The sequence below is a fragment of the Lipophrys pholis genome, assembly GCF_963383615.2.
Source record: "Lipophrys pholis genome assembly, chromosome: 5".
Taxonomy (NCBI): Eukaryota; Metazoa; Chordata; class Actinopteri; order Blenniiformes; family Blenniidae; genus Lipophrys; species Lipophrys pholis.
In genome coordinates, this window is record NC_137628.1 from 14197102 (window position 1) to 14485459 (window position 288358).

Genomic DNA, 288358 nt, shown 5'->3' on the forward strand with positions numbered 1-288358 from the left:
TACATCGTCACAGCTTCATGTTGGCGCCATTTCATTGGAAGATTAGTCCAACACTTTCTACAACAATAAAAAGGTTCAACTTAAAGTAGTATGATTTATTGGTAGCATGATTTAGATCTTAGATCATTTAATTAGTCTACAAATGATGGGCACCAATTAAATATGTTTTGAAGGAATCTAAGTCAGAACAATATGCGAGTAGATTTTGATTTTATGTCCTATTTAAATTGTTTATCAAATTTTTCAATGACTCCTGTGAAAGAGATTTAACTAAACAGATTCTACTACAGTCTGTGTATTGATCAATGTGACTTAACAAGAGTAATATTCGTAAAAGCCTTGAGACCAAAAACTACCACAACACAAAAGATTTCAAACATCAAATTTTACATTACAATTTTTCATGAAATCTGGCTTATGTGCAATTCTTGACAAACAAATTCTAGTACTACAAAGGAGTTGGGAAGGAAACGCTCGACTCAGTTCTTTGTATTTTCTGAGTCGGTTCCTGGCATGTATTCTAGGATTCTGCTCATTAAACTCATTTGTTTGGATCTATATAACACTAACATTTGTAGCTAATACAGATTTAATTCTTCATTTCTTTTAATTATTCCTTGGAAGGACTGACTTGGCAATCTGGCAAGTATACTGTATATTAAGTGTTTTCGTATCTGCCTGTCAGAAATATTTCACAAGGTGTTATTTACATCCTGACAGCTACTTCACAAGAACAAATAGATATGTTAAATGAAATGCACAACACAGGAAGACACATCTTCGCACTCCGTCTGCGGACAAATATCACAATCGGTCAAATATGTGAATCTAATGAGGTTTGACATTGCATCCATCCAAAAATTTACAAAATGACTGTTTTGTCTGCTGTTATGTCAACATCACCAAACAAACCTGCTGACACTTCAGTGAAATAAAAAAAAGAAAAAGAAATATTTGATCAATTAAACTTGATTTTTCTTCAGATGTATTGCATTGCAAGTGTTTCTCAAAAACGTTGGATGAATCCTGTTTTAACCCCCCCGCCCTTTTGAAGAGTCTGGCATTCAGGTTTTTATCTTAAACCGTTTCTGGTCAGTTTAATGAGTCTGGGTTCAGGGGGTAGTTTAGAGATTCCAGGTCTGGGTTAAAGAGTTTCTTTGGTGTACAGTGTGATGAAACTATAGATGTGAAATTCCTTATGAAGTTTGATATCAAGTGAAACTTCCTCTCAGACTAAACACGCAGCGGATGATCTCACAGTTTACTTTCACTGACGACTTGGCAGCTCTGCTTCACTTGGATTTAAAACAACAAATATTTGATGTGTTTTATCCGACCTGCTGGTAAAGCTTTAACCAGTCAGATTTTAAGTGTGAGTGGTAATTCCCCTGTCTTCATGAGACTCCATCAGCTGACATTTGTGTGTGCTTGGCACCTTCGATCAAAAGACCCTTTATATCCTAGTGTATTTCATTCCCTCTGTCTCTTCTCTCGTCAGGCTGGCTGTTAAAATGTAAATAATCCAAAATCAAAGCTCCTTGGCTCGTAACCCAGTGGGATTACTAACATTTGCTGAAAGATTCGGTGAGATCTAATAAACACTCGTGTACACAGAAATGCTGCGGAGACGCTGCCCAACAAGCTGCAGACGCCCTTCGGAGGGTCTGTGACCCAGGTTTGAACCCCGGTTAGAGGACTGTTTGCCTCATCCTGCAGCCGTGGCTGTGGTGACAGAGGAAGTAAGCAAGATGAGAGGAGGGAAGAAATTCACTCCATTAATTAGATCAGGATGTAGGGCAGGAAGTTAATTAACACACTCGCACACACTCCCATGCACTGCAAGGTTGAGCAAGGGTAAAGAGAGAAGTAACAGTGAAGAAACATGATTCAAACAACTACAAAGTTGAACGTTTGGGTTTAACAAAATGGAGAAACACGACTTTCATTTGGCATTAAAGGGGACATATCATGCTAAATCCACTTTTTTAGCCCTTAAATGCATTTTGTTGTATATTTAGAGTGTTTAGAAGTACAGAAAAGTTCAAAGTAGTCTCTTCAGGTGCTCCGTTGATATCTTTATATTCTGTTTTGGTCATATTTTGCGATCGGTTTCGATTTTTCTATTCTCTATTACGTTTTTTGAACAATGACGTCACAGTATTCTCAGCGGAACTGCCAAATTAGGACATCGACATTTCGAGCAATCCGCCATTTTTGTTTCTCGCTGCGATTTTGTAGTCCAACCGAAGTTACGAGAGGATAAGTCGAAATGTTCGGTTGTTGGATGTAGTCACCCACAAGTTTCGTTACACCGTCTCCCAGCATCAGAACCTTTTCGAAGTGCCTGGTTGAGTTTTATTTTTCACAGAAATGTACCCACATCTGTGGGTAAGGTCATTTTTGTGTGCGCGAATCACTTTAAGGACGACTGCTTCAGCAACCTCCGCCAGTATAAAGAAGGATTTGCCGAAAGACTTGGTCTGATTGAGCGGTCAGTTCCTTCTATCTATGGAGACGACGAACAGAGCACTTCGGTAAGCTGTATATAACGCTAAAAAGTGTGATGATAAGACGTCCCTGTCATTGTTTTGTTAGCATTAGCAGTTGCACCGTCTTCATATGTTAGCGCTGTGTGCTCGTTTTAGATTATAATGTAACTTCTGTGTTAAATAGTCGTTGTAATACAGGCAGTATTGTAGTAGTGGGCATGGATGGAGAAGTTAGTGTAAATATAGTAACACACCATTGCGTTACATCCATATGAAGACGTTGTTCTTCAGGTGCATCATCGTCATTTTCATCTCGCTCCGCCGGGTCCGACTCTGGCTCCAACATGTATGGCTGGATGGACAAATCTTCCGTTGTTGACATTTTGTAAATAATGTGTGAATATAAAGTTTCTGCGCCGCTAGATAATTGTATCTGTTCTATCAAACTACAAAGATGGCCGAACAGGGTGACGTTGAACCGAGTGTCACCTCTGCAACCTGGAGAGGAGGAGGGGTATGAAGTGTCTCATTTGCATTTGAAGAGACCGCCCCAAAACGAGTTGCTCTCACAAGCGCATCAGAAAAGGGGTTGAAAAGGGGCCTGTGGAGCTATAATAATGAGGAATTCAGACCCAAGCATTGCAGTTTCGCGTTGTATAGACCACAACTGTATGATTTATATGTAAAAAGGAAGGATTTAAAAGCATGATATGTCTCCTTTAAAGGAGCTTTTTAAGGTCCAGGTTAGACCACAGCTTTTCAAGTGAAACCCATTGTTTTTGTGTTTTTTGTTTCAAAAAAGTTTGCATTCAGACGGAAATGATAGAATCACTGAAAACGACTTACTTTTCACGTTGGGCCACTAGTGGGTGCTGTTGTTTGTTTTTGTAATGAAACCACACACACATGCTTGCAGAGAACAAGACGCTATAAACATTAACAATGGCGAGTACCCAGACATTCGTATGGACAGACAGACGCTTGACTGTAAAACTACCAAGTCCCAGGAGAATATTGTCTGGGTGTCGTTCCACTCTGGAGGCTGCCATTGTTGTTATCGTCCATCTACTCACACATGTGCAGAAGAACTCTTTCCAAACCCCGTGGTGCACATGCAGTCGCACCATTTTCATAAAGTTTTATTGTCAGTGGCTACAACACCATCGTCATGTAAACATATATCCAGAATGCAATAAGATATTTCCATTTTCACTTGAAAATGTTGAATGTGATTGTGTGAAATATTACATTTTCTGTCAATCATTGTTCTGTAATTTCTCACAAAACGTGCTATGGCTGAATAGAGCCTTTCTGCGTGTAGTGTGCATGTTCTACAAGTGTGCATATGTTTTCTTCAGGTATTTCCTGCCATAATCAAGCGACTCAAAATAGTCAAATGTTAAGCACTGTTGACCTAACTAGGTTGTACCTTACACCTTGCCCTGTGTTGGGTGGTAAAACTCTCCATCCCCTCAGACCCTGCTCTGCGGTGAACCATGTGCAGATTATAGCAGAATAGATTGTAATAATGAGATTTTTAATAATGTGCAAGACAGCATCTAAGTAAAAGAGGATTAACTGTTGAATGACGGTATTTAAATTCATTAGAATTAATTAAGTTGAATTTAGAAACTGGTTGAGTATGAATGTGTCCCACGCAGGGCTGGAGTAGGACTCTTTTTCAGCCCTGGAGTTTCAGACCTCAGACCGGCCCACTTTAGATCACGACTTATTAAAATTATGTAATTATAATCTTACATGATCAGTTCAGGTCAGTTTCATTAATATAGTGCTGAATCATTTAGCATCTTAGGGCATTTCTCATGTGGTGCAGGTCTACATCCTACTCTTCATCATATTGAATATAATGATCTGTGCTGTGATCAGTCCTACCTGCCCATTCTGGACTTGTGGGCTCATGGCTGCTGCTTGGTGCGGCCGGATCTTATTTCTGAGGGCCCAAAAGACAAAGTTTCCCAGTAATGTGGTGTTGCATCATGCAACTGCTATTATTCCTCTGTTACAACAACCGCTGCCCCCCGCCCCCCAAAAACAATTCTACCTTGGAAAAAGACTACATATCAATAGTATCCATATACTAGATATAGATATCCACCGTTGATCCAGATCTGTAGTCATCTCAAAAAAGCAATTATCAATCTTTTAACATCAAGCCTCTGCTTTCCTTTGTTTCCCTCACAAACCTGCTTCTCCCAGAGTCACAGACGGCTGCGTGGATACGTTCTGCATTATTTCACCTGCTCAAATATGATACATCTCCTTCCTTCCTTCCTTCCTTCCTTCCTTCCTTCCATCCTTCCTTCCTTCCTTCGCTCAGACATACCAGGAATTCCACGTGGTGCACGGAGGACAGACAGCAAAGCACCACTATAAACCAGATATGTTTTCACACACTCGCAGTGCCGCTTCATCCTGCCAGTGACGTCCCTGCGGAGTCCCTTCAGTCTGCCACTCACACTCTGAACTCTGAACTGTGAGCAAGTGAAAGGTCAGCTTTTCAACTGGTGGATGTTGGTCTGTCTTGTCATGTCTTGAATCTCCATGTCTGTGATTAAAAGATTTTATGGTTGAGACATTGTTGAAAGAGAAAGTTTAAAAGGTTTTTTTGCGGAATCAGGTATTTGCAAGTACGGATTGATGTTTAAGGTTAATAGAAATACATGTTACTCCCTGTAATGTCACCTGAAGGTACGAAGACATGACACGTGTGTGTTTGTAGTCCAGGAATAGCTCACGGGGATGCATGTTTCCTCTGTCTTCCCCCTGCAGGGAGGAAGAGCCATCGGTGGCAACCCGTCTAGCCGTGACCTCGGAGTGAAACAGGAAACTTCCTGGAAAACACTTGCTGTCTTTCTCTTGAGAGCAGATTTGTCTGGTGATGCTGTAAGGTAAAAACAAGACATTAAAGACACAGAACTGTGGCTTGTCAATACGTTAAATAGAGACAAACGTTGATAGGAGGTGTTTTTGTTTTTCACATGGATGATGTTCAACTTGCAGTAGAGAGGGGTGGATTGTTGAAATAATACTGGTCATAGTGTGCAAAACATTCTGGATTAAATCAATTCAGTAAAACTTCTTGTTAAAAACACAGCAACTTAAAACACTATAAATGTACAAAGACTTGCAGCAAAATTATAAAAAAAAAAACCCTGTCACACTGACCCTGTTACACTAAAGCCACGTTTACACTACAACGTTTTCAGGGTGTCTGTTTAGTGCTTGGAGCGACAGAAAACACAACTTTTTGCAAACAGCTCCTAAGGTGGAACTTTTTGAAAACACGGACTCCGACTGTAGACGGTGGAAATGCTGCTACTGCACATGTGCACCATGGCTGTATTAAATAATTCTTCTGTACATGCATGAGTAGACCAACAATAACAATGTTTGCCTCCGGGGTGTCACGACTCCCAGTCTTTATTCTGCTGGAATAGCAATCGAGTTCGTCATCTGTCCATACGAATGTCCGTGTACTCCCCGTTGTTAATGTTTACGGCGCTAGTTTGAATTAGCTTGAATAGATCACAAAGTTCAGGGCACTTATTTGCATTAATGTAATTTAACAACCTTTTTTTTGTTTTGTTTTGTTATTGAAACAGTGTCATGTAAATGGGGCCTAAGTCAACCTTAGGGGGTGGAATAGAAATTTTAAATAAGCTGTATTGCAAAGCGAGGGTATGACTGAAAAGATAGCTTCTTCTGCACATTAGCAAATATTTCTTGTTTATGGATTTCAATGGCTACTATAGTAAGTGTTGTGTTAAAAATTAAAAAATTCTTCCTTACATCGAGAATATCCCTGGTTCATCATTTCTACGCTGGTTTTGCATGTTTTCATTGTGTGTGTTTATTTTTAAGTTTTCTGATTCTTCCCACAATCCAAAAACAAATGCTTGAGTTTAGTTAGGAACTGTGAAATTGCTCGTACGTGTGAATGTGAGAGTAAGAGTATCATGTGTGGTGTGAACCTTCATTGAGAGAACAGAAGTCAGTCTCACTTCCACATATAGATCCTCAGTGATTTAACTGACTTGTCCACAGTACCCATGAATACAATAATTTGCCGACATGGAGGTCTGATCTACTGAAGATCTGTGCATATAGAAGTAATGGTTCTGATTTACTTGGGGGACACACTATGGATTACATCCGATGCATAATTGCATAACTCCTCCAGATTGTGCAAAAAACCTTTAGTTGATGTAAAGAGATTAAATTCAAAGCAGTGTTTGATTATTGTAAACGGATTGTAAAAAGGTGTAAATCACCTGTCTTTAGCAGAAGTGATGCTCTTCTTGAGACAGCAGGTGCTTTTATTTACAATTATTTTAAGTTATTGACTTTAACTTTCTGAAAGATCATTTCGAATATTAAATTTTCCGCAGATTTTTTGCTGTTGTGTTCTGAAATGTTTGATATCTTCCTTCATCAACATGTAAAACTTCAAGGTCACATTTCAATTTGTGCTTGTGAAGTTTCAGTCTTCCATCCTCTCACTCCATGAAACAAACATAACTTTTCCAGCATATTCTTCTTGTTTAAACAGAGTTTTATGCACATAAAAGCTTCTTATGAGCTGCTGACTGAGAAAATCAGCCATTAGGGCCTAAACAATGGAAAGTGACATCTATCAGATTTCAATGAAATTTTGCATTTTGTCAAAATATATTTTGGTTGCCAGGGAAACAAGCAACAATGATGTATGACATATTCTGTCAGGGAGCAGTCTGAATTGTTGCCCATCTTCTCAGGAGAAGGTTTTTTTTAATAACAACAAACTATACATATCATTCGTTATAACCCGGCTCTGCGAGAAGAAGGGTGTAGGTGTAGGAAGTAACAATCACTGGGTGAGTTTGGGTGAAGTGAGGGTTTTATTAGTAGTTCTCAGGTTTACAAAAATCAAACAGAAACCCAAAGACACATACAACAATAGATGACCAAACAGGTACTGCCCAACAAAAAAGGAAAACAGGGAGGCATTACCTGATGGCTAACTATACAATAGTGGATTAAATATAACAAAAAGGCAGCTTCTCCACTAGAAGGCCGTTAACTAAAGTTTCAAACAACACACATTTACTACAGTGGCAAAGTGGAAACAAGCAAAAACACCTAATTAACTCCAAACAACACAGCTGATACCTCCACCAAACTGTTGGACAATTGGTCCTGTTGACTAAAGTTTAACTAAGATTCACACGCTTAAAGATCAGAGTGGAGCCGAGTTCAAAAGATCACAAACTAGTTTAAACACACACCAAGGTTCTCGAGGCAGACTGAGTGGACACCTCCCACATCAGCCGCCATGAGGAGTCTGCTGGAGCTGTTTAAATAACCTCAGCTGGTGGGCGGAGCTGAGCCAATCAGCAGTCATCCTCCAATCAGAGTGCTCCACATCAGGGCAGGAGGAGGAGGAAGTCTGTGAGGATACCTCCTGTCAAACAGCACACTGTAACAAACACACACATACACAGAGGCGGAGGCGAGGCCATACAGCCTGTGGGCTGTAACACATGGGAAAGTACAACTCTTGTGCTTTCCAATGATTAGGTTATTTTATATCAGGATAATTCTTTACCCTGAAAAAGTTCATTTTGTTTCGTGAAGTTTTGCTCTATTGTGTAAAAATGAAACAAGGCCATTGAGCTGCTCGTACTATAGCATCCACTACTGGGCTATACCCATACATTGTGCTTTGAAAAGGACACCTGTACTACATATACAGTTAATAAAATTTGACTTCATCCCAAGAAGCAACGTCAACGTCAATACATTTTTATTATTTTCAATATTGCAAAAAAATGTAAACTGATCTTGTCGAGAATGTATCCTGCTTGGGAGCAGGTTAGACATCCAGAGCAAGTTACTGGGGTGATTTATCCTGGTGAGAAGTGAACGAGTGTCGTAGTACGGAGAACCCAGGGTTGATCCTTCAAGCTACTGTACCTCAATAAGAGAAAATCCAGCGTCCCAGTCCTCAGAGCGACTGACAAAAACAACTTTCTGAAAACAGCTCTGACTCCATCTCTGTGGAAACCAACAGCACTCTGAACCCCCCCCCCCCCCCCCCCCCCCCCCCCACACACACACACACACACACACACTTGAAGAAGCAGAGCAATCATTTATGGTAAAGTCTGACTAAAAATACAACCACGGGATTGGTCAAACTTTGTAAGTCTCTTTTTTGTTTGGATCTTTTTTCCCAAACCCTGTCTTTCATCCAAAAAAATATTCCAAGCAGATTACAAAAAGCTTTGAGTCTTTGTTGTTTTTAATGGCCATTTGACTGATCTCTAACTCATAAATTTGTGGAACAAGATTAATCAAATTATGATGTAAGGTTTTGTTTTTGTTAGTTTTTTTTAATTTAACTCTCAAGAGAGAAATAGAACCAGTTTGTTTTCAGAACTAAAATGTATCACAGTGGATGATTTACACAGTGAAGTTGACAATGTGGAGGGAAATCTTTCACAGAGGTTTGTTGAATTTGTGCAAGCAGATACTGGAAAGCTAATGTAGCTGCCTCAATACGACAAAAATGCACTCTAATTGCACTTTAATTAGATTCCTAATTTACAGCAATGAAAAGTGAAACTGGTGACGAATGTGAAAGTAAAATTTAAAGCAGAACTGTTGTTCTGGATGCATCACATGAGATTGTGTAAAGTCCCAAATGAGTGTCTCGTTGTCATGGAAACATATAGTTTTGTAAATTAATAATAACATATTGGAATTACACACGACTGTATAATATTTCAAATACAATTGTGGATTCAGGAAGAAATGTCCAACACAAACTAAAACAATATCTTCATTAGCATTTGTATATTTATTTAAGTTCACTGCATACATTAAACTGTGCCATGGTTATTTAAAAAATATTTCTTACGAGTGTGATACCTTTAAAATGCACATGCATGTGAATAATCCAGATTACAAAGCCAATATTTGCCTTTAAGCACACCGATGGGCGTTTAGGTTCCCTTAAAGGGAACAAGGAGGTGGTAAAACCTTCCTTCCTTCAGGAAAAGTCTCCTGGAGCAAATTCAGGGACCAGTGTCAAGTATATACAGTGGAAATAGACACTTTTGGCAGAACCCTCCAAGTAAAGTCATTTTGTACTATCACCACAGCATTGACTTAATGTATTACACTGTTATAAACGTATTACAACTTTTTAGTTGATCATTAACATTTTATTTACAAAATTATTGCATATTTAGGTATATGTGGAGTTAATATCTTGTAAATAGTGCTTGGGTATTTCTCTTCTCTTCTCTTCTCTTCTCTTCTCTTTTTTATAAACAACATGAAACACAGTTTTATTCTTGTGTGTATTCGTCAAGAGCCGTTTTAGAATCAGTGCTCGTATAAAAACGACAATTCAATGCCCGTGTTTTCCTTATTTTGAAGTTGAAGTTCCGGTTTGACTCGATCTTTCACACTCTCACTTGATGCGTAAAACTTGAGGAGGGAGGCCCTGCTCCTGTTAGGAAAAGCTGCATACTGCTCCAGACGCAGCCAGAGAGGAGAGACGAGAGTGGCGAGAACAAGCTGAACCAAACGGATGAGCTCTGAGAGAAAGGACAAGGACGCACATACAAGTGTGAGATAAATAGGAAGTCGGTTATAGATATAGAAAAAAGATGCGTAGATTACACACGCAGGCGATTCGCTGTTTGCTGAGATGAGAACATTCTGCGGAGTATCCAGAGAATTACGCACGGAACTCCTTCATTCCAAGGTGAAGCAACTTTTGCGCACGGACCTTTTGGAGATGCAAGGTGCTTGTGGTCACCAGAAAGATGCATTTTTATTTTTATTTTTCATGTAATAGGAGTCGGGAGTTTACAATCTGATCATTCCTGAGAGGGATCTTCTGTGGAAACATTTAAGCATTTTGGCACATGTTGACGCACGCTTTTGATCGAGGGGCTCGTTAGGAGTCTTCTGATCTGAGAGAAACTGCGCGGCTGTGCGCGCCGTCGTGCGTTGGGACGCGCTGTGCTTTTACGCACTTGCCGCGCGACCCTTCACGTCTCAAAACAAGCCGTGTGGACGGAGTTCAGACGTCTCGCTTGCGTGTGAGTCACCCGTGAGCAAACATTTGGACAAGCGGCGCTCGTAGGCAGTGACACACACTTGAACGGTGCGCGCAGTGCACGGCGGGCTGAGGACGAGGCTCGGTGCTGCCTGCGGGGGATTGGACGCCGAGGTGCTAAATGCCCAGCCGGTCGCTTGCGACTCCTCAGGCTGGGCGGCAACATGAGGTCCTGGGTCCTACTGCTGCTGCTGCTGGCTGCGCTTTTGGCGGCCCGTCTGCGGATCGGCAGCGCTGAGGTAAGACCCGGAGTACGCACCGGAGAGCGTGCGTGACCTACAGCCGGCCAGGGGACACCAACCAGCAGTGACTCAGAGTGCACAGTCCGATTTAATGCTTATAAATGAATTAATAACATGGGAATTAATATTTAGTGATCCAGAGGCTGAAGTCACTGTAATTTGTAAGGACCAGTTTTCACTATTACATCACTCTGGGCTGGATAAGACCTTTATGTGTAAATTATTGACACACGTGCTTATCATCATACAGTTTAAAATGGTAATTTCCTCATTTGCCTTCCCCCCTCTATGATTTCCAATTAATGCTGCAATTGTATTTTATTTAAAATCATCAATTTCATCTAACTTTTGCTAAATTTGATTTCATGAGCTAAATATATTTCACCTTGTTTCAAAGCCAAAAACCCTGTTTATATTTATACTACGTCTCTAGTTTACCTGATAGAAAGATGTATGAATAAAGAAAAGGACAAATACACATAAGGGTTGGTCTTAAATGTTCGATGGTTTGGATGCCCCCTTTCTCTTCGCATGGATTCTGATCTTCTCTAACACAAACACATCTGGATGAAGCTCTGTGAAGATAATTTATGTTGACAGACCATGGAAAAACTGCTGTAACTCTGTGTTTATTGTGAGATATGTCACATTTACAATGACAGCTACAAGCTGGTGTGATATCCAGCCTGGTGAGAGTTTCCGCTGCTCATTAGGAGCTTCTGACACATCTTCCCCTGAGGTGATTCCACAGTGTGGTGGATGTGTCTGTTACAGTTTAACACATCTGACACTGTGTGTGTGTGTGTGTGTGTGTGTGTGTGTGTGTGTGTGTGTGTGTGTGTGTGTGTGTGTGTGTGTGTGTGTGTGTGTGTGTGTGTGTGAGAGAGAGAGAGAGAGAGAGAGAGAGAGAGGAGACATTATTTGAGTGTTTAGATTTCCCTCAGTGACTCCCAAGCTTTCTCTGTAAGTGCAATTTGTTTATCTCTGCGGTTGATTTTTGTGTTTCACACCAGTGATTTTTACCTGAGGTGTTTTATGGAGCAGTCCTGGTGTAACAGGAGGGTTTAGACAGGGCGTATTGGCTAGTTGCCCAACATCCAGACTTAAATGACTGGAGCAGAAATCCATCAATCACTCCTTGGGGCTGTTTTGACTGTCACACCAGAACAGGTCTTGTTGTCGCCTCAGTGCTGAAATCGTTTTTCAAGGATTTATGAGGTGCAGTTTGCAGACTCTCGCCGCAGCTTTTTACGTAAACAGCAATGTAGAAAAGAGAACAAGCTGCACGTTCACACCAGATGAAGGTCAAGGAGAGTTGGTAAAACATTCAAAGGTATTTGGCTGCATTGTACCAGTGATTCAGGTCATTTGAAAATGTCATCAGGACACAAAGTTTTGTGGTTTTTCCTTTGCAAGACTTTCACACACTCTAGTTTTTACCACAGTATATTATTAAACACTTGTTGGTCAGGTGGTTGAGCGTTACTCCAAATAAACCCTTTATTCTTCCATTTAAGTAACACTAAATGTTGCTGTTCCCTTCCAGAAACCCATCTGAGGTTTTTGTAATGCGTCACCTCTTTGAAGAACACATTTACATAATATAACATTTGCGTTAAGGTAACAAAAACTCATTGGTGATGGCTGCTGTCTATGAAGTAACTAGCCATGATTAAAATCACAAACCCTTGTTTTCAGTGACATATTTGGGATCTTTCTATGTGCAAAGACTGCATTCAAAACCACTTTCTGTAAGTAATCTCCAGACATACAATGCAGTATGTACACATTAATACTGCAGTGAAAGCTTCTGATTTTCTACATAAAGTTTAGCCATTTTCCAGTTTTGCAAGGCAAAAATAAAACAAAGAAAACACAGATTTCTGCAAATTATTTTAATCAAAGTGACGTACAACTGGTCGACTACCATCCAAAAGCTTCTCTGACTTTATAAACATCAGAAAAGCATTTGATTTGTTTAAGAAGACTCTGGCTCAGTCTTTCTGTGTGGAGTTTGCATGTTCTCCTTAAGCATTTGTGCCTATTTTCCAAGTCCTCCAGCTTCCTTCACAGTCTAAAGACAAGCTTGTTGGGTGAATTAGTGGCTTGAGCTCAGGGAGAAACCTCTCGTTGAAGAGAATGGCATAAGCTCTCTTGATCCTGATTTTCAGTATGAATACAGCCCGTGAAAGCGGGGCCTCACGATATTTCTGACTTTTCAGGTTTTAAGCAGTGAGCTGGGTTTAGACGTTAATTAGTAACGCGTTACTCTCATAAGAACAGTCTTTTCAGTAACGAGTAATCTAAAGTGCTACTATTTCCAAACCAGTAATCAGATTAAAGTTACTTATCCGAGTCACTGTGCGTTACTATTGTAGCGTCTCTCAGGACAGTTTTCCGTTTTCACTCAAAAACGTTGTGGTATAAACGACGCCTGGACCAGCTGGCTGAGGCTACCACGTGAATGTGTCGTTAGACAACATCCAATGAACCTCCAAAGAAACACAACAAAAAACTTTTGACTTTCTGATGCACGTTTGTATTGATTCTTAATAATAGATGTCACACAAATAAGTACCTGATGCTTTTTCTGACTTATTGATATTTTAACTCTTTTCTATTTATTTTGGGGCAGTTTGGTCATTGGGTTGACATGAGCTGTCACAGCCATCAAACCGGTGACCCCTCAGTTTGTATCTCCAACGGGAAAGCCATTAGCACACTCCTGTTCGTGCACACAGTGAATTCAGCTGCAGCTTAAGGCGCCGCTTTGGACGTCTTGGTATGTTTTAGATGAACACTGACCTGCCATCTGACCTGAGTTTCGTCAGGTCGACGTGCGAGTCCTCCGTGACTCTCTAATCTTCAACTTGTCACGATGTTTCTTGCGCTGGTGGCAAACCCCCCCCCCCAAAAAAACAAAGACGTCATTCAACTTGTAGCTCAGCCGCATCTGTCTCACAGAGATTACTCAGCACATTTGTGAATCTGAAGGGTCACCAAGGTCAGCGCAATAAGTACAACCAGAAAATATTGTGATGCTTTATGAGGCAGAACTCATTTTACACCAGCAGTTGTGTGTAATCCAGTTGGTGCTTACACAATACGTCGTAAAATACGCACGCAACACATTCGCAGCTGGTGACAGTTCATTTTTAAATCCACTTAAATGGATCTGTAGTGGGATACACAAAAGCACTCACACATGGGGTCAGCTCATCCGTCATCTGCTCTTCTAACCAGCAGCGCTGCTGATGGAGGCTTTTGAACGGGTCTCTGACTATTGTCTGTGCGAGCGGTGCCGGGATGATTTGCTGCTGCCTGGTGGCTTGATCCATTTTACATAAGAACAACAACTAATCTGCCGGGGATTTAAGGGACTTTGTGCCCGTGTAGCTGTGTGTGTGTGTGTGTGTGTCTGTGTACGTGCACATTTGGATGCACGGCTCGAGTGTTGCTGCGTACGTGTTAGTGGACATATGTGCTGCAGAGGTTTAGGCCTCTGTGCAGTTAGAGCTGCGCAGTGGCGCACAGTGCTGATTCAGTTCCATCCTGCAGGAAACGTGCTAAATTGTACGTTAATGCAAGTAGATTGTTCTTTGAGTTTGCATGCATTTTGCAGTTGCACAAACAGGAGTATTTAAATGAAGTGTTGGGCTTTTTTAATTGAAAACAAACCTGTTGGAAATTGTATCATATCCATGTTGGTGGAGGAAGTTATCAAATGTACCAGAGCAATATGGCAAATAAATCCAAAATTGGTGTAAAAACTCAATTAAGGAAAATCACAACATTATAATTTGAGGAAAAAAAAGCTGACCTTTTATGATAAAGTCTGCAAACATAATCCAGCTGAGTAAATGCCTCTTATCACAATAAGAGGAGCGTATCTGCAGGGAGCTGAGCCAGTTTCTTTCATTTGCAATCTTAAACATAGCATGCAATTTCAGAAGTAGTTGCACATATTAACTCCTCACAATAGTTTGCATGAGTTTGGAGACAAGGTAAGGCTTTTGTATACAGCTTATGAGAGCAGTGAACTGCTTACTTATAGACTCCTCATAGTCAGAAGGTGTTTTTGCTTGGAACTGCTGCAGGTATGTAACTAATGGTATCAGCTAGCTTGGAATTCTATCTAGTCACTAAATATAGCAGGTGATAGTTTATCCGCCTGAGACTGTTTTCCTTATTAATCATTGTGTATTTTGGCAGACGACAATGACTTTTTATCATTGTGGAAATGAATCATGAACCGGCCTTCATTGTATATTATAAATTGGGTTTTCCATTTATATTTTATTTGAGAGTGGGATTCAATGAAATATTCTTGTGTATAGCGCTCATTTTTACATTATTAGTGAATCAGATTGACATTTTGCTCATTAAACCTTCGGGCCCGGTTTGCACAACAACATTTTCTAATGAAAATGGAAAACTTTCATTGCATTTTTGGTGTCCGTTTACACGACAAGTGTAACTTTTTGAAAATGCTGCTACTGCATGAACACCACGGTCGCAGTAAATAATTCCTCTGCAAATGTGAGACTAGATGAACAATAACAACAGTGTTTGCCTCCAGAGTGTCATGACTCCCAGTCCATATCCTCCTGGGACTTGGTGGTTTAATAGAAATCTCAACTACCTTTTGTTCGTTCACAAGTTTAAGCTAAAAAAGATCCCGTAGTCTAAAGTGATGAGGATTAACATGCATGCAGTTGTCTGCAGTGCATTGATATGTTTTCCCAAACTGCAGCTTCTTTTCATTGTGGAATGCCACATTTTGCAATGACTGGAACACAAAAACAATAAATCTGTCTTTATTATTACCGTTATGGTTCCCAATAGCACATCGCCTAATAGAAGAGCACCCCTCTTTTTCAAAGATGTGGAGTGCACGAAGAAAGAACAAACCTCACTACTTGGTAAAATATGGTGGGTGCAAAAATGCATAAACAACAGTCAATTAAATTTTTTTTGAAGTGTTTTTTAATTCTTAACATCGCACTGCACTGTGTCCATTGGGAACTATATAGTAGTTTATAATAAATCTTCCTCAAAGTTTTTAATTTGTTATAATAGTCCATCCACATAAGTATAATTCTCCCTCATTGACACATGATGTTCTATCATTTTAAACCAGTTTGGAGTTGCAGAAAAGCGTGTGAATATAAAGTGTGCAAACTACAATATATCAAAGTGTTGCGCAAAACTGAATTTAATGCAGTAGAATTACATGACGTGACGTGAATGTGGGGAATGGGTTTGCCATGGATGTAGCAATTGTGCAAGATCCATCTGGATATAAAACACTCACAGTGTGAATCACAAACTTATAAATTGGAACGTCTGGATTAACGTTGGCTTATTTTGTTTTGGTCTGGCTTGTGGCTGATTGGCAAAAATTTCTATAATGGGGACATATTATCATGGAAAATTGTGTGAAAATCACTGACTTAAACCGTCCTGTCTGTGTTCTGAATGGATGGTTAGCTAATTCCTAGCTTTCATGTACCTGTATGCAGTTACACACATGATTTAGTGCTTTACTTTAAGACACTTTAATTACAACTAGTGTCCCCACTCTTCTCCTTTCAGCGTCTTTCCTTCGTAGCCCCATCCCTGCAGCTAGTTGACGCTGAAGGTCTCCCACCTCTGCTATTGGTTTTGTGTTTAAACCCACTGAGGTGTGTGTGTGTGTGCGTGTGTGTGTGTGTAATGCAGCAGCTGTACGCTGGCAGCGCGCCACGTAATACAGAAGAAGGTATGTGTTGTGACAGTGCGGTGTGATTATGAGTCACCCAGATACTTAGATTTACAGTTTATGTGATTTTTACATTGTACAGTGTGTGTGTGTGTGTGTGTGTGTGTGTGTGTGTGTGTGTGTGTGTGTGTGTGTGTGTGTGTGTGTGTGTGTGTGTGTGTGAGCTGTCAGCTGGCCCCATAAATTACATTCCATTACATTTCACCTTTATCCTCAAACATTCCAAACAATCTCGTTGCCTTCCAGGCTTCCTCCAAGGCCCCATGCTGTGTCTGTGTGTGTTTTCATGAATGTGTGTGTGTGTGTGTGTGTGTTAACATGCATGTAGATCATGACATCCTACCAGACTGTCTTCATGACACATACACTCATTTACACACCTCATGCATCGTCTGATATGAAACATGTCAAACCTTCTGAGAGAGCTCCACATGAGGAGTTTTCTCCTCAAACCACTGTTATTAGCATGTTGTCCATTTCTTTTTCTTAACCAGCAATTTGTTGTTTGTTCATGTGGTCAGCTGTTTCCTGTCTGTGTGTTCCACTCTCTAATTTGTATGTAGGTGTGGGTTTGCATGCATCCATGTGTGTGTTTACGATCAGCACTGTCAACGTAATGATAGCTTGTTGCAGAGTGAAAACTGTGTGTGTGTGTGTGTGTGTGTGTGTGTGTGTGTGTGTGTGTGTGTGTGTGTGTGTGTGTGTGTGTGTGTGTGTGTGTGTGTGTGTGTGTGTGTGAGGAGAATTGGACAAACAGTTAAGTGTTTAAGCATCCGAATGTGAAGGATAAATTGGAAAAGAGGGGGCGTGTGTGTGCTTGTGAATGTGTGTGTGTTTGAGTGTGTGTGTGTGTTTGCTTAAGTAGGTCAGCCAGTGGCTCGTGAAAGTCATCCAGGTGTCCTGAGCCATCGCCGCCCAGAAAGCAGACAGACAGACGAGAGAAGAGAAAACTAGACGAGAAAATGTAGCGAATGAAGATCCTCAGAAAGATAAAAAGATAGACCAATTTGGTTATCTTGATTATCTTATTCACACTTATTATACAGACTTATAGTATCATTTCTACCAAATCTTCATTATTGACCTCTGCTGTTGAAATAACTTAAATGTATATTGGTTTTCAGTTTGAGGACAAACTCCCCTTTTAACTTATGAGAAGAAATCATAGTGAAATTAAATAACAAGATGATAATGCTATCCATCGTATTAATGAAAAAGACATTTACAAAAAAAATGTATTGTATGTCTAATGGAGATCATTTAAATTTATCTAATAACTTGTAGTTACAGTAACTACACCTGCAAGCTGTATATAAAGATCAGGCACATATTTGAAAGTACAAGCACGTCACTAGCACAAGAAGAGTTTTTATAATATGAAAAGCATAAGAAGGGTGTGAGACAAAGTATAAGCACTGTTGAGGGTAAGATTTCTGCTGTACTCTTGAGACGTTGGTAATTATGACGTGACCCAATATAGGAAACCATAAAGCAAAGTTTAGCAAAGGTCTCAAAGCTCCAAAGTTTTGTATTGTAGGAATACTTAAAGTAGATTAATGCCTCACCTATTGTATGTGTGAATTGCTGTCAGTAAATGATTATTGTTCCAACCATTTGTCATCCATATAGAAAATGTCCTTGTTTTTGCTGAAGCTTATTATGAAAAAGTTCCTGCACAGCTCATAAGGATCCATAACGTCCAAGTTGGTAGAGTGCATCATATTCATATCCCAAAGTTGGGGTTCCGATCACGCACTTTGCAATGCCCATTTGTTCTCTCAACGGTGTGTGGGTAATTTGCATGACGTGTGTGAATGTGTGTACAAATGGGTGAATGTGATGTGAAGAAGGTTGAGATTGCGAAAAATGAGTCAATTCAATGAATGCGCTGGATTGAGGAAGTGCTCATACTAACTTTGCTTTATGGCGAATACAAAAAAAAGATGTGGTTCGGCGATTGCTATAAGTAAAGTGTTTTTAAACAAAAGTTATTTATCTTTTTTTTTTTTTACCACTTTAACACGGGTGCACGGGGAAAACATGGAAACTCTAACACAGCTAACCATTGCAGTCCTGTAAAGCCATAGCTAGGTGTTTTTTTTTTGTTTTTTTTAAATTTCCTCACATTCTCTGCATTAAATGCACCCAGGTGGCCAAAGTAACTCATCTTACATGCAACATCATTTGAGTTGTCGTCATATTGCACCAGATAGACGTTACAAGTATCACGGTCTGGAGAAACGCTCATCTGCTGACACAAATAACAGCAAAATATAGAACAATGGTTCACTTGATGAGCTGCACAGAAGTGAGGAATATTTTTGCCCTTGGTGCAACACTGTGGTGTAACACAAGTACAAATAATCCACCCGGGCAGACAGTTCTCCTCTTGTAGATGGCCAGAAAATGAGAGCAACAGATTGCCATCACTATGTTGTTTGACGTTTTTACCGAAAGTGAGTTTTTGCAGTCACATTTGAGAGCTTTGCTTAAGTTAAGCTACTAGGTGATGTTTTTTGGCTTTTCACATAAAAGTAAAAAAAAAAAGAAAATTCTATCTTTATATTGTTATCTCCACTTTGCTTTTTGCCTCAGCAGGTGATTACATGGCTAACCGATTTTCAAGGACCCTCAGAAATTGGTGTCAAATCATCTTTTGATACAAGGCTAATGCAGTTTTAGCAGTTTCCTTTCTAAAGAGGTCAATTTCATTGGATGGCGTTCTCATTTCCAACCAAACTACACCGGTAGACAAGTATAATCGCACTGCAGGTTCACTTTTCCAAATAGATAAATTGTCTCATTATATGAACTGTGGTTCGGTCAGAGTTACTGTTTTTGTACAGCTGAATATATACTTATTGGTGTGAAATTCAAAATAAACGTTTTATGTCCAGGCAAACAAACCACACACAGACACCGAGAGACATTTACGAGGTGGCATGCAAGTCAATTTCAGTACATTTTCCATGGAAATATTTAGAAACTTGGAACATTTGGAGACATAAAACCACAGGAGGAAAAACAGATGAGCTCTGATTTAAACAAATTACAAATAAATAGAAGATTTAATTTGCATTTGCATCTATAACCAGAGACTTAGCTTGAGACTTCAATGTTGGATATAGTGTTCACTCTCTCCGCTGCTTCATGTGGATTTAAAAATTCAGTAATTTGATGTGTTTTGTCCAGAGGGGGCATGTATCCCTCACCCTGCTTATATCTCCCCTGAGTACCCACGTTTCTAAGCTGAAGACTTGTTTTATCTGCTCTACCTACCATCACTGCTGCGGGCAAAATGTTTACTTAAGATACTGTAAAGATGTTACATCCGTGCTCATAAATTCTGTATAATTATCTAAGTGAGAAGATCAGTAATCTCTCTCTCTCTCTCTCTCTCTCTCTCTCTCTCTCTCTCTCTCTCTCTCTCTCTCTCTCTCTCTGTTATTTCTTCTCTCGCGCTCTCTCGCTCTCTCGCTCTCTCTCTCATATCCTTAACCCTCCTTAATTTGTTTTGGCATCTTTCTGGCATGTGACTGTATCAAGTGTTGTTCCAACTGCTCTCAGATTGTATCAACTTACAGCCAACCAAAGCAAAAAGTGCCACAGCTTTCTGAGTCATCAGCCTTTGATCTGGAAAAAGGAGTTTCCCTGAAAAAAACGACCACCCTCAATCCATAATGTATCCCTGCCTCTGAATTCATTAAAGCTTCATTAGATTTTCACATTTCTTCTGTCTTGAGTGATAATCAAACAGATTACATAACTTTTGTTAGACGATATCATGACATTTTGGAAGTTTTGTGTTCTTATACTTTATTTCGCAACTTTCTTTTTGCTTATTCCAATTAGGTTTTTGTTGAAAGAGTAACATTTTCCTTGATGGCTTCAATCTTAAGCACAATTCAGACTGATGAACTGCAGCTGAACTAGAGGAACACATAGATAGAAAGTGAGAATGAGAGAGGGAAATGGAGAGGCTAATTGCCCTGCCTCACATCAGATGGTGTTTGTGGGTAAACAGACAAGAAGAGGGTGAAAACAGCGGCAGAAAACACCAATCACAACCAGCATTTCCTTTGAAGGAGGAAGTGAAACTGGAGCAAGTTTTGACTGGAGATCAAGGACTCAGATAAAGATAATACACACACGAACTTGGCTGTATTTTTGTCTTTCTGCTTCTGCTTTTCAAATCTTTGTATATTCTCAGCTGGCTTTCAATACTCCAGAATAATCTTAATTGGAACAAGACATCCTGCAAAGATTAAACATTTAGTTTTCCAAGTTTTAATGGCTTCATCCCTATGAACCCCTTGAGTACACTCATGTCATGGTCTTTAGGCAACTTCAATGAAAAACCAACTAAACTACTTACATTTCCACTTTGTTCATGTTAGTGATGACCCTTCAGCTCAGACCAAAGTTAAACATGGAGTTCCACAGGGTTCTATGTTAGTACCCATACTTTTCACATTATACTGTGAAGTATTTTGTACTTTATAAAGGAAATTGAATTGAATTGGTTTACTTAAGCATTTTTCCCCCTCACGAACATGTTATTTTCCCAAGAAACGTGTGAATAAAGGTCTGATCCAAACTCGTATAGACCAAAGTTGAACTTACACTTGTGTAGAGCTCTTAAGCTTCCATCACAGTCTAACTAGACTAACTTAGACTAACACTAACTTCAAGAATCTGTGGTGTTTTAATGTGTTTGGGCCCATTTGGCTGTTGTTGTTTCTCCAGAATGACACGCATGTAGGAATATTGAAGAGGTCTTGAGATAGTCCTCCATGATCATTCTCGTCATGGTAATAATAGAAAGACCAGTAGTTTCTAAATTGGAGACCCTTTTCAGATCATATGTTCCCATAACAACAAAAACCACAATAAGACACTTCCTTGAAGAAAAAACTTTTGGAAACTGCAGATTGCTTTTATTTTCAATGCTCCTGCTTTTGTATGTTGGTGAAAGCGGGTTTGCTTGGTTTCATTTGAATGTTTTGGCAAATTGGGTTTCATAAAAGGGGGTTGGTAGGATAAGGAGGAAATGCAGTTGCCTCCATGGAAAAAGGATTGCGGTCATATATGATATCATGTCAAGTATCCTAAGTTTCTTTACACACTGTACATACCCTTTTCAAACTTTGTGCTTGCTTTTGATTTAACATTGGTCTCAAACAATGGTTACAGGAAGAAAAATCTTGACTATAGTTCTGTCGTCTATCTTGATTTTGTCCTGTTTTATATTTTCTCGTGACTGGGATCTGTCTGACTTGTTTTGCTTTCACTGTAAATGCTTGATTTACTAGAGGTGACCATCATTTTTACTTTCTAGCCCTAGTGGAAGAACCTGACCCCTTTGAAACCACATCTATTAACTGCCATGATCAATCATTACCTAATAACTTCAGGCAGTTTATCAAGAGCTAGGCTCTTTCGGTGTACACAATTGCTGAAGTATTTAACAACACCAAGGGCTGTTGTTTGAGTGCCAAAAACAACGATAGCACGGTTGTATTTGCTGTGCAGAGTGTGGCAGATCCACCTGCTGGACTGGGACTTTGCTACAGATTCACTTCACTTCAAACACGCCTAAATATTTATTGACTTAGCTCACTGTAACAGCTGTATCCAAATGAGATAACAGCACATTACAACTGTCCGTGTCTGCCTCTTACAGGGCGATCCGCTCCCTTCATCACTGGTGGACCTGGTGAGGAACTCCCCCATCTCCTCTGTAGAAGACCTGAAGCTGCTGCTGCAGCAGGAAACCAGCACAATAGGTACTAATGAACACACACACACACGCACACACACACTCTCACACACACACACACACACACACACACACTAATAAGACAGATGTGTAGGAGGTAGGCATGTGGGTGTGACTACTGAGCCCTGAGGAAGGAATGTAGTGTAAGAGCAGATCAGCGCACATGCCAAGCACCATGCTGAAGCAATATTTACCAGAGGCAGCAGCAAGAGTGATGAAGCAGCCTAATGAGAGAAAGCAACACTGACCTTGAGTGTTGGTAAAACTAAACTGGAGGGAAAGAAAGTCCCAACGCAAGGTCACCGCATTGTTCTCCTGCTCCGGATCCCTGAGCCGGGGTTTGAATAATGGAAGCCTCCATTCCTGTGACAGAAAAAGCCCCGTGTCCTTCTCTGCACCGCCGCCCCAGAACAGAACCCAAACAAACCCACGCACGCTGTATCGGCATGTCGGTAAAAAATTTAGAACCGTATCTTTCAGAGGAGCCAAGTCACACATACATATATTAATAGACAACCCTTTGATCAAATCATAATGCATACTAACAGAGTGACGTAACAGCGGCCACAGAGAGGAACCAGCAGGGGGAACGAGGCTCAGAAGCAGGTCACAAGGAAGTGACTCAAACTGTGTTTTTATCCAGAATAGAAGTTTTCATTTGGGCCGTAGGCTGGCTGTTTTGGAGATCAAGGAATTTCATTGAGAACTGAAGCACATGAGTGAATAAGGTATCAATTCAACTATATAAATGGCATTGTTCTTTAAGCCTGAAAACCTATTGGCTAACGTAAATAGATAAAAGACAGCTATGTAAATGTATTAGGAAGTCTTCGTCTGCCTTTTTTTTTTTTTGAAAAACCTGTTGGTTTTTGTCTGTATGGGAACATCTCCTCAACCAGTTTAGCCACTGCAGCATTATGTGTTTGTAATTTGGAACCTGCATCACCAACATGTTCATTGTTATTATATGTGGAATGACAATGGTTTTAAGAAATCCACCAGTTCACGTAAACGTATGCACTCCCAGTTCTAAATATATATATAGCCGTTACCAACAGTTCATCATGAGACAGCACTGTATCATCAACTACAAGCCTAGAGGTACTAAAGAAACACACAATATGTCCCATCAAACAACCTGACACAATTCAGTTTAATTAAAATATATTGACATAGCACCAGCAAACTCCAAATAACAAAGAAAAATAGACATTTGAGAGGACAAACCCTTTTAAATGACAGACAATTTCAACACAACCACATTCATTGAAACTGGCCAACTACTTTAACTGGTGGAGATTGTTTGATCGCAAATAGAGACAAAAACAGTATCAAGCAATCAATGAATCATCATTGTACAGTATCCTAATGGAATTTTTACACCAGTTTTCTACATTCTAGCTTTTACTATAATGCTAGTATAATATATCTAAATGTAAAAACATATCACTATGATGATGATGTTTTCATACAGTGTGATGCAGTTGAATGACGCAATGTTGCATGCAAACAACAGTAGCTTTGAATTTGCCTGAATGTGGATTAATTGAGGGGTTTTCCCCTCCATTTTACTAGTCTTTCTTAAGTGTTGTTTCACAGCAACCGCAATGTTTTGATGTCATTTAGCACGAGATGCCTGCTTCCCAACAACAGTATCTAACATACACTCAGTGTTCTTGTGTTTGATTTGGGGAATTCATTGACAATTCGGATGGTCGGCCTTCTAAGTTTTTGTTCTTTCAATGAATTGGCCACATTTTAACACATAAAGGGGGAGTGAAGGAATCAGTCCCAACAAACAGTTAAACATCGATAAATGCACAGATAAAATAAGAAAGTAGCTATTGAGAAGAATAAGGTTCTGCAGCAGGCCGTTAATTAGAGCTATCAAGCAGCAAATAACACCTTGTGTGCACGCACGCACGCACGCACGCACGCACGCACGCACGCACGCACGCACGCACACACGCACACACGCACACACACACACACACACACACACACACACACACACACACACACACACACACACACACACACACACACACACACACACACACACAATCTACACGGTGGGTATAATTAGGGCCGCGGGGCTACAGTATGAAATGATGACATGCGAGAGTGCAAACACACATGCTCACAGATCCATGAACAGTCTATATTTAACAGCTCATGTCTCTCCCCAACAGTATTCTTGACAGCGGCGAGACAAATTGTGGCAGAAAATAGCCTAATTGTTTTAGTGGGAGGGAGAAAAAATGGCTTCCTTTGTGCACTGAACAATGAGCTCGGCTAAAAACTGCAGTAAGAGTCTCACGTGTTTTACAGATGTGGGTTACTTGTAAAAGACTTTCTTCATTTTTTCTTAGTTTTCATGTGAACTGTTTGTTGACTCTCATAATTCTCATCTTCAGAAGAAGAAGAAGAAGACAAGCACGATGTCGTCACAAACCACACCCATGGTCGTTACATTCGAAGTCTTGGTAGGTTTCCATATCTATTTGTGTCACTTCCCGTTTGATTTACGTGTTTTGATCTGGGTATTTACGGCCACCATGGTACCCTTCTTCTCTCGTAACAGTGGAGGCGCAGCCAGCTCAGCAGGCGGCCTGCAAAGTCCGAACAGAGGTAATGGAAGTCACGAGGTCCATGCTGGACCGCCGCAATGCCAACTTCCTGCTGTGGCCTCCGTGCGTGGAGGTGCAGCGGTGTTCGGGCTGCTGCAACACCAGGCTGCTGCAGTGTGTCCCCACTGTCACCTCCAGCAGATACCTGCAGGTATTTGGTCATCACATCGTTTTTGTTTCAGAATAGTTTCGCTTTCACAAGGCAACATTTTGAAAGCGACGTGCGTTCACTAATGTTTTGATGTCTCTGCATCTGTTCTTCAAGGTGATAAAGATTCAGTATGTGAACAAGAAAGCGCATTACGACAAAGCCATCATCTCCGTGGAGGATCACGTCAGCTGCAGGTGCCAAACCTCCTCCTCCTCGTCTTCCTCCTCGCCTGTCGTGATTCCTCGCTCCTCCATTTCCCCTCCACTTCCGCCTCCACCACAGCTGCCTCCCCCGTCTCCCCACCTGCCTCGGCCCCTCCACCCAGCCTCCACCAAGACGCAGACCTCCAAGGCCGACCTCCATCGCCACGACGACCTGAAGCACAACCAGCAGCATTACCACTCCGAGGAGCGTGAACCAGTGGCGAAGCAGTGGCAGCAGGGCAGCTACACCCAGCTTGTGCACTGGACGCAACCCAGAGTGCATCAGGGGCTGCCGCATGTGCAGGCGGGGGTGCGGCAACCCATCACCGGACTGCTGGGGTCGTCAAACAGCTGGCCGTCTGAAGCAAGGGCGGAGCACAGCATCATGGGGAGCACGCAGCAAGTGGGACACGGCAGTGGGTATGACGGGAGCCGGGAGGAGATCCATGCATCAAACGGCGACGGTGAAGCGCGTCATTCAGATCACGCACAGAGGCAGCAGCAGCTGCTGCAGCACCAGCAGAGGCAACAGTACCAGCAGCAGTATCAGTACCATCATCAGCCACATTATCCCCAGCAGTACAGCCGAGCAGGAGGAGCAGCCGAGGACCAACAGATTAGGACGCAGTACCGACTCAACGCTCCTCAGTCGGACAGCGCCTCCCCACCATTCACCCCAACACAGCCTCCAACAGTGAGAGAAACCCCCACGCAGCCCCCGACCACCATTCAAAAAGACTCAGTGACCAGCCCAAAATATACAGAGGTCACACCCCACAAACAGACTGAGACTGAGACAGTCAGTCAGAAAGAAGGGAACGAGCGGGAGGAGAGCGGCTCCGCTAACAGCGGTGACGTGGCCGGGGGGGATCCGGCCAGTCCGGGGTTAGAAAAAGACTCTAAAGTACCGAGTGAGGATGGTCGTTTAACTGAGGAGGAGAGGAGGCAGAAACTTCTGGAGATGGTACAGAGGGAGCCGGATGTACAGACTCATCTTCATCCTCATCATCCTCAGCAGAGACCAAAGCCCACCACGTTTAAAACAGGTACTGCTCAAATATATTAACAGCATGTGTGTGTGAGAGAGGGATAAAAGTTTTTGAGTTCTGTGGATATTGAACTTGCCGGTGAGGTGTTGGGAGTTTGTACCACTACTTTTGCCATGAGCTGTGATCCAAGTACTACAGGCATACAACTTTTGGATACCAAGTGATTATATCTTGTAATTTATCAAAATACCCCTGAGAGGTCAATGGCCATCACAGATTGTGGTGGCATATGTTAAGGTCAGTGTTTCTTGTGGAAAATATGTGAAACACTTTTTTTGTGTGTGTCACCATTTACAGTTAGAAATTCATCAGATTGATATAGGTTTGAATTTCAGGTATCTCATTTCAAGTATCTAAAACAATAATCCGACAAAGATCTGGTGACTGTCTAGATTTACATGAAACTCATTGAAAACTGCTACAAAATGCCCATCCACCCCTCCATCTTTACTTTGAACATACCGCTCACCAGCTCAAGGAGAACGTACAAACCCCCTCGCTGAAAGGTCTCGTTGGCTAGTATAAGTAGGAAGCAGCAGTTTTTGGAAGTAAGCCCAGTGGTTTGATGTAAAAGGTTTCAACCTAAGGATCATCTGAGTCAAAAATATGACGTGATATTTCTTGAAAGTGGAAATATGCCCTAAATTGGCTCAGAGTCTTTGCAAAAACGTGAAGTTTGCTGCAAATAAAGTCCTACTCAGTTCTTTCATTGGAAGCAAAGGGACTGATTGCTGGTGTCAGTAGTGTGAATAATAGATTAACATGTTTTATCTACTTATGCAAACGTCTATGGGACCTTGATGCAGGCAAGGACATTACCCCACTCACATGAAACTGAGCTTTCATTCATTCTCCACTGAGCTCAGGTGCTCCAGATCAGTCAAATGACAGTTAGCCACAGACAAAACAGAACGCAAATCCAAATATAATCCTAAAGAAATACAACCAGAAGTCATCATAAATGCAGCCTGCTTTCTGGCATATTCACAAGCATGAAATACAATAACATCCATGTGTTTAGAGAGAAAGCAAACTGAAGTACACAGAGAAAACCCACTCAAGCACAGGAAGAACACGCAAGGACCATAAGAGCCTGAATAAGGATGTTGATGGACACGAGATGCAAATCAGAAACTGTTATTGTTTGCTGTAGCGGTCCAGTGGTCTAATGGTTTAGCTTCCGGAGGTGGATATTTTAAGATCCATCTGTTTCAGTACTTTAACGAATCAAAATCAAAACAACCTACAACTAGCGAAAAGGGGAGCTTATTGGCTGTTTTATCAATATATAGATTGGCCAGTTAGTGCAGATGATTGATATGTGTCTAGGAAAAAAAAGGCAAGGATAAAATGAGCAACTTCCTTGATATCACAAGAAGCTGGGCTTTATTTATTGAGTAGCATTTCCTCCAAATCTTTCAGATAACTGTTAGCTGCCTAGGAAAAAATGTGCTCACAGAAAATCCATAATCACAACTAAACTAAATCCAGCCAGGGGTCGTAAAAACTGTAGTTTTTCTAGAATATTCAAAGACATTTAAAGAATACCAGAAGACTACCCACACCTGCACAGACAGAACATGCAGTCTTAGGCCCCATTTATACTATGTTTTTTTGGTTTCTGTTTAAACGACAGTGGTGTTCGGAGCCACTGAAAAAGCAACTTTTTGAAAATGGCTTCCAAGGTGGCACTTGCTCCGACTCCGTGTCGGTGGTAACAGGGGAAAATACAACTGTTTGAAAATGCTGCTACTGTGCTCACTACGTGGTTTTTAGCGTTTCAGCAGTTTCCGTGTAAATGGACATCGTTTTCAAAATAATGCAATGTAAAAAGCCAAACCTTTCTGAAATGAAAAAGCAAACACGATGCATTTTCTCTTGAAACTTTGTCGTGTAAATAGGGCCTTGATGAACAAGTCCACACCTTGGGTGAAAACACTTTATATAGTAGTGACGGATTCTGATAATTGACAAAAAATATTGCTATAGTCTTTACTTGTTGCTTTCACAACCTGGAAATGGAAGAAATTTGGGCTAAAACAACGAAATGAAGTCATCTTTAAATCAAATGAACAAGAGGGCCAAATTCGAGGAAACAGTTTCAATATACAGTATTGTGTAAAGAAAAATGGAATGACTGTACATACAGTACAGACCAACCAAACACACAATGCCTCCAGCTGCCACCTGCGCAGAAGAATGAAAATACAGTAATCAAGAAAACAATCAACAAAGAACGGCGGCTTTAAGTGAGACGCGCCCGACTGCTGACGTCACACTGTGAAAGCTGTTTTCACACCAGCAGTGAAACTGACCTGGAATTTTAATTATAAGTATTGCAATCAATTAGCATTAGAAATCCTTCACATCACTAAGTCATATCGCTAATTGAAATGATGTTACTTTTCCATGTGTGCCCTGTAGCCCCCAGGCAGGACTGAATTACTCAGCAGGACTTAATTAACACGCTGTGGATGAGAATTGTCTCACTACAGATTTAGTGAGAGGCAAACTCCTCCTGCTGCTGCTGCTCACTGGATTTCTCCTCGTTGCAATTTTAACGCGTCAGAGGACGAGTGTGAGCTTCTGACGCAGGAAGACGTTCGCTGGACACACGCGACTAAACAACATGGGCACATACGTCTGCCGTTCTTCGTCGCCCTTCAGATTCACTGGACTTCCCACTAATTTGTTAGTTCGACGTAAATCTGAATGCAGGTTTCAAGGTCATCTGGAGGCCCTCAGGGTACAATTAGAGCCACGGAGAAGCTCCGCACCTCGTGTTCATACTTCACTTTATAATCAGCCCTATTTTTTATTTGTATACGACACTATACATAAAATGTGAAGTTTCTTACTGTGTGTATGTGTCGCAAATGAGTATCTTTATTATGTGGTTTCCTCATCGCAAAGCAAATGGATTATGTATTTGATTTTTGCTTTAAAAAATATTAACAATCACAGTCGTGATATCATTCTATGATGGCAATGTGTTGGGCTGCAGGTATCATTAATGAAGTTAGCAAACTAACTAGCGACGTAAACACTGGCAAACCGACAGTTTTGGGTACTGAGCAATATTTGCACCACTTAATACTCTTCTGTGCATTAAATGTTACATACTGTACCTTCAATGCCTGAAAGAAGGTCCATGGTCTTTAATTATTATATGACAACATTTAGATGAAAGTGAAAATGTGAGAAACTTTATTTTTCAGTCTCCTTAAACTTCGTGGTCTAAAGGGGAAAGAGTTTATTAAAATAGTTCAACTTTATGTCAAGTTACATTTAGGATGCTTGGTCAGCTTAGTTCACAGCCCACTGAGACGATTCTAATTCTGTACCAAAACCGTCTTTAAAAACTACTAAACTGCTGTTCTGCATTTAAAAATGATATAGTTGAACAAAGTGTTGAAGCATTTTGTCACGGTCTTAATTTCCAGCAGTAAATCTTGTATTTGTTCAGGGCACAATGCTATGATATGTTAACTTCTGGGCCGGTTCAAAAAGACTTTTCTGCAGAAATCTATTTAGTGGTAAAATACAACATATTGTGTTTGTTCTCCAGAATAGGGACTAGCCAAAATCTATGTATACAGTACCAGGCTTTCAGGCAGCAATTGATAAATAACACAAATAAATTAGTGTCACTTATTTTTCAAAAGTGACACATCAAATTTAAATCATGATTTGTCTGTTTTTTCCAGTCGTCCAGCTGATGTTTTGATTGGAGCAGTTTTCAAGGCTGTAAGAAAGAAACAGGTACAACTGCAACTTGGAAATTATTGAATTCTGTCTCCTCTTCTCTTTTAGCATTTTCAACCGTGGCTCCTGCCTCGCCTCTGGCTCGTCAAGCAGCGTTCAGACCGGCTTCCCCTCGCCGCAGAAGAAAACACCGCAAACGCATCAGCAAAGCAGCCATGAGAGCCATGATCATGTAGAGCTGAAGGTGAGAGCGAAGCAGATACCTCAAGGTCGCCTCACAAAAGTTAAAAATACAGGAGAAGTTCATATCCATCAATGAAATACAGCTAATTGCTATGAATGTTTGGTCATTTCATGATTTTATTAGCAATCAGCAGTTATCCCTTTTCGTGATTTCATGGTCTGCATCATCTAGAATTGCTTTCAGTAAATTATCTGCCTATAAATCACACAATTAAGTAATAATTCTACTGTAACTCATGAGGAAGACTATCTTTACAGTCCTCCAAGTACAGTCAAAACAATAATGGAAGACTTCTATGCACTGAGAGCCAAAGTCAGTGAACTGGGTTTTCAGAAAAATCTGATTAAAACTGTAATTTTTTTTTTTTTGAGGAGATCACATTTTATCAGCTTAAAAATTAAATATATGTGAAGGCCAGTTTTTTTTTGTGTCGACAGACAATGCAACTAAATTCGGCTAACACAAAAACAGATCATAAGACAAAACAGACTAGTGCATGTAAATAATATGAAATTTAAACAACTTCTGGAGACAACTTCTATCTTTCCAACTCCTTGATTCCACAACAATTTTATTTGGAGTGTTTTGAGCAGAATTATCTTTATTTCACACCATCAGGCTCTTTCAAATATTGTTCACATTATTTCTTGAAGAATTGTAGCTTAATAGGTTAGACTTCACCATAAGGCCTTTGATAATAAGGCCCCATTCACACAACGTTATCAAGTGAAATCGCAAAACTTTCTTGCGTTTTGGGTGTTCGTTTGCACAACAGTGTTGCTTGGAGCCACCAAAAATGGCCATTTTTGAAATCGCTCTGACTCCGTCTCTGTGTAAACGAGGGGAAAACACAGCTTTTCTCCAACACTGCTACTGTGCATGCGCCACAATAACAACAATGGCGGCCTCGACAGTCACCAATAATAGCAATCCAACTTTTTCGTCGGTCCATTGTTGATGTTTATAGCATATTGTTCTCTGCACGTATGTGTGTGCGATATTTTCAAAAATATACAACAGCTCCACTAGTTGCCCAACATTAAAACTTCATCATTTTCAGTGTTTTTGTCATTTTCATGTAAACAGATATCATTTTCAAAATGTTACTGTGTAAATGTGAAACTTTTCAAAAATGAAAACGTAGGAGTCAGAACAGTTTTTGGTCTTGCAACAGGGAGAGACCTGGAGTCTCCTCCTGTTGCCTTCTCCGTCAGAAGATGGCATGGCTGCCGTACACGACCGGGGGGGGAACGCTCAAAGAGAGAGAGAGAAGAGAAAAGAGAGAAAAAGGTTGAGGGAGGAGGGAGGAGGGGGGAGGGGGTAGGGGGATAACATACAATATCCTTGTTGTGCTACATATATTATTTGCAGTAATCACACTGTTCTGACTCCGAAGGCTCTCAATCACATCATATTGTTGGCCCAAGCTGCCGAACAGGACAAGGGCAAGAAAAAAAAAAAAAAAAAAAAAAAAAAAAAAAAAAAAATGAAAACGTAAAAATTAAGTGTTTTGACTTGAAATATTGTGTAAAAAGGACATGGAAAGCCTTGAATACCAATGATATATTTTAATGCTAAAAATATTTGAAAATGAAATTGCTAAACCAATGTTTCTGTTGTTTCTCCTACAGGAAGGGATTAAGTTAATCAAAACATTTTGGCCTGAAACGTTTCTCCAAACGAACACGGAGGCACAAACCAAAAGAGGATTCTCCAGTGTGGAACAGTTCAGACTCTGTGGACGGAGCCGAGGTGGCGGTGCTGCGGACACCGTTAAGAAAATGTCACCCGCTCCAGGGGTGTCAGAGAAGATCCAAGCAATATGGATTAAATGAAAGTGCAATCTGATGAATTCCTCGTGGGCTGGAGGACATTGGTCACACTAAACACTGGATTCGATTGACTTGAGCCACAAAGTCCTGCTAAAGGTGGACTGTTGGAAGCGCACTAAAGAACGCTGGACTGGGGGGGGTCTCCTCATGCAGCCATTGATTGGCTGCTTTGGAAAATCTGACTGTGACTCTAAATGTGGAGCTCAAGGACTGAATTTCTACACTGGGATGATAACTGGAAACTGTAAAGTTCAGCTCTGGCCTCAATGCCAAACCTTACTGTTATCCTAAGACGTCTAACATTATCTAACACTGGAGTAGCCACACACTGATCATACTACACTGACCTTAGAGAAGTGCTCGACCGTGTACTGTAGCTAAATGTACTGGAAAAATATCAATAACCCACTCATTTTGTACTACTGCCAGATCAAAATGGAATGGAATAACAACTAAATGCCTGCTTAGATAACATGCTATGAATATCCACGTTGAAGCAAGTCTTAAAGGCCTGGCTTTTAGAGATCGCTGCGAGCCAGTTATAGCCAACACTGTATTGTATAAATGCTTTTAGAAAATGATTTCCAGGGGAAAAGAACAAAACTTTATTTCTTAACTTATTTAAAACAAAACAAACAAAAAAGGAGGATTTGAAGTCCTCTGGTTCTCAAGTGTAATTATTGTTGCAGAATATAATTATTGGTTGTTCAACTGTTACTGTAATGAATGTTATTTTTAATATAAAATAAAAATGTTCAAGTACATCCACTGTGTTTGTGAATGCGTGCTTGCGTAACGCAGGAAGTCTCGGTGTGTTTCGGTGGGGCACATGCAGCGCTGCAGTGGACTCACCTGGTCTTTGCCCGGCCGGCTGCACGTCCTGCAGCGCTGTCACGCAAAGACAGGCGGCGGTCAGCAGAAACGTACGGTCGCCATAGCGACCCGTCGTCAGACATGTCAACACAGGCGTATCATATGGTGAAAGAGAGACGGAGGGGGGACGGGGGGAGGGAGGGTGTCAGCCCAGGAATGGGCAGAAGATGAACGAGGGGGAGTTGGTGGGGGAGGCCCAGGCAGGGGTGAAGGAGATGAAGCATCACAAGCAGCACACAGAAAAAGATCCTAAATATTTAGAATTCATACAGTAAAGGGTAAACTGACAAGACTCTTGTCTTGAAGATATTCAAAGAAGGAGGCTGTTTGAATGTCATTTTGTTCCCGAACAGGGTTTCCCCTCCAAAACTCACAGTCAGCAGATTTCTGTTCTGTCAGAACGATGACTCAGCACACTCCTTATCAAGACTTGAGGTACATAAACACACACGAAAAGAAAGAGGAGTTTCACATGGAGATTTGTTGTAGATTGAAGTCACTTTTGTGACCCAATAAAATCTAAAGCCCTGTTACGTGAAACTTTCATTGTGTTCTGGGTGTCCGTTTCCATGACAACAGTGCTAGGACCTACTGAAAACACAACTTTTGGAAAATAGCTTCTAAGGTAGAACTTTTCAAAAACGTTCAGACTCTCTCCACGTAAACAGAAGAAAATGCTACTTTTCTTGAAACACTGCCAATTCGCATGCAAACAACAGCTGCCGTAAATCGTTAGATAGAAAATAACAACAATGGCTCCAGAGTGTCATGACTCCCAGTTCATATTGTCCAACTTTGTCATCTGTCCATATGAATGTCCGCATAATCGCCATTGTTTATGTTTCTAGTGTATTGTTGTCTAAGCGCATGTGTGTGTGGTTCCATTACAAAAACAAACAACAGCACCCACTAGGGGCCCAACATGTTCAATACATTGTTTTCAGTGTTTCTGTTGTTGCCGTGCAGACGGACCTCATTTTTAAACATTGCCGTTTCAACGCAAAAACACTGAATTGAAAGTGGTAGCCACGATACCACCTCTATTACTACCTAATGAGGTAGATTGGTTGGTAAAACTCTACCAGGTAGTGTTTAAAACAAAAAGATTGTGATGCATGAATGTTAGCATGTAGTTATTAGAGCGTAAACCTTGTCAAAATGTAAATATCTCGCATTTTAACCACAATCTTTATTGCTAATTGAGAGATCACAAAGGCTTCTTGTAGCTGTGAGGGTGTCAACATTCAAGTTATCAGTTTGAGTAATCCTGAGGTTGGGGGTGTGATCCCCCCCCCCCCCCCCCCCCACGTAATGTGCTGAAGTGTCATTGGCAGGACACTCAACCCCGTGCCAGCTGCTCCTTCTGTAGTGTGTGTATGTGAAATTGATTATATAAGTAATGCCAGTTCATTACTACTCCTGCTATTTTAGGAGACAGTTGAATTGGCGTGTTTTTCCCCCGAGGTAGAATGTTGATGTGCTAGAACAAAAAGAAGAAAATATGTTTTTCCAATGATATGTACAGAATATATGGATACCAACCCCCCCCCCCCCCCCCCCCCCCAACTAGTGAGCAACTCGTGTTCATTTGCACACTACAATATAATATTGTGAAGAATCAAACAGATATTTCCAGTTTACTTCAACTTGGCGCCTGCTTTCAGGAACTTTACAACTTTTATTATTTTCTAGTCGCGTTGCGCTCTACAGAGTTTATTCCAAGAACAGCGGACTCCATTCAATGGCTCAGACCAGTAGGACAATAGGAAAAGGTCACATACAAGCCAATCATACTCCCAAAACTCATCTGGGCGAGTACAATGATATTTTTAGTGACAGGAATGAAAATACGCCTCGTGTTATAATAAGCAGGACAGCCTGTTCCTTCTCTTGTCCCGAGTTGCTCTTTGGTGGAGAGAAAATTCCAAAAGTACTTTTGGTGAGAAACATTTCTCAGGCTTGTTTGGAGTGAAAATGAAAAAGACCAACTCTTAGGGATCTAGATTTTTTGTACCATTTCCACATGGAAGTACAAAAACTATCCCATCTCTTTCCACTGTCTCTCCCCAATTCTTTCCAACTTCTCTCATCTTTTTCCATCCGTTCCCAACACGTCCCATCTATTCTCTTTCCATCCCATATATTTTCATCCTGAGGCTTTTCATCACTTCTTCCGATCGCCTCTTATCTCGAGTCATCTCTTCCATCCCTTCATCTTTTCTCTTACTCTCCTTTTCCATCTACTTGATTCTTTTCTTCTGTTCATTGCTGTCTTTTTAAAATTTAAACTGACACATATTTGATGAAACATGGGGAAAGATAATGATCATCATATATGGTACATAGAATAGAATAGAATAGAATAGAATAGAATAGAACTGTGAGCATCAGCTTCGTATCCCACCTACTTGAAGTCATGACCTCGCAGATTAGTTCTGCAGCCAATAGGCATCCAGGTGTGAGGTCTTGTGGTGCAGTGAACCAATGAGGGTGAGCCAAAGTTCAGCTGGGTCGGCAGGGCCAGCTACAGTCTGAGCCAGCCATGTGTGTGTGTGTGTGTGTGTGTGTGTGTGTGTGTGTGTGTGTGTGTGTGTGTGTGTGTGTGTGTGTGTGTGTGTGTGTGTCTGCGGTGTTCCTCTGACGAGTGTGTGTGACTGTGTTCGAGTGTTGTGAAACAAATGGAGAGTGTGTCTGCTGGCGCGCTGTCCCCATACAAGGTGGTTAATGAGCTGGTACCTGGCAGCCAATCACGGGCACCGGCAGCCTCCGAGGTCACACCGAGGCGGCATGTGTAAATACTGTGGTTGGCCCTCCTACATTTGACACGCCTCTGCCAAGACGCACGCACGCACACACACACACACACACACACACACACACACACACACACACACACACACACACACACACACACACACACACACACACACACACACACACACACTAAGGAGAGGTCATGGTGGTTAGGGCACAGTTTTTCACTTGTTCTGATAGTTACATGCATTTATCACACACACACACACACACACACACACACACACACACACACACACACACACACACACACACACACACACACACACACACACACACACACACACACACACACACACACACACACACACACACACACACACACACACACACACACACCCCTTCCTGACTCATGCCTGTGTGTGTGCTTGTGTTTACCTGTGTGAGGTGTCATCAGTCCACCTGAGGGGAGACGAGACTTGACTTCCCTGAATGTGATTCACTGATTCACTATGAGCCCACTCCAGTCGATCATTATTTACAGCACACACACACGCACGCACGCACGCACGCACGCACGCACGCACGCACGCACGCACGCACCTTTTTCTGTCTCTTACACTCACACCATCCTCTGAAATGAGCAGAAATATACATCTTCTATATGTTTTGTAGAAATGAGCAGTCTTTTTGTTGGAAAAGGAGTTTTTAAGTGAAAATGACACAACTGCGGTGTTGGACTAATGTTTCTGCTCTCTGCGTACACAAGAAAAACACAACCTTTCTGAAACATGCATTATTGCACACACTCTGTACATTCTAAAAAATGTATTTCAGCAGTAGTTGACATAAAGTTCTGTGTGAGTTTCATTGAGATTTCTGGAACTTGGAATTGTATTCCTCAATACACATGATACCTGCTATTCTCATTTGAGTGAACCTGCATCGATTAGGTTTTTTTTCAATTTTGGGTCGTGATGTGAATATTCCACCTGCAGCTGAGTCGCTATTTTCTCAGCTCCAACAACTTGACAATACTACTGAAATACTATCACCATCATCTTTGAAGGTAAATCAAAAGCAAAAGAAAGAATTTGATATGGTGGCTATAAACCAACTATCTGTGCAGCCAATAGTGTGAGTAGGTCAACAATAGCAATGGAAGATTCCAGCTTTTGAATTTGATAATGAATCTCAAATAAAGTGTACATCACCGTCTGGAGACACATTTTATGAATACACCAGATACTGAGAGGACAGCTTAATAAAGGAGTTTGAATGTTTCCATCCTGCTGTTCTGTCTGCACACATGGGTGGTGGTATTACAAAAACACTGCACCTTGTAGTTGCCTGACTTTTTCAACTAAACCCAGCACAAAACCATGCTCTTGATTGTTTTTTGTGAAATTCTTAATTTGTATTAAATGTCTGTGCCAACTACAATGACTTGTGAAAATCAACATTTATAGCAACATAATGTAAATCTGGTAATAAAATCCAATGTCGGCAGTGTACAAAAGACATGCAGTGACGCAGTCTTGAGTCCAAAGTGTATGTTCCCATAAACTGTAATTGTGTTGCATAAAACAAGTGAAAGGTACGTCACTCTGTTGCAAAAGTCATAATATGAGTAATAAATTTCTCTCAGCGCCAAACATTTCATCACTGCTCTGTAGGAAAACAAATGCCAGACTGAACACGCCACATTATGTGGTTTCTGTCTTTGGCGGATCTAAAATATCCACAGCATCCAAAAACCCATCAAATATTCCCTTCTGCTCAGTGTGGATGCTTCAAACCCCGAAAGGATTGAAATCACATTTTTTTGGGAGTCGGCATCTGTTGGTCCCAAAGAACTATACAAATAATATATGAATCAAGAGGGGCAGCAGTTTTCTTTTGTATCTTGTCTTTTTTTAACACCCATGAAGCAGTTGTACACGGTGTCTCTGATTGCAATCAAAACAAACTGAAATTCAATTAATATACTTGGATATCATAATAGATTTTTCTAAGTTTGCTTTGAGCATACTACGCCTTGGGACTGAGCGTCAGAGACCAGACTTAGTTTAAGTGGATTACAGACTGCCGGTAAAACACTGCGACCTGACATTTCTTGGCGTTGTCCGTCTCGTATTGTGTCAGACTGAGTCAATATTATCTGTCTGTCCCAATAGGGAAGTGAATCTCCCTCAAATCGTTTGTTTCACTCTATGGAGGAAACCCAAGTGACCACCCCACCCTATAGACACACACACACACACACACACACACACACACACACACACACACACACACACACACACACACACACACGGTCTCCCGCTGCCCCACAATGGTGTTGTCTTATGGTGAGAGTGAGATTGTATGGATGAGACTGCTGGTTTGGTCTCCATGTTGTGTGCTGTTGGGGGTGTTGTGGGTCCATCTGCAGCTTTGTCGAACACTCTCCCCACCCAACCACACACACATACTTTCACTAAACCCACCCTCCGTCACACACACACACACACACACACACACACACACACACACACACACACACACACACACACACACACACACACACACACACACACACACACACACACACACACACACACACACACACACACACACACACACACACACACACACACACACACACACACACACACACACACACAGTTTCAGATGACATCTTAGAAAAACCAAGCTCTGCCTTTAGTTTGGCTACAATAGAGATATTGATATAGTATAGTATAGGCCTTTTTGGTGTCAGTTTACACAACAATGATGCTCGGAAACCACTGAAAACGCAACCTTTTGAAAACCGCTCCCAACCAATAAAATGCTCTGGACAAATGTTCTTCTTTCTGATGTAGCCAATGTTTTAGCTCAATTTGTTTGATTTTCATGTATTGATTCATGTTATAAGCTCTTATCTATGTTACCCCAGTGTCTCCTCATGGGGACCCTTTGCATTGGGAGTTGAGTCTGGTCTGCCTGTGGCGAGCGTCATCCTGGGGACCGTTTTGGCCACGGCAGTGGGCGCTCTGCACTGGTTCACTGACCGTGGTGTGGGCTCCTGCCCGGCTGGGTCGGAGCGGTCCACTGTGGCGGGGCCCCCCCATTGCTGTAGGCTGTGGCTCCTCACGATGTGGTCGGCCCCTGAGGATGGTGTTTTCTCTCCTGGATCATCAGTGCCTGGACATTCTTACATCAGTTTTTTATATTTTGGTGTTGTGTGTGTGCGTATGTATGTGCGTTTTTATTTTTTATTTTATTTGAAGCACTTTGTGCTACAACCTTTTGTATGAAAAGTGCTGCATAAATAAAGTTTGATTTGATTTGATTTGATAAGGCTCTGCTTTCCATTTTCAAATATTGAAAAAAAAAAAAAAAAAAGCATTTGTTATAATTTGGGTGTCCGTTTACATGACATCAGTGCTCGGAACCACTGAAAACACCACTTGACTTCCAAGCTGGAACCTTTCTGAAACACTGCACATACATACCACAGCCGTAGTAAATAGTTCTTCTCTACATGTAGATGGACAAAAACCACAGTGGCGGCCTCCAGAGTGAGATGACTCCCAGTCCATATTCTCCTGGGACTTGGTAGTTTTACAGTCACCTGTAAAAGCAATCCAACTTTGTCATCTGTCCATACGAATGTCTTCGTACTCGCCATTGTTAATGTTTATAATTGTTCTCTGCGAGCATGTGTCACACACCAAAAAAGGTTTCAACACTAAAAAAAAAAAACAACTGCGCCAACTAGTGGCACAAAATGAAAACATCATTTTCAGCATTTCTGCCATTTCCATGTAAATTGGCATCGTTTTCAAAATGTTGCCATGTAAACGCACAACTTTTCTGAAATGAAAATGCAAAACGATGTGTTTTCACTTGAAACGTTGTCTTGTAAACCGGGCATCAGTCCCAATATTTGACAACAATTTTCACCAGCAGACATTAATGCAAGTCTTCATTTTTCATTGCGGTTATTCTGCACACAGATGAAATAATCAATGCAGTGTCCTTTATGAGGTGTTCACTGTCCCAAAGCAAATCTACATAATTGACAGAATTAAATGTAATTTCAATTTAGGACTATTTTCATCAGCATTTTTGCTTCAGTTCCTCACTAAACCAATCCAGAATCCACAAATATCAATTCCAATTTCAACATTAAAAAAGACATTTCAATACCAAATATTCCTTTTAGAGGTCATGGCAATAACATCACTTTCGAATACTGTGTAAATTGAAATGATCAGGCCCTGTCAGAGATGGTTTCATTAAGTATAGAAGTGCACACATTGAGTTCTCCAGCTGCCTCTTTCGCTCTCTATTTGTCATCATTCTGCTTCTTTGCGCAAAAGTTGAGTATTCAGACCGCCCGCACGTCCTCCTGCACAGTTTCCTGTTATCATTCAGCACGCTCAAGTCATAATTATGGGACTGTATGTGTGTGAAAGATAAAATCGATAAAAAGAGAGATAATTTCCTGCAGCATCCATCTGTCTCTCTCAGAAATCAATGTTCACTCCCTCAACATTTCTGCACATCCTTGGATGTCATCATGATGAGTGATGTTAAAATCACCCAGGACTCACATTTCTACCTGCCTTTCCAACACCATCGCACAAGGTGCCATGATTAAGCTTTTTTTTTTGGGTCCTTTGGGAAATTAACTTCCATCCACATGAATTTGAGTTCACAGGGTCTCAGCAGGGTGCTGACCAGACCCTCAAGCTTGATCTGAAAAGGCTTGAAGAGAGTTTATTTGCTCTGGGACCTTAAGTCGGTTGTTCATTAACCCCGATTTTTTAGACCCCAGTAGAAAAGAAGCTGGAGTCGTGCCTGCAGATCCCCAGGATGGAAAAAAGAAAAGTATTTTAGGAAGTGGTTTATTTGTCCCTGGGGTCTTGGTTACAGTAACCAGGCATTAACTCATTTCCAGATATCCAGCAAGGTTTACAGAAGTGAAACGAGAAGAGCCCATTACTCCATTCCTTCTCCTCCATCTGTTCTTAACCGACAGAGTGCTGAACCTCTTTTCCCCTCCGACATTGCCTCCTTTTTTTCTTATCACACTCCTCTGATCACGCTGCTCTGCACTCGTCCTTCTCTTGTCAGCAGAAGGGAAGTAACACAGAAAGAGGAACCGTCCTCTCTTTCTAACCAGAACTATCTTCGTCTCGGCTTTCCTGGGTGATGTGGTGTAACATGTAACGTTGCAACATTATGCATGTACTCTCCACATATTCTGTTATGCATTAGTGCCATCATTGAAAGTTTTAAGTGACTAAATGCCCGAAAGTAGCCTCAATAATGGCAGCATGAACTTTTTGCCCTCTATTCTCTCTGAAGAAGTTGGCTCATTATGTGACCATGAAAACAAAACAAATCTGACTCACTGTGGGAAACTAAATGAGGATGTGGGTGAGTTTCCATTTTGCAGCTCCTTTTTTCAAACTAACTAAAGTTTCGTATTTCAGTGCATGACATTAGATATCATAAATCCGCTTGATACAACTTTAGGGTGCTGGATCCGATCCCAGTGGACTCTTGAGTCAAAGGCAGAGTATACCCTGGACGAGGCCGACACGCAAAGACACTCGATCACTTACTGAGATATTCACAGAGTAAACACATAGATCACTGCTGAGACTTCCAGCACCGTCTGCAATATGGTACGTACAAATGTTGTCAACCTAAAACAACAAATGTGGCAGTTTTCACCACTCTGATATAAAGAGTCGTGATGCACAATTGCGTCTATTACATTTACAATGTAAGATTATTTTCTCATATTCCCCGTCAAGGTTTTACTAGTTAAGACAGAAGCAATGTGAGAAGGCAAAATACAGATAAGAAAAGCTTATGTCAGAACGTAGGAGATGACAAAGGCCAGAATTCTGACCTCTTTTTTGAGTCACAGTTGAAATCAGAAATTAATGTAATATTTCTTAATGCTTTTTCCAATGTCGTGCTTTACTGATACACTGGTATTGGCAATCTTGATAAATAGTCGAAATGTATTTTTGCTTTAAAAATATGGATCATATATGATAGATATATATATATCACATATTTAACTAATCTAATTCCACTTGAACACAGCGTGTTCAGAGATTAGTTGTTTTTTTTGCATTTTCATTTCCAGTGTGGAAACAGGAGTGTTGGTGAAAAACCTCCTCAAAGTGGAGGGGACTTGTTCTGGATTCGATTGACATCTTCAGTACTATTATAGTTTCTGAAGTTGGTATTTAGGAAAAGTCTCCTTATGAACGCAGTGATGGAGGAGGAGCTTAGAAAGTCAAACATTTCTAATCAATAAAGAATAAAGGCTGGATGAGTCATAAGACAATTGACAAGAAATACTGACAATCAGGAATGATTAATTAATTAAAACATATTACAATTGAATTTAGGTGTCTGTAAAAAATATCTAAAAAGGTTTAAATCCAAACTATATATGAACACGCAGAAAATCCTCTTTTACCATGTGAAAAACATTAGGGGTCCAGCAGTCAACCAAACGTCTATGTGAGGAGAGAAAGCATGTAACTGCATGGGAATCCAGTGAATAAACTTGCATTGAAATACAGAACTTGCTATAAAACACAAATCTCAAGCACATCCACCTCTGAGATAAACCCCTCCTGTGTGTCTGATATCACGATGCTGGTGTTTCCTATTGGTCCTGTTGCTGGCACCACTTCTGTTGTTGGAATAAGTCACAGTCTAGACCACAAGTATTACCGCCGTACATAATCTACATTCTCAAAATGTGTATTTCATCATGTGAGTTGGCTGACTGAAATGCTCTTATGGCTGAATGGGAGAAAATCACTGCAGCCAAGTCCTAAAATCTTGTGAGAAAACAACTAAAATGTAAGAGAGACAGTGCTATACGAGTTGCACAGTTTTATTTCCCCATGTCACATATATGACTGTGTGCTCATATAGCTGTACATTTGTGAAGCCATAAATTAGAGGTAACCAACATAGTGTTGCATTTCCTTCCCTTTGTTTTTTATGTCCTCAACTCATCGTCATGCACTGTTTGCTCTGTCCAACTCTCCATACCCTCGCTCTGTAATGACCCTGATCTCTCTCCTGCACTCCCTGTCACTCTCTAATCTGCTGTTGTCCTCACTGGCCGGCTGGTTATTACGCCGTGGCTCACAGTTGCCCTGCCGTAGCTGTTCCTAACACAACGTGTGTGTGTGTGTGTGTGTGTGTGTGTGTGTGTGTGTGTGTGTGTGTGTGTGTGTGTGTGTGTGTGTGTGTGTGTGTGTGTGTGTGTGTGTGTGTGCGTGTGTGTTTGCTGTGTCCTATTTTCAGTGCGTTTTCTCGTTGATTAAAGAGTGCTCAGTGCTGATTCAGCACATCTGCTTGGTAAAACATCAACTATGAAGTCACATCAACGTGCCCAGCATCTCTCCACCCAATGTGCGAAGCAATGTTACGTAAATTATAAATTACAGTTAAAAGACCCAAATCATGGTGACTTCTGTATTTAATATGCTTCTGTGTGTGTCTGTTTATTGCTCACCGAATGGACTCTAACACTAATGCAGTGTGACGCACACTGAGCGATGGAAGGATGTCAAACATTTTGTCATATTTCGCAAGTGACTGACAGCCAAGAAACACACTTCCTGTCTATTCTTGTCGACGTGAGACCTGAAGTGGTTTTACAGCTCAACCAAATGCAGTGTGAAAGAGTGCCACCTCCACTCAGCCAAAAGATTTGATCGATGTATGTAGTTGAATTCACACCATTAGGTCAGACTGTAATATTCAATAGCTGGGTTAATTACAACAGATACAATTGAGAAAACGGTCTCCGCAGTCTCTTCGTCAACTATGATAGAATTCAGCCTCTATCACTCTGATTTGAATACTACAACTTACAGAAATTTTACAAATTGACACAGAGTTCAGCAAAAACTTGAATAAAAATAATGGCTTCAACAGGAGTTTTGTTGGGAGAAATTAGATTGATAAATCCACACATATTTACCTGGATTCAGGTGGTTATATACCGGAGAAATACAATAAATACAATAAAAAAAAAAAGACATAGAAATGGGTCGATATCTCAAAGTCTGCACAGCTTCACAAAGCTGGCCGAGTAAAATCCCCAAAGATTTTACCATCCTTGAAAATATTTACGGTCTTTAGACATACTTGTCTTGAAACCTTCACCAGAACACTTTACCAAAAAAGGCAGTTTTTTTGATCAGTGACACGATTCTTTTTTACTGTGTGTTTGTAAGACTATCAAGTAATTTTCAGCCCCATTTGTTTTGATAGAATATCATATATAGTATATCTGCCATTATTCAGTAATATTGGGCATTTTTTATGGAATTTGAATGGCTCGTGTTACAAATAGGGTTGATTTTAATGATTATTAAAACCATGAAACTCTGTTTACAATTTCCCTGGTAGTTTTTGAATTTAATAAATGAGAGAAATAAGAGAAATATCGAGGACATGTGTCTCCTATCCTGCTCCTGTGGGACCCCTGTCCTGCATGTTTCATGTGCCTCCTTGCCGTGACACAGTGCAATGGCGAGCTTTCCCACACCTTACATTCTTGATGATAAAATAAACAAAAGACGAATGTGCATCTAAAACATGCAGTACAAGAGTTGGATACCACTTGTGTAGACGTAATTGCTGTGAGGGTCGAGTCAGACATGACTGAAAGGCATCAGTGTGAATTAATGACACTCACAGTTGCACCAGTGATAAATGGATTCCAATTCTTTTTTTTTCTCCAAGTAATGATCTTTATATACAGCACGGTTTAGGTTATGTGATGGACTGTCTTTCCATTTCACTGACAGACAATTATCAGTTGATTTTCAGTGAAGGACAAAGACTCTCATAGAGACAACAAGGTGACTTTACACATTCACACCACTACAAACAGATTCAGTGATTTAATTTTACTGTAGCGGAGCTCTGGCTTATATCAAATCCTCCCTCTCAATGTGCTGGGACAAATTGAAAACACAAGTCACAAAGAAGAGCCCAATATATCTCCAATTGTTGTTTCTTTTGCATGAATTTCAGAACCTCTCAAATATACTGCTTCAATTTTATGACAACCTGTTTTCTTTTTTTTCAGAGAAAAAAACCTGATAGTGATCAGGGATCAGTTCAGCTTCTGTGTGTTAGAAAGAGTAAGACTTGAACTTCTCGCATGTGTTTAATTCTACTTTTCATGATGGAAATGATCATAACTAGAGGTTTTCTCTGGATTGTAAAGAAACCCTCTCGTTATGGCCAACACATTTTGCTGCATTACTGTTCCTACAAAATTTGTAATTGTATCTACTGAATGCAAATTTCAATCATGATATTAAGTGTCTTATGACAGGCATGTGAACTCTGACCTCATTTAGCTTGGGGTTTTGTGCAAGATCCAGAAAATACCGATTTATTGACATTTTATGTGAAATTGATCACTTGCAAATCTCATAGTGAGATATGGGCTTAAGTATCAAATCAAATTTATCGTGTGTTCTGTGACATTTCCTCTATCCTTGCTCTGCAACTCTCACTCTTCTTGATGGATCTAATCCTCCACTTCAGACGACCATCAGCTATTCAACACTTCACCTTATCAGCCGCTCTCCCTCTCTCGCCCCTGCTGTCTGTAGCTTTCACTGAGAGCCGAAAAACACAAGGAGATGCTTTTCACAAAGTCACAAGTCAACACTTAACATCCTCTCTTTCTCTGAACCCTCCTGCCCTCTCCACTAGTTCCTCCACCCACCCTCCCCCACCCCCCACCCACCCCCCACACACCCCATCTGTTTCTCTGGATGTTGACAATGGCATTTTCTGTGAGCAAGTGACTAAGACTCAAAGAATGTGAATCTGTGTGCCACTTTGTGTGCGTCCCCTCTCCGTACTGTCACAGGCTGTCAGGGCCACGGAGCGTTAGAAAGATGAGTCCGGCAGAATGACAGTGGGACTGTATTCCAGCCTCCCATTGTGGCCAAGCCGGGGGGGTCATGAACCTGGTGTGACTGTCAGAAGGAGCACAGGGAGGGACACTCAAACACAAAGAGGGGCTATTTTAAAGGCTGGAGTGCCAGAAAGGGCAATTCAAAATCGTGTCGAGCACCAATAATGCTAGATCATGCAATTTGCTTTTAGATGCTTCGTCTTGAGGTTGAACAAAACCTCCTTTTTGAATTTATAATTTTCATTGTATTTTATAAAATGCAGAAGCACAAGACACAGTGGAAATATAAATTCACTGTTGTCACATTAAGACAACTAAAATTCTTTTTTACAGTAGGGCTTACGCTGGGAGAAGATCGAAGTTACATCTTTGGTTTTCAGTTGGTTTCAGTCATAACAACGTTATACAAGTTACATTAAGCGCTACTGATGCTCTGCTCAATGAAAACTGAATCATTTTGCTGTGTTTCGGTTAATTGTTTACGTAACAAAAGTGCTTGGAACCACTGAAAGTGTAACGTTTTGAGAAAGGCTTCCAAACTGAAACTTCTCGAAAATGCTCCAACTCTGTCTCCATGGAAACGACTGAAAATGCAAATTTTTGAAAATGCTCCTACTCCGTCTCTATGTACACAGGAACAAATTTAGACTTTTATTAAACACTGTTACTACAAATGCGCACTACGGCTGTCGTAAATAGTTCTTCAAATGCATGAGTAGATTGACAATAACTACAATGTTTGACTCCAGAGTGTCATGACTCCCAGTCCATATTCTCCTGGGACTTGGTAGTTTGATAGTTTAGCGTCACTGGGAATAGCAATCCAACTTTGTTGTCTGTCCAAACGCAGTTCAAAGTATTCACCATTGTTACTGTTTTTAGCATATTATTCTCTGTGTGCATGTGTATGGTTTTACAAAACAACCAACAGCACCTAATATGGCCCTGAGAACTACCGTAATATCCGGACTATAAGCTGCTGCTTTTTTGTCACGATTTGAACCCTGCGGCTTAAACGCAGCTAATTTATGGATTTTTATGGGTTAACGAGCTTCATGTCGCCAATGCATGGGCGATGCCTTCAGGTGCATCACATAACTTTGACTTTTCTTTTTTTGTCTTTTTTTTCCTTTTTAAATTTGGTGGGCGCGGCTTATATTCAGGTGCGCTCAATAGTCAAGAAATGACAGTACATTGTTTTCAGCGGTTCTGCCGTTTCTTTTGTCATTTCCGTGTAAACAGAATTGTTTTCAAAATGTTGTCGTGTAAATGTGAAACTTTTCTGAAACAGAAAAACAAAAATGATGCATTTTCACCTGAAATGTTGTAGAGATGGGGCCTTAATTACAGTAAGTAATTAAAAAAAAAAAAAGAAGTAGGGCTACTTTACGTTAGTAACTGATTCACTCAAGTTCAGCAGCTGGGAGGATGATGCTCTACGATGTAGCGTTCCTGGATAAAACATCCATATTTCCAAACAATGAAAAGAAGCTTCGAAACATCTACAATAAACTAGAGATGATTATAGATGGACATTGAAACTACTCTTTTACTCAAACATTAATTAGGGCTGCTAACGCATTACAGGTGGAGTCATGTTAATGTCATAGGATCCAGCAGGGAAAAAAAAAAAAAGATTCTGGCAAATAAAATAGTTAAGGTGGTGAAACAGGTTGGTAGCTCATGCTTAGAGCTCACCCTGTCCATTCAGCAAAATGTCCTTGTCCAAGACTTCAAGCAAACATTATTAGAGCACCTTACAAGAATGAATGAGAGTGATCGTGTAAAAAAAGACAGACTCGTGAGGCGGTAGAATTATCCAACAATCATAATTACAATAAGACATTTCAATGCAGATAATTGAAATAATAAGTGCCGTCTAATAAGTCTATATAGTCTATGTTAGTTTTGAGAAATCTGTTAATATTTGCAAAACACTCTGACAACTCTCTCAGTTGCACGCGTTTGGACACACGTATGTATTTGGCATCGGACCAAGTTTTCTCAGCTCCTGAGACAGGAAGTGCTACCTTAGCAACACGAGGAAAATACAGGAAGTACAAAAGTGCGTGCCTTGAATTCCAACGTTTTCTTACACGAGTGATGGAACGAGAGCCAAAACCAGCTGGAGAGAGAGAGAGAACAATGAGCGGCTCAGAAAACCACACAAACGTTCAAACTGTAGAGCTGGACTTGCACAGATGGCTAGACACAGACAAAAGGTCAATTATGAAGCCATGGAAAGAAAAAGACAATTATGGAAGATATGGTCAAATACTCGCATATCTCCAGAAGCGGTCGCAGCAGGAATGTCAGACCAGTCTCACGGTCATGACAACAATAACAAATATACATCCAACAGCCAAAATGATGTCCAGTCAAATATCTTAAAGTATAGTTTACAAATGGGTTTATTAGTGGACCCACCTAAAGAAATGCTGATGAGAATTGTTATCAATCAGGCCCTATTTAAAGGACAACATTTTCAAATGAAAATGGAAAGCTTTTGTTGTGTTTTAAGTGTCTAATTACACAACAATGGTGCTTGGAACCACCTAAAATACCATTTGGCTACCAAGCTGAAAACCGTCGGCAACTTTTCTGAAACGCTGCTACTGCGCATGCGCACCACGGCTGCGGTAAATAGTTCTGCTGCACATGTAGTTGGACAAAAACAACAATGTTTGCCTCCAGATTATCATGACTCACAGTCATAGTCTCCTGGGACTTGATGGTTTTATAGTTGAAAGTCAGCTGGAATAACAATCCAATGGTGTTAGCTATTACTAATGCACATCTGTGTGTGGTTTCACTGCATAAACAAACAAACATCAGCACCCACTAGTGGGCCTACATGAAGGCTACATTGCTTTTCAGCATTTCAGCTGTTTCCGTGTAAACGTTGGTGTGAAAATGGGGCCTACGAATGTGCAAAGTGGACGTGGAAGAAGTTTTTATTGTCAGTTAAGGAAATTGATGATGGGTCAGGATTGTCTAAATCCAACCAAAAAAACTGTTTCTTGGTGAGGATTTAAATGTGAACACATAGGCCCAATTGTAAAGTGAACTCTTCGTCCAGTTTTGTGTATGTCTGCTTGGCAATAAGCATCAATGTAAGCTCATACGTAGATATATGTCATTAGGTGCCCAGTTGCATTAATAGTCTCTGCTGCATCAACTTTGAAATGCTTCACCATTACACTTAACTTATTCTTGCAACAACACGCTCATGGCTGTTCGAATGGTGCAAGATAATCTTTTATTTGAACTGTGTAGGTGCTGGACACGACAATGACCGCTGTGTTGGTATCAAACTTGCAAAGTCATCCACACATTGCATGATATCAGGTGTCAGACTGTCGCCTTTAGGCTCGCTCCACCAAAACTTTTTGTGACAAAAACTCAATAAGTTGCGAAAACTTTTAAAAGAATGCATGTGCAAAAAAAACCCCCAACCTCATATTGAATGTATGAGCACAACAAATTGCAGTTACCTCGGGCATCAGCTCGCTTTTCCAACTCAATCTCCCGTGACCGCTGGTGATTGGATTTTGCCTCCCAATCAACGCAGTCAGCGCATCCGCCGCAGAATAGTCTCAAAACATTAGGTCGACTTTATCTACCCTCCCAGAAAACAATCACCTTTTATAGTGCCAGTGATAAAAGTACACTTTCCTCGGCACTGATTCAAAGTGTATATATTGAATGGTTGTACAACAGTGTAAACTTCTCATGAGACCTTTTTCTTCTTTAGCGAAGGCCTTAATCTTGTATATCAGAAAACAAGTGTATGAATGTGTGGTAACATTGATTAAGATCACAACAAGACTCAAATGTACAACCTCGTTAACCATCTGAAGCCAGGTCACTATGGTCTTTTCTCACCGGAGGTACATAATCACAATATTTCAAGGTTTGTTAGATCTGATTGTGCTGTTTTATTAAACTACTGTTTTATTTCCACAGAAAATCTTATTTTTCCTCTTGTTTCCTCGACGAGCTCCCACCTCCTACTCTTTTAATCAAACAGTTTTCCTCTTCCTCTTCCTCCCCAGTGTGGCCTTGTTATCACCTCATTCAACCGCACTGGCCTCCCGCCCCTCACTCCGCCGCTCATTCTGCCCTCCTCTCTTTGCACTCACAGCCCTGCCGTGTTTCAGCCCGGCTCATCTGTGACGTTACCGCGCCGGGCCGAACACCAGCTGAATCTATTCCTGTGCACCTCCCTTCTTTTCATTCTCTTCCTTCCTCGCAACCTTTTTTCCTCCACGTGCGACTAAACCTCTCTCTTCCTGATATCGCAAGCTGGTCTGGTTTCCAGTCTACACTTCTCAACTTAACCTTCAGTGTCTGCTGAGCACCTCGCCTTCATTATCTGACTTCCTACTTCAGTCCCTGTGACCTTGTCCACATTAGTTCCTCTCCTCACCTCCCACTTTCCCAAATCCCCCAATCTCCTCGTTTCCCTTTTCTACCTCCACTTTCTTCCTCTCACATCCTGGTCAACCTGTTGGTTGCATCACATCCATGATTCCACTGCAAAAAAGACAAGATGTACCACCATCAATCTTAGTCTACAAATTCCAAAAAGCCTGAAATCATCTGAATTATCCGAGCAGACAAACATCGTCATATTTGATTCAAAGACTACGAAGGTCTGTTATGATCAATCTTTTCATGTTAGGATAACAGTTTTACATTGATTGTAGCATTACAATCAATGTATCTTATCCTTCCACTTTTCTATAAAGTATATAATTAAGAGTTAATCTTAAGTGTTTAAAGAAACCCAGTTCACATTTTGACTTGTGATCTGCTTTCATGGAAATCAGTTGAGTGAAAACTAATGAACAGTGTCTTCTGATGTGTCTATTATAAAAGTGGACTGCAGACATAATTATTTGCAAAAGTCAAGTGCAATTTGGATTAACTCAGTTTCAAGAAGGAACTTTTAATTGGAGCAAAATCCAGAAATTAGAGAATCAGGGGTTGGCTTTCATGAGTTGGTCACATGTCATTCAGAGGGTTTACGTATCAACAATTGTTGACCATCTGCAGCTAGTTAATTCAATACTTAGAATAATCCTTCATTATAAAAGCATCATTGGCAGGCAGGAGATGAACCACAATGAGGATTATGGTTGTGGTGATGGAAGTCCAAAGAAAGAAAAGTACGTTTTTTTTAAATATATGTGAAATGTTAAAAAAAAAACAAAAAAAAAAACACCACCACACTGGTCCATCTTTTTTCCCCAATATAAAGTATGGAAGTCCTTCTCATTGGTACATCCCAAAGATAAAATTTCACCAGTAGATCAAGGGTCAGCTTCATTGCAGTTGGATGTGCCCTGTACTCTATAGGGAGGTAACTTACCATAATCATAGAGTGTTCACAGCTGACTCCCCTCGATGTAAAGAACTAGAAGTTCTACATTAAGCCTTTTTCAGATGATCAACATCCTCACTCTATGATGAAGAGTGAAGCTACGCATCCAGTATAGAAAACTAGTTTGCTATTCTTACATGTGACAGTAGGTATGTTGAACTTTGCTTTACAACTCAGTTCTACCTTCACAACAGTTATGTTTGCTTGTCCAAGTCTTCTCATCCCTCCTCCCATTATTAACAACCAAGGAACTTGGAACTATTCATGTTGGGGTAGGTTCACCATCTGAAAAGGACCTGCCCTCTTTTTGTCAAGACCATGGACTTAGTTGTGGAGACACTCATGCAATGGTGCCAAAACAACATATGAAAGAGAGGAATTACCAGCTTCTACAGATAGACAATGCCCGCCTAACCTTGGTTGTGCCATGACACTCTGTCCCTGAAAATAACAAACAGGTGAAGACACAAGGCAAAGCTTTGGTGGAGTCCATCTTTGAACAAGTCCCAATGCATGTCAAATTTCTGGAAACAGCTCTTACAGTGGTACTACAGAGATAGCCTGCAGCAGAGGCCCAGGAACCTCACACCTCAAAACAACTGCCATAAGGGACTGGATCATGAGACTTTTTCAAGTCATGTGAATATCATATTTTGCACTGACAAAAGTAGGTCATCTAAGTAGCTCTTGAGTAGTTTTATTATGTTTTTCACATCTACTTAGACACAGAATCATTGATTGGTCATTGATGTTGGGCAGCAGGGTTTACATGTCATTTTATAGATGTGAAGGCCAGTGATGTTGAACAAAACGTAGCTTTCATGTTCTACTGTAATTGCTTATTCTTCTCCATCATCCTTATATGTTAATCTATTGTCCAACTTAGTTTCTCTGGTGGCAGGATCCCAGAACACATTGGTACTTTAAAACTCCTTGGAAAAGTTTTTCAACTTGTCCTGCTCTGAGTACCTGCATCCTCCCCCTCTCCTGCCTGCCACCCTCCCTCTCCTCCTCATCCCCCTCTCTCTGTTCTGACAGTGTGATCCATGGGGGCATTATCTTTCCATTATCTGTCCATCCCATAATCATTTCCCTCACCTCGGCCGGCGTCTCTAGAGAATATTAATCAGCTCACAGACAAGTCTAATCGCTGCTCTGTGGCTATAACGGGAGCTGCAGTCCATCAGGCAAAACACACACACACACACACACACACACACACACACACACACACACACACACACACACACACACACACACACACACACACACACACACACACACACACACACACACACACGCACACGCACACGCGCACGCGCACGCGCACACGCACACGCACACACACGCACACACACGCACTTTCCGATTAGTCTATTAGTACCTCGCTCCCTCAGTTCACTACATCCACATGAATCACAAACTAAACAGTTCAGCACTCGGACATGCATTCTATTAAAAAAATGTATATACACATAAGTGGAAACCATTTGTCAGGTGAACCTCCCACGTCCACATACATCCCAGCCAGCCATACATCACTCCAACACGGTGGTTAAGAGTTTTGAAGCAGCACTAAGTGTCTAGGTTGAATGTCTAAACTGTTAATTTTCTAAAACTGACTTGCTGCAATTGAACCCAACACTATCATTTTAAGCTACTTCCATCTTATATTATTCAGACTTTTTGTTCAATATAGTGTAATACATTTAAAAGAAGGTCATTTCAATAGTATTGTGATTCCATCCATGTTTCAGTGCTTACAGGAAGTAGTAGAAGCTTTGAGATCAGGGGTGTAAAACACATTGTAGTTCATAATATTTCAGGGGCCACAGCCTAATTTCATCTGAAGTGGGCTGGACTGGTAAAATAGTGCCATAATAACCTTTAAATTTAAACTAAAAGTTTTTCTTTATTGTGGCGCAGCATTTATGTAATGAAAGTATCTATATTTTCACAAAAATCAAACAATTCCAATAAAAAAGAACTCCAATCTACAAGCCTATTTTAATGAAAACTTCTAGCGTAAAATACAGTGAAACCCCCCCCAAAAAAAAAATTACTCTTGCATGCTGTTGCATTATGCATGTTTTTATAAACTCACCATGACAGCATGGCTTTGAGGTTAATGCTAGTTTGGCAGCTTTGTGTTGTATCTGCTGCTCTTAAAAAATTTGTTGAAAAAAAAAAAATCAATGTTTTCTTTAACATTTTTATAGTCTGCTTGATAGTTTGGCAGAGCGGATTGGAGTCTCTTGCAGGCCACTTTTGGCCCACGTGCCTCATGTTGGACACCGCTGTATTAAGAGTGTGATCTACTAAAAGTTCATACATAAAGAAATCAATGCTATTTTTGCTGCTCTGGACCACACATGTGGAAGCTGATCTATTGCTCGAACCTTTTATGCCATTTACTATTTAATATTTGCTTTGCATATGATTGCATCTTCTCTTTAGTGTGTTTTAAATGGAGATGCAGAGTGGATCAGCGTTCAGCAGAGAAGATGCTGTTGTGGTGAGAAACCGTTCCTCATGTCTCTTCCTAGGACTTTTATTGTAGACTTTATTATAGGATATTTTCTCTGTTGTTCCCTTTCTTCGGTATTGCAATCTTATTTCTAAATTGTTATGGTTGCTTATGTTTAGTGACAGCTTTGACTTTGTGACAGATATTACATTTTCTGTCTTTCTTTTGTTTTGACAAATACATATTTATTTGCTCGGATGTGTTTGATAACATCGTCTACCAACACATCTGTGGTATCAAATTTCATTTTGTGCCTGTGGGGCCTCCATCCAACAGCCTAGAGTTATTCCATGTCGATTAAAAGCAATAATACATGTAAAACCCTCATTTTAATTCAATCAATTAAAAATAGATACTATTCTTTGTTGAACACCTTCAAAATGCACTCAAACCTAAAGTGAAATGTATGTGCATGAACATGCAATTTAGTGGGAACTTAGAAGGACAGGTCCTCAATAACACATTTGCTGTGTAGTTTTACACTATAGTTTGCTTTGCACTTTTAATATGTCGGACGTTTTAGAATTAAATTCAGCTTGTCCCCCCAAAATTTTTAAGGAATCATATTGTAGTTATATCCTCCGTTCATTCTTTTTTTAGTCATTATTAAGCTTGTCTTCTTCCCACTCCTTTTCGAGCTAGAGTGTTGATATTATTTTTTCTTTTATTGTATTTTTTTCTGGCTTTTATGCCTGTGTTGTGTAGCTCGAAATAAATTTGGAAATGAAATTATTTCCTCCCAAAAATGGGTTCAAATAAAGCCCCGGTCCCATATTTGCTCCATCTATCCACCCCAACCTGGATGATCATAGAGCACAGACATTTTAGCGGATGGACCGTTTGAATCTTGAAAGAGCTGCTTGAGTACAAGAGCCATCCAGTTTGCTGTCATTGCTGCAAGCAACTGAACAGTTTGCGGAAATATCTGAACTTTAAGCTCAGTCTAAATTGATTCTGTTTCACACTGATACAACATCCTGTGAAAGGGTTTTCTGTGAGGGTGTGTCACATGTTGACCAGACCCTGAAGCCCTTTGAAAACTAATGAAAACTAACCCCACTGCATAGCAGAGCAACTAAAACTAAGACTCAGTCTGCAAAAATATCCAGGAACATCAGAGCACTTTTTATTGCTGTTTTATTGCATATTTTTATAGGAGAGGAAGTGAATCTCATTGAGTATGTTGAGAGGATTTATTGTGTGGCAGAGATCCAGGGGGACGGTACTCAGTGTTAGAAGTACATGGATCAATTCTTAGCAGTAACAGTGCGATCTTAGCTTTTAAGTAACAAAAAGTTGAGAATGAATGTGAAAAAGAGAATAAAGATGAATGTAAAATGAGGTTGGTTTGTTAGCCGGCTTTGGAGTTGTCATACTGTCAGGAGTAATTCAAAAATTAAGCATGACACATTGTGAATTCACCCAAAAGAAGATAAAGTTAGATGTGCTTAACAATATCACACTTTTTTTTTTTTTTTTTTGTTATTGGAACATTTAGACTCCCAAGAATATTGGAATTGGTAAAAATTCTGATAGGAAAAAGATAATCTCAAAAACATGAAGAAATATTTGATGCAACTTAAGTCACGTTATTAGGTTGAGCTTGATATTGTCTACCTCCGATCGACTGGAAAGAGGCATCATTTGTGTGTTGATGATGTTTTTTTAACGAGTAATTGATGTTGGAACTTTACCAAACTAGCTCTAGGCATGTATATCTCAACTGCTTATTGGGGTCTAAATCCATTAATTAACTCCAACTTCTTCACATACCCACTCTGTAAGTCTGAGAATTATTTATAGCTGAAAGAGCAACTCTGATAGTTTCAGTTAACGGATCAAAGAGCTGCACACCGACAGGTAATGAGCCGCACGCAGCTCGGGAGCCGCGGGTTGGCCACCCCTGAGTTAGAAGATATCAAGTATCACTCAGATATTGCATGAATGAATGAAGCTGATGTTGGTCTTTGTAATGAAAACACACACATGCATGCAGAGAACAATACACTATAAACAATAACATTGGCAGGTACACGGACATTCGACGGAGATGGATTGCTATTACTGTGAGTCCACTAAAAAACTATCAACTCCCCCGAGAACATGGGCTGGGAGTCATGACACTCTGGAGGCAAACGCTGGTATTGTCCATCTCCTTGCAGATATGTAGAAGAACGGTTTACTCCAGCCATGGTGTGCATGCGCAGTAGCAGCATTAAAGAAAAGTTGTATTTTCATCCTTTTACTACAGAGATAGAGTCGGAACGTTTCCAAAAAGTTGAATTGTACCCCGTTTCCATGAAGACGAGGTCAGAGCATTTTTGAAAAGTTCCACCTTTCACCCCAACATCTGGACCCCTAAAATGCAACAAAAGTTTTCTAAGTTTTACTTGAAATCGTTGTCAGGGCTGTACTTTGTTCTTTAAGTACTTGTTCCAACATATTGACAGATTCAGCTTTTGTAATATAGTATAGTGCAGAATCAAAGTCAACATAAAAAATACACATATCCTGAAGATACAGCGCTCCCAACCAAGCCAACTCAATCAAAATGATAGTTTCCTGTAAAAATCATCTTCTTTTCATTCATTCAATACTTTCTTTATACATTGCTATCTGATACTCGAGTGCACACGCCATCAGCATCATCCCAAATCCATCGGGACGTCGAGCCAAGTTCATCCTGTAAAATCTCCCGTAGCAAATTATCGAAGCCTTTTTCATCCAAATGGCAGTTGGAGAAAAGGGCAAAAGATGAAAGCATATACTACCCCCCCACCCCCGCCCCCCACAAACAGACCTCTTTTTTCCCTCCCCAGACTGAATATGAATGGCTGCCCCAAGGAGAATCAGGAAAGGAGGAGGTTAACAGAGGAGAGGAGGAGGAGGCGAAGGAGGAGGGAGGGATGAAAGGAGGCGCGGGGAGGAAGATCAGAGGCTGAGGAATGTTTGCCATGGGGGTGCACGAGTGCTAAACACATGAAACTTTGACTGTCCACATGCAAGTGCTTGCTCACATACACCCATAAAGAAGGATAAAAGGAGAGATGCAGTTGCATACATGCAAGTGCAGAGACTGGCGCACGCACGCACACACACACACACACACACACACACACACACACACACACACACACACACACACACACACACACACACACACACACACACACACACACACACACACACACACACACACACACACACACACACACACACACACACACACACACACACACACACACACAACATGGAGGGTGGGGTATGGCACGAGGTGAGATATTGTAGAGGGATAAAGTGTAACGTGAGGAAGCATTTTGTGTGTGTGTGTGTGTGTGTGTGTGTGTGTGTGTGTGTGTGTGTGTGTGTGTGTGTGTGTGTGTGTGTGTTATAAATCCAAAGGCGGACTGCAGTGGACACAGCTGTTTCACGCCCATCCAGATGTCAGCAAGGAGCGAGAGAGAGAGAGAGAGAGAGAGAGAGAGAGAGAGAGAGAGAGAGAGAGAGAGAGAGAGAGAGAGAGAGAGAGACGAGGCGAGAGGGTGCGAGACATGCATAGACCTATACTGTACACATCAAAGGCGGAAAAGCAACACGCGTGCGTGCACAAACACACGTACATACACTACAGATGGTGTTGGGATTCATTGAGAGCATCAGAAACAGCTTTGAACTCAGTGAACGTGCTCCTCTTTCTCACCGGTGTTTAAGTGTCGGAGGCTGCAGCCATTAACATTGACAAATCCAGCTGGACACCATCGAAGATTTTGTTTCAGTTCGATTCACTTTGTTCCGGTAATCAATAATAATAATAAATACATTTTATTTGTTAGTGCCTTTCATACACCCAAGGTCACTTCACGTCCCATGTTAAAATTGCAGTATTAAAAACATTGCAGTTAAAATGTATCATATTTAGGTTTAATCAGTTTTATACTTATAATTTTGCTTTTCAGTAGAAATCCTTGATTGTAGGTAGTGTCACCACCAGTGCTGTAAATTATGATTCTAATGCCCCGTTTACACAATGATGTTTTCTGGTGATGATTGAGAACTTCCGTTGAATCTTGGGCATTTACACGACAACAATGCTTTGAGAGACTGATTGCTAAGAAATACACGGTGTGTGCATATTCTATGATGGTACTTGTACTGTACACAGTGTGATCAGTTTGACTGTTTCAACTCTATAAAAGAAGGTTTTGTATTTCTCTTTGCATTTTGACATGGAGAAAATACATTGTCTGCATGTATAAGATACAAGTAAATGTGGTATACTTCCATTTTGAGAGTATATTGGACCTATTTTGATTTGTGTAATTGCAAAGAGGTTTTGTGCAGATGATGGTGTGATTTAGTTTTTTTCTGGGTGTACGTTAAATGTTTTATTACTCTTTATTACTATCTCCTTTTGCTGAAGGGTAGTAACTCCAAACCATCCATAACATTTACAATTTGTTCTGGACTAACAGGTGTGAAATCCCCCTTCTGTCTTCTCCTCCACAGGTCTGTGACAGCAGATGATCACAGGGCCGCTCGTACTCCTGCCTTCTCCCGAGGAGCTCGTTCATGGTGCAGCAGAGCGTGACTTCTTTCAAGTTTCAGCAGGCAACTTGCACAAATAACCTAAAGGAGAACGTTTCCATTGCACAGTAACAACCAGCAGAAAAGTGTCCACAGCATGTCATTACTCTATGCTATAACACACAGGGCACAAGTACTTTAAAAGGCTGCATGTTGTCATGCACTTTGCCCTCATAATAATACATTCTAAGTCAAATAGATGACTCGAACATAGTTATGTCTGAATGATGGACAACACCGTCTCTTCAACTTTGCATAAGCTTCTGTGAAAGAAAGTGTCCGAGACAGTTGTGAAAAGGTGTTTCCACTAATGATTTCACCATCTATTAGACATGCAAGAGTAGATGTCTTTGCACTTTTAGAGAAGAACTGGCTGGATGTCATTCAATGGCAGCAGTACTTCTCAGAGGATTACCTCCCTGCACATTTGTCAACACGGTTTCATAAATTGATTGCATTACTCTCAAGGTGCAGTGAGGAATTTATTGAGCGATACTGTGGACCATGATAAGAAGCTTTTAACAAGGGAAAAAGTTACTGCCACTGTTAACTAACTGGACATGGTCCGAGGGAAGTACCAGAGGATTACAGGTGCTGAAAGATGAGCAGTGAGAGCAGATTTTTATATAACCGAGGACTTGAAGATCTCGCTGCTATAAATATCTCAATATTTGGCCTGTGACATGAGGCTTGGCAGTTCATGCACCCTTTTGTGTAACGTGGGAACCTAAACTGTGACAACCACGAAAGAAAGAGATAAATTGTTCCTGGACTGACACCACAGCTGATCCTCCCACATGCAGCTCGTTGTTGTCAGTGTCAGAATCAGCATGTCTCACCATGTCCACTCTGGATCTGAAACAGTCTGAGGCTCAGAAGCTGGACGGGTCCAATTCAGCGGTCAGATTTGGTCTACATCAGCAACTTCTCTCTTCCATTTTTTTTTTGTTTTGCACATACAGTACAACTTTGGGCAGCTAGATCAACCGAATGAGTCATGTGGGGTCTGAAACATTCACATGATCCCAATGTGAATAACATGTAGATGCTATATGGTGTTGTTGTGTTTGCAGAAGAAAATGAAGCCCATGTATCACCCAGACATTATTTTGGTCTCATTAGGACTGCAATAAATAGCTCAGTGGAATCCAAGGAAAAGGTCAACCAGTTCACTGCTCTCTACGTTCTTAAATCCTTCCTTCCATGCAACCGAAATACAAATGCCATAACTGCTTGACCTTCAGTTCTGGACACAGATGACATTTTGCTGCACTGATAGGCACAAAGATGGTGAACAGTTGTAGTGATGAAGGTGGGAACTCGTGTTTTTTTTCACTTTCCACTCTGAAATCTGTTGTTGATCCACAGATTTGAAGAGTGAGAAAAGTGTGCAGACTTTGTGGGAAGTGGTCACATGATCTTGATGCTGGTTGTCACGGTGATGTCAGAGGTGAGCAGTTAGAACTTTTTGTTGTTGTTGTTGTTTTCAGACATGTGGTATTTTAACATGTGTGCAATCATATATACTCCATCTACCCACAAACACACGTATATATCAGCGCTGTCAAAAATATTGCATTATCGGATGCTCTAACTAGCCCGACCTGCCAAATAGTAGTGACGGCAGTGGAGTGTGTTAACGTGGACGTTACTTCCTGGGACTTTAGTTCTACATTGAGCGTGGTTATACCTAGGTCTGTACGGTTGTATATATATATATATATATATATATATATATATATATATATATATATATATATATATATATATATGGTTCTGTATTTAAATGATTCTGTATTATAATATGAATGGTTCTGTATTTCTGTTAATTTATCATCCTCTGTCATTATCCCTTTACTGTTCTCCCATTGTTATTATCTTGTTCAGGCAGGTTTTGTGTTAAACTGAGTGACGAGAGTGAGAGGGATAGTGCGGTCAGTACACTGAGTGACTAGTTTGGTTACGAAAATTCGAATTCTGAGTTTCACCTAAGAACTATTTATAGCTTGAAGAGCCACATGCCCATGATTCCAGTTAATGGATCCATGAGCCACACACTGTCAGACAAAGACCCGTGTGCGGCTCACGAGACGTGGGTTGGTCACCCTTGCTCTATACTACTACTAAGTAAGATCAAATAGCAATAGTTTGATCATTGTGTGTATGGGTGTGTCCGAGTAAAAGGATAATATGTTTGTGCAATAACAGTAATAGTGAAAAAGAAGAATTAAAGTGGCAGTCATAGTCGTTTTGAAAATCATTGACAATGAGAAAGCCATCTCTGGCTCTACGAAGTGCCGTACAAGAAAAGTAACTCACATTTCACTTATGTAATATAAATTAAAAAACACTGTATATTAACATATTAACCTTTTACCCATGTCATTGACACCTGGGCTTTGGGCTGCACCGCAGTTGAGATGCTAATCAGAGATATTCTAATACCGGCTGATAATGAAGCTGCAATGGTGAGCACTACATTTCATACTCATAAAAAATTATCATTTCATCATCTTTGACTCAGATTTGGTGAAGCTGATTCATTTTGCAGTGTACGCTCATTGGTTTCCAGCACTTATGAACAACATATTGAAATCAGAACTTGAATGGGTTTGCATTAACATATAATGCAAAACAGTTTTTTTGCCCACAGTTAGGAATCCTCTGTACAGTTCTTAGAAAGATCCCAAACATTGTGATGAACTTTGGATGTTGTACTGCAAAATATTTCACCATCACAATTTCACCTGACCAGAGCAGAACTTGGTCTCTGAAGTTACCAATCATAGTCTCAGTGTTGAACCAGAGTAGATTGTTGTTTCTTTTCTTCAAACCATCATCTACATGCGGACTAAATGAAATCTTTTCTCTCTTTAGTCACCCCATAAGACCAAGTGCCCGTCCGGCTCCATCAAAAATCTGACGCAGCTTTTGGAGGTGAGTGGGGTCTCCTGGAAACACCTGTGTTTATGACTTAAACATTCAGGTTTAAGTCTTTTCTGACTTTATTTTGTTTTCTTCTGTACCTCCAAGGTTCCTGAAGGAACCCCACTTGAAGACGTCCCGGCCGAAAAACGTGACTGAGTGAGCTTTGTTGGGTTGACGGCCGAGATGCTAACGTGAATCATTACGAAAGAATCACACCCTCAGGCACCCTCAACCATCCGTTCTTGACGCTCAGCCACCTGGACAGCGGCTACGACAGCTGGTAGATGAGGGCGACTCCAGATATTTCAGCTGGTATGTTTTTGAACTTTCTACCAGGCATGATTCTTTACTGCATGATATTTGGAGAAACTAAACGTTTGTTGTCTTGTTTATAAAAAGCTGTTCACAACAAGCTGATGAAGACAAACGTTGCAACGTGTCCGACAGCAGCTCTCCACCTAAAGAGATGACGATCCATCCTGGTAAAGACGTGAGGAAGAGCATGTCCATTAAGTCCACAGACGTCAAGCATGATTTGATCAGTTACATAACAATTTTTTTGCATTAGTGCTTTAAATCTACCGTGTGAGGTCAGATGTCTCACCAGCATTGTTCCAACACAAACCTAATGTTTTCCAGAAGACAGCAGCACTCCACACAAGTCAAAGACTCTTCCAATGACTCAGAACCACTCGAGGAAGAGGACGAGTGAAGAATCAGACTCAGATACTGACCCCTCCCTGTCAAGAAATGGCATCTGGCCCCTGTTGTACCTGTTTAATTCTAAAAAAAAGTTATAAAAACATGTGAGATTGAAATAATCTCCATTCTCTTATGTGAAGGTTTAAACATCCACAGACTGTTAAAAGCTGTGATAAGGATCTTTATTACATTTAAAGTCTGGCTCAGTTTCATGGTCGAACTATTTAGTTTTGTCTGTAAAAGATATATATGTAGAACTTCACTCACACTGATTGAGAATATTTAGAAAAGACATTTAGTTGCAGGGAAATATCACTTCTATTTACAGATGGATGTTTACCAGATTGAATTAGTACTTCTTTTGTTTTTTTAACATGCCAAAAATAATCCAATGAAACATTATTCCTGTGAAGAGAATGACTATAAGAAAGGACAAAAGCACTATAGAATAAAAAAAATAAATCACAATTATTATCCAGTAAAAGTTGAACTCTTTTAAGAATCAGCATTCACGACATGATCCACAAGGTCAAAGGCTTTGTTGCTTCATTCAGCGTTTTATTATGGTAAACCTTTACATCTTCCTTGTTATTGAGTTTCCACTTTGTCACAATATGAAGTCACGAAACCAAAAGAGATGAATGAACAAACAGCAGGTGAACGGAGAAGCAGACCTTTAGCAGTGAATATCTCTCTGAGTAAAAGTAATTAAAAGTTAGTAGATCTAAACTTGAACATGATGATTTATGCAGGCTGTTCAAATGTGACAGCCACTTAAGCCAGCTGCAGAAACACCCCTTGTGTATTTCGACCTCTGCCAGCGACTGTAATTAGGTTGTTTAATGTAGCATGCCATCAAACAAAAGAAAAGCCAAAATGTCTATGATGACGAATGATTGGGTGATGGGGTGACTCAGCAATGTTGTAACTAAAATTAAAGAAAAAAAAAAAACCCTGGTTCAAACATGCTGGTCAATGGTACATTACTATGTACAGTCTGCATGTTCTCCCTGTGCCTTGAGTTATCTCTGGATACTCACACCTTCCTGACAATACATTTTGAAAAACAAAAAAAGGACATGTGTGCGTGGGTCTCTTGCCTTGTGGGTCCAAGATGTATGATTAACACACCAGTGATGCTTGGAGCCACCGAAAATGCTGCTTTTTGAAAAGGTTTTGACTATTTGCTTCCATGGTGTAAATTAGATCGACAATCCCAACTATGGCGGCCTCCAGAGTGTCATGACCACCAGTCCATATTCTCCTGGGACTAGGTAGTTTTATAGTTGAGAGACATCATAGTAACAATCCAACTTCATCGTCTGTCCACATGAATGTCCGTGTGCTTGCCATTGTTATTGTTTATAGTGTATTGTTCTCACGAGCATGTGTGGCTTCATTGCATCAGCACCCACTGGTGGCCCAACATAAAAACTACATCATTTTAGCATCTCTGCTGTTTCCGTGTAAACATACATCGTTGAAAAAATGTTGCTGTTTAAACGCGCAATTTTTCTGAAATCAAAAGACAAAAACAAAAACATTTTCACTTAAAACATCCTGAATCTATCATTTTGTTGCACTAAATGCTTTTAAGACACATGACACTATAAATTATAGCATGGCCTTTTGTACAACTGTAAATGTTAATGATCCAACACCCAAAACATTTGACTATTTCATTCCTTTTTGGGGCTTTATTCTGTTCAGAATGGCCAGAATGATTATGTTATTGTTGCACATGGTCATTTAAGCATGCAACATATATTTTTTTTCTTGAAATCATGACACAAAGGTCCTGTTACTGTTATAGATATTTATTTTGAAATATTTTGCCTTTGCACAATGAGGTGTGATGACACGTTGTCCCTACATGGGGTAATACAGTAATACAGACAAGATGTTTCAAACACATTTGAGAATACTAATGGAAGACAAAGATGTGTTTGATTATGCTCGGATGAAAGAAGTTGCACTTTGACATATGTTGAGTTTCTTCTTTTGAAGTAAATCATGACCAGACAGCCGAAGGTCATGCTGAGGGTAAACAGTGAAAGCGGTATTGTATATGCAGGGCCTGTATGTCAGTGTGTCCTGTTTAATGTGTGAAAAGCTCTTCTGGACGCGAGTGAAAGAGGATCCGTCTCCCATCAAGTCAAGTTGTTGATAGGGGATGAGTGCACTTTGGCTCACTCCTGCCCTTCACACACTCCAGGGCTGTCACTTAAGAAAGACTGTATCTATTTCCCTCTTCAGGATGTTTTGAAAGTGAAAGTGGAGCCCCCCTCTGTCGGTTCTTCCCTTGTGTGTATGTGGGTGTATACGCTCTCTCAGACGTACACAAACACAGCGGCATCCTAACCTGCATCTTTCGCAGCTTGAAGTGGAAACGAGAAATTGGTGCAAGCGCAGCTGCATGCTGAGAACTGACGGCAGAGACACAACACAAAACACACATGAAAGAGAAAACGAGACACCGAGAAGTTTCCTCGTCCAACCGTAACTGTCGTCTTCCAGGAGCCCGTGACGCTTCATACTTTTCACACAAACGACAGTAAATTCCTTTTTACAGCCTGAGCAACATGGAAGAAACTATTACAGGTAAACTGAGTCCTATATAATTTTTTACTGTCTTCACAAAGCAGCTGGTGTCTATTCAAACAGAGGAATGTAACATAATCAGGTCATCCAGAACTGCAGCTATCATACATATTCATGCCTAAAAATAGGATTTTTTTGTTTTGTTATATCTGATCGTCATTTACAACCTGGTGCTTGGAAAACTGTTGCCTCTTAACCAGCCAACAGAACAACAGGCTCTTAACTTTAAATCAAGCTTCAATCAGAAGAAATTGTTGGTAAAGAAAAAAATGTGTTGGTGCCTATCACACATCGAAATGAAAAAGACAAGAATCAGGTGCTAAAACAATAAAAACACAGAATCCAAGGAGAATTCTTGCTGCGTTCATTAAATCATTATGAAACAGGATTCTGCCTAAACAGAGACATACACATACAGATTGATGTATGTTTTTGTTATCCTGGCGTGACTGGCATCCATTGGAGTATTCAGCAGACCTTTGGATTGTTTCAGTGATAATGGTCATTCTCAATTTATACACATAAAATCTTTCAGCTATCTTCCCTTTCTTTTGGCGTTCCCCAGGGCTCTGTCCTTCGTCCCATCCTGCTTCATTGTCTATCTCCTCACCTTTGGCCATATTTTGTGTTACTATAATAAATACAGTTCCATTGCGAGGCAGACAACACAGCTCTACTTTTCAACCTACTGGCTCTATTGACTCCCTTTGAGTCATACTGAAAGTGATTAAGCAAAGGAGCATGTAAATATTTCTACTTAAAAAAGATTTTTCAAAATGATTGACTAATTATAGAAATAAAAAGTTGGAAAAAATGCAACATATTTTTCTTCTGAAACTTCAAATGAATCTGCCTTGAAATTCATAATCAATTGTGAAATTTGAGCTTTGTAATCAATCTAAGTTTTACTTTATGCCGATGATATCATTAACTATATGGACAAAACCCACACCCTTCACTTTCTGGTGGGAAATATACTTTACATGTAGTTTAATGGCTACATAGAAGGTTTGAAGTTTCGTAATTTAAACATTTTGAGCATGACTCAAATCCTTATTATTCAACAAAGTAATGAAAAAAGTGTCCTCGTGCCTCTTTGTATTAAACTGAGGCTAAATCTAACGTGCAGAATACGATTTACCAAAACACCTCTCAGGTGACCAACAGATTGAACACATTCAACCAAAGTAGCTCAAACTCGTTTCAAACTGAAAATTAGAAACCAAAGATTCTGTCCTGAATCAATAGTTTTTAATACACATGCACAAAGGTTTAATCTTTTCTTCTTCTCATTGACAAATCTGACCCAGCATTCAAGTTCAAAATCCATCATGAATGGTGGGTTTAATTAAAAGCCGAAAGCTTTGCTCTACTGTATGCAGATGATGACATTATTTGCAATACTGGAATTCAGACCTGTAAACTTTATTTAAAAGTGCTTTTTTGATCCAGACCAACACTTTTCAAAACTAAAATATGACATCACATCACACCTCTATCTACTGTTTGTTTTCTCCTTTGGGGGTAATTTTGTCCTAAAATATATTTCCTTGTATGATAACCAGAATTAAAAACATTACACAATTACATTGTCATATAGCAGTTTACACACTGTAGACCTCCTCCGATGAAAGACCCTGTTGATCCAGCTGTGTCACTGCGATTCAAACCACACAAACCAACTCAAACAAAGGTTGGTCATTAGGTGCTGATACTCCACCGCCTCCAAACAACACTGAAGGTGTGAGTCTTCCAGTAGTTTATCCACAAAAGGCCCATCAAGGGCATCAGCTCTTTGTATGGGCAAACCCTAATTACAGCTTGGACCGTCATGAAAAAGCTTCCGCTTCAACATCAAATGCAAAGTCAGAGAAGTACAAAGGCTTTCATTTCCCCCCCCTTTGTTTCAGATGCCAGCGCAGCAGAACGAGCGCAGCACCAAGCAGGAAACGGCGGACAGATAACGGGATTTAGAGCGAGCTGGCAGAGGAATGGAATAGGATGGAGACAATAGTGGAAGGCGAAAATGGCTCAGCGAGACAAGAGGACAGACAAGAATGAACAAAAAATGGAAACATGATAAGGATGACAAATGCTGGGTGGGGGTCTCCAACGTATGCATCACGCCATTAGGCTGAGGGACGAGCCAAACACAGTCAAAGCTGTAAAACAACCAACTTCTTCCCATTTACTCCATAATCTGACTACATCACAGAGTACGTGTGCAGGAGGGAGTTTTCCTAATTGTTCTCACTCGAAGTTAACAATAGTCTATTTTCTGTCACTCTGGACAGGAGACCAGCTCGCCCACACCCACGTCTCCACAGACCCAATGTGTGTTTGTGCTGAATATTTCTGTGGCGGATATTCAGATGACAGGGATGGCATGCTATAACGATAACAGTTTATTCCTATGCCTCTATGTGTGCTACCAAGAAATCTAGAGTGTGCATGTGAGTGTGTTCCTGTTTGTCAGTGGATGGGACAGACAGTTCCTGTGGAGGTGAGGATGCATGCGTGGTTCACTTTGTATGTGTGAGTTTATTTAGAAAAGAAGTCTCCGGGTTTACGGTGTGTTTCTCCCACAAGATATCCGCTCCTATCTTTGTACTTCGACTCCAGTTTTGTCTCTGTTTTGTCTCCAAACACGGGACATTTGGAGGACTGGAGCAGGATGGCGAATTTCTGTCTCATTGTTGAGACATATTCCTTCAAGTCTTGTTCATGTATTAAAAAAAAGTTGCGATACGAAAAAGAGGTCATAAATACACTGTGATCATACCTCATATATTTGAGGAATAAATGACTCATCTTATATTGTGGAAAATCTTCATCTTTCTCAAGAATCTGTATTATTGGATATTTTTCCATGTAAAGTATGAAAAAAAAATATTTAAAGAGAATTATCTATCCTTAACTTTGCAATGTGAGAGAGAGAGAGAGAGAGAGAGAGAGAGAGAGAGAGAGAGAGAGAGAGAGAGAGAGAGAGAGAGAGAGAGAGAGAGAGAGAGAGAGAGAATAAACTAGAGGGACAGAACTTTAGTGACATGTATTAGTAAAATACAACTGCATGGAGAGTGAGAAAAGCGGAGAAGCTCTCCCAGCCGTCTAAACCTACAGCAGCTTCATTAAAAAATGATCCAAGGTGATCCGAGCCAGCCTCAACATAAGCTTTACCAAATAGAAAAGTTTGAATCTGATTTTAAATGCAGAAACTGTATCGGAACTGGTTCCACATAAGAGGAGCCTGTTCGCTGAGAGCTCTGCCTCCTTTTCTCGTTTTAGAAACTCGACGAACCTCAAAGATTTCATCCTCAAAGCATCATGAGAACAAAGACTTCTGCAGGTATAATATAGGACTTACAGCTCTTTAAGATATGATGGAACCTGGTTGTTAAGAGCTTTATATGTAAGGCCGAAGAGGAGAACATAATATAGGAGGAATGGGATCTCTCTCGCTGCAGCATTGTGAATCCACATTTTAAAGTTATTTGGACAGACTGACGATCAGGACGTTATTTCAAAACTTTCCATCACATTTGATATGACTAAGTCAAGCAACTAAGCGGTAATAACATCACTTGAGACACCAACATCATCCTCAAGAAGTTACACAATCAGGTTTATATATATATTTAAGTATTGACACAGTTTTCAGCATTTTGGCTCTGTACACCACCACAATGGATTTGAACTGAAACAAGCAAGATGTGCTATAAGTGTAAACTTTCAGCCTCATTTTTTTTTTTCACATTCAATTCAAGGCAATTAATTTGAACAAACGATTAATTTTGAATGCTTTGTTGCAAATCCTGTGTCGTCAAAGTGCCTGGAGACTTGAGTCTACCAGACGTCAGGTTTCATTTATAGTGATGCTTTGTGGTGACCTGACTGCCGTCACAGCTATTTTATTTGATACGTTTCTTCATCTCACAGTGAGAAGACCTGGGTCTGACTCCAGGTCAGGGCCTTTCAGTGGTTTGACAGTTTGGGTTCAATGCAGGTTAATTGAAATATCCAAAGATATGTTTGTTGGGTTTCATGGTGACTCTGAGGCTCAGTTTACACAACAACGTTTGAGTAGAAATAGAAAGCTCTTGTTGCATTTTGGGTGTGCATTTACACGACTTTTTAAAAACGGCCGCCCAAGGTAGAACTTTGGGAAAAAGCTCCGACTACATCTCCATGTCGAGGGCAGGAATACAACTTTTGGAAAACGCTGCTACTGCGCATGCGCACCACGACTATAGCAAACAGTTTTTTTGTACATGTGCAAGTAGATAAATAATAACAACAGTGGTGGCCTCCGGGGTGTCATGACTCCCAGTTTATATTCTCCTGGAACTTGATAGTTTTAGAGTTGAGGCTTGAGAATTACCCATAATAACAATCCAACTTCGTGGTCCGTCCATACAAATGGACGATTACCCGACATTGTTAATGTTTATAACGTCTTGTTCTCTGCACGCAATTGAGTGTTGTTTCAATACAAAAACAACCAACAGCACCCACTGATGGAATGGAGCATCAACATGAACACTACATTGTTTCCAGCATTTTCATATTTCCATGTAATGTTCCATATAAATGTAAAACTTTTCTGAAAAGAAAATGCAAAAAAAGATGCGTTTTACCCTGAAACTTTGCTGTGTAAACATGGTCTAAATATCTGTCGGAGTGAATTTATGTGTAGATGTTGTATTTTTCTGTAAAAGCTTTGAAATGGAGCATCAACAATCCCCTGACCTCCCAAAAGTCAGAGTAGAAGGAGGAAGGATGAATTTTTCTATAGGTACACCTGGCCCCTTAATGAATGACTTTTCATTGGATTTGTGTTTTCTCAACTAAATTTCTTATATAATATTCAACTGTTCTGAAAATCAGGTAAGTTGTGGAAAGTCAAGTGAAAAATGTAATAAATACAGTGAACGACAGCGCTCTACCTGTGACCTTCATTTTTGGAACAGAGGAGATGCTTTTTGTTATTGAGGGATTTGTGTGTGTGTGTGTGTGTGTGTGTGTGTGTGTGTGTGTGTGTGTGTGTGTGTGTGTGTGTGTGTGTGTGTGTGTGTGTGTGTGTGTGTGTGTGTGTGTGTGTGTGTGTGTGTGTACTTTTTAATCACCCCCACCTCTTTTTCATTGTTTCTCGTCATTTTTTTTTCTGAGAAATCCCCATCACCCAGTCTCATCCTCCCACATACACACACAAAAAAATAAACAATTTTCAGAGCTTACTGTAATCCATGCAAACAGATTTGTGACTGTAAATCTCTTGATGTGGCCTTTTTTAAGTCTCCCTGCTGCGTCTCTCTCCCAGGTCTCTCTCTCTCTTTACCTCTCGCCCTCCAACAAGCTGTCTCGCCCTCTCACCAACTTTTCTTTCATATCTCAACAAGATTTAAGATCCACTCCAAAAAAAAAAAAAAAAAGACACACTCACACACCCTTTGACATGGACACACAAACAGACACACAGTATCCTCACACCCACATCTCAAGCCAAGTTTTTGACAACAGACTCCAAGCAGTCTCTGCCTCCTCCACAGCTTCATAATTGACCTTCTGTGTGTCTCTGGCCATCTGCGGGACTCCTCCAGTCGCCCTGTTTCAACATTTCTTTGCTGTGAGTGCTGCTCACTGGGCCGTCGCCGCTCATTTTCTCTGCCCTCTCTTTCTCCTTTGCTGTCTGACAATCTCTTCAAACTCTGCAGCCCTAAAACCGAGATGGCAGTATTGATCAATTTCACCATGAAAAAAAAAAAAAAGAATCCTCCTCCTCCCGCTGCTTCTCCTCTCCCTCCTCTTCTGTCTGATGGAAAATTTACTGCAGTGAGATACGGACGTATCCAGTCATGCTCATATTCTGACTGCAATGACTTCTGCATTGTGCAGCTTTATGATAAGGTTATTTAGGAGAATATTTACGTAAATCTTTTACAAACATAACTTTACATGCAGTCGTGCAGGAATAACACGCTGATGTATTTTCTACAAAAACTTCCAGGAAGCATAAAGACAGCAGCGTTAAAGGGTTTATTACGTTTTACTTGCTGGGAGTCTAATCTGCAGGAGTGCTGCTCATGGTGATATCGCTGCAGATGCTGATGACCAAACAAAGCTGAGCAACAGCACCACCATGTGGCCAAAAGGACAGCTGCGCGCTAAGAATGCGACACATTTAAAACTTTTTAGACTGGAGCAACAAATCTGGCATGATTTGGGTTCTAATTTTATCACGGTTGAAGATTTTTCTTCATTTCAGATTCTTCAGGTCTGATGTATATATAGGGTTTACTTTTATACAATTTTGAGTTATTCTTTAAATGTCCAATTCTTATGCATTCCTCTGTTGAGTGAATTCAATATTTGCTCCCGTTTGTGTAATTACTGCAGCCCTTCTAACCCCAAAGAGCACACCACTGTGAAGCAGCGAAAAGCTTCTTGTGGTGAAAACTCATTTTGCAGGTTCGAGAATGTTGGAAAACTTGCTGACATCTTTGAGATGATACCATCATGTAATTTGTGTGTGTGTGTGTGTGTGTGTGTGTGTGTGTGTGTGTGTGTGTGTGTGTGTGTGTGTGTGTGTGTGTGTGTGTGTGTGTGTGTGTGTGTGTGTGTGTGTGTGTGTGTGTGTGTGTGTGTGTGTGTGTGTGTGTGTGTGTGTGTGTGTGTGTGTGTGTGTGTGTCAATCTCTCAGGATGAGACCGACCAGATCCCAAAAGGTAAGGTGAGTGAGAGGTTTACGTACAATGGGGACCAACCGTGTACCTCATCTCAGCAGCAGAGATCCGTTTGGAGGGAAGACTGGTTGCTACTGTACTTTCCCATTAGTGTTCAGTGACATCCTCCACACTTAACCTGGCCTTTTTCTTTTACTCTTACAATGTTTCTTGTGAAGGGTAGTCCTACATCCTTTTTCATTTGCTTGTGAAATCTGTACCACCATTCAAAACTGAAGTAGTTTTACTAATGACAGTTGAACACCATTTGGTCCCTTGTGCCCATCCTGTATAACTTCACTGTGTTGCAGCTCTCCTGATTTTGATGAAACCTGATTATGGAGCTAGAGAACCACAAATGAAACCATAAAACAGCCTGTACTCATCTGATACCAGTTTCATACCATAACTTGTGTGCATTCAGCAGAAATGAAGAAACAAGATTGTCTCACATCTGAAGTGAAGAAAAAATGTTATAATTAAACGTTGTAATAATGTCCCCCCAGTTTCTGCAAGATTAAAGTCTCTTATGGGGGGATTTCCTCCTCCATAATTTGCTCTCCACTCAACCTCTAAACACCCCAAACTAAAAGCTGTGTATCTGCAAATGAAACTTTCTCAAGTACAATTGTGGAGGTTTTCCTGCCAAATTCTGTGATGCCAGGCCATACACCAGAAGCCAATAAGTCATGTTGGATCAATAACTTCTAAAGTTCTTGTTTTTGTTGTCAATATCCCATGCTCCAGTAACTAATATTTATCATACACCTTCAAAGATATGATTATTTAATGTTGTCCACATTTGCACTAAATCAGGATCAACATCATAAACTCAAAACTTTATCAAACAACTGGTCATATTTGTTAACTCTCACCTAGATTAACCCTGATCACTTAAATGATGATCACAGAGATGAAAAATAGGTTTGATAACATGTTAAAGCTATTGTTGTTTAGATTTGTAATATTTGTGTAATTAATGACACAACGTAACACGTTTCCATTAAAATGTTTATATTTGCAAAAACACTGATGACTTTTTGCTGAGTTGTTGTTTATTCCTAGTTTGACCCTGATTGATGCATTCATATTTTGAATGTGATAAAGAGCAAAGAACAGCATGACCATCGACCTCGAGTGTAAATAACTCATCATACTGATGAACCTTTTAATTAAGAAAAATTTAAAAAGAAAAATTTTTTTTTTTAAGATATGAAACTTGTGATACATGCAATTTTGCTCGGTTTTGATGTTTATTGCTTACTTTTATAAGGTAAACCCAGTCAGTGTATCAAGTAACCAACCAGCACATTTTCTATATAGATAGACAGCGCCCCCATGCGGTATAATGTAAAAACAAACAAACAAACTCAGTAGTGATGTGTAAATAAGGCCATGAAATTACAAACAAAAAATAGAATATTGTTTAAAGGTTCTTTGTTTTATCAGTTATTTCTACATTCATAACAGTTTCCTCATTGCTGGTGTTTGTTATTATGTATTGTTTATTTGGTGAAGTTTGCCCCCTTCCTGTTGCCCCTCTGGACTCTTTGGCTCCTCAGTGGAAGAAGAAAATGATGGAGAGAATGTTTTCCTGATTGTCTTCTTGGATTTGAAGAAACTGACTGGTTATAATATTTAACAGAGTTGCCTTGAGAGGTTTGGGACTTGACTTGTCATTTTTCAAGGTTAAAGGCCTTGTTGCCCTCTCAGACCTCCACCTCGCCCTCCTCCCAGTGTGTCTCCTCTCTCCACTCTCTCTGTGGATACAGCTGAAAGTGGATGAAGGAGAGTGGACATCTCCATCATAGGTTTGTTCCAGCTCTGATAAATTAAACAGGTTGGACACAGCATTTGCATATTTATATCTAATTTAGCTCCAGTTAATGTCCAAAGCCTCTCGGTGTAATCCTGTTAAATTCTCTTGTCCTGTTGCAATGATATTATGGCGACGCTCCTGCTGTAGTTCCTCCGTGAGGTCGAACAGGGACGACGACTCAATAAAAGATGTGGGTTTTGAAAGCAGCTGCTGTATGACTCTGGTTTTTTCAGAATTAGAACAATATGGGGCCTGTGAAAGGTTGAAGTAGTTAGAATCTTATTGGCCGTATTGCAGGTAGTTTGAATGTTTTAATGGAGGGTTAAGGTAATGGCTGACTCCCTCATTAAAATCTATTCCAATGGGTGAAAGGGGCATTTCTGAAAGGGGTTTAAAGAAGAGTTCGGCCAAAAAAACTAAGCAAAAGAAATGTCGTTGAACCCTTAAGACAAACGAATGATTAAAAAAAAGGAAGATAAAATAATAACAAAAGGTTAAAGAAGCCAAAAACAATCATGTTTCTGGAAGTTAGTTGGTGAAATAATGAAACGATAGATTGTGGAGCTTGACCCGGAGGAGGATTCTAGAGAACTCCCCACAGAGACAGGCCGACAGGCCGACAGGCCGACAACCAGAACGCACAGAAAACACCCAATATAAACCGAAGCCACCAGGTGAAGACGATCACACACTCAGCACAGGTGAAACCCATCCGGGCAGCAATCAGAGACAGAGTTGGTCTCAAAATAACAACCCTTAACGTGAAGCATGACATAGATAAAGGATTAAAGAGGTTCAGCGATCGAGTTATGCTAGAGAGTTATAAAGATAAAGAGAAGTATTTATTCTCTCACTTTTTTAAGCTTCTTCAGAGGAAATACCAATAAAAATTCAGCAGGAAATTCAAGTAAAATCACTTCTAAAAGTGAAGAAAACGCAACTCTGTGTGTGTGTGTGTATTTGTTTTACTCTTTCTGTAGGCTCCTGTACTAAACAATACACTGCATTTTGAGGACGATATGAATATTGAGAGGACCGTTGTTTTATACAGTATGTTTGGAATTGTTGAATGAGTATTGGGTCACTGCTGCTTAAAAAAAACTAAGTACCTGCATAAGTTCATGAACACAGATAACAGTTTATATTCTTAAACATCATTATGAGATGATATAGCTCATCTCTCCCTCCACTAAATCCACCATAATGACAGCAAACAAAAGAATTAAACCCACAATTATTTATTTCTCTATAAGTCTCTAAAAGGTGGACAGAACCTGCATAACTCTATGTGTGGTAGATTATAAATGTCTTTATTGTAATAATGATTCTTGGAAAAACATCTTATATGTCATCATGTCTAATTTGAATGGATTTGTCATAAACATGCATTTGTGGGATGAGCAGTGGTCCGCTGGGTATGCTCTAAAAAAAAATCGTATTGAAAATTGTGTAAATGAATTTGTGATGTGTATTTTATTTTTATTCTAGTAGCACTAGTGAGTGACTACAAACTTGTCTTTGTTTGATGTGATATTTTCCAGAGGTAGTTCTATCAGGACTGCTGTGAGCAAAAAAGATCCAGAAGATTCCACAAAGTAAAAGGGAATCGATGCATATACAAATACACTTTCATTAGGAGTCAATAATCACACATTTCAAACAAAATTCCACAAACAAAATCAAAAAGGCACATTTATTTTGCAGCCTTACTTCACAGAGGGAAAATCCCTGGTTCGATTCCAGGCTGGGCGTCTGTCAAAGTGGAGTTTGCATGTTTTCTTCCCACAGTCTAAAAACATGCGTTTGAGCGGGATGACAATGAAATTGCAAATAATGATGGATCAAGTAGTAGCTTCTCGAGCCCACCAGGTGGCAGCATTTCACAACACTTTGAAACGCGCTGTTTCAATTAAAAGACCTTCAGGAAATGTCGCTTCAGAAATGTGGAAATGTTCTAAATATATGTTTTAGACACACAATCAGAGCTTTTCATTATATCTCTATAAATCTTTGAGGGTGATGCCCTCTTTGGTAGCGAGGACGACATTTTTACATCCCGCATAGTGATCTGAATTACCCTTCCCTTTGCTCCGGGGGTCAGAAAGTCGTGAAACATATCATACAATGGAAGTGGTTGTGGTAGAAGTGGTGGAACTGTCACATTAGGATTAGTTACTTATTAGGATTTGATTCATGTATTTTGTTTGGTCCAAAGTGGACTGTTGGCGGGAAGTGAAAGAAGAAACAGACGCTGAAAGAGACAATAAGTGAAAATTAACTGATATCACACAGGAACGTGAACAAAAACTCATTTTGAGATTTTGAGAATCAGTAACTGGCAGAAACGTTGAAAGTAATGTAGTGAGCATTCCAATATCACCTACTTTGCATTAATGTTCTGGGTAAAGTCATTTTGTGCCCTTGGAAACATTAGCATGTAGCATTGGTAAATCTTTAGAAACTAGTTTCACGAAAGTAAATTCAAGTGATGCTATATTTTCTTGAGGTGTTTGTACAAAACAAGTCGTTCATAAGGATTTTATTTAAAAACTTTGACATATTTTGGTGTACTATGCTACCTGTGCAGCTCCTTTCATGGCTGATGAATAATTAGACAGCTAACCATGAATTAACACAAAATAAGAGAGATTTAAAAAGAAAATTAAGTATAACTTATGTTTGCTACCAGAAGACAAATTAGTAAACAAACTTAAAAATAATGTTGAATGAGTTAAAGAAAAAGAAAAAGTAAACAAGGCAACTTTTACTGTAGATTCTGAACGGTAGATGTAAAAACGTATGGTGGGAGTCACAGTAAAAATGCTGTTTTGTAACGTTTTCAGATTCTTGCGTTTCCTGCGTTAACTTCCCTTTCTGATCTTCTTTAAGACGTGAAAACATTGTGAATTCTGTCACATAAAGATGAGAACGGCTTGAAGCTTTGTCACATTTTCAAATCGCCCTCGCGGTTTTCTTTTACCTACAAATATCTGCATCAAGATGCATTCGAAATGCTGCAACGATTAGATCCAAATACCATGAGACTCACCACAAGGTCGACCTTAAACAAAACCCTTCGGCTGAAGAGAAAAGTTGAGAATGAACGCGGTCGTTACTCGTTCCAGCCTTTTTGAGGTCGTTGCGTCTCATTCCCTGCCTCCCTGCCTCCGTCCCTGTGGATTTACCCGCCCCTTGACCCCTGAACAGATTGTGATTGTACAATATGGCGGAGTGGGGTATCAGCTGGGCCTGTGTGTCCATAAAACATGTGACTCAATTAACCCTCTGTGACTCTTCATTTAAAACTTTTAGCAGTTTGAGCTGCTCGCAAACTCTGATCTACGAGTCTCTTCCTTCAGCTGCTGGAGCAAGAGAGACACTTCCCCAGTTTTAAGTTACTCTACCAGAAAAACACTTTAAGATATACTTTCCATAGAAGGCATCACTTCTGCCCAGAGAATAAATCAATACATGAAAACAAGACCACTATCACTCTTTTCCACAAACTTCCAACCCGAAGTTCGCCCAAGTCGATCACACCGAAGTCGATCTGTTTACAAACAAACCGGAATTTGTAGCCGTCAAGCTGTGTTTATGTTCTGCTAAGCTGACGTCATGTTCGGAAACCTGTCGCATTGGTTTCTGGGATATCAAGGATGGTGTCGTGGAAACGCCAGTGAAAATATCAACATTTAATCGAGTCAGCCCGAAATAAAAAAGCCAGACTTTTAAAAAAAAAGAAAAGAAAAAGAGTATTCAAGCCACAACATTAGTCTTAAAGGTTGTGAAACTCATCTTGAATAATTTTTCCAGTTGCCAATTGTGTAGATTTTATTATTAGAAGTATTAAGGAAGAAAGATATTTACATCAAATGAACAAAAAAGAGAAACCTTGCAATGCTATTACAGGAAGCAGTGCTTTTGCGTCCCGTATCTATTTTGTGTGAAAATTATAGCTGTGATCAAATGACTTTACCATGAGTATGGAAATATATTAAAATAAATATTTCACCATATTTTACAATATTGAGGCGACACTTTACATTTTTAAGCTACTTTTAAGATTTTAAGAAAATCACAAGACAAATGTATTGATATTTTTGTGCAGTCGCTGCCATCTAATTTCACATTTCAGTCTCGAAAAATTCAACAAATGAAACCAGCAGCCTTTAAAAGAACAATTTAAAAAGACAAAGTCAGTTGAAGCTGTGAATGAATCGCTGGTTAGAAACATTTTTCAATTCTGGGGACGACTAAGACTTTCCCTCTGGTCTCAATTAGGTATTCATTAAAATAGTTTTTTGTTATATTCTAATCTGATCTATTCTTAATCAATTGATACGCTGTTGACAAAGATAATAATTTGATGTCTGAAACATAACAAATATTTTCCCAGGAAGACTTTAATAGTGCATAAAGCCAAACCAGATCCGACAAAACACATTAAGAACATTTTTAAACAATTCTCCTTTAAACAGAGCATGAAGTTAAAACGACAAAAAGTGACTTTTCCTTGCTTTTTTCCACAATAAAAGTAAATTATATTACCTTGTACACCAGACGTGGGCACCATGTGGCCCGTTAGCTCTGTATAAGCGGCTGCCGGGGTTTCACTGGGAAATCCTCAAACTGAAAATGACTGTTATTCTGAGCCTTAGTACATTTAAAATGGTCACATTTTTCACTTAATACGTCTTTAATACATTATTTGTCGTGTCTAGCAATTGTTACCCCAGAAAAAAAAAAAAATTGCTTTCACAGTGGAAAACAAGATAGTTAATGAAAAAATATAGTTTGGAATTATTTAGATTTTGAGAAATGTAATCATGGTTTGCAAACAAAGACTGGGACTCTGTTGCAGAGGAACAGTGGCTCATAACAATTTGATGAAAGATCATTCTTAACTAACAAAATTCAAAGTCAACTTATGTCTCATCCCTCAATAGCAGTGCTAATTTTTCATATGGCCCTTTGGGAAAATGAGTTGCCCAGCCGTACATAGAGGGTTCCCACGTCACTGAGACACGTTACAGAGAAGATCAGCATTGAAACGTAACACTCACCACAAGTTTGTGAAAATTTGCACATGGAAAGCTTCAGAAAGTGTTACACTAACGAAGAGACACACTGAGGTACGAAGGATTTCAGATTGCTCAGAAATATCAAGCAAATTTTCTTTGAAATACGTAAACATGTATTTTATTTTTATGTTTAGCTCTTTTATGATGATGAGGGCTATGAGGCTGTTTTTCTGTTCTGACCCCTTTAAAATAAAATGCGTTTGACCCTTCTGATTTACAGCCTGAAAACTATAGTCCGTCAAGCGCTTGATCGTGCATCTTGACCTGTTTGAAAGCCTGACCGGAGCACAGTGGCGTGTTGGAGGTGCGTGTCTGCGGGTGGTGGTGTAGCTCTGGGGGCTCTGGGTTCTTCTCCCTGCACATGAAGCAGCGGCAGCTGGTCGGGACAGCGAGGAGCGGCGGCTGAGAGAGACAGAGCGAAGTCCGAGTGGTTCTGCTCGTGACAGATTCCAGCCAGAGAGCCGGCTCAGAGGGAGACCCGACAACTCTGAGGGAGCACAAACTGCACGTCTGTGTTTCTCTCAGCTAATGAAGCCCAAACTGAACGTTAAAAAGACCTAATCTGCTGGAGTACCATCTTTTAGGTTTGTGCTGGTTCACAAAGCTTCGGGTTGCCCTGGATGAAAGCTCTCATCAAAACTAAGTGGGAAAACTTGGTCGAGCTCAAGACAGCACAAGCAGCAGCGGGGAGCTTTTCTTAATTCTTTATTTATTTATTTTTTTCCCACTCACAACAAAGCACAGCTGAAAGAAAGCCCAGAGCCGATAAATAAGAGTGATTGTGTTCATGAGGCACGGCTGCCTTGTGAGAGGCATCACCAAGGTCAAACCCACACAGAGCTCCTCCGTCGCTGTAGAGGACTGGAAGAAACAGAACCACACGTATAGAAACTTAGCGAACACACAAAACAGGCTTTTCAAGGACATTCCTCTTCACCCGCTTCAGTGCTTTAGATAAATCGAGTGATTTTTCTGTGCTTGAATTTCATCTCCATCCTTTTTGTGTGTAAAGCTTTCAGGCCCCTAAACAAGCTTCTTTCGGCACCCGGGACTCAGCGAACTCACATTAGAGAGGGCCGCACGGGAGCAGATCATCACAAAAACACCCATTAACACCTAAAAAGCTCCATTTATACTTCTATGCGTGGAGAAATCTCAGGTGGCAGCTCAGAGAGAGGAAAAAGAGGCAGCAGCCTGTGATTTAGTGGCTCCAGCGCAATCGTCGGTCTGGACGCTGGTCGAGAATAACTTCACTCCGAAATGAGAGAAATCATAAGAAGATGTAAATGTGCTGTCGTCACAGAATCAACATGCATATATTTGACTCCATCTGCTGTTTCCTGCCAATAATGCCGAGTTCTGGCAAAAGGAAACAAACAAGCAGCTCGTGAATGCTCCACAGAGGAGTTTGTCTTCTAAGTGTCAGTCTTGTGTGATAATCAACTTTTAAAGATGCATCACTTCCACAGTGCCTGCAGAGGCGCTTAAAAGGGAATACGAGGGGAATAACTTTGCATTAAAGATGAGGACGGGGAGAGGGGAAAAAAAAAGGCAATATGTGAATTTCCTGAGGCGAGTGTGAATGAAATGCAGACACATGAAGAAAATATGAATGAGCCACAGAAGATATGTGGATGAAACACATGATCAATGATTTAATTCACCATCAAGGAGGAGTTTCATAACACTGAGACATGCTACAGCACCAACTCTTTAGCATCCAAAAATGTTTGAAGTGTTTAAAAAGTAATGCAAACTGCTGCAGAATAGAATTCAGGGTCTGTTTCATAAACAACAAGAGGATTTTTAACAGCACTGGTTGGTATTGCATGTATGAAAATAAAACAGTGTAACATGGAAACATCCAGGGCTCACAGATATCACAGATATCACAGATCGGTTGGATAACAAGAAATATGAAGAACAAAGTTCGAGAACTGAACTTATTGTACATGTAATAGAATTAAAATGAAATAATTAAACAAGCATGAGTGCAAAAGCGAGGAGTTTGCATCATTAAGCCAACGGAATCCATACAGTGAGCCTCTTTTACAGGATTAACAGTCAACCCTCGATGCACTGAACTCCTCGGCTTGAGACAGCCCGGACCCCAGCCGGGGTCCCCACTATTGGATGAGCCTAAGCGTCTGATCAACGCTTCGACCCCTCCTCTGGTTACTGATTCTCAGTATTTGGCTTTAGGATTTTTAAGCTGTATTATCAATTTGGATTATTTGAAAATATCCTTCTTGCAAGCTGTTTGCTATTGCTAAATTCTAAATAAAAGTGTATTTCGATACACTAAAAAGGCCTAAATTTCGGGACATTCCCATTTCTCTCCCTGATTTGACATATGAATGATTAAGAGCGCTATTCAGTGATATCAACACATCATATCAAGTCTTTCACAGGTTGTTTCAGCTTAATTGCTGCTTAATGCCCTTGTGTCCTATGCCTGGACTCTAAAGCCTCAGTCCGACGGGACCAAGTGCACGTCGACAAAGAGGGGCGCGGTCGTTAACAGAGGTGGTCGCCATTATATAGTTCAGGCCTGAAGGCTGCTGTGCTGACCTGGCAATGTCGACTGCAACATGGGCGTGACCTCTGGATGCTAGACCGTGAGAGTCGGAGCGAAGCACCCTCGCCACCCAGCCTCGACAGTTACTCAGTTGTGTTTCTCCTGTCTACTGAACCGCAGCAGGGGCCGGGTAACCTTACCCTTAAGACGGAGGGCTGAAGACCTGGAGTAAGTCAGGTTAACTCGTAGGTTGACAGCTTCTATCAAATGAAAGAACTATTACACATGAACTTACTATGAATGCACTTCAGTTTTTCTCTTTGCAATTTTCAGTGGCGAGGACCTTCAATATTATCAGAAATTATAAATGGATAGTAATGGTGGTAACTGCATCTTAGATCAACACAATTGGTCTGGCATTAGTTCAGGGTTGGATTTGAAACGTGAAATGTGGCATCGAACAGTTTTACACTCACAAGGTCATTTGGGATGACACAAGAAATGATTATTTTTGTTCATAAAAGCTTTTTCATTCAACAAAAGTGTGCTTAGGAGAAATTTCACAAAAAAAATATTGGAGACAAGTTTGTACTTAAAGGGCCACTAACTAACACTAACACTAACACTAACACTAACCTGTACGCATTTATGATGCTCACCAAGGTTTACCCTGCACATAATGAGCTATCTATAGTACATTCCAAGAAAAATAAAGAATCTCGGAAGGTAAAATGCAGACGTTTGTTGAATGCTGAGTAAAATGAATGGCGTGTTCAATGAAACAGGCCAGAAATAAAAGTGAAATGCTATATTGAGGAAACATTTGAAAATATACTTGCTCGGCTTTCGAAAGACCTGTAACTTTTCCCCCTTCATTCTCAGGCTTCAACATTGTAAACAGAAAAGTCAGAGGTCAGGGTAACATGCAGTTCCCATGGAAACTGATTGACGGGTCTCTTGACCTTGCTGCACTGACCCTGGCTTTCAGTGATCATCAGCTGGATGTCGTCGTCGTCAAGGATACGGATGAGGTCTCCCTCCGGGTCGCGGTAGTTCAGGGCGATGTCGTCTATTTTGAAGACGTCCCTGAAGGGGGATTAATACCAGGAGACGGTTACTCAACAAACGCTCATTTGATCACAGTCACACTGACGTGACACCAACAGAAAGCAACTGAGGAAAATCCACGACAATTATTTTAGCAAAGGCGTAATATAGATTAAAGTAACCCAGTATACCCTGAAAAACAACATTTCACACGTTTCTAAGTAGCTTGCTGAAAAGAGAAAAATGTCATTGCATTTTGGGTGTCTGTTTACAAGACAATGATGCTCAGAGCCACTGACAGGTGGAACGTTTAGAAAATGTCGGCCAGACTGTTTCGGCTCATTACACCATCTTGTGGCATAAACTGGTATTACAACACATGGGTCTATTTGTGCTTTTTCATTTCGGAAAGGTTTTGCAGAAATGCTGAACGACGTAGTTAGCGAGTTGGGCCACGACTGGCACGGTTGGTTGATTTTGGAATGAAACCACTCACGAATACGCACAGAGAACAATATGATATGAACATTAACAATGGAGAGTACAAGGACATTCAAAGGGACAGACGACCAAGTTGTATTGTTATTACAGGTGACTGTCAACTATAAAGCTACCAAGTCCCAGTATATGGAGTGGGAGTCATGACACTCTGGAGGCTGCCATTGTTATTTTAAATTTTTTTCTATTTTTTCTAGTATGTGAAGCACATTGTGCTACGACCTTTTGAATGAACAGTGCTGTTTAAATAAAGTTTGTTTTGATTTGATTATTGTCTATCAACTCACACAGACCTACTTACTATGGATGTGGTGCGCATGCGAATGGCAGCATTTCAGAAAAGTTGCATTTTCCTTCATTTCGGAGCATTTTCAAAAAGCTCCACTTTGGGAGCTGTTTTCAAATAGTTGCATTTTCAGTGGCTCCGACCACCGCTGTTGCGTAAACGGACGCAAAGGTTTTCTGTTTCCACTTCAAAAACTGTGGAAATGGGGCCTTTATCTTGAAAACCTTTCACACCTCTCAAGGTTGATTTATATGAAACAAAACATTAAAATTCCAAAAAGATATTAGCAACGTGGAAGAGGTCATATGTGGTAACAGCTGGGCGTTAATAGGTGATCTGAAGACCGATTTTCATTAAAAGTTTTATTTCACTGCAGGAAGGTTTAAAGAATGGCGGTGAGAGGGGAGCTGGGAGCTTCAGACGGAGTGTGTGAGTGCATATTGCAAGGCTGGTGATTTATTAGGGACCAATAATAAGAAAACATTTTTCAAAGCGGTTCACTTTTAAATTGTGACGGCAAGACCGAGAACCTAAAACCTTTAATGCTTTGATTGCAGAACCAAGCCTGTGTGTTCCTGCTGTGAGGTGAAACTGCAAAACCACTGCTGCACAGCTGCATCAAACCATTCCATAAACAGCCTTTGTTGATATGTTACTCTTTCCTCTGCACATATTCACCCTGGTTTCCATTGCCGAGCCATATTAAAACTCATGACCGGGGTCTCATTTATCCAACTGCAGGGCACAATAGTCCCGAACACGCGCACACACACACACACACACACACACACACACACACACACACACACACACACACACACACACACACACACACACACACACACACACACACACACACACACACACACACACACACACACACACACACACACACAAAAACAATAATGAGTAGATAAGCGGCGGAAATGAGGTGATTATGAATGGGGTGGGCTAATCATCACTGCGCTCACCTATCTAAATTACCAGATAATGAGAGACAGAGGGACGGAGGCAATGAAAGAGAAAAAGATAGTGTAATGAGCACATGCATCCGGTGGTGGTGGCGCTTTGGGAATGAAGGATTGAAGGAGGGCCGTTTGTTGGGGGAGATTTGGAAGTCTTAACAGAAACTAATCTGGCGGGTTGGCAACTGGCAATCTGCAGGTTTTCAGCGCACAATTATTTAAGTCCACAGCCCCTCATGGATGGTAAGGAGGAGGAACATACTGAACATTGCCTCTATATACTTCATTATGACAGGTGACCTTTACATTTTTGGGTTTTTAAGTGTTCACAGTTCTACTCTGTTGTGCTCTAATCTACCTGATAATCTAATGACTATAAGCTCTGCTGAACTATTTCAATCAGTACTAAATGCTTTCTGACCTAACAGCTTGGCCACAAAGAATTTCCCCACGAAGACACGAAGTGTAATGTATTACTATGACGTATTACTATACCATACTATACCGGGTATAATTTTGAACATTTAGTGGCTGCAGAGTCGACCATTGCAGACCCCAATCACCGCATAATAAATATCTCTAGAGGCAGTGAGGATGCTAAAGATTCACTGAAGTTCATGTCGGAGTTTCTGATGAAGGCCAACAGGACATGAAGTTCTTCTTGCATCACCTGAACTACAGAGATCCCACTGGATCCGAAACGTTTCGGACCGGTCATGGAAAATCCCCCAGCACATTCCTGGTGTGTTTTTCCAAATTCCAATACAAAGAGGCAGTCCTGCACTGGACTCGAACCCACGAGCTGAACTTTTAAAAACTATTCAGATGTGCCAGGATGTCAGCACGGCACTTGCTAGGAAACGGACTGCGTTCAACGCAGTAAAACAAGTTCTGTGCCAGAGGAACATAGAGTTTCGATTCGGCATCTGTCAAGTTCGGAAAAGAGTGGAAACGCGTGACTTTTTTTGTTTCTTCCCCTCTGAACTGGACTGCACGGTGCAGAGACCCCAAATTTCCTGAACACCTGGAAAATGGTTAAGCTGCTTGAAACTTTTCTGATTAGTTAGGGAGTATTGGTGCTTTTTATTTCCACAAAATAACTCTTTCTTTTTTTCCCCTGTCCATCACTTAACATACATCAACTATGAACTGTACAAAAACAATGAATGTGCTTTCTAAATTCTCATATTTGTTTGAAATCTTTCCTTAAATCTATTGGCAGGGTTTTCATCTCATTCATGTGGAGTGGTAAGAGACCTAGATTGCAGTGAGATCCTCTACAGAGTCCCTAACTGCAGGGTGGCTTAGCTCTTTTAAACCTCCTCTACTACTACTGGGCCACAAAAGATCCTTCATTGGCTCCACGCCACTAATACAGACAGGTGTCGCTTTGAAGCCACATCTTGTATCTCAAAATCCCTTAATGTCCTCGTCACGTCAAGTCTTCCCCTGTCTACTCTTATCAATAATATCAATCATTTTCTTCATATCAGTCCTATATGCAATAACCATTCTTTTCCACCAGCGACACAGTATTTTGTCTTTGGCAAAGACAAAGCATTTAAATATTTAAAGATATGTATACCAGTGGTCTATTTGCTAGTTTGGATGAACTAACACATACATCTTCCATGATCCAGCTTATTTCGGTATTTCCAAGCTTGCCACTTCCTTCAGCACAGTGAGCCTAACTTTACGGGTTTACCTTCACTTCCAGGTTTAGATGATATGTTAAATAGTTCTTTTGAACACAAAAAGACTAATTTCGAAGATTACCGACAGTATAACTTCTTTTAATAAAAGCCTAGTAAAAAATCTGAGAGAACTGGGGGGATGAGCTTGGGGAGGACACAGAGGAAGATAGGTAGAATAGTGCCCTACAGAGTCAACAAAATTGCCTCCTGTGCAAAACGTAGTGTAATACAGTTCAATGTTATGCATCAAGCTCACATTTCCAAGGCAAGGCTGTCCAAAATATATCCTAACATAACTGCAAGTGGCAACAGTTGTAAAGCCCCAGCCAACTTAACACACATGTTTCCATCCTGCCCTGTTTTGGATCCCTTTAAATGCACTCAATATTGATTTACAACCAACCACCAAGTGCAGCAGCAGCCATATTTGGTGTTTTGGAGAGTAGATATTACACATTATCAAGAGGTGATGAAAATATAATAACTTTTACAACGTTTGCTTGCACGAAGAAGAATTACGACGACACTGGAAGTCCAGAAACCAACCTAAAGTGTCCCTGTGGTTGAGTGACATCATGCAGTTTATACAGTCAGAAAAGATGAAATACTCACTTAGAGGTTCTAGAGATAAGTTCTTCTCCATATGGGACCCGATGTTAACATATTTGGATGGACTCAAAGTTCTGCCTAATATAACCTAGCAACAAGTCCTGCATATTTAGTTTCTTCTCATTTTAAGTTTTTTTTTTATTTGTATTTGTTTATTTTCTTTCTCTTCATACAAGCACAGTATGTCTGCTCAATAATAACTCTGGGTATATTATTTACTTCTTTTTTTAAATTCTGTATTTATTTCCTCACCTACATGGACTATGTGTTTGTTTGATCTGCAGTGTCAAGTTTTCCTTATCTTTGCTAGTCTAGGTGAGTGTATATATATATATATATATGACTGTACAGACCCCTTGTACTAGACCTGTCAACATTTAAAAATAAAAAGAATAGTAAAAAAAAAAGAAATAAGTTTAAAACTTGTTTTTTTAATCCTGCAAAGACATGGCGGGGGAGGTCCACGGCAAGGACACAGATCTTGTCATGTGTCTGTATCTCCTACATTCATCTGCACCTCAAGCTCCTCCATCATCGCCTACCATTAACACATTTTCTGGAAGGTGCATTAATCTTCCAAAAAGTGTGATGTGATTTCATCTCCACCGCTCGACAACACAAATATTAATATTGCTAAACATGCGAAACAAACATGACAGGAAGCACACTCTTTATAACTACCAATAAAACCCTTGAAAAAGTGTAAAACTGGGACTTTTTTGGTTAATCATTACCTCATGTGAGCCAGAAGGTCCTTGTGGGTTGGCTGGATGCTGAGGTCCTCTTGTACACACACATCTCTGTTGGAAGAAGAAACACACAAAGCTAAATATTAGGTTGGATGACAAATAGTTAATGTTTTCCCTGAACAATGTGATTTTTTGGGGCATTGCCATAGACAGCACTCTGGTTTGATGTTATTGTAATGAATATAACATCCATAATATAAAATGTATTAGATCAGGGGTGTCAAACACATTTTAGCTGAAGGGCCACATTCAACACAATTTCATCTCGGGTAAAATAAAATAGTGACAAAATAAGGTTTACATTTTTCAGACCAAGTAACACATTTTAGGTCAATGCTGGATGTTTTGTATTTGCAAATTGAAGGCTATGGTGTGCTGTGTGTATGTCAGAGATAAGAAACAGTTGCACTTGTTCCACCAATGGTTTTGTGATTTATATTTTTGATTTGTTCACAGTGGTTTTATTACATCATCCTTACTGAACAATTCAGCTTTCAATCGGTTATCAAAACCAGTTTCACCAAGTATTTACGATTCTTAAATCTCAATGCCTCCTCAACAGTTAAAAGCAACCCTAAAAACTTCAAACAAGACTATTGCTGACTCAGTTCATTCAATCATCAGTGTTTACTTTCATCAGGACTCATTTTAGTCTCCCACCAGAAGCAAAACGAAAAGTCTGATTCCATAAAATGCACCATGGTTCTCCCATAGTCTATAATTATTATCACATTGATTTACTTTGCCCCTTTGGAAGAAGTCCGAGCCCACCTGGGCGGGAAAACTGGCTGACATTGAATAGAGGTCGGCTGATGCAGAAAGCCGAAAAACACTCTGCTTTGTTCTGTCTCACTTCAGCTTCAGTTCTTATTTCATTGTAATTTAAACCCTTTGGCATCTTATTGTCGACATCCCATTGAGTTTTGTTGGTTTTTAGTGTCTTATTCAGTGCTGCTGTTGCTGGAATTGACTGAACGGGACTGTTGCCTCTTGTATTTCCGATATGATTTACTACACAGATCCAAATCACAAGCTTTTTTTAGATTTTGGATTAGAAAGAGATTTTTTATTTATTTTTTGCCAATGTTGATTGAATTTTGGATGTTTTAACCATTGCTTCCTTGCATCTAAGGAAGAAGACAAAAGCTTTCCAAGGCCATTGTTATGATGGATTTGTTTGTTGTCACATCTCAGCAATGTTGGTCTTTATTGCTATTTGCAATATGGAAACTCAGAACACTGAAAACAATGATCTTGGAGAGCTTTTGTCTTGTACTTCGACTTAGATGGGGTCCTAATATCATTAGAGGAGCCAGCAGACATCCTGATATACTGCCTAACACTAAGTCTGTTCTAAGTCTCATATTGAAAGATGAGGTCTCCATGAAGAAATATGCATCTATGAGGCTTATAAATAAACCTGTGGAAAGATCTTAAAACTTCCTTCCTTGGACCACCTTTGATAGATACTGATAATTAACTGGCATTACACTTTGACCCTAAAATCCTTTGTTCCCTCCTTAAAACAAAATATTGACTTAACCACCAATTCCGCCCTACATTTTCATGTGAAAACGGAAAACACCTATTGATGTATTTCAGGTGTCCGTTTACATGGCAACGGTGCTTGAAGCAAGCTTTTGAAAAGGAATATTAAGGTGGAACTTTGCTCTACTCTGACTGAAATGGGGAAAAGTGCAACTTTTTGAAAACAGTCATTCAGTCTTAATGGAAACGGGGAAAAACGCTACTTTCTGAAACACTGCTACTGCTCATGAGCACCGTGGTCGTAGTAAATAGGTCTTCCGCACATGCACGAGTAGATGGACAATAACAACAATGGCGGCCTCCAGACTGTCATGTCTCCCAGTCCAGATTCTCCTGGGACTTGGTAGTTTGATAGTTTGGAGTCACCAGTAATTGCAAATCAACTTGGTCGTCTGTCCTTATGAATGCTGGTGTCCTCGCCATTATTAATGTTTATAGCATCTTGTTGTCGTATGTGTGGTTTTATTACATGAACAAACAACAGCACCTCGTTGAGGCCTGGCATGCTAACTACATCATGTTCAGCATTTCTGTCATTTCCGTGTTCATCGTTTTCAAAGCGTTTTCAAAACATTGACGTGTCAACGAGAAACCTTTCAAAACAATGCTTTTTTTTGTTGAAACATTGTCGTGTAAACAGGTCTTCAAACTTCCCATTCTTGTTTCTTTCATTCCACTGAAAAGACCTGAGAACATTTCATTGTACTTGTTGTATCCTGACAGTAAAATCAATCATTCATATATTAAATATGTTGAGACAATGAGGACAGGGGCAAGATCGACCTCACATTTTTTTTTTGTCTTTTTTGTCAAGAGGAATAAGTTGGCACACAGATTTAAAGCTTCAATTGAATATCGGTCGTAAATTTGCATTTTCTGACATGAAATATTCATCAGCCAATATAGAGCATTTTCCAGTCATTCATTTCTTTTGCCTCCGGTGTATAAAGGTTGTTAGACCTGTTATTTCCAATAGACTCCATTAGGGGCCAGAGGAACTTAGTTGATGCCAAACCAAAGCACAGCACTGTGCTTCATTGTGATTTGCATGTCAGTTATTAAAGGAATAAAGATTGCAAATCAATTGGAAGCTTTTTAAACACCTCAAAGCAAACTGTTAACAATCTGGCTAAAACCGGGCTTCCTGCTGCTGTGTTAAGTCTTGTTAAGGCAGTGATGCCTGACAGACCTGGTGTCGACTCCAGAAGGGGTGAGCAGGAAGCAGCGCAGGCAGCTGTACGGGTGGCCTCCCCCTTCGCTCTCAGAGTCACTCTCCGGGAGGGGCTTTATAATCTTCACAAAAGATTCTGGGAAGATTCCTGTCTGATTGTTGGCCATCCCCTAAAAAAGAAGATGCAGAAGAAGAAGAAGACATGAGTTTCATGGGGACCGACAATAAGACGGGTGATTTACTGGAAAGTAACATGCAGAGAAACACATCTCCAGAGAAGTTTTCCTGGCTAATGAGCTTGTTCATAATATGCTGCTGATGGTAATAGCAATACAGCCTTTTTACAACACCCCTGGTGTCTGAGTGTGTTCGGCTACAGGAGCAGAGACGAGGATTCAAAAAGCATCCAGCAGTTTCTCACATTTACACAAACAACACATCGTTTCAGTGCAAAGAGGCTTTCATTTCATCAAAAAGCACCACACTGATCATAACATACAGAGATGTTGTACATGAAAACTCTAAAGCTGAGTGGAATATTTGTTATGTAATACGCTTTTTTTCATCCATTTTTTTATACTGCTTTAGCAAATTTAAGGCCGTGGGTTGAAATCTAAATTTATAGCTTCTCATACTGTAGCTCCCAGGCTGGAAAAGAAAGAAGCTATGATACTGCAAGTAAACATTAAAAGGGGATAAAATAACATTAAATATATGAGCAATATTGTTTAACTTAAAGCAAATGGCAGTGATTTAAAGGTGAATGAATGCATGCAGGCTCCCTCCAAAGATGAATTTGACTATTTTGGATTTACAGTAGATAATACAATTGATATTTAAAATGATTTGTCGTCTCTTACAGAAAACAACATGTCAATTAACCATATCAGCTATATCTCCACTCATCAGCCACTCTATCAGGTACATTTAGTAAACCACACATAGAGTTAGTCAGTCAATTGTAAAGTCACAACTCAATATATTTAGACCTGGTGAACAGGAGCTGCTGAAGATCAAACTGAGCTTTAGAATGGGGAAGATGGTTTAATTGACTTTGAATGAGGCATGTCTGTGCCAGACGAGATCGTCGACTTAAACACAACCATCTCTACAGTTAACAGAAATTACTGTAGAAAATATTAGCTACCCAACGAGCAGCAGTTCCCTGAACCAAAAGGTCTTGTTGACACCAGAGGTCGGACGGAAATGGATAAACTGATTTGAAACGATAGGATAACAACAGTAACTCAGTTACGATCGAGGTATATGCAGCATCTCTGAGCTCGGTTAACATGAGAAACCTTGATGCTGACTATCTATACCAGCAGAAGACTCCATCGGGTTTCAATCCTGTCAGGTAAGTCGGGAAACTGAGGCTACAGTTTACAAAGACGCATCATAAGTGGACTTTAGAAGACTGGAGAAACGTTCGCTGATCTGATGAGTCTCGACTTCTGCTGCCACATTCAGATGTTCATTTACAAATCTGCAGTATGATGCTCTCACGTCGATATGCACCAAATTGTCTCAGCACTTGGTTAAATTTACGACACCAAGAATTAGGCGAGGCGTGCCCAACAAAGTGGCTGGTGAGATTGTCTTGGTTCAAATGTGCTTTCTCAAAAGTTGAATTGTCTGATCTTTTCTGTAAGGCTTGAAGTTTTTTAAACATACTTTTGATTTGAGTGTTTCTGATATGTAGTGATTCAAGTACTCAGGTGAATTTTCAGTAGATGTCTTAAAGTAATTTAATCAGACACGACAAAGCTCCTCCAGATCCACAGAAAACATTATTCACCATTTTTAGAGCCTGAGTGCTTCCCATCCAGCTCGGAAACGGAGTTTGTGTTTCTTTTAAATGCACAGTGGAAGAACAACCGGAGCATAAGCAGTTATTTCTCTGACACTTCACAGTCGCTCAGCTCAGTCGTTGCGTTTACTGCCGGCCACTGAGCAGCATCACTGCAGCAACCGGCGGGGAAGTCGGTTTCTAACTGGCAGCCTCGCAGCGGCTGTATTTCCCAGTCTCTGCAGGACTCAAACTGTTACTTTGTTTCTCGCTTGAAACGTTTACCTTGATGCACCAGCAAGCCAGTTGGATTTGTCACGTTTTCCACCCACAGCCGCTCTGTCCACCGACTAAATCAAAGGCACTCATTCAACTTTTCACAAGTTTTTAAGTGTTACATTAACCCCCCCCCCCCCAAAAAAAAAAAACACTCACTGGCATGGGCACAATTTTGCCAAAAGAGACAAAAGAAAACATAGCGAACTCTATTGTTGCATAAGGTTTAATAGATTTTGCTCTACAAATCCCTGGATCTCTGTTGAAAGCCAAGCACAGGTGAAGAGCATCCTCCTCCTTCATGTTGATTCTCACTCTGTCCCTCTCCCACCACATCAGCTTCCACCTCCTTTCTCTCTTTCTCTCCCACTCACCCGCTCCCAGCTTCGCTCTCACACTCACATCTCAATGCTTCACACGATTTGGCCAAAACAATTTCGAAGACAAGCACTGCCTGCATTTTTAGTAGAATTTTACCAGTGAGCAGCTAATTAAGAGGTCCATTTTTGGACCCCACACGTGACACGTGACAGGGTGTAATCAGGCCATTTGGTTCATTAAGTACTTGTTCCTTTAAAAGAAACTAGAGCAGGACACTTCCAATTACACCAGCGAAGGTATTCTGTGGTCACCGTAGTAGGCTCCTGCTAACTGGGGATGACACCTTTTTTAGTCGTGCTTTTTTAGGTTTATTGTATTCTATAATTAAGTTCACTGCTCTGATAGGTGACACTATGTATGAGGTGTTAAATTTGTCTTGTGGAGCTGGAAACGTAGGGCCCCACACTGGTTCACAGGTATATGAGGGGTCGATGTGGCATGATCTTAAAATTAGGTTAAGTTTGTTGGTCGACGTTAGGACAAGACAACTGGTTATAATGGTTAAAGTAGAAAAAAAACATTGCATTAAATCAAGAATTCTCCAATTGGGAGCTGAGCATCTCTTGGGGGGGGGGGACACCAGAGAGCTTCTCATACGGTGCAGCAGGACAAATCAATTTCTTTGAAACACACAATTGTAATCAGCTGCTGGATTTCTTATAAGTCTAATTGACAGATCTGAATATCAAAGCACGATTTGGTGCAAAATCGATCCGCGGGGACATTTCCGGACTTTTCTGTATATAAAGACTGACCAGAATTTAAAGCATCTAACTTGCATGAGAAGAGTTCTGATTTTTATCCCCAAAGTGTTAAACGATGTCTTCGTATATTTTAAAGTGATGAAAATTAAGATACCAGGCACTGAAATATAATCCCCAGCTTTACACAACGTTTCAAGTGAAAACACCTAAATTTTGTGTTTTCATGTCAGAAATGTTTTCCGTTTAAGCAGTAAAATTTTAAAAACGATATTTGTTTACACAGAAACAGTAGAAATACTGATTTGGTCATTGGAGTGCACACTTTTTAAAAATTGAAACAAGCCAGGGAGAGAGATAACAGATTTTCTTCACTTCTGAGGCGTCATTCCAGGTATGAGGACACATATTACTGTTGGAAAACTATTAGATAGTGAATTTTGCACAATATAACCCCTTTAGGATTTGGATTTGGGCTGAAGGTTTGACACATCATGGAAACTAGCTTTTGAATAGAAACAGAAAGATACGTTAAAAAACATGTTTTAATGATCTGCAACAGTTAGAATAAGGGCTTGATAAGTAGTAGTTATGACTGAGTTTAAGTCTGAAGGAAAAGAATGTAGGTCATTGTAATGCCCCCAGTAGGCATGAAAACACAGAGTTTCAATTGAAATTTGTGAAGTCAATGGATTAAATCTACTTATTGGCAAAGGATATGTGTCCAACAAAACTCAGTATGTAGATACTCAACAATATTGAAGTAAAATAAAATTAATCCAAGTGTTAAGGGCCTTTCAGCTCGTTTTAATACAAGATGACTGAAATTTCAAAGGACAACTGAAGCTCACTGTTGCTACGCTAGGATCACTTTCCCACTTAAAGAGCACAACATTAGGTACACCTTGTTAGTAATGTGTTGAATCCTCTTTGGCTTTCAGAGCTGCCTTCTTCTTCAGAAATGTTGCTCCATTTTGACACAATAGTGTGGAACAGTTGATGCACATCTGTCGGTTGAACCAAAATGATATGGATCTGCTGTTCTTTGTTGAACTGAGATCTGGTAAATATGATGACACTTTGAGTTCCTTCAGCTTTTGTTGAATTAAAAAAAGAAACAGTTTAAGATTATTGAATTATTATCAAATGGTGGATTTAATTGCTTTAAGAAGCCGTGAGTGGGTGGTACCTACATATAGACATAATGGGCCGGAACCCTTGGGTGAACTGAATGTTTAAATTGAGATCATGCTGTCGTCTAACATCGTTGACTCGCCCATTAGGTTTGACTTGCTGACCAGAAGTTTCAATAGGTCCAAGTGGAGGTCGGCGAAAGTGGCCCAGGAGAGGATGAGGGAGGTTGAAGCTGGGTATGATGAACACATTTGGCCACTCCCTGTGAGAGTGTCTCTCCACCTCAAAGAGGCCGGTGCACGGGGGACCTGCTGAATTAACACCAAGGCACTATCCCGCATTAAAACGGTGTTAGAGAGGGTTGAACTTCAATCTTGCGGTTGGTGGTTTGATCCCTGTCTATCAGTCCATGAGCGAGACAATGAACCCCATGATGATCCCAATAAGGAGCAAACTCCATGCAAGGCACAGTGTAGAAGTGAGGAAGCATTAAAAGAACTTTAAAGATAATATCGCAAGCTAAATTAGAGGCTTACATGACAAGAATTGAGTGAGTATTACGTGACATCATGCATCTGCAACTTCGGCAACAGGTAGACAATAAATATATATTTTAATGAAGAAGTGCTGTTAAATTCAATAGCGAAGATCACAAAATTATAGGTAAATTTCTTGCTTATGTGCAGAACTATTTACCATGTGCCTCATGTGTAGTACCAATGTTTTAGAAAAGTTGTGTTTGCCATGTTTACATGGAGAGCAGAACATCTTGAGAATTTTCAAGTTTTCAGTGACTGAACAAAGTTCTAAATGAGTAGAAATGAGCAAAACGCAATGAAAGTTTGACATTTTGACTTGATTTGTGTAATCAAAGTTAATATTACTCAACCAGCAGACTTGTACTATTGATATCATTCAGTTTGTACTAAAGTCTGATTGACCATTCTGAATAGTTTTGCCAACCTTTGACTATCCTAGATTTGGTGAATTGTGTATATTTTAGAACCCAGTTTCATGTTCTTTGCCGAGAGGACTGATTTCCACCACTGCTACATCATCTGCTTAAAGTCTCCCTTAATAATGTATTCAGAGATTGTTTTCAGTATAATGGTTCTAACAGTTCCATGTATTATTAGTCTGACCAGTCCCGTCATGTATGACATCAACAAGTCATCTTCACAGCATTTGTTTTTAATTGGACAATAAAAATGCAAGTGGATCATCTGTTTCTAGAATACACAGATGAACCCTCCTGGTACCAAAGTCTACTAATTTACTCATATTGGCCACTTCTGGATGCCTACGTGAAGTGAACACGTTGCTCTCATGTTACAGCGTGTAATATTCTATCTAAAATACATGAACAACATACAGTAAATGTGGCACAATGTTTCCCGACTAATCCCCAGAATGGAGAAGAATCCATCTGCTACTGCATTCCTGCAAGAATTCAGTCACAACAACATCATCAAGGTTGTGAAGTGACGCGGACAAAATGCAAATCGACTCACAGTTGCTGTCCGTGGATGGGCAGAGATCAGGAGTGTGTCTGTCACACTAAGCTGGGAGAAGACCGCGAACGTTTCCACCAACCCAGGAGACCACATGGGAAGTTTACATCGGGATGCAGATATAGCGTAGTAGCAGATGGATGTACGTGCGCATGGTGACGTGTGGGCGCCTGCATACGCTACTGTGTTCATAAATTAGTTGGCACATATGCTTCCTCCACACAGGCTGTAGTTATACAAAGTGGACAGAAGATATCTGGGCCCGTGTCCCCTTTTGGAGGAGGTGAATGTCTATTTTCATCCTGCATTTTCATTTTCCCAATATTTCTCCTGGACTTTATTCCTATTAATTTACTCTTTTCATTTCCCTTCTTCTTCAAGAGGATATTTCTTTCCCTTGTTCTCCACCCTCCCTCCCTCCCTCCTTCCACCATACCTCCTTTTAGTTGCTTCTTTCTTGAGCTTGCTTCTCTTACACTCCTCTCACTTTATCTCTATCCATCTTCTGGCTCCCACTCCTACTCGCCTCCTCTACCTCACTTTTTTTTTTCCCTTTCCATCCACACACACACACTCTCTCTCGTTCTCTTCCACCTCCTCCCATCTCTCTCCCTCTCTCTCTTTCTCTCTTTCTGTTCTTACCTCCAGCCAGTCTGCGTTGACTCGTCGCAGCAGGAAGATCACCTCTCCCCTCTTCAGGTTCAACTCTGCTTTGCTGTTGCCGCGAAAGTCAAACATCGCCTGAGACCCACACACATACACACACACACACACACACACACACACAAAAGAAAGCACACACGAGTTAGTGAGTGAAGAGAGGAACGAGAGAAGAGAGGCACGGACGGACTCAACTCCAAAAAGGAACGATGACGGGTAGGACTTTCCACACTTTTTCATTAATAACATTCGAGTCTGCGTGTGAAAGAAAAACAGATTTTTCACGCAAAGAAGATTATTTATACAAAAAGACTGAAGTTTGTTGTGGGAGAAGACGTTCATGTGCATGCATGTGTATTAGGATGCTGGGTAAGGTTGTAAAGCTGTACTAGTTCATATTGGTAGATCCATGTAAGTGCATTTAAGAGTTGGCAGGTTACAACTGTGGTGGGCGTAGTGGCTTCCAGTCCAGGTTCTGAGAACCCTTGAGCTGGCGCCAGAGATCACAGGGTGGGCCCATCACTTTGCATGATCTTTACCTACCTTTCCTTCATTTTGAAATTTCCTGTTTCCGTAATGTGGGGAGTGTGGGTGTATCTGCCTGTGTTTGTCTTCACTGTATTGTTTTGACAAATCAAGGATTAGAGAAGGGGGGGGTCTTTTTCTAGGGGTCATCTGGGGGATCTTCAAGGAAAATTAAAAAAACACTGCACTTTTGTTTTTAGCAATGCTGACAACCAAGGAAAATAACGCAACAAATTCCTTCCATCGATTCAAGTGACAAATCAAGTTTATCATCACATTTGAGATCCAGTGTGAGCTTGACCATATTTGTGTGGCTGATTCTCTGCACAACACGTGTGCATGTGAATGCAATATATGCATGCTGTGTGGGTTATTAGTGCATCGAGGCGAGTGTGAGTAGGCACGGAGATGTTGGAAAAGTCGAAAAGTCCCACAGCCTGAGGAGGCGCAGTGCAAAGGTGTGTGTGTGTGTGTGTGTGTGTGTGTGGGTGTGTGTGTGTGTGTGTGTGTGTGTGTGTGTGTGTGTGTGTGTGTGTGTGTGTGTGTGTGTGTGTGTGTGTGTGTGTCTGTGTGTGTGCATGTGTGTGTGTGTTTGCAGAGGCTGGATCACCTACATTAATGATTAGCAGTGCATCGAAAATGAAATCATCAGAGGAGTCATTACTGCTTTAACCAATCTCTATCCTTGTGCAAAGACACTCGAAACAGTGTTTCACACACTCATGTGGAAAACAACCTGCAAACTCGAGCAACAAGAATCTTTCGCACACATAGAGCCGGACACAGTGCCTGTTCACAGTTCTGCTGGAACTAAACACAGGCAGCTCAGGAGGCGGCTAAACTCGGAGAGAGTTTGGAGAACCAGAGAGGTGCAGCAAGACCAAAAAAAGAACCAGGAGCGGTTAAAGCAGTGGGAGGGAGGTGAAGAAGAGGAGGTAGAAGAGGAGGAAGAAGTAGAATAGGAGGAGTAGGAGGAGATAAGAAAAGTCAAAGTTAAGCACTGGTACAGGGCTGCAGAAAGCTGATACATCACTGCTGTCTTTGTCCTGGCTGTTTCGCAGTTAGTGAATGTGCAAAAGTCCTTGAGTGCAGAAGCAGCTGCTGCTTTCTTACATCACCTCTGTGACAACAGCCGAGACAAACCTGGACTTTCAGCTCTTAAAGTGGCAGGAATCAAGATTTTTGACGAAACTGGAGACTCGGCTCAGTGGCTGACAACATTTTTAACCAACATATAACATCTGCAATTTCAATGACAATTGCTGAAGGTATTTTAGGGGTGGTTAGAAAATGAATACTTCTCAATTGATCACTTCAGGATGAAGGCATAATTACTCGTCAAAACCATACATGAGTTCAGGCATCAGTTAAATTCTTTTGATGTAATTCAAATCTGTAAAACTCACAAAGTAAGAAAAACAAAAGAAGAGACCAACGGAGGCGTTTTAACAGTATAAGGCTTTCGGAGTAATTCCCTAAATGCTACTGCAATCTTACACATCTGAGTCCACTTTGCTATTTTGACACACAGAAAATGATCAGCATTTTATACAATTGTGTTTTGTGAAGGTAACATCAAGTAAAGAATCAGATTATTGTCCAATTCACGATGTAAGATTAGTTGTACTTCCACCTGGGTGAATCCTGAACAGTGCAAAACGACTGCGAAACAAATAAACTGTTCTTGTGTGACAGTCCATCAGTCTCAGGTGGACAATTGGTTATCAAATAAAATTTGTTCTTGGATATAGTTTATAAAGCACTCACAATGACCCTTTTTTTTATGTAAGACCAAGAGATGTGAAAAAACTAAAGCTGCTCTGTAACTCTGGGTCATTTTCTGCAATGTACCTTCCACAACAATGTATGGAAACATCGTATGTTTGGTCCCTTTACAGCTCGTTGTCTTTGTGTGCACTCAATGTGACTGCAGATAGTGATCGTACGGCCACATGGCTACAGATCGACTGAACTAATTCGGCAATCATCCCAGAGTTTCTTTTTACCAAATATGACCAAATATGTCAAATACTTCTTAAGACAGGAACTAAGTTACAAACGTACTGTGTGTGACTAGCGAGGTGTACACAACATAGTATGTACCTTTACTTTTAATATCGAAAAGGTCTAGAAACCACTGCTTTTGTTTTTAGACCTGGCTCGATTTAGTCACTTATGTATTGGAGCACACTGATGTTTATGTTAAACAGCATTGGAGCTGGATGAAAAATTATAGCAAAACTCCAATACCAGATAAACTTACAGTTGTATTGTTGCAAAACTCTTGCATTACATGGCGAAAGTAAGATGCTCTCAAGACTGCAGACTGCCATCTGAAATAACTCACGGTTTCCATGGCTACACAAAGGTCCAAAAGGGGAATGGCAGACATTTTTTTGGACGGGGTTTTCCATTGAAGTTAAAATAAAGAGAAAAATGACATCTTACATTTCATCCATCTTCTGTACCGCGTCATCCCATTTAGATTCGTGGCATCCTGCAGCTAAATAGGCAGGTTACACCCAGGACAGGTTATCTGTTCAATTATGATATAATTTAGAGTCACCAATTGACTTTGTACATGCGTTTTCGGATTCTGGGAGAAAATTGGTGGAGCAGTGGGAAAACGATGCATGTACAGGTGGAGCATGGAAATTCCACGAGATATATAAGAACAACCCTTCTGGGAAACATTCAGCTTGAATTACAAGGTAGGTATAGGAACCAAATCAAGATCTGGAATCAAGTTAGTAATTTCAAATTTTGGGCATCTGTCATCTAAATATTTTCATCCTGCAATAAGCAAATTGGTAATTGGCTAAATAGATTATAGCAGCAGTCACATTAGTCTCACTAATCCATATTAACAGTTTCATGCTGTTTATTTACTTTGACAAACTAAGTTCTGTCAAAATGTGCAGGTCGATTTGAGATTGCGCAAAGGTTTATAAAAGGTTTTAAAAAATGTGTTGCAGCTTGTTTTTAGTCTATTATTAGCTTTTTGGTGTATAATGGTGGACTAAGCAAATGTGTGCCATGCACTTCGGTTATTCATTTGCAACAATTAAAATAAAAGTTACATGTCTTTATGTTTTTAGTCATGGAAACTGGGGTGTTGTTGGCTTCTGGTTCAACCCAAAGAGAATGCCTTTATTTGCCTGGTGTAACCCAAAGACATCATATTTTATGTTTCTAATGTATGACTCAACTGATGGCAAATTAACTTTGGAGACCAACCAGGAGTTCATCTGAATTCTGACTCCCCACTCACACTGCCCCAAGTGGCTAAAAATAAGTATTGTTGGCTTATGAGTGTTGTTTGTGTAAATGTTTGTGTTATTCATGGTCATAATAATCTTAATCATAACAATCCCCAAATATTCACAGAATGAAAAAGAAGAATATGAGGGACATTACAGTCGATCTACTTGTGTGTATCAGTCAATTAAACCAGTAAAACATTGATTGAAAAAATATTGGTGCAATACACTTAACAAGACATTTGAGTCACTGTGGGCAGCAGTTTAAAGTTGTACATGTGGAAGGTTATTAAATAGGAATAAAGTGAACTGTGCTAAATAGAGAGAGAGAGACAGAGAGAGAGAGGGAGACTGATGGTAGAATAATGAATCTAGGGAAAGAGGGAGCTGGCTGGATTAACAATCCACTGAGATTAGCTCAACCCCGAGGACACACTCTCTCTCTCTTTGAGTGTGTACGAGTCTTCAGATCTGCTATTTCGGAAGCATTATTCCAGGCACAATTCTATTAAAGCATCGACCCGCCGCTGGCGGTAATTTATAAAGTGAAAATGTGTTGGAGGTGATAAGCTACTATCTCCAACACAAACACCAAATATGATGTGACAAAGCAACGCCTTCTCTTTTCATCAGTCTATCTCCCGACCCTCACCATCTCTGTTCATCTCTTCATGCTTTATTATTTCTTTCTGCTTTTGTCCCTAAGTCCTTTTTGCTCTCAGGCCTCTTTTACGTCCCCACAAATGTTTTAACCAGCTAAAATTTGCCCTGACTGCTGGAGTCCAAGAAGTTGGTGGTAGGAGCTGACTGATCATGCAGTTAAAGTAAAAAGCCCCTCCCCCCAAAAAAACAACCCTTTTTGGCACATTTAGGTAAAATCAACTGAAACAACTGCACTTATAAACATAACAAGACAGTTTCTAATTAGTAATTGGACACAATAGATGGGCAATCCTGGTCCTCGAGGGCCGCAGCCCTGCATATTTTCAATGTGTCCTCACATCTGCAGAGCCCCATCATGATAACTCAGGTGTGTTTGAGCAGGGAAACATTGAAAACATGCAGGGCTGCTGCACTCGAGGACCAGGATTGCCCACCCCTGCTCTAAATTATAAAACTACCAAGTCCCAGAATTTTCCCTCCATTGAAGGAAAACAACATGAAGTGAGGAGAGAGCAAGAGGGAGAGAGAGAGAGAGAGAGAGAGAGAGAGAGAGAGAGAGAGAGAGAGAGAGAGAGAGAGAGAGAGAGAGAAAGAGGGAGAGAGAGGGGCAGCAGCTCCTGTCCATCCCAGGACGTTCTCTCTCCCTCTCTGACCTGCCCTAAATCAATATTCCGAGCCTTTATGTCCTTATCCACTCACATGTATTGATGGGCGGGTATCTCGTGCAGTAAGACTCCATCTGATTGGCCAAATATGTTAACATGCATTCGACTGAACGCAGTTCAGTCTTTTTAAATATGTATGCTGCACTTGTTGCTCTGAAATATATCGCACATCTCTAATGACAATCTATTAAACCTTTAAAAAAAATCCTCTCCGAGAGTCTCAGCCATGTTTTGGTGTCATCCAGCATATGCAGCATGATTTTGCAGTGAGTGCTCCATCCAAGGGGCGTTCAAGGACAGCTCTGAGCATTACTCACTGGCTGTTTAGAAAAGCTCATAGCCCTGAACACAATGACTGCAGTTATGCACATAAAGCAGAGAAAAGTAGGCCTGACAGCAAAAAACATGCTTTAGTTTTCAGACTGAGTCACGAAAAAAGTCTAATGTAAATGTAATTGATGTAATTGTCATTGAATTGACATGACTAGCTGATTAATTGGAGACAAGACAGACTGATAATAGATTGTAGTGTTGGCTTTGGGGGGGCATATGTGTAGAGTTTGTATGTTTTCAAATTTCTTTCCACTTTGAAAAAACATGCTTTCAAGGATAATTGGTGACTCTACATTGCAGGTAATTGTGAATCTGAGTGTGTCAGACTGAACCCACTCTAAATTATCTGCCATTTTAAAGCCATAAAGCCCATTCCTACCACACATAACCACAAACATCCCACAATCAAAACACACCAGTATGCTTTTAGGGAGAAGTAGCCACACAGCTGCATTCCTGCTTTCAGGTGTGCTCATGTGCCTCTTTCAAAGCTGCTAAATAAAATACGATGATGGTGAACCGGGGAGTGTAACTTTCAGACTTTATGTAAATTCGTGCTGATAATAAGTGTGTTCTAGATTTTTAGCAGCGGCTGGGAACAAACATCATATTGGTCCTGGGGGCAGTCCTGAGGGGTTTCACTGTAAGAGGAGGTCAGTGGAGTTCATCTGGAGCCTCCAGCACCTCTCAGCAGAGCCGAGCTGGCAATTTTCTGAAACACGATGGTAAAAAAAAACTATGAACTGACTGTTACTGTTACATTTACAGTACAGTAAGAATAAAAAACATAATTTTTCTATTACTTATGTGCAGAGTTAAAGATGAAAAGAGATGAAGATCTTTACATTTTTATCTCCACAAAGTCACCATTTTTAACAGGATGACAGTTCATCACAGGTCAACACAGAAACATACACAATCACAATACATTGATTGATTGTTGGAGGAAGCCACAGTGCAGAAAAAACAAATAAACACAAACAGAACAAACTATAAAAAAGGTTCCTGATTCCAACTGGTCTGTTAATCTCTAGACCTCTGTACGATAGAATTATCATCGAGTCATTTCATCTCTTTGTGCATTATATAGCACAATATTGTTAAAAACACTTCAATCAAACTTTTGGCAGATCACAGTTGGACTCTTTGAAGTTTTGTTTTTGTTTTTTTTTAATTGCATGAAGTAGAAGACTAGAGCACAGTTTACAAAACAGTTTCAAATAAAAAGAAATTTGTTAAATTGTCATCCGATTACATGACAACAGTGCTCGGAGCCACAGAAAATGCAACTTCTCGTAAACTGCTCTGAGGTCCTTTACTTTATGAAAATATTCTAAATCATGATCCGTGGAAAATGGTTGGGAACGCAACTTTTCTGAAATTCTGCTACTGCGCATGTGCATCACTGCTGTAGTAAAGAGAACTCTGTCCATGTTTGGCACCTTTATTTTTCCTGAATGGATGGCACATTCTTATGGCGTTTTTCTCTTGCGTAATCACATTGAGTCAGCGCAGATTGAGCTCGTAAAGTCTGCAAAAATGATTACTTAAAATTGTCTTGTAGAGTCTGTGAACGGTGTGAAGGCTGTGATGACACCGGCGGCAGAAAATCGTTTGTGGGAGACTTATTGTGATAAAAGTGATGGATGCTATTGCCACAAGACTTAATAGATCCAACTGCAAAGTGTACAAACACATGGATATTGAAGCACTAGTTGTAAATATGACATTACAATTTCAATCAACAGTTTTTAGACCATTTTGCAAACTACTCTACACTTTTTTCACTCTACATGCATGGGTTTTCTCTGGATAATTCAGCTTCCTTTTATAGTTTAATAACATGCGTATGAAGTCAATCTGTGTGTGTGTGTGTGTGTGTGTGTGTGTGTGTGTGTGTGTGTGTGTGTGTGTGTGTGTGTGTGTGTGTGTGTGTGTGTGTGTGTGTGTGTGTGTGTGTGTGTGTGTGTGTGTGTGTGTGTGTGTGTGTGTGTGTGTGTGTGTGTGGTTATTTAGAAGATGGATAGACAGAAAAATATGGAATAAATGCTAGAGGTCCAGATGGAGGCAGCAATTTTAAATCAACAGAGATAATTGCCTGGCAAATAAATATGCTCATATTACAATCTCACTGCTGAGTTTTATAGCTTCTAAACTCTTGAGTCGAACCCGTACCGCCACTCCTGCTTTCCATTTTAAGACAACATTCATGCAAAGTGGAACGTATCATAAAAGTTGTAATTACACCAGTTTTACTCCCAATAGCTTCCTAAATGAGTCTGGATTTAACACGGATCATAAAGTTCCTCATAATGTCAAACAGATCCGTGTGTGTGTGTATCGTCTTGCTGTGTGTGTGTACACACTGTTTATGGAGGACAGGTGTTTGGTGGTGTCGCACCCCGGGCGCTCTCTAAAAGTAGCCACACAACCCTTGGGTTCAGACAGCCACAGGAGCAATCATCCGCTGCAATTAGTCTCGCTCTGACCCCGCCTTAATGAGCTAGTTAAACCCTCGGCTCCTCACACTGACAATAGGGAGGAGGCGGAGATGAGAATAGAGGGTTTTTTTTCCCCCCTCTCCCTTCTTGTCTCCTCCAGACGTTTGATAAACATGTATTTTTTTAAGGAGATGGCCAATTTCCTGAATGCATCTTTTTGTGTGTAGGTCACAACACACTCCTGCTTGTCACTATTGTCACTCCATTTAGCTCTGATCGAGTCCATTGTACAGCATTAATCAAAAAGATGGGACGTCTTCGTCTTCATATTCAACCTTCTGTCAAACTGTGTACCTCTCTCGTGCTCATTAGCTGGATGAAAACATTAACACGTACTCTCTGCTCATTGGAATTACACCTCATTAGGACAATTATCTGTACGTTTAGCAGTGGCAGAAGCAATTACATCACCAGTAACATGGCCTCATTTTTCTGCTCATTAGACTAAATTAGAGCTCCCTTAACTGTAGGACCAATGCTCCGTTACGATTGCACTCAAGCAAGAAAAACCTCTACCTCTGCAGCACATAATACACTTATTTAGATTAGGAATTGTTTCTGTGTATCTTCTGTTGAGCGTACAGTACTTGACATCTTCCAATGCTCCACAAACTATTTTAATCTCCTTGTATTTGAAGACAGTTTGTTTTTGGAAACTCCTTGCTGCTACTGGGAACGTAAATCAGAGTGATGAGATCACGTTATGAGCATTTCATGCCTAAAAACAAAAGTGAAGAGATATGAACGACGCAATTATGAATACACTGGTGCATGTTGTGTTGGTTACTTTCTACATTTTTGCTGTAGTCTAACTCTAACAGGGGTATTTTTTAAGGTTTGTTCATCAATCTGTTGTGGTACATTCAAGTTCCTGAGTCAATACACAAGAATAAACTGGAGGATAAACCTATAAGATGCTCCTGACAAATCACTGATAATCATTTCCTCCTCTATGTTGGAAGTGGCATCTATAAAGCATTTGTGAGGATGTCTTATGTCTAGTGTTCCTGCAGATGAGTCAAAGTTCAAGTTCTGTTACTATAAATCAAGAATTTATAAGCTAATTTCAGGGAGTACAGATCGATTATCCAAGATGGCTTTCAATATGTCTTAACATTGCACCATTTGCCCCTTTGAAACATTTCTCTTCCATACCAAAAACAGCATGAATATTGAACATTTTGAGGCTCCGCAATTGCATAATTGTGCAAGATATACTCTTTCCCAAGCCCGAGCTCATTCACATTGGGTGCAGAGATCTGTCAAACACTGTGAGGATCTTCACCTACTTCCATTATTTCCACACTGATCCCCACCCTCCAACCCTTCTGTCATCCTGACCCAGTCGGCTGATTGCACCATGCCCTCCCCAACTGTAGCTATCTATGTCACAACTTCCACCTCCATTTACACAGAAATGACAGAAATTATGAAAGTTATGCCGTTAAAATGTCAGGCCATAGGTGACTGCTGTTTGTTGTTTTTGTAAAGAAACCACACATAGTCAGAACACAGACATTCATATAGATAGACGAAGTTGCATTGTTATTTCAGAGTCATGACACACTGGAGGCTACAGATGCGGTTAATTTAGATGCACATGTGCAGAGGAATTATCTACTACAGTTGAGGTGCGCATACACGCGCAGTAGCAGCGTTTCAGAAAAATTGCGTTTCCTTCCCATTTCCATGGAGACCGATTCTGAGTGTTTTCAAAAAGTTGCATTTTCAGTGGCTCTGAGCACCGTTGTCGTGGACCCAGAAAATGTGACAAAAGTTTTCTGTTTTCACTTATAAACCCTGTCATGTAAACGGGGCAGTAACCTTCAAATCTACAGAGTTAAACTTAAACAGCTCAAGTCTATTTCATTGAGCACTATTTCATTGAGCACAATTTTATCTCACGATATAGTGAAAATTGCATTTCTGAGAGACGTACACATACGTCTTACAGTTAAGGATCAGCTCCACAAGTGCCTCAATTTTAGTTAGTTTTTTTTTCTCGCTGAGACGAGCCTTTATCTAAAACAGCATCTAATTTCGACTTTAATGGCTCTCGCTGTGAAGCCTCGGTCGATTAGGACCTGCTTTGTTTTTCAATTTTCTACCTCTGTAGATTTCTTCTTTGCCACTCCAACATCCTGTCCCGTTTTTGTCCTCGTCTACTTTTATCTCTTCCTGCTTCCATAATTCCTCCTGTCAGACACGCCGTCCCCTCCAGGTTATGCACCAGTAAAGTCATGCTAACTAGGAGCAGCCTGTCCCATTGACCTTGTTTGAAGCTCATGGCACCCGAGCCAACAACCATTAGTCATCGTGCTGTGTGGGGCTAAGCCTGAGCTAATACTAAGTGAAGTGGAATGAAGTGCTGCAGGGTAAACGCTCGTACCATCTCCACCGCGACAAACGCCTGAGCGCTCCTCTCATCCACCAGGCAGCCATTGATCAGTGTGTTCAACGAGTTTATCAGCCACCTTAATGTCCCGAGGAGCACATGTACGCACGCACACATCTTTCTATTTCTCCTTGCCCGCAGAGAAAAAGAGAGAGAGAGAGCTAAAATAAATGTTGAGTAGGCTGACAGTAGAGTATAGCAGTGTTTTACTCCCAAGTGGGAGATGGGGAGGAAAAGCGAGAGCGAGTAAAATGAAGTTGTTGCTCTCAGTTTGGCAGTAAAAGACCACTGAGGTGTGTGTGTGTGTGTGTGTGTGTGTGTGTGTGTGTGTGTGTGTGTGTGTGTGTGTGTGTGTGTGTGTGTGTGTGTGTGTGTGTGTGTGTGTGTGTGTGTGTGTGTGTGTGTGTGTGTGTGTGGAGCAAGTCTAGAGCAAAGTGAAATGCTTTTCCAAGTGCACACACTTCTACAACCACATGGATAAACAGAAACACTTCACCTGCAGACCTCTAACATACCCGAGAACCGCAAACCCCCCAAACAAACTGTTCCTCAGAACCATCACGTAAATCTGAGTTCAACTACATTAAAGAACATATGTATTCGGTTTACGAGCTACGTAATAACAAGAACAATGTTAATTCTTGACTACTTTGGTTACAACAGAAAAAGTTGTATAATAACGTTTTACCCGCCACCTGACTCACCAATAGCTGCTGTTTTCCTGGACATTTCACCTTCTCTCTAGTCTATGGAAATATCACTGTTTAAAAGATGGTAAAACAAAATCAAGGACGAATACAGCTTGATTTACAAAGGCATTTCAAATTTGTCGAATTTCATATCAAAGAAGAATAATTTGACTTTGGACTTCTTATGAAACAATATAGTGTTTGCATCACTGTATATTCAGAAAGAAGAAGCAAGAGGGTAGAATTCAAAGGGTAACTTTGATGCCAAATATTGATAAAACTTGTAATTTATTTACAATCTTCAGCATTTACCTATCCTGAAGGAACAAAAATACTCACTGCGAGTTTATACACTCTGGTTTCATTGAGAGAAGTGGTTCCCAACCTTTAGTTTTTTTCATGGGGAGCCCCCCAAAAGATCTTTAGTGAAACCAAAGGTTTCAAAAAAGGTTTCCGACTTTCAGTAATATACAAAAGCCTTTCAAATAAAAGTCTGCTCTGGAAAATGTGTCACTCTAGTTTTCTATAACATGTAGAAAACTATAACCTTGACCTCCTGAGCCGTCTTCAGGGGGGTCATGAACCACTGGTGAGCAACACACACAGGACAGCAGCAGCGATTAACACGCTACAACTCAAAAATCCAAACTGAGGCACTTACAGCTGACTTTAAGTCATACCCAAACAACTCCTACTATCAAAAGGAAAATTGCAGCTTTGAAAGTTTTTATTTGACATTCATTAAATTTAAGAAAAATAAAGTATTACATTGCTGAGGTCTTATTTACCTGTCACATAATGATGCATAAAAATCCTTCATAAAACACAGATTTCTGAAAAATTTGAATGAAATCTCCTTCCACATGTTTTAAAACAATATATTGTATTTTCCAGACTAAAAGTCACTGCTCAATATTATTAAAAAAAAATGCAAAAAGAAGAGGAAAAAAACACAAGTCTCTATTATTTTTCCATGCACAGTCCAGCAGCTTCAGTTCCATGAACTTTCTGTGAATGAGTTCCTCAGCTCTGGCCCAGGATTAGCCTTCTTTTCTTCATCACGGTAACAGTTTCTCTGCTTTACTCCAGTCCATCACACGCTTCTCAACCAGTACAAACTCTTCCTGCTGCTCTGTTTCTGTTTTTTTAATGCATATATTATAAGTTGTTAGCTTAAATTCTGCCGTGAATAGTTTCCTTTCAGCAACATTTTACTTATTTCATCAGTCAAACAGGAGTGAATAAAGTTTTTCGTTGGTACTGTAGCAGTTTTCCGCTGTCATATAGTGACATCTAATGGTGCCAAATGGTACGTACCGGAATGTTTGATAGATAAATCACTTTTTAATATAAGTCACATGACAGCAAAATAAAGTTGGACGTAGAGTTTGGAAAATGCAGTAATTGATGAATCCACACAAACAATACACACACAGATAAAAATGTGTTTAACAATGTGAAAAAAGAGAACAGCTGTAGTGGACAGGCTGCTATCCATCAGTCCAGCTGTGACTCAACACAGACCTAACTAGACAAACTTGAATGAGTTTGAAAATAACATTTGCTGCAACTGCTGAGCTTGTGCACGTTTGGGTTCTCATGTCGTCTTGGTGAGAATAACTTTTTGGTTCGAGAGGACGATCATTCCTGCGACATGAGGACAGTGAGAGACAGTTCAAGCAATTTTCTAAGAGGAAGTAGTTTCTCCACAAGATTTCATCAGAGTGGTTGTCAGCTCTATTTTTGCACCAGAAATACAAACATTGAAGTAAATGTCTTTGGTTTTCTAGATAACTGCGCTCTTTCTCTTGCCTCTAATTTATACCACCTGTGATTTTGTTGCTTTTCATAATTTAACTGACTTTTGGGATTGTGACTCCAACCATGTGGCCACAAGGTATAGCAATAAAGATATATTTATGATAAATAGAAAGGTTGAATTTCAGTATCAGCCAAAAATCTGGGAATGACACTCACCGGTCGTGTCTGGAATTTCTCAGTACAGGCTTCCATTATGTATTCATGACAAACATCAGGGCAGAACTGTGCTGACCGTGCAAATAAAAAGGCTATTTCTCGTCTCGATAGAAGGTTTTAATTGGAAGGTCACATCATTGTCGGACCACATCTTCACCTGCATTCAAACTCCACCTGCGACTCCAACCTTTAAACCACTCCAGAATGTAAAGAGAATCTCTTTTGCTCCCATTTTTCAACGCACAGGCTGTGAATAGAATAACAATAAGTGGATGTGGCGAAGAAGAGATGAGCAGAAAGAAGGAATGAAAGATAGTTACAACCTTGGAAAGAGTTGAGTAAGGTGGATTAAGAAGAGACGATAAGGATAAAACATGAGTGATATTCAAGAAGGGGAGAGGAGGATACGGGCAAAGAGGGAGGAGAAATAAATACCAAAATCAGGAAAAGAAGTGAAAGCAAGGCAGGAACTATTAAAATAGTCACCGAAAAAAAAGAAAAATGCAGTGCAATGTGACTCCAAATGATCATCGGCATTGATTATCACATTAATCAAAGTGTCTGTTTGCTGGATCTTTGAGTGTCCGTGTCAGAGAAAAGTTGTGCGTGTCATGCGATGCAGTCATGTGGTGTTTCTCGGGGTGATGCAGTGCATTGTGCGTGGTTGTTTGAATAAGCGGTTGTTGCTCTGTGGGTGGCCATGGCGATTGTAACCAAAGCAACAACAACAAAAAGAAGTGCACGCACCTCGGCCCTGGGAGAGGAAAAGAGGTCCGTCTTTGGGGATTTCACTGTTTTCCTACAGAGAGAAAAGAAACAGTGGACATTAGTGGGACCAGTAGCACAATCGAAATACATCAGATGTTGATTTTGAAGTCTGAATTATTGTTTTGTAACTGCACGTTATACATGACATTAGTTGATATAAAAAGAGATCATGAAAACGAAGGGGGGTTGATATCTTCTTATCCCTCCCTGCACATTGCACCCTGTTTCTAAATGAATACATGAACCTCTGCCATTCACACTGAAAAGGGAGAAACACTGAAGTCTTCCTGTCAGACCACTAGTGGGTGCTGTTGAAGCCACACACACATTTGCGCAGATAATACGCCATAAACAGTAACAATTGTGAGTACACAAATAGATGACGACTAAGTTGTATTGCAGGTGACTATCAATTCGTAATCTACACAGTTCCAGGAGAATATGTCCTGGGAGTCATGACACTCTGGAGGTAAATACTGCTGGTATTGTCCATCGACAAACGCATGTGCAGAATTAGTAGTACTATTTAGTGCAGCTGTGGTGGACATGCACAGCAGCAGCCTTTTCAAAAGGTTGTGTTTTCCCCGATTCAGTGGCTCCGAGTTTCTGTATAAACGGACCAGCAAACTGCAACAGAAATGTATCTACAGTATTTCATTTGAAAATATTGTGTGAGCGGGGCCTCAGTGAACGTTTTTCAGCCCGATCATATTCAACAAACAGTAATGTCAGTCTGTCCTTTATCCAAACACTTCGGGAAAGACAACTGCGACGGTTGAAACTCTTTTGTGACTTTTCAGTAGAACTCACATATTCAACTCGAGAGGAAAAATCCCTCCTATGAAGGGATACATTTCCATTTTATTACACTTTTTCATCCACATCAGCTGTGAAACATGTGCATGGGAGATCTTTTATTCATCAAACCTTGTACTTTTCTTCAGAGGTGAACGTATCAATCAATCTGATACCATTTTAAGCACAGAAGATGTGAACTTTCTTCATGAATTTGTAACGATGGATCACACACTCAGTGCCCATGGGCAGATTACCAAATGAACGTAACAGGCCGAGACCCGGGGGGGGAGTAAGACCTCAGGAGACCCCTGAGCCAAAGCCCGGTCAACGCGATAACGTTTGAATTTGTTGATGCCCATGAGTCAAAATGATCCATTCAAGTCAACACCAGAGGATCAAAACCAAAACCTAGAAGATTTTCATCCATGTGTGTTGAGGTAGACTCAAACTCTGAGTGCAGGCTGAGAGTGATGTGGCTGCTGCTCTTCCAGGGCTTTTTTCATGGATGTGCTTGAAAGATTCACTCCCTCAGATTATAAAGTTTACTGTGACGCTTATAGTCAAATTGCAGTCAAATTGAAGAATGCATGAAAAAAGCATTGCTTTTATCCAATGAATTATTGCCATCAAGCAGCCTGGAGAAAACAATTTGTCCAGCTCTTGTTATACAAACAAAACAAATGATGAATTGAGGTATATATGTTAAAAGCATGCGAATAGGTCAATTTCTCAAGTTGGAAGTTTGACCCCCATGTATGTATCTTGTGAGCTTTTATGTAATTATAAAAAAGGAAATTTTCCCATGATAAATCATTTTTAAATTTTGATTTGCTTATAAATCTTTTTTTCTTTTCTGACGACTTACCTTAAAAAACAAACTTCAGACTGGCATAAGTGGCAATCACAAAGACGATGTACTGAGCAGAGTCTTTATTTATTTACTCACTCGGAAAGAGTGGATATTACAGTATTCAGATAATTATAGAATTTGCAGAAATTATTCAATGTTGCTCTGACTATAATATCTTCTTTGAACATGTGCAGAAAATAAACAGTTTGCTTGAGCCAAATCCTGTAAAAACAAGTAATTATATACATGTTACTGATTTCAGCAACCCTGTCAAAAAATAGATCTTTGAATTTTCTTCCTACAACATTGTATTGCAGGTGTAAAATGACGCTTTCTCTGATGCCTTGAGAACTTATTCAAGGGCAAACTTAACAATTTTGTTAACAATGACAATCCAAACAATCTTGCAATAATGTAAATAGTTCACAATTGTGTTTTTCTTTGATCTCAAGATTGTGTGCACCTTGAAATACAGTTATTCAGGTTTTCTTTTAGAAAATGGCAACGTTCGTTTTTCTTGATTGAATGGTTTATTGCATTTAAATTTTGTTACACTGCATGAAGACATAATTGCGTCACATTGCTCTATAGCCATTCTGAATCTATAGAGGTGTAGGAGAAGCGTGAAGCGAGACCACACTGAGTAAAAATGTGACCGAAGCAAAAATCGACCAGAAACTGCTTGAGATCTGGAGGGTTAGACTTCAATAAAAACTGCTCTGAATTAATTTGTCTGACTATGAGACGACCATGTGACGGCTGGTATCTAAAACAAAGCAAAAATGAAAATCAATGACAAATGTCACCTTTTCCAACCCACAACTAATCCACACATGTCAGAAACGAGAGGAGGGGAAGTATTGAGAGTTTAACTTTGCATAATTTCCTGTTGGGAGACTACCTCTTTACCACATCCCCTGCCAGTGCAACCTGGCCTTGAGGAAATGGGCCAATCAGAATAGCCATTATGAATGAGGAACTAGACCATAAAAAAGGGTAATAAGCCTCTACGGATTTTTCTCACATTTATGCATTCTCCCTCCACTGCAGCATCGCCGCTGCTCAGGTTCATCCATTCATTACTGTGAGGGAGAAATATTTTCCCCTTATCTTCATCAGAACAAGATGAAAGGCACTCAGGCGGAACTTATCAACGGGAAGTCATGACTCATGGCAGCCGTAATACCCGATCATTGGCTGGAAGGCGACTGCTGACCCAGATGCTGCTTGTCCTGATTCTCTGTCACACAATTACACCCACGAGAAAAGCAACAAGCTGCTTAAGTTTTTAAAACTAATTATTCGGAACGTTGACACACCTAGTTTTTTTTAGGATTGCATGTGTCTAATTAGGTACAAAGTTCTAAGAATATAAGACCCTGTTTAGACGACAATGTTTTCAAGTGAATACACAAAACTTTCATTGCTGTTTGGATGTCCGTTTACACGACAATGGTGCTCAGAGCCGCTGAAAACACAACCTTCTGAAAACAGCTCCTAAGGTGGGACTTTTAAAAAACGGGACTTTCTGTGGAAACGGGAGAAAGACCTTTTCAAAACGCTCGAAAACACTTCTCCTTCTCATGGAAATAGTTATTCTGCATGGGCGAGTGTGGACTTCCCTATAGATGGAGTGAATAACTCCATGGCACCTGTTTGTGGCTAGGATATATTAGGCTGAAAGGGAACATTCTGTTCTCAAAGTTGATGTTTTAGAAGTAAAAAACACAAAGATTTGTGATATGGTGACAACTGGGCAAGTGCATCTTCAAAACTTCCACCTCTTGTGAGGTTTGTCGAGGTCAGAATCTATTGAAAGTGGCCAAAGGAAAGACGGTGAACCATGACACAGTCATGGTTGGCTAAGGCTCATTGATACAGGTGAAGAATGAAGGATGATCCGATTCAATACTGATATATCTTTATATCAAGTATCAGTATCAGTATTTTACCTGAAGAACACCTGGCACTAGGATGCACTATGGTGGTGCTTCTCAATCTTGTTTCAGGGCCCTTTTTCACAACATTTTGAAGTGAATATAGAACATTGTTTCATTTTGTGGGCCTGCGTACACGACAACAGTGCTCAGAGATACTGAAAACACACCCTGTTTGAAAACAACTCCCAAGGTGGAACCTTTTGAAGACGGTCCCTATCCATGCTGCTAATGCGCTAATACCATAGCTGTAGTAAATAGTTCTAATAGAACGACGGCAGACTCGCCCAGAATAGCAATCCAACTTGGTCCTCTGTTCAAACAAACGTCGCCATTGTTATTGTTTATAGCGTATTGTGATCTACTTTGTTGTGATTTAGCAGATTGACATTCAAAACATGTAGACCATTGAGTCCGGGCATCTTTGGGTCCTGCCATCTTTGATAATGCTATAAGTATACGGTTTGAAAGACATACCAAAATCAATATTCCTTTAATTGTACGCATTAACAGAAAATTACAAATTGAAGATATTACACTGGAGCTGTGTAAAATAAGTTGCGTTGAAATAAGCGGTATCAGCTGCATCATTCAGGCATAACAGTGACTCATGTGAAAGATATTTAGTTACCGGCTGAATAACAACTGTCTACATACATTTCTGTGATTTTACATGGCAGCCGCTCTTACCGTCACTTCCAGCTCATTGCCCAGATAACGTCTTCAGGCTAATCTAGTCTAGGTTTTGGCCACCAGCCACTCACCAATTTAAACTTTTTGGAATTAGGAGACTTACTTATAATAGTTTTGTCAATGTTTAAGACATGGAAAAGCGTTTCCTGCTACGGCTTGAGTCATTTTCAGTTGATAGTCTGTACATTTACTGACATCTAAAAAGTACATTTCTAACGTGCATTGAAAGAGGAGCCGTGTAAACAACTTCCAGAGAGAATACAAGGACGGCAATGCTTTACCCTGACTTCTAACCTTTATTAAGAAGCTGAGCACAATGCATTTCACTTCTGCAAGTAAAATCAAAAGTAGCACCACACAATGGCTGAGCTTCAGAAATTGTTACCATATTCCTGTGATATTTGTTGTGTTTGAACCCACAACAGAAAGTAGGGAAATGGCTGGATTGCATTTCACTGTGGACCTTGAAGTTGTGGCCGGTGTAAAATCAGTCATTTTGTTTCATCAAGCTTGATAGTGCTTTTCTTCTTCAGAGAGCAATTTTTTAGCTTTTATGCTCAGTTATGATGACGATCAGTTCAGAGGATTGTCTTGCTTCTGAGCTGGAAACAAAGACTCAAGCAGGATGTTTTTCAAGTTGAGGGTCAACGATCTTGTTTCCAGGGAAGTCAAACGAGTTGATAGACTTCATCAGTCTCTGCAGTATGTGTTGGGTGGATCATTTATGACATCAGAGAAGCAGGAATGCAGAAAACTGAATAAAAAGAGAGATATGGGTAATGTCATGTGGCATATTATGGCTCTGAATGGGAACAAACTCAAGAATATTGCTTATAGGAGCACTGAGTTCTAGTTTGTTGTGAAACCACAACATTCAGATTTGTCATTGCGAAGATTTAGCCAGCTGATTGGAGAGTGAAGATGGATCCTAGCACTCTATATTTATTAGAAAAAGATCAAGGAAAAGATCATGGAAGTAAATATGATCTAAAGCAATTGTTCTGTGGAGATCAGTAATCAAAGATAAAAGAACGATGAAGATGGCCCAGTATTTTAAGACACATTTCTAAGACAACGCAGGCAATCCAGACATTAAGGTGATTTAAATTCAATGTCGAAACCCTTGACGACCTTGAAGGTTGACCTCTTCACTAGTTCATACTTCACTGAAGGCTTGAGTCCTCATTGTGTGGAGCTCTGGAGGGTGTAAATGCTTGCATAAGCAAAAAAATCACATGCGGAGTGTTGGTGTGGTCAGCTGAACTCCTACACACACACACACACACACACACACACACACACACACACACACACACACACACACACACACACACACACACACACACACACACACACACACACACACACACACACACACACACGCTACACTTCTTGGAGTGAACACTGAACAATTTGTGGGTCTGAGCCAAGTTTGAAGCAGAGACAAAGATAGCCATCCCTCCTCCTTCACACTACTTCTACTCCAACATTATTCTCCACTCGTGTTTTGCAATCATGCAAAACCAAAAACACTGCAGCAACACCTAAATCAGAATACCAGAAATCTACATACTGGTATCCATTCAATTTCCTTTCCCTGCAAATTAATTCAGAGCATACGCGACTTTCAGTGATCGGTTTCCAGAGATAACAGCAACACATACATCCTCCAGAAGCTTTTACATAAGATATTTTATTAAAAGACAGGAGAGGGGTTCCTATCTGATACTCATGCAGGAGTATGATTAAATATTATTAAGATTAAGATACCTATATGATACAATAATTTAGGGTCTGTATACTCGTTAGATTGCTCCTAAGTTTCTAATACCTTCAAAAGATATTTCTATTCTATTCTAATCGATTGAAATACAAATATTACTGGGGGGAAATAATTGCTGATTAAGTTGCCAAACAGACTAGTGGGATTAAGACACAAAGGCCCTAACAACATTTCAAGTGAAAATGCATTGTTTTTGCCTTTTCATTTCAGGAAGGTTTTGCGTTTACACTGGAATGTTTTGAAAACAATGCCATTTGCATGTTGGGCCACGAGCTGTTGCTGTTGGTTGTGTTTCTAAAGAAATCCCACACACATGCACGTGGAGAACGACACGCTATAAACAGCAACCATGGAAGTACACGGACAGACATTCGTATGGACAGACAAAATAGTTGGATTGTCATTAAGGGGGACTCAACTAAAACTATCAAGTCTGAGGAGATGGAATGGGAGTCATGACACTCTGGAGGCCACAGTAGCAGCGTTAAATGCATTTCCACAGGAACAGGGTTGGACCGTTTTCAAAAAGTTGCGTTTTCAGTGACTCAGCAATGTTGTCGCGTAAACAGGAACCCAAAATACTACAAAAGTTTTCCATTTTCTCTTGAAAGCATTTTCCTGTAAACAGGGGCCTAATTCCCCACCATGAGATGATCTCACTGTAGACAAGTTAGTGTTTAATATGTTTTTCTGATATCTGTTGTTTTGCAGTCACGGTGTGTTTCTAAAAGAAATTTTTCACTCACTTAACACTATCACTTATAATGCAAACAAAAAAAGCACTTAATGGGGAAAAAAAAAACAAAGTCGTGTTGATCTTTTAAAACATTCTCTCTCCAAAGTGAGTCTCAAAATTCTCATGAACTCGACAAGCCAATTTTCTAAAAGAGCGACTGGTCAGTCGCCCAGGAAGGAAGCTGGTCTGCTGTTTCATCGTACAGATCTCTAAACAGAAAAGGCTGCTACAAAAATGCTAATAGATTGATAATTCTATTCATTGTATAATATTTTTTAACAGATGAATGAAGCGGTTTTACTTGTACCTGGTAATCAAAGTGGTTTTTGGGGTTGTTGTTTTTCCTCTAGGGAAATATCTGCCCATTAACTTGTGGCATGCAATCAAATCCCCATGGCTGAAGTAAAGTGATCACCTTTGCAGCTACAAACAGTCTGAATAATCAAAGATGTCTCTCCTTTTCCGGAGTTTTCCCCCTCACGTCATGTGGAAATTACTTTTCCATGTTGACGTCTGTGGTTGCTGTGTTTGGCTGTTGAGGGGAGCGATGCAGCGGGGCTTACACTTTGCGGGTGCGAGGGCGGAGACGCCTGAGGGCTCGTGGATGGTGCTGGCTGTCCTGGTCGCTCTGGTAGAAAAACATCCTGAGATTGTCGTCGAGCAGCAGCCATGTGGGCAGACCCAGCAATCTCTGGGAAGAAAGGAGTGGAAATTAAGGGCATTTGAAGGACGGGCAGAGCAGGAGGAGAGGTAAAGGAGAGGGAAGTCAGGGTGGATGACTGGAAGACATCACTGAGGTAAAGGAGAGCGGATCAAATGGGAGGAGACGAAGCGAGAAGCATTACAAGTGCAAGGCGGGCGAAGGCGAGAGAGTGTGGCAAAGTGAGAGCCACGTAGGTTGCATGAAAGAGAAGTGAGTGAGTGGGAGAGAGAGAGAGAGAGAGAGAGTGAGAGAGAGAGAGAGAGAGAGAGAGAGAGAGAGAGAGAGAGAGAGAGAGAGAGAGAGAGAGAGAGAGAGAGAGAGAGAGAGAACCCGATCGTGTTTTCAGCGATGCAGCAACAGTGAAACATGTCAAAAGTCCCACAACTACAGTCAGTCAGACGTGATGTGGGCACGGGGCAGAGCAAAGAGAAGAGAGCAGCACCGCCTACACGTGGAGCTCCATCTGCAAACTGCTGCTGAAATATCCGAGTCAGTACTTCTCCACCTACAGCAGCGCTCAGCCCACCCAGCTGTGGGCTCCCGCGCAAGGCTACGAGCTTGCCAAGAATCCCATCCTGAACACGTAAAGAGAGAAAGGAAAGAATACCGAGAATAAAAATAAAATGAAATGCGTTTACCTTCATGTAAGTGTTGAGTTCCGGGATTCTGCTCTCGGCGATCTCCTGTTTGTTCCCCATGAAGATTTTTCCTGCAGAGATGGACATATCTTGTTAATGAAATGATGTCAAGAAGAAATTTAAGAATGGAGCAAAAATACTATATGTGTAATAATGAATATGCAAAGGCACAAAATAATTCAAGTTTAAAGGTCAGAGAGTTTGGCTCCCCCAATTGGGGGATACTCGCCATATCTGGCAATGCTGGGCAGCCTGTGTAGATCCATTTTCAAGTGGCTGTTAAATACGGCCGACAAAATGTAGACAACATGACGAAGAAAATAAGAAGGAGAATAAGGAAACAAGACGGCACAGCTTTAAACGGCTTTGAACAATTTGCTGGAGCCGCTTCGTCCAGCGCTTATCCGTGACATCATTCACATGTCAATGACGAAACAGTCGCATGCAGAAAAATATCCAAATTGGTACGACATACGAATGAGGCCTGGGTCTGGTGTGAAAAAATCAGAATGGCGCGGATATGGGTCACTTGTGAGTAAAAAATCTGAATTGGGTCGCATTTCCCTGCAGTGTGAACGAGGCCTTCGCCTCTCATCCATCAACAAACACCTAACTGTCTCTTTATGAGCACCTGGGAAGTGGGAAAGGTCCAATTTCCGACTCAGAAAAGTATATTTGTTTAACCACAACAGCAAATTTAAGTGGGAAAGTGGGAGGGAGAAGATCAGAAGCAGCAGCTGAAGTTTAGATGAAAGTTAAGAAATGATTGGACCGATCAGCAATAATGTGGCTGCAGGAGAGTCCCATGTTTTTTACTGAACCTTGAACTCGGACCTTCCTAACTGGAGACTATCACAGTTCTCAGCAGCATGAAAGCAGATTCACTGACTTGTTGAAGTTTGTCTCACTATCCATTGGCACATTTTTGGTGCCCCAAACGCTCCCTCCATAACAATGTGGACGAATTACCGCTCACTCCAGTCAGAACTGATGAAGCACAGCGCGGAGAGCTAACGCTCTAAATCAGGCCCCGACAATCCATCCAAAGCCATCCAGCACGGGTGTTAAATCAAATTTAGCACAGTCTTAATGGCACTCAAACTATCCAGGCCTCTCGGTCCCATTCACTCTGCTGAATGATAACTCACTCAATCGGACACAAACTCACCCGTTTGCTCGTGTTTCCACTCACCTCTCTTCACCTGCTGCAGCCTTGTTCAGCTGAAGACTATAGATATATCACGGTATGCATCATCAATGTGTCAAAAATGATAAAGTCAGACAATAGCAGGGATGGAAAATGTGGGCGCAGGTGAATATCAAACATATAATGTCACATTGAGGCATTTACGTTACTTCTTTACACTGAAAAAGCTGCCGTTTTTAGATCTATGTCTTTTCCAAGATTTCTTTTCTGTCCGCACACCCATCACACATCCTCCCCCACCTCCCTCCACTCACCCTCTGTCTTTCTTATTCCCTTCTCATCTTGAGATCTGGCACTGCAATTAAACCCATCAGATCTAATATTATCCAGCAGACTCCTCGGTGGCAGATGCTAAATCAGAGTTTGTGGAAAAGTAGAACTTTCCTGATATAGCATCGTGACAATGAGCGCTTAAAGCCTTGAGGTCCAGAGAGGATCTAGAAAATCCGGCACTCTACTTTTGAAGTGCTTCAATCACCATGAAGCATTTCATATAGGATTTTAAATTTTCCAGAATAAAAACTGCATTTTAAGACTAAACCATTTAACTGCTACAGCAGATAAAGCAAAACATATCAGGATGATGAATATTTCCAGCGTTTCCTGTTTCAGTCGACTGTGTGACCTATTTGACCTATTTTAGCTCAATGTTACATTGTTAGAGACATTAAAGTTCATTAAGTCTCTTCATGTATGAAAGTCTTCGTTTGAGGAATCTGATGATGAATGTGAAGAGAGCCTGGTGGGTTCTACCTACAGAGGGTCTCACTACACATCCAGCTTTCATACCACACACAGACACACACACGCACGCACGCACACATTCAAATGCAACAATTTAAATGGAACAGATGCTTCTGGACTGTTGAGGGAAAACAAGATCACCCAAAGAAAATTTAGATATGCACGGGGAAAACATGCAAACTTTATATGGAAAGGCCCTTATAACAACCAGTAATGTAATAATTGCCAGAAACGTAATATATGTGGCTGTTTTAAATGTAATAAAGACAATAATGTCATATAATAACAGTCCATCAATGCGTCAGTGCGTGCGGTAAGGGGTGGTTTCACTCCGTTTTTACTTTGTATTTAAAAACGAAACACTTCAGACTGCATTTTATTGTATAAAATTGCTAAACAATTGATTGATTGATCGATTGACAGACTAATTGAATGATTAATTGAATGTACGGGTATAATGATAAGAAAACTGCGCAAAACTGAAAAACAAACTTTTGTTTCCATGAACTGCAGTATTATTTATGTATAATCAAATTATTGGCGAAGCTTATTACATTTAAAAATTATTTTTTTAAGGCTATTCCTTAATGTAATAACTTATTCCATTAATAGCAAAATCTTACTAAGACAATTAGTCTATTACAATCTTAGCAAGTTACTACATTATTAGCTTTATATTCAAAATAGACCAGATTAGAACATCATCGGCTTTAATACATTTAAATGTCCAAAATTAAAACATAATTGGGTTCATTACATTTAAAATGGCCAACATAGTATGGCCATCATTGTCAGGTATTATAGTGTAGGCCATTATTACATTGTTGGACGTTCCAAACTTAACCAGAGATTTTGTGAGTCCCCTTTCGATCACATTTACTCTTATTTATTTCATGCACAGTACAACTATGTTTGGGGTTTGGCGATGTCTCAAAAATCTCATGAATTTCTAAGATGTGTATTATGAGTATTTTCAAGTCATTAACTGACCGGGATATGTTTTTGTACCCCAGCTGTAATACCTTTGATGATCTTTTGGTAACATGTCCCTGAGTGCAGGTTTTCACTAACTTAGCCTGTGACCACTGTTGGAAGAAAAAAAAAAAGCTCATGTTGAGGAAAATAACAAGTGTTGATGTACAGTGGTTATGCTGTGTGTAACAGTGGAGGTGAGGTGTTGACGTTCATGTGACAATAACAAATCGGATGATGAGTATTTAACTTATAAAGCACAGATAACGAGACAATAGCCAAACTCAAGCCTGTAGCTCCACAGAAATAAATCACTACTTTAATTATGCGTGATTTCATTGAAATGTAAGTTTCTGTCCATTTCTAATCTACACACATACACATTTCAGTTTGTCCTCATCTCTCCACAATCAATGTTCACTGCCCCCAGTTTAAAGCCCTCAGGCTTTTATTGGCGCAGTTGTTCCTTTGCAGCCTGAGATAATCAATAGTGACAGTGACGGCGGCCCTGAGACGGATGGACTTATGGGAAAACAATGAGCTGGATCAAACTGGAGCGGGTTGAGGAGACGAGGACGAGAGGACAAACTTCATCAGGCGCAGCCGAGGAGAGATGTAGGCCGCCAAGTGAATATGTTTCTCAAGAGTCTGTTTCTGCTCAGGATTGTTTATGAAATTAACTATAAATTCACATCTTTTCATCAAAGTTGCAAATGAAGTGAGTTTGACACTTTTTTTTGTAAGGCTTGGTTTTGCAGTGCTTTTAATCTGTAGCCAGAGGAATCAGTCTTTCCGCACGTTACATAAAGCAGGAGGGTCAAAGAGTGCAATGACAAGAGCCTGGATTCTTCAGTATACAGGTAGTGACAAAAGAAATAGGTTACAAATCAGCTAGTGGTATCTTGTCACAGCCTCGGTGAGGATAAGCCAAAAAGAAACAAACGATCAAAATCCTTTCTTTTTCAAACCTAAAAATGCATTTTATGTACTTGAGAAAAAATGTTAGGAAAAAAATACAATGCAACAAACTTCCAACTTTCCAACCCCCTCTTGAAATATCAGTAGTGATGTGATGGTGAGAGGAAAGTGCCCCTGTCTCTCACCTCAACATTAACACTGATCCAATGGAACAGCATCATGTGACTAGACGAGTGGCTCTGTGGTACGAACGTTTACATTTTATAGTTATTATGGCACTATTCTACCCACTCAAGATGAAATTCGACTGAATTGACCTCTGAACTAAAATGAGTTTGACACTTAAGTTACAGCTTCCTGTTTGACGGTGTCATCACATGGCTTAATGTTTCTTAACAACGGCTCATTAAGTTGGACTCCTGTCACTTCCCTAAACCTCCAAGTTCATGTTTCCTGTCTTTCTTAACTTGACTTTGGCAAGAAGAGTCATAATGTCTTGCAGTATAAAGAGTTAATGTAATATCAGGTATGTCAATTGGGTGGCAGTAGTGAGTATGACTCAGTTTTACGTAAGCAGTAATTCTCAGGGACCGTGTACACGTTTTATTGTGAAAAGTTAGTTTGGCATCTACACGAAAATGGCAGTAACGCTGAAAACATTGTAATTTTCATGTAGAGCCACTAGTGGGTGTTGTTGTTTGTTTTTGTAATGAAACCACACACACAGGCATGCACAAAACAATACGCTATAAACATTAACAATGGCGAGTACACGGACATTCATATGGCGACCAAGTTGAATTGCTATTCCAGGTGACTCAACTATAAAACCACCAACTCCCAGGCGAATATGGACTTGGACTTCAGAAAAGTTGCGTTTTCACCATTTCCACAGCAACGGAGCACAGTTATCGTATAAATGACCCCGAAAACACAACAAAAGTTTTCTGTTTTCACTTGGGGCTTAATCTTCTCTACTGTTACATATACAAATTTTCAAAACCCCATTAAAAACTACATTCCATAAAAATCCATTTTTAATACGACTGCTATTATAATACTATTACTTTGCAAGCCAACACAGTGTAAAAGTACAAATAAAAACCACATTCAGTGACCACCTTTAAAATAAAAGTGTATTGCATGCGTGATGTCAACCAATGTTTTGTTCATTCATAATTTTGAATCGTGAACGAAGTACGACGCCCAGGAGACATCGCGGAGTGACCAACTGCATCATCTAGTGGTGGAAGGTTGTGTTACACAGAAAATGATTAATGTCTACTTTGCACAAGACAAATGTAACTTAGCTGACGTTATGCGACTTTCTTTGAGAAAAAAAAAACATGCAAAACACTTATTCTCGTATAAATCACTCCCCTTACCGGAGATATCTCCTGTGGGTACCAAATTCTGGAATACTGGACTTGTATTAATCGCAATTCTGCAGGAGAAGCGCTAGTTGCACCGCTATCTTTCTACTTCGAGCACAATACAGTATCTGTCATATTGTTTTAGCTTTGTGATGTTTTCTAATTGTTTTTTTAAATGAACTGATTCACTTGATCATCAAACATTAACCTTTTATGTGTCATTTTGAATTAAATACAAATATGTTTTATGAGTTAATCTTGGATTTTATTGCATTTTTTTTGCAATGTAACAAAAGTTTTCATTTTAAAACTCAATTTGTATATTTCTGTTCCGTCATGGTTTGTGGCTTCATATTTTCTCACAATGAAATTGGATGCTATATCAATTATTAGAAATCCGAACTTCAGTGAAAACTAGACAAATATAAAGGTTTGTGGAGTGAGTCACAGCCAAATTATTTCACGAAAATTATACTTAACTAAACAAAATCCGTTTCAAGGGGTCTGAGGGTTAATGGATGTAAAAGGACCAGGGAGACAGTAGGACAGTGCGTCCTGCAGGGGACAGCAGGTGTAACAATAAAGTCACGATGAAGTTATTCCCACGCCGCGCCGCAATATGTTGGACGCCTGCTCTGGTGTTGGAAACACTGTGAATTGTCTGCATCATCATTCACACTCTGTGTAAATGTGTCACTTCCATAGTTTCCCCTGTGGGCTGGAGTAGCGATAAAATGCACGCAGCTTCCAATTACAACCCGACAGGTGAACGTGTCCAGCAACCAGAAAAACTGCATTCTTGAAAATTGTATCCTGTTGAGAAATGTAATGAAAGTAAAGAACCAACAGGGTGTCACGGTGCTCTTGGCCTTGAACCGTTAAAAGTAGATGTTCCCTCGAGGCTTCCTTCAGATATTTTAAGACACCTTGACCTTGGTTCTTAAAGTTAATCAGGTCGGATGAACCTGAGTGCTAAATCTGAAGAACCTCCCTCAAGGCGCTCTAAAAAAACACTAATGAGGATGAATTGGACAGAAGGGTGGACAACTCATCAATCCATCAATGTCAGTGAGTTAACTATATAAATATACGTTCTTCCAATCACATGTTTATTGTGATCTTGTTTACATCTATTTCAGGCCTGACTGATTAGCAACATGTTATGTGTGTATTGACACTTGTCTTGTTCTCTTCTGTGATCAGGTGATAATGAATGAATGACATGAAGACTGTGTTTCCAATTAACTTCAATACAAAGAGTAAGAAAGGGATGACTGACAGCATATCACAACATCAAACATTACAGTCACCAAACTAACTTTCAGCTTGGGTTTGATGTGTTATAGACGCCACATTCTTTGAGTAGTACGCTGGTATGTTATCTAACATGAGAAAACATCAATACGTACCACAGTGACAGCAATATTCCAGTTGGGATGATAAGAACTCTATAAATATTATGTGAAGTAATGACAAGACATTGCATACAGCTGCAGCAAGCACATGATTTTTTTTTCTCTTCCCCAAAAAGTCGAAGAGACAGTTCAAGTATGAAAATAAAACTCTCACTTTTCAAAATTATACTACGGCGTGTGAATTAGTCTCTTGACCAGCTTTACATGTAGCTAAATCCTGATAAAAACCTCCTTGGATTAAATAAATAAATAAACAAACAAAGCATTAAATGTAACTGGAGAGGACACAACGTTTTGTAAAAATACAAAAATGTCCGATGTAGTATCAAGTCAAATTAAAAAAGGTATCTAGTGACTCTTTAATGAAACCCTGGGTATGAAAATGATCAAACAGCTCATCCGGTTTTTAATGATTTAGTTAGATATTCATAAATTTTCTAAATCGTTTTTGTCCAGATGTCTTCTTTCAACATTAAGTGACCACAACAGAGGATTTAGTTCTCCAGTTTGGCTGCAGCATGCTTCAATCTCTCTGAGATTGAACCTGACCTGACAGATAAATAACATCTCCAACAGTAAACCTTCAACATCAGCATGGCTCTTTTCATTACATTTGGTTCCTGTATTTCCCCCGGTGGCGTTTCATCTGCCCTTCTCATCCATCTGCTCTTTTCTGACTGTTTTAAATCACTGAGCCTTCGAGTGAAAGCTTCTGAACTGGCCCTGTGAGTTAGACTGACTAATAAAAGGAACAATAGATGGTGCAGATTTGCATTCCGAGATATTTGATATTCAGACCGAATGAGGCTAAACTACATGGAAGACATGAGACTACAAGCGATGATTATTGATTCTGAACACTAAAACATCACACCAATTGGCAAAGTATCATGTTTCATGTGCAGACATTGTTTTCAAAACAATGTTTTCTTTTCTGAAACGAGGGGAATAGGGTTCCCTTGAAACGTCGTTGTGTAAACGGGGCCTCATACAGCATTGCTTAATGGACCACAGGAGTCTTTAGCTTATGACGAAGCTTCAGTAAAGAGTGACTGGAGCTTTTGAACCAGGAATTTCAAACAGCCCGCACCTCTCCAACTTCTGACCCCGACTTAATAACATTTTAGTCGTCAAATTGCATTAGTTTACACTGTTGACGTTACGTTTTTTTCCTCCACAATTACCCAAAAACATTTGTTATGCAACTTAAATGATGAAAAACTCTTTGAAGAAAGTACATTTTTTTAAAAATGCGCAAAAAAAGATGTAAACTGTTTGCTCGTGAATCATCAAGAAAAACAGAAAACAGTAGCAAATTGTTTATGTCAGTTCATTAAAAGTTTTCAATTAGGTATTTTACAAGGAGAAAACTGATCTCCACTTACTGATTGCAGTTTGGTAATATTACGCAATGTTTGAAAGAAAACAACACATTTTTTTGTACTACTTTAAATTACTCTCCCAGAATCCACACGGGAAAAATTAAAAATGTAGAAGCTGATCTGGATTCGCGCGGGAAAGTTTCAACATTTAAGACTAATCTCATGTCTTGAACACTCTTTCCTTGAGAAAGTCTGGCTTTTTTTCAGGCTGAATCGGTCAAATGTTGATATTTTCGCTTGAGCCATCTTTGGTTTCCCAGAAGCCCATGCCACAGGTTTTCCAAGATGACGTCAGTCAGTGAAACACAGTTTGATGCCTACAAATTCCGGTTTGTACGTAAAGACATCGACTTTGTTGTGATTGATTTATGAAACTGCAGGTTGGAAATTTTTGTAAATGAGTCTTGGTCTTGTTCTAATGAGGCTGACCAGAGATTCAGTTGATGGCGAGACTCCCAGTCAAACGTTCAGCCTCCAGTTCAACGGATTCTGTGTTAGGATTGTGTCATTCCCACTGACCGACACCAACGAGAGCCTTTGTTGGATCTTTTCCTTGCTCTTTACTACTCCCCATGACTTACTGACTTGACCTTTGACTGAATTGACAACGAACGATTTCAGAAGAACATTTTCAAGTTATTGGGCCCATAGGGGTTTGTACTGACATTTTGTTGTGTATCGTTCCACTGTGCGGCCACTGGTTAATGCTATTACTCTTAGTTCCTACAAACTGAGGGAGCTTCTTTGAGCGGAAGTGACTTGACTTTTATGGGAAGTACATTTCAAGGGACACTCACTTTAAGTTTATCTCCTTTGTGCTCCTTTTCAATTATGTAAACGTTCAATGGAATGAAATCTGAGATAAAGAAAATAACGTGATTGAAATTAATGAAAGAATGAAAGAAAGAAAGAAAGAAAGAAAGAAAGAAAGAAAGAAAGAAAGAAAGATTTTTTCTGGTCGAGTAACTTTAACATGCAACTTGTAAACTCCACACAGAAAGGCCTGGTCGGTATTTGAACCCATGACCATCTTGCTGTGCAGCCTAAAACACAATCTACAGACTCTAAATGCAACAGAACTGAGGTCAATTAACATCAAATTCAACTAAACTCCAATGAAGTCTATGAAGAGCCACAATAGTAAATATTCTATTTTAAAAAAAAAAAACCTACAACAACTATTTTGAATTCGTGGAGCACTCAAGGGACCGACTGAAGTCCCGGTCCGACATGCAGAGTCGATGTCGCGGCTGTTCAGATGAGTTTCACTTCTTCCAGCCACGGGGAGGAAACGCAGCCAGCTGTCACCACAATCTCAGTCTGTTCCTCTCCATATGCATGAAGCCGAGCAGAATGAGCATGTGCTCGGAGGTGAAGGTTACAGTATGAGAACGCAGAGAGTTAACGGCACAGTTTCCACCGCACGCAGTCTGCGGCGGACCACCGACACACCGAAAACACAGGAGGACTGCTGGCAATGCCACGTCCGAGCTATACTGACTCACAGAGTGAAGTTTAAGTTTAATCTATCCAGCAAAACTGAAAGCTCTCCACTGGAATACTTCCCGTAGGTCATTACTTGGACGTCTGACCGGCCTCACAGTTCACTCCACACCCGTATTAGAAAATCGATGGAGAGAAATTCCAATTCCAGCTTGTATCATCTTTCCAAAATCATGCCATAAAGAGAACTGAGAGAAGTCTGATGTCAAAGAAGACGTGACACAGATCAATTACTGACTGACAAGTAGTAAAACAGACAAATGAAAGCTAAAAATAGGAAACAGGAAGAAAAATCAGGTGATTTCAGCTTCATTGAGCACAACAACTGACGTTTTAAAGACACGACTCTGCTTTGATAATCTGTGACAGGATCAAGTAGAACAGCGACAATGAATTATGTTTATTTGCTGAAACCACTTCAGTTATTTTGGATGACTCAGAGCAATGAAGGAAAAAATAGGACTGTAACACAAATCAAGTGAACATTTGATAATGTTTTTTGCATTAACAACAGTTTTCTTTCTATTTGCCCTAATTCACACCAGCTCTACTTTGTTGTGCCGACCTATGAAAGTGTTTCAATTAACTTTCTTGTTTTGGGTGTTTTTGGTCTTTTTTTTTCTTGAATTGTGTGCTTTTGATTTCTGCTCAGATTGGTAATACGGTATATAAGGCTGGCTTGTAATAAGACGTATTAAAATTGTGAAATTCACAACATTTGTCAATTGATCGCAACTGATTGACCTTCCACATTGAATGAATTAGAGGAGCATGAATGCACGACGCATGGAAACAACCAGCCTCTCTTAACTATTCTTAACTTACAAACTTCTAAAGTAGCAGATTGTTAGAGATTTCACTTTACAAGGTAATCGAGCAGAAATGTACACTTTCGGGACAATAAACTGTTAAGAAATTATAGCAAAAGTTTTTCTTGACTTTTGCAAAGCTAAAATAATTGCTACAAAAAAGATTAGAATCTCAACATCAAGCCAATATCAATGCAACCATCTGATACAAAATACAGTGAAATGTCCTGAAAACTTCTCCCACGGCTGTTTCATTCTGCACGTTTTTACAAACACACCCTGACAACATGGCTTTGAGGCGAATGCGAGCAACAGGGCAACTCGCTATCACGGCAGCTTCATCAATATATCGGCTCACCACGAGAGTTTGTAAATGTTTGTGATCAATTTAGAAATTAAAAAATAAAAATAAAAAATCAATATATCGGCTCAGGTCTCAGTGTTGTGTTGTGTCAGCTACTCTTTGTTTAATTTGCTCCACACAGTTACTATCGTAGCAGATTTTTTTCAATAAAGTCTCACCAGTTATGTCAAAAACCTCTGGCGAGAACATGAGCTGTGCTTTCTTTGCTCATAGATTTCCAAAGCCATTACTACAAGTATTTCAAAATGGGAGAACAATAACATTGGAAAGTCTTAACTTCAGACAAAGCCTGGCATTTGTGGCGTAAACCACCGCTCTTTGATCAGATAGCATCACAAACCAAAACATGTTGGCAGGAAGCCACCGAGCAAAATGAGGAGTCAGAGAGCGGGAGTGGTTGCATAGTTTGTCTCACAGATTTCTTCTCGCATGTCAGATTGCAAAGAATCCAGTGACGTAACAATGCGTCTGTTGAGCTTTCAACAGAGTGAAATCCGACACAGACAGGTCGTACTGTACACACCTGGAATGGAGGGCAGGTTGCAGGTGTTGGGACCTGGCCTGTCGGGGTCTTCGGGGGAGTATTTGCCCTCCAGGATCTGGTGGAGGTTGAAAAACTCTTGGTATCTCCTGTAGATCAGATATTTGCTCCCTCCTTTTGTCTTGACTTCAATTATAAACCTCTGGAAAACAAAAATAGGTGAAGATTAGTTGAATAACAGATGAATGTGTGCTGACTTTTTCGGCTCGGTTTGAGCCGGCTTCCTTCATACTTACAAAGTAGTCAATGAAGCCCTTCACCTCCTCGATGTCCGCGATGGTGGCTGTGATCGGGATGTTATGTGGGAGCTGATCAAAGTCACTGAGCAGCAAAGACAGAGTGGAGATGAAAGTTACTGAACAAACATTCAGCCATTACATATTTGGCTCAGAGAAAAAGGAAAGGACAAAAGTTTCTTTGGTCTGTAAGAATGATTCGATTCATCTGAAATTCCCCTCAGAAAACGCTTCATACACAAGCTACAACAAAACAGCTGCAACTGCACCTTTTAACCAAATAATTCTGTTTTAAATTGCAAACGTTTATGAGAAGTAAATCTTTAAAAAAAAAAATGCAACATCATTGAAAATGTGTTTATTTCTACACTCACAATCAAACATAAAGTCTCAATTGTCTTATTATCTTAAAATTTTGTGATATGATGAGTGACTGTACTTGGATTCAAACTACTTCAGTTATTATTGTGAAGATTAACTTTAAAAAAGGTTTGGAATATTTCAATATACGTATGCGTAATTTCTGCATACTAACGCAGACGTGTGTGACAATTCCCGTGTTTTAATACTTCAGGACGTCTCTATGAAGCTGGATTTATTTTATTGATTCCTTTGAGATATAATATTTAGGATTTTTTTTTTTTATGGCAAAACGTTTCTTCTTCTGAAAAAAAGGCAAAGTGATAACACCGTAGTAAACACTGTGCGTGCGTTAAAAACAACAACAAGTGCATCTACACCTTTATACTCAAATATAACTGTTGCGTAAACTCTGCAGGATGACGCACAAACAGCACCTGAATCTACCTGAACACTCACCTCTCCTCACGTAACTGCTGCGGAAGCGACATGGTGTTTTTACGCATACTTCAGGCTGCGGGAGAGCAGAGAAATGCGCACCTTTGTACGCACAGACAGCAGCTTCTTGTCGCGCACTCACAAAGGACTGGACCGACTGACCAACTGACTGCAAGTTTGGAAAGAACCGTGCGGAAGCAGGCAACAGGAAGCAGAAGTTCCCCAACAACGCACGAGCGGCTGCCGTGCGTGTATTTGAGCAGCATCTGCATATCAAACTATCATCTGCAGCCTCAACTTTGAGATAAAAGCAGGTAGAAAGTGAAAGAAAGAGCAAGGAGTTGCGGGAGGGGGCGCCAGCGAGCTTCAGGGGAGAGTGCCGCATCAGGGGACGCATATACCCAGATTATGTCCCAGTAATTTCTGAGGATAGAATATGACAAAATGGGAACAAAAACGTTGTAATCTTTTCTAACATAGGATTTGCCTCAAAACTGATTGGAATAAATTGTCAACTAAAAGAGGTGCAAGTAGTAAAGTAGGAGGCCCTGGTGTAGAGTTAATCTATAAAATATTGTATGTGTTTTGGTCTGGTTTGCTTTCCAATTACCTTTAATCACTATGGATTAATAAAAAAAAACAACAACAGATAAATGATAAATGATAATTATTGCTTTTAGGTTAAAAGCAGGCTGATTGGAGGTATTAAACATAAAGTAAAACTTTGTGATCGTGACAATAGTTTAACTTATTCGCTGGTTATAAATAGACTTTACAGTTGACTGTAAATTTAAAACAAGTGATAACCGTAGTCCTAAATTGTAATATAGCTGCTGTTGGTCAGGGGTTAGTAGAAGTTCAATGATATCTTATCAAATATAAAAGCTTGAAAGCAAACATCGCTGTGGGTGTTGATATGATTTGCAGATTTTATTCACTGATTGCTTTTCACATGTGTCATACTTCTAGTATCGGCTTCATGATTATTGACTGAAGAAAAGCGGCTTTTTCGTCCCTTTAACTGAATTTAAAATATTTAAATTCAAGCAAATTTAGTTCTGTTAACCTGTAGGTCGCTGTTGCCTAGCAACTATCCTTTTGTTTCACTCTTAATTTATCATCACAAATGTTCATAAAATGTTTAGTGTCTGGTGTTGTAATCCAGGTGAAAGCTGAATGGAGACGATGTGACACTGTGCAGAACATTTTCTAACTAAATGTACACAAAATTAAATACCTTTTTCTGGATAAATTGAAAAAATTTTCTGCGGTTGATTTTGCCTTCATAATTAAGCTCTGAACTCATTTCATTTCATTTCATGTATTTTTATTTTGAACATCCAAATCAAAAATCCAAATCACAAATTCATAACAACCAAATATATTTCCCTAAACAAACGGAATAAGTTCACCAGTGTCCAGTATCTGTATCTGTCTGCCCCTGTCTCTGTCTGACCCTGTCTCTGTCTGCCCCTGTCTCTGTCTGTCTGTCTGCCCCTGTCTCTGTCTGCCCCTCTCTCTGTGTGTCCCTGTGTCTCACATCATGTTCCCAGTCTCTGTGTCTGTCTACCCCTGTCTCTGTGTCTGTCTGCCCCTGTCTCTGTGTCTGTCTGCCCCTGTCTCTGCCTGCCCCTGTCTCTGCCTGCCCCAGTCTCTGTGTCTGTCTACCCCTGTCTCTGTCTGCCCCTGTCTCTGTCTGTCTGTCTGCCCCTGTCTCTGTCTGCCCCTCTCTCTGTGTGTCCCTGTGTGTCTCACATCATGTTCCCAGTCTCTGGGTCTGTCTACCCCTGTCTCTGTGTCTGTCTGCCCCTGTCTCTGCCTGCCCCTGTCTCTGTGTCTGTCTGCCCCTGTCTCTGTGTCTGTCTACCCCTGTGTGTCTCACGTCATGTTCCCAGTCTCTGTGTCTGTCTGCCCCTGTCTCTGTTTGTCTGCCCCTGTCTCTGTCTGCCCCTGTCTCTGTCTGTCTGTCTGCCCCTGTCTCTGTCTGCCCCTCTCTCTGTGTGTCCCTGTGTGTCTCACATCATGTTCCCAGTCTCTGTGTCTGTCTACCCCTGTCTCTGTGTCTGTCTGCCCCTGTCTCTGTCTGCCCCTCTCTCTGTGTGTCCCTGTGTGTCTCACATCATGTTCCCAGTCTCTGTGTCTGTCTACCCCTGTCTCTGTGTCTGTCTGCCCCTGTCTCTGTCTGCCCCTCTCTCTGTGTGTCCCTGTGTGTCTCACATCATGTTCCCAGTCTCTGTGTCTGTCTACCCCTGTCTCTGTGTCTGTCTGCCCGTCTCTGCCTGCCCCTGTCTCTGTCTGCCCCTGTCTCTGTGTCTGTCTACCCCTGTGTGTCTCACGTCATGTTCCCAGTCTCTGTGTCTGTCTGCCCCTGTCTCTGTCTGTCTGCCCCTGTCTCTGTGTCTGTCTACCCCTGTCTCTGTCTGTCTGTCTGCCCTTGTCTCTGTGTCTGTCTACCCCTGTCTCTGTCTGTCTGCCCCTGTGTGTCTCACGTCATGGTTCCAATTGACCAATGGTCTTCTCCCTCTGTGTGGACCTGTCATTATGAGTTCCACCTGTGTCCTCCCTACCCCTGTCTATTTAAACCGTCTCCCTCTGTCGTCTGTGTCGGCTCGTCTTGTCGTCCTGTGTCCCCTGCGTTTCCTTGTGTTCCCTGGACTTTTCTACAATAAACCTAATTTTATGGAACTCTGTGAGTCTGTGCTTGGGTCCGTCCATTTAGTTATTTAACCAGAATTGTGGGGAAACCAGAGCACCTGGAGAAAACCCACATGAATAACTTCTAATGGATTACTGGCTTCTGAAGAGTCGGTTCTGGATGTCGTTGCCACGGTAGGTAGTAGAAAGGACCGGTCCCACAGCAACCTCCTCTTCGTTTGGTGACTTCATACTTACCTGGAACCATCCGTGCCAGAAACCCTCATATTTCTTTTTCACTTCCTTCTCGCTCACTTTCCTTGCCAGCCTCATCTGTTCCTCGTTCTGCTCTTTCGACTGTTTTGTTGTCTTGAGTTCTTTGACCTCAAACCTTCTTGGCCTCTTCCATCGTCTCTCTGGCCTTCTTCTCTCTGTTGTCATTGTTCAATGCCTTTTGAAGAGCCGCCTCCAGAAGCCTCGTTTCTTCATGTTCTTGGCCTGGAGTTCCTCCTCTAAGGCCTTGTTCGCCTCCTCTAGCCTGGTCTGCTCAGCCAGCAGGGTGTTACACTGACTGTGGAGGGACTCCTTTTCCTTCAGCAGGATCTCCTTTTCCTCCAACGTTTTCTCACTTTCCTCCAGCACAGTATTGTACTGACTGTGGAGGGACTTCTTTTCCTTCAGCAGGATCTCCTTTTCCTCCAGCACAGTATAGTACTGACTGTGGAGGATGTCCTTTTCCTCCAATAGGGTCTTGTATTGACTGTGGAGGGACTCCTTTTCCTCCAGCACATTATTGTACTGACTATTGAGGGACTCCTTTTCCTCCAGCACAGTATTGTACTGACTATGGAGGGACTCCTTTTCCTCCAGCACAGTATTGTACTGACTATGGAGGGACATCTTTTCCTCCAGCACAGAATTGTACTGACTATGGAGGGACTCCTTTTCCTCTAGCACAGTATTGTACTGACTATGGAGGGACTCCTTTTCCTCTAGCACAGTATTGTACTGTCTATGGAGGGACTCCTTTTCCTCTAGCACAGTATTGTACTGTCTATGGAGGGACTCATTTTCCTCCAACAGGGTCTTGTATTGACTGTGGAGGGACTCCTTTTCCTCCAGCACAGTATTGTACTGACTGTGGAGGGACTCATTTTCTTCCAACAGGGTCTTGTATTGACTGTAGAGGGACTCCTTTTCCTCCAGCACAGTATTGTACCTACTGTGGAGGGACTCATTTTCCTCCAGCACAGTATTGTACTGACTATGGAAGGACTCCTTTTCCTCTAGCACAGTATTGTACTGACGGTGGAGGGACTCATTTTCCTCCAACAGGGTCTTGTATTGACTATGGAGGGACTCCTTTTCCTCCAGCACAGTATTGTACTGACTATGGAGGGACTCCTTTTCCTCCAGCACAGTATTGTACTGACTGCGGAGGGTCTTCTCCGACCCCTTGTCCTCTCCTTCCTGGAGGTACTTCTTTGACTTTTTATCCAGCTCATCTAAGGTGGCTTGCAGCATTGCACAGAGACTCTTATTTTCCTTCTGGAGTTCAGCAATGCCTTTTTCACTTCCAGTGAGATGCACATTCAGATGGATCACATTTCCTTTGAAGTCACTGATTGTTTGCATTGACTGGCTGTCTGAGGAGGCCTGGAACATCTGGTTGTCTTCCTCCAACAGTCCACCAGTCGTCTGGCGATGCTCCAGTTTGGATTTCTCCAACAGTCCACCGGTCATCAGGAGATGCTCCAGTCTGGATTTTTTCCTGTCCAGCTCTTCTTCAATTTTCCGTAATTCCTGTCTGTTCAAAGGATTTTTCTGCTTGCATAATTCTTGACGTGTGTTCTCGAGTTCACCGATTTCGCCGCGCAGCACCATCATCTCACGAGCAGCTTTCGGTGTAGGAGCCATGGCAGCGTCCTGTTCAAAATCTTTACGGTTTCCGCCTCTCTGTGCCATTTCTCAAACCTTTTCAAAGTAAAACTAATAATGTGGTGGCTACTGTGCCAGCGAGTGCTATTTATCAAACCTTTTTTCAAATAAAACGATTAATGTCGTCGCTACTGTACCAGCTATTGCTATGTCCTACCAAGTCCGCAGTTCAAATGTTTGTGCTGATCCAACGTGGCGTGGCCTCTTATTTATAGACGTCACTTTTTGACATCACCCTTTCATCTTGAAGACATTACAATTTGACCTTGATGGCTTTGATTCCAAGATCAGTGTGGGTGTGACTTTGAGCTGATGATCAAAGGTGTGACTTTGATATAATGATCAAAGTCACACCCAGTGACTTTGTTACTCAGTGTTTGTGTTGAGTGTATGTTTCAGAAACGGTCTATATTATCAATATCATTTTCTTTGTTGAAGATACAGTGACTCAGGTCCTGTGTAGAGGTGGTGGACTGTGTACAGCTCTGGCATTCATAACATCTGTGCCTTGTTTGTTATAAAGAAAGCATGTATGCATGTTCTCTGATGCCCAGTTTGCGTTTAATAAATGAAAAATACTACTCAAGTATGTGTCATTTGTGTATTTGAATATGTGATGAAGCTGGCAAAGGTGCAGACACATTTTATTCACGTGCCTAGTTATTAATTCTTTGCTGAATTTCAGCATCACATCAGTAAGATAAGGACGGACAGCAGAGCCAGACATAATGCTAAATTAAAGCTACAAGCAGCCAAAGAATTAGTATATCATGAAAATGTTCAATATTTTTTGTCACTCATTTCAGAAAGTCAGACCCATATACAATATAGGCTCATGACACACAGAGTGGAATATTTCAAGCCTTTATTTCTTGAAATGTTGATGATTATGGCTTACAGAGAGTGAAAACCCAAAATTCAGCCTCTCAGAAAATGAGAATATTCCATAAGATCAAGAAAAAAAGGAATATTTTAAACAAAAATGTAAGGCTTGTGAAAAGTATGTTCATTTCTCTGCACTCAATACTTGGTTGGCTCCTTTTGCATGAGTGACTGCGTCTTAGCGGCGTGGCATGGAGTGGCGCCTGTAGCACTGCTCAGGTGTAATGGAAGCCCAGGTAGCTTTGATAGCAGCCTTCAGGTCATCTGCATTGTTGGTCTGGTGTCTCTCACCGTCCTCTTGACAATAGCCAGAGATTGTCTCTGGGGTTCAGCTCAGGCCAGTCTGCTGGCCAATCCAGCACAGTAACACCAAGGTCATTGAAGAAGCTTCTGGTACCTTTGGAAGTGTGGGCAGGTGCCAAGTCCCGCTGGAAAATGAAATCAGCATCTCCATAAAGCTCGTCAGCAGAAGGAAGCATAAAGTGCTCTAAAGTTTCCTGCTGGATGCTGCGTTGATTGTGGACTTCAGAAAACCCAGTGGAGCGACAGCAGCAGAGGACATGGCAGCACAAATCATCACAGACTGAGGAAACTTCACACTGGACCTCAAGCAAGGTGGATTCTGAGCCTCTCCATCTTCCTCCACACTCTGGGACCTTGATCTCCAAATGAGATGCAAAATGTTCTTTCATGTGAAAAAAGGGCTTTGGAGCAACAGTCCAGTTCTTTTCCTCCACAGCCTTGGTAAGACTCTTCTGACCTGGTCTCTTGTTCAGGAGTGTCTTGACACCAGGAAGCCACGTTAGGATCCCATGTCTAGGATTGGTCTGTGCCTAGTGGCTCTTGATGCGCTGACTCCAGCCTCAGTCCGTCCTTGTGAAGCTCCCCCAAATTCTTCAACGCATTTTTCTTGACAATCCTCTTCAGGCTGCGCTCCTCCCTTTTGCTGGTGCACCTTTTCCTCCAACACTTTTTCCTTCCACTCAACTTTCTCTGAACATGCTTGGATCCAGCGCTCTGTGAACAAGCAGCTTCTTTAGCAAGGACCTTTTGTGGCTGACCCTCCTTGTGGAGGGTGTCGATTAGGACTGCCACTAACGATTATTTTGATAGTCAACTAATGACCGATAATTTTTTTCGATTAGTCGACTAATCGGATCATACATAAATTGAATGTAAAACATACAGCTTATCACACCAGCATGAAGCTGCTCTTCTATAACCATCATTAGTTTTCAGCTTGAAGTGTTTAAGGTTTATGCTAACTAAAAATAAAGACAATTAGGATGATAGTTCATTAAACCTTTAATGGAATATGCTTGTAGCAACAAACACTTGTGCAAACAGCTGAGTAAAATAAGGAAAGGGCACTTGTCTAAACAACACAAAAATAAATACTTCAGGTTTATTTTTTAGGTTTTTTCTTTCCTTAATTTGCCTTTGGCATCCAACAGCAGCAATGAGGGAGGCACCTGGAACTAAGGAGTTATTAAAGTTTTGGTCTCGCTGACTCAAAGAGAACACGAGTGCATTTAGTACTCACAACTGTTAACGTTTACAGCTATATGAGTAAGTAGTTAGCTGCTAATATTAGCGTAAACAGAGAGCTAACTAACTAGTCAGTTAGCTCACCGAGACGATGGTCCCTCTTCATCGTTGTCACGAGCCACAACGTACTTCCTTTTTCTCTTCAGGTGCTCATTTTCAGGTGCTCATTTACTCCTGAATCCTGCTTTTGAGCGTCTTTTGAAAGAAGGGGAGTTTTATATGTTTAAGGCCCTGTTCACATGACAATAGTTCAAGTGAAAACGCATCATTTTTTGTTGTGTTTGAAGTTTTGCATTTACACGAATGGAGGAATGTTCCAGTTCTTTAGCTGCTAAATTGTACTCAGTGTTACATCACTAAATGGTGATCTGGTGTTTCGCATCGATAGTTCATAGCTATATTACCTGTCAAGCCAATTGAATGGACACAATGTTTTCACCACACCCTTCAGACGACTGGAGATATAAAACCGGACACGGTCACGGAAAACTGTATGAATATCAAAAAACTTGTAAACTGATATTTAGTTCACAAGGATTTCAGCATCCTTAAAGCAAATTCACTGTCAGATCTACCTTTAGAATTGTTTGGTTATTGTGTTTTAACATGGACATGAATAAAGCAGCTGTGAACACAGATACAGTGCCAATAAGATATAATTGTCAAGTTATTGACAATTATACATATAGATGTCCTTGTATCTATATTTATATATTTCCACATATCTATAAGCAGAAGTTGAATAGATACATAAATAGTGCTGGTAAAAAAGTTAGTATTTTATAATTATCTTAATTCTTTATTGTTTTCTATCCATTTCTACCAACTTAGGTTCCATTTACACATTTTCAGATCAACATAAAACTGTGCCCAAGAATATTTCCCTATTATATACAATTGAAAGGCAACCAACACACGCATGATTAGTACTAAACTGTGGGTTGTGTCAGCTCAGTGGTTGGTTCAATATATTGTTCCAGTTGGGTATTATTGGTACCACAAGTACATCACAGAGTATACATTTACACGTTAGCATTGCTACGGTTATGATCTCCATGACAACAGTGCTAATTATTACACCAAATTTCTTCATCTTGAGATGTATAATTTTGAATTCCATTCTTTCAATCTTCATTGATGATTAGTTCTTGCGATTGTGTCTCTATATATTTAATACTTGAGCTGTAGATTTTTACAGCTCATCACGTATTAATGCTGCCCTATCCTGTAAGGCCAATTATCAATCTTTCAAGAAGTAAACACATTGTCAGGGTATAGTCATTATTTTTTAAGTGGTCCGGGTCTGTCCTCTGCACCTATTTAGTCAATGTCAAGCCTTTGCCTACAGCATGTGCTGACATTACGTCCTTTTCCTCCCTCTTCTTTTTTTAATCTAATCTGAACGCACACTCTGAATCATCAGCTTCACCACACACACACACACACACACACACACACACGCACACACACACACACACACACACACACACACACACACACACACACACACACACACACACACACTGACTCAGATTTGACCTCGCTAATGTTGACATTTGTATGTAAATACAAGCAGGTAATTGCAGACTTTCACTTGAGGTGAAATTGTTTTATTATAGAGAGAGAGAGAGAGAGAGAGAGAGAGAGAGAGAGAGAGAGAGAGAGAGAGAGAGAGAGAGAGAGAGAGAGAGAGAGAGAGAGAGAGAGAGAGAGAATAAATCATGTCTGTCCTCTTTCTTTGCTCGTTCTTACCTTTACTGACATCTAGTGTTATAAACTCAACTGTCATATATATATATATATATATATATATATATATATATATATATATATATATAGTTTATGACACTAGATGTCAGTACAGGCAAGAACGAGCAGAGAAAGAGAGGACAGACATGATTTATCATCCCATAACCAATGTTTTTTTTTGAGCGCTTCAGATGACAAGTGGGTTATAGATTGCAGCAAGAGCAACTAATCAGTCTCTATCTGATCTGTTGTGGCATCACTTCTACTGGAGACCCTCAGCAGTCTCTACACGGACTGAATTTATACCCTCATGATGAAAACTCAGCATCTCAGCACTGCAAACAGCTGCGGGTTTCACATAAAGAGACACAATCTGCAGTATGTGGAGCTCTCACACTGCACCACAGCTCGGACAAACAGATACAAACATTATACTGGTCTGGATTGTCGTTTTCACAAATACACTTCATAGATATTGTAGATACAAGTGTTTTAGTGCAGTGATATGGTGTGTGTGTGTGTGTGTGTGTGTGTGTGTGTGTGTGTGTGTGTGTGTGTGTGTGTGTGTGTGTGTGTGTGTGTGTGTGTGTGTGTGTGTGTGTGTGTGTGTGTGTGTGTGTGTGTGTGTGTGTGTGTGTGTGTGTGTGTGTGTGTGTGTGTGTGTCAAATATCTTCTGCATGTCTATTTCCAAACAAGCTGAGCTGGATCCTCAGACACGCTGCTTGTGTAACCGGCCATGGATTGCAGAAACATCTTTCAAGGGTGTATTTATCTTCAAGGTCACGCCAGCTGCTTTAGCCCATACGAGAGTGTGTGCGTGTAGGGGAATGTGTGTGTGTGCGTGCGTGCGTGCGTGCCTGCGTGCCTGCGTGTGTTCTGTAGCCTTTTAATATACCTCTGAAACACAAGAGCACTGTAAAAAAGTAGGGCTGATGAAATATAATAGGCCATGAAGTTGACAGGTAGCAACAGAAGAAGTGACACTGACAGAAAGTCTCAACAAACGCAGTGTTTGTGTTTACCATGTTGACAGCAGGTTGCTATTGCGACCACACCAGGGAAATAGAAAGAGGCTTCACATTGCATAACGACTGAAACAAAGTCAACAGCAGCTTTTTTGAAAAGGAAAGTGATATTGTTACAGACAGCATTGTAAATATTGGATATTTTAGAAAAAAACCTTTTAAACTAAGGTCATCTTTACACGACAGCATTTCAACGCATCGTTTATGCATTTCAGAAAAGTTCCGTGCAGGTGGAGTTGCCTGTATTTGTAATGAAACCCCACACACGTACACGCAGACCGCAATATGTTATAAACATTAACATTGAGTGTACATGGACATTCGTTTGGACAGACAATGAAGTTGGATTGTTATTTTGGTGACTCTCAACTATAAAACTACCATGTCTCATGAGAATATTGACTGGGGGTTAATACTCTGGAGGCCAACATTGTTGTTATTGTCCATCTACTTGTGCATGTGCAGAAGAACTATTTAGTACAGCCATGTTGTGTAGTAGCAGCGTTTCTGCTGTCCACACAGAGACTTAGAGATGGCATTTTCAAAAAGTTCCACCTTGCAGCCGCTTACAAACGGTTGCTTTTTCATTGGCTTCGAGCACTGTTTTCGTTAAACCCCAAAATACCCAAAACACAATGAAAGTTTTGCGTTTTCACTTGAAAACAGGGCCTAAGTAGTATGTTTGCTTTAGAACTCAATATTAAAGAGCCAGGTTACTGTTCAAGTTCAGCTTTTGATGAAATGTTTATTTATTTAGACAGTTTAAATATCAGGTTCAATATATTGAAAGAGGAATTCACTCGAGGGTGATTGGAGATATCCCTCTCTGGCCTTTTATCCCTTGAGAGCAATTAAAGCCACAGCAACCAGGACAAAAAATAGAACTAACAAACCAAAAAAAACTAATTATTATATATTTTTTTCTAAGTCTAAAGTTGGGCTGAAAACTGTCACAAGTAGTTTTGAAAGTTACCCAATTAATTCTGAACTCCCACACCACACAAAGTTTTCCTCAAATTGAGCAGAAAGTTGTTTTTGGTGTGAAAATATGTTTTAACTTAATGTCTTGCAACTGTTTGTACAAGAGTTTTTATCATGTCATCTGTCTTAGTGACTTTTAGATCACATTTGGTTATGAAATTGGAGTTTTAATGTGAAGTTCTTTAAATATCTATAATCCTTTTTCCTTTTAGGCCTGAATTTAGCCCTCAGGAACCTTAATATATTAAATGTACTTGAGCAACTGGACCCTTAACTTTGCAATTGGACGTCGACCTGCTTTACCAACAGAGACAGAGCCGGCCAGCAAAAGCTCATATGGACGGCCGATCATGTTTTTTTGTTCATGTTTTCACTTCTAACAAGCCAAACTAAAGTTCACAAGAACACAGGGAAAACATGAAGAGATGCTGGAAAGTTGAAACACGGGAACCCAGAAACACAAACAGAGTTGCTACTGGAGGGGTAAACACACCACAACACGGAGGGACCGACAACCAGAACACACAGAAGATGCCCAATATATACCGCAGTCACCAGGTGCAGCCAATGACACACTCAGTCACAGGTGAAACACATCAGGGCAGGGAACAGCAATCAGACAGGGAATGGGGAGTCAAGGAGCCTGAAATGAGAGCTACAGTAAGAATCTCAGAAAGAACACCAGAGACGAAACGTGAACTATGAAAATATACATTTTTCATCATGTATACTCTTCGCCACAACAACAACAACTTTAAAGTTTGAGTTTAAAGGTTGTTATGTCACTATTTTATTGGTCTGACCCACTCAACATGAAACTAGGCTGTATGTGGCCCCGGAACTAAAAACATGTTTGACACAACCGGTTTATATGATTAGAAAGAAAATACAGCTCACATGTCTTGAAGCTAGAGTTACAAAGAACAGAATATGCTTTATTGAAAAAGAAAGAAACCTCAAATATTTGCACTTGAAATAAAAATAGAAAGACAATATGATTTCATGACTAGTTACAGTATTGCACAGAAGCTTCAGGTGGAGGACATGATGGAGAACATGATGGAGAACATGCGGTTTACATTTTAATGGGCACAACCCACATTCTGAGCTTCGCTGCTCATCCCACAAATGCATGTTCCTGACAATTGACTGTGTTGTATTTGGCACTATATAAATAAAGTTGAATTGAATTGAAATTGACAATTATGAGACCACTTCAAAAAAAGTTAATAAAAAAAAAGACATTTGAATTACATAAGTTCAGTATTTTCTGCCAAACTCAAACCTCTAGATGTCTTATGTATGGTATATCATCTTGTAAAATTGGAAAACAGAGGTTTTATTTCATATCATTACGGATCACTGATCACATATTTTTGCAATTTGCTGAATCTAATCTTTTCAAAGTTTAACAGTAACAACCAATTACAGTAAATACTAAATGTTTGTGTAGTGAAATCATCTGAAGACTCTGAACTGTACCGAAGCCACATTTACCTAATAATCCTAAAGAAGAATATTACAGTATATGAAATGCATACATGCATCTTTCTTGTAGTGTGAGTCTATATGGGCTGTTAATGCAAAATGATATGTCCATTATCTCATGTGATTTTTATTCCAAACTATCACATAATGCGAACAATTTTGCGTAACAGGCCAAACTCCCACACACTCCCACACACACCAACCATGATATCAGGACTAAATATACCTCTGGAACCAGTGCCTGTGGTGCACATTTTGGAAAACTGTGGGGCTTCCTACTCCCACTCCGCCGTGCATTTTGGCCCCGAGTTGATCTCGAGAGGCTGCAGGCTCTGGTGCAGGAGAGGAATTCAACCAAAGATGTGTGAACATGTATAAAACTGCAGTGTTAAAAATATTAGTCCGTTTTCAAGTCAAATTTTAATGCACATAAAAACAAAGCGTAAAAAAAAAAATCCCTTTGAGATGGAGTTTATTCCACTGATGTCAAAATAGGCTTCTTTTAACCTTCATTAGCAGTAGAAAAATATTTAATATTATTATAGCTACAAAGAATTTAGCCATGTTTACATGACTAAATTTTCAATTGGACGCAACCTTTCTGAAATGCTGCTATTGCACATGTGCACGAGGTCCATAATAAATATGTCTTCTGCGCATGTGTTAATAGCGGGACCATCGTTGGACATCATTTTCAAAATGTTGACGTGAAAACGTGAAACTTTTCTGAAACAAAAATGCAAAAACAATCCATTTTAATGATGTCACTGTAGCGAATGGCGTTAAACTAGCATGTTTAGATTGTTTTAGTTTGGAATCAAAGAGTCCTGGTTAACACATCATCACGATGAACGGACAATCAATTACTTTATGTTTACAACTAAATGCTATATAGGTAAATGTCTGTGTCATTTGCAGAAAGCAAATATTTTGATTCCTAAAAAGTGAAATAGTTGAACTGGACTTTCACTGTCTATCAGAACATGTTGGTTTTGTAATTGGAGAAGTATGAATTGTTGGGTTTTTTTAGACAGAGAGAACAACTGTTATAGTTTGAGCTTTAAAACTGATAAGCTTGAAAGACGTTGTGTTTTTGGCTTTAGATTAATTTGTTTACCTTCTCTTAGAAAACAATTTCTTTTTATTTTCTCTATTGCAGAACCGGTGCACAACTGTGTTTAATCTATCTAATCACCTTCCTGTGTTTGAACTCTTTATTGTAAACTTTAACTTTCAGTCATGGAATCTAAAGGTTCCAATATACATATGGCTTTGGTCTGGTTCTTGCGCCGTCGATCTATACTCCAGTATACATTATATCCAGGGTGCAAAGTACCTGGTGCAGTTTAATTCACAGGAAAATAGATATGAAGCCATCACCTCTAAAAGCATAGACGTTTCCCATCCCATCATTTCTTAACACTCTGATGTCACACAGTTTCTGCCTCACACCAGCCTGGTTGTGAATCACTGAATTCTTCTTTTCAAATGGTGAGTCTCGGCAGTCTGACTCTGACTTTAGTCTTGCAATTTATTCTCTCTACATTCCGTCACTACATTTGTTCATGTTTGAACAAAGCATACATTTTTAAATGAGTCATATTATACAGCTTTTCAACACTTCACATGAGTTCAAAGTCCAAATCCAGCTTTTCCTTGATTTTCATCCATTTGAGTACCGGATCACATGAGCTGCATTCAGAATCTGCTGTGTCTGTGTGAGCTGGACTGGCTCCGCCCACAAATACCCATCTTGGGAAGAGGAGGAAGTACGAGGGAGGGCCTACCTTGATTGGCAAAACCCATGAGGACACTTTGTACGGTTTGATTTCTCATTCTGTTTTTGGAGCAAACTTTTTAAAAATTGAAACAAGGCAGATGATAGATTTATTTTTTTCACTTCTGTGGCGTCAGTCCAAGGTATTACTGTTGGAAAACCATCAGGAAGTGAATGTATAATATGACCCCTTTAGAGTTTTGAGCTTTGTTTAAAAAAATCGCAATTGATCAGATTATCTTTTGTTTATGTGGTACCGCAGTGAGTCACTACTTGACTACCTGTATTCAGTTTAAAACAAAAGAAACAGCAGAATTTGTGTAAGAACAGCAAAATGGCTCAATTGCTAAAACTCACTACCTACTACCACCCAGTGGACAAATGAAGTATCACTGAGAACTGTGATACTGGACCTTTTAAACAACAACAGGTCTTTTTCACTACACTTCAAAATATAATTCTGACTTTGTTATTGGATATTGTGTATCTAAGACCCCGTTTTGAAGTTTCAAGTGAAAACGTATAATGTTTGCATGTTCGTTTTGGAAAAGTACCGTGTTTCCACGGTAACATTTTGAGAACATTTACACAGAAATGGTAGAAACTCTGGAAACATTGAAATTTCCATGTTGGGGCACAAGTGGGTGCTGGTGGTTGTTTTTGTAATCAGATCACTAACACGTGCACCGAGAACAATATGTTATAACATTAACAATGGCGAGTACACGGACATTCATATGGACATACAAGAAAGTTGGATTATTATAAAGGTGACTCTCAACTATAGAACTACCGAGTCCTACTGCCAATGGACTGGGAGTCATGACACCCTGGAAGTTGCCATTGTTGTTATTGTCCAACCACTCCTGCATGTGCAGTATAGACTACAGCTCACATGCACAGTAGCAAAATGGATGTTTTCCCGTTTCTACACAGTTTGGGTTTGAGCATTTTCAGAAAGTTCCATTTTGAGAGTTGTTTTCTTGTAATTGTTGTGGCCTAACTTGACATCACTTTGTAAATTAGTTTACGGTGACTTTTACCTTATTTTCAAAAACAACATGAGATCATCGCCACGCTAACATGTAAGTTAGCCCACACAAAAAACTAAAATCTGTGACGTAAGACATTTTAAGACCATTGAAAGCAAACCAGAACAATACGTTGAACCAACTACTGCGCTGACACAACCCACAGTACAAATCGTGTGTGTTAGTTGCTTTTTGAATGCGTACAATACAGACATATTCTTGATCACAGCTTCATGTTGATCTGTTTTGGACCAGTCATGAGATTGAACAGATTTGTCTAAATAATATTCTTTAAGTGCTTGTGATTGAAGATCTCATATCCCTTTAAGATGGAGTCAATCCTCCTAAAACAAATCGCATTGATCGGTGGACTGTCACTGTACAAGCATCTCCTCTCTGTTGGTGCCACAAAGCTCCTGCCACTACATGCACTGGGTCCCCCTGTGGTTATTTTTAGAGCCAATATCAGCTGATCTCTGGGCGACTACACAAGGGATACCCCGATGTGATCAACACACACAAACACACACAGCTCTGACTGAGTTGTGACGTAATGCTCCACCTGTTGCTGAAAAGCGAGTTGCTGATTGAAAGCACCGAAGTTCATCTCGTGGGGTGTTCTCACTCTGATCTGCAGAGCACACTGTACAAGTTTCATCTATTTATGTAATTATCACTCAATCTGTGTCTGTCCCTTCTCCCCTGAGCACATCACTGTTTTGTGTTGCTGAGTCATTTGATGGATCTGGGGTCTCTGAACTCTTGTTATTCAAACACTGCAGGATTTCATTTGCACATCAGCACATCCATACGACTCTCTGTCACCCCCCCCCCCCCCGGATTCTTTTCTTCCACGTTACTCACTCTTCTCGGCATGTCGTTCTCGCGTCCTCACCCCTCAACTCCCCTCCCCCATTTTCAACATGGGCTGAAATTCAATATCGAGGGGACAATTTAAGACAGTCCCAGAGTGCGGACAGCGGGTCAGAGCAGGACATGATGGGACGGTGACAAGCAGTTTCCCATTTATTGCTTTTTTTTTTTTTTTTTTTAATGTTCTCCAGTAATATCCAGAAATACTGGAGGATTTCTTCTTCTGTTATTGTGTTGTTACTCCTGTGGTCAATACTATTTAACCACAAAGGGGCAAAGGAAAAGAAAAAAAAACAAATTGGAGTTTCTGTCTCAGTGTGACAGTTGAAAGTGCAGAGAGACTTCCAGCTCCCCACTAAATACAAAATTTTGAAATAAATATTTAATGTTTAATATCCAACCCCTGCAGAGTGCATTCACAGCCAGATTATGAAAAGTCTCCCCGAAGCCCCTAAACAGCCTCTCTGACCTATTCTTTCCTCTAGTATGCGCTCGCCATATGACTTCATTCCCTTATTGGCCTCGACTCTCCCGCATCACTCATCTCTCAATAACAGATGAGTGGATGAATAAAAGAGAGGAAGCTTTGTGAGTGGATGAGGGGAAAGAGAAAAAGGTTTAAGGGGGAAAGAGGAATAATGAAAGGAATGCTCGAGTTAAAGAAAGAAAGAACTCCTTCCGCCAGGCTTTGAATTGTAAGAAGTCACGACATTGTAAAATGAATACATAAACAACTTGAAATTCATGAAAAATAGCAACGAACAGATTAATTTATTATTTGGCTTCAAAAGGGATTTGTTAAGTAGATGTCAGATGTTCTTAATAAACCACAGTAAAGTTTCAAATCGTGAATCATGTAAACTCATGTAAACTCATGTAAAAGCATTTGTTTTAATCTGTAAAATATGAATTATTGTGATTAGAAACAGGTTGAATTCACCATTCAAGTAGACAGTCTATAACTGATAAAGATGCTGGTGCTGAATTATGAATACACTATTCAAAGAGAAACATTTAAGTCCCATTAAGACGACAACAACAGGTGAAAATGCTAAACTTTCGTTGCGTTTGGCCTCGTTTAGACAATGTTTCAAGTGAAAATGCATCGTTTTTGGTTTTCATGTTTATATGGCAACATTTTAAAAATGAGAATTGTTTCCACGGAAAAGGCAAAAATGCTGAAAACTATGTAATTAACATGTTGGGCCATGTGCTGTTGTTTCTTTTTGTGATGAAATCACAAACACATGCGCAAGAGAACGATATAAACATTAACAATGGCGACTACACGAAATTCAAATAGACAGACAACCATGTTGGATTGTTATTATTAACAAGTCCCAGAGATTATGGACTGGGAGTAGAATATTTACTGCAGCTGTGGTGGGCGTGTGCAGTAGCACCATTCCACAAAAGCTGTGTTTTCCCCGTTTCCACAGAGACGAAGTTGGAGCATTTTCAAAAAGTTGTGTTTCCGCCCGTTTCCAGGGGGACAGGGTCAGAGCATTTTCTCTCATTTACACAGAAACCAAGCGTTTTCAAAAAGTTCCACTTTGACAGTTATTTTCAAACAGTTGTGTTTTCAGTGGCTCCAACGACCGTTGTCATGGAAACGGACACTGGCCATATGAGATCAGTTCCAGGGATCGATGACAAGATAAGGAGACTGAATTGCTGTGACTGTATAAATACAATTACTGAACCTACCTCAAGGCGTAGCTTAGTAATTATTTCTGCTAGAAACATTGCACGTCTTACAATCCGCTCACTAATATATGTAATTCATTGGTGAAAGAAAACTGCTGGGTGTTTATGTTTTGATCAAACAGATTCAGCTTCAGCAGTTTAAGATTTATAACCCAATGAACTGTCTGTTAAATCTGAAAGCTGCAGGCAGTCAATGTTATTTAAGTGATATTTTGTTTTGTAAAAAAGTGAAACAGCAAGCAGCAGAGTTCTGACAAATTATCAAAAAAAAAAAAAAACAGTTTAAAAGAAGGATTTTAATGGAACACAGTAACAATGTGTGTAAAGATAATAAGAAAGGCTTTTTCTGATATTCTTTCTGGTCTTATAATTGTTCCTTTTCTCTGATTAACTCCCCTCGCCTCACTCTGAGACACATTAATGAGAAAACTGTGACTTGCTTTTAATAATAAAGTCAGTTGACATTATTGAGAAGGTGTCCGTGTCCGTGTGCGTGTGCGTGTGCGTGTGCGTGTGCGTGTGCGTGTGCGTGTGCGTGTGCGTGTGCGTGTGCGTGTGTGTGTGCGTGCGCGTGCGCGTGCGTGTGCGTGTGTGAGAGAGAGAGAGATTTTTTGTGTGTGTGTTACAAGATGGTGTCTTCTAACACAAACTTTAATTACTTTTCAATTATAAAGTTGATGTTGAGGATGAGAAATGACTGTCCTCTTTTCCATTTCTCTTTTTCATATTTCCAAATTTTAATTAATGCAGGCTATTTTTTACACTGTATTTTACAAGGAGTCTTTTAATGTCTACATAAATGTAAGCGTGTATGCACCGACCGGCCAAAACATAATGACCAACCACACAATATTGTATAGGATTGCTTTCCAGTGAATGCAGCAGGACACTAAGACCCTGAGATCATTGCCAGCAAACTCCCTTTAGTCTCAAAGCCATGCTGTCAAGGTAAGTTTCTAAAAACATCCATAATGCAACAGTTGTTTTTGACATTTCACTGTATTTTGCACTAAAAGATATCTTTGTGTTCAGAGTGCTTTCAGAACCAGCATTAACCGCTATAGTGTTTTTTTGTTTTTCACAACTCTTGTCTAATTATGTTTGGTCTCATTGGTACGAGCCAATTTAGATGATTGTAACACCATGTAATGTATGTAAAATACCATTATTTGTCTTGTTGGTAGTTTTTTCTTCTTGGAGCATTTCCATGTTTTCCAATATTGGATTTTATTAAATGGATGCTGTCCTTTAATTGACCTTGATATTTCCTTTGTTTCTGTATTTATATATTGTTAGTTATAGATTGTTATTTGGAATTGACTCCAGTGAGATGTATTTTGGACCATGACAATCTGTGAACCATCCAGGAATCGGTTTTACAGTGTGACGGAGGGCCACCGATATAGAGCCCCGATCAAAGATAACGCCACGATTCTCACATGATTGTTATCTTTTGTCTGTGCAGCGAGCATAAGATCATGAACAGGATAAAGCTCTATCGAAGATGAATGGATGGATGGATGGATGGATGGATGGATGGATGGATGGATGGATGGATGGATGGGAATGTTGCAAATATATTTGCCATTTGGAATAAATAGAGCAATCTTAACCGAACTGTTGTTGTTTTCCAACATTTAGCAACCATGCTCTCTCACTAAAAGACAAAATCAGTCAAACCAGGTGAGACGTAAAAGGAGAGCAGTGTTCCTGTGTTTCCTGAAGAGAAGCAAAGCAGAGCCAGGTGGGGGTGAGGTCTTGTCACAGTCAGATAAAGTGGTATTATTAATAGATCTGTGGATGATTTGTTGGTGGTTCATAGAAAGCGATCACTCTGTTTGCGTCATAGCTCGACGACCCCCCCACCACCACAATTACCACCCCCACCCCCACCCGCCCCCTTTTTTTTTCTTTTAAAATCCTGAGTGGTGGGGATGAGGTTGGTGAGTGGGTATATGGGGTAAGTGAGTATGTGTTTTGGGGGCAGCTATAAAAGTCCTATTGTGTCCTCCCCTCTCAACTCTCTCATCTTACCTCCATCAATCTCCAAACCCTTCTGACTTTGCCTCCACTCCAATCTCCCTGCATCACCTTTGTTCTTTGGCTTCTCCTGCTTCTCCTCGCTGCTGCACTCATCCACCTTCATCCAGGTAAGACGGAAAAGAAATAGTAGGCATTGTGGTGGGGAAGTGAAAACAGAAACACCAATCAGAGGTTGTTCACGTTGATTTCTGGGGTTTTCTGTGACAAGCAGATGGTGCAAGTGGACGAAACAACTCGGCTTGGTGGATAAATAATAAAACTAGAGCTTTTCTGTAAACCTTTGGAAAATCCATCACGAGCATCAGTTAGTTCAGATTTTTAAAGTTTATCAAGACAATTATCATTCAAAGAAGCAAAAACGTGACTATTACAAAATGATGAGTGTGACTTAAAATGCTTATTGTGTATTTGAAATGTTTAACCACCAAATAAATATTAATATTGGATTGGCTGTTCAGATCAGAATTTAAAGCAACCAAATATAAACTGTAACAGCGTCCATGATTACAACTGTAAGGGCTGATTATGTAACCCAAACCTTTTTGGAATATGAACTTGTTTTTAATGGAAGTTCACATGTTTGATATGACTCACAGCAAGCGAAACTGTTCACAACACAAACATATTATTGTTCCACATAGATGCTAATAACCTTCCACAGTGCTTTCACTCCACTCAGGGCTCACAAAGTTGTGCCGCAGCACATTACAGATGTTTATTGGACATTATTGTGTGTTTGTTGACACTTCATTGTATCACTATTACTTATTATTAGTATATATTTTATTTGACCTTGTGTTACAGCAATTCAAATTTGCTATAGGCACCATTTATCATCTTTTACAAATGCTATTAGTTCCAATACAACTGGGAACATTTACAGATATGCTCATAATGCACTTTATTATATTGAAGACATTCATAAACAGTGTCACCACCTCCTCTGCCGCAGTCACGAAGCAAGTGTTGGTCTGAAAAGGATGTTTTGTTGGCTCGTGAGCCTGCAGTCACAGGTGCACACAGTCGTGGCACCATTACAGCAACTTTTACAGAGGGGCTGATGCATAGCAAGTATTCCTTGAAAAAAAGGGCTAGGACTCCTTTTAATAAAACATTATTTACGAATAATGCACATGGATCACAGATTGTTAATCTGACTCTTTGATTTCTACACCTGTGTAAACCTTTTATTTGCACTTGACAAGGAAAGAAATTATTGAATTTCAACCACTAAGAGGCAGAGAAATGGTCCTTTCCTGTCAGACTTCTGAACTAAAAACAGTTACACACAGTGTAACTTTTAATGATTTTAATAATGCTTGTGTGCAATCTTCTGCCCATATTTATTCAATTGTATTGTTGTTGTTTTTTTTTAATAGTATTACCTCCCACACTATATGGTACATCTTGCCTTACAACTTGCCTCTTATTGCATATTTTTTTTAAAAGAGTCTTGCTTTACATGTACATTGGAAATTATTTGTTTTTAATCTACCAATGCAAAGTTATTCAATTAAATTCATCCACTGACAAATAGATGCGCTGCCAGCTTTAAAATATGACCTTACTTCTCTCCATAGTGACTCACGCTCTTCACTGATGGATAAATAACATGAAAAAAGCTACAGTAAGGGAAATGGCTGCGTAGAGAAGGAAAGTAAGGAGGCGATCAATTCAAATCATGTTATAACAATGACAACCGGAAAGTTTTCCCAAACAAAAAATCCCATCAATATTACATTCAGCTGCAGGAATGTTGTTGACCCAGGGATGTCTGAGATGCCTGTTCGACCGCGAGAGATATTTTACTTTGAATGACATTGACGGGATGCCTGGAACCAGAACATCTTGCTGTTCCTCGGCTGGACCTGTCAGTCACTGAGCAGCGATAATGAACAGAACAGCAGCTACCCGGGTGTTTCTGTCTGAAATCCACCAGGAGAAACCCGAGTCGTGATGGGCCTCAAGGCCTTCTATATAAAAGACATGATTTCAAAGAAAGGTGGGCGGGGTGGGGCGGGGTGGGGCGGGGTGGGGTGAGGGGGGGTGCGGGGTGGAGGGGGGGGTGAACTGTTAGTCCTAAAACTACAAATAGATGCTCACTAATTGACTTTTGCTGCCAAAAGTCAGACATTTGGCAGGTGTGGAGGAAGTTGAGACGTAGGTAAGATGTCTGCAGACACTGGGTTTAATGTGTCGCTCTGTCCCTCGGCCAGCATTTTGATGAGGTCGAGATGGAGTAAATATTCCTTTTTGGACAAATGCAGGCATGTCTGCAACTTGTGGGACAAAGCACTTTTGTTCTGAAATAGCGAAAACACTTGTTTCAACAGATTTAAACTCAAAACTAAGAGATCTGAAGTAAAATCATTCAGCTCCATTCTGACACCTGCTGATAGTTACAGATTACTGGAGTCAATTGTAATTAAGCATGTTCCCTACATGCTGAACAAGCATCAATATATTTCGGATTTGATTTGATTATTTTGGCCATTATCACTTTTTTCTGTTCTACGTCTTTTGTTCCGGTCTATTGACGTGGTCTAGTTTAAGACTTGATGTGTTTTGATCAATTTACTATGAAAATATTTTTGTTTCAATTCTTTATGCAAATCAAAAGAAGAAAAACATACGGGAGGCTGAGTGTTTTCAATGAAAATAAATCAAATGACTCCTATATTAAGAAAACCACAGATTTGAATCAATCAAACACAGGGTTGCTTTTTTAATATGTGGCCCCTGAACTAAAATGCGTTTTGTGCTGCTTTGACCTGGAGCGCAGGGAATTTAAGCTCCTCGAAAGGTAAAATGTGAAATGTTGAGCACCACCAAAGAGATAATATCAACAAACTTGATGAAATCATCTCAAAATTGGGTGAATATTTTCAGTCTTTGATATTAGCTCTCTATATTCCAACCTTTCAGGAGATTAATAAAACAACAAAACAGTCACATCATTTTAGGCATATCAGATGTTTAAATATTCCAAACCTAAACCACATAACCAACCAAAACATTAAAACTAGATCATCAAAATGTATCAAAACAAACACTTTCAGATTTAAATCCTGGGAATTTTTCTTGGTGTGCATGAATGCTAATGAATTCAGTAAAATGCGGTTAGATGTACCGACTTAAAAGGTGTGTGTGTATATAAATAGTGAACTGTGGCTTTGGTGGAGTGTGAATGGCAAGTGGAGGAGGATCAGAGGCTGTGGAGGAGCAGGTGGATGCTGCATTGGGAGGAAAGCATGCTGGAGAGTGGATTCACATCTGTATCTTTGCGGGGAAACTGAAGCCACTGAGCCTTTTTCAGGTGCACCGGCCCACTTCTCCTCCTCTGGCGCTCCCGGGATCAACTCAAGAAGATTCACCAGTCAGATCAAACACCATCCAGCTGTTTCTTGGCGACACTGGCTAACTCTGACATCTCATGGGAAATCTGAATTACAATATGTTTTTCTTCTTCCGGCTCCTCATCTCTCTCTTGTCGGTGACATCTCAGTTCCTTGCAGTAAAGGACGAGACAGCTCCTTTTCTGAGCCGCACACATTCTAGAAGAACTGGGGAAGATTTTTATGAGATGTGATTTTTGGATATAGAGTGCATGCTGATAACATAACAAGAGAACGTGTCCCCATTCCAAGCTATGGACTTTAATCTACCGCCTGATTGTGCCAAGTCCCTGGGAATGCATCTTTCGGATGTCCTCAAAACTCTCCTTGTGTCTGTGCTGTGCTGCGTCACTGCTGACCAACAAACAGATACACAGTGTTTATGATGTTCTTCTTTTGTGCCAAACGTTCTACATCTACACTCTCTTCTCACCATTCTCTGTCCTCTCTGTTCTTTTCTCCAGCCGGCAAAATGGTAATGACGGATCTCTTAAAACCTGAAGAGATCAAGAAAGCTCTTGATGCTTTTGCAGGTTTGTAACTTTTAAATTTTATGCCTAATTTGTACGCTAAACTGCCATCTTCTTGATTTAACTTGTACTTTTGCGTTTTGCCTTTTGCAGCAGAAACGTTCGACCCTAAAAAGTTCTTTGAAATGGTGGGGATGAAGGCCATGACGGCTGAAAACGTCAAGAAGGTCTTCCAGGTTCTGGACGTGGATGGTAGCGGCTTTATAGAAGAGGAGGAGCTCAAGTGAGGGACTCACCCACATGCCACTGGCTTTGTCGAGAAGAAAAAGACCAATCGGGTCAATAACCTGCTTTCACGTTAAACTTACTCTACTCTTCCTCAGGTTTGTACTGAAGGGCTTTTCCAAAGATGGCAGAGATCTGACTGATGCAGAAACGAAAGAATTCCTCACAGCCGCAGACAAAGACGGAGATGGAAAGATCGGCATCGATGGTGAGAGACATGAGAAATCCTTCAGAGGAGAGAACCAGAGACAGAACCATTACCATGTGGAGGCTTAAAGAGGATTAACAGAACACACCAGGGAGAAATCTGTTTGGGAATCTATAAATTCCTCTAATTCCTCTAATCTCATCTGCTTCTTAAGGAACAAATCATGTTGCTAATGGCTGTGTTATTACATGCATGGAAAAAGCAAGGAAACGTGTAATTAGATAGAACTCCAACAAGCTGCTATTGAGTTTCCAAAACCGGAAAGAAAAAAATCAGGAAATAAAGATATAAGATAAGATCAGATCAGATATATTAATCCCACATGGGAAAATTCATTATCTTGAGATCAATTAGCAAAAACCTACTTGAGTGTATAACACCCCACCTTTCATTTTGTGATAGCTATCTCATTATTATTATTATTATTATTATTATTATTATTATGATGGAAGCAGGATGAAAATAGTGCGATCAGGTCACTGCGAACTTGAGACCGGAGTGCGTGATTTATTTCTATTTCTGATGTTGACGCAATAGGAGTCAACATGTTGAGCGCTTTACTTATTGCAGCTCTTTGAAATTGGAAGTTCCACATCGTCTGGCTCTAATTGATTACCCTCTTTCCCACTTCTAAGGAACCTTTTACATGACTGTTTTAAACACGTGTTTTTTCCTTTTTCATTTTACAAACGTTTTGCGTTTACAGGGCAACATAATAAAAAAAGCTTTGTTCGTTTTATCACAGTGACTCTACTATAAAACCATCAAGTCCCAGGAGAATATGGACCGGGAGTTATGACACTCCTGAGGCAAATGTTGCTGTTCATCTACTTGCATGTTTGCATACTGCATGTGCAAAAGAACAATTTACAACAACCGAGGTGCAGAGTTGCAGTGTTTTCAAAAAATTGCATCCCCCCCATTTACATAATGATCTGAGTCAGAGCATTTTCCAAAAGTTCCACCTTGGAAGCCATTTTCAAATAGTTTTGTTTTCAGTGGCTCCAAGCTCCGTTGCCGTGTAAAGGCCCAACTGCTGCGTTGCACGTCTGCAAACCTGTCCAGGTTATGCAGGGTGGACTCAAACGCAGACTCAGCCGATTCCATAAAAACCAGGTTTATTGTAACAAAGTCCAGGGAACACGACGAGCGGCGCGACAAGAGGCAAGAAATATTGACGAGACGATCTGACAAGAACAACAGAGGGAGAGGAGTTTAAATACACAAGGAAGGGGTGGACACATGTGGAACATTGGTTAATTGGAAACATGAGGTGAGACACACAGAGGCAGACAGAGACCTGCCAACCACTCAAACCTGTCCATAGAGTACATATATACACACAATTCTATTCATATTACTAAAGTTGTTTATATATTTTACTCCAGGAGTTCTGAGCCGTCTGGCCAACTTTATTTTTTTTTTCAAACTGTGATTGTACAGACAGGGATACCGGCAGATCTCCTCACACGAGCGCCCGGTAGGCGTCCATTGCTGTTGCTTGTTGCTCTGGCGCATGCGCAGTCGGAGCGCACAGTCCAGGCAGTCACAGACGGCGCAGACTCTCACGCATAGTGAGGTTGACGATATTCACATCACACAGACTCAGGCAGACTCTGTGCACACGCCGACGTGGAGAGTCTCTTCAGTGCACTTCAAATGCACTGAACATTTTTCCTTTTCACTTGAAAACGTTGTGTTAATGGCGTTACAGTCCCCGTAGCTGTAATAACAAACAATTTTCTGCCGCTAATGAAAGTTAAATGAAGCCAGTTTTGACTCGACAAAAATGAGCTCCTTCTCAAAGTGTTTTTTTTTTTTGTTGTTTGACGCTCTGTCTTTAAGTGTTTTAAACTTTGGCTTGAAAACGGACTCATTTGTTAATGCTGTGATTGTGTAAATGTTCCTACGCGTTTGGTTGAATTCCTCGTCGATGTACAGGAGAACACTTTGGGATTTATGTCTCAAAATCTACAAATGTGACTCGTGTTGGTTTTTCTCATACTTTTGTGCTCTTTGTCTTTGTTTCCACAGAGTTTGAAGCCTTGGTGCATGAGTAGGGGAAGTCAAAACACCACCTCTTTCTTCGTCCTCCACCCTCTTCATCCCTGCATTTGTTTTTATTTATTTTTGGTAACTGCCACCAACTCTTCTTCCCTTTCTCTGGACCCCTTCGCATTGAGCAGGACCACGTCTGCGCTCAACAAAAAGCTGGCAGGGGAGTTTCCACGAAGAGGAACATATAGACATAACAGGCACCTGTTTCACTTTTAATTTTTTATATATATTTAACCACACACGCTGTACGGATCTCAGAATAATTTCTTGATGAGTTCATGGGAATAGTTTGTGCTCTAAAAACAGGTGGTGCTAGTGTTGTAGATGGTGTAGATGTTATGAAGACTCCTTAAATCTTAATTTGCTTTTCCTCTGTGTATTTTAGGTTGTGCATTTTGTCTTGGTTGTTCACCCATCGGAGCACTTTCCTCCCACACCTCCTTCACATCCACCTTTTTCTCTCACCTCACCTCCGATCCATCTCCTCCACACTCCCTGCCTCTGATCAGATGATGTAGAAGATAAAATCATATATAAAGAGGGCTGCGAAGAGGGACAAGATCTCAGTAAGAAATGAGAATAAAAGGAAAACTTGAGCAACAGTGTGTTTACTTATTGTTACTCGTTGGGAACACGAAACATTAACTCCACAAAGGACAATGCAAAACATCACAAGATAAAGAGAATGGCAAAATTCAGGTGAATATTTTAGAGATTATGCCTGTTGCCTTTTGAGAAGATCAATACAGCCCAGTCTATGTGTAGAACCAGAGGTTATGAAAACCTAAAAGGAAGTTATTCACACAATATCGGATGTTCACAATAAACATTAAAAAGAAGAAGGAAAACAAGCTCTGACTTTAAACCACACCAAGCTCTCCGTTTTGGAAACTTCTTTTTTATTTCAAGCAAAGTATACGCAGTGAGGCTGGTGTCAAATTACAGGCACTTCATGCTGCATGTCAACAGACTCAGTGCACTTGACAAAAGATCGAAATATTTCTTTTTCAGGAACTTGCGACAGAAAAAGGATGAATGAAGATAAATAAAGGATTTTTGGAATTGTCAATATTGAAACGTGACTCTATAAATAAATTGTGCATAAAAGTCATGTAAAAAAAAGTTGTTAAAACTGCTATTTTAGTTCATATCTAATCAATCACTTTTTTCTTTTGGTTCAAGAAACCTGATATAACAGTGTAACACTTGTCTTATTTATCACTCTGCACGCCTTCTCGTGACCGTCTGGATCACTTCCTTCACTTTTAACATGACCCCCCCACCCCCACCCCCACCCCCCCCGCCCCCACCCCCACCCCCCCGCCCCGCACAGAACCTGATCTGCCCGGGCGGTGACAGATCAGTGGATCCGAGGAGCAGACCTGTCGTTAGTCGTGGTGGGGCGAAGCTTTACCGTGGCAAAAGGGTTTGTGCCTCTGAAACGAGAGGATGTCGGAAAATGTTACACAATACCTCACATGCTCAGCTGACTTTTGCAAACACAAAAGACTTGCATACACACACACACACACACACACACACACACACACACACACACACACACACACACACACACACACACACACACACACACACACACACACACACACACACACACACACACACACACAGTACAGGTTAGGAAAACCAACACCCCCGACTCCAGCCTGAGGATGGGAAGTTCTGACCGTTGGAGAGAAAGAGGTCAGTTTTCTTCAATATTTTTAAAAGAAAAAATACATTTAAATGTAGTTTCATTAAGGAGAACACCTCCTAAAACGCATCATCGTAAACCAGGGGTGTCAAACATAAGGCCCGTGGACTAAAATTGCCCTGCAAGAGGTTCTAATGCACTAAAGAAATTTTTTTACTTAAATTCAAAGGGGATTCTGCCACTATTTTACCGGTCCAACACGCTCAAGATAAAATTGGGCCACATGTGGCCCCTGAACTAAATTGTATTTGACAATCCTGTTGTAAGCAATGAAATCAATCATCCATTAAAATTCCTAATTGTTCATAGACACTGAGGCCTCGTTTCCACGTTCCAGTGTTTTTACAAAAATGGATATTTCCCCCTCTACGTTGAAACAAAAATCTTTATTTACAATTACCGGCACATAGGCGACACCTCATTCAGAGCTACTATGACCATGCCAAACCTGTAGGGGGCAGTGTAACTAGAAGCGTGACGCCATGATAGCCAATCAGAATCCTGGAGAAAAAAAACATAATGTCACGAATTGTGACGTAAATATCCTCCCACGCCCCTTTAGATGCAACTGGAGACACAGAGTTTATTCAGATCTCCACTGTGGCCAGAGTTTTCAAGAATCATCGTTTGTGGTGAGTAATAGCTGCGTTTGTGTGAAAATGCACAGCACAAATGTAGAGAAACATGACAGTTTTTTCAAATACCCAGGTACGTGTAAACATGGCCTAAAACTCACCTGGGAAACAATGGGTGATCAGGTGTCCCATGTGGCATCAGAGCCTGACGAAAGAGAGAATTTAAATAATACATGATGATAAGTTTCCAGAGACAACAGACATGGAGAGACCATCTTCTTCAGATTTCTACCTGGATGTCAGATGCTGATTCAGGGAGCGGAGAGATGGGTCGAAAATCCATCGAACCCCGCCTGAAACTTTGTTGAGGAGGAGGTGGCGGCGGTGGAGGTGGAGGAGGGTGGTCACTGTAGCTCTTTGTTTGTTCTGACTTCCTTTCGGGAATGGGAGAGATGGGTCTGAAGTCGACCGAGGCTCTACGGTTGGGCGTGGCCGGCGGCGGGATGTCGCCGTAACCCTTGCTCTCTGATTGGTCTGCGTAGGTTTCAGTGGAGTCCACCAAGTTGTTCATACTGTGGCTTCTTAGAGAAGCACCACTGTGAAAGTCAAGGAAGCATATTTCAGAGATTTCTAAGATTTCCACCCCCGCAAATGTCTTCCCGTTAAATAGTTTCATGTACAGAACGTCAATCAGAAGATTGTGATCTTGGCTTGTGGAAGCCTGCACATTAATCTGATCAGTGTATTAAATAGTCATGCATTGACGGGATTCCAGTGATGGAAAAAAGTGACAACGTGAGGTGATTACTACACAGGTGGAGAAATTAAAGATCATTTCTGGAATTTCAACACTTTTCACTGAAGAGGAACTTGTAGGTCAGCTTTAAGATATTATAGTATTCAGCAACTTTCAGCTCGTTTATATTTGTTAATATGAACATTTCTAGGATGTACTTGTAATTCTATCTACTTGCTACATCATTGTTGGTTATAATAGAATCATTTTACTGGCACATCTGGGGTTAACCTGGACTGTATGAGGCCTCCAAACTAAAAAAGAGCTTGACTGTCTTTTTTGTGTTCACGTTGCAGGCAGACAGGATTTTCTCACCTTGTAGTTAAATTGTCCGAGAAATCTTCAAGAGCTGCTACATAAGCTGCAGGGAACCAGCCTTGACTGAAGGAGACGAGACAGATATTCATGAGGCAACGGTATATTCAAATATTTCTGTTTTGCTGTGACAAAAAGTTGAAACTAATCCTGCAACCACTTTCCACTTTCTTTATTTACTGCTCAACCAAGCCTTTAAACTATAAACTTTCAGACTGTAGTTTGACTAACCATTCATCACTTTCTTATTATTAATGGTCTAATATTGTGAAGATAAATAGATTCACCATCTCAATAGGAGGGAATTACATTAGTAGATGGTGTGGGCTTTGTAAATTACAGATTAATACTGCGACTCATCTGTTACACACTGACATTTCTCTTTTCGTTCACTGTTTGAAGCATAATTTTGCTGAAACTCATAAAATAGAGTTGAGATATTTGTGAGGAAGTAAATCCATTAAGTGAAGATGAGCCTCAGGAAATAATACTGATAATAATACTGCTGAGCAATAATAATCCTAAGAAGGTTTCTTTCCAGCCACTCACCGCAAGCTGCTGTCGGTGCGTCCGTACAGCCAGCCGTTGCGGGGCTCTTGAACCAGCACGATGACGGTCTCTCCCCGGTTGAAAGGCAGGAGCTTGGGGTTGGACGAGGAGGGGTGAGACACCAGGGCCCTCATGGGTCGGCCTCCCCCCAGACCCAGAGATTCACCCACTGAACTGGAGCGAGAGCGGCTGGGGAGGGGAGATGGAGCTGGAGGTGGGGAGACAGCAGAGGAAAACAGGATCAGAATATGGGAATATGAATTTTGTAGCAACAGTCATACTTTTTTCCAAGTAACAGTTGTAATCCAGCTCTCACCTCTAGAGGGCACTCTACCCAGTGCCTGTTGCTCCCGCCTGGCCCAGGACATGTCTTCTTCTCTGGCCACTGTCTGCAGCAGCGAGCTCACTGAACCTCGCAGCTGAACACAACACGGTGTCATTAAAGTGCTTTCGGGTTTTATTCAGAATATGGAACACAGGAGATCCACCACAGCCTGTACAATTACAAAAACAGTTGAAGGAACCTCATGACACACTATATGTGAAATACAGTTTCTTTGTTATGTTCTGTAAGGATGAGCTATTTTCTAAGACCACAATCTTTGATCAGAACTGTGCAAACATGCAGTATAATACCAGAAATTCTTTAACAGGTGATTATTTATATCTGATGAAATCTTTTGAATTGAATTTACAGCTTATTCGTATTTTTATTATGTATTTTATTCTCTTTGGATACAGTATTTTGTGCAGTACATTGCATATGTTCAGGGGTATATTGTATGAAATGTTGCACATTTCAGTTTTTAACTTCTATTTTGAAATGTTGTTGCACTGCTTTTGAAGAATAGAAGCAGCCAAATGTTACTACCTGTGCCTCTTGGTCCAGATGGGTGGGAGTTCGGGATCTCGTCCCTCTGGTCTCGTTCACTTTCTCCTTCCATCCGTCTGCCTTTTGCTGAAGGGACGCGCCGGTCTGAGAGCAGATGAGGGAGGAGAACACCTCATTAAATCTCAACTTGATTCTGGCAGCGACAAGATTAACACATATGCGTCAGTAAATGAGACAATAGGCACCGAGACGTGACTTCAAGATGCAAACCAAGTAATTAACGTGTCATCATCGAATACTGAAACACTCAATGTCTCAAGGAGCTTTAATGCAATAAATTTGGCTTCACTACACCTTCATCCGGCTGCAAAACCTGAATATCAATCTTTTATTTATTAGGGAAAATTACATTGTTCATGTCTTACAGCAAAAATAAAGCATTTCAATTGATGCTGGCTGGTTGGCTGGATGGATGGATGGATGGATGGATGGATGGATGGATGGATGGATGGATGGATGGATGATGGAGGGATGGATGGATGGATGGATGGATGGATGGATGGATGGATGGATGGATGGATGGATGGATGGATGGATGGACGGACGGATGACATATGACCTTGCTTGAGTTATAACTTGTTCTTACACCAAAGCTTCTTCAGGAGCATGTTAGTTTTACTTCCACCTTGTAGCAGCTTTAATTGGAGAGCACAATAACAAAAAAGGCCAACCTAAAGTTAAGCCTATAGTTCATTCCACCACTAAACTAACTTTCGGAGAAATGTGCAAGTTGTGTTTGCTTTAGGACTGTTAGTTTACCTTATTTATTAGAAAGAGTAGTGACTGAGTGAGGCCGCAGTGTTTCTCTGCCAGGAAGCGATACCTCCTCTCCTCCTCCTTCAGGATCTCCTGCTGGCTCTGCCTCAGGTACAACATGTACTCACTGTTCTCCTAAGTACATGCACATGGGGAAGGTATACAGGAAATTACACACATAAGTCAGTATAGTGGCAGCAATACTGGACTTTGTGAGTCTACTGTGTGTGTGTGTGTGTGTGTGTGTGTGTGTGTGTGTGTGTGTGTGTGTGTGTGTGTGTGTGTGTGTGTGTGTGTGTGTGTGTGTGTGTGTGTGTGTGTGTGTGTGTGTGTGTGTGTGTGTGTGTGTGTGTGTGTGTGTGTGTGTGTGTGTGTGTGAGTACCAGTGAGTCTCTGAAATTTCCTCGTCTGAGCTGTTTCTCCAAAGCCTCCGCCTGATTCCTCACCTCCAGCTCATAAACTCTCCGACTGCCCTGCAGCACATTGGCACTTCAATTTGAAAATATTTATTTCATTTATAGTGGTTCTGATAATGTGTTGCATCTCTCTTGTTCTGGTTGTTCTGCTGCTGAGGTGGGATGCTCCAGCTCCAGTATGTTGACTCATTCAATCATGTATTAAAGAATTCAGGGTCAGCAACAGGCAAATCATGAGAAGGTTTCTTTGTCATCTCCAGTAAAATTTTTATATTTTAGATTCAGCAAATGAATAAACAATTGTCTTGAACATTAAAATCATCTTAGACACGAGCTATGTTTACATGGTCTCTTTTTTGTCACGCTGATTGAATTCTTTCTGATTCTAGGACCAGATTTTTCTATTTACATGAACACTAAATAAAGTAATTGCAATGTTGTGCCAGTTTATATGCACTGAGATGTGACCTGATTCATTTCAATGGATCAATCCCATAATGCTTTGCACTGTGATGGTTCCTGTTTCAAACAGATGGTGCAAATATAAACAGATTGAAGTGTTTACATGGTGCAAATCTTAATCGGGTCTGCATCTGATTACCTTTGGCCCATGTAACCACAGCTATTGATATTCCCAATCAGTTGGAATCATAAAGTATTGAACACATCAATATTTGCCGTCGTAGATTCATGCAGACCTTCATATGTCTGTTGCCTTCAAACAGACCTTCAAACCGACAGAAGCAAGGTAAAAGTTTGCAGGCATAAAAACATTGGCTTTTCCCCAGCTTCGAACTCACATCAATGTACTCCTCATCCAACTTGATATTCTTCTCCATCGCTTGCAGGACTTCTACCTGAAACCATCGAAACTGCAGCAGAAAGACAGACAAAGCCTCCGTGTCACGGAAACGGCCTCGTTGTTCAAACAGTAGCTTTCATTATTGCATTTATTGTGATGTTCCACCAAATCTATATGCAAATGGGCTCCTTCCTCAGGCCAGCTTATTATTCTCCGGCGATGCTTTGATTATTCACTCCACTGCAAACCACCACAATTAAGCACAGGGGTTGGAGTGCCAATAAGAATTTCAAGCAAAAGCAATGAAATGCAAAGAGAAAACTCATTTTCTTTCAGGACAAGGTCAACAGCTTTCCACACAAAGTGATCGTACAAATCAGAGAGTTCAAAGATTGTGGGGAGTTTGTGGAAACACACATTTCTCTAAGAGCTCAAGGTTGCACTTTTTCCACCTGTAATGTCTTTCAGGATTTTGTTTTCATTATTTCTGTCATTATTACAGTTTTCAGACCTTTACTGTTCCATCTTCTATCATTAGAAAGACAGAGAAGTCTAAATATGATCACTGGAAGCAATATGGAAAAGCACAAAGCAAACTAAAGTTTAAGAGCTCAATGAGAATAAGGACCAATGACACAATGTTTCAAGTCAAAACGCACCACTTTTGTGTTTTCGTTTCGGAACAGTTTCACATTTACATGGCAACGTTTTGAAAATGATGTAGTTTACATGTGGGGCCACTGGTGGGTGCTGTTGGTTGTTATTGTCATGAAACCTCACACACTTTGCATTTTCACTGGAAAACATTGTTGTATAAACATAAGAAAATACTCCATGCATTTTGAAAATATTGTTGTGTCTGCTTTGCAAATTCCCAATTGCAAGGTATGATACAAATATTAAAAAAGAATTGGAACCAACAGTCTCGTCAGATCTGCCCATTGATCCAAATAGCAATGGTGGGACAAAGAGCCTGAGTCAGACAGGTAACAAAAGACTCAAAGGTCAACATGAAAGAGTCTCAGAATTCTTTTGTACAAGATGAACCTTGAGAAAGGTCCTCCATCACTGCAGCACACCATCAATCAAACAGAAGCCCTTCAGAAAAGGCAACATGGTCAAAAGGCACCTCAAAGACTCCTAACAGTAATCCTAACAGATATGATAAAAATTCAAGTGTTCAGTTCTAATCCCCGCCAGTATATAAGGAATAAAACCATTATTACATCCCCAATAAATGGGAGGATCATTATGTGGAAGAGTTTTCCAAATTCAAGAGGCAGATAGAGAAAAATACAAGTTAAAAGCATGCAAGAATTTTAGGTCAACTCAAAGGTTGAAATTTCAACAAGATGAGTATGAGGAAGCCCACAACACAACGCAGGAGTGAAGTCAGGAGTGTCCCAGTCAAAGGCCAGCGCTGAGCGTGAGCATCCCTGAAGAGAGCTGGAGAATAGCTGCGCACTAAAGCTCCTCATTCAACTAAATCGTGTTTGAACAATCCTGCTCAGAAGAGTGGAAGAGTTTTCTCGAACAAAGATGTCCCAGGTGAGTAAGACCGTTTCAAAGAAGACTCGAGGCTGTCAATACTCCCAAAGGTGCTTCTACAAAGTATCACAAAGTCGGGTTTGAATATTTACGTAAATGTGATGACTTGAATGAGTTTGAGCCCCCCCCCCAAAAAAAGGTATGAAAACTTTCCAAATGCATACATATTAAGTGAAGACAATTCAGAATTCATGGATATAGAAAGTAAATATACTGACCACTCCCTCCATCTCTGCCGTGAGTCTTCTCTGTGTTTCTGACATCTGGATCAGGACATCGCCTGCATATGAGAAAGAGATTAGTCCAATCAACACCATATGCATCAACAAAAGAATATTACATTTGATCTATCAGCAGATCTCAAACATACATTGTTTTATTTATCTATATTCTAAAGAAGGGGTGTCAAACATAAAGCCTGTGGGCCAAAACCAGCCAAGATGCTCCAATCCAGCCCAACAAACCACCAAGCAAAAAGGGAAAATTTCAAAGAGAACATGAACTTTATTCAAAAAACTTTCTTCAAAGTAGCAAACCGAACACAACAGTGAGACTCCAGCCGACATATCAGTGATGCTGCCATGAAAGCTAACAAACTGTCACTGGCCTCAAAGTCATGCTGTAAGTTTGAGTTTGCAAAAAGATGCATAAAGCAACAGCTTTTTCATTTTACATTTCACTCTATTTTGCACCAGTAGGTTTCATTACAATTGGCTTTATGTTGAGATTGTAGTCATTTTCTATTGTAATTATTTGGTTTTGTGAAAATATAAAACCTTTTCCTCAAGTATACTCTGCGCCACAACAAAGAAAAACTTTAAAGTTTAAAGTTAAAGGTTTTTCTATTTTACTGGTCCATCCCACTCAAGATGGAAGTGTTCTGTATGCGGCCCCTGAACTAAAATTAGTTTGACACTCCTCTTTCAAAACATCTAAAAGCGTCATGATGTTTGTTGAGATTTGTCATTTTCAAGCATATGCACTCATGTACAGCTATGAGATCATTCTGTATGGATTCATGAAAGTCTTTGTGGGAGTAATTTGATGACAGTTTCAGGACGACTGGAGACGTGGGGAGTTTTTCGATCAGCCTTCATCACTACAAAGGTGGAAAGTTAGCCAAGCCTTCATGGTACTGCTGCTGCCTCTGGCCTCGTCTATTCTCATGGATAGCGCTTGAGCTAATGAAATGAGTGCAGCTGAAAGACCAACCTAATTTATAATTCAAGGGCCGCCACTCAATCGGGCCGCTGGTCACGCTGCGGCTCCCTGACCTTCTCAGTTGGCTAGCCTAGTAGAGCCACATGTTGTGTTGTGCCAGCACCAGCACACACACACACTTTGAATGGCAGCGCGCTAACATAATGCTAATTACCCTTAACAATCCTATCACACGGGGTCTGAGTGAAAGTGAAGCTCGTGGAAAATGTGCACTCATACGTGCACTAATATCACTAGTATTGGAAGCACATGACTCACAGACAATGTTCTAACGCACAGAGGGGCACAAGGGGGACGTGGGATGCAGGTTTTTGTAGGTTATAGAGTTTGTAGGGTATTCGAACATCCAGGACAAATCAGAACCACTGGGCCTGACATTTACTTGATGGAGTGCTTGACCGTCTCTTGGGGGTGAAACCTGTTTAGTGATCACTTGTGAAAAAATAAACAGACACACACATTTGAACACACGCTGTTACCAAGTGAGCGGGATGACAGTGTGTGAAGTGCCTGGTCCCCCATCTTAGCCACTGCACTGAAGTAAGCCTCACTGCAAACAGCTAGGGCTGCATGACACACACACACACACACACACACACACACACACACACACACACACACACACACACACACACACACACACACACACACACACACACACACACACACAAATAAATGGTTATCAAGCCTCCACAGAAACATGGCAGCCAGTTTACATGACAATGCTGCAACTGAAAATGCATAGTTTTTGCATTTCCGTTTCATAAAAGTAGTTTTCATGTTGGGCCACTAGTGGGTGCTGTTGGGGTATTTTTTTTGTAATTAAACCGCCACAAATATGCCCGCAGAGATCAATTCAGCATAAACCTTAGCAATGACGAGTACAAAGATATTTGTATGGACAGAGAGAATTTGGACTCGGAGTCATGACACTCTGGACTCCATTGTTGTTATTGTCTTTCGACTCACACATGTGCAGAGGAAGTATTTACTATGGCCGTGGTTGGCATGCACAGTAGTGGCATTTTCGGAAAGTTGTTTTTTCCCCCCGTTTACATGATGTGACAGAGTCGGAGCGTTGTCAAAACGTTCCACCTTGGAAGCCGTTTTCAGAAAGTTGCATTTTCAGTGGCTCCAAGCACCATTGTTGTGTAAACAGACCGCCCCAAAAACACCGATAAAGTTTTTTATTTTATCGTGAAAACAGGGCCTGAGTCAATCAATTCGAGTTTCGGCAATTGTGAACACGAGTTTCGCAGTGTTGACATGCGATATGTGATTTTGTTCAAAGTTCCGTGCCAGTAAGGCTAGTTTTACCACTCTGCCCTGTTGCCCTGTGACTGACAGCGTGGTCCTGTTTTATCGAGCAGAGAGGTGCATTAATCATGTATGCTGCTCGCCAAATTAACAATGTATCACATATGATAAAGGTCAGAGAAACGTAGAGAGGAAGGATTAGCGAGGTCAGACAAGAAAATGCAACGCGATGCATACAAAGGCTCAGTTCTGAATTAATGACAGAAAGAAAATTGTACTTGTGAAAGACATTCAGGATATTGTGACTTGTCTCGTCTGTCAATTACATTTGTAAAATCCCTTCATGTCCCCTTTGCCAGTATCAATAATAAGAAAGGCAACATCAGCAGTGTTTGTCTTTGTGTCTTATTTCACAGATGATTTGATTATTATTCAACTTTGCACGATCACACGTTACGATGACTGAACACCGAGCACTTTGTTCATAAGATCGTTATTCACAAACTCTTCAAACCTTGGAAAGCTTTAACGTAGCTGGTCCCAAGTGCAACGAGTTTCTCGAGGCCTGGGTTGAACTGCTCCATCAGGTTCTGTGGTAACACAGAAAATACACTGAGGCGTTCAAGAAACTGAACCACAACAAACTTGTGGAAAAAAGACAATGTGAACTCACCGAATAGATGGTTAAAGTTGATTTGTGTAGCTGGTCACTGCTGACTCCAGACATAGTGACTAGTCTCAAAGATGATATATTAATAAAACAAAAAAACAAAAACAAGGATGAACCCTTATAAAAACACTGTCAGAGACGGAGCAAACTTCTGTTTAAAGTTGGTGTTCCCATTCAAACGGGTGAAGACGGGTTTCCTCGAGCTTTCTCTTCCTCTCCTCAAGCAGTGAAAGTGACCTTCACGGCGGCCCTGCTTCTTCGGCTGCTGCTCAAAAGACGAGTGGAATGATAGTGCTTTCTCCTCTCCCTCTTTCCCTCCTCCAGTCATTCATTAATGAGCTATTTTACCCCCCCTTGTCATCAGCACTTTTCATGGAAAGACCGCACAAGCAAGCGCGGGGACGACTAAAAAGAAGGAGGTGTCATCGATATGACCGGGCCAGGTGAATTATTGATCGGAACCCTGAAAGGAAAGGAGGAGGAGGATTGCCAGCTGGTAAACCAGCTGTGACGTAAGCTCACACCTGAAGGGAAGGAGCGCCTCGACTTAGCGGCCTGTAAAAACAAAGCCACATGTTTAATACTTAAATCTGTTGGCTATAAAAGACGACTTGATCTAGGAACCTCAGTTAGGTCGCTGCGCCTTGTTGACACTGATTGAAACCCTGTTAAAGATGTGTGACTCACCTAAACTCAGACACACAATCTTTATAATTTTACTCTGATTCTTTAAAACTATATGGGGTAAGTGACCATGTACAGCCACTTCAAGCTTTTTCTTGTTTCCAAATAAGTAATAATTACAGAACACGTCACTGTTCAGCTTTTCAGCCAATGAGAATTTTTTGCTTATTTAGAGGTTTTGTTTAACAGTAAGTTCTGGAAGACAATGTATTTTTGGTTTTGTTTTACACATGCATAATGTAACAGCTATAGGAGAAGTATTCTGGACGTTTCACTGAATTTTGCACCAGAAAGTTTTGGCTTTATGTTGACATTTAATTAATTTTTGTTAGTAATCATTTTTGGAGTTTATGAAAAATATAGATATTTTCATCACGTATAGTCTGCACCACAACAGAGAAAAACTTTAACAATTAAATTAAAAGGTTATTATGGCACAATTGTACCATTCCGGGCCACTATAGATGAAACTGAGCTGCATGTGGCCCCTGAACTAAAACGTATTCCTGCTCTAGATGTTTATATGTTAGGGACAGCTAAAATGGTCAAGTGTTAAAGGTTTAAACTAGTTTAAAATGTGCAGCTTTTTTTAGGAGGGTGAAGCTGTATGACCAAGGAGAAGTGGTGAATTAATGGCAGCGTCATAGATGGTCAAGATTCAATGATGCGGATAAACCCATAAAGGTCCAACATTACAACTTCTTGTACTTAAAGGATTTACTCCAAACATCCAGGTGTCAAGGTCGATCTGTATAAATGAGATGTTTACAGCATTATAGCTGATGAGTTACACAGGAAATAGATGAAATATAATATAAGGAACACTAAAATACCATGTAGAAGTTTCTTTTGTCAGAGCGGTACCTTTGAAGATGGCTCCTAATAAAGAAAGCTGATATGTCTCGGTTTGCCAGCAGTTGAGAAGTCAGTGTTCCATTTTTAAAAGCATGACACAATCCCACACTTCCTCCAGCAAGCAGCCGCTCATGTTACGACTGAAGTGACGCACATAGAAAGTTCAGCGGGTTGAGTGGGCATGAATGAGCCGAAGGCAGACAAATAAAAGGAGTTTGTTTTTTGTCTTCTTGGCTTGCGTCTCATCAGATAAGACGCTCCCACCTGCTACCTAACCTGACCTTACTCACGGCTCTGTCCAGCTGTTCTCACGCCGGTCATTGAACTATGCTGGGATGAAGTTGCAATTAACAACCCGACAAGCTATGTTTTTAATCAAGCTTGTGTTTGTGTCTGTTCGCTCGGTTCCAGCACTCGTCAAGATAACGAGGATGTTTTTCCGTGCTATGTTTTTGTGTCCTCATTCAGACTGCTGCACACAGTGCGTTGCATGCTGGTGACAGCTATAAAGCCTCCGCCTGTCACAAAGAGGAGAGGCGAGCTTGAGGTAAGGGCATGAAAAATTTCACACGTGCATTAAAAAATCAGAGGGTACAATTCAAAATATATGAGATGCTTTTGATGTTTTTGTACTCCGTGGTTGAAGCACATGGAATTCTCTTTAAAAGAAACTTGACTCCTCTCCTGTCATGTCAGGTCAACCTTCATTGGAATAAGAAAGCTGTGAATTGAAAAAAGCTTTCACAAGTTTGTTTTTTCATATTTCTAGTATCCAAAAGCCTCATTTTCTTATGAAACACAAAATAACAACAAACCGGCACCCAGTTAACACAACAATATTTTCTGGTGAAAACAGAAAACTTCTGGTGCGTTTTGGTTGTCTGTGTACATGACAACGGTGCTCGGTGCCATTGCAAAATAGAACTTTTTAAAAACACCCAGACTCCGTCTCTGTGGAAACGAACTAAACGCAACTTTTGTGAAAAGCTGCTACTGTGCATGTGCATCACGGCTGTAGTTACCAGGTGTGGGTGTGGTTTTTTTTGCAAATACAACCAACAGCGCCAACTCATGGTCTGGCAAAGCTAAATGCATTGTTTTCAGTGTTTCTGCTGTTTCTGTGTAAACAGACATCATTTTCAAATTCTGAAAAAAAGAAACTTGCATTTTCACTTGAAACATTGTGTAAACGGGGCATGAGTCGATTGGTTCATGTAAATCTGACATGACTCTAGAAACCTTTTCCGTCAAAGTGAAGACAATACACAAACATTGCGTCCTACAAAAGACAATTTATTTGCATCAACATTTGAAATTTTTTAGATGTAAATTCTATTTTCTTTTCAATACTGAATCCTGCACGCTATAATATTACACAGTCCAGAACAAATAGACCTAACCTGGACGGAGAGCACAGCTAGTTTCCAACTTTGACAGATTCTCAAACATTCTGCGTAAATACATCATCGAGCTGTGAGGCCGCTCTTTCCCGCAGGAGTGACCACGTCTTGCAAATGGGCTATGTCATCATAAATGACCTCTTCACCTCTTGGTTGTTTTTGGCAACGACTTACAGTCTTTAGCACAGTGTCCAGACGTCGATCTAGAGCTGCGAGGTGGGGCTCGGTCAGCAGGGGCGCCACGCTGTGAAGGGGATCACGGGAAAGTGAGGCTCTCATGACGTCGCTGAGACGATACTGAGGCATCGACAGGAGACGCAGGCGTAGCCAAGTGGAACGACGGATTCTAGGGCAGAGCAAGAGAAGAGGGAACGATACAAGATAGTTATGGACCAGTCAATAGGAAAGACAAGAAAGGTGTGACAAATAATATCTGACATTTGGTGTTTTTATCATTTAGCTTGTAATAGAGTGATATGCTGTTTGATTTAAATATAAAAGAGAATCAGTTGAACCTGTCCCTCGTTGCTTCCAGATACCACGAGGGGCGTGCAAAGCTTTGTGCACTTTGAGGTTCCAGATTTTAAGGCGAACCATAAAAAGACACTGTATACCAGAGGTGTCACACTCATTTAATTTCAGGGACCACACACATCCCAATTTCATCTCGAGTGGGTCAGATCAGTAAAATAATGGCATATTAACCTTTAAATTTAAACATTTAGGTTTTTTTCTTTGTTGTGGCGCAGAGTATACGTGATAAAAATGTTTATATTATCACATGACCAAGTAATTACTGCTGAAGTTGACTACAATTTCAACATAAAGTCAATTCTTGCAAAATACAGTGAAATGTCCAAGAAACTTCTTCTATAGCAGTTGTGTTCTCCATGTTTTTCCAAACTCAGCGTGACAGCATGGCTTTGAGGCTACTTTGATAGCAGTGAGGTAACTATCTTTCACGACAGCATCACTAATATCCCAGCTCTGGTTTCAGTGTTGTCTTGTGTCCGCCACTCTTATGAACTTTGTTAAAAAAAAAAAAAAAAAAAGGAAGAAGAATGTTTTCTTTAAGATCTTTACATACAATGCTGTGTGACATTCGTGCCTGTACCTGCAGCACTGTTTCAATGGAACCAAGATAGATGGCTCGTCTTTGGAGTGACGCCCGAACCTGTAGAGAAAACCGGGACACAGTTATAGTCCGACTAAAAGCTGAATCAACAGAACACTGGCAGACAGAACTGAATCAGCAAACAAGAGAACTGCTCACCCTCTTCCGTTGTCAAGGTGAAGAAGAAAAGTGTTGTTTCCAAAGTTTTCAAAAGTTTCATAGTGGTGCCTGTCCATGTTACCTTGAGGAAGATGGAGAGGGATTTATTTTCGTATTAAAAGTGATTCTTTATACTGTGTTCTTGTTTGTTTGGGTGCAAAAAAATAATGGACACCAAAAATCAGATTGAGTCCTATTTTATTGAGATTTATCACCCTTCCTCTTTCTTGTGAGTGAGAAAGTATTACACAAGAAAGGAACAAAACCGAAGCAGAATGTAACTGCTAACTTAACTGCAGACATTTCAGGTGTATTTCACGACATTTCCGCGTGTCATGGCGGGTAAAAGCAGATCAGTACATTCAGAGCGTGCTCACGAGCCTAACTCTTCTCAGATTACACAAAGCAGGACTCAGCTTGGTGCAAAGCGGAACCTTTGTGACGATGCTATCATCAACCAGTCCACCGTTTCCACCGTCTTGTTCTTCACTGACATAGAGTGGACAGTGGTACACTGGTAATCGAGGGCTGCTCAATGTACTTTCAGCCTGAACATTACAAGGATCTAATAAATACAAGCTTTTACAAGACAGAGCATCGCGGGCAGTGTTCCTGATTTCAGCCTTAATGCAGAGAAGAGGCAGAGAACATGACTGAATGGCGATTGTGTCTTGTAGGGCGCCGATCCGTGGATCCCATGATGCTCCTTTCAGTTCCAGGCCACACAAATAAACAGCGTTCAGAGGCAATGAGGCTGGACACGTGCTATCATCCTGAACCTAAAGGGACAGATAAAAAGCATTAGTTATGACTATCCTGAATGACCTGTGAATGTAAAGTAGGACATTGATCTCTACACAAAAACAATCTCTCTTATTTGTTTTTTACCTCAAAGTGCAGCGTTATATCACTGATATATTTGCGATTTACTTGTGCAGCCTGTCTCATCACTGCCACCAGGAAGCTCCCAGCATTTTTGAAGGCAGACATTCGATATGCACCAGGTGGATCAGAAGTGCCGTGGTGCCAGAGATAAGCACTGAGCAACTCTGCCCTCCTCTCCAAGCGAGACAGCTCGGTGAGATTCAGGAGGGAGGAGAAGGTCGGCGTGTATTGAACGGGCTGTGAGAGGAGCGAGGACACCAAATCAATGAGATCATCCCACTCAGCCTGGAGAAAGTCACGAAGGGGACTGTGAGAAATGGCTTCTGCGTCCGTATCTGGGCAGCCAGTCCTGTGTGCGAGGTAACTCTTCAGAGCCTGCAGTTTGTTTCCAGCATAGCTCAAAGCTGCCGCTGTTTCAGGCTGGTTCAGTCTGGCACTGAAACGTGTTCCTAGAGGAGACTGGGATGCCTGCAGAAGTGTGTTCAGATTGTGGCTCTTGATCCTGCTTATCTCAGCTGACACGTCCCCACCGAAGCCCAGCAGAACAGGATCAGTGACTCCTGATTCCTTGAGACTTTGATGCAAAATCTGTGATAGTTCTGACAAATCTGAAGATACAAAACACAAATTTGAATCAATATTTCACAAACAGATGGAACAACCAACAAAGTATTACTCACAGTACATGCATGTCTTTTTCCTTATTTTTGCACTGTTGTAATTGCAGGAATGAGTTTTGACCCTGGTAAGTGGGTTTTGGTTTGACAATATTAAGCATGTCAATAAACACTATGACTCAAAACCTGTTTAAAAGTGCCAAAAAGAGACAAGAGAGACTTTTGGATATTGCATCATCGGTGCACCTCATAATGTGTTTGTACTTGTGCACTTTCAAAGTACTTCTCATCCTTTTATAGTATTTTACAAGTCATCTATCAAACTACCAAGTCCCAGCAGAATTTGGACTGAAGGTCATGCCACTCTGGAGACAAACATTGTTGTTATTGTCCATCTACTTGCGCATGTGCAGAAGAACTATTTACTACAGCCGAGTAGCTCCAAGCACCGTTGTCGTGTAAACAGACAAACAAAATGCTAAAGTGTTCCATTTTCATTTTGAACGTCACGTAAACAGGGCCTCAGTCTGACATCAGCATTTTACTCCTCCCTTACATGTTCAGGCTGTAAAAACATGTAACCGCTGTTTACCTGGATTAAGCAAAATGTGTTCAGATCATTATAAATAACATATTTCTGTAACAATCTAACAAACATCTTGACAAAAAACAACCTGATTGAGTGTTTGTTAAAAATCAGTTTGTTACCACAGGAGCTGGACTTACTGATCATATCTGAAAGGAGGTGCTGTCGGATGCCTGAGAGAGATAACTCTCTGTTGAAACAGATCTCAGCAACACTCTCCACCATTTGTGAATCTGCGGAGTCTATCACATGACTGCCGTACACTAGACTGACTAGGAAATGAAAGTACAACACGCTTAAAGCAAAGCTTGATCCATAGGGAAACTCATGTAGTGACATGATTATGAACTTGCTCACCTGCAATGGATTGTAAAACTTTAGCCTTGTCATGGCAGAGACTGGCAATAGATCTGTGTGAATCTATTAAAGCCAGTAAGTCCTCTTCAGACCTTGGTTGTGAAAAAAATACATACAAATTTAGAAAAATAGACATGTGTTTGTCTTTACGAGCTCATGCAAAAAATATTGTCATTGTTTTGAGCTAAACTATTTTAGCAGATAACATTGCTTCTGTTTTACATTATATATATTTTGAAGTTTGTTTCCTCACCAGTAATAGATTCTGTCCTGGTGAGTGTATTTATAAGCTTGTCTCTGCAGCAAGACAGAGTGGAAGATTGCACACCGGAGCAGCAGCTCCGTGTTCTCGTCTGTGACACCGAGAGGTTGGCTGACAGACAGCAGCTGTCGCAGGGAAAAACTCAGCTCCTCGTTCAGATCCCAGGCAGAGTCACAGGCCAGCGAGAGGGCGCACAGTCGCACAGCCACTGTTTAATGAAACAAATGAAGACAAAAATAAGGCTCATTGTGGAAAAAAAAAAGAGCAAAACCAGGGCTCATTATACTTCCAAAATTATTCATACACCCTGAAACCCCACGCTATTAGATTTCTGCATCATGTCAGGAAGGAGACTAACACTCAAAAGGGAAACATTTTCAACATTGCACTTTTTGTAACCGATCGTAGGAGGAAAACTTGCAGCAATGCTAGTTTAAAAGACATACCAGGTATGGATTGTGTTGCAGTTGTCTGGGTGATAAACCACAATCGGAATTGTGGGTGAATCAGATGCTTCTCTTCTGTGGAAAAAGCAAACATGTAGGGAAGTTGAACCCATAGTAAAAAGTAAGGCTGCTTCGATACCAGTAGGAGCGACGTCCACATTTTGTAGAGTCTTTCATAATCATGAAAATTACAAAATTAAGGCCAATTGTAAATCATGTTCTTCCAAAATATCAAGAGAGGGTGAAAGAATGTTCATACAATGCCAGCAGCTTCATCAGCTGAGACATATAGACCAGTAGACATACAGGGATGTCACTCAGTACTTTAACTGGTCAGTATGTAACTCCGAGCCGCTCTACATGCTAAAAAAAGTTTGGGGTCTCACACACCAGCAATGACACATGTGAAACGTGAATTTAGTATGACTGACTCATTAACAGCGAGCCCACCCTACAGGCTGCAGTACGTACACATAATGCACTGCCCTACACGTATTATAGACGCAGTCGTATACTGGCTGAGAGGTTGCGCACAGGTGGTTCACAGCAACTAATCGCCTTTGCGTATCGTTTGCGTATGGAGTATGATCTAGGCTTAATGGCATTGAATAACTACCTGGTATCAACAAATGGCTAAAGCTTTGAAATCTTACTTGTACTCATCTCGCTTAAAAAGTGGTACTGGTGCATACCTAATGAAAAACAAAATAGTTAATAATAACATATTTTGACTTGAATGAATCCCTAGCACACGGTGGCACAGGGGTTAGCGCTCTCGCCTCACAGCGAGAAGATCATGGGTTTGACCCAGGACCTTTCTGTGTGGAGTTTGCATGTTCTCCCCGTGTGTGGGTTTCTTCCGGGTACTTCGGCTTCCTCCCACAGTCCAAAAACATGCATGTGAGGTCAATTGGTGATTCTATTACTGCCTCTTGCAATCTTAGGTGTGACTGTGTGGGGTTGTCTTTCTTTATGTGTTTGCTCTGTGACCGACTGGCGACCTGTCCAGGGTGTACCCTGCCCTCGCCCACATTAGGCTGGGATTGGCTCCAGCGACCCTGAACTGGATAAGCGGGATAGAAGATAGATGGATGGATGGATGGATAATCCCTACCTTTGGAAAAGGAGACCAATCGACAGAGTTCAGCCACTACTTGCTCGTCCCATCTTTCCAACAGATGACAGTTATTGAAAATCAACCAGTGGCCGTCATTAACAGCCTTTTCCAGGAGAGAAAAGATGAGTTTACTGTCACAGAGTTCTCCGAAAGTGATTGACTTCACCCCGACCTGAAACATATATTGTATTACAGATCAGCCACTTCATTACTTTTTATAAACCCCTAAGCAACAAATCAATAAATGTGTGTGCGATTACCTCAGCAAATTGAGACAGTTGGTGTATTAAACGAAGAGGATGAATGCTTATCTGCTGGCCTCCTTTTGGATCGGGCAGTGCCAGAATGATTGGCCCAACATGTTTGAGCAGATATTGTGACAGGGAATCTGGGTTACCGACATGAGGGGCTTCGGCACCTGTTCTTCCAAAGGGACAGAGGACGCAGTCATTTAGGTCATCAGCTATTCCCTCCAAACAGTTTGGGAGTATGGTCTTCCAGAGAAGAGCCCGCTGAAGCAAAGACAGATGAGAGTGAGAGTGACAGGGAACAGTTCCAACCACAGTGGAAGAAGGGAAACGCAGGTACTCTTGCCACAGCATGGGGGAAGCAGAGAGAGAGGCAAGCAGCCCTCTGAATGCAGGAATTTTTTCCAAGCAGAGAAGCTCTGAGTAGGTTTGTGGGGAAATCCAGCTGGGCAGGTCAGGGTTTAACTGCGGTCTTTGTCTTTCTTCAGTTATAAGACCCTCTACGTCTTCAAGGCCCCTGAGGAAAGCCAGCGCCTCCGCCTCAGAACAGCACTCATTGTGCTTGAGCAGAGCCAAAGATACCAACAGTTTCAGCACAGCAGCATGACTCTGAAACAGGCAAGGCCTGTACTGCACCAGCACCCGGACTGCCATCATGTTCCCAATACGTGACACTAAACCCCCAGTCTTATTTCGAGATGCATAAAGCACTAAGGACTTGCTCTGTCCGGTGAAAGCTTTCAGGATCATTTCAATAAAGTCGCTTAATGAAAAGTCGTAGGCAGGAGAAAGGCGGGACACCTCCTGCAGAGCCTGGTAGAGGGAAGTAGCGAGTCTCATCAGGTGGCGAGGAGCTGCCAGGAGGCTCTCGAGGTCCTTCAGCTCCTCTTTCAGCTGCTTAACATCATCGTGCAGTTTCTCCATTGCTTCTTGACAAACAGCCACACGAGGCACAAAGGCTGTGTTTTCATGCAGCACGGTGTCACACTGTAGGATGTAGTCCATCAGAGCTTCCTAAGGAAGGATTGTCTACAGTTGAAAACTATACAACAACTAAGAATGAGAGGAAAAAAAGTGTATTCATGCAAGTTTAGCATGGCTGCACTGTAATAATCTTCAAACTTAGTGGTTTAACCCTGTGGTGTTCAACATAAGCCTGAGTTGGTAGATAAAATTAGATCTACATTTGCATGCATCCATGAAAAACAGGATGTCAATTAGATATAGATTTTAAAACTCTTCAGATAAAAACAGCCTGAAAACCCAAGAACTGCATGAAATAAAGCATTTCACTTCTGAAATGTATAATTCTGCTTTGATATTCAAAATATTTTTGAAACCCCACTTAAAATAAATCAAATGTTGTAAATAAATCAAGCTCTCTCATCACGTGATGTACAATTATTAATGAGTAATACTCTAAAAGATACTAAGGGCTGCTCTCGTCACCTCTTCTGCAAACAGTTTTTCCTGCAGCAGCTGATTGTAATTCAGGAGTCGCGAGTGTTGAGTCAGCAGGTTAGCGCAGTCAGACTGCAGCAGCTGTGTCAGCATCAGCTCCTGGATCTCTTCTGAGCTCAGGGAGAGGTCAACCACATGTACTTGAGCCAAGATGGATGGGTGGATCTCTAAGAAACAGGAGTGGAGATATGTTTTGGGAAATACACATATAGGCACTTCTTGTACTGAGATCAAAGATGAATTGAGATTACAAGTCCAGAGCAAGAAAGAATGTCAGAATTTCAAAGACTACCGGTGTATAGATTGTGTTGGTGCTCACCTCTGAGCAGTAGTTTGACAGGCAGATCGGTGCTGAGGATAAGGGAGAACTCTGGGAGCGCTTTTAGAGGAGGCTCTTTTAAGTCTGGAAAGATACATCCAGCAGGACGTGCTAATATGGCCAGAAAGTCCAGACTGGGGATCGCACGTTCCACATGAGTGACGAGGACTCTCAGCCCTTCAAAATTAAAGAGATGATAGTTGAAAGAAAAAGGCAAAGCCCAACTTGGAAATGTAGACCAAATATTTCTGGTTTAAACCAGGAATGGGAAACTTGGATCAATCTGAGTTATTACATCAAATTTAACAAAAAGAATAAAATGGATGCCAATAATTTCAACCATCTATTTCTATTGTTTTTACATTGAAGCAACCTTCGTAATACAGTTTTTCCAAATGATGCCCGATGTGCTTAAAATAAGAACCATTCCAAGAGACACCAATAATCTGTTGATGTTTAGAAATTGGCAGTAAAGTTTGTGCATGGTGGTGGTGGTGTAATGACACTAATTCACCTCTCTGAGAAGCTTGTCCCAGCTTGTCCAACAGCTCTGGATCATCCACACAAACAATCATTTCAGACTCTGTCTCCTCATCAAGTTTTGCATTCTCCCCTGTAGAGCACACGTTTAAAATCTTTTATGACTTGCAGGCCGACAAAGTAGAGTTTGTATTGATCTTAAGTTCTTAGATCTGAATATATTTACTCAGGCATGTACGTACCTGTGAGCAGCCAGTTTTTTGACCTCCTCTCTAAATGCTGCTGAGTGTTTGCCAGTAGAGGCCAGCGTTGAACAAAGGCGCCTCTATAGCCCCATAGCAACAGCTTCACCAAAAGCCTGGCAGACAGAGTGTCCTCAGTCTGCCACTCACCCATCCCTAAAGCCTGACCCAGAGGCAGTTGCAGCCTCTCCGTCACAGGGATGGGAAAACCAAACAACGGGGAAAGAGGTGTCGTGTTGGAGTTTTCAAAGAGGGAGGTTCTGGGGTCCTCTGGGTTTATGTCAATGATCCCCGTATAGCACAGCTTTTTCCACTTGCTCAGAAGTTCTTGGCGAATGTCAGGTCCAAAGGGGCCTGAATATGAGATGATTGCAGCCAGGATAAGGGCATCACCTGCCAAACTGAGATTGTGTAATTCTGCTTCCTGCAGGGGAGAAATGAGGGAATTAAGTGACATATTCAGGGTGACATGTAATGCACTGTATTTGATCAAATCTGCATTACTTGAGCAGTTGCCTTCCAGGCCTTATGATGCATCTCTGCCTGCTTTGCAGATGTATACAGTTCTTCTTTGATGCTCTCAGCCTTCTGCAGCTGTGACGTCTGCTCCTCCAGGTCTTTTTTCACTGATTGAAGCTGAAGGTTTGCTGCTTTGAGACCATCAGTAGCCTCCTTCTCACGCCGGCGGGCCACGGACAAATTACGTTCTGTCTCTCCAGCCTGTGCCTCCAAGTGCTGCTTCAAAAGGTGCTGTTGCCGCATACAGCAGCTCTGGTACACGGCCCGGATCCACTGGCACAGGGACTCGCAGGCCTTGCTTATGTCTGGTATGAACAGAAAGTGTGGACTGCAAAGGATCTGTTTAAGCTGCTGCAGCTGCTCCTCTGTGACGCTGTACTGGTCAAAGAACAGAAGATCCTGGGAAAGGGGAGATGAACAAGAAACAGTTTACAAAGGATTGACTAAAACACAAAATGAAGTCCTTCACAAAATGTATCATTAATCTCTTGTGTCTAGTGTTTGGTAACCTGCACACATTACACTAAAACATACTGTTTGTGTGTGCAAATAACTGAAAACCTTCATTTTTAATAAGACTGGTTTTTAATTCTTACCGTTTTAGATAGTTTTTAACATTTGTGTATATAAAAGGGAAGGGGGTGGGTGGATGATTATCACTGTTTCTATTTAGTTTGTACCCTGTAAAGCACATTGTGCTGCATTTTATTGTACAGAAAGTGCTATACAAATAAACTGTGATTGATTGATAACTGAGATAAACTGTCAACATATAGAAAGTAGCAGAATGCTCCTTATAATGCTAACTAATATTACTTAAATTCGGGGCTGGAACTACATCAAAGCACTCGTCCTCTGGTGAACAGAAGATTCTAACTAAAAATAGTATAATGGTAATACTAATGGCAGAGGAAATGGGACAGAGTGTCTTCTCTACAGTTGTTAATTCACCACAAAAGTATATTAACAATAATAAACTCCCTGAAACCTAAGAAATTGTAATGGTTTAATTTCATAACAGAAACCGCTTACTTACAAATGCAGTGCTGGGATCATTTCAAGACATAATTTCACACACCTGGAAAAAACTGGGTTGTCCAAGCAGGTGCCGAGCACTCTCCCAGCCTGGGGGCCGATTAAACAACAAACAAATGGCATCCATGGTTTCCACAACTCCCTCAGGTGGATCTCTGTAGTGCCGCACTTCCTCCAGGTCAGACAGATTTAAACATTGGGGAATCAGGAATCTAGACATTACCACAGGGTTCAACTGGGGGGAAAAAAAACAGATCCTGAAGTTCAGTTTGGGGATAAATGTACATGGGAACATTTGTATAGTTTCTGGTTACAGTTGTTAATTATCTTTATTAAAAGAACAGTTTACCATTGTCTCAAGTTTTGCAATCTCCTCCTTCAAGAGGTTCAGTTTTTTCGTCAGCTCTACAGACTTTGTTCTGGCTTCTTCATACATCTTATTCTGATGGCCTATCACTCTCAGGGTCTCTTTCTCATGCTGCGAGAAAGAGAAGAAACATACAATTAGTGTGGATACACACAGAACAGATATGTTATCAACATGTTCAAGCACTCAAATAGAACTGCTTACAGGGGATCATTTAGAAAAGCCTTTCCACTTTTGAAAATATATGACTTTTGTAAATAAGCTAAACTATACCTAAAAATCACTAATACTATTGCCTGCTGCAGTGTTTCTCCAATTAAAGCCTCTGAAGTGTAATAAATCAATTTAGATGCACAGAAACATCAAATAGTAAATTGTTCTACATCACCTGCTGGATGACATTAATCCTGTTTTGTAGTGTTGTTACGTCTGCTTTACTCCGCTCAGCCGCATCCTTCAGGGCATCCAAATGACAAAGGATGGTGGCAACTCTGAAAAATAAAACACTTTCATTGCAGACAAGCATGTCTTTTTTTCCTGGAGTATACATATTATGATGACAAAACAAAAAGAACCGTACATTGCAATGCCAAATACCTGTCAGATTTCCTTTGCCTCGGCTGTTGCAGGAGGTTGCAGAGAGAACCAAACTGGGCGATCAACCCCACGTAAGTCGAAGGACTGAAAGGCTGATATTTCAGAAGGACGGAGGCATACTGACAAGCAGACTGATGGATTCCTGCCATAACCACAGAAAGGCTGCTCTTTGAATCTTCTCGGACCTCTTTGAAAGAAAGGTCCACAACATAAGTCAAAACAATGACAAGTGATTGGAAACTAGATGTTGCCGGTAATACTCACTTATATAATGTTGCTTTTTGAAACATTGTAATGCAACTTCCACCAAACACTGGTGGGACCACGGCTGGTACACTTCTACACAACAGCTCAACTTCACTGCTTTGGCCATTTGTGCCTGGAGCTGAAAAGGTGAATAAATTCAATTGGATTGACAACATGAGAACCCTGGTCAAAGTTTTCAGTGACTGCAATTAGGCTACTTGGCATTTTAATGTCTTTTAGTATAGTTGATAAAGTGTGATTTAGCTTTCACTCAATTTATATAGTTTTATGTTTGTGGTTTATTTTATTAGATGTATATGAAACATACAGTACAATTTTAGAAATAACTTCAACAAGAATACTCACAGTGCTAGGTTGACTTTTGTAGTTAGACGTTTCATTGCTGTCCGTCATGGTGAAAGGCAACAACAAGAACACATGGATATTTCTGTGGACTTGGTGCAGATGACTGAGTGAAAGAAAATTGAGTATCATTTACAAGTGCATTACATTTGTATTAGTCCAAAAGGCTACTCAGGCCCCGTTTACAAAAAACCTCTCAAGTGAAATCACATCATTTTTGTATTTTCTTCTGAGATAAGTTTCACTTTCACGCAGCAACGATTTGAAAATGATTTCTGTATACACAGACAGGGTAGAAATGCTTAAATGGATGTAGTTAGCATGCCAGGCCATGAGTTGGCGCTGTTGGCTGTTTTTGTAAAGAAACCACATACACACAGAGAGAAAAATATGCTATAAACATTAACAATGGCGTGTAAACCGACATTCGTATGGACAGATGACCAAGTTGAATTGCTTTTACCGGTGACTCAACTATAGAACTACCAAGTCCCAGGACAATATAGAATGGGAATAATGACACTCCGGAGGTAAAAATTGTGATTGTCCATCTACTCACGCGTGTGCAAAAGAACTATTTACTATGGCAGTGGTGTACTGTATATGCGCAACAGAATTTCTGAAAAGTTGGGTTTTTCCCCATTTACACTGAGATGGAGCCTTTTCAAAAAGTTAAGTTGAGCTTCATTTCCACAGAAACAGAGTTGGAGCATTTTCAAAATGTTCCACCTTGGAAGCAGTTTTCCAAAAACGGCTCCCAGCAACATTGCCGTGTAAACAGGCACCCAATATGTAAATAAAGTTTTCCGTTTTTACTTGAAAATGTTGTTGTGTAAATGGGGTCTCAGTGACCAATTGTATTATCATGTCTTACTTCTTAAAACAATAGCATCAATGAATAAGGAGAGATTGAGTGTGCGCTTACGTGTCAGATATCCAACTGCGCATACGACATCTTCTTGAGTTATTCGCAACAGCTGCTCTAGAAACAAGGTTCCTGAGCTCATTGTCAGGGTGAAGCGCTGGGTAGGCTCTTTGGGACATCGCCACCAGTAATTCTTCCCTTACAGGTTTACTGATTTCCTCATGAACCAGAATAATGACTTTAACTTTGTCCACTCTAATTTGTTTCCCAGCATCTTGCAGGATTTCATGCAACTGATTTTCATTCCCAGAATGAACCTCTATCAAGCGATAGCCTGTCAGGTAGGCAGCCGAGCGCACAGTGGTTTTACGGCCTGTTCCTGGACTTGATCCCATCAGTACTCCATGCCCTCCAGGTATGAGCAAAGCCCTGAGGATATGTAATAGTTGAGTTGCTCCCTGCCGGTGCACAATGTAGCTGCTTGTGATGCTGTGGTCATTATGAACTCTTAGTGCTTCATCGTCCTCCTTTTTGTCCATGACTGCACACAGCTCTTGCACTAATGCATCAAGGTCTTGCTCCGGATAAGACCAGCTACATCCATAATCACGCGCCTCAGATAGCTTCGGGCCATATACAAGCCGAGTGATTACATTCTTCACATGCTCATCAACCTGCGCTGGCAAAGATTGACTTTCTGAACATGTCTCTTCTGAATAAATGGTTTGAGACAGATGGGAAGGTTGAGTCATTGTATGAGCTGACCACAGGACTGACTGAACAAACTGTCCAGCTAAATTTGGCCACTGAGAGAGATTTTGGATATTTGAATCCTGGCCTGTTGGCTGATAGTTGAATGCTGCGTCAGGGGGCAGTGTGTGAAGAGCAGGACCTGCAACAGTTGGTGAATCACCAATTATTTCTGATTCAATTTCAGCAACTATTTTTTCCTTAAAGTGTGTTGTTGTTGTCGTGGCTATGAGTGACACAACAGATTGCATGTCGTGTTCTGAGCATAGCCTGTCAGTGAATGTGCGCATGCATTCGTGAATCCAGAGGTGTACTATCTTAAGGACTGAAAGTGGAGGCCTTGTGGAGGACTGTGAATTTTCCTTCTTCGGGATGGATCCTCTGTTTGAGTTGTCAAACTGGTGCAGGCACATTCCCCACAATACCTTCTGAATGTCGTGATGTGAAAAACTGAAATGGGACTGCTGTGTAGGGTACTGGAGTCGGTCCCGTACTGCATAATACAGACCTTTAGTAGCACTCACGATACAATCGGACATGTCTTCCACACTGTGCATAGGTTGAATTTCTTTGAGCCAGACTTTGAAATTAGGCTGGATCGGCAAAACAACATCTGGGTCAGGAAGCACAAAAATAGAGAACAGACGTGAAAGTCGTGAGGACATCACATTGCTGTGACGATTACTCAATCCAGAGGCACAGCAGGTTGCCATGTAGCTGACAGTCTCAGAACTCAACAGTTCAAAGTCATCGGTGTCAAATGTTGCAGTCTCTCTCTTGGAGATACTTTGTCGGAGTGTCTCTAGAGCTATAGATTCCTTTCCAAAAACATCTACAAACAGAAGAGTTAGATAAGTGAATTTCACCGGTGTGCAAAATGAGATTTAACACCAATGACATTAATTATCCTAGACTCACCACATGGAGCTTCATGCAAATCATCTACAAACAGGAGCAGGCATGGCTTTTTCTCCATGGACCGTACAGTATCTTTACACCTCTTTTGGTGACTGATGGTCTTTAGTACGATGCGTATATCTCTGGAACTCAGGAGTGGACTGGCTGGCAGGCTAACGTGTGGCTTGTCAAACTTTAGCAAGTTTTTGCACAGAGTGCTTTTTCCAGAACTCGGTTCTCCCACAAGCAACACCGGCTGGTTTGCCTCCAGCATGACATTCATTAGAAAGGTGTATTTCTCATACTGTACAAAAACAAAAACAGAAGACATAAGTAGCTTCCTAGATTAGAATTATATGACTTTTCAATATAATTGTTACAACATTTAGGACCAACCTTTGGGATGATCGAGCTTGTTACCATCGTGTTCTTGGGATGCATCTTGGTGTCAATGCTAAAGAAATGGTCAAATACACTGACATTCTCAGGAACCACAATCTTGTACCGACAGGCAAACAGTACATTGCGTGCCAACGTGTCAAACTTCTTCCAGTGGCTGAATCAGAAACAAAAGCACAGTGTTGAGAAAAGGTATGTACTCATTTTTATTTTTGTGTGCATGTCATTTATAATATGGATCATATGGTAAAGTTCCAAGGTGTTTTTCTTACCAAGGGTGCAGATGGCCACCAAATCCCCAAATGTATGCCACCAGAAAAACGTCTCTGGTGATCAGCTGTTGCTTACTTTGGTTCTTTGAGCCTGGTGTTTTGGCTCCATGCAGATGTACACCTGGTCAAAGAGAAAGGATATAAATATATAATTGTTTATAGTGTTAATAATTGTTTAGTATAGCAAAGGTCTAAGTTTAAAAGTAATAATAATACCTTGTTTGTCCATTTGTGGGATTTCTTCAGGTTCTTCAACTTCTTTCCTGAAGTGGAGCAAAAGAGCACGCAGGATCCTGCCAAATGACATAACCTCTTGAATTCCACGCACAGGGTTTCGACAATATTTTCCTTCAGTTTGGATTGCAGAGGTGAAATCCTTTTGAATTGCTAAACTGAGAGTGCTATGAAAAAGATCTTCAGCGAGACAATTCCACATTCTCTTGACTCCTTGATCCAGATTGTGTTCAAAAGAAAGAGCATCCATTTCACTCTCCCATACAGCTTTCCATAGATCAACACATGGGAAAATAACGAGACTGCAGCAGGTCACTGAGGAGGGAGTTGCACAATCCAAATCTGTCGTCTCAATGAGTAGCTTGAAATTCGATTGAGACAAAGCCACGGTTTCACCTGATGGAAGTCTCAAACATGGAGCCTGATTGGAGTACAGCGTGGTGAGGTAATCCAACCAGCTCGGCTGTCCTGAAGGCTCCCCATCCATAACCAACCACTTCACTAGTGATGTGTCCTGACTTCCCATCTCAGTGATGTTGGTTTGAGGGTGGGTGTGGTCATGTCGTTCTCGCAACACCTTTGCAACAGCTCCATCTCGCCATCCTCTCTTTTGACAGAATCTGCCAAATAGCTCCTCATGCGACATGGCATTAGGAAATAAAACTGAAGAGTTAACAAAACTCCAGCTTGAAGCACAGATTTGTTGTCCTTTCTTTGCAATGGTTTTGTCATTTTCAAATGCATCCCTCCTTGACTTGGCAGCCAAACTATTGAGTGCTCCAGCGAGGGCACTGTAACAGGTGGTCTTTCCACTACCTGAGGGTCCGACGAGGATAACAGCCTGAGAGACTTTCATGGCCTGGTAGAGTGTCACAGTACTACTAATTATGTCTGAGTCATTATAAAACTGCTTTTGCTGTAATTCTTCTCTAACTGCATCTTGCAGTTGGTTCTTTTCCATTTCTTCAATAGAATGTTGATAAGGGAACTGGCACACGATGGGGAATGTTTCCTTGAAAATGGTGGAGAACTGTGAGGCTTTACTGTGCTCAGGTATCAAGACAGAAAGAATTGCTTTGACAATAGCTGTCTCTTCCAATAAATCCTGTACGACAGACAGATGAGATTTGCGTAGCTTGGAAAGTTTTTCATTTTCTTTTTTTCCTGCTTCTTTGAGGTTTTCAGGTACAACTTGTGAAAACAAAGAAGTATCAGCTGTAAAACATGCCTCATTTGACCTTTCCCGCTTCTGCATAGTTTGATATAAATGGATTTTGGAAGCAGAGATGATCTTTTGCAAGATAACAAGAAAGCCGTTTTGACCAGCAGAGAAAAACTCGGGTAGTGAGTGGGAATCTCTGGCCAGGCTGAGCAAGGACACCAAACGGTGGCTTAAAGACATGGCATCTGAGAACCCAAGTGAAGTCAGCATTACTTCTGCAATGATCCTGTGGTCTGGATATTTGAATGCAATGGGTCTTGTTGCAAACCGCAGACTGTCTGGAATATTGGATGAATACCACTGAGATGAGGTCAGAATACACCCATAGCTCGGGCTCGCAGAAAAGCTTTTCCCAGCAAACTCCATGTGGTATTCTAGATCTTCGACGCTATGACCAGTTTTGTCCTTTGGCTTGTCATTCATGCTCTGATGCAAATTGCTTCTGAGCTTGGCGAAAAATTGATGTATGTCCAACAGATGTTGTCCCAGTATTGACAGGATGCCTTGTGTTAGTAATTCCACTGAGTCCAGATAAAGGTATGCTCCTGTTTGGAGAGAACCTAGCAGCAGGTTCTGAATAACACTGAGTGTCATGCTTGGACAACACTGTGCGACAACAATTTGTCGCCCCAGAGCTTTCCCTAAATGGAATGCAGTGGTTTTCTTTCCAGACTTGCGAGGTCCACTCACAAACCCACATCTGAAGTTTGCCAAAGCAAGGAGAATTCCCAGCATAGCCTGGTCTGTGGATGGCGTACAGGCAATCACTAAATCTTCTGGGCCAAAATACTCAAATCCATACTGGAAGCGATGGTCCAAAACATCAATGTAACATGTTGTGTGAGCACTGTCTTCCTGACTCACATCTTCCGAGTGTACAGAATACTTTATCAAACTTAGCCACTCAAAAGATGACTCCAAAGGGATTTGTACTTTTGTGAGTCGAGATAGCTGCTGTGAATGATTCATTGTTAAATGAACTAATGCCCACAGACACGTCATTCTGTACTTGGAAGCCAGAGATTCACTTTTAAACCCTGTGAGTCCATCCCTTATGGTACGACCAAGCTCTTTGAGTTTTGCTGCATTGAGTGCTTTCATGTGGCTCAACCTCAGTGGATTTGATTTTTGGAAAGCTTGGACCACAGCTCGGCCCCAAGCTGCCTCTTCAGCCACCAGCACACACTGAAGAGGAAAATCTGAAAGCGTAGCTAACATAGTTTGTATTTTCCGTGACGTGTCATCAACGCACGGTGGGTTTCCTTTTTTTGCCTTGTCACTTGTCGGATCGTGATTTGATTGTTCAAGCTGCTCATGAACAACACATCGTTCCATGAATTGTATCATGGTCAACTTTAACTGTTTTTCAAAGGCAGAAAACCAAAGTATAGCATCGGGATTTGGTTCCAAAGGATTTGAGAAAGAAATGTGTTCCTGAAGGCTGCCAAAAATCCCCAGTACCTTCGACTGTTTTTGGTTTTCTGATGTAGCCTCAGAGGTCTCCATATTGCTTGCATTAGATTGCACTTCAAGCCATTCGACCCCTTGAAAACATTTTCTAACAAACCGTTGCAGCGCTAAGGATGTTGAATGAAAAGAGAGTAGTTCAATCACGTTCCTGTCTCTCAAAAACCAGAATCGTGGATACTGATGGCAGATTGCATCAAGGACATCAGTCATCTGGTTGGATACAGTCTCCATCGTAGACAACCCATCCAACAAAATGTGGCGAAGGCTGCTACCATGAAATCTGCCTTTTGTCTCGGTAGACACAAAGTTCAACACATGGGGGTCAGATGATATAGTCTGCATGATTTCCTTGAATGTCTCATCGACTTGTAGAAAAAGCTGCATCTGTGAAAAACACCAAAACAAAAACAGATAATGCTAATTTACAGAACTACATATCTAATTACTTTAAAAGCGTTCAAAAACAGGTTTTGTTAATTGTGTGCAAGGACATACCAGATCCTCTCTTTCATCACTAAACGATGTTTCACTAAAGACTTTGCTCATGAAGCCCCACATTTGATGATATCTTTGGAATACATCAAGCAGTTTCTCTATAAATATTTAAAGAGAAGAAGTGCACGCATCTTTGATCTGTTCCTGCACTTTGAGGCAAATATTGAGAATTGTTTTTGTTATATATATAAATACTTTTTAAGCCACTTACCAAGTTCTTGTAGTGACTGAATCAAGTGCTTCAATTGCAACCTGAAGTCAACACTGTGAGGTGACTTCAACATTGTGGACAAAGTCATTAGATCACTCTCTATCTCAGCAAAGAGTATCTCTAGACCTGAGTGAGAAATACACAACATATCAATGTAGGAATATTGCTTATGGACATCACTTGTATTGGGTTGCTCTTGGTGACTACATCTGCATTACAGAATTGCTGGCTTTATTTGTGACATTGTTTAGTCTCACCAATAACTGTGACTCTGGCATCATTGCAGGAGTTTTGGCAGACTGGTGGAGAATTTGAAAATGTGCCTTCTGTGGTTTTTTCATTCTCTCTTAATCCACTTTGGTTCTCACACGGTTGCCAAGCAGGAAGTGCAAATTCCTCCATCTGAAAGAGTCTGTTTTCCCATCCTCGACAAAGATCTTGAAATACCTGTATCATGTGACACATAAGAGATATTAGGTGTCTTACGGTCAGCTCACAGGTTATGTGAACGCCACGAGGCATTCACATAATCAGTAAAGCTCAGGCACCATAAAGGAGCAGTGTTTTGGATCAGCTCAGATGTAAAGGGTCAACTTCACATGCTTGAATATTTTTGTTTAAATCAGAAACAAAAGATTCTTAATAATAATAATGCAAACTCGTGAGCAACACATACAATCACGTGCTGCATGCGTGTGTTTGTGTGCATGCGTTTTACCACGGATGTAAAATATATACACGCAAACCTCCTGCCAAACAAACAGATTTTACCATTTTAGAAATAAAATGTGGACAATTGTATGCTGCTGTTTTTTTGTTTGTTTTTTACCTCACTCAAAGGCAGCTGTTTCCTTTCTTCCAACCATTTGGAGTGCCCAGCCATAGCTGCCCACAACTCCTTCCGGGCGACAACATTCAGATCGTCTTTTGTTAAAACAGTCAAATCTAGTGGGCGTTCTGATGGAAAAATAGATAAACATTTTATATATGCACATATATATGCATGCAGAATGTTTAAAATACAGCAACATATCAAATTGTTCTAGAATAAGAGTTTATTATTTAATTATAAGAAACAAACACGAGTTCATTTTGAATTTGATGGCAATACATCATCTCATAAAGCTTGACAAAACAGGCACATTTTGCAACCAACTAAGCAATAAGCAGAGGTCTAACAATGTGCAAATAACTATCGTATGTGTAATGATGAGGAACAATTGCAGAAAAAAATTCCTCAATGTTCATTTCAAAAGACTTTAAAGATCACTTGAATCTGTAGTGCATGATATAACTTGAGTAAAGAGTCTCATTAAACTTCTATGTGCAAGGGAGAAGGCCCAGGAATCAATACAGGAGGCTTTTGATCTTCACTCAAGTACTGCGCTAAAGAAAGCATGCAAAGAAGCAGCAGTATGTGAGCACAATTTAAAAACGGCCTTCAGCCAATTTGATGGAGTGAGATTATTTATAATTTGAAATTAATTAGAGAAACATTAAATATTGCCACAGTGTCCTGCAGACAAAAGACGAGTAACCATCCAGCTCAGTTAAAACTCATCCAGCCATTTGTAACAGTCGATCTCACCTGGCATGTCTGGACTGCTACTGTTATGTTGTTCCAGCTTCGTGCTCGCACGGTGTAAATGTGCACACATGTCGTTTTGTTCGGACAGAATCTCTTCTGCATCTTGTCTTGAATCAAGGAAAGGTTTGGACATCCCATCGGAGGCCTCGTTCTTAATGTCACAGACCGAATCAGAGTGCCTTGCGTCCAGTGTGTTCGTGGCGGAAGGCAGACGATGACGAACTCGGCTATCGGCTTGCTTCAAGAGGGGGATGAAGCAATCCCACAAGCCCAACATCTAAATATTTCACATAAAACAGAAGCAGACACACACAGACACACCAATGAAAATCTTCATAAATCATGCACAAAACATCCAGTATTTTATTTATTTCTTTATTTTTTTTCTGTTTGCTCTTATGTCTGCAGACCTTTTCTCTTAAAGCCAGCTCCTGCTCAGTCATCTTCCTGTAGTTCATGCAAACCGTGTCACTGAGGGAGTGAATGTATTCCAAACGTTTCTGTGTGTCTGGTAACATTTTCCCTGATTCCCTCACCTGCAGAGAGAAACATTTTGTTGATCACTTTTTTTTTTTTTTTTACTCTTTCACAGGGGTGCGAAACATAAGGCCTGTGGGATATAACCAGCCCACAAGAGACTCCAATCCGGACCAACAAACCCGTACGGAAACTGTTAATATTTCTTTTTAATGAAGTTTCTTTAGAGTAGCAGACACAACAAAACACTGAGACCCGAGCTGAGATATTGGTGATATCGCTTTTTGTTTAGAATGTAGACATTTTCAGTCATATTTATTTGATTTTGTGAAAATATTGCACATTTTCACCACGTATACTCTGCACCACAACAAAGAAAAAACTTTTAAGCTTAATTCAAAGGTTTTTATGGCACTATTTTGCCAGTCAGGCCCACTCAAGATGAAATTGGGCTGTATATGGCCCTTGAACTAAAATTAGTTTGACACTCGTGATCTATCACCTTCGATGATGTTTTAATTTGAAAAAGCCACCAAAATAAATATAAGCACTACATGCACAATAAACACATTTTAAGTTCCCAAAGTGGAACTCTTTGAAAATGTTCCGACTCCATCTCTGTGGAAATTTGGGAAAATGCTGCTACTGCCCATGCGCATAAACTAACTAACTAACTAACTAACTAACTAACTAACTAACTAAACTGTATTTTACAATATGCACTGTGTTTTTTAAATTAGCATAACTTACAGTATGCCCATCGCTCAATATATCGAAAAAGCCATATGCAGGCTATGTTTGCTATAATACATAAAGTTGTAAGACATCAGCACTCAGCTGTGTATCAGATATGAGAAAACAGATCCGATATTCAGTGAGAATGTTCATTTTGAAACATTTTTACCATGTAAGTACTACAATTTGAGATTTTGGTCAACTGTTCAAATATAGTTGGTATATTGTTGTCTTTTTTTCCTGATTAGTTTTTTTCTTTAAAGGCTTCCAATGTTCTTCAATAACAAGGTATAATTTTCTAATTCTCATCCATTTCAATCATTACCGTATCATGGAGTATTACAGGTAAGTACTTGCAGAGTATGTCAGATAACTATTGTAATGCCTAAAAACCGAATGAGCAAATGAGTTCAGAATGCAGTGAAATGCAACTAAACTCTGAACTTACAAAAGAACTCGTTAGGACAAACTTTCACTTGGTAAAGGAAATTATAAAAGTACACAGCGGGGGTCTTCATGAGTTCAAATTCAAACGGTGGCGCAGCTTGCCTTAAAGCTCCGAGCATCACCTGACCATTGTGGGATAATGGAATTTAAAATCAGAACACATCTACAATGACAAGGCAGAGTCGCTGGGATGAATAATTCAGCTGAAGTGAATGTGTGAACAAAGAAGAGTCTCAAGACGGTCTGAATGTTCTGTCAACCCAGCTTGTTAAAGTAAAACAGAAGGAACGAGGGTTTGGCCTTGCACATGTTTTTCTCTTCCTGTAAACTCATCATATATCTTATTTATATCTTTCTGTATACGCGTCGTATGGATTACTTGTTTTCCTACAATAAAACAAAATGGAGAAAAGAAAAGGTATTTACCTTGGTAGCATACTGGGAGAAGTCACGTAGGTCTTGTGGTTCAGCATTTAGGTCCACAGAAGTCTTCTGTAAGTCTGATATGAAGTCTGCTGAGTGAAGCTGAATCTGCTCCGTGAGGTGCTCCAGCACGTCCTCGTCAATCACCCTCAGCTGCTGTCCTGAAGAAGCAAAGAAAATAATGAGGATGTTTCCTGAAGTAAGAAATCAACGTCCATTTACACAGAAACAGCAGAAATGCTGAAAACAATAGAGTTTTCTTGTGGCGCCGTTTGTTTTTGTGATGAAACCCCACTCACATGTGTCCTGTTAAGATTAGCAATGGCGGGTACACGGACATTCGTATGGACAGACAATGAAGTTGGATTGCTGTCACAGTTGACTGTCAACCCTAAATAGACTATATAGACTGGGACTCATGACACTTTGGAGGCAAACATTGTTGTTATTGTCCATCTACTCGTGCATGTGCAGAAGAACTACTTACTAAGGACGTGGTGTGCATGCACAGTGGCAATATCTTAGAAAAGGTTTCACTGAAGTTGGCTTTATGTTGAGATTTTTGTCATTTTCGGGAATAATAATAGAGACATTATTAAAGACACCATATTACCGGTCCGTCCCACTCAAGAAGAAATTGGGTTGTATGTGGAAACTAAAATGTGTTTGACACCTCTGGATTTGACACAAGACGAGATTGAAAGTTCCCCTAATGCAGACATACCAAGAGATTCCTTCATGTGGTTACAGTTGATGGTGAACAACTGGTTGGTGGTAGAAAGTGCTGAGTCAACCTTGCTGATCCTTTCCGCCCAGTCTCGCACCTTCCTGATGTGCTCCTCGTACAGCGAAGCCGGCTGCCCTTTCATGGCCTCCAAAGAAGCTCCACTCCATCGACTGACGAGCAACTGAATGTCCACCAGCCAGCCAAAGGTCTCACAGAGCTGCTGGATCTCTACTTCAGCTTCCTGTTGAGAGGTACAGTGAGGAATCTTCGATCTGCGGTGACAGATGGAAGAATGAGATCACACAGTCTTACCTGCGTGATCCTGGCCTGCTCGTTTTCAGCTCGCTTTGTAGCATCATTGATGCTGACGTGCCACTCAAGTTGTGTTTTGGAGAGCGGAGCATAGCAGCCCCGCACCCTGTTGCCTTGCACGGTTGGAAGGGTTTCTTTTGGCAGCAGGACCCAATGGGCTGACTTGTTTCTGAGCAGTCGACCCCTCTTCCCATCATCGCTCTTTTCTTCTGTAAGTAGAAAAATCAGATTCTATGAACACCGCTGTTCTCAAACCACACCGACATACAGCTTCTCACATTTATTGTTTGTACCTGTGATTTCAGCACGTTTCACGCAGCTGCCGCTGTCACAGGTGAAATCCTTCGGAGAGCACAAGTCACTGCTGCTTATCTCCAGGAAGAATCCACAAGATTCACACATCTTCCAGGGACAAAAGACAGGATGAGTCTTTATATACAAATGCAATTAATGCGATAAAAAAGGAATTTGACATTACTATTGTTTTCTTTGTTCTGATGCTGGGGTATATTTACCATTCGAAATATTTCCTTTTTAAATTGTTCTTCACATGTTACATGTAGGTGAGTTGTCTATTCATTCTCTTCGCTTACGAAGTACAGAAGTGATTTCTTGCTTTATATCAGGGGTGTAAAACACATTTTAATTCAGGGGCCGCATACTGTGCAACTTCATTTTGAGTGGGCTGGACTGGTGAAATAGTGCTACATTCACCATTACATTCAATGTAATGTTGTTTTTCTTTGTTGTGGCGCAGAGAAAATGTGAGAACAATGTCAATATTTTCACAAAAAACAAACAATTACAACAGGAAATGACTACAATCGCAACATAAATTGCGTTGACTCCTCGGAATTTTGTTGAAAACAAAATCAGTGTTTTGTTTTGAATTTTTTACAATTAGTTTTGTGGTTTGGCCGGCTGGACCGGAGCCTGTTTGACATCCCTGCTTTATAATCTCTGTTATTCATTGCTGCTGACATAAAAATGAAGCACAATCCAATCAACACGGAAGTCGTCTAGTGTCGGTTGCATGAAAACAGACAGTGATCCATGGGAAGGTGCATTTGCAGCAGTGGAAATGTGTAAATTACCTGAATTAGAGAGCTGCCGGCAGAAAGGAGTGCTTCACTCACTCCTTCTTGGAACAGACGAACCGGCGGGTTCACCGTCACCTCATTACTGGCAGTGAAACACAGCTCCGTGCGGAAGACGCAGCACTGCTGGGATTTCATCCTCTGACAACCAAAAACATCAATGGGCTTCAAATTATTCAAAAATCTGAATTCAACGTCACCTTGTTTTATCTGATGTCTCTTCCAAAAAAAAAAAATGTACCCAACTCTGGCACGCTGGAATATTCCCAGGGTTGTATTCATGCATTCATTATCATAGCAAGAAACTGGACATAATAGTTGCCCGTACCTCTACAAGATTCAGAAAAGAGGAAGCATCTTGTTGAACGACTGTAACAAGACTCTGCACGACCATCTGATGGATGAGTGCAGCAAACTTTCCCAGCTTTTGCAGGACGCCTTCAGACCGTGCCAACTCTTTCTGCAGCTCCTGCTGGTGAGCCAGGAGCAGGTGAATGGGTTCAACGCTCCTGTTGGGATTTTTAGCACGTGTCATGTGCAACTGGAGCTCCTGGTGTGTCGAATAGCTTTCGTCTTTTACCTACAGGTTAAAATAAAATAGAGTCACAAGAGTGGAGTCCTGAAAATGGCATGTACATGTGTATATTTTCCACTGTGGAGGCACCGTGTTAAGGATGGTCGTGCGGCACTGAGACAGCTTCTTGAGAATCTGCAGATGCTCCTGATTCCTTGTGGTCAGTAGTTTTCTTAAATCGAGCAATGTGTAGGTTTTACAGCCATCCAGGGGAATCCAGTGGGTCCCTTTTAATTCTTCAATTACACTGCAAAAGACAACATTACACTGAGTGATCAAAACTCAACAACTTGTGGAATTTTTGTGAGACAGAGCTGAAGATGAGAAGCCGGGGCTTTGACGTGCACAGGCGGTTCACTTTGACAGCAGAGAGGTCAATTGACTGAGAGCAAGGCAGCAGGTCTGAGCAGAACTCAAGCCAACTCCATCAGTTTTTGGCCTACCTCCCTTAGTATATATAGAAGCAACAACCCCAAAAATAACATAGTAATTCTGTTGCTGTCTTCTCATAAACACGTTTAATGTCAGGGCAGATTGACTTTTCTGAAAGTGGTATCTACGCCAAGGGAACTTGAAAATCTAAATATTGTAACGACCTAAGTGTCCTTTATTGTTCTTTGTTGTGTTAAACACTTATAATCTGTATTGACCCTGCTTGTTGATGTGGTTGTTATGGTGATGGGATGAGCGGGCTCCTGGGAGGAGGGGCGGGGCGAGAGGGAGGCTGCCCGAGGAGATGCCGGAGCGATTGGATTTGGAGGGAACTGTTAGCTTTTCGCGGAGCTGTTGGGTGTTACTGGCGTAGTCACGGCCAACAGTGACTGTTTCCTGTTTTAAATAAACGGTTAACCGACTGCCTATCGGTGAGTGGTTCTTGGGAACACGAAACATTACAATATGCTACCTTGAGAAAGGTGAACACTTTGAATCATCAAAGAATCAATCATATAATCAAGAAGAATAACAAACCCATTACACACAAACAGAAATTTGGAAAAATAAATGTAACCTATAAAGTGTTTATAAGCAAGGACAAGTCACATTATGAACAATGTCATGTAAAATAAGAAAGCCGAAACATTGTTTTATCAGTTCTGTATATACCCTTTCTCCTTTAGATTTCATTATTGTTTGCATGTGAGCACACGTATTGATGTTTACAGCAACATTTCTTGTCTAGCTCAGCCACGAGAAGCATTGATTCAAACTCACGACGACACGTCTGCAACCAAAACACAAATTCTTTGCATAATCACAGAGAGCACGACCGACATAAAACTACAAAAAAAACATCTGAAAAAAAAAAATTATGAAACAGGCAAGAGAGAGAAGTTTCACCACAGAGAAATATCAATATATTCACATTTTTGTTTGCACAGACCATTATGACCATATTGAACCACAGGGTGCAGTAATGCCGTGGCTGTGTGATTGAGGTTTTGTTTAAACTCACCCGGTGAACCGATGAAGGGCACGTCTGAACCGAGGAACAGCTACGAGCAGCATTCCCTGCAAATTCTTACACTTGCGCTGGAAAGAAATGCTGCGAGTGTTTTTGTGCCACCTGAGGTGATGAAGAATGAGGCTCACGGTCAAATAAAAACTTTTAAGTGTGCAAGACGCCACATCATGATGACACAAATCAAACTTAATGGGTCTCACCTAGTGAAAGCTTTCTGTAGTCTGCAGTTCCTGAAAAGAGAGATTTCCTGCAAAGCCGTCCACTTCTCAAACTCCCTGTGCCACTCCGCCACACTGACGAGCCCGCCATAACCCGCCTCCGTCATATGCAGCACAGTGGTCGGGGAGAAGATGTAGTGTTCTGAGCCTGCATCACTGGAGTTAACCACTCTCAGGTCATAGGGTCTATAAACACAGAAGACATAACCGTGCAGTCAAACGTTAACACCGCCAGTAAACTCATTCACCTAAATTCTCCTACCTGCGAGCATCTCGATCCGCTTCTTTCAGGTAATAAAGCTCCACGTCTTCGAGGCGTCTGTCCTGACCAAAGAATTCCACGACCTCGATGCCAGTGAGAGGGGATTTCAAGGTGTTTTTCTTCTTACGTGCTGTGGCGGTTTTTGATTTGTCTTCCTCTCTTACACTAGAACAACGAAAAAGAAACTCATCCGAGGCTCAAACAGTTTGTGAATTAAAGGTTGGGAGCTAAATGTCCATTTCAAGCAGACGATGTGTTGAGATGTATGGCTTGTGAGCCAGAACCGGCATGCCAGGGTGACCAATCAGGCTCAATAAAAGATAATCTCCAGAGTTATTCTGACCACAATATGAACATTCAATTATATTTTTGGAGTTCCAGCTATATGTGACATATGGGATGTAAATACTTTAAAATCCACTGTAATCTGTAAGTTGTAAAGCACATGGTGGACGTGACATTGTTGAAATTATTCTACATTAGTCTACTTTTATTCAGATTTCACATTTGTCATGTTTTGTAAAAATAAAATAAAAAGATAGGTTAATAATTATGAACTTAATAATATATGAATACTTTATTGCACTAAACGATTTAGAGTTTTTGTTATTTAGAGATTATAATATTTACTGGTCCGACTCGCATGGCACTGAATGTGTGTAAAATGAATTTGACAGCGTGTTAAAGAGTCTATATAAATACAGAATATTGTTGAATTACATACCTCAATTGACTTTCTCTAATAGGAATGTCAGTCCCTAAAGCTGAGGCCATCAGTTGAGGTCCTTCGCTCCATTTTATATTCACTATTGGTCTTCCAGGCCCGACCTGACTCATGATCTGCGGCAGCTCCACCACTGACGGAGGCCTGTCAGAAGTCACCTGGCTGAGCGGGGGTCTCACCACCGAGGCAGCTGACAGACGGGCTGGACCCGGGCACAGAGGTGGTAAAGACACTTCAGGAGTAACCTTGGATCCAGACCTTTTCATGCCTTTACCACCAGTCTGAGAAGATCCATCGGGGGATCGTTCCTTTGAATGGGCAGCGGACATGCTGCCGATCTTGTGATTACCATCAGCTGGCTGAGACATCAACTTTTCTCACCGGCTTCCATGACTTGACCTAGAATAATTTGGAGGGAAAAACACATACGTTGGAATAGTTTACATAGCAGATATGTTGCAATTTCCTCTATGATATGTCAGAGCGTGGAAAGACACTCCTGGTCCTGGTGGGCCACAATCCCGCAGATTATGTTATAATCAGGTCTCGTAAAGCATCATGCAGAAATATGGGCTTCCAGGACCAGGAATGCCCACTTCTGTGTCACAGTATATCTACATAGCAATATAATAAAGAACATAAAGCACTCGATGGACAATATCTTTGGGATAATAACATGGGCACGTCATAAAAAATGTGCATGACATAAACCTCAACTGTTTTGGAACCATGATATTTTTCATTTATTCATTTCGAACGTGCTCAAAATCAAATATCACAATTAACACTTCACACCAATCAACCAAAGGTATTTCACCAAATATCAGAGACTAAGTACAGCAGAACTACATAATCAGGTTTCTGGTCCGAAGAGAAGTGGGAAGAAGTACAACTTATTAAATCCCACCCCTTAGCCGTAAATAATTTATCTAGCTTGCACTTATTCAATAAACAAATCAATTAAACATATTAGAACTATTACATAAAGACTAATTATCTGTCGAAAAGGTATAAATAAATTTCATATACGTATTTTATTAAAATAATGTAAGGATATATAATGCATAGAAAAAAAGAGTATAATCATAATTATGAAAGGATATTATTCAAAATATGTGGTGTCTGGTGCAAACACAATTTTAGATAACACAACATCATTTTATAAACACAGAATTGGACTCAGTTCGTTTAAGAGCCTGCAGCATGCGTAAATTCATGTTATAATGCAGTAAATATCCTTCATGTGTTCATGGTTTCCTTCAATAAAGCGATACAGTTCTACAAACCAGTGAACAGTGCGAGCGATGCTAATTTCCGTACGCTCGTTGTGCTAATAAAGAAAAAGAAAAAAAAGAAAAAACTCCGTGACTGTAAATCAAAATCTTTTAAAGTTTCCCTTCTGCCTCCAACACAGCTGAAGTCGTTATATTAAAGAATTACAGAATCACAATGTGAGTTGTAAATACGAACAAGTCATTTTCTACAAGAGAAACTAGTTGACTGAGTGAGAAACTTTCTTACCTGTCTGTGTGGAAGAGGACGGCGTTGTCATGGAGACGGCCCGTTGCCGTGGTAACGCCGCGGCGCCTGCAGTCGCTGTGCAAAGCTGTAAAGCTGGTCTGACCGACGTGAAGGTCAAGTCTGTTGCTCCTGAACTATAAACTGATCGCAGCTTCGACGGACCTCAACACTTTAACGGGTTCGCTCGTTTAAAAAAAACAAAGAAAGGAAGAAAAAAGAAACTTCAAGGGCGACTAGACTACACTTTCTATTGAAAATATCCCAAAACGGAACAATTATATACTTTAATCTTGTAATCTAAATGGTTAAAAAACACGCTCTCATCAATGTTATACTATATAGGCCTAAACAAAACTTGACATTTCTAATGCTATGAATGGATTAAGATTTATTGATGCAAAAGCATCAACAACAGGGTTGTCAACTCCTTATAATTCAGCCACATACAGTTTATTCCAGCGGTGTCAAACGTAAGGCCCGTGGGCCAAAACCAGCCCACAAGAGGCTCCAATCCGGCCCGCCAAACCACCAAGCACATTGTGTAAAAGAAAACATTTCAAAGAAAACATTGCTTGTGTGTGTGTGTGTGTGTGTGTGTGTGTGTGTGTGTGTGTGTGTGTGTGTGTGTGTGTGTGTGTGTGTGTGTGTGTGTGTGTGTGTGTGTGTGTGTGTGTGTGTGGGTATTTTTCTTTTTTTCATACAATTTTCACGTCCCAACACTGCGACCGGAGCTGAGATATCAGCCCTGCTGGAATGAATAACTTCCTCATCACCAGCAAACGAGCCTTAAACCATCAGGGTGAGTTAGCCAAAACATGCATATACAACAGCTATAAGAGAAATTTTTGTTTATTTGCACCAGGTTTTTACTAAACTTGGTTTTATGTTGAGATTGTGGTCATTAACCCAAGTAAATGTTTTGTTTTGTTTTGTTGTTTGTTTTTTGTGAACATATGGACATTTTTATCAGGTAAACTCTGCACCACAAAAGAAAAGAAAAACTATAAAAAGTTTGAATTTAAAGGTTATTATGTCACTATTTTACTGGGCTGGCCCACTCAAGATAAGATTGTGCTGTATGTGGACCCTGAACTAAGACATTTTTGACACCGCTGGTTTATTCCTCCTATTGTCTTCAGGTCAATCTGAGCTGTTTTCAGAAGTTAACGTGTCACAACTTTAGTTGTCTAGAAACTTCCTGAAAATTACGCAAATACTTGTGTATTATCCTCTTTAAAAATCTAATTAATTCTGAGCAACAGTGGTTGAATTATGGGGCTGCACAGTGGAGCAGTGGTTGTTCCCTCTCTCCTCACAGCAAGAAGATCCGAGTTAACACGTTCCCCCAGTGTGTGCAGGAGTTTCTGTTGTGGCGTGGAGGCCTTATGTTTGACACCCCCGCTCGAGAGCAATACCATGACATCTCCGCCCTTGCTGTAAGTTTTCTTGTTATTTAGTGATGCATATGATGTCATAACATCTTACAATTTTGTATTTGGTTAAATTACAAAGTTATTAAGTTGTGTTATTTTCTTCTAAGAATAGTTTTTGGACCACCAAATATCATTATTAATGTCTGCCCTGAGCCAAAATCCAAAACCTTGTCAAATTGGCAATGGCAGAGATATGAGAGTGTTGTAACAACCAATAATGGCTAATAACATAATACCTGTCAATAATGTAATAGCTTTGGCCAATCTGACTGTAATAAAACCAAGAAATAATAACTTAGCAATAATGTAATAAAATAGTAAAAAAAAAAAATGTTTAAAAGGTGACCAAGAATAATTGATAGGAAGTGCTGCACAGTGACTATCCCATCCACTATGAGTTGCACAAAAATTCAAAAAATGTTTTCTATGAAATGCAGCCCTGTTCATATTCATGATTATAATTCATACATTTTGAAGGTTGTTTTTTTTTTTTTAAACCTCTTCAGTCATTTACTAACTTATTAGATTAGTGACTAAATTATATTATAATAATGGATGAAATACCATATTGGCAAGTTATTGACTTTGTTACACTGAAAAAGGCCAGAATTATTACATCATCAGCTGTTCCAGGGGATCTGAAGTCCAATTCCTTCGAACTACAGATGATTGTCCCCAAATGACAACTTGAATTATAGAAAAAAACTGAAACCTTGTTCCAATAATATACATACGTAATCCATTGTTAAGGCATTAAACTATATGGATAAAGCCTCCATCAGACTTCATATTGATGTATTGTAATGACATGTAGTTTTCATCCTGGCTATCAACAGATGATAAGATGTTGCCTTTAAGTCTCATGAAAGTTTCTCTTGTCTGTACCATAACATAAATAATGTGGGGAGAAAACTGACAAAAAAACGACTTAGTTTGAACATACTCATGAGGTAATCTAGTATGACCATGTCCATGAAGTCCACCAGTCGTGTGCCTTCGTCATATGGTGCAGTCTTTTTCACAGACGAACAGTAGTCAGGATCCGTCTCCCACCTGAAGCAGACATGGAAAAGCCTCAATAGAAATATAGCAGAAACAAAAAAAACATATCAAATTTCAAATATTAAGGATTTAAAGTCACTTTTCTGCGTTGGGATGACATGTCAAAAATATTCTATTCCGGGAGAACGACAGATTTCTGTATAAATGTATTGCTACAAGTGAAAGTGCATATTAATACTTGAGCTACCTCCCGCCTTTTCTTAGTAGTAGTCGTGAGGTTACACAGTTTGTCAGACAATGCTTCAAAGCCAAATTAACTATCCATGAACTGTTGCGTGTGTAAACCATAGAGCGTCAGTTGGTGACAATAATTTAACAAAAGATGGAAATATAGGGTAATACATCACTCCAGGCAACTTCAACAATTACCGCAATGAAACTTTCAGTAACTTCCACAATTACAGCAATGAAACTTTCAGTAATTAATGTGACTACAGTGAAACTGATGAATGTTTGCGAGGGCGGAGGAATATTTTAACCATCATTAAATTCTTAACATGTCAGACTGAAATTAATTGTTTAACACTATTTAAAACCTCATCATACCAGATGCGGCTGTTATATGGAAAAACTCATCATGTGAATGTATTACAAAATGTTTTTCACAAAGGTTGGGTAAAACAAGCAACAAAGTGGTGGGAAACAAGCAGAAATCCTCCCTGGATGAAGACTTCATATCAGGAAAATGCTCCCGTAGTGTTTGGTCTGAGAGTTCTTGCCGTGTTTTTGAACCTGATTAAAGATCTGATTAAAATGAACAAGAAAGACATTTTTAAAAGTTTTTCAATTATGATTAGAGAGATTAGTTAATTGATTTCTAAACTTTCCAACTTGTTCTCTTCTACCTTCAACCTTATCGACCCAGAACTGGATAAACAGGGTAGAAGATATATAGAAGATATATTTTCATCAGACAGATTTATTTATATAGATTCATTTCAAGGGGTTTATATACATGTGTGTATGTATCTGTATTTTTCTCATGTTTTCACATCAGAAATACATTATGAAGAAGAAGAAGAAGAAGAAGAAGAAGAAGAAGAAGAAGAAGACCATGTATTTATTGACATGTCGCCCAGCCCTATTTTATTATGCCGAGACAGGCTTCAGCTGTGAATTTTAATTGCAGACTGAGGGGCTACACAGTGGTGGAGGGGGTCTTAGGCTACTCTCGCCTTATAGTGAAAATGTCCTGCAGGTTTCAGGATCTGGGCCAAGATGGCGGGCATGATCTCCCTCTGCATGGGTTTTCTCTTGGTATGGGTAACTTTAAATGATCCTGTTCAGATCATACAACTTCACTGTGAATAATGTGATACACAGTGGGTAGATGAATTGTGAACTGGAATGTGAAGCGGTGAAATGCACAATTACCCACTTGAACCCTTACTAACTTTGCCAGCTTGCTGCGGCTGTAGGAGCGTCTCCACGGTGACCTCCAGCTCCGGCGAGGCGCCAGGGAGAGGTCCGGCAGCATGACCGCCATCGAGGCCTCCAGGTCCTGCGGCCGGCCACAGACTGCGTGCTCTGTGGAGCAGTAGTAGGAACACTGGCCGTAGAAGCATACATTACCCACTGGGAGGCGCCAGAGGAGTATAGAGCGAGAAAAGAAGTGAGGGAAGGAGAGGAAGCACAAAGGGATGAAGGTTAGAGAAGTGTCACAACAGAGGGCGTGGACGTTGGTGACTGTGCTGTGAGTTAAACGGGAAGACATTCTGTGATTGAGCTTCACACATCTGAGGGAAGTGTGAAGGACTAGCAAGGTTTTTGGGAGCAGGAGCGCCATACCGGGCGAGTTGAAAAAGGTTCGAGCCAGCTTGCGGTCAGTGGTGATGTCTTTGATTTCTTTGACCACATCCACCAGCCTGCCAGACACAGGAGGGATTCTCCTGTAACCCAAAATCCTGCAGAGATGGGAGGAAACAAAGAGTCAAAGGCACACACTACAAAAAGACCCGAAGTGGTCAGTTGATAATCCCACTGCAGTGACTTGGGGTGAAAATAGATTTCTTACCTGTCGAGGTGGAAAGCTGCAATTTCTGCATTGTGTCTCTCGAAATCAGAGAAGTAGTAGAGGTTGTAGTTGGTCTCATCGTCTCTCTCCTGCCTGTTCCGGAAGACGCAAAGTCAAAAATGCATCCCCGGTATTGAGGTATATATATTAATTAGAGTCACGTCTTCTTCATGATAGTTTTACCTATTCAATTTTGAGAATTGTGATTAAAAAAACCAAAAAAGTAAACAGCCACAACATTATGACCTCTCATTATTATGCTCCGCCCCTTTCGCTCCTCTATGCAAGAAACTGTGATCACGTTGCTTTTCTGACATTTTTCTGTCAGAATCAGCATTAACCCCTGCAGCATTACTGCTGGATCGGACCACACAGCATCTGTGGGCTTTAACTATTTAAAGATCTTTCACCAGGTGGTGTTTTTCTCCCTTATACCACGTTTCAACGATACGGTCTATTATATGTACAGTGCATGACATGGAATCTTCATTGGGAGTAATTGGTTTGTGTTTTTGTTCTTAAAACTTATACATAGATCAGCCATAATATTATATCCTATAAACTACAATTCTGAAGGTCCCAAGTTTGTTGTAAAATCAGTCTCACCGCATTGAGGCGATTACCTCTGTGGTATCTGTTACTGAAATGTTAGCAGCAGATCTTGTCATGGAACCTCATGCTTTTACATATACATATATATATATATATATATATATATATATATATATATATATATATATATATTCGCAGGTGCTACGAAATAAAGATATCGACAGTGTAAAGTAAAATGACAATATCCAGAAATGATTCATTTTCTAAACTGTCTCACAGATAGAAATGAGCTGATGCGACTTGTTCAGATATTCAAAATGTGAAAGATTCACCTACAAAAGATTTGATATTATGGAATAATAGTCTCTTTCATTCAAAAACTGACTTAAGGTGTTAAACTCTATTCTTGCCATATCTTTTTACAACTGCATGACAAATGACTAGTTATGTGCAATTTCTGTTACTTTATCCCCACACTGGTTTTTCCATTTGCAACTCACTTCATGGGCTTGAACATGGCTTGTCCATAGTTGGGAAATGATATAACCAGCTTCAGTTGCGTCCCCCCGGACTTCTGCACTGAAAAACAGCGCAGAGAGCATTACCATAGCAACAACAGTGTACACATGCACTCATGCACCCGCACAAAGTATTACCACGCTGTGACTGATTTGTCACTGATGGGATGCACACACACACACACACACACACACAATGTAACAGAGGATGTGTGCGTCATCAGTGTCGAGGTCATTACATCTGTTCCTTTTCACACACAAGTTTTTTTGTGCTATATTTAGTGTGCCTCAGTGTTAACTCAATGACTCAACTCGCTCTTTGTTGTCAACATGGCAGGTGATATCAGTACCACTTTGCACGGTGTCAAATAAATTCACCCTTATCACTAGTTTCATTATAATTGCTTTTTTACAACACACCGTTTATAAATGGTGAACCTAAAATGAAAATCGCATGTTGAAGTTGTACGCAAAATATCAGTATTATACAAAACAAAATCTTCAGGACCAGAAATCCCATTTTGAGAGCAGCTTCATGGTGTTGTCATTATCAAATAAATGTTCTATTCAGATTTGTCAAACATTTTAGTCCAGGGGCCACATGCAGCTTGAATGAGCTGGGCTAGTAAAATAGTAATAACTTTTAAACTTTAAAGTTGTGGCGCAGAGTATGCCTGATCAAAATGTCTAGAGTGTCACAAAAGCAAACAATTAGTTGAGAAAAATTACTACAATCTTACACAAAGCAAATGATATCTTCTGGTGCAAAATACAGTGAAATGTATACAAAATAAAACCATCTCCTATAGCAGCTGAATTATGCAGGTTTTAACAAACTAACCCTGGCAGCAAGCCAAGACTATTTTGATAGTAACAAAGTAGGTATTGATGCCATTGCAGCATCACCGATATTTCAGCTCGGGTCTCAGTGTTGTGTTGAGTCCACTACTCTTATGTCTGCTAAATATGTGAAAAGACAACAACAAAGTGTCTCTACAATTTTGAGACTTTGCTGGGTGGTTTATCAGGCCAGATTGGAGCCTCTTTGCGGGACGGCTTTGGTCCATGGGCCTTATGTTTGGCACCACTGGTGTAAAGGTTGTCGACAATCCCTATTCTCAAAAAGTTATCTATACAGAGCATCATTATTTCAGTCTACATTATTAAAATGCCTAAATCACTCAGTGCAAATCGCACAAATGATGTAAAAGACTAAAAATAAACCAGTAACACAAATAAAAGGAGAACTTGGAAGACAATATTGGCATCAAAGAGAGGGCTGAATCCCCACTCCTGTGTGTGTGTATAGGCCCATATAAATAAATAATTTTAATTATTCAACATTTACACTTGTTAATGCATTTTGACAAGGGCTGTTTTATTCTTCCCTTCATTTCTGATTGTTGAATATGTACATAATAAAACAAATGGTGGAAAAATAAAACAAGAATAGTGTAGATAGATATGATGAAGATATATTCAGATATGTATTGTAGATATTCTTGAAATTGTACACAAAAAAAAAGAAGTCTTAATATGGTGTATTTTTTTAAGCCAGTTTGTTATTTGTGTATTTACAGAAACAATAAATAAATAAATAGATAGAGATAGATAGATAGATAGATAGATAGATAGATAGATAGATAGATAGATAGATAGATAGATAGATAGATAGATAGATAGATAGATAGATAGATAGATAGATAGATCACATTTCAATCACATGCCGGCCCAGACTAGATTAAAATAGTTTTTTAAAATCTCATATTTACAGCACTGCATAATAAAGCAAGACCACATCCTCTGAGAAATGGAACAACATAATAATCTTAATTCAAACAAAACCCGGATTCAATCAATGGGACGCACCCTTCTTCAGTTCACTCAGGATCTTCCTGCTCCAGCTGCACTGCTCTGCTATCGACAAAATTATTATGGAGGTAAACTTTGAAGATTTTGCAATTGACTGGTTGGAATAAAAAACGTATTCAGATCCTGAACTGTACAGCAGAGCTTTTCCAAGTGTGGGAGGAGGAGGAGCTCCTTCCTGGACTTTCTCATAGTTTCCATTGGGATCCAGTGAAAAGCAGAACTCAACATGTACGACTTAAATACTTTTTATTACAAAGATCTGAATGGTCTTTTTATAGAATCTGCACCTGCAACTGTTGCATTTCGTGTTACACTTATTATAAATCAAAGTAGCTTTTACTCTGAGTACATTTTTTATGAGCTATGTAAAACTATTGTTCGATTGTTTTAGCATTTATCCTCATCTTATGTGTCACGAGCAGCCGGGGCTGTTTGGACTCAGGTGAAAGAAGTTATCAATCTTTTGATTCTGGTTTAAATTCTCTCTTGCACAGCGAGAGAGGCTCCACATACAGCTTGAGCTAATCTGCTGACTACGTCACAAACTTCATTTCTGCTGACTCACTACTGCTACAAGGTACGACTACCAGCAACCGATGCAAACGCAGAAGGAATTGACGTGACGATCAAAGTAACACCAGCGCTGCATGGAAACAGTGGTTTACCAATTCCCAAGAACATGTTCATACTCTCGATTCTCCTTCCAAGAAGTTTTATTGTCCATAAATTCTCCTATATCTCATTGACCTCACTGATGTAAAAAAAATAAAATAAAAACATTTCAGATGTAAAAGACATTCCTGATTGATTGATCCTGACAAGTCTGCTGCATGATCAGCGTGTCGTCCGTTAATATTCCATCATCCTCTGAGCCTCTGAGGTCCTTCCCGACTCCACACTTCATTTCACTCCAGCTTCAAAGTCTTTCTACATTTGAAAGTCCTGCCCAAAACCTCGACTGTCGCACAATCACAACAAGCCTACACTTTACTCTCCCTCTCACTTCTCTGTAAGCACACCCATGCTTTCCCGCCATAGCCTCAGGGAATTATTCTAACGGTCTTAGATCTACTTTGGAGTTTTTCGAGCAGATTGCAGCCTGATAATTCTTCATCACATATTTATATCAGTTGAACTGACTCAGTGTTATTGTCCTCTATTAAGGTCCCATTTACACGACAACATTTTCATGAAAAATGGCTGTCCATTTAAAGTGCTCGGGGTCGCTGAGAACGCAGCTTTATCAGCTTCATCCCGAGTAGATGGACAATAGCAACAAAGGTGGACTCCAGTGTCAGGACCATATTCTCCTGAGAGTAGTTTTATAGTTACACCTGTATTAACGATCCAACTTGGTCGTCTGTGCATCTGAATGTTCGTTTACCCACCATTGTTAATATTTATGGCGTATTGCTGCATGTGTGACTGGTTTTATTACAAAAATAACCAACAGCACCCACTAGTGGACCAACATGCTAACTACATCATCGCGTTTCTGCCGTTGCCGTATAAACACACATCATTTTCAAAGCAATGTCCTTTTTAACGCAAACCTTTTCTGGAACGAAAACATAAAAACAACGCCTTTCCACTTGAAACGTTGTCATGTTAATGGAGCTTGAGAAAAACATCATGGCTTTGCTTGTGTGGCGCCTCGGCTGTGGTCAGCGAGTGTTCGTTGAGAGACACAAAAATGAATTCCCACGGAACAGAATGGCTGTTTGTCCTACCTGCACTGACGACGCGGTGCGTGGCGAGCTGCTGGATGAGAGGCTCCATGTTGGGATCCCGGTGGGAGTAGAACTGCCAGCGGGAGATCGCCAGGTGGAAGCGCAGCCATGGAGGGTGGCTCTCCATGCTGCTGTTCCAGTTGATTTCCTCGTAGCCTTCCTGGCTCGCACTCACCCTGGAATCAATGTTTGGTACATGAACCGCATTTACAAGTGAAGCATTTTACAGTTTGGCTCTCACTCACTCATTAGAATACATTCATACAGTCATGATGTCCCAAGTCTGTAATTTCTGAATGCCACTGATGTCACACTTTAGGGAATTAAAAAAAAGTCCCGACAGTGTGACTCACGAAAACTTTTTGCAGAATTTTCTTAATGTTTTCCATTTTCATTTAATTGGGTTTTAGTTATAATAATGGATGTGAATCTTCACAAAACGTGAACACATCGCTAGGCAGTGGTGGCCTCGAAGTTAGAGAAGCAGATGTAACCAGAAGTTTGCAGATTTGATTGTCACATTTCAAAAGTATCGGGAAGCAGCTAAAGGTTAGTACTTGTACATCTACTCATCCTTTTAAAAAAAAAAGTGGTGTTGATGCATCCCTAATTGCTAACAATTAATAGTCACGAACTGTGTTGATAACAAAACACTGAGGACGTTGCCCCATCATGGCAAGGTTACTTATAATATAGTAGTTTGCTAGGTATTGGCACTACAGTACACTGCTGTAATTTAATAGGCAAAAATATCATAAGTTGATTAGTTATGCTCTAAACCAAATAATGCATTATGATTATGACAGATTTGCATTTAAAAATGTGCTGAATGAAACTAGGAAGTGTACTATAATTAATTCTTTATCTATTAAATGGCCCATTTTCCCCAAAGGTTAATATAATGTCAAAAGGGTTTTCAAAGGGTGGCTTGCCAGAGGCTTCCAAACTCACAAACATGGAGTTTGAATGTGTACAGGCGTATGAGTCTCAGAAACCTTATAAACACCAATTAACAACATCAGTAGAAAAAGGAAGAAAAAAAAGATAAAATCCTATTAAACTTTTCTCAAGGATTCTAGGTGATGGTTTGATGTTAATTTGATGCTACAGAAAAAGTCAACATTGATGATTCATTCCTGCAAGAAAATAAATTAAATGTAATATGTGAGGGGGAAAAACTGCATGAGCGTTTCAACGTGAACAGTAAATGAATTGAACCTCTCAGGCATTCAAAAAGAAAGAATAAGCCACAAAAACTTTTTTTTCTATTTGGCTACTTTACAAATTACAATTTTAAATATCTATATACTCTACCAAAAACATGAACGCAACACTTTTGTTTTTGCTCCCATTTTTTTTTTTTTTATTATGAGTTGAACTCAAAGATCTTTTCTATGAACACAAAAAGCCTATTTCTCTGAAATATTGTTGACAAATGTGTCTAAATCTGCATTAGTGAGCACTTCTCCTGTGCCAAGATAATCCAGCCACCTCACAGATGTGGCATATCAAGATGCTGGTGAGGCAGCAGGATTATTGCAGAGGTGTGTCTTACCTGGCCACAATAAAAGAAAGGACACTCTAAAATGTCACAAGTTTTGAGGTAAGGTGCAACTGACATGCTGACAGCAGGAATGTCCACCAGGAGCTCTTGACAGTGAATTGAAGCCGTCTCCAAAGGCATTTCAGAGAATTTGGCAGTACATCCAACCCGCCTCACAACCTCATACCACGTGTAACACCAGCCCAGGTCCTCCATATCCAGCATTTTCGGACAGCTGCTGCAACAGTCGGTTTGCCTAACCAAAGAATGTTAGCACAAACTGTCCGAAGCCATCTCAGGGAAGCTCATTTGCATACTCCTCATCCTCATCTGACTGCAGTGTGACGTTGTGGGAAAATAGTCACATTCGATGGCGTCTGGCATTTTGTAGAGGAGTTCTCTTCAAGGATGGATCACAGTTTTCCCTGCACAGGGCAGATGGCAGCGTGTAATACATCAGGCGGGTGAGCAGATTGCTGATATCAACATTGTGAATGGAGTGGCCCATAGTGGTGGTGAAATTATGGTACAGCAGGTGTAAGCCATGGCCAACGAACACAAGTGCTTATTATTGACAGCATTTTGAATGAATGAGATACCATGACAAGATTTCCAGGCCCATTCTTGTGCCACTTATCCACGACCATAAACCTCATGTTGCAGCAAAATGATGCACGGCCCCATGTTGCAAGGAGATTTGAGACACAATTCATGGACGCTGAAAACATCACAGTTCTTGCATGGCCAGCTTACTCACCGGACATGTCACACATTGAGCATGTGTGGGATGCTCTGGACTGACATGTTCCAGTTACTGCCAATATACAGAAACGTGGCACAGCCACTGAAGAGGAGTCAACCAGCATTCCACAGGCCAAAATTAACAACATGTGAAGGAGATGTGTTGCACTGCTGGAGGCAAATGGCCAGTGGCGGACCTGGCTTGTTTTCTGCCCTGGGCAAACACCTGCACCTCCTTAGATCTTCCAGTTCAGATCATGAAAAATTGGAGCAAAAACAAATTTGTTTTTCCATTTCTAGTTTTGTTCAGAGTAGTTTGGCAAATGGGAACAAGTGTTTTAATGAGGTTGAGAACGATCGGGAGTTCCTGGCAGTGTCTGTTAAGAACCCTGCGGTGGACTTTAGCTTCTTGCATACTGTATCTGCAGACACATGAATAAAACCTCTTGAAGCAACATTGTCACAAATATCAGCCGCCCCCATCAACGGGAGACATGTTGACCCCTGCAGTCTGATCCATCTGGTGGAAATCTTGTGATTCACATTTTCCTGAGAAATGCACAAAGAAATCGAGTGACATTATGGGTTCCGCTAAATGTTTAACTTTTAATCCCCATCCTTCATTTGATTAGATTAATCTTGAACCACATCCTGTATATATATATATATATATATATATTCAAGGAAGGGATTATTTGTGTTGTATACGTTGATGTGGAAAGTTTCTGATTGAGAAAAGAAGTCCACCACAAACGATCAAACACTGACACACTTTCGCAGACCGACAGCTTCATACTGACCACATTAGGGAGCTCTTCTCACTGGCCTTGATCTTTGGTTTCATTTTCAGCAGCCGGTCGTCCACCGTGACAGCAGGACTGGGTATGTTGTATAGTGGATGGTCAAACAGCGCCTCCAGCTTTGACAAATCAGACTCTAAAGACTCTGCTTTGTTTGTGCCCTCCTTGTTAAACGTTGTATTTTTACCTCCTTTCACTGACGAGCCCTTATCAGAGAGTGTGTCCATGTGATACTTGGTCTCCTTTTGGGCATCTTCATAGGAAGAATGTCTTTGTTTAGTAGCAGTGGGTGGCTCAGCGAGACCTCGGATTTCCACAGTGGTGTGGGTGGTGTTTGCCAGGCCTCGCTGGGTGTGTGTCCCGGGCGATGGTGGCGGGTCGCAGGGCTGTTGGTAAATGGAAAATGAGAGAAACGCCAGGAGGAGATGAAGAAAAATGGTGATGAAGGCCAAGGACAGACAGATTGTCCTGGAGCGACGGCGCGTACGCCACATCGCCCTGCTGAAAGGGAGAATGAGGAAAGGTTACCGCATGAGATGGAAAAACACAGATTTATGCAGAGAGGATAATGTGTAGGGCTTAACCTGAAATAGGAACATCAAAAAGACCAAACTTGGTATTTTGAAATGCATTCAGTGAGCTTTTTTACTACATCAAATCAACCTATATACAGTCTCCTATGAGCGTGTATTCCTATTGTACAAATCATTACAAATTGAATTTATGCAGTAGTTGACTTACATAAAGGTTCCTTCCTTCATAAAGCTTCCCGATAGCTTTCAGATGGCTGGCTGCTTTCCCCCGTGGAATGAGAAGAGTCTGTATCAGGATCCAGTCAGCTTTAACCTAACTGTTTGCTATCAGGATAAGGACGGGAGCGGTGCCAGGTTAAAGTGATCTGGACAGCAATCAATGTGTTTACTCATCTCTTGTGAAGCATGCTTGACTTTTTACACTGTGCCCAACTGTTGTTTTTTTTTTGGTATAACAAGACTGATATCTTCCTTACAGGAGTGAAGACTAAAACCGTTAAATAAAGGTACCTGTTCTCACCTGTTTGGATACGCTTCACTAAACCAGAAAGAGGGTACTGTGGTATCAGGTTACAAGAAGTTAACAATTTAAAAGTCCTGAAAGCTGTGAAGTGAGGCATTAATGGAAAAAAAAAGTTTGTTCCTTTTTTCTAACTTCTTTTTTCTGCTACATTGATCTCATAAGATAGGGGCACTAGGACAAACGTGCATGCTTGGGCAATGCAACACTGATTTGTCATCATTGTGGTGAGCGGCTGGTGCCGTGCAGCGTGGAGCTAACCCCAACCAGCGGGTTGTCTTTCTAAAGCTATTTCAGTAAAAGTGAAATTGATTAAAAAGGGTTTAAAAGATCATAAATAGTTCAAAGCATGATGTGTACAAAATAAAATAATGGTCAACTTTGGCCAGCCCATATTGCCTTTCGTATGGAACCGCTCACCACGTAAGTTCCCAAGCCTCCACAGACATATCTGAGGCATATTACAGTACCCTCCAGTACTCTCCACAAGCCAGGTCAAGAACACTCTCGATTCTCCAAACCCTCAAACCAGTTTGGAGAGTTTTTGACCGGGTGTTCAGGCTCCATGGGCTGTGGGTCATATCGGACCACTGCACTCCAGCTTGCTTCCTGTCCATGGCCTTTCTGTCCTGGCTGCCCTTTCTGTCTGCAGGACCCTGGTCTTCTGCTTTTTGAGAAGAGTCTCTGTTCTTTAAGTCACCTCCAGCTCCTTCCTTTTACCTCCTTGCCTTGCAGCACCTGTCGGTCATTGGTTTATTGATTGATGGCTATTTGGGTTTGGTCAGCGTATCTGTTGTCTTCAGGGGCAATACGAAACAATAAAAGCACTTCCATAAAACATCTGGTTAAAATCAGCAACTTCAAACGCAATAAATAGATTTAAACATGCATAAAAAAACTGTCAACACTGATCTTGTCACAATGGGAACATGCACAATATGCATATTGCAAAAGACTAAACTGAAATTGTTTATGCATGCATGCACTGTGCACTCAAGCTCTGCATGCATCAGCATTGAATGCGTGTCTAAAGTCTCAGTGTGTGAAAAAAACCCCAACCAAAATACAGCACTCAGTCACAGCTGGTGTTAGAGAAAGTTGGGGCAAGAGAAAGAGCACTGGTTTTTGGAAGAACAAATTTCAAAGCCCAACACAGATTAACACCACCTACTTAAGCGCTTGTACTCATTGCAAGTCATACTATTTTAATATTCCAGAAGATTAGAGCAAAGCATGTTTAGCAGCAATGTTTCCTGCACAAAGTCCACCTTCGCTGAATCAGAGAAATAAGTGCATTGCCAATGCCGGTTCTGTAAAGCAGCATTACAGTGAGCTCTTTCTCATCTTTTATTACATTTGTAAAGTTAAGTACCTGTAGGTGGCGGTTGTAGCAATTTCTATCACACACGCGATCTGCAACAGCAATTTCATCAACGTCATCATTCTTTGCCACACACATTGATCCAACCAGGCATTAATACCTTGTACCTCTGCTACCCCACTGTAGGGCTCAGTGGAAATGTTTGGCATGGGTGACCCAGGCAACGGAGCTCGAGGATCCCCAAGACACACAAAATACCCCACCACAGTAAGGTAGTGATCCTATCAGCAGTTCCAGCCAATTCAACTATAGACTTTCATAACAAGGTACACGAATCCGCTCGCTGCAGACTTGGTAGGACAGGAGGCCCAGATCACAAACTTCCAGCTCCACTGCTGGAGATCCAGCAGGGAGGTGGAGAGAGAGGAGAGAGCACAGACTACCGCAGTCACACTAAAATCCGATTGGCATTCTAATTTTCTGACACTCTCAGATGTTTGTCTCAGGCTTTATTTGGTCACAAGGTTAAGGGAATAGATTTTCTCAAAGTAGGACCACAAAGTTTATACTGTTATTGCCATTTGCCCCATATCTGGCTGATCTTTTTTCTGAAGCGTGGACAAACACACGATCCTGCTCATGCTAATAGTTTAGGTCCTGCCATGCTGACCAGATAGGAAAAGTTTGAATAACTGCATATTTCTTGTCCAGTTTACCAGTCTCGTATTTAATAGTGCAGTGCCAAACTCATTTTAGTCCATGGGACACATACAGCACAAAAAGATATATGAAGGGAAATAAATGCATTTACGATCTAAGACAAAAATAACAGAAATGTCAGTATTGTGTTGTGCTTTCTTTTAAAGATGGAAAACATTCTAATGTTTTCCTTTTGCTGCATTTTGCAGCGTTCCACATTGGTGTTTTCCCACACTCACTTTGTCACTCCGTCGTTAAGGAAGCTAACTTTCTGTGCTGCATCACTGATCCAGCTCATGTCTTAGAAGTTGTGCTCTCTCTAAACCACTGCAAACCCCAGTAAATGAATTACAAACAGTAATTAATTTTACTGAGAAATCGAAGTCAGTGGATGGATTTTTCCACTTTGCAAGCTCATTTTGTGGGAGGCAGACAGATTCACACTGCATCCACTGATTTATTCCTTTTCTCTTTCCCACAGATACCTGAGGAACAGAATTAAGTGGGTTTCTTTCCTTTAACCAATCTTTGTCAAACTAACCACGGCGGACGAGAAGGAGCCCACCAGAGCGGCTGTTGTGGAAATACTCCGACATAGTCAACCTCATCATAGTTCGTCAAATCTTCAAACGGGCTTCTTTTGTGTGACGAGTTCCCATACGATCACTGATGAGAAGTTTTTGCTCTCCAATGTCCCGTTTACAAAGGTTTTCAAGTGAAAAAGGAAAAGTTTCGTTGAGTTTAGTTTGCCCGTTTACACGGCAATCGGCCACTCAAAATGCAACTTTTTGAAGACACTCAGACTCCCATCTCTGAGAAAACGAGGAAAGACACAACTTTTCTGAAATGCTGCTACTGCCCATGCACATCATGGCTTCATGGTTTCATTACAATAACAAACAACAGCACCCACTAGTGGCTATACAGGAAAATTACATAATTTTCAGCATTTCTGGCATTTCCATGTTCGCCGACATCGTTTTCGAAATTAGCTGTATAATTACAAATCTTCTCTGAAACAAAAGTGCAAAAACAACACGTCTGCCTTTGAAACATTGTCGTGTAAAATGGGTGTAATCTTCACCAGATGACTTTATACTATATACGCTTATGCTTTACCAGAATGCTCTCCAATACAACACTGAGTGAAGTACAATTAGCTTTTTGGCAGTTTCTACTGCATATGTAAGCGCTCACTCCAACACAAGTACAGAGTTAAAACCATACGGGTCACCAGTGAGCACCCTCCAAGCAGCCTTTGATACAAACTGAAATGGAAAAAGATCGGCCTCCTTTGGGTAATCCTCATATTCTGAATGTAAAAACATGACTTTACAGATGCAGCAAAGGGTCAATCAATACACAATATAACTTTTACATGAAGCTATAAATAACGACGTGGCTCCCGCTGCAGAGTGACCTTTATCCTTAATTTCAACACTTCTGCTGTTAGGAAATCACTGCTGGGCTGCAGTTGTTATAGTTGTAACTCAAAGTTGAAGCTGATCATAACCGAGAGAAAGAGCTGGTGACATACACGAGCACAACGCATCAAAATGAACCTCCACGGTTAGTCATGAGACACATACACAGTGGCTTGGTCCACATGACACATGAAGGCAGGCTGGTGATGCAAATGACACGTTTATGAAAGTGTTATTGTAACACACCATGACTTCTTTCAGGACTATGTTAGTAAGTCTTTATGAAATTCAGTGAGCTTCGTCATATATGGAAACGGCGACTGTCTCTCTCAGTTCTGCTCACTGAGGCCCCATTTACACGACATTAGTTCCTTGTAGATTTTTAGTAACAAGTGTAATTTCTAAGAAACACCGATATCAAATTCAGTTTGGGTTACCTAAATGAAATCAGCTTTGGTCCAGAAACTGAAACTGAAAGTCAAGGGAAGCATTAAATCTAAGTGTTGGTGTAAATGTAATGCACACAGAGAGAAAATGATCTTCACTTTGTGAGGCGTCAACTCCCTCACCAGGCAGTGGGCGAGACAGATGCTTCACATTCTGTGTGTGTGTTTGAGCTGAGACTTTGATCGTGGGACCTCGGGCCTCGTCGAGAGTCCCGCAGGACACACGAGGCCTGTGAAGCACGCTTCTTTAAAGTCTGAGCGAGCGCATCGCCATGTTGTACATGTTCACGCGGTGCCATCCACGTGACGGAGATCAGGTTCAACGACATGCACGCGTGTCAAAGAGCGCTAAAAGCTGTAAGAGCCTGAACCAGTGGATTAAAAAGATTTAGTTTCAAAGATTTTTCAATGGTCTCACAGGTGGTCCCATTCATTTATTATTCATCAGCATTCATAAAACACTAAAGTTTTGCATACCAATGTGAGCGAGATGCAAATGAAGGAGACAGGAAAAAAAAAAAAAGATAGACACATTAAAAAGCCCACAGTGGGATTAAAAGTTGCTGGAGAAGGGAAATCATAAATAAAATTTTTGCATTTCTACATAATAAGTTTCCCTCGCTAAAGTAGCTCCCTTGTCTATTTCCTTGAAACTGAATAAACAAAGGCTTAGGACTATTTTAGCTTCCTCTCTGAATTAATCGAAGGCGGAAAGCGGATTAAACGAGATGAAAACAAGAAAATGAAAGACTATTATTTATTCATTTATCCTTTACTTACTTACTTGTTGAATTACACTTCTATCACAATTACATCCCCCCACCCCCCTCAAGTTGGAGCATTTAATCCCAAATTTATAGGCCAGATTACAGACATGTTTTATATTTACTGCAGGGAAGCCGAAAATTTAATAAGGAAGAGGCGACAATAAAATGCATTTTTTTTTTTTTTTTTAGGACAGGAGTCTGAAAACGGCTGCTGGAGAGCCACAGGGATTTCTCCAGCTCCACTGAAGTTCCCAGTAGCTTTACCAACACGAAGAGTAAATAAACTTAGTTCTTCTGTCCCGAGTTCCAGGTGAATAACAGTGATGATCAAATGCAAACATCATGAAACCAAACCATGAGTAGCATCATAAACTGAAAGCTAAAAGTAATGCTGTCGTACTCCAGAGTGGTCTTGGTCCTGCACAGTGTGATCTTAACAACGTTACTGCCAGCCACTGCACAACATGAATCTAACAAACTTTGGGACACGACATTGCAGATTCCACAATGAACCACAAGTTGAATAGCAGCCTACGACAACGTGATTGTACAAGAAAAACACGTCATGAACATGAGCGGAGCATGTGTTGGGAGGGAAATCCCCCCCAAAATGAAGAGGAGAATATGGCGGTCTGGGCGCGGACAGAGAGCAAGTACTTGTTAACATTTACTGATCTATCATTCTCCAACAAGACACATCACATGTAAATATAAACAGACTGAAGGTCGACGCAGCAGTCACCATCACCCCGTGTGAATTTTAACGCAGGCTGTCTTTGGTCACCGTGACAACGGCCGTCCTTGAACCAGCCTCACAGTGCGATGTAGGAGCCAAGACCCCAAAATATCGCCACAATTCTGATTGCTATCTTTCATCTGGGACGACTTATAATCAGTGTGTTGTTCACACCTGGCGTTAACATGCGCTTTGGGTGATCGGATCACAAGTGGCAAGCCCTAAAGACGAAAGCGCTTTCACTCAAACCACTTCCCGAGGTGGTCAGGGACGCATCCGACCACTAAGGCTTTGTCGTGTGAACAGCATGTCACAAATGCGTCGCAGGAAAATCGGTCACAGATCCAGGCGCATCTCAAGTTAGTATCCGTGTAGCACCTCACGTCCGTTCCTGTGTGTTCATGTTGGTTCGAGGTTCTGCTCCTGCAGGCTCACTAGTTAAGAATAGTTTAAAAAAAAAAAAATCGGTCACATGTAAACATCAGGGCGCGTTTTCGCCTAACAGAATGCGACGGTCTGAGTCTTTCCAAAGAAACTATGAAAAAGAACATGGCCGCCCATGTCTGTGGGCCTGTATGGATGGATTTGTTATTAAAACATTATCATCTATGTGTGGTTTGTTCATGTGAATGCTCCCAGGTGGAAACTTAGACTTTTCCAACCACTTCAACGTAGCACCACACAAACTTCCATTTAAATTTTTTTTTTAAAAGTGTTTATTTGTTATCATAAAGAGTAAGACCTGGTAAGAAACTACTCACACGTGAAGCCGTCTTGCAGAAGCAACATATGAAGACCAACATTTCAATAAAGGAAAGTACAACTTCCAGAAACAGAAGAAGATAGAAAATAGACATCACAGAGAAGCATACATGTGAGATGGAGTAATTTGACAATAAAAGCAAAATCAAAACAGGCTTTGAGTCTTTAGTGGAGCCCAGGTTAAAAGCAGGGGTGAGGATTGGTCTGCTTGGTGGACTCAGGAGGTCTTGGCGGGGTAACCGGGAGGCAGGAGCCTGTGGGAGTTGCTGCGCACCCAGGGGTGGTCGATGACGCTCTTCAGGGGGAGGCGGCTGATGGGGCTATGGCGGAGGAGCTTGGAAATGAGGTCCCGAGCACCACTCGAGACGCATTTAGGGAACTGCAGATCCACCTGTGGGGTGGGGGAAGGGGTACGATTTCAATTACTGATCCATCCATCTTTATAACACTTTATTCAATTCGGGATCACAGGGACGAAGATTGATGACCGACACACAGCTCCAGGACACCTGGAGACAGAGATGAAGCCCACCACTGACCTTCGTGATTCTCTTGTATGTTTCTGTGTGGCTGGCGGTTTCAAAAGGAGGGTTGCCGACTAAGCACTCGTAGCAGAGAACTCCGATGCACCACAAGTCCACCTTCTCGCTGTGGGTGTGTCCCTCGATCATCTCTGGAGGGAGATAGTCCAACGTCCCGCACATGGTCCGACGTCTGCAGGATTAAAAGGTCAGCAGGGAGCAGGGAGCCGTGTTTGAGTTCAGGTACTTCTATAGTAACATTTCCCTCTTTAGATGCTTTGACTGGTCTTGACTGAGAGCTTGTGACCGGCAGCCTGCTGTGACTCGTCACTCACCTCAGAGACGGTGCGTGAACAGACCAACCAAAGTCTGCGATCTTCAGCTCACCACGATACCCGAGGAGCAGATTCTCTGGCTTGATGTCGCGGTGGATCACATTCTTCTCGTGGCAGTACAGCAGAGCGTCCGATATTTCCTCCATGTACTGAAAATGTGATGAGGTCGAGTATAAAGTACAGGTGAATCGAATGTGATCCTGTGTTCACTCGTTTCCACAGAATAGAAGAGTTCAGTTACCGTGGCAGTGCGCTGGTCGTCAAACCTCCCACATCTCTGCAACTCTTTGTACATTTCACCACGTGGAGCGTACTCCAGCACCAAGAATACCCTCTTAGGGTCGTGGAAATAATTGTAGAAGCGAAGGATGTTCGGGTGCCTGAACAAAAACAAAACCTTTTGTGATTCTGTTCTGATGCAATATTTGACATTCCTCAGCACATGAAACCCGTCTGACAGGACAAGAACAGAGAACAGTTCTGTTTGTCTGAATATCTAAAGACTCCTTTACACGACAATGTTTCAATTTAAATCATATCATCTCAGAAAAGTTTAGTGTTTCCATGCCAACGTTTCAAAAAGGATGTCCGTTAATGGAAATGGCTTAAACACTGAAAACGATGTAGTTTAATGTTGGGCCACTAGTGGGAGCCGGTTTGTTTCTGTAATGAAGCCATACACGGAGCAGAGAACAAGACACTAAAAACATTGACAATGGTGAGTACACAGACATTCATCTGGACAGGCAAACAAGTCGGATTGCTCTTGCCGTGACTGTCAACCATCATAAAACTACCAATTCCCAGGAGAACATGGACTGGGAGTCATGAGACTCTGGAGGCAAACGTCATGGTCCATCTTCTCGTGCATGTACAGTAGAACGCTTTACTACAGCTATGGTGCGCATGTGAAGTAGCAGCGTTTCAGAAAAGTTGCATTTCCCCCTCATTTCCATGGAGACAAAGACGCTGTCGTCGTCCAAACAGACACAAAACGGGACGAAGGTTTTCCACTTTCACTTGAAAAACTGTCGCATAAACGAGGCCTAAATCCTGAAAGGACTCAAATGGATTGTGCATAAATTGGTCACACAGCTCACTCACAACAACTTTTTACAGGATTTGGACCAGTTGCTCGTGCAGTCACCGACTGGAATGACGGCTATACTGGTAGAGTGACAGGAGAGACGTTCTCTCCTCTCTACACCTTCCTACACGATCTCTGACCGCTGAACTGGAAGTTTGTCTGTCCCTCCCGCACCGTCCTGTCTGAAGTTTACTTGTTTGTTGCTGTAAATTTCGGTGCTTTCCCTCTATTTATCCTCCAACCACAAACGATACAGCAGAAAGCCTGCACCTTTGAGCCTGGTTCAGTTGAAAGTTCTCTTCCCATCAATGTAAATCTTATATTGTCAAAACTGCCAGCTCACATGGACCTGTTGGGTTACTCTTTATATTTTCATTTAAAGTGAAGCGACATGACAAGGTTGTGTTGTCACGGAATCCATAACTGATTCTACATGTGAGGCTTCATTACAAAAACAAACAGCGCTAACTAGTGGCCTGGCATGCTGACTACACCCTATTCAGTGTTTTGGTGTAAATGGACATCATTTTAACAAAATTCTTCAAAACTTTTCTGAAACAAGTGAAACTTTGTCGTGTAAACCGAGTCGTACTCAGCCACACTGCACATGAAAATAAAAACCGGCTCTTCTTGTCCGTGGTGCACAAAAACTTTGATTATGCCAGAATGGACTTGTTCCATCTTAACTAGTGAGCCTGCAGGAGCAGAACCTCGAACCAACATGAACACACAGGAACGGACGTGAGGTGCTTCACGGGATACTAACTTGAGATGCGCCTGGATCTCGATCTCCCTCCTCAGCTGATGCTCCACGCCTTCTTTCTCCATCTGCGACTTGAACAGAACCTTCAGCGCCACGATTGCTTGAAGCTCCTTTACCCGGGCCAGGTACACGTTTCCAAACTTGCCCTTTCCAAGAGGTCGGCCGATGTCGAAGTCATTGATGGAGATTTTCCTGATATTGAAGATCAAACGGTCACTTCCGTGTTTGATTTCATTACCGAGAATATACACAGCTGAAGACGGACCCCTGAGAACTCACTTTGGAGCTAAACTGGAGGATGAACTGGAACAATCTCTCCCAGGGCCTGAAACAGACAGCTCAGTTAAAACAGATAGACCACAAATCACATGGCCAGATTTTCTGGCTGAGTGACGATAGAAACATTAAGGTCATGTTGGTAAATTGTGAGGAGAAAAAGGAAAACTAGCATTTCTATAAATTTCAACAGACCAGCAATATCGGTATACAATATTGCTTCATTTTGTAACAAGGAGAAAATGAAAGCCACAAACACTTGAAAAAAGGGGCGTCAAACGCAGTTTAGTTCAGGGTCACATACAGGCCAATTTCAGCGTGCGTCGGTAAAATAGTGCCAAAATATCATTTAAATCTAAACTTTAAATAAAAGAGGAAGACCGTAAGTTACCTGTGACGGTATTATTGGTCTGTCTGCGCGGCTCCACCAGAACACGTTGTGGACACGCCGGCATGCTCGGAGTCGCAAACTGAGAGCCGGGGATCAAACACAAGAAAGCTTATAAATGACTTATTATTATGACCCGCAAAAAGAATGAACATATTTATGGACATGGGAGACAAGATGATGGTTGTTTAAACTTCAATTTATTTTTAAGTTTTTCCTTGGGTTGTTTCCTTCTTTTGTTGTCGTTTCATTGAAGAGTGTACAATGGAGGAGAACACAAAAAAACCCTGTCCTCCCGTGCCCCTTACAAAACGGAAAAGATTTAAGTATGAACTGAAAGGTGGGCGTGGCAGGCCAGCCAAACAAAACAAACGGGTGTGGTACAGGACCGGAGAAAGCTAGTACAGACACCGGGCTAAGTCAACAACCCAAACTGAACCAGATCAAAAAGAAGCCAAGCCAAAACAAGGACAAAAGGCTAAAGCTAAAAAAAAAAAAAAATACTAGAGTGCTAATAACTATACAGACTCACAAATATAAAAACTGTATTTAGAAAAATTACAGAGGAAATACCAATAAAAGAAAAAATAAATGGGGGGAAAAATGTGCCATTAAAACAAGAACACTTATTCCCATCATCCACTGCCGATACATGCAAAGTTCACATTTGCTATTTTAAGAAAAAATGGGACGGCACATTACAAAGAGACCAATCTGAAACAGCACCTCTTCCTGACCAGACAGCAAACGAAGTGAATGTTCAGGTCCAGCTAACAAATCCATCTGTAATACTTCCAGCTGAAGCCGGATGTGCAAAGCATTGTGGGATTCAGCCTCTGACTCACAGAGAATATTCTCGGTTCATAGAAGCAGGATGATCTGATCTCTCATTTGGAAAATAACCGATCGGTTGAACATGAGAGACTCATGTAACTACAGCTACCAGGATAGTCATTTGCTTATTACTTACCGATCTTTGCAGAACTCTCATCTCATTTTCCTTATTCTGTAAAGCAAAAAACACAAGTCACAAACGGGTTCATCTCAAAAACGATTACATGACTTCCTCTTATTATTCACCATAACTTCATAATAGATTTCTTCTAAACTTTAAGTAAGTAAGCTATGTAGGAAGATGAATCTGGACTGATTTTAAAAACAGATAAGGCACTTTTTCTCTCAAGCTTTTACGACACCAAAGTTTGGAATAAATATAAGATTGCGTGTTGATATGACATGTATTCTTCTATGATTTTGTTTGATGCATGTCTGGGTTAAAGATATCCGTCTGAACTTGTACTGATACATTTACATGTTTATGTCTTGACTAGAGGCCTAATGAAAACTAGTTTGACTTTAATTTGTTGTCGTTTTGCTGCATGTTGATGAAGCAGTGAATACATAAAGGTACATTATTAATAAAGTGGATTTTAAATGAAGAAAAATATTAGTTTAACCTTTTTGTTGTTTTATAGGGAGCATTACAGTCGTCAGTGTCTATTTGGCTGCTCACTTTTTACAAGTATCGTCACAGCAAGTCAGTACAACTGGCAAGACATTCGTTCTTACACTTGATGGCTCCAGCCACAATTCAAATAACTTCATAGCGTCAAACACATTTTAGTTCAGTCGCCACATACATCTCGAGTGACTCAGACTGGTAAAATAGTGCCATAATAACCTTTACATTTTTCCACAAAAACAAACAAGGGAAAATGAATGTAATCTCGACATCAAGTAAATTTTAATGAAACTTTCTGGAGCAAAATAAAGTAAAATGCCCCCACAAAACTTCTCCTGTTAAAATATGGGTATTTTTACAAAACCAAACTGACAGCATGGCTTTGAGGCGAGTTTGCAAGCTTTATTGGCAGTATCACATAAATAATAATGATCCACGGCCCTCTTTGACACCCTTGACCTAACCCATACTGTTGGATAACAAAAACATTCTTTAAGTCAACATCCACTTCCTTTGGTTTGAATGTTTACCATACAATCTAATACTTCAAGCCATTCAATGCTATTATAATTGTGGTAATTATTGCTGTCTGCTCAAGATATGTAGGAGAAAAAATGAAATATTCTATCCATGAAATTACAGCTCATATAGAATAAGTCTCCCCTCTTTCCGCTTTGAGGAAGAATGATATTTTAAAAACAAAAAATGACACTGTACTGCTTCCCTTTTGCCATTATGACTAGAAGAAATCTAACAAAAAATCTAGGCAAAGATTGAGGTTTTAGTGAGGTAAATGAAGCTTGTTTGAACTGGGGTTAAGTTAAAATCAACTTTACATCCTGATCGTGACGTTTTGCGTGACAAAGGAAAACACCGTGTGCATAATGTGATCAAAGTGCACGATAAAGTCTATTTTAAACATTCAGTTTTAAAGTATGAAACAATATGAATCCCCAATGCATAAACACGCTCATGTAAGAGTATAAACACAATAATCAGCAGAAAGACACGTGATATCTTCCGAGTTGGTCTCTATTTTAGAGAAATCAGACGTTGAGGGAGCTAGCACATCTAGTTTAGCTAACGCCAGCTGAACTTCGCGTCAATTTGAGCGAAATATTTCACATTAATATGGCTTATGCGCCTTCTTCTGAACTGTTACCAGACAACAACAACAACTAAACATGAGAATACCTGCATGGTTGTGTAGAAAAGGGTCGATAAGCTTGCAGCGTGCTGACAAATGGACTCCTCTTTCAGTGCTTCTTCCTCGAGCGGCAAAGTTTTCAAACAGCCGCTCTGCAGCCACCTGATTGGTCAGGTTAGGAGTCTCAGCAAGAGCTCCCATTGGTCAGAATGGTTTCTGGCAAAAAGCGTGTGATTGGTGGATGTCAGAATGAGCCCGCCCTCCACCCAAAACAATATTCAGTAAGGAGCCTCGTTGTAATGAAAGGAGATAAAACATGCAGGACAGAGATATCGTCATAACAAGGTCAGAGAATTACATTTTAATGTACGCCATAAATATATTCATCCAATACATATATATGAAGTTTCCTTAACATCAATAACAAATGTACTTTTTGTAAAACTAAAACTGAGAGTGTAACTCATCTGTTTTGTGGTTGCTCATCTAGTAGTGCATCTTGGAAAGAACTGGAAAACTAAATTCTGTACAAAACCACACATGAGGTCAATATCGAAGGGAACAACATTATTACCTGTTTTCAATTCAATATGAAGAAACTATGTAGTATTGTTAATCTGTGTATTTTAGTAGGGAAATGTCATATCCATAAATGCGAATTTAAAAATTCTCTATGACTGAAGTTGTTTCAGATTTAGGTTGATTATCATTTTGAGTCTCTTAAATGAATTACAAATAAAAGAATGTATATCAACGATATACAATCAACGAATTGTAAAAGTGATTCAATTGTTGAATACCTCTTACAATTCGCATTTTACACAGAATATCATAGTCTGCCACACTGGTTTATTCTTGTTCTATTATTTGGTTTTCCGTCCTTTATCTCTGCCATGTTACTGTCAATAAGATTTGTTGTTTTCATTCCAAGCTTTAAATGAAATTTCTTTGTTTGTTTGTTTTCATAGGACAGGGAAAACAAACACATTTTATTCAGGGGCAACATAAAGCCCAATTTCATCTTGATTGGGCGAGACCAGTAGAATAGAGCATAACTTTTAAATTTTAACTTTGAAGCATTTGTTTGTTATGGTGCAGAGTACACAATGTAAATGTTTGTATTTTTTGCAAAACCAAACAGTTATTACTGAAAAAAGAAATGTCAACATAAAGTCCATTTTAATGATGCGTTCTTGTACAAAATACAGTGAAATCTTTGATGTCTGAAAGCAGAATTCCATAAAGTAAATAAATGCTCATTTCTGCACTTGATTTCTCCCTTTTTGTTAATGTTTAAAAAGGAATGTGATCTATTAATGTGTCTCTTCTCACCAAATCTATTTATCCACATTTCTTAAAGGTTGCTGTGATGGAATAATGCAGATCAGGTTAAGCATGACTTGTTCCCATTAATATTTCTGTCGTGCTCGAACTCTGTACTTTGTCTGACTGTGTGAGTCCCCGATCAGCTCGGCTTGAAGCTGGTTTACATATTAAGTGGTGTTTACAACTCCCAAATTACAATGCTCACCATAACATCTGTGACCCCACCGGGAGCCACGAGCCTATGCGATTCTTATTTCTTTTATACATTTACCCATTGAACACATATTTCAGATGAGCCCAGAGAGAAGTTTGTCATTATGCAGGATGTTAGTTGATATATACAGTATATATATCTAAACCCCAAGCTCACGCGCCCCATTTGTGGATGAACAAATCCAACGCTTTGTGAAGTCGGCTTCACAATGTTAGGAAGAGCCGACGTCAAAGGACACAGACGTTCATAGACAGACCACCAAGTTGAATTGCTATCCTGGGTGACTGTCACCTAGAACTATCAAGTCCCGGGAGAATATCTCTTATATGTGTATATGTATGTGTGGATGTGTATATATGGCATGAATGAGTCCCCATTCATCACGACTCGCTAATGATGTCTGAGGGACCTTGTTGTGGTTGAGCCATTATCGGTTAAAGTACACCACAAGATGCACTGGGTGGTGGTGTGTTGGACCCCAGCATGATAAGCTCTCAGCTTTTTTGGGAGTCCAGTTTTTCATATTTTTAGCAAATTCATTGCACATATCAAAATCATTGATTGCATGTGTGAAATTGTTGAAAATAAATTAAATGAAATGGAAATATAGACAAGGAGTCATGACACTGGAGGCAAACACTGTTATTGTCTATCTGCTCGTGCATGTGCGGAAGAACTATTTACTATGACTGCATTCTTTATGTGCTGTAGCAGCGTTGTCGTACATTTACATGACGGCAAAGTCGGAGCGTTTTCAAAAAGCTTACCTTTGAGCGCTGATTTCAGAAAGTTGCTTTTTCAGTGGTTCCGAGCACCATTGTCATGGAAACGGACACCAAAAAGACAATGAAAATGTTGAATATCACTTGAAAATGTCTACTGGACCTAGATCCAGTCACACCCAGACTGAAATCTTGGGAGTGATATGTTGTGGTTCTTTCTATAACCCCATTGATATCTTGCAGAAACACAATGTCTCATTTAGAAGCATCTCGTAGTGAGAATATCAGGAAGTTTATTCAAACAGCTGGTGAGATGGGCGGTGGGGGTGGGGGGGGGGGGGGATAACTGGGAGTGGGTCTCATTTCCACGCAACTTTGAAACACTCATGCCTTAGATGTGACACAATTATCACCGTGCATCCCTTTGTTATACATTTTTTATTTTGCCACCCTGCTGCATTTCCCCCTCAGAACTGCTCATTAAATCCAGTGGGTAGACGAGCTAATGAAATGCATCACTGCAGTTACTGATGGTCGAAAAAAAAAAAGAGCTCTCACACACGCAGGCACACACACACACACACACACACACACACACACACACACACACACACAGTTACATCCATATTAATATTGGATTGTGTTTCTCATTTTTCAATAAAAAAAAAAGTCTACCAGCGATGTTCAGATCAAAGACTTATCCCTCCCGCTCTCTTCTTGCTGTCCTCTGTCGCCCTCCCTTCTCTCACTCATAAACTTCTCTCTCACTTCTCTACTCCCAAACTCTCTGCGTCTTTGAACCTCGACTGAAATCTGCAAATTTACAGGCTGAGCCCACGAAAAGACTCAGCTTCTCGTTTTTACAAAGTCTTCAGCCTTCAGTACCAGCTCATGAATCCAGTGTGCTGTCAGTCTCTGGCACACACACACACACACACACACACACACACACACACACACACACACACACACACACACACACACACACACACACACACACACACACACACACACACACACACACACACACACAAATACAGGTGCATGCACACAGGCATGCATAAAACAGGAATACACAGACACATACATACATTATATACACACAAATACGCGCGCACACACACACGCACGCATGCACGCACACACACTCATACACAGACACACACAGGGTTGCTCTGAACTTGAAGGTTGCTAAGATACAGCACTGAGATTTTCCAACACAGAAATTCTTCAAATGAGGGCCCAGTGAGATGCCAGTAAAATATTCACAACCAGATATTGGACTAACCTTTGGTATGGAATTATAAGTCATGATATGACAAATCTGACAGGATCATGTAGTTTTAGACTTGTTGATTTTCTGCAGTCATGTAACTTCTTTCAAAACATTGTTTTATTCAGGAGTTCACCCGCTTGCTGGTTACAAATGTTATTCCCTCACGTTCCTCCGAGAGGTTTGTTGTGAAATGATTCTGCTGATACATTTGTTTCACCTGCAGGAACCTGAAAATAATCCATTTTAATGGGGCTGGTTCTGAAAAAAATATATAGCGGCTGCCATTGGAAATCCATTATGTGCACAAACTTTAAAGCAGCTTTAAATTTTAAGATGTAAACTGCGCCTCAGGTTCCAAAACTCCCCAGAGGAAAAGACATGGCGTCCGCATCCTCAAAGCACCGGCAGGGACAGCAACTGGGATTTATCCACAACAAATACAAGCAGAAGAGCTTGAAGGTATGTAATGCAAAGTTTTGTGGACAGTAAAGACCCAAACAAACATTTAGTTTTCCCTCATATGACTTTAGTTTAGACTGAAATTGTGGCTATAATATACGCTCAGAATTATCCACACTCCTGAAATTCAGGTAAATACTTCAGAATCATCACATAAAATGTGTAATAACAACGTTAACAAGTAATCACAAACCAGACTGCCATGTTTTGGTTTCTGTTTTGGAGTCAAGACCAATAACCAGAATGTCCCCAGCTCAAGACAAATCAGAGACTTTGAGGGGCTCAAACTGAGTCAAGACCAAAACCAAGACCAGGACATCCCAAGACAGACTTCAAGTCATTGAAAATGTAATCTTGAGTACAACACAAACTTAGATTAAAAAAAAAACCTCTTTCAATACCTCAATACTTTGTTGGAATAAATATCCGATGGTTAGCACTTTTTAATCTCAGTGTGTAATCCATGTTGGAGTCCAGTTTGGGCCCTTTCTGCATGTTTGCATGTTCTCCCTCTGTGTGCGTCAGTTCTCTCGTCCTCCCACAAAGAAAAGACATGCATATGAGATGAACTGATTCAAATCCCTGAAGATGAATGAATGAATGTGAGTGTGTGTGACTTTCTGTCTGTGTGATGCACTGGTGAACTGCCGAGGATTTAACCTGCAGTCGCCTTGAGTCAGCTGGAATCAGCTCCTGCGACCCTGAGTTAGATCATGTTATGAAGAACACTGAGAGATGGATTTATTCTATAAAGACACGAAGACAAACATGAAGACAAACGATAGTCTTTGTTATTCTTTATATAGGAATCAGCTTTCTGAATTCTGTTCTTCATGCCAAAGTAATAAATAGCTAATGAGATTTAAATAATGCAGTGTGTGTGTGTGTGCGTGCGTGCGTGCGTGCGTGCGTGCGTGTGTGTGTGTGAATTAATTGGCTCAGTGTTTAATTAAAATACAGATTCTTACCAGTAATCATAATTCTAGTAATAAATTTCAGAAGTAATTTTTATTTTCATTAATTTCATTTAAAAATGTTTTTAATAAAATGTTATTATAGAAATATGTCAGGTTACATAGTATATGTTTATGATATATTATATTATATTATATTATATTCATTTTAAAGAATCAATTTCACACAAGCCTGTAATATGTTTGTTTTTTTAATGCTGAACAGTCACACATTTCTTTCATAAATTCATATTAGGTATAATATGTAATTTTCCTTCATGGATCAGCTTGAATAAATCATTTATTTTTAACCCCCCCCCCCACACACACACACACACACACACATGAATCTAAACAAGACTACTTCTGCCATCAGTGAGCCTCAAAAATTAAGACCTCACAAGAAAGTAATAACCACATTTCAAATGTTTACCTCCTTGGTGCTAAAACAGATTTATTTGCTGTCAGAAGTATTGACATTCATGTATTGATCTGTACATTATTGACCCTACCTACTGTAATACGTAGTGGAGGTACCGTCTCTTTGTTGCCTCTGGTGTTGGGAGCATAAAACATACACCCACAAGACAGTTACGGTTGAAATGGCAGTGTCAGAAAAGGTTAAAGTTTAATCACCATGAGATTCACTAAACCAGGAGCAGCACTATTTGCTTCAGAGCAACAGGTCAACAGATGATGTCGGCTACATTGCACCTGGCCTCACCTCATGTGGAAAACAAAGATGCATACATCAGGATGCTATTTTTATGCTCTGCACATTCAACACCATGGTATCGCAGCAGCTGACAGCGGACTTTCCCATTAAAAAAAACACAAACAAACCCACAAGTCCTCTGGTTTTGTGCACGTTCATTCACTCTGCTGACCCGTGACAGCTCTGCCAGATTCCGCCACGTCAACAGATTTGCCGACGTCATGACAGAGTTGGGTCTCAGCACATACAGAGATGAAAGACACCACGGGGGGACGGCGAGCAACCGGCTCTGATGTGCAGAGACAACCATTTCTCCTTTAATGTGCAGGGAAATAAGAAGAAATGTTTGTGCATCTGCCACAGAGCGTGTGCATCACTCTGATCCTAATAGAGCACTCGAAAGAATTGGTCCATCGGCATCCACTGGTCAATCAATATCACAGCTTTTCTCAACAAAGGCCGACAATGTCTCTGCTTCCTCCATGTTGGACTGGAGAGCTCACTGAGCAATGACCTTGAACACTGGCAGAGGATCGTCACAATGGCAGCAAAGAGAAAAGGTTTTAATGAAAAGGCTGATATATATCTCCATCACCCCCTTTCCCCCTGTTTGCACTCTTGTAATGAACAGGGAGACTTTAAGGGAGTCGTCACCTTGATGTCACATGTTTCCTTGTCAAAACATGTATGTTGAGGTTTTTTTTTTCTGTTTCGGCTCTTTGTTCAAACCAGAATCACCCACAAGATTGTTCACCGCAAAACAGGAGATTTTGACAGGAGGCTAATATCATCAACTCAGCTTTATTTAATTTAGGCACTAACTGCTAGCTGCTAATGAGACTAGTATAAACTTTAAACCCCATGTTATCTACACATCTCCGGGGTGCGTTGCTCTGCGGCATGGATGTTTGTAGACGGCTCCACAGTAGTTTATTTACATTTTTCATGTGAGCAAAGGACTGCTATGCTGTCACCATGATTGACAGATCCCGGCGCCAATCAGCGCACACCTAACATCTGTAGCAGTCATAATCTTGTATATACTCTCGTGAGAGGAAGTTGCAGTGTGACAAAGGGTCGGAACAAGTTCTTTATTTGATTCATTTTTCTAAATAGGTTTTAAGAATTCTTATGAAAACAATTTAAGGGAGACTGGATATGTAAGAATACCAGGTGATGATTCCTTTAAAAAACCATTCATTCCCTAATGATCTCATTTGTCAGTTAGGCTCCGTTGGCATGACAACGTTTTCAAGTAAAAATGGAAAACTTTTGTTGCATTTTGTGTGTCCGTTTAACCTTTGACGGTGCTCGGAGTCACTAAAAACACAACTTTTTAAAAGACGGCTCCCACATTGGGACCCTTGGAAAATGATCTGTCTCCGTTGAACTGTGGGGAAATGCAACTTTTCTAAAACGCTGCTACTGTGCATGCACGCCATGGTCGTAGTAAATAGTTCTTCGTCACATGATGGACAATAACAATGATGGCGCCCTCCAGAGTGTCATGACTCTCAGTCCATGTTCTCCTGGACTTGGTAGTTTTATAGTTGAGAAACAGTGTAATAATAATCCAACTTGGTCGTCTGTATATTCGAATGTCGGCGTACTTCCGATTGTTAATGTTGATAAGCGTGTTGTTCTCTGTGAGTATGTGTCTCATGACAAAAACAAACAAGAGCACCCACTAGTGGCCTTACACACTAACTACACCATTTTGACCATTTCTTCCATTGACATGTAAACAGAGGCCATTCTCAAAACGTTGGTGTTTGAATGCAAAACTTTTCTGAAACGAAAACGCGGAAACGATGCGTTTTCACTTGAAACGTTGTCATGGAAATGGGCCTTAGCGTTTTAATCCACATCCGCTGCATTCCTGTGCACAATATTCGACCAAACCACCTGAAGAGAACATTTCACTGTCATGAACATTAACTTTTAATCATGTGCTGTGAGTTTACATTGACGTAATCCTGTGAGAGAGCCTGCAGGAAAAAGCATCACTATGCAGATTGTTTGTGATCTACCAAAGAGGTGTACACGCGCAACATTTAACTATTCCCACTACCCCCATGTATTATGTTTGTAACTTCCGTAAAAGCCCTGAAGAGCCTCTTAGAGATTCATTAAGCCATCACATTGAAAGCATTTCTGTGTTGAAACTAAGCAAACTAGCCGAGTCTTTAGTGTGACTCTGTGGCTCTTTGTATGAATATTTAACAACACGGAGGAGACACAAGGAGAGGGAGGATATATATAAAGAGTGTCTGAGGTGAATAATGAATGAGGTGCACAGGGTGGGAGCGTGTTTACTGCCACAGGACCACCGGATTAATCGGAGCGCTGTGGCGGTAAATGCACAATGTACACGCATAAAATAGGCCGACCAGGTATATTTGGGTGAAAGCTATCAGTGTATTAGGCTGGCATCAATCCAGGCAAATCCAGATGCATCCCAGTCAAATCCATCTCAGTCATTAAGCGTAGTGCTGTCGGAAAGTACAAACAAAATTGTGTCTGTAGAGAGGGAGGACGCTTCTCCGTCCTTCCATGTAAACGCTGAACAAATCTCCGGATCGGCCACCCGGGTGCTCGCTCAGGCAGACACTCATTGATAATGACCTCCGCTCCAATCAGACGGAGAAAATGTGTCCCCAATTCTAAACTTAGGGAGAGATGACTAATTCATGAGCTGAAAAGTACTCTCAGAGTGCCGGAGACAGCGGAGGTGTCTGCGCGGCGTTCCAGCTTGGCTACCAACGGACAGTTTTAAAGGGGATTTGGGAGTCAGCGTTCAGAGGGGATTTCACTGAAACAACAACTGCTGAGGAACTATGCTGGCAAAAACCTGCGTATTGGAAAGACAGACCATTCGGAACAGTTTTATAGTAAGGCAAAAACTAACGCGCTCTCCTACACCCTTTTAAATGACTCCTTTTAAGTCGATGAGCAACATTAGACAGGAAATCTTTTTTTATGAACACACTTGTTGAACAGTTGTTCCCATACATGACAACAGGTGAAGAAACGAAACACAATCGATTGGTATTATTTACCATCGCGGGACGTTGAATGACTCGTAATGTTACTTTAACTCCGGCTGGCTGCTGAGGCTGTGAGGGAAACATTAAAATACAGCAGGCAAAAGAGAGTCAGTGAGTGCAGCCTGTCCTGATGTGAGGTCAGGATGGTTCGAGTACACAAACACTGAGACATGTGTCAATAAAAGGCGGCTCACTGGCTCTCTGAAGCTGGGTCAGGGTGCTCTCTGCACTCCTCATTACGTCACGTTATGTTCGCGCTCTGATGTATTAGCCTTGTTACACCCTTTCTGCAAAATGTGCTTATGACATGGTATTTTGTCCTCGTGGCGAAAATAAGCTTCCATCTGAAATATCAACATCCTGGAAATACTTCCGTCTATTTGAGAACTGGCTTCACAATTGAGATCTGTGACTTTTCAATTGGATTTACAGTGAAAAAAAAAAAACTCACAACGGTAAACTGAGCGGTGAAGTGTTTGCATCTGTCCTGCCAATGTGGTGAAGACAAAGTATTTCACATTGGTTTTGTGCCTGTTTGTGTGTCAGTGTGTAAATTACAGCAGGCCAAAGGTTAGGTTACGAGAAGAATACATAAAAAAATACTGTTTTATTCAGGAAAAACAATTAGAACTTCGATATAACAGCTCAGAAGTGTGTTTTTTTTCATGGTCACTCTCTAGGCCCATGTATAAATACACAGCTCAGCCATAACATCATGACCACCTCTCTGGCACCAAGATGTTTGCAGGATATTTGTGTGAATTCGTTTATGTTTTGTTTTTTTTAAACCTAATGTCAGTATAAGGAAGGGGACGGGAGAATTAGCACAAACAATGGCAAAAAAATATACAATCTTTGGTGTCTTTGCCTCCATGCAAAGCATGGTGGCTGTGGCTCAGTTTGTAGAGCGGCCGTCTCTGAATGGGAAGGTTGCAGGTTTGAGCCCCCATCTCCTTTAAAAGACTTTTGGTTGTATTATTGTCCGTCAGAGATTATTTTGATGACGTGAGGTGTAGAATAAAATGTGTTGGGATTAAAATGTTCAATTTGAGTGCATAATATCCTTTTAGATGAACTATCCTCTCAGATTTACACTAAATGATCATACTTTATCAATCTCTTCGGGGAAATTCCTTTGTTCCAAATTGACCCACTAGTAGGACGCCACATTGCAGCACCCCGGGGACCGGGTGGAGGTCAAGGGTCTTGCCCGATGGTTGCGCTCACTCCGCTGTGGGCATTGAACCTGTGAGCACCCAATCCCAAGCCCAGCCGCCACCACTGGACCCTCTTCAACCTCTCCTTATCTTTTTAACTCTGAGGGGATGTTGTTGATTTTCAGCTCTGTGAGATCAAACCCCACAACGCAACTCTCCCTGCTGCTTTCAGTGAGGACAACTCCACCACGACATTTAACACGCACAAGAAAACAGATACTTTCACAAACTTTTTTCCTCTGAATATATCAATCGCTTCCTGAGGAGTGGAACATTGTGAAGCTGCATCTTCTTCACACAATTTCCTCTCGCCTCTCAGGGAAAACATGTCTCATCCAGTCTTCATCATCCGCTCTGACACATCACCGTTTACTTCTTTCCTCATGAATATCAAGCCTTTATTTGGTATTTTTGGAAGCACCTTTGTTGGTCTCCTCCTCGGTGTATTACCTATTTCTGTAAAGCCGTGTTAAAGCAGCTGCTGGCATTTTATTCCTCCGAGTGAAGGGTATACTTCTTAAAATGCTGTTTTCACTGACACGAGACAAATGTGTCATTTGACTGGAAGCAACACTCGGAGCGATCTATATCTTGTCGCTGCGTGACTGTTTTGCAAAAGGTAAATCATAGTTCTTCCATCTCTTTGAAGACGCTTTCACCTGAAGACGTATCTGCTCCACTTCAAATATTGTTGTTTCAACCCCACTGGAATTCCTAACCCTGTCAGAAACCCGGTTAAAAAGGACGCATTACGCTTTTCTCTTACATGCAACAGCAGTAGGCGTTCACAACGTTCTTTATGTGGCCATGCGCTACCGTGGGACAGGGAGGCTGGTGTCAAATTACAAAGGAATATTCACAATCTGATCAAAGTACGAGACTAAGATGGATGTGAATGGAAATACTTGTTCTAGAAATGGAAAAATTCAATGTGGACATGAGTTACTGCTAAAGTACATATTCATTTGCTGCCGGGATTGAGGGGGGGGGGGCTCCCGCCCCGCTTGTTCCGGGGGCCCTGCTCCATCCGGTCTCTGCTTGAGTTAATTCTGATTAAGGTCTAAAACTAAAGCAGGTTGAGTCGTCAATTTGATCTCAGTGTGGCTGGAGAGGTAAAATTATACCCCGAGAGGACGTATAAACTTCTATTGACTTGACTAAGCGAAAAACGAGGGGTGTCAAACATAAGGCCTGTAGGCCAAAAAAAGGTCTGTAAGAGGCTCCAATTCGGCCAAACCACCAAGTAAATTGCCAAAATGTTGAAGAAAACCTTTAAATGTCCTAAGAGGATTGAATACAACACTGAGCTGAGAGATCGGCATGACAGCCAGCTCCCTCACTATCAAAGCCACGTTGTCAGGGTGAGTTTGTAACATATACTCTGTCACAACAAAAAAATAAATAAAAATAAAACAACATACATTTGAACTACAATGAGTTTGACACACCTGCTATAAATAATGATGACTCCTCAATTTAGGTCAGAAAATGTAAAGTGTTTAACTCATCTGGTTTTATGCTCAGCACATCGGGATTAGAACATTTACATGCTGCAGTCAATATCCATCGGAATATCAGGTCTTCGTAAACGCACACAGAGTTTGAGTTCCGTTATAACCACATATCAGTTTATTTTACAATCAAGTCAGTTCACACATGAAGCTCCGCTGCATTAAAACTGGCATCAACATGAAACAATCACATTGCTATTACCACCCAGAGGGGTGATCATATATATCAGGGATTATTACAAACACCTCTGCCTGGAGGAGGGGTGTGTGGGGCTTAGTGCTCGACTCGACGGGATTCCAAGCCTTCAGTCGTAAGAACATGACTCTGGTCTTTAAAAACAAGTTCTTCAAATTGCATCAAACTATGTACACATAAAAAATATTACAAATCTTATTGAAAGACTTAGTGCGGTAGGAGAGAGAAAGACACGTGTGAGAAGGTACGGATGGTGTGGACGGCTTGGTGTCACCGAGGAAGGTCACGATGCGATGCTAGTCGAACCAAAAACTGTGCGTGTCCAGCACACACTAATATAGAAACTCAGTCGCGCGCACACACACGCTCCCTGAAGAGGAATGAGGATAGAAGGACTTTGGAGACCCTGGCTGGTTGGAATTTCTGTAGAAGTCGAAGTCACTCGCACACTTGAGACAGACCCAGGGTTCAAAACAAAGACGGAGAAAGGAGTCGTGAAGGCGAGAAGCTGCTCGTCCGCTGCGCTCAGGATTCCCTTTTTTTCTTTTTTAACTCTCTACTACTGAAGTGAACGAGAACCGTTTGTCACAGATGCCGGCGGCGGTGGCGCCGGCGGCGCCCGGGCGGCGTGGAGCTAGCTGCTAGCTGGTGCTTGTTGCTGCGTCGGGGGCGGGGAGGTGCTACGAGCACTTCCACACGCACACGGCCAGGCTGCCCCCGAAGAACATGTAGAGCAGGTTCTTCACCTCGTGTGTGACCTCGAAGCCGAAGCCCTCCCCGATCACCACGTGCCACGAGCTGCCGAACTTCTTGTCCATCGACTCCTTGATCATCTTCGCCGCGCTCTGAGGAACAACACAACCAACAAACAGAACCATTTGATGAGCACGTTCGGGAAAACGAAAACAAATCACACCGAGTGAACGGACTGACCTCGTTGTTGGTGGCAAACTTTTCACAGGCTGTGACGCAGAGCTCCATGGTCTCCACCCTCATCTCTTCAGGCATGTCTGTGTGCTGAAACAACAGGAGAATATCACCAACTGAACACTTGTTATGCGCAGTATAATGATGGACTGATGAGTTTTAGAGTGTTACTAGAAAGTTATAGCTACATTCGCATCATTGAAACCAAAATGTTTCAAGCAGATTGGAAGTTATGACTGTGAGAAATAAGATGAAATATATCAGATCTCATGAATTATAAGGTTTTGGAATTCTGTCCTTTGTATTTTTATGAACAATAACATTATTTGTAAACCAAAGTCTTAAAGAATCATGAATAAAGTGATATTATGGAAAAGATTAACTTCTATTGCTTTATACTTTTTTTTGTTGATGCACTCGTTGACAATGGGCACAAAAAACAATTCCTATCTTTGATCATATTTTACTCAAAACAGATTATCTCACTCTTATTTTCAATAATTCAGATTTTTATGGTGATCATTTACACTGTAGTTGTTTCACTTCATCTAGTCCTAAAATGCAACTTAAATGAAGTTTAAAATGTTTAATCAAACATACTTTAAACCCATAAACAACTTTAGATCTCAGAAAAAGAACAAGGAAACAATAACTTGAATGAATGAGAGACTACAACAGGGGTGGAACAGAAGTCCAGTGGACCAAAACTGGATGACAGGCCTGACGACAGGTCATCTTCTTCTCTGATGATGATTTATCTCCATGTCTAATACAGGTGAGAGCCCGACTAATAAGACCTCAAATAATTCAAGTTTTCTCATCAAATACACTGCGTCAAGCCAAACATTTTCCTCCTTTCCTTACAGTAAGAGGGTAACATTTGGAGTTGAACAATATATTTGGACTCCGATAGTGTATCTCAGTTGTGAGTGTTTCCGTCTTGGTATTTTTTTTCTTTACAAGTGTTGGAGATGTTTCTAGCTCCTATGAGTGATCTATTATGAGTATTCTGTAATGGAGGCATCAGACGTTTACACGTCCTGATGCCTCAGCAGAGCGCAGTATATCATCAAGGACAGTTCACACCCTGGTTTGACTTGTTGCCCTCCGCCAGGAGCTACATGTGAATCAAAGCGAATATAGTTTATTTGCCAGAGACAGAACCGGCATAAATTCACACATTCACACCCACCTCTGTACAACACAATAAACTCAAACATCTACTGTGAAACATCTGTGAACTTATGTTGTACTATTTTTGGTCATTTGCACTCTCAGAGGAGCAGCTCTGTGTCCAAGCTTTCTGTGTGGAGTTTGCATGTTCTCTCTGTGTGTATGCATGGGTTTCCTCCGGGTACCCTGGTTTACTAGTCCAAAAGAAAATGTATCTGAGATCAACTGGCTGTGTGTAAAGGTGTTTTCTATTTTCTATAAACACAACCACCACATGCCAGGACACTGAGTGAGTTATGGTCAACTACTTTGTGACCCCCACTCGCGATGTAACATCAGCTCTGAAGGAGTAAAGGAGGCTTGACAAGTGCTATGGCATAAATAATGAAGAAAAACTTCACTGTACATTAAGATCTAATAACCTAAAACCTCAGAGCTTGCAGGGCACCCCTACCAGGGGGATGCCCCTGCATCAGGAAGCCTGGGCAGTTCAACTGGCCCGTTCCTATGAAATCTGACACAATGCACTCATGGAAAAGAAATGTTAAAGTCCCACATGAGCAGTGACCAAGCTTTGGTCCTGCATCTTTGGTGCACTGTCCCACTCCTGTCCTACCCTGATGAGAGGGAAGCTGTGCAGTCTCTTGTAGTCGGCCTCTTCTTTCTTCCCCTCGCCAGTCCCTGCCATCCCGACTCCTGCAGAAGTACAGCGTGTTCAAAATGTTAAAAGGTGTGTGTGTGTGTGTGTGTGTGTGTGTGTGTGTGTGTAAAGTGTGACAGACAGAGCAGGGTTTCACCAGGAGCAGGACGGTTAGCACTCCTGGCTAACGTCATGGAAACGTCCCCAGCTAACGACAAGTGTCTCACTATACCCCACATAATAACAGACGATTCCCCATTCAAACCGAGTCCACAGACATCAGAGTCACCGTGCGGCTTGTAAATATCTCGGTGTTTTGTGAGGATAGTGAGCGAAACTACCCGGGCTTCACCAGCTTGCTAATTAGCTTAGCTTGTTTTAACAGCAAACAGCTGATGCTCTCTGGATGCTTTCCACCTCAAAGTCAACATAATTAAATCCACTATCACGACGTCCGGAGTCACAAAGTGTCGTCGGTGCGTTGTGCCCGCAGAGAGACGTAGACGTGGCTTACTTACGACGCGTTTGTCCGGAGAAAACTTCCAATGTTTGGCTCCAGCTCAGTTGTTAAGGAGACATTTTAAACAAGAGACATCCGCACGTAGGAACACCGCCCACCATTACGTATTTGCCTTTCTATTGGTCCACGCTCCTGTCAATCAAGTAGCGTCATTCTACACCTTTTCAATTCATATGAAAGCTGTCAAATCCACACTTCTTTCTTTCTTTCTTTCTTTCTTTCTTTCTTTCTTTCTTTCTTTCTTTCTTTCTTTCTTTCTTTCTTTCTTTCTTTCTTTCTTTCTTTCTTTCTTTCTTTCCTTCTTTCTTTCTTTCTTTCTTTCTTTCTTAAATAAGTCCTCACTCATAAAGATGTTTAGCCTTACTCTTCTACTGCTATGGAGGACTAAAAGTGCCAAAATTAAATAAATAAATACACCATGAAATAATTCCTTAAATATGTTATTAATTTATTATATAAAATCGGAATGAATTATATAAACATGTCATTAAATGTGTCATTAAGTCATTATAATAATGATTCACTTAATGCAAATAAACATATATAATTATTGTACTGTTGCACTGCTTCGTGAATTTATATTGGCTGGTTCTCAATTCAAAGAATGCAATTCCAAGTTCAATTCCAAGTCCTCGTAAGAACGAACTTTAAGAACAAACTTTAGGAAGAACGAACTTTCGGAAGTTCTTGCAAATGCACTATGGGTATTTTGGCTTCCCAAGTACACACAAGTCAGGTGTTGATGCATCCTTTATAATGTGGGCGGAGCAAGTACACATCAGGGTATTTCATGCGTACTCTGTGAGATACGCACTTTGAATTGGATCAGTACTTGGTCTCTGACTGATGAGGTTTCACAAATACGGGAGAACACAAGTACGGACAAGTACACATTTTGAGGAACGGCCACTTTCTGTTAAACTTGTCCAGCAAAGTCAGTGGGCGGATCCTTTCACCTGATTGGTTCCCCTGCACATCAAGTCAAGGCCTATCAATGCCAGTTAATGGATGGATGCAGAGCTAGTGAACATATTCTGATACACTGGGTGGAGTTACTATATGTTAAAGTCTGCTCCTTGCTCACATTAAAACTCCACTCTCGTCTTGTTCCCATCCAACAAGTGTAAAACTTTTATTTCTTAATTTCTTCATGTGAGGTAGCATTCAGCTTGGTTGGGTATCCAAGGTGTCGCACACTAACATGTCCCTGCAGCAACACAGAACTAACAACCGTTCCTATGACTATACATCCCTTCATTAGTTTGTATACTTTATTTACCAAATTTTTATTTGCAAATATCAAGGGGAAGACTCGGACCTGCTAGTCAAACGCCTCAATGGTGAGAGATATCTTAGACTCTAAAACATTTCTTTTTATTGATCAATAATTTTTTATTTCTTAGAAAGAAAGAAAGAAAGAAAGAAAGAAAGAAAGAAAGAAAGAAAGAAAGAAAGAAAGAAAGAAAGAAAGAAAGAAAGAAGAAGAAGAAGAAGAATACAATACAATAAAAATGCAGACCAACAAGTGTCAAGCCTTTACGCTTACAGGGGTGGTAAATACTCTATGTTGTGTTTATGTTTTGAATCAATACAAATCAAATCAGCTTTTTGGTCAATGTATTTAATCAAAATTAGTAATTTCCAATAATCTCTTATTCTGTTTCATCTGAAAGCAAAACACTTTTTTCCAATCCTCTTTAAAATATAAAGCAAGGGGAGATCTTTTTTTTTTTTTTATGAATTTAAAGATACTTTAAGTACAAATGACAGCCTTTCTACAGGCATTACTGACACATTAGTACTTATTTAATAGTGTATTTATTAATTTAATTTTGGCATGTTTAGTTCTCCATACTTCCTCCATACCCTATTCACAGCTATATGAATTTATCTATATGTACTGACTGGATCTTAAAGGTTAAATTAACTTTGACCTTACAGCAGATCTGAAGACTCTGACGATCAGACGAGACAACTTATTCTTGTCTCCTGGCGTTCAGTGTTACTCGATTGGGTCCTCAACTGGGGACTTCCTCTGCTCTGCCACAGCTGCGTTAAGCTTTCATGTGCTGTACATTTAGAGATTGCTTTCAGATGACTATGGTTGTAATATGTGAATGAATGAGTAATGAATTACTTGAATTACTCTTCCCTTTCTGCTTCCACAAGAGTACGTTGGCCCACAGATGCTGTGCTGCTTTTTGGAATTAGATAAATCTGAGTTAATTTTCACTGTGACAGAGTGAGGAGCTTGTCACCGGGGAGGATCTCTCAAGAAGAACTGAATTAGCATTCAAAACCACTCCTCCTGCAAGCTAAGAGGAGCCAGTTGAGGTGAACCTGGCATGTGATTAGGACAGTAGCCTAATGTTAGACGTGTGACAGGGGACACCCGACAGGTACAAAGCCTCAGGGTCAGTCAATGACTTTCTGGAGAGATTATATTCCACTGCAATGCTGGAGGATGTTGCCTGTACTGTTTACATAATGTCACTGCAGCCATACAGGGATTAAGCAGGAATAAAGGTGGATGCAGGACAGACCAAATGATGGATAGACAAATGAACTCTAGAGGTGGTTGTACATGAAAATCCCAGTGGATCAACAGTTTCTGAAATGCATAAACCAGCTATTTTCACCTTATTTTTCACCTTTTCCCTATTCTATTGCTTCATTTAGACTTCAGCTGTACATTGTGACCACTTCAAGATGCCTACAAGTATAGAGCTGCTGACATCTTGCCTGGTTGAGGCTACACAGCAATGTTTTGAAAATAATATCCGTTCACACGGAAATGGCAGAAACGCAGACAATTGTGTCATTTTCATGTAGTGCCACTAGTGGGTGTAGGGTGCTGTTGTTTGTTTTGTCATGACACCGCGCACATATGCACAGAGAACAATAAGCTATAAACTTTAACAATGGGTGTATTTTTACATTCGTTTGGACAGACGATGGAAGTTGGACGCCCCTTCTCGGTGACTCTCAACTATAAAACTGTGAGTCATGACACTCTGGAGGGAAACATTGTTGTTATTATCCATCCACTCGCCATGTGCAGAAGAAATATTTAGCACAACTGTTATGCACATGAGCAGTGGCAGCGTTTCAGAAAAGTCAGTCAAAGCGCCTTCAATAAAGTGGTCTTTTTGCCCGTTTCCATGGAGATGGAAAGATTTTGAGAAGTTCCACTTTGAAATCCTTTTTTAAAAAGTTGTATTTTCAATGGCTCCAAATATAGTTGTCATGTAAATAGACCGTTATGTAAACAGGGCCTGATTATTTGTGTTGAACCAGTTTCAACCTGTTTTGCCTTTGGATCTTTGTTCTATTGATATGCAACTCGTTGACTTGAGTAGGAAAATTGGCTGACATTATTAAAATTTTACAATACTCTCTCAGTTTGTGTGCGCGGCCATGATTTTTGCATATGCCAACTTTTGTCCTAAAGTGACAACAATCATACTTTTGTAATAAATGTACAACAGGCCACAAAAAATAAACCTGACACCATTGTGCACATTCTGGAGTGAGTGTGCACAATGTTACTATCAACTGCTGTCTCTAAACTATGTGTGTGTGTGTGTGTGTGTGTGTGTGTGTGTGTGTGTGTGTGTGTGTGTGTGTGTGTGTGTGTGTGTGTGTGTGTGTGTGTGTGTGTGTGTGTGTGTGTGTGTGTGTGTGTGCCCGCCTATTCTGAAATGACACCACAGTCTGCCAGGCTGTGTGTGAGTAAAGCCTTTTGCTATCCCTCCTAATCAGCCCTCTGACAGACTCTGACCTACATTCAGCTGCACACATCTGGGTGGAATCCCCAGGTGGAAGGCTTTGACCCAGAATTGTTGTCAGTCTGGTCCACACACACACACACACACACACACACACACACACACACACACACACACACACACACACACACACACACACACACACACACACACACACACACACACACACACACACACACACACACACACACACACACTCAAAGCCACAAAGCTCTGACAATGAGGTAGTTTAGGATCCTCTGAGTGAAAGTTGTTGAGAGATGTGCTTTTCGGTCTGGCACGGCTGCCGGAGTAACACAACAACACTATCTGGATTAATTTGCTCACTGAAATAATGACTCTCTTCTGGATTAAAGTGGATTATCAATCAACCCTTGGAGAGGCAAGCAATCAGATCACATGAAAACCTTTCTTTGCTTATTCTTTTTGTCTTCTGTGTGATCACTCATCCCCCTTTCACCCCTCGGATCACCTCAGTCCTCCTTAAATAATCCATTAACTATTACGTCTGTTTGCTACATGAGGCTATTAAATGGGTTGGCAAGCTCTCTGATCAGTCTAATGACCCTGTTGCGCTGCAGCATCACTTTTGAGTGCCAGATTTGCACTTTAACAGCACAATACCCAACTCGAGGCCCTCTGATGAGTTTTGGACAAGCCTTTCAATCACATCACGCAGCGCTCATCACTAGAATGAGTTTGCGCAGTCGTCCCATTGATGGGAGGTTAGTCGTTGCATAATTCCCACAGCACTGTTCATCCTTTTTGGATTAAGTTTTAAGAAGCAATCCCAGCGGAGGCTTCTCTCAGTGATTTTTCAAAGTGCTTTTTAAACAACAGCACATGCTCTCCATCAGCTCCTTAATCACTTTTCGAATGTTAGGGACCCTGAGCCGGGATTGTTTTGTTCGTTGTGGATGTTAAAACACATTCCTCCACGAATGCAGTCAAACTCTAAACAGTGTGTGTGAATCACTTGAGAGGAAAAAAAGTCGAAACTACTTGTCAGTAAACCAATTAGTCAGTTTCAGAATAAGGCAGCATTTATGATGAATAGAGCTCATTTATTGACCAGCAAGGCTAAACATCTTGTGACAGGATTTGTTTATCATTGTGAATTAAGTGGAAATGAATTGTACTGATCAGTAGCTGTTATGATTCTTACCAACGTTTTACGGAAAACAAACAATTCGTTATGCAGAATCGACAATCTTTACGTCTATGACTCATTCTGCAGAGGTTTGTTCTACTATATTTTCCTGTTTGTTTGTTTTTTACATTAGTTCTATTTGTGTTTTTCGACAAAATCTCAGTTAAAAACCAAACAAAAATCTTTAAATGTTCTTAAAAGAAATGATTCAAAGAAATCAATAAATTCACTATAATTATTTTCTTCATATTAATATGAATACATGCATGTCTACATGATTTCAGAAAAGTAGGCCATTTTTGTACTTCAAGGAATTTCACTGTGAATTGAAAAATTCGTAATCTCAAGCACCCCTAATTGGGTTTGTTTTTAGTAAAGTGAGATAAACTGTGAAGAAGCTTCTAAAAATAAACTGAAAGACAGTGAGGAAGCAGGTGAGGAAAAACTCACAAAGAAAAGTGCCAGAGGGCTGGTGGGTAACATTGAAATACGCATGTCAGAGTGTAGCATGCGGATGGAGAGGAAGGAGATGGAGGTGTTTTTGACAGAAGGTGTAGAGCGAAGGTGCCGAGAGACGAGAGGCAGATAAGAGCAGTGAGGAGGCGGCGGTGATCTGAAGACCTTGAGGAAAGTATTCATCATGTGGGAAAATGTTCTGTAAATATTTAATGGTAAATATGAGATGAGGCAGACTCCGACTGATGAATAAATGTTGCTGATGTGATGAGGGATAATTAAATGTTTTGAGAGAGAAGCAGCTTGAGGTGAAAGACTGATATCAACAGTTAAAATCCAGAAATTTGAGAGGATGTTTAAAAACTGACTCGGAGCAGTGATAAAGATCCTTCTGTAACGTGTTTTTAATGCCTTGAGGAAGGCTGACACACTCCTCCCAGAATGACTGGTGCAGAGGATGGGGGGGGGGGGGGGGGGGGGGGGGGGGACTTGAGAAAGATTATTAAAGATTTCCTGTGAAAATTAATATCTGAGCTGTTGCAGGTGGACTCTGGAAATAAAATACCTCCCTCTTAGAGAAGTAATGAAGGTAGGCCTATATCTATAATTCAGCATCAGAGGAAGCAGATTGTTAAGGAGGGGAGAGGAAGACCCCATGTGACTCTGCTAACGAGCTGTGACAGAGGCGATATCAACAGTGAGATGGAGCCAAGAGTCTGAAAGTAACAGGCACGAGAAGACACTCGGCGAGCGGATGACTCACTCACTGACTGATTATTGAACGACGGCTTGATGACTGGCTGACTCACTCACTCTTTCATCTCCTTGCATTCATTTGTTCTACTTCTCTCTCACATCTTTGTCGAGGTGGTAGAAGAGGTGCTTTGGTGCTAACAAGGCAGAAGAAGGAGTGTTCAGACTGAAATCGAGGCTCTCTCTTTATTCGGCACGAGGCGCTCCACCTTGTTTGTTCGTGGTTTGTTGGTTCAAACTGTTGCCAGATGCTACAGACCAATCAAGCACATGAAACAATGGATTTTCTTTTAAGCCAATTCAAATTCAAAATCCTTTCCAGATTGCCACACAACATGATTTTGAGCTTAAGCATTCTCAACAGAATTGACTCCCACTACCCGGTACTTTGGGTCCTCCGTTTTCCTCCCACAGTCCAAAATCTAGTCAGAGGTGTGAATTGTGTGTGTGTGTGTGTGTGGTTGTCTGTCTCTCTGAGGAGTCTTTTAAAGTGAAAATGGAAAACTATTGTTTTGTTTTGAGTGCCCGTTTACATGACAACGGTGTCACTGAAAACTCAACTTTTTGAAAATGCTCCAACTCTGTCTCCACGGAAACGTGGGAAAATGCCACTTATTGAAAACACTCCAGCTCTGCCTCTGTGTAAAAGAGGTGGGAGGGGTGAGGGGTGTGGGTGTGGGTGGGGGTGAGGGTACCTTGCCTTTTTCCACAGGTAGCCGGGATCGAATCCAGTGCCCTTTCACCATAAACAGAATAAATCCGTTTAGACTATAGATGAAAAGACTCCCACAGATTGGAGCTAAACTGATATAATAGTCCTTGATGTTTTTCTCTGGAGCAACACATTGCCTTTAACAATGACTGTGGACCTTTCTGACCTTTCTGATCTATTACATTGATGCCAAACACCAGTGGGCACGTCCATTCTTACAAACCTACAAAAGAGAAATTCTTCAAAATGAAGTTGCTGGAAAGTTTCCCAGGTCGGCTCGAGAGTCAAGAGAGAATCCTGATGTGCAAATCCATTTTTGGCAACTTCAGAAGATTGGATCTTGCCAATCAACTCAAGTAATCCCCCAATTGCCCAGACCACAGGTTGGAAAGTTCTGCTCTATAGGACCAACATTGTTGCACACCAAAGTAAAGAAGGTTGGAAAAGTGAATGTGACGGCACGTTTAATCTCTGTTCAATCCCTCAGGACCACACAGGGCTAACACTGAGAGGCAAACTACCCCATGCCCAACATCATGTTAGAGTCAGCAATTGAGCCAAGTACCCAGAGTAAACAGAACATGTAATGGCCTCTAATCCAAAATTTAACCTTCTTGCTGTGAGGCAAAAGTGGTAACCATTACCTGACCATGATGCAGCTCAAGCTCAAATTTACTGTCATGATTCCAACAATAAGCATACGCACAATGTCAAATTGGAAGAGTTTGGTGACACTGAGCTACAAACACTATTTTTTTCTTGAGAAAATTTATGGATTTAAGTAAAAATAAGTCTTTCTGACTAAATGTAAGTAACTTTAAGGTGAATACTACCTTTTGTTATCTACATGTTGTCTACAAATACCAATTGGGCAACTGTTTCAGGAAAAAGAGTCTTCATCATGGAAAGCTTCTTAATAGGGATCAGTCGTAAGAAAAACAGTAGCAGTGGAAATATTTTTCCAAATGATCGCAGTGTAAAGAAATCCAAACAGTAGTTCTTTAGTCATACCGATTGCTCATAGCACTAAAATTATGAGGAAAGGAAACAATAAAGAAGATTAAGTGACACAATAAAACACTATGAAATCTCATGAGTGAAAGATTACGGTTCAGCTGAGTGTTACGCCAAGAAATGTGTGTGTGTGGGCTGACGAGCGGTCACGAATCAACACGGGCTTCATTAAACGTGTGAGTAATCTATTATGTCTACACCAAAGATCAGATGCTCTGTGGCGTCTCTGCTGAAAAACTCTCTACATGCAAACACACAGACACGTGTCAGGGCATTCGCATCTGACTGCAAAGATTCAGTTAATCTAGTCTGGGCATCAAGGAATGAGCTGGGACCCAAACCCATTCCCGCATTATGGGGAATCAATGACATCTGAAACGCAAGTCAACTTTCTAAAGTGTGTGTGTGTGTGTGTATGTGTGTGTGTGTGTGTGTGTGTGTGTGTGTGTGTGTGTGTGTGTGTGTGTGTGTGTGTGTGTGTGTGTGTGTGTGTGTGTGTGTGTGTGTGTGTGTGTGTGTGTGTGTGTGTGTGTGTGTTTGGTCATGAAGGCTTAAAGTTTTACTGCATGTAAAATCCAGATGTACTGATGGATTTTGAGAGATTCTCTAAACTTTAATCCAATAACAGCCCAAGCACATAATCTTGTTTCAGTGACTTTACATCGATGTGCAGTAATTAATGCAGACTCACTTTTACTTTTACCATAACTGCTACTTTTCTTCATAACAACTGAGCCTTACTTTTTAAACTTGTCTTCATTTTCACTTTGAATAATAATGAGGCTCAGCTTTTTGACCCCCTCAGAAACACAATGTCCTCATGATACGCATGAAGAAGCAGACCGAGGACACGTTTGCACAACGTTTTCAAGTGAAAACAGAAAACTTTCATTGCGTTGTTGGCGAGAGCCAATGAAAACGGCTCCCAAGGTGGAACTTTTCAAAAACGCTTTGATAACGTCTCCGTCTCCATCGGAACGGGGAAAAGGTAACTTTATGGAAACAGCTGCTGAGGTGGAACTTTTTGAAACCTTATGAAAACGCTCTGACTCCGTCTCCGTGGAAACTCAACTTTTGGAAAACACTCCCACTCTGTCTCAGTGAAAACGGCAGAAAACACCATATTTCGAAAACGCTGCTCCAGTGCATGCGCACCACAGCATAAATAATTCTTCTTCATGTGAGTGAGGAGATGAACAATGACCACAGTGGCGGTCTCCGGAGTGTCATGACTCCCAGTCCATGTTCTCCTGGGATTTGGTAGTTTTATGGATGAGTCACCCGGAATAGCAATCCAACTTGGATTAGCTGCCACAAGAAAGCCGAGGTTTGTTTAGAAAGCTGAATGAATGTTGAAAAGAAAAAAAGTACGGATTGTATACACAAACCGCATGGATACCCTGAAAAATAAAGTGCACATGTGTCGCCACAAAAGCTATCAAAATGAAGCTAAACCCACAATTCATCTTAAAATATAGAAATTTCCAATGAAAATTGCGGCCATATTTTGTCTAAGCTTGTTTTGTACAGTAATTGTGTAATTTTGAGTTTAATCTCTGAAAAATAGTAGGTATCTGCACATGTGTGTGTGGTTTCATTACAAATAACAAAGAAAAAATCGCCAACTCATCCCCTGGCATGATAACTATTACTTTGTTTTCAGTGCTCATGCTGTTGCTGTGTCGACGTGAAACATTTCTGAGGAGAAAAATAAAAAGCCTGCTGTGTCCTCATTTGTCATGTAAACGGGGCCTGAGTTCCCCTTAACGTCACTCACACCTGAACCACATACCCACACACATTTATTTTTTGCATTCTTAGCACTCAGTCCAGAACTGTTGTCATAACCATTTTATTAGTTTTGATCCACCTATTTCACAACATCGTATAGTTCCATTAAGATGCAAATAAAGACAAGCGTTACACTGTCACAGCCATCAACAAAAAGAGAGAGACGGAGAGAAGTTGAAGAAGAAAGAGACAAAGAAGGAAACAACAACAAGAAAAAAAAAAAAACTTTTTTTTTTTGGCCTGAGGAGCCCAGGCAGGCACTTTACAACCAAGTGTCAAATTGCGCATGGGACCAATAGCATGAGGTATTAAGTGAGAAAGAGCAGTGGCTGAGCCCTGATCACAGTTTGTTTGCTGCACAATGTCGATGGGAGACATTTTCAGTGGCCAACCAGAGAATCAAGACAAGCTCACACAGTGTAGATCACTTCTGTGATGATGCCTGTGGGCTTTCGCTGATCTCAATCTGGCTTAGTGCACATGCGGAATATTGAGTAAGTTGATGTGGAGTGATTTGCAGTTTGAAGGCATTAAAGCTAACTGTTTTTAGGAGGTGTATTGGTTCTGGTTCAATCATAGCTTTTTTTTTTAAAGCTGATTTAATCAAATGATCAGGCATCATCAGTTAGTTTACTGGTGTCAAACACGTTTTAGTTCAGGGGCCACATGCAGACCAATTTCATCTTGTGTGGGTCGGACCAGTAAAATAGTGCTATAATAACCTTTAAATTTAAACTATAAAGTTTTTTTTTTGTAGTGGTGACGAGTATAAATGAAGAAAATTTCTATATTTTTGCTAACACAAACAATTACAGCTGAAAATGACTACAATTTCAACATAAAAGCAATTTTAATCAAAACTTTTGGTGTAGAATACAGTGAAATATCCCCCCAAACCTTTTTTTTTTAATGCTTATAGCTGTTTCATTATGAATGTGTTTCCAAAGTCACCCTGTCAACATGGCCGATATCTCAGCTCGGGTCTCTAAGAAGTGTGTTTTTAAAAGAATCTATGATTTCTTTGAAATTTTGTACTATTTGCTTGGTGGTTTGGCCGGATTGGAGCCACTTGTTGACTGGTATTGGCTCACGGGTCTTATGTTTGACACCTCTGAGAAACTTGATCTATCACAGGTTGAATATTAAGAGAGTGGAGTCACCAGAAACGGCATTCTACAAAAGCCTATAATATGTTTGAGTTACATTTATGGAAATTATATTAATGTGTTTTGGGGGTTGAAATGAGTACATAACGTGCTTTCCTCGATATGAAGTATCGTGTGCGGTCTCTTGGGAAAAGCTTAGTAGTTTGTTTTACTTTATCCTACCATCCTGATCCAGACTGTGTAACTCTTTAGGTTTTCAATATTGTTAATATCATAATTGCTACTATTGCCACCAAAGGTCCAGTTACGATCTGATTAATTGCACTAAGCCTATGAGATCAGTAAAATGAATCAGATTAACATGGATATGACTCCTAAAAAAATGAATCAGTTCTCAAGTCTGCCGTTCACTTTAGTTTATATACTGTGCGTCGTTTATTATAGTATCCACATGGCACTTTACAGTGTGAAAAAAAACCCCAGCTGTATTTTGTTAATATGTAAAAGTATTTAGTACAGTTTACATGATCAGGCAAGTGGTAATTGTAATGGCACATTTAGAAAGTAGCAGGTATTGTCGCAAGCAAATGCACCTGTAATTGAAGGGAAAATGTCTAAAATAAAAAGATTGTGTTTATATTTGTATATTAAGTCTCTCAAAATAAATAAAACGGAAGAAGCAGTTGACGCATCTTCAACCTGTTTAATTGGGTTAAGAATATGTTGACAGAAAAAGCCATGAGGCTCCAAGACAAGCCGATGCTGGATTCATACACACACTTGATTTCTTTTCTATTTACTACTTTGTTTTATCAACCCTTTGTTTGGCGAAATAATGACCATGGCATGAGGTTGTGGCTCCTGATGGGAATAAAAACAGAAAGTGTGAGTGGATAAAAGCAAGTTGCTTTCAGGCTGTTCTGCGCAGAGTCAGATGTTAAGCACAAAATGATCACAACGGAACGAATCCACCTCATAACAACTCCAGGGAGAACATGATTTACCAGAGAAGACATCTGTGTGCTGAAGGGCAGTCTGGGGACACAAACTGTGATATGCAAAAATGGCTTCGTCTTTTTTTTTTTTTCAGTGGCTAGAGGTGTGACTTTGCTGAAAAACATTTGTCCCAACAGACTTATAATCCATCTGGTTTACAGTCGAGAGATGTCTCAGCATAACATTAGTGTCTGATCGGTGCTTAGTTAGACATGAAGTGTTTATACCAGACATCAGTTGAGAGGGCTTTCGTCTGAGTTGCAACTTTTTGACTTTGCTGGACCGTGACGGGAGTTAGCACTCTACAGAGATTAGGGGGGACGGAATCAGCACAGAGCAACATTAGCATTGGTACATTGCACATTACACACTTATAAGACCACCGTTTTACCAAATCATGTAGGCAATATAGAAAAAAAAAAATAGAAGCACATTGACATTGCTCAACAGGGTCATATACAGTTAGAAATGATTAAAACTCATTCTGTTTCCCATTGAGTGATAAGATTACCACAAGAGCGTTGCACAAATCTGCTGTAGCGTTTAACTCAACCAGCTGGACTCAACATAAGGAGAGACAAAAACATAGTGTCACTGTGCAGTTCAACGTTCATTACGGTCGGTTTCCAGACCCAGTTCCAGAGGGTGGGAACATTCAACCACATTCAAATCGGCAATGCAGTGTCTCCATTCAAATAGTTCATGCTGGGAAGCTGATCCCCCCCATGCAGCCTTCACTAAGGTGATTCTGTGAATTAAACTCGCTGTATCTCACTGCAGAAGTAAACACATGAGTGTACACACCAACACAAAAAAAACCCCAAAACGGATACACCACTCTTGAACAACCTAATATCGCCATGTTGTCGTCAGTCCAGCAGCAAGTTTCACCTCCCAAACAAGTAAATATATTGAGCTCCAATCTGATGTGCCTCCTGAAATGACCAATCAAACTAAACCGTCTTGGCTGAACTCTCCCCGTCAGCCTTCACTGTTTGGGACCGGAGGGGCTGGATCTCTGGGCGGCGTGGCAGGGGTCCAACGACTCCTTGGTGGCGCCGCCGTACACGTCCACGTCGAGGTCGGTCCAGGGCGCGATGTTGCCCAGCGCCGAGGAGCTGCATTCAGCCAGGGCGGCCACTTCTGCAGGCTTCAGCACTCGATCCCACAAGTTGAACTGAGAGAGCTCCCCGACCAGGGCCTGGGAGGCGTCGAACCGTCCGCCCAACGTGTCCTTCAGTAGGATTCAAACAGACGTTGGATGTCAGTATCATCGCATGTCAAGGCAAAAATCCTCTTTACCAGCAATACAGCTTGGTTTTCTTATGTGGAACATTTTGTAATCAGTCATGAATCGACCTTTATAATCCTTCCAATTTTGCAACCCACAGGCAATTGTTGTGATGATTCAGATTTTATGGAATTGACAATATTTCAAGCGATCCTTTGATACAACTTATTACAGGATATCTGTGCAAAGTCATCGTTTTCTGTTACTGGAAACTAAAGAGACTTCAGCTTAGATCAATGGACATTTCTATAGATCCCGTCAGCAAGATAAACTATTGTCAAAAGGCCTATATATCTTCCAAAAAATGCTTTTGTTTTTGTTGCTCGCAACAATCAATATGACACAATAAACAGATTATGGCAGCATCATGTGAACCATTGCCTGGAGACTCCCCTTTAACATGAAGGCATTCCTATTCATATCTGTGATTATTCATATGATAGAGTTCAAATAGACATAGCCATTTGTTAGTAGAACGAGTATGAGGCCCGGTTTATCTGACATGCCCTGATCCGTCTCCGTTACCACGGAGACAGAGTGAGCGCATTTTCAAAGAATTGCACCTTGGAAGCCATTTTCTTTAGTTTGTAGTTTCTTCAAGCTCCGTTGTCGCATGAATTGCCACCCAAAACAAAACGAAAGTTTTCCGTTTTCCCTTGAAATTGAGCCTGATACTATAACCAACGGACACTTAGTATGGAAATGCAAGTACAGTTAAAACAACAGTAGTCTCAACAATATGGGATATCTTTCACCATGTCAAACATTAGAACATAGAAGTTACTGAGTTTGAGGAGGTGTAACATTTACGTGTCAAATAACCGAACAGCATCTATCAGCCTCCAGAACTACACCAACATCACAGCAAATGTTGACCACATGGGTCTGCTTCTTTTTTTTTTTTTAGTTAATGATATTGAAAATGGAGCTCAAGCTTAAGCCACCCACAGCCATGTTGTGTCTTGACAATTCCACCCAAATAAGATTAAAAAGGTTTCCTCCCCTGCAGAAGCGCCACTCTAAGAGGGATGCCCTGGGATTTTCCTCACAAAATCCTGTCAACATGCCGTCACAACAGCAAATTCATCAGTCGTCCGCCGAGGAGCTTAATGTGGTTCCAAGAATATCCATTAAATCAAGACTTGTTGCATCACTTCACCATCTTGGTAAATTGGACTCCCTGCTCTCATCTTTTTGGAATTTCATAAATAAACGAGGTTGTTCTTTTGACTCCAGGGACTGAGGATATTGTCAGATTTCATACTGGTTATGTAACGTTGTTGTCTTACTAATAAAGGACAGAGTCAACCCAGTGTGAGGACATAAACTATAAGCTTTCTCTCGATTCATTAATGTGTGAAAAGCTAATAGTGATGGGATTTCATGCATGAGTCTCTCTGGTGGTTCAGCCATTCATCTATCCATTTATTTTATCATCCTCTCGTTCAATCTGTCTCTCCATCCATCAACAACTTATCCATTCATTCATCCATAAACTGTCCATGACTTTATCGTTCACCTATTAATTTATTCATCTGTCCACAACCACCTTCGTGATTGATTTGACACAAGCACTTTGTCTGTCCATCCACTCCCTGTCTGTCATCTGTCCATTCCTTACTCATCTGTCCATTCCTTACTCATCTGTCCATTCATTACTCCATCTGTCCATTCATTACTCCATCTGTTCATTCAGCTGTCATTCCATCAATCGATTAAATCACATATTTTTTTAATCTCTCCTATCTATAAATGCTCTTGAGTAAAGCTAACCTCACAATCCTTTCATTACTTTGTATGGCTATTAGGGATGCCCTGATACCGACACCAATACCGGGTATCAGGTCCAATACTGCATGGCTTACTTGTACCAATACAACCCGGCGAGTATTCCATAAGGTCATCTTTGCGCCTCACCTGCTCCTGCCCCAGTATGAGTACTCCCCCTGGTTTGATGGGATGCCAGGCAGCCAGCCCCTCCCCTCTCCCCTTCATCTTCCCCCCCTGGTAGGCCTTCCACACCCCGTCCCTCAGCGTCCAGCTGACACAGATGTGCTGCCACTGGTCCTGCGGTAGGGACAAAGGCAGCTGTGCCACCTACGGGAAGAAAGAGACAGCAGCAGGGTTCAGACTTCACAAAGTGAGAGTTCAAGTTCACAGACCAGCAACGCAGTGCGTTACCATAGTGCATTGGACAAGTGTGGGTTGTAATTTAGGCAGAATGTGGATACTGTATCCACAAATCCAGGATTTATGTCAACGAAACGACACTCCGTGAGCGGTTCTGACCCCAACTTCGGTACAATAAACCTCCACTGCTGTCTGCCGCGGGAGCTGTATAGGTAAGTGCTATAAAAGGTAAACACTGAGGTATAATATAAAGCTCGCCTCTTTGTCATTCCGTCTTCATATGTTTGCTGTGACTCCCACCGCTAACAATGTGGACATGTACTTTACTTTACCTGCACTCGTGACCTTCTTTGACAAGGTTTTCTTTTCAATAAAAAAAAGATGAAAAACAAATTGATATTGCCTTTTGCCCTTGACTTTTATGATTCTGGTAAAATGCTATTTTCTTGTTTATTCCTTTCTTTTAGTTCTGACAATTTAATGACTTTTTCAAGGGCGCAATTTGAGTTTTTATTTCGGTATCTTATCAAAAAGAAGTGATCAACAGAAGTAAACACCTGAAACAAAAGAGAATCACCCCCAAACATTACTTAAAAGGATTAATCTCATCGAATTGACAGTAGCAACACCGATTGGCTCTGTCATAGGAATTTCAGTTAATGCAGTCTGTTTCCTGCTAATTGGTCAGGTCTATTGACGGATTACCAGCAGTCACAGATTGATCTGTTCCGTGGAGCACCGTGATACGCTAATAACGATTACCTTGACAGGCTATTTTGTTGGAGTAATTACAAAGAAACCTAAAGAGACCAAAATATTTATGCTTTTTGCCAAAAGGAACTATTATTTCCACTCATGAAATGTTTTTTATCGCACATAAATTTGCTCAACCTCACCAAATTGTTCCATTAGAATGACAGCAGCAGTTACCTTGTCGTTGATGAGCAGCTCTACGGGATTGTGCACACCCTGCAGCAGCACCAGCTCGTTGGGCTGCCCCGGGACAGAGTAGGAGAAGGGAGTCCCGATGCCCCCTTCTTTGGCCTTGAGCCACACGCAGGCGGTGAAGGCGTACATCTCAGTTATCTCTTTCCTGACCAGGCCGTACATGTAGTTGGTCCGCATGGGGAATGACAGGACGAAGCCATCGGGGAAGGACGGCTCTGTCAGGGCTGTGGAGAGGATAAAGAGAAGCAGTTAAGACAGCACAGGGGAGACGCGAGGACAGAGAGCGAGCGAGAATAAGGAGGGACGATGCTCTAATGGCCAATTTACACAAGGACGCTGGGGTTTCTCTTGTCACTTGTCCCTGCCAGTTTGTCCCCACACACACTCACACAGAGAGTCTGACAACACTCAAGTGCTCCAGTTAATGATGAGCATCTCTAACTCGAGGCCACACTGCAGCTCTTAGAGAGAAGACAGTTGGGAAGGTTGAAAGAATGACAGGGCTGAAAAGAGAATGGATAAGTGTTTTTTTTTCCCCCTCCTTATTAACCTTCTTCCTCCTGGCACCTTGAAAACTCTCAGTCCCTCCTCTTCCACTTGTCCAATTACCAGACGCCTCTTACTTTTTCCCAGCAGTTTTCACTGACTGTCATCTTGACCGCCTTTTGAAATCTAAGATATAAAGCCATGATCACGTGTGTGACATTTCCAGATCGCCTCCCCTCCAGCCATAAAGTGAGATAAATGCATGACAGACATGATATAGGGTTTGCAAGGGAATGATTTCAGATAATTGATTCTCTACTTTATTACTTTTAGCTGTATTTCTTTTATTCGCAGCCTCAGGCTCCGTTTGACATTTCGTTCTCATTAATCATCTTATTCTAATCTACAGTGTATTCCCTCTGCTGTGATGACCCACTTCACCCACGGCGCTCATTAAACTTTCATTTCAGCCTTCTCTTGCAGAGCTCGCTTCCACATCAGCCCCTATGATGCAATTGTTTACCTCCCCTTGCACACTGGGGCATCCTTACATCCCCGTGTCTTCTTCCGCTCTCAGACTTACTGTGTTCCAGCTCGGAGACGCGATGGCTGACGGTGTCGATTCCTTGGTTGATCTTCTCATGCTGGCCCTGCGTCTCTTTCCTCATGGCCTGTCGCTCCTTCTCCAGCATCTTTATCTTCCTCTCCAGCTCCCCCTCCAGGTCCTCCACCCTCCACGTGCCCTTTCCCCTTCCAGGAGCGCCAGCTTTGTTTGGGGGCCTGGGAGCAGGGGAGGCTGGGGATGTGGGACGGCGGTGGCTCCCAGGGGAGGCGGCCCCAGTGGCTGGGGAGGCTGCACCACCTGGGGGTGTAGCTGGAGCCTTACCGGTGTTCCCTGTTGGGCTGCTGCCACCACTGTTGTTGCTGTTGCTGCTGCTGCTGCTGCTGCTGCTGCTCGAGCTCCCTGATGTGTCAGTGAGGTTCAAGGCAGCAGGGCCGATCTCAGCCTGCAAAAAGGAAGCAAAATAAAAGATGCACGTCAACACGTCATGACCTTACAAATATAGAAATGAAACATCCAGGTTTAAATGGCAAATCCAGCAGCAACGAGAGAAAATGTACTTTGAGAGGTTGCTTCAATCTCTAGCGCACAATAAGGCAACACTTTCCTCTCTAATACTCTATTTATGTTTCAGTTATTAAGACTTTTATCTTGCTTTTATTCAGATTCATTCTCAGCACTATGAATATTTAGATCTGGGGGAGTCAAACACATTTTAGTTCAGGGGCCACATACACACCAATTTCATTTTGAATGTGCCAGACTGGTGAAATACAGCTTAATAACCTTTGAGTTTTTAACATTCTGGTGCAAAATAGAGTGAAATGTCAAAACAACTTCTCCTCTAGCTGTTACATTATGGTGTTTTTACAAATTCACTCTGACAGCAAGGGTTCGAGGCTAGTTTGATAGCAATGAGGCAGATAGTTTTCATGGCAGCATCACTGATATCTCAATTTGAGTCTCAGTGTTATATTGTGTTCACTACATTTAAGAAATTTGTTAAAAAGATATGTTTTCTTTGAAATTTGTACAATTCTATCGATGGTTTGGCCAGATTGAAGCATCTTGCAGGTCGGGTTTGGCCCACGGGCCTTATGTTTGACACCTCTGCTTTAGAGTTTCCTGTCTTTTGTTTTTCTGTCTCACTTGGGATAATCAAAGGTTTTGTATGTATATCCATTGCACTGTATAGCTATTGAATTTAGCTTGTCTTGTAAATCCAGCATCTCGTGTGTGCTCAGTGCATCAAAAAATTGGCGGATTAAATAACTTAACTTAATAAAACTAACTAAAAACAATTGGGAATAAGCTGGACTAAAAATGTATATTACAATCTCACTCACTACTGCCACATGATGCAGAAAAGTGCAATTTATACATACAGTATATATAGATTTTTTGGATGGAATTCTAATTCAGTTTCATTTATCTGTACTTCACTTCATGAGATGTTACTTTAATTTCCTCCATTTTAAAGAATACATTTCAGAGATTTATTCCTCATATGTAAATTCGATTTGTGATTCCCATCCGTCACCACTGATTACAACTGATTTCAGCTCAAATAAATCATATGTGACATAAAGACCGAATGGTTTTCTGCATCTATTAGTTTTAATTTGAATTGAGAATTGGCAGAGAGAATTGGGACAGAAACACATTCCCGATCAGATTGTATCTATTTAGGTCCATTTAAGTGAAGAATGTAGTCTTGGCACATCTGATTTATTGTTGTCTCATGTCGGTCATAAAGGCACTTGAATAATGACATTAAACAACGATTTACTGTTTGCAGGATGTGTTTATGTTAATGTGGCAGTTGGCTGCAGGACCGTTGGGCTTTCTAGTGTGTATTTCAATAAAAAAAGGAACTGGTGGAAATTTATCATAAAAACAATGAGCTCAGCCTGTTCCTAACTTTATTATAGCACAGATGAGCTCACTAATCATGCTGTTGCATTGACAATTGTACCGTTCAGCAGTAGAAGGCATTAGTATGCATTGCATATGTCGATAAAAGAAGGAGTTGTTGAAGCAGGGGCAAAGACTGAGAGGGCTGCTAGTGAGGATGAGACGACCTGCGAGGGCGATATATAATATCAAGGGAGTTGCTGAGGCAGGAGCAGACCTGGACATCCAGGATATAAATTCACACTGACGGAGGCAACCTTGTAACTGACTCTGTTCAGAGAGGGGCTGGCAGTGATGCAGCACTGTGCGTGTATGTGGGATGTCTGTGTGTGTGTGTCTATGTCTCAATCTCAGCACTCATACACACACAAAACCTGACCCTCCTCAAACAAACTCCTCCCCGCCCCCCCTTCTCCTCCTCCTCCTCCACCAGCCTCTTTCCTGTTGTCCACCCAGGTTCATCTTTTATTTATGCCTCCATCCCTCTGTTGGATGCAGAGGTAAAGGGTAGAGAAGGTTGACATGATGGCGATGTGTGTGTGTGTGTGTGTGGGTGGGGGGGGGGGGGGTGGGGGGGGGGGGGGGGGGGGTTGAGGGCCAAGCAGGTGGAAAGATTTCCCAAGGGCCCATGTGGAGCATGCGCAAAGAGATGAGGGGCACTTGTGTCACGAGTTGTCAGAGAAGAGAGGTAGATGAAAGAGTGAGAGGGGGAGGATAACTTGTGGGAGAGCGAAAGAAGTGATGAGCAGAAGCCTCAGGAACTGTCTTTTTGTTGTTACCTGTGCGTAAATCACAGTTATGACACTTTGAGTTTGTCTCTTTTTTTTGTTAGAAATTACGCATGCTTTACGCATATTTTTATTTCTTTTTACTTTTACCAAAACACAGAGGCTATCTCTACATAAATGGCACAATTTACTTAGTACTGGATGTGACACGAGACCTAATATAAGCTGGATAACAGTGACTCAGTTGGATTAAGCATAACTTTAGTTTCTCTCTAAATCTCGTGCTGTCAAACAAAACTCAAACCGGAGGTTAAACAGAGAGAACAACAGGTTCGCACCAAAGTTTCCCCTCCTCTTTCCATTTACCTCGAGCTTCTCGATGCGGTCCTTCAAGTCCATGATGGCCCTGGCCAGCTCCTCCACGGCCCGAGCCGTCTGGAGCTGCGCAGCGGCGGACGACGAGCTCACGTCGTCCCCGGCCATGACGCGGCGATTGCCGCTCCAAACCCCGATGCTGCGCTCCGGGACGCTCCTCTCGTCTTCCAGGCCGCTCTCGCACTCGCTCAGCTTCCCCGTCAGCTCTCGGATGGTCCTCTGATCCATGAGGATCTGGTCGTTCTGCTGCAGGACGGTCTGCCGGAGTTCCTCGGCGGTGGTTCGGAGGTCTTCATCCCCGTTCCCGTACAGGGGCTGGTCCGCTTGCTGCTGCTGCTGCCGCTGTCGCACATCTTTGGTCTTACACTCTCCCACCGGCACCGGCGTGCAGATGAGCCGACTGAAGCTGAATTGCTTCGCCGTCCCTCCCCCGGTCTCCTCCCCGAGATTGAGCTCGTTGAGAGTGGGGACCTCCAACCCGATGCCGCCGAGTCCGTTCCCTCCGTCGTACGACTCCGCACCGTGGAGCGCGCCCAGTGGGCCGGCGTGCGCCACCGAGCCCGGCTCCAGCTGGAGCAGCGACTCCGACGTTAAGGTGCCGTTGTCACCGAGAGGCGCAGCGCGTTTTCGTGGATAAACACTGGCGATGATGCAGATGACCGCGCCGAGGAAGGCCAGAGTTCCCGCTCCCACGAGTACCACCACGAACTTCATGATGACTGTGAAGAGCGACGCAGAAAATAAAGAAAATATGATAATCAGATGAAATACAGGAACCTGGAGCGGGCTACAAAGAGCCGCATCACTCCGCTCAGCCGCATGGCCGGCGCATATTGCAGCCTGGTATATAAGAAACCCTCCCGCAAGCACGATTCCTGTCTTAAAACTCAAAGCTTCTGTCAGACATGCCACTACAGCTGCTGTTAGAGGTCAAACGTGACACTTACGTGCAGCAGATTGAAAACTGTTTGCCAAAGCGCGTGGCTGTTTGTCTTCTCGCCACCCTCCGTGCGTAATACGGATGGCTCCGCGCTGTCTGCTCCGGAGATGCTGCCTACTCCGGAGATGATGCCTGCCCCGTCTCCCTGTTGCTATGGCTGCTCTCCTCCGCGCGTTGCCATGGGGACGGCGGGGAGAGGCGGAGCACGGGCCGTGCGCATGCGTCAGACGGAGCGGCAGCAAACAAGGCTGTGATGGATCAATGTGTGTGTGTGTGTGTGTGTGTGTGTGTGTGTGTGTGTGTGTGTGTGTGTGTGTGTGTGTGTGTGTGTGTGTGTGTGTGTGTGTGTGTGTGTGTGTGTGCGTGCGTGCGTGCGTGCGTGCGTGTGTGTGAGTGTACGAACGAAAAGAAATAAAGCGAAAGAAAGAGGAGAGGGCGAGTGAACACGAGGTGAGGCATAAACGTGGAGATGATGCGTGATATTCTGCTGTGCCTCATGTCCTTGCGCATTCATTTCTGGAGTGGTTCTTAAGGAAAAAAGCACGTGTGTTTCAACAAAAGTTGTCTTTATTTTTCGATGTGAAAGGACATTTTCTATTGTGACACCAAAATGCAAAAGCACAAATTACTTCAATATTGAATATAAGGCATCACAGCAACCAAGAGAGCTTCAATCAGGAAGCAAGCCAGCATTTTCAAAATGAAACTTAATCCATAAAAAAGACATCAGCAATATGTTGCTGCACCCTTTAGAGCAGAGGTTTTGAACTGTTTTCAGTCCACATACAGCCACATTTCATTTCAACTAGGACGGAGGAATAAAATAGCAGAAAATAACTTTTCCAATATATAAATAAGTCAAAAAAAATTTCCTAACTTTCAGGACAAATACATAGCAGTTCATTCAGGAAATGTTCACATGTGATGCACTTTATAGAAAACCTATCATAAGAAGAAAGGAAGAAAAAAAAAACCTTCAGAAAAAATGCTGTCTGACATCCTGATAAGTGTCTCTCTTCAGACTAATGCTGGTAAAAGCCTGGTGCTTGTCCACAACACAGTACTTCCGCACACTCTGGCTTGTTCACAAATTCACCCTCATTTGATGGTAATGTAATTTTGCAAACACAAGAAGCAGAAAGCTTTCGCTGCTGTATCTTGTTGCAAATGTTTAATTATGCTATAACCTTATTAAAGCAGTGCAAATATTTTTGTTGATACATTGAAATATTGGCTTGAATTCCAACCTGAGGCTTTGAACAACCTTGGGTGGGTGCTCAAGGGTCACAGGGGGTTTAATGATAGCGCTCCAAAACACTGATGATGGCCTATAGATGTGATGATAGGCGAGTGTAGAAAGTTTGTTTCTATAGTCATAATGTACCCAGAAATCTGGAAGTGAAGATGAGACCCAAAGAAAACCATGATAATGCACTTTATAGAACCTGAAGTAGATTTGGAAAACTGCCCAGTGATTTCAGTTTGTACACACATTAGCCTGTTTTGTGTGGCGAGGGACTCTGATTCTAAGGCTCTAACCCCAGAGTTCAGCAAAACGTCAACACACACCCAACAGTCCCTCACGACGCACTCAGCACTGTAATCCCCTTTTATTGTCCAACTGATGTACATCTGCCAGCAGGACGGACAATACAGCCAGCCTGTAAGAACCAGCTTAGAGCTTCGCAGTCCCGCATGAACTTAGTGAAATTAATCGAGGGGGGAGGGAGGCAGTGCAGGGCATTTTTACACGCTTTGGGGCAGGTTTTACACATTTTGTACAGTTAAATGGCCAAATGGTGGTTAAAGACATACATCGTCTTAAATTCAGCAGCTTTTATATTAATCTTACATCCACTTCTGACTTTATTGTTACTTATTCTCAAGCTGCAGCACTTTATCTACGTTTTTGTGAGGTAGCTTTAACTTTCTAGTAACTTTCAGGGCGCAATTTACAAAGTAGGGATTTGGAGCAGGCTTCCCTTTCATCTGACGCTTTTTATTATTGCAGGACAGCTAAAACATGTTTCTCTCTCACCGTGAAAAAAAAGCTGCTTCTTCAAATGCCCCGACAAAACACATACAGTAATTACCTTTGCCAACGAAAGTTGGACGACCAACGAAATTGGCTGAGAAGGTTATGTTTTCGCCTGCATGTATTTATTTATTGGTTTGTATGTATGTATGTATGTATGTATGTATGTATGTATGTATGTATGTATGTATGTATGTATGTATGTTTTCAGGGATGATCTGTCATCGTCCAACCAATCCATTAGATTTGGGAATATTAATGGCTAACTAATCATAGTCATAATAAAGTCATAAGTTGCATAAGAATATGGCACTGGAATGATTTTTGCAATGAATTATTGTACAGATAAAATAAATAATTGCACTGGAAGTTGCATTATCCTCACTCCTGACGACAGACTATTTGCAGCTCAAAGGTCTTATGGCCTGAGGTATGGGATCTCTTGGGCATAGATGAAAAGCGTGCCCTTTTTGAACGGCAATATCCACCAAACACACTGCTGAGGACAACACAGCTTCAACAATTGAATGACACGACCAGAGAAAGCAATTGCAGCCTCTTCATGAGTCGCCTGGGTGCTGCTGAGATAGTTAGAGATAGATTGAGGCCCGGTTTGAGGAAATCGGAGAAACAGGAGACGTCAAAGATGTCTTTTACACTTTCTGCTCCAGATTCTGTACACTGTGTCACTGTGGCCATGTTAAAATCAATAAAAAAAAGTTATACTAAAACTAGTGAGTTCAAAAAAAGTTAAATGTGAGTGAAAAACTTAGTGGCAAGAAAATGTTGTGCTGAACATGTTAAGTTCTGCAATTTTCACAATTGACATGTTGAAAAGCTCATACCACAGCCGTTTGATCTATGAACATGTAATCGGGTCCGAGCACTGACAATGCAAAGGACTTATTTATCTGTATGTTCTTTAGACGTGTGGGTGGTTGTGGGTCGCTTGAACTTGAAAAATTGGTCGAAAAAATATTACTTTCTGGTGAAGGAAGTGAGTTCTTAAATCTTATCATGTTCTGGCCCTCTGTCCTTTAATAATCATATAATATGGACATAAATATGATTGAGAATCACTGCTCGAGGCAATAAACATTTTTATTCAAAGTTTGGTAGACAGGGGCTTTAATAAAAGTCTAAATAATATAATAGGTACGTCTTTATGCTCCGTTCAGCAACTATCAAATTTGTTATATTTATGCTATAGTTCATTTGATCAACTTCTTTTCATTTCAGCTACTTCAGAGTTATCAAGAAAACAAACCCAGACACACAGCTACTGGGCATTGCAGTTGTTTGGGTCTTGGTGCTGAAGTCCATGTTAGTGTGACCTTCACTGGATGGGCAAATATGCAGAACCAGACCATCCCATGTACGTCCACTGGGTCTGAGGACATCAAATGCAGTGTATATTTGAAATGGCTAAAAAGAAAACAGACGAGAACCCTAAGATCATGGCCTTGTGGTTCTAAATATGTATTATGTACATTCTGATGAGATGCATAGTGCAAGATATTATTATACACGCTGCATTTAAACACCAAGGTCGCATCTTCATGTTCTGACATACATACATTGTAAAAAAAAAAAAAAAAAAGACTTACATCTGTGTGAATCTACAGTGACAGGTCTGAGGGAACAACATGGCTATTTGAAAAACGGAGAGAGATTCAGAGATTTTTGGACGGAGTGGGAGGGAGGACACATTTTTCACAGTACAAAAATTCACGACTGACTTCAAAACAAAAGGGTTCAGACTTGACACAGAGGCCTCTGTGGCTTTGTTGATCAAACAAAAACTCTAACATAAATAAAAATGCTTTTCTTCTCTGGGTGAATAAACCTGCTTTCAAAGACTTTGTCTTGATATTCCTCCAAAACAAACAGAAATATGTGAAGAAGGATTTTTCTCTGTACTGATGGGAAAATGCCAACCGAGGGTGGGAGTCTGCTATTTGGCACAATAATAATGTTGAAATGCAGCCTTGAACATTCATCTTTGATAACTAATTAGTTCCCGGATTAAATCTTTGTAATAGACATCCAACACATTATTCGTTTTGAGGAAAGACTCTTTCAATTAATGCACCTTTCAATTTGAACATTTTTAAGAATGAGAAACAAAAGGTGGAAATATTTGCAGCTGATCCCCAAATCTTGGTACTTCTGTCTAATACTTTGCAACGTCAGACATTGATTATGCCTAAAGAATTGTGCCATTTAAGTTTATTAGATGCCAGAGATCAGATGTATTATATGCGTATTGAAGGCAATACGAACTTGCAGAAGAAGTAAGGTGAAAAGCCAGAGAACCTATGAGGCCACACCACAACGTGGAGGCCGCTCAGTGACCCTGCTGCAGTGGAATTGATATCAGCTTCAGTTCAGGCTTTTAACAGGATGGTAGAAGAAAATTACAATCTAAAATAGGGACGAGCGTCTCAACTCATAAAATAGTGATGATATAGAGAATTGCAAAATTCCCCGAAAGATCCTTCCTTCCTGATGATGATGCGATAATGCAAGACTTCGTCTCCATTGGCTTCAATCGATTTCTCGGACTAGAATTTTTACAGTTACATTAGTTAAACATGAAGAATTAATCAATAAACTGATTCAACGATGAGTTAAATCTGGAATTCCTTCCCATTCACTTTCCTGGTGGATAATTAAACACATTTCTACACCATACGCACAACGATGTACAGCTGAGAACTCATGAGCATGCAAGAGGAGCTACTGAGCCAAAACTTTCCCTTCGTTGACCGATCTTGACGAGGTCACGTAAAAGACTGTGCTATACTTGTTTTTTTTTGGTTTTCATTTTCTTACTATATTTGGTGTTAGATTTCTCTATAGGTGGCGTTTTAAATTTGAGTGTACACAGATTTGCGCGGGCCTCAAAAATGTGTGTGGTCCGATATTCAGTTTTAAGTTTTAGGTGAAGTTCAGAATTTGGAATGTTCACTTAAATATGATGGGTCGCCTAAGGCTCGGATAGACGACAAGGGAATGAACTAGGTCAATGAGAAAACTCTGCAAAGACAGAAGCCAGCAGGATGTGAGTGACCTTGTATTTATTAGGACTTTAACTTGTTTACACACTCACATTATGAGAACCTGGTATCGTTGTCATAAGAGAAATGTACTCATGAGGGCAGTCATGAAACTTGAGTTGACGATGTGTTTTAAAGTAAGTCCAAGCTTAGGGTAAGATTACCAACCAGGAAGGAATGGCACATCAAAGACGCAGAAGGAAGTAGAGGTGGATCGGGCACTGGTTCAGGAAACCGGACTGTGTGACAAGACGAGAGCTGCCCGGGAACCTGCAGGCCAAGAGAAAACGGCGTCGCCCCGAACTGACCTGGAAACGATCAGCGGAACAGGGACTGCATCAACCTGGGTCAGGCTGGCCCGAGGTCGCCCGATTAACTCAAGATCGGTTGGAGTCGGGTATTTCTGTGGATGCTCCATGGTCCTCTTAGGAGCGATGGGGTCAAGTTAAGAACATTTAAAGTAAGGTGAGTGTTGGATTGAGGTTTGGCATGTTGTATTTGGGTTGAGTTTGGTGTAAGCCAACAATAAGACAAAGCACCCAAAAGGTTTGAAAACACCACCTTTGTGTGTTTGAGTTGTGGTTTTCCTGCCTGTTGTCTTTTGGTTTTGGATACAACAGAAGAACAAGGGTAAGGTAGTTACATTGTACGTGAGAGAACCTTTGAAAGATGATGAAGACCTCATACAATTCAGGGTCCAGTTCTCCATTGGTTCAAAGGTTGGCATTACATGGAGACAGACGTGGATAAAAGACTGACCACAACCATTCAGACATGGGCGTAGGCAGCTGGAGAGTCCAGAGCCTCCCACAAACCTCCCCTGTTTCTGCTGCCATTGTGAGGAGGTTTCAGTAGGAGGATGCTGGTGCTCCATCTGCCCGACCCACAGAACCACCTGCTGCGGCGCCTGGAGGAAGAGCGTGTTGCATATGTACAGAGCATGTCCTCATCTTGAACACTGACTCCCTGCTGAATGCATGTTCATGAAAGAAAATTCCCAATCCAAGTGTTTTCAGAATCCAATGTTGTGGTTATCAGCAACTTGAAGAAAAGCGTGTGAAGTACAAAGCACCAAGTAAGAGTTGTGTGCAGTGCCGTTTGGGGTGGAAGTTCGATTAATCACACATATTGAATATTTGACGTCAGGGATAACTCCATTTGATGCCACCATAGAAAAGGTGCAGGGATCGAAGTGCAGGACATCTTCAAAGAAGCTCACAGGGTTCACTAAAATGAAGAACAACATAGTGTCCATCCTTGGTGCTTGGCAAATATCTACACAGACCTTTAAAGTAATCCAGCCGATGTTTGTAGTTATTCCAATCTGGGAAGTTCTTCAAAGTCATAGGCAAGTATCTTGGACGGATTCATGATTCTTTTCTGTGCGTGCTGCTTTTCAGTACAGTTCAACAGCTCAAGTATCACGCTTTGATTCTGTAGGACTGATGGTCTGGAAAGTTTAGTTTGACGCAACTTAACCTTGAGAGGGAAGATTGTGTAAATTAGTGTGCGACTGTAAACCCAGTGTAATCAGGACACTTTCTGCTGAAAAGGCTGGGCGAGAATGAATCTTATATCTTTTGACTTATCATCTTCTCTTTCATGTCACTATTCTCTGAAATATATACGGTGATGTGACTGTACAATCAAACTATCAAGCATACAACTGTGAAAGGCCCCCGATTAAAAACAGAATTGTTTTTCACTTTCAAGTCAAGAGGTCATGAAAAAAATCAAACTGGCTTGATATTAATATTAAATCTCCCAGGTCAAAGGCTAAACAACAGCGTAGTTCAGAAGATTATGAAATAGGCGAGGCAGACAATCCCAGAAAACACGACACAGAGTGGATTGAGACGCCATACAGCATGTACCACCTCTCTAACGGTCTCAAGAGTGGAGGAAGAGAACAAAATACAGTCTGTGGAGGCGAATAAAGCCATTTGAACTCAATGCAAGTATTCATCTCATCAAAATGCTGCAAAGATGAATACTCAGGCGTCACAACCTCAACATCACCCCACTCCTAAGGATTCCTCTGAAAGCAGAGATTGCTGCCGCTCTGACTTTGAAGGAGTGTAAACAGCTCAACAGTGCTCCCATGTGGAATATTATGGAATTAAACCAAGGAGACCCCTCCAGTATCGATCCATCTGTATGGACCTATAAGACTATCTAAGTAACACAGGGTGAAAGGCAGAGAAAACTTGACTAGTTTGATATAATTGACCAATTAACTCATCAACTATGTCTTTGGATTGTAGAATGAGGCGAGAGTAATCGTAGTAGAAGAAGCAAACTACTGAGAAACGCCCCGTGAGAAAGACGCTACTGACAAGGATCCTTCTTGCAACGTTTGAATATTAAAGGATTTTCTTCCAACAGGTCTCGTCTCTTCCTATGATCAAATGACAAATTCCCAGAAAAGGTCTGGAGAATCCAGATTACGGGAAAATAGTTTAGAGAAAATGATAAGTAGGAACTTACAGCAACAAGAGTACCTACCTGTTTTTATACATCGAATTAAAAAGAACTTACACAACCTTCATTGGTTTGTAACCTGTGAGCTTTTTCTATCTGGCTGTGTGTGCAAAAGGCTCCACACGAATGAAAGTATCTAAGGGAAACCCAAACATTGATTTGGCCACAAAGATGGACATTGATGTCATAATCAATCTATGTTCTATAAAAAGAAGCCTTAAAAAGTTAATCGGTCATGCTCTTGAAATGAGACTTTGAATGGTGTCCTTTTACAATTCAACCATCAGATGGTCATGCGACTCTGAATGGACTCAGGGATTATCCATCTAAATGAATGTTTCTGACAGCTCAGACAGAGTGAGAAGTGTTGCATTACAGCAATGGAAATAAAAAAAATAAAAAAAAGGATAAAAACAGATTAAACTCTGTTAAAGACACGAAGGAGTGGCATATTTTATAGTGATTGAGATGATCCCAGCCGGGACTTATCCACGTCTTTAGTAAAGACAGAGGTGAAAATACAGTAATATATAAGATATTGGGCTGCTGGTTGGCGGTATGGCTATGAAGTGGTCAGCACTGTCATATTACTTTAAGAAGTGATTCAAGTTTGAGATTTGTGTGTGTCGAGTTTGCACACTCTTACCATTTGGTTTGGCAGGCTGGATTGGAGCCTCTTGTGGGCCGGATTAGGCTTTATGTTTGACACCCCTGCCATGTTTCCAAGAAGGTTCCCCCGGATTTTCTCCACAATCCAGATATTTGTTGGGTTAATTGGTGACTTTTTTTTAAGAAGGTATTAGAAGTGATGTTATTGTGCGTCACCTTGATTGTCTGCCATCCCCCAGAACGTAAACTGAAATTAAGCAGGTGTGCAAATAAACAGATGCCAGTTTAGAATTTAGCAACATTATCTTTCAAGATGGCATGAATGCCCGCAGATATACCAGAACAAAGGTTCCGATTTGTTTTTTCCATTTGGCTTTACTGTACCAATTTTGATTACTTTATGTTTTATTATCCAACTTTCAATTTCACAAATCTGAAATACAATCAGTTTACTTAACTCAGAAAATCCGCAATTACTGCGGGGTGAAAGAAGAATCCACGTTTTGATTTTAGACATGCAATGAAATAATGGCATTAAGCAATTACTCTGGTAAAATATGACTCAACTCAGGAGAGCTTTTCAAACAGCTTTTTAATTAAAAGCCTTGTACAAGAAACACACTGAAAGCAACAACCGTAACAGGTGACATGACACTGAATACATTATCTGTACAATAAGGGTTTGCAAAAACATGCTTCAGAAGTTCAGATACATTACAATGTCTTCATTAACCTCCTCTTCCTCATTACCATCAATACATAATTCATATTAGCATAAAAAACAGACAAAACTGCAGTCTTAACACATAAAATCGGTTTTCCTTCTGCTCAAACCCATATTGGACTATCTTTAAAAAAAAAAAAATGGCATTCAAAGAGAAAGCATCACATTAAAATCATTATGCATATTTCAAAAAAAGGTATTAAAGTACAGTACAAATGAAGAAAATCTATTAAGCATCTTTGTCCATACATTTAAACAAGGATCCTTCGTGTTTTTGTTTTTTTTTCCTCTAGTGCCAAAACGAAATCCAGCACCTCAAAGTACATCACATATAAATGCAAAACAAATCAAAAGGGAGAGAAATAAATCAAACAATAAAAATCAAGAGCCCTATTTGGTTGAAAGACAGGCCACTAAGTTGAGTTGTGCTACCCCGTATGAGAAGAAGAAGAAGAAAATAAATCAAATCAAACATCGCTTAGCAGCCTAATACCTTACACATCTACCAACGGCAAGTCACTTCTATCCACCACTTAAAGAGATTAAAGATATAGTAGATGAAAAAATCTATTCCAAACTATGATAGACCCCATTGGCAGAAGAAAATGCTGCACTAATTAAAACCTGTTTCTGGAAACTATTGTTGGATTTCAATACGGACTGAAGCTTTGTTTACATGACAACGTTTTCAGGTAAAAACGCAAAAGTTCCGTTTACACGACAACGTTGCTCGGAAAATGAAACTTTTTGAAAAACGGCTCTGACAGTGCAACTTTCTGAAAACATTCCAACTCTGGAAACGTGGGTAACGCCACTTTTTGAAAATGCTGCTGTTGCATATGTGGACCACGGCTGTAGTAAATAGTTTTGCTGCACATGCGCGAGTTGGTGGAAGATAACAACAACAAAGTGTCATGACGCTCACTGCACAGTCTCCTGGTAGTTTTATAGTTGTGTCACCCGCAAAAACAGTCCAACGTCGTTGTCTGTCCATGCACTCGCCATGATGTGTGGTTTTAACACAAAAACAAATAACAGCACCCACTAGTGGCCAAACATGAAAACTACATCATTTTCAGCATTTCTTTTGAGTCCTTGTGTAAACCGACATCGTTTGCAATACGTTGCCATAGAAACGCAAAACTTTTCTGAAACACAAAATGTGAAAATGATGCATTTCCACTTCAAATGTTGTCGTGTGAACGGGGCCTCAGCATTGTCCGTTGAAAACCTCTTCAAATTCGTGCTGCAGAGTTTCACAGAGGCGACGGTCAGCTTTTCTTCATCTAATGAGCGCGTCCTTTCGGAATACACTTTTCCATGCGTAACCTATTAGAGTATTGTAAGAGTATTGACAACAACTAGAGCCATCCAGTACATGACAGGAGAGGAAATGACGTCGCCTTCGTCCACGACAAACTGAGATTGTGACTGAGTCTCGTCACGACTTTTTGAAAAAAGGGTTTTCAAGTCGATACAGGTGCTCTGAGATAAAAGTCTTGACTTGATGTTTTAACTGAATGGAGAGCCGAGTGAGACGAGGTGAACACCGCCTGGAGTGCAGCTGGGGGTGAATAGAGCAGCTATAAGGCAACACATGCGGGAGATTTTCAAATATCTTAACATAAAGATACACCATAGCAAAGAGCCAGTCTGGGAAGGCCTTTAGAGAGAGTAGGCTTATTTTAAGTGCTTTTGACGCACTTGGAGGTTAAAAAAAAAAGTCTAAACTTTTGATTAATTTCAAGCTTTCAGGAATTTAGTTGACGACTGCCTGCGGTGGCTGCATTAGGAGAAAGTTGGTGGTCAAGAATGCGGGGTCGATGAAGCAACGCTCGAGGAATGGAGCACCCTTGGCTCGCCACCTGACACGCTGTCAGATGGCAACAAGTTTCATATTTGATATGTCTGAAGAAAACGCCTCTCCAGGCAGAGCACGACAGGTCGGAGATTTTTCCTTTTAATAAAAGCAAGAAGGCAGCGAGACGCGAAGCGCAACAGTCAATCTGTTTGAAGTTAGATTTAAATGTCTGAACAACTGTCACCTCCTCAGTCATGAGGGAAGCGCAGATCAGATGGAGTCATAAGCCACTGTCTCACGCGGACTGGTAATTTGTCTAGAGATTTACCGCTGGGGAAACCAGCGGCTTGCACAGTTTTTGAGCAAATTTGAAACGAGCAGCCATGGTGTCCTCGGGACTACTTTATCAACATTGTTCTGCTTGTCCTCAAAAAGCACCACATCACATTCAGTGAGGACACTGCCCGGTCAAGAAACGGGGTCTAAAAGTCAATACACAAGAACACAGAGACATGTCCACAATGCAGTCTATTTAAATCTGCAACCTGGCCTAGAAAGCCAAATGCATGTTTCTATTTTTTCCTCTGGTGAGCAAAACGTCAGAACGAGGACAGTGAGGTGAGGCACAGTCGCATGTTTACAAGAACAGAGAAAGACCATGTTTGGAGGAGAATGAGGTGGATGGATGGACTGTACACAGGACATATGGATGTCATCAATCCATTTCTATTCTGCTGAAAAGCTGTCCATAACGGTCTCAGGGCAAACAGTTTTTGCTAAGCATGTAAATGAGGGAGATCAACAGATTTGTCCCATTATATAACTAAAATGACTCGATGTCCATCTCCTGCCGTTGACGAACAACAAGAAACTCAACCATACTACTCAAACCACTCCTACCAACAACAGCAAAATGCTCACAGGCAACAACTAAAGGAATCAAGTAGGGCAAGGTTGGATTTACCTGCCAAAGCGGAGGACAGACAATTCCGGTTGCCGTCGATTTTCACGAGCCAAACTATCTAGAATTCTGCTCCAGAGACTTGAGTCCGACCACAAAAGCTACAAAAACAAACCGAGTCTATCGACATCTCTGCTAGTTGTAGTAATTACCACGTACAAGGTGAGCTCAAAAGAGAACGGCGGTCTGAATTAGGTGGATGGATGAGTTCCACGCAAGACTTTGACCGAATGAGACGAGCGAGCAAACAGGAGAGGTACGTAGGGAACAAGGGACCTCCTTTTTTAGCCAAATGTTGGTGGTGCCTCAACTGACTGCAAGTAAAAATTGTATCCCTTTAATCATGGTTAGGGGTTCGAACACCCGTTTCACTGCCGCTTGTTACTTCCTACTAGTCAAATTACGTGACAATTAGATGCAGCGACATGCTGGTTCACTGGTGGACGGCATGACAGTAAAGTATGTCGTTCAAGGAGGGCGTCGAAATCAAGGGTTTGTGTCGCGTCTGTGTGAAAATGCATCAGCCAATAGGTCACCGGTTTACAACAATAATTCCAAGCCGTGTTCACTTTTATGGACCTTCTAGACCTCGACAGGTTGAAGAGTTCCGCAGCAGGCTTCTGGTTTACCGCAAAAAATTCCAAATGAACCATGGGCCAGTTTAGAGTCTTGGTGGACGTTACAGATCTGAAGTTGGTTTGTGAGGAAAGAGTAGTAATGTAAGGAGAAACTGCAAGGACAGCAATAACTTAGAAATCTGCATTTTTATAAGGTTGTGCGTGCATATAAATACTTACTGTATGTATATGCATGTGCATTCGGGAGAGCAAAAGCAAAAGGCCTTGAAAGATTCATGACTTACATTGAATAGTTCGCTTCTTTTTGATGCAGTCAAGTGCATTGTATTTACCTCGCTGTTTTGATGTAACATCCAAGAGTCCAACTTTGTCAAGTTGAAGACTCACATCAACTCTCATCAATAACTAAGTTGGATTTCCAACACAAGGGGTCCGGAAACTGGCATGACACGTGGAAGCTGCTGATAACAGCCTGCAGACAACGTAACAGTACGTTTCTTTCACTCACAAGTGTGCTTGACCAAAGTTAAAAGCAGTACACCCGACGGGTGTGGCTTTCACTTCCGGGACTATTTGTATCGCTTCAAACAATCGAAATTAAGCATGTCTGGAGCTGGTGAAAGAAGACAAATACCATTTCCAACGATCTGCTTTAAAGAGTCAGTGCTGTGCAAGTGGACAAAATATGGCAACTTTAATGACACTAAGGGGCTTATTAGGCGCCCCATTTCAAATTCATATAATTCTTTTAAAAAAAAATATGCTCATATTTCAAACTATTCAATGGCTGGGTGGTATTACCTTATATTATATTTCATCAATTGCTTGTTAAATACACATATACCCTTAGGTATAGTTAGAGGAGCACTGAATTAGCAACAATGGTAAGATTTTCTCGTATGATCAATCAAATTCATACCAATTCGTGTCCTATGGCTTCGCTGGGGAGGGGTCATCAGAAGTGGTCGCTGGAGGCGGGGACATGGCATTATCAGGGCTCGCCGAAGGTGACGCTGGGCCGGAGGCAGGCGAGGGGAACTCTTTGATGGTGACGGTGACGAGGTTGGTGGTCACATCTGTGACGACCACATCTTTACAGCTCGGCACCATCTCGGGGTGCCAGTCGGGGTCTCCTTCGGCTGGTACCCGCCGCGGTTCGCCGGGAGCGGACGTTTGGTCCCCGGGAGTGACGAGGGGAAGTGTCGTAGGTGACTGAAGCTTAGCCATGCTGTGCTGGCGAGGATTCTTTCTGCCTTCCTCTGATGGAGATGACTGGTCCTGGGTGGCCCCCTCTTCTTCATCTCCTAAAGAAGAGGAGGGGGACGGAGAATTGAGGGGAGATTCTGCTGCTGCTGGGTTTGTGTCTGAGGATGGGGAAGGAATGGATGACTTGGCGCTTTCTGCAGGAGGTTTGCTGCCCTTTGGATCCTTGTTGGAAGGGGACGCTCCAGGGTGGGACTGTGCAGCTGCGGCACTGGTAAGAGATTTTCTTTCAGAGCCACCAGAGCTGGAAGGAGGAAGCAGCGGCCGGAACTGGGAGGAGGTGGTGCGGCTGTCCCTCGCCCCCCTGCTAGAGCACGAGCCCGGGTACGGCTGGAAAGGCATCGGGCCTCCACACTGCAGCCCAAACGGCTTCCCATACATCGGGAACCCCAGCATCTTCAGAGGGGGTTGGAAAGGTCGGTAGGGGGCTTCGCCTTTCTTTCCAATGATGCGGTTGCGGGACGGGATATTTTGGCGGCCTGGTGGGACATTCCTATTGCTGGCAGATGTGCTTCCCCTACCTGGCTTGTCAATAACCTTGAGGTTGAGAATGATCCGACTTCTTTTTACTTCCCGGGGTTTGACCCGGCGGTTGACGATGCGGACGGTTTCAGAGAAGGGGGAGACGTGCATGCGGGAGGGGAAACCTCCTGCGTTGGGAAAGGTGGACGCCATAGGGTCTGAGCGAGGCAGGGGGCGCCTGGACATGCGGTGACAACGGTGAATGTCTTTTTTCAGCTTGTGGGTGGCTGCCAGAGAGTTGAGTTTAGGAGAAATTGGAACGGCTGAGGAGGATGATGATGAAGGTAAAGGGTGAGGAGAAGCTGAGGAGGATGGAGCGGGAGCTGCTCGGGCGGAGGCGGACGAAGAAGAGCGTGAAGAGTTCTGACGGCTGCTCGAGGCTCGGTTGCTGGTCTCTCTTTTCTTAGCACGAGCCTGAGGGAAAAAACAACTTTTTGTAACCTTATTCACGGACTGAGGCTCATTTGAAATGGTTCTAACAACTTAAACTCTCTTGTTTTGGAGTCTCAGTGTGGATAACACAGATGAAGAATGAGGCCAAAACATCTTGACCCCTATTGTCTGACTGCAAGGATAAATGAGTAACTGTACAAGTCATGATCACAGTATCCTAACAGAAAGGACATAACTAATGAAAACTGAACTGAAAAACTGACTTTTTACAATTTTGACAACTATCATGAATGAAAAGAATCTTGAATGGTAGAAATGGTGTAAAATTATTAAAACCATGCGCACTATCTTGTGAGTGTGTAGTCTGTTGACACTGATCGAATCCACTGTGGTGTATAGGAACTGTGTGAAGACACACTGGGTGGAGGGAGCGATATCTCCTTTATTTCTTTAGTCTATTTTAATCATCTAATTGATCAGAAGAGACATTAAAACCTACATTTTAGACTGTATTTGCTTTGCTTTATACCTTAAGCAAATCATTTAATTCAGTCACTATTGAAATAACCATGCTGCATGGGTTAGTGCTTATTGTACAATAATAGACGCCTTTGACTTTGGTCATTGACACTGCCAAAGCAAATCAAACCAAACCACTAAAAGGCATAGTATGGCATGGTATAGGTGCATTTCAAATAATTATATTACAATAGAAAAAGTCAATCCACCACCAAAGAGTGACACTTTGACTATTTTTTAAACTAACATATTTCTAGATTTTTTTTTATTCTTATTTGTGTCTTGATTGTCATTACACTCAGAAATATAGAAAATATGTACATTAATCAAAAATATATATCATAATTTGTATTTTAAAAATGCTTGAAACCTAAAAATTATATTACAGGAGTGACAACAACAGCCACATGTGATGTATATATTACTGAAGTAAGTATTATCTACAACAAACAGCAATCCAAGTAAAAAAATATTAAGTTACTTATTGAACCAAACTCACATTTCAGAATTCTAAAATAAACTTGACAGTGTAGTCATCTCTTTCCTTCTCCATTGATCTTGTTATACTTTTTCTATGTAGCGATACAGATCTGCCACATAAGTTTGGACTTCATTTATTTTTTTCTGTTTATTAATGAGCTGTTGTTACTCAACAGTGATATCTTAACAATATGCTCTTAAGACCAATGCCTTTTCAAGACCCACACATAATGGTGGAAAACCTCCATGTCTCATAAACTACAGATCATCATTTTCTACACTAGTTAACAGATATATTGTCATTCTTTTACATGCATTCTGATGCAACTCCAAGTAGGTCAGTGCAAAAGCCTTGGCAGATTTCACATGCTGTATCCAGAACTTCTAATGCACCTTTCAACAGATTTCTTATCTATCAGACCGACGGTTCCTGTTACTGGCTGATTAATGAATAGAAAATAACCGGCAGTACAAATGCTTCAAGGCAGAGCTGACTTCTTCTGTTTCAAAGAGTGATGTGTGGTGTACACGTGAGAATTAAAAAAAACCAAAAAAAAACAACCTTCAAATCAGTGAGATGGCCTGTTTTTTATACCCTGACAGTGGAAACCACAAACAGGATGTTCCACTTTCCTCTACAGTGCTGCAACCTCAAAAGAGGCTTCTGTCCCTGAGAGCGCAATATGAATTCACTCATTATTTCATGAGTTCATTACTTGTAACTAAGGGTAAAGTCTGAGTTGGAAACAGGTTTATTCTAGGAAAGTTTATATGCGCTCACTGTCGTTAGAAGAGGAGCATTTCTTAGACTGCGGTCATTTTAGACACAAATTTACCTTAACGAAAACGTTTTTGGGTTTTGGTCCCCGCTTCTTTGGCCCATGAATTTCTCGATCCCGTTCCCTATTGACAAAAAAATAAATAAAATGAACAACAACAATCTGAATGAGCTAAACGAAAGAATGAGACAACAGAAGCCAATGCAACAAGTGCGACGCAAGCTGTGAGAGAAGAAGAAGCGGACACAAAGAGCATGTTAAAGCCACGTTTGAACAGAGAAAGACTGTCTTTTGGGTTGATTTTAGATTCCATTTGATGTTTAGTTCATTCTGCTTCACTGTGAACGTTTTTGTGAGCAGCATGAAGCTTTCAAGTGGCTCCTCAACATACAAAGTTAAGCTGAGATGGACACCCCACAATCATGAAAAGTGAAAAGACGCCAACTTAAGAAGTTAAACTGAGAGCTGGATGAACTAAAGAGACTAAACATGTTGACAGAGGGAAGATGTCAAACCCCAGCGGAATGCTCTAGCTTCAAGATACAACATACAGTTAGGGGTAGAACAAAAAGACAATACAAGAGGTGCATGTGCTCGCCGAATGAATGAGCTTTACTCACTTTTGCTCGAAGCCCAGAATCAGTCGATCATCCAGAATATTCTCTTCAGGCTCCCAAGTGCTGTGCCTACACAAGGATGGAGCAACATCAACAGAACACGTTTCTACAGAAGGATCAATCATCAATGATTGTTTGAATTTTAATTGCAAGTAAACACAGCTGGTGGGACCCATCATCCTGTTCTTCATATTCAATCCGGCTCGGGCCTCATTTACACAACATTTCAAGTGAAAAAGCATCATTTTCGCATTTTCGTTTCAGAAAAGTTTCACGTCCACACGGCAACGTTTTGAACGTGATTTACAATGAAACGGCAGAAACACCGAAAATTATGTAGTCAGCATGCCACGCCATAGGTTTTGTAATGAAACCACACGTACATGGGCGCACAAAACAATACACTATAAACATTAACAATGGTGAGTACACGGACATTCGTATGGACAGATGATGAAGTTGGATTGTTATTACATTGACTCCCAACTATAAAGCAAACAAGTCACAGGAGAAAATGGACTGGGAGTCTTGCCACTACTCGCGCATGTGCAGAAGAAGTATGTACTATGGCCGTGGTGCCCGTCTTCAGTAGAGGCGTTTCAAAACAGGCACACAAAACGGAATGAAAGTTTTGCCTTTTCACTTGAAAACGTTTTATAAACAGGGTTAAAATAATATTTTATGTTACTCTTGAGATAATGACCTCTGAGTTTATACTACTGTGAACACTCCTGAAAAGACTCTACCTATAAGGCCATCCACTGCAGGCTAAGAAACACAGGGAGGCTGATGTCAAATTACAAGCACTTAGGCGCTTCAGAAAAAAAGATACTTATATTGCTTTTATGGTTTAATTCAGACTATGAGGCTGCTGAATTTAAAGTTGTTTTTTTGAGTGGCTATGAAAGAACGCTTGCTAGTTTCCAATCTGAAGAGACTGGGCTTTCAGATAAAGCCAAGAAACAAATTACACTATTAAAAAGACTGAAGGCTGATAGTTAAAAGATTGCCACTTACTTCATTGCCCATCCTTTCCATTTGACCAGGTACTCTAGTTTTCCCTGCGTTAAAAAAAAAAAAAAAAAAAAACAAAGATGCTTAATTGACAGGAACATGTCATGTACAGGAGTGGAGATGATAAAACAAACACTTTATGTACATTTGAAGGCCCATGGGGTTTTTACAGAATTGGATCTTGCAGGCTTCCCATGCAAAGCAAAGTTTAGTTACAATTATTTTTACTTTCAGTCCTGTTTATAAAATCCACTGCTTTGATTAGTCATCAATACTTGGCTATATGTGACAAAAACAACACAGATTGAAGAATACTTCTGAAATCAAATATTTCCCATAAAGAGGGAGTTCATCGTGAAGTTCTGGCAAATCAAGCGAACTGAAGGCCTGATGGGCCTGTTAGTTGTTTATACCTCTCACTTTAAGTGATTATCTGCCATGGTTGCAATGTTGTAATCCACGGTGGAAGTTTTATTGCACGCAGTGAGTGGATAATGATTAAAAGGTAGCGATCCACGTGTGTAAGGATTAATGTTTTGGAGGTTGTTGCAGACTCTGCAACAGTGACTGCTACATACACCTCTATCCTGGGCTGCAGACTGTGACAGTACAGCTGCTTTTAGCTGGAAAAACAAGTCGGGGCCCTCCATTTCAGAGTAGTAGTTGTTTTTCCCGCAGCTAGCCGCTTCTTTGTGTCGCCGTTTTTATTGCCCTGCCAAAGCCCGACTATACGAGCCATGACTGATAGCCTAGCCAGTTAGCTCGTCGCTAGCTAAAGGCATCCGCCAGCCGCCAGGCCTCCGCGGCTCCGGGGACCGGAGAACGGCGCTGGCCGCGGACAACATCCGCCAGCCGAGTCACAACACGCGCGAGGACCAGCTCACCTTACGGACGCGGCGCTTCAGGATGGCTTCCGCGGCGAAAATGCGTTCTCCCGCCGCTGACAGCTCCATGTTTCATGCCCCAGCCTCGGATACCTGTGTGTGTGTGTGTGTGTGTGTGTGTGTGTGTGTGTGTGTGTGTGTGTGTGTGTGTGTGTGTGTGTGTGTGTGTGTGTGTGTGTGTGTGTGTGTGCGTGTGTGGGTGAGCTCGGGTCGACCACAGCCAGAGTGCGCGAGAGCCAGCAGACACACATGCAGAAACACACACATACACACACACTACAGCAGTGGCGGCGCGGCCAGCCTGCTTCTCCGTCACGTGGCCGGGGTCAGCCCCTTCGGTCGCCGTGGCAACCAAGAAGACACTCTTGAGGGTGCCGAGAAGAAGCGCGCCGCTCTTAAATTACAAAAGGAACACATTATGCACCGAGTTGAAATACAGTTTTGTCTCGATAAAACTTAATCTGTTCTAATTTTTATGCTTCTCTTTATCGCTTTGTTTTAATGTGTTTCCTTTGTTTTATTGTAAAGCACTGTGAATTCCCTTGTGTCTGAATGATGCGGAAGAAATAAACTTTTCAGCTTTTCCAAAAATCAAATCTTTTTTTACATGATAAATTTTGCTTATATCGTCCGCAAGTTGTATCTTTTAATTGTTTCCCAGTGTGCCGTCTCAGTTTCCTACAGTTATCTCCCATATGACCCCTCCTTAAAGGTCAAATATCTGCCTGTGGCACTTTCCATTATGAAAACCCGAGCATCTTCTCCACATCAAGCCCCGCCCGCCTCAGACTGACATCTGATCTTTGATTGGACCAAGCTCACGTCAATCATGACGAACTAGGACGTAACTCGGAGGCGGGGCTGGAGCAAGCTGCCTGTCAGAAGTCAGAGAGCAGCAGCTAGCCAGTAAACACGGCTGCTCCGTGGCTATCTTCACGCTAATGCGATTAACTACACGTAAGTTTGACCAGTCTTCTCTTTAAGCACGAAGTTAGTGTTGTGTTCCCGGTGCGCACGGTGTATTTTTACTTCAAATTGACCGTGAATAACTTGAACCTCGTGTATAGCATGAATGGAGCCACTGCTAGTATTTACCAGATATTAGCCCTTGAGCATATTAGCAACTGTAGGTAAATCTCTGTGAATCAAAGCATATGTTGACAGTGGAGACTGTTATTCAAACAACAGCCTGCCAAGAGCCGTGACATGTAATATATGGAGTATCACACTCATGGGTTACGTTCTCTCCTGGGGAAAGCATTAATCATTCATTGAAGTTGACAACAATCCTCTAGGCTGTGGTGGAGCACAGAGGACAGAGATAAACACTGTGCTGCTTATCTCTTACACACGCACACACACACACACACACACACACACACAGTCACACACACACACAGTGCTGCTTCTCTCTTTCACACACTGATCCCTGATCTGTCTCTCTCTACAGTTGAGGATGCAGTTCCTGGGCCGACTCTTGGACACGGTCTCGTCCGTGTCAACCCTCTTCACCAATCCCTACCGGGCCAGAGATGTGCCTCTGTCGGACTACGGAGGACGAGGAAAAATCCTGCTCCAAGAGGAGGGACGGATGATTCTGTACAAAAACAGCCAGTGTCAGTCATGGGACTGTTTGCTCATGTGTCCGGACACACCGGCGACGACTCTGAGGTCGGTATAGATCACACCATGTGATCAGTAGAAGAGTGGTTTACTCATCTGCTGATAAAGATGCATTTGTCAGCTGGAATGATGTTTGTTTGTAGTAACTGACCAATGTTCACCTCTGTAATTACCCAGTGTTGAGGCCAAGCTTTAATGCGTTAAGTCACTGAGCTGCTACACCAGGAATACTTCATTGACATGCTGATGAATGAAAGTCTGACTCACAATTTACAATTGAACACCTTGCTCCTTAATTAACATCAGCAACTTTCAGTAAACTTGTGCATTTTTTATCAAACATCCAAACATGTACCCACTTATGCGGGTAAAAAAAATTTTCTTTCCTTCCCAACAAATGAGGGTTCTCTAGTTGTCCTGCCAATTACCTTGTGACATCAAATACACCATGTACCAGAGATAAATGAATGTACATTCTGCTTCTACACAAAGTGTGACAATGCAATGGCAAGTTTAGGTTCAGATCAGTTAAGGCAGACCTACAAATACATACATTTTTGTCAGTTTGTGCTGCTTATTCTCAAACAGGACCGATTATTCCTAATTCACACTTATTAAAAAAAAAAGAAAACACATCTATATACTGCAACTATGATATGGGACTAAACTACAGACTCAAACATATTTGAAATAAACTGCTTATGAGTGTCATGCTATGTTTAAAATGTCAGCCCGATCACAGCAGCTTCAAAAACCTATACTCTGCATTCAAATGTTCCATAGGCAAAGTAATAGTAGGATGAATATTACCTCCAAGAGCATGATCTGTTGTCCCACTATTTGTTTGTGATGATGTACCCACACACTCACGTTACCTCAATGTGACCTCTGCTCGGCCTGCAGGCTGTTCCAGGTGGCGTCAGAGGAAGATGCCATGAACTGGTTCCCGCAGTACGCCCTAAAACTGCGACCCTTCTATGAGACGCTTCCCCTGAAGGCGGAGACGGTGCAGCCCATCGTGGACTGCATCCGCAACCACCCAGACTGGAGCTCCGCCCACATCGCTGTGGAGACGGGCCTGAGAGAGTGTCTCAAGCATAATTATGTCCAGAGGTAAGAAGGGATGCCTTTGCTTTTTTTTTTTTGTTGTTGTTGTTTTTTTAAACCTTTTTTAAGATCATACATTATTGTTTCTTTATTAACATCAGTGCAGCTACATGATTTATTGAACTAAAGTACTTATTTTCAGTAAGTTGCCAGACACTGATGACGACCAATAACACGTTATCAAGCTTCTGCTGTAAGCTCTCACTTGAACGAGCTCGTCGTTTCTTCAGTCAGATCAACGCCCGCGATGCGTCGGGTCAGACGCCGTTGCACCTGGCATGCGAACGAGGAGACCTGGCGTGTGTCAAGGAGCTGCTGGAGGAGAGCCAGGCCCGCACCGACATCCGAGATCGTAACGGAGAGACACCCATGCACTGCGCCTCCAAGCAGGATTCCCCCTTCATCATCCAGGTCAGCATCTCATGATGGCTCATCAGCATTCATTCATGATATTATGGAGTCAAATCAACATTTTTTGTGTGATTTACGGAGACATTTCTTGACTCTGATCTGAGATAAAAACAATAATTCCTCATTAGATATTGTAAACTGCATATCTACCTCATCTGCTCACCTTTTGATTTTCTGCACTGTTCTGCCTCTCGTTCTTTTCGTCCAGACATTGTGCTCACGTCTTTGCTCAGGCGTCAACGAGCTCAACGACAACGGGGAGACGCCACTCCACGTGGCCTGCCGATTGGGCCGTGTGGAGAACGTCAAAGCCCTGCTGGGGGGCGGAGCAAAGTGTGACGTGATCGGTGGGACAGGCTACCCCATTCACTCCGGCATGAAGTACAGCGAGAAAGGGTGAGTTTCTTCACGACGTGGCCGGAGTAACCTCTGGTACTAAAAAGGGTTTATTTTCTTTCTCAGTCAATGATTATCACCTGTAATCTTCATTTATCTACATATTTAATTCCATTTATAATGTCAATATCTCTGAATGTAGCTTAAGAAATTCTATTTCTGCACTACTAAGACGGCAAAAGAAATAAGCAGCTCAAACCGTGTTTTTGTTTTGTGTTTGTGTGGCAGTTGTGTGGAGGAGATCCTCAAAGCTGACCTGGCCCAGCTCCAAGCTGAGGACGCTCTGTATGGAGGGACACCGCTGCACTGGGCTAGAACTGCAGAGGTTATTATTGATGAGACGAAATCTGATTTGTTCACATTTTACAGCACCATGAACGTAAACATCCGCAGATATGATATGCACATGCACAATGCCAGAAGAGCAAAACGAGTAGATTAGACTTTCTTGTCTTTGTACAAGTAGAATTACATTTAGGCTTTTTTTTTTTTTTTTTAAACCTGTTGCCAGTGGAGCAGCTTTACAGAAGAGATGTTATTATGAAATATTGTGTAAGATTTAATTTACTTTGTCATTCAAAACATTTTTTACCTTCTAAAATCTGTGTCTAAAAATGTGACAGAAAGGAACTGTTAATCCAGGGATTCCCGACCTCGTCAGATTCATTGGGGTCGCAAAGCCCACTTGATTTTAAGGGCTTTAATACTAAGTTTTAGCGTTACATTACAACTTATTCTGAGGCTACATCATATTGGAAATTGCACATTTCCAGGGTTATATTGCACATTTCAGGAGTGTATTGTATTAGATATTGCACATTTCTTTTTTAACTTCTATTTTCACATCTTGTTACAGTTTTTCTTGCATTTATTCTCAAATTTCTTATTTTTACTGTATCTTGTCAGATATATTTTGGCAAAATTCTCTATTTTAATTTTGGGTGATATCCGTCTCCAAAGTAGGACTGCAAGTGAGACAAAAATTTGATTCCACTGTGTGTCTCGTATGTAAACTGCTCCCAATGGATGGACTAGGTGCCTTGCACGGCAACAGCCTCCATTGGCAGGTGAATGTGTGTGTGAATGTGATTGCCAATGGAAAGCTCTTTAGGACTGCGCTGTGTAAGTGAGATCAATTTACCATTTACAGCAGAATTTATACTGAACCGAACTTTGACTTTGACTTTGAAGTATGAGAACATCAACGAACCTCCAAACAAATAAACAAATACATGAAACCACTCAAAGGACATTTAGTATGAGTTAATCTGCTGGTGATGGTTGAATTTATCTTCGCCTGACTCTGTGTGTGTTGCTCCAGATGTGTCGTCTGCTGCTGGACCACGGCTGTGCAATAAACTACCTCAGTAAGACTGGAGAGAGCGCCCTTCATATATTGACCAAGAAGGGCCGCTTCGAGGCGGCCATGGTGCTGCTCACCCACGGGGCAAACGCAAACCTGAAGGGGCAGCACGGAAACACAGCGTTGCACCTGGCCATGAAGGTGAGATGATATACCTCCTGGAACAACTTAGCGTTTCTTCTTTGTTATCCTTTATTGATCAATTGCGCTGCTCTTTAGATGGACCACATGGAGCTGATCAAAGCTCTGATCGTATTTGGGGCCGATGTGGAGATCCACAACGACCTGGGAGAAACTCCCGGACTCATCGCTGCACGCACCAGCAAAGGTACGAGCAAGTAAAATAAAACTGAAGAGATGAGTTTCTCTTATCTATGTGTTGAAAGACTAAATATGCCTGACCTAACACAGCTTTGACCTCATGTATTTAATAGCACGTGTTTCATTGAAGATCTGCATGATGCTTGTTCCGGTACTGTAAATGAGAAATTGCTCTAACAGAAGGCAGCAGGATGGTCTTGATTATTTTTTTTTTGTCCTTCTTTTTTTCTTAGCAGATCTTATAGTTGAATCCGTTTGATCCAGATTATTGCTGCACAAAACACTAGTTTTTAGTTTCTACGTGTTTGGATCTGATTCTGGGGTCAGAAAGCAGGTTCGCCTCAGATGATCTGAGAGGTGCTTTACCATGAAGCTCACATAGCTGGATAATAACCTGTTCATGTTTGTTGAGGAGATGTATTGGTATTTAATTTTTCTGTGATTATATCTCAATTTGTCATGTTATGTTTACTTCATGCTTGGATATTCTGAATCCACTCATTAATCACTAACCATTTACAGCTTTGAGAACCACAGGATGAAATATTCAAATGACAAAATGAAACATGCCTAAACAGTTTTATTGTTTTTTTAAACTGTTTTTGCTTTTTCTTCCCCATTTCTTGTGGTATGAGCAAATATTCCCATTTTAGTTGTGCAACCAATGAAACCAAAATAAGCTCCAATGTTTATTTACAACATTTATTTCTGAAAGTTACATGGAGCCACGACAGAGGGGCTTAAAAGCCACATTTCGCTGCAGGTTGCAGACCCCGCGGATAGAATGAGAGACAAAGATTGGACAGAGACAGATTGAGGGGAGGGATTCAAACCCTGGTTTGGGTCGGAGGTGGGGATTCAAAAGAGAGAGAGAAAATGTCAAAGTGAAACATGGAATGAGAACAGAAAGAAGCTCACTGTCGGTCTCCCAGCAGCTTCAACAGGAAAAGGTCCAGGTTGCAGTGACGATGCTTGTTTATCTCGCACAAAGACAAAGACTGGAAGCGTTCATGCTTTTGTCTGACTTTAAGAAGTAAAAAAGTCGAAGGTCTGACTTCCCGAGCTCCTCTGCTTTTATTCGCTTTTACGTCTCGATGTGTTTTTAGTCATTTCTGAATGACTTTGATGCACGATCATGGCTAACGGCTTGCTTCTTCTCTTCGCTCTCCCTCTCTCTCCATCTTTCCCTCTGTCTTCTCTCTCCGCTATCTGTGCATGTCTTAATATTTCTGCTTGCATGCGTATGTGTGTGTTAACACTGAAGGCCCTAATAGAAAGGTACTGCTGGACATGCTGTGTAGTGTAGGAGTCCAGCGTTGCCTCCCTCCCTCCCCCGGCAGCCCTCCTCCCGTCTCCAACAGCGCCAAGCCTCAAGGAATAGGTAACATCCCAGCTTCCCACTCTCGGTTCTCTGACTCAGGCTCCAGACATGTCTCCTTTGGATTTTTATTGAGTTTATTGATTTGTCATGTCTCACTTCAAGAGTTCAAAAACAGTTGTAATTTGTGTTATTTTAATGCAATCTTTGGAAACAACTCAATCACAAAGGGGAAAAATAGGTTTATACGAAAATCTTTAATGGATTTTCATCATTGAGAAATAAAGTTCTGATGAAAAACATTCCGTTTGGACTAGAGTCATGATTTTCTTTTATGTCCAGATATCAACACTGAACAAACATCATGTGAGGAGGCAGTATTGCTGTAATAGAAAAGAAATTTGATCAACAGCAAGTTTTTTTTGGGGGGGGGGGACGAACATCATAAATTGAGTAAATGTCATCAGGTAAAAGCTTTTTTCTCTCTGTACTTCAACCCGACTGGCTGATAGAAAACCCCGGGTCGCCTCCTTTCTTCTGTACATGAAGTCGTCGTCCCACGTCGATCCCATACCGATAGCTGTTGTGATTGGCTTGCAGGGTTTGATGACATCATGTTTATGGGGGCGGCAATCAGTGCGATGAGCCAAGGCAGATCTCAAGTGGACGGAGGCGTTAAAAGGAAGTGAGTACAAGACTGTGTGATAAACTCAAAGTAAAGAAAACGTGTAAGTATTTCGGTGATGTAAACATCCGCTTTCATTTAAATGATTACATCAGAAAGGCTTTTGGTTTGCTCCATGTACGGAGGAGGAATCCAGTCTAAGGACGAAGCTGAAGTACCGTTTAGTCCCCCTGCCAATTACCTTGTGACACTGTGTGCCATGGATGAATAAGTGGACATTCTGCTCCTACAGCTCTAGAGATGACCTCATGAAAGTGACTGTAATGATCATGTTTCTCATTTTTGTGAATGGAATGTCTCAGGAATAGTGTTTCTGATCTCATACTGACTCTTTATGTTCACTTTGTTCTGATTGTCCAGCTTCTGTTCGGCATCTCATTCAAACAGCCTGCAGAAGTGAAGCTCCACACGCTTGTTATTTGACAGTAGCTTCTTCACGCTGCCACCAGCAGCTGCTTCTGTGTGTGAAGCAGATGAACATGTGATGAAGATCTGTGAGCAGCCGATGTTGGCTTGCTCACGACGAGTGCTCAGAGTAGAATCTGCTCATTTCCAGACTTTATTCCGTCACTGTGTCATCACTCACCAGTTCTCTCGCCGCTGTCTTGCAGGCTGGACAGACTGCTGTGTCTGGACGGTGGAGGTATTAAAGGTCTGGTGCTGATCCAGATGTTGATCGCCCTGGAGAGAGAGGCGGGCCGACCCATCAAAGAGCTCTTCGACTGGGTCGCTGGCACGAGCACCGGGGGCATCCTGGCCCTCGCTGTCGTCCACGGTCCGCTCACGTTTCAATCTCCGACTTCTTTCCACTTCTTCAAAACAACACCAGAACACTCAGAGTTTCTCCTCCCTGCAGGGAAGTCCATGGAGTACCTGCGCTGCCTCTACTTCCGGATGAAGGAGCAGGTCTTTAAGGGGTCTAGACCCTACGAGTCTGCGCCGCTGGAGGATTTCTTGAAGAAAGAATTTGGAGAAAACACCAAGATGACAGATGTTCGGTACCCCAGGTATCATGTCACCGTTAACAAAAGCCTTCACAGTCTCTCTGTGCTCTTCGGCCTCGTATCAAGGCGCCTCTCTCTCTGTGTCTTCAGGGTGATGGTGACCAGCGTCCTGGCTGACAGGCATCCGGGCGAGCTGCATATCTTCAGGAACTACGACCCTCCGTCCGTCCAGAGGGAGCCCCCGTACGCCACGACTGAAACCTTCAAGCCTCTCACCATCCCACAAGGTAGCGTTCACGTGCCCAGCATGGACTCGCACTCAAGGGTAAAATATGAGTTCGTCTGCGGGTCGCATATGTGGCGCCGTTCCTTGGTTCAGACCATATTCAGACATTTTCAGCCAGGTGATTTAAAGAAACCTCTTCACAAATGTGGTGTGATGGTTTTAATGCATGAAACATTATTGTGGTGCTTTTTTTACAAGCTGAACTCTCGCAATGGGCTTATAAAATGTATGAAGGAGACAAAAATAGTAACAGAAATTCCTCCATTGCAAACAAATCCTGTCGCCTGTCTCATCCTGTGTTTGGTCTGTTTGGGGTTTTTGTTCTGTGGACTTCAAACACTATCTGCTTGTGCGGCGCACGCCAAGGTTCTGATGGACGGGATTACACTTCTATCACAACCAGGAAAACCTTAGAGAACCAGGCATTAAGCATAAAGAACGTATGAGAATCAGTCAATTTTAAATCT

The 288358-nt window shown here is 41.0% G+C and overlaps 11 protein-coding genes across 17 annotated transcripts in view; 3 read left to right on the forward strand and 8 right to left on the reverse strand.

Moving 5' to 3' along the window:
* The first annotated feature begins 10042 nt into the window (after positions 1–10042).
* On the forward strand, positions 10043–32985 carry LOC308109487 (uncharacterized protein). Its single transcript, XM_080463066.1, has 7 exons — positions 10043–10859; positions 22307–22409; positions 24820–24888; positions 24987–25183; positions 25298–26432; positions 30249–30384; positions 32016–32985. The coding sequence occupies exons 1-6, from the start codon at positions 10785–10787 to the stop codon at positions 30374–30376; spliced, it is 1707 nt and encodes a 568-aa protein (XP_080319192.1). The 5' UTR covers positions 10043–10784; the 3' UTR covers positions 30377–30384; positions 32016–32985.
* A 46815-nt stretch (positions 32986–79800) lies between these two features.
* Positions 79801–130191, reverse strand: ncf4 (neutrophil cytosolic factor 4). Its single transcript, XM_080462931.1, has 10 exons — positions 129907–130191; positions 129088–129172; positions 128834–128993; positions 117624–117694; positions 116846–116973; positions 109465–109516; positions 95692–95790; positions 89276–89427; positions 86524–86589; positions 79801–81776 (listed from the first exon to the last, which is right to left on the reverse strand). Exons 1-10 carry the CDS (start codon positions 129951–129953, stop codon positions 81569–81571), a joined length of 1068 nt encoding a protein of 355 aa, XP_080319057.1. The 5' UTR covers positions 129954–130191; the 3' UTR covers positions 79801–81568.
* On the forward strand, positions 94994–157092 carry pvalb7 (parvalbumin 7). 4 transcript variants are annotated; one of them, XM_080462932.1, is made up of 6 exons: positions 94994–95332; positions 95431–95925; positions 153422–153490; positions 153581–153710; positions 153811–153920; positions 155955–157092. In XM_080462932.1, the coding sequence occupies exons 2-6, from the start codon at positions 95919–95921 to the stop codon at positions 155978–155980; spliced, it is 342 nt and encodes a 113-aa protein (XP_080319058.1). In that variant the 5' UTR covers positions 94994–95332; positions 95431–95918; the 3' UTR covers positions 155981–157092. The 4 variants fall into 4 exon arrangements, 3 of the variants coding, with proteins under 3 accessions (XP_080319058.1, XP_080319059.1, XP_080319060.1); XM_080462933.1 differs by having other exon boundaries at positions 95092–95332; positions 95698–95925; XR_013935331.1 differs by lacking the exons at positions 94994–95332; positions 95431–95925 and adding an exon at positions 149462–149669 and having other exon boundaries at positions 155955–156053; positions 156364–156576.
* A 246-nt stretch (positions 157093–157338) lies between these two features.
* baiap2l2b (BAR/IMD domain containing adaptor protein 2 like 2b) lies at positions 157339–167546 on the reverse strand (the record flags this gene model as incomplete). Its single annotated transcript, XM_080462935.1, has 14 exons — positions 157339–157414; positions 158429–158472; positions 158560–158863; positions 159379–159444; positions 159928–160135; positions 160244–160346; positions 160799–160903; positions 161579–161710; positions 161959–162048; positions 162792–162863; positions 164560–164621; positions 166042–166128; positions 167334–167409; positions 167493–167546. 14 exons carry the CDS (start codon positions 167544–167546, stop codon positions 157339–157341), a joined length of 1479 nt encoding a protein of 492 aa, XP_080319061.1.
* A 2945-nt stretch (positions 167547–170491) lies between these two features.
* LOC308109808 (extracellular serine/threonine protein kinase FAM20C-like) lies at positions 170492–211989 on the reverse strand (the record flags this gene model as incomplete). Its single annotated transcript, XM_080463614.1, has 10 exons — positions 170492–170774; positions 171543–171602; positions 171702–171783; positions 201607–201716; positions 203120–203300; positions 203514–203629; positions 203740–203832; positions 204792–204870; positions 208412–208587; positions 211496–211989. 10 exons carry the CDS (start codon positions 211987–211989, stop codon positions 170492–170494), a joined length of 1674 nt encoding a protein of 557 aa, XP_080319740.1.
* On the reverse strand, positions 172064–198038 carry dnhd1 (dynein heavy chain domain 1; the record flags this gene model as incomplete). Its single annotated transcript, XM_080463552.1, has 38 exons — positions 172064–172480; positions 172590–173194; positions 173930–174061; positions 174147–174238; positions 174475–174616; positions 175969–176074; positions 176373–177233; positions 177669–177847; positions 178000–178176; positions 178514–178612; positions 178722–179145; positions 179238–179639; positions 180319–180510; positions 180625–180753; positions 181070–181133; positions 181240–181426; positions 181504–181624; positions 182839–183336; positions 183988–184295; positions 184382–184664; positions 184757–184916; positions 185032–185152; positions 185248–188064; positions 188664–188789; positions 188921–188962; positions 190252–190528; positions 190662–190787; positions 192337–192527; positions 193058–193301; positions 193373–193581; positions 193666–193774; positions 194509–194610; positions 194798–195049; positions 195134–195290; positions 196497–196607; positions 196706–196909; positions 196986–197150; positions 197710–198038. 38 exons carry the CDS (start codon positions 198036–198038, stop codon positions 172064–172066), a joined length of 11160 nt encoding a protein of 3719 aa, XP_080319678.1.
* A 4844-nt stretch (positions 211990–216833) lies between the features above and the next one.
* Positions 216834–224830, reverse strand: aurkb (aurora kinase B). Its single transcript, XM_080464760.1, has 9 exons — positions 224730–224830; positions 223044–223079; positions 222077–222155; positions 221689–221734; positions 221413–221601; positions 219801–219939; positions 219560–219708; positions 219243–219417; positions 216834–219094 (listed from the first exon to the last, which is right to left on the reverse strand). Exons 1-9 carry the CDS (start codon positions 224733–224735, stop codon positions 218921–218923), a joined length of 993 nt encoding a protein of 330 aa, XP_080320886.1. The 5' UTR covers positions 224736–224830; the 3' UTR covers positions 216834–218920.
* Positions 224831–236089: 11259 nt separating this feature from the next.
* On the reverse strand, positions 236090–239661 carry LOC308109527 (dynein axonemal light chain 4). Of its 2 annotated transcripts, none has more exons than XM_080463132.1 (4): positions 239577–239661; positions 239035–239114; positions 237252–237335; positions 236090–237163 (listed from the first exon to the last, which is right to left on the reverse strand). In XM_080463132.1, the coding sequence occupies exons 2-4, from the start codon at positions 239104–239106 to the stop codon at positions 236999–237001; spliced, it is 321 nt and encodes a 106-aa protein (XP_080319258.1). In that variant the 5' UTR covers positions 239107–239114; positions 239577–239661; the 3' UTR covers positions 236090–236998. The 2 variants fall into 2 exon arrangements, with proteins under 2 accessions (XP_080319258.1, XP_080319259.1); XM_080463133.1 differs by having other exon boundaries at positions 236096–237163; positions 239573–239595.
* Positions 239662–249479: 9818 nt separating this feature from the next.
* Positions 249480–260867, reverse strand: nptxrb (neuronal pentraxin receptor b). The gene is made up of 6 exons (XM_080462694.1): positions 260726–260867; positions 259770–260497; positions 256783–257206; positions 255696–255937; positions 254553–254732; positions 249480–252578 (listed from the first exon to the last, which is right to left on the reverse strand). Exons 2-6 carry the CDS (start codon positions 260490–260492, stop codon positions 252333–252335), a joined length of 1815 nt encoding a protein of 604 aa, XP_080318820.1. The 5' UTR covers positions 260493–260497; positions 260726–260867; the 3' UTR covers positions 249480–252332.
* Positions 260868–273605: 12738 nt separating this feature from the next.
* cbx6a (chromobox homolog 6a) lies at positions 273606–279724 on the reverse strand. The gene is made up of 5 exons (XM_080464903.1): positions 279438–279724; positions 278557–278600; positions 277543–277608; positions 276980–277046; positions 273606–275165 (listed from the first exon to the last, which is right to left on the reverse strand). The coding sequence occupies exons 1-5, from the start codon at positions 279504–279506 to the stop codon at positions 273897–273899; spliced, it is 1515 nt and encodes a 504-aa protein (XP_080321029.1). The 5' UTR covers positions 279507–279724; the 3' UTR covers positions 273606–273896.
* Positions 279725–280281: 557 nt separating this feature from the next.
* Positions 280282–288358, forward strand: part of pla2g6 (phospholipase A2, group VI (cytosolic, calcium-independent)) — an 11418-nt gene continuing 3341 nt past the window's right edge. Inside the window, exons 1-13 of one of the 3 annotated variants that reach the window (XM_080462745.1) lie at positions 280302–280394; positions 280888–281108; positions 281964–282173; positions 282398–282578; positions 282787–282974; positions 283203–283299; positions 284296–284478; positions 284557–284665; positions 285965–286039; positions 286577–286661; positions 287273–287436; positions 287518–287668; positions 287756–287892. In XM_080462745.1, coding sequence (XP_080318871.1) covers positions 280894–281108; positions 281964–282173; positions 282398–282578; positions 282787–282974; positions 283203–283299; positions 284296–284478; positions 284557–284665; positions 285965–286039; positions 286577–286661; positions 287273–287436; positions 287518–287668; positions 287756–287892 — 1795 coding nt within the window. In that variant the 5' untranslated portion in view covers positions 280302–280394; positions 280888–280893. Of the gene's footprint in view, positions 280395–280887; positions 281109–281963; positions 282174–282397; positions 282579–282786; positions 282975–283202; positions 283300–284295; positions 284479–284556; positions 284666–285922; positions 286040–286576; positions 286662–287272; positions 287437–287517; positions 287669–287755; positions 287893–288358 lie in introns of all 3 variants that reach the window. The other 2 variants (XM_080462744.1, XM_080462746.1) reach the window with 2 other exon arrangements.

Coding starts and splice junctions, on each gene's coding strand:
- LOC308109527 (XM_080463132.1), bottom strand. CDS start 239,106: ATGGCAGGGACTGGCGAGGGGAAGAAAGAAGAGGCCGACTACAAGAGA. Junction 237,336..239,034: donor ACAGCTTCCCTCTCATCAGG/GTAGGACAGGAG, acceptor CTGTTGTTTCAG/CACACAGACATGCCTGAAGA. Junction 237,164..237,251: donor AGTTTGCCACCAACAACGAG/GTCAGTCCGTTC, acceptor GTTGTTCCTCAG/AGCGCGGCGAAGATGATCAA.
- pvalb7 (XM_080462932.1), top strand. Junction 153,491..153,580: donor AGCTCTTGATGCTTTTGCAG/GTTTGTAACTTT, acceptor TGCCTTTTGCAG/CAGAAACGTTCGACCCTAAA. Junction 153,921..155,954: donor TGGAAAGATCGGCATCGATG/GTGAGAGACATG, acceptor TTGTTTCCACAG/AGTTTGAAGCCTTGGTGCAT.
- nptxrb (XM_080462694.1), bottom strand. CDS start 260,492: ATGAAGTTCGTGGTGGTACTCGTGGGAGCGGGAACTCTGGCCTTCCTC. Junction 255,938..256,782: donor CGTCTCCGAGCTGGAACACA/GTAAGTCTGAGA, acceptor TCCTCTCCACAG/CCCTGACAGAGCCGTCCTTC. Junction 254,733..255,695: donor AGCTGCTCATCAACGACAAG/GTAACTGCTGCT, acceptor TTCTTCCCGTAG/GTGGCACAGCTGCCTTTGTC.
- aurkb (XM_080464760.1), bottom strand. Junction 219,940..221,412: donor GAGATCCAGGCGCATCTCAA/GTTAGTATCCCG, acceptor GTTTTTGTTCAG/GCACCCGAACATCCTTCGCT. Junction 219,095..219,242: donor CATACAAGAGAATCACGAAG/GTCAGTGGTGGG, acceptor CCCACCCCACAG/GTGGATCTGCAGTTCCCTAA.
- LOC308109487 (XM_080463066.1), top strand. CDS start 10,785: ATGAGGTCCTGGGTCCTACTGCTGCTGCTGCTGGCTGCGCTTTTGGCG. Junction 24,889..24,986: donor TCGTTACATTCGAAGTCTTG/GTAGGTTTCCAT, acceptor CTCTCGTAACAG/TGGAGGCGCAGCCAGCTCAG. Junction 26,433..30,248: donor GCCCACCACGTTTAAAACAG/GTACTGCTCAAA, acceptor CTTCTCTTTTAG/CATTTTCAACCGTGGCTCCT.
- cbx6a (XM_080464903.1), bottom strand. CDS start 279,506: ATGGAGCTGTCAGCGGCGGGAGAACGCATTTTCGCCGCGGAAGCCATC. Junction 278,601..279,437: donor TGAAGCGCCGCGTCCGTAAG/GTGAGCTGGTCC, acceptor TTTTTAACGCAG/GGAAAACTAGAGTACCTGGT. Junction 275,166..276,979: donor CCAAAAACGTTTTCGTTAAG/GTAAATTTGTGT, acceptor TTTTTCCCTCAG/GCTCGTGCTAAGAAAAGAGA.
- ncf4 (XM_080462931.1), bottom strand. CDS start 129,953: ATGCGTAAAAACACCATGTCGCTTCCGCAGCAGTTACGTGAGGAGAG. Junction 116,974..117,623: donor AACTCAACACTTACATGAAG/GTAAACGCATTT, acceptor CTTTCTTCCCAG/AGATTGCTGGGTCTGCCCAC. Junction 89,428..95,691: donor TCAACGCAGACTGGCTGGAG/GTAAGAACAGAA, acceptor CTTCTTTTTTAG/GGGATGGCCAACAATCAGAC.